Source organism: Anomaloglossus baeobatrachus, chromosome 5 (assembly GCF_048569485.1).
Source record: "Anomaloglossus baeobatrachus isolate aAnoBae1 chromosome 5, aAnoBae1.hap1, whole genome shotgun sequence".
Lineage (NCBI taxonomy): Eukaryota > Metazoa > Chordata > Amphibia > Anura > Aromobatidae > Anomaloglossus > Anomaloglossus baeobatrachus.
This window is the reverse complement of record NC_134357.1, coordinates 272,515,999-272,804,356: the sequence shown is the minus strand read 5'-3', so window position 1 is coordinate 272,804,356 and position 288,358 is coordinate 272,515,999. Positions and strand designations below refer to the sequence as shown.

Genomic DNA, 288,358 nt, shown 5'->3' with positions numbered 1-288,358 from the left:
GCCTCCCCGTATCACCACCGGGCCCCGGGAACACCAACCCCTACCCACGGAGGGGATAACATCCTAGCTGCTCCCTAACATCGCTCCCGGGATCCCCGTCACCAGCAGCGGTGGTGCCATCGTCACCACGACCCGTGGGTGGCGTCACGAACTATCTCCCCAAACAAACCACCCCTTTTCACTCGTGGGCGAGGAGCGCTGCTCGAGTCCCGGGTCCAGCCCACCGCTCGAGCCACCGAGCAGCAGCAGCAGAAGCCCCGGACCCGAGCGTAGTGAGCGCGTCCCCTCCGCCCGCGACAACTTGGCGTCTACGAACAGGATAGAACCGATCTACCTACCGTTAGAAGTGTGCCTTGCAGTCCCCGCCGGCGGCGTCTGGCCGAAAAATTTGTGTAAGCACTAGGTATGTAAATGTGATGTGAGATCAGTGGCCCAAAGCCATTTAACCCCTCAAAAACACTGGTTACTTATTCAAATCTGTGAAAACTGGGGTTTTGCCCACTTTGATGCCAGTTCTGATGCCCAGAATCTGTTTGGGCCAGGCTAAAGTGATCTGAATTTGATGTGTGGCATCACTAGGTATGTAAATGTGGTGTGAGATCAGTGGCCCAAAGCCATTTAACCCCTCAAAAACACTGGTTACATATTCAAATCTGTGAAAACTGGGGTTTTTCCCACTTTGATGCCAGTTCTGATGCCCAGAACCTGTTTGGGCCAGGCTAAAGTGATCTGAATTTTATGTGAGTCATCACTAGGTATGTAAATGTGGTGTGAGATCAGTGGCCCAAAGCCATTTAACCCCTCAAAAACACTGGTTACTTATTCAAATCTGTGAAAACTGGGGTTTTGCCCACTTTGATGCCAGTTCTGATGCCCAGAACCTGTTTGGGCCAGGCTAAAGTGATCTGAATTTTATGTGTGTCATCACTAGGTATGTAAATGTGGTGTGAGATCAGTGGCCCAAAGCCATTTAACCCCTCAAAAACACTGGTTACTTATTCAAATCTGTGAAAACTGGGTTTTTGCCCACTTTGATGCCAGTTCTGATGCCCAGAAACTGTTTGGGCCAGGCTGGAGTGATCTGAATTTGATGTGTGTCATCACTAGGTATGTAAATGTGGTGTGAGATCAGTGGCCCAAAGCCATTTAACCCCTCAAAAACACTGGTTACTTATTCAAATCTGTGAAAACTGGGTTTTTGCCCACTTTGATGCCAGTTCTGATGCCCAGAACCTGTTTGGGCCAGGCTAAAGTGATCTGAATTTGATGTGTGTCATCACTAGGTATGTAAATGTGGTGTGAGGTCAGTGGCCCAAAGCCATTTAACCCCTCAAAAACACTGGTTACTTATTCAAATCTGTGAAAACTGGGTTTTTGCCCACTTTGATGCCAGTTCTGATGCCCAGAACCTGTTTGGGCCAGGCTGAAGTGATTTGAATTTGATGTGTGGCATCACTAGGTATGTAAATGTGGTGTCAGATCAGTGGACCAAAGCCATTTAACCCCTCAAAAACACTGGTTACTTATTCAAATCTGTGAAAACTGGGGTTTTGCCCACTTTGATGCCAGTTCTGATGCCCAGAGCCTGTTTGGGCCAAGCTGGAGTGATCTGAATTTGATGTGTGGCATCACTAGATATGTAAATGTGGTGTGAGATCAGTGGCCCAAAGCCATTTAACCCCTCAAAAACACTGGTTACTTATTCAAATCTGTGAAAACTGGAGTTTTGCCCACTTTGATGCCAGTTCTGATGCCCAGAACCTGTTTGGGCCAGGCTAAAGTGATCTGAATTTTATGTGTGTCATCACTACGTATGTAAATGTGGTGTGAGATCAGTGGCCCAAAGCCATTTAACCCCTCAAAAACACTGGTTACTTATTCAAATCTGTGAAAACTGGGGTTTTGCCCACTTTGATGCCAGTTCTGATGCCCAGAATCTGTTTGGGCCAGGCTAAAGTGATCTGAATTTGATGTATGGCATCACTAGGTATGTAAATGTGGTGTGAGATCAGTGGCCCAAAGCCATTTAACCCCTCAAAAACACTGGTTACTTATTCAAATCTGTGAAAACTGGGGTTTTGCCCACTTTGATGCCAGTTCTGATGCCCAGAACCTGTTTGGGCCAGGCTAAAGTGATCTGAATTTTATGTGTGTCATCACTACGTATGTAAATGTGGTGTGAGATCAGTGGCCCAAAGCCATTTAACCCCTCAAAAACACTGGTTACTTATTCAAATCTGTGAAAATTGGGGTTTTGCCCACTTTGATGCCAGTTCTGATGCCCAGAACCTGTTTGGGCCAGGCTAAAGTGGTCTGAATTTTATGTGTGTCATCACTAGGTATGTAAATGTGGTGTGAAATCAGTGGCTTAAAGCCATTTAACCCCTCAAAAACACTGGTTACTTATTCAAATCTGTGAAAACTGGGTTTTTGCCCACTTTGATGCCAGTTCTGATGCCCAGAACCTGTTTGGGCCAGGCTAAAGTGATCTGAATTTGATGTGTGGCATCACTAGGTACGTAAATGTGGTGTGAGATCAGTGGCCCAAAGCCATTTAACCCCTCAAAAACACTGGTTACTTATTCAAATCTGTGAAAACTGGGGTTTTGCCCACTTTGATGCCAGTTCTGATGCCCAGAACCTGTTTGGGCCAGGCTAAAGTGATCTGAATTTGATGTGTGGCATCACTAGGTACGTAAATGTGGTGTGAGATCAGTGGCCCAAAGCCATTTAACCCCTCAAAAACACTGGTTACTTATTCAAATCTGTGAAAACTGGGGTTTTGCCCACTTTGATGCCAGTTCTGATGCCCAGAACCTGTTTGGGCCAGGCTAAAGTGATCTGAATTTTATGTGTGTCATCACTAGGTATGTAAATGTGGTGTGAGATCAGTGGCCCAAAGCCATTTAACCCCTCAAAAACACTGGTTACTTATTCAAATCTGTGAAAACTGGGGTTTTGCCCACTTTGATGCCAGTTCTGATGCCCAGAACCTGTTTGGGCCAGGCTAAAGTGATCTGAATTTGATGTGCGACATCACTAGGTATGTAAATGTGGTGTGAGATCAGTGGCCCAAAGCCATTTAACCCCTCAAAAACACCAGTTACTTATTCAAATCTGTGAAAATTGGCTGTGTGCCCACTTTGATGCCAGTTCTGATGCCCAGAACCCCTTTGGGCCAGGCTGGAGACACTTGAGTTTGATTAGAGGCATCACTAGATATGCAATTGTCGTGTTAGATCAGTGGCCCAAAGCCATTTAACCCTTTCACTAACATACTTCGGTGCCCACTTTGATGCCCATTTTTTTGCCAGTTTTATAATTTTCGCAGCTGGTTTTGAGTGTATGTATATTAGGGCTCATCAGTGCATTGTATTTTATTATTGTGATGTGTCATTTTTGTTGATAAATGCATAAAAAACTGAAAAAACTAAATTGCCAAATAAGAAACTGACGAATTAGAAACCAACTTCAGCCCCGAATAAGAAACTGACGAATAAGAAACCAACTTCAGCATCGTCATCAGCCTGAGCTTCCGTTAGCTGCATTTAGAGATGTGCAGTCTGGATTGCAGTAGACTTATAGGGAGGGATGTGCTGCGGTCATCAGCTACTGTCATCAGGGTATCCTGTGTTATGTCATCATCATGTCAGTGATGATAATGAGTCTACTGAAAATACATCTCAGAACAGCAAGCAGCTGACAAATTTTAATCTTAGTAGCCAGAGTAAAAATTACAAGGTTTTAGGATATTTATTTTAAGATATGCAAATTGCCTGCTCAGACAGGAAATCAAATGCCGTCTATTGGAAGTAGCAATCCTAAAAGGCAGTACCCTTTATCGAGACTTGCCACATGACTTAGGATAAAAGAATCTATTTGCGGCCATATGTTTCAGGGCGTTGTCCCTCCTCAATACAAAGCAAGAGATCTGATCTGGCTAAGGCTAGTTTCACACTTGCTTTGAACGGTATCCATTGCGTTGTGTGACGGATGCAACGGATATGTTGCATATAGTGGCGCAATGGATGCTGCAAAACAACGGAATCCGTTTTGATTTTTTTTTTTTTTTTTTTTTACAGTTTACCGGCGGCAGACTATTGTGAACGATCAGCTGATCGCTCACAGCAGCCGGGTGATCAGCTGATCGCTCACAGCAGCCGGGTGATCAGCTGATCGCTCACAGCAGCCGGGTGATCAGCTGATCGCTCACAGCAGCCGGGTGATCAGCTGATCGCTCACAGCAGCCGGTCGCCGGGTGATCAACTGATCGCTCCCAGTAGCCGGCGGCCATGTGATCAGCTGATCGCTCCCAGTAGCCGGCGGCCATGTGATCAGCTGATCGCTCCCAGTAGCCGGCGGCCATGTGATCAGCTGATTGCTCGGCCGCCGAGAATGTGTGCGGGTGGCAGAGTGAGGAGTGGGTGGAGCCGAGCGGGGCCATGGCGCTGAGGACAGGTGAGTGTGTGTGTATGTACATACATGCAGAGTGGAGTGCGGGAGGGGGCGGAGCCATGCGGGGAAGTGTCGGGCTCCCCGGACACGTAGCGAGGGTAAATATCGGCAAAGCACTTTCCTTGGTTACCCGATATTTACCTTGGTTCCGGGTGCAGGGAGTCAGAGAGGGCATGCGCAGTGAAATCCAACGGATTGCGCTGCTCAAAAAAACGTTACATGCTGCGTTCCTCCTGCTGGGTGCAGCGTCAAAATAACGACGCTGCGTCGTCCAACGGATGCAACGCTGACACTTGCGTTACAGTGCGTCGTCCATACAAGTCTATGGAGAATAGCGCAGTGCGTTAACGGACTGCGCGATTCTCCATAGTGACGGACTCCGCTGAACGCAAGTGTGAAAGTACCCTAAATGATATGCCTCTGACTGAGGTCTAAGGCTGTGTGCGCACGTTGCATTTTTTTCCTGCGTTTTGGCTGCGTTTAAAACTACACTGTGTCATTGTTAAAACGCATGCGTTGTGCTTCCCCAGCAAAGTCTGAGAGGTCAGCAAATTCCATACCCACGTTGTTTTTTTTAAACGCAGCGTTTTCGATGCCAAATATTTGACAAAATCGATGTGCTTAAAAAAGCAGCATGACACTTGTTTTGTGCCTTTTGGTTGCATTTTCCAACCATTGAAATCAATGAGTTGTGTCAAAACGCAACCAATATGTTTAGCTGTGCACATGGACTGCATTTTTGTTGGGTTCTGCATGCTTTTTTGACACACAAAACGCAGGTCTTTCACTCTCTCTCTTTCATACTCACCGATCACCGGCGCTGCACGGCTGTCACACTGCTCTGGCGGCTTCTCCAGCTTTTGAAAATGCCGGCCGCTCATGATTCCATCTCGTATTCCCTGCTTCCCCCGCCCACCGGCACCTATGATTGGTTGCATTCAGACGAGCCCCCACGTTGAGTGACAGCTGTCTCACTTCAGCCAATCACAGCTACCGGTGGGCGGGTCTATATCATGCAGTAAAATAAATATATAAATAATTTTAAAAAAATGATGTGCGGTCCCCCCCCCAATTTTGATATTAGCCAAGGTAAAGCCATACGGCTGAAGGCTGGTATTCTTAGGGGAGCCCCACGTTATGAGGAGTCTCCCAGCCTAACAATATTAGCCAGCAGCTGCCTAGAATTGCCGCCTCCATTAGATGCGACAGTCCCGGGACTGTACCCGGCTCATGCCGAATTGCCCTGGTGCGGTGGCAATCGAGGTAATATGGAGTTAATGGCAGCAGCCCATAGCTGCCACTAAGTCCTAGGTTAATCATGGCAGATGTCTCCCCGAGATACCTTCCATGATTAACCTGTAAGTTACAGTAAATAAACACACACATCCAAAAAATCCTTTATTTGTAATAAAACACAAAAAACAGCAACCTCTTTCACCATTTTAATAAAGTCCCCAAATACGCCTCCATGTCCGAAGTAATCCACAGCGGTCCCACGACGCTTTCAGCTCTGCTACATCGGAAGCTGTCAGCGAGCGGCCACAGACCACGACCGCTCTCTGTGAGCTCCATGCAGCCACTGAAGTGAGTCAGCGGTGACGTCACTCAGGTTACCCGTGGCCACCACTGGATCCTGGATCCTCCAGGAGGACTCCAGCTGGCCGCGGCTAACCTGGGTGACGGCACCGCTGATCGCGCGGCTCACTTCAGTCACTCGGGATTTGAGGACACCGGTGAGTCCTTCATCTGTGACTGCAAATCAGGCCGCGGTACACAGACAGCCGCGTGACGACAATGAAGTCGAGTGAAGTTCATCCAAGTTCATTCTCATCGCGTGGCTCTCTCTCGCAGCCAGCCATGCTCTATGGGGATGTACTAGAGCCAAGTGGGAACGCACTGTCAAAAATGCATCCAAAATTCATGCGTTTTGGATGATTTTTTATTTTTTTTTTGTCAAGCGCAGTGTTTACACTTGTCAAAACGCTGCAGTTTATTTGTCAAGCCAGAACACAGCGTGCGCACATAGCCTAAGGCTACATGTGCATGCTGCAGTTTTGATGTCAGTAATTTCCCACTTTTGACTTACCAGCAAAGTCTATGAGAATTCAGATTTGCTGTGTGCACGTTGCAGCTTTTTTGTCTGCAGTTTATTTGTCACAAACTTCTGACAGACTACAACATGTTCTATATTTTTGCGTTTTGTCCCTGCATTTCTCACTAGTGTTGGGAGGACTTGCAAATCAATCCCACGCCGACTTGGGGTCAGTGGGGGGTGATCCCTGGTATCTGGCCAGATGCCGGTCCCCATGTAGTCTATGGGGACTAGAATCCAGCACAAAGGGGTAGGAACAAGCGCTTCATACTTACAAAGTCACCGGTGCGGCTGTCACACTGCTCTCGCGGCCTCTCATTCTTTTTCCCAGGCCGCTCTTAGGCTCATGCATATTCACTGCTTCCCCTGCCCACTGGCATCTGTGATTGGTTGCAGTCAGATGCGCCCCCACGCTGAGTGACAACCTGTCTTACACTTCCAATCACAGACTCAGTCTGCGAGTCTATATCGCACAGTAAAAATAAATTGAAAAAATTGGGGGGACCTTACTTATTTTTTTATTTTTTTTTTACGTATGCTATAGACCCACAGTCTGTAATTGGAAGCGACAGACAGGCTGTCACAGAGGCTGGGGGTACTGTCTGACTGCAACTAATCACAGACGCCAGTGAGCAGGGGAAGCGGTGAATATGCATAAGCCTAATAAGTGGCCCCAGAAGAAGAAAGAGCAGCAGCGGGAGCAATGTCGGAGAGATAAGTATAGCGCACTCTCATTTATTATTTTTTTAAATTTATTTTTACTTTATTTTTTTTTTAATTTCCCGAGTGCTCGATCCAGATCAATACCTGGAATTCCCTGAGAATTCCGTCCCGGCACTCGGGTCCCTTTTGAACCCGTGGTGGTCGGACTTTACAGTCTTACTGCGTCAAAGTGACAGGGCGGATACGCCCTTACGTAGCGCTCACTAATATACAAATTAGGCACACTGAATACAGTTTTATGGTAAAACAATAATGTAACAATTTATTAAGATTGCATCAGTTCAATTATGGAATGGCAGATACAATATTACCCTGTTCTATTGATTCAATTAATGTAAATCATAGTATATAGAGAAATAAAGCATCAATACATTACCTAAAGTAAAGTAAGTCAGCGAGAAGGAAATACTCTGGTATCACCATCACAGAAGAAGTGTGTCCACTAATTCTGGAAAGTCCCTTACTCGCTGAACAGGGTCCCCCTTTTTTATATACAGCTCTCACATCCTCCTCCATCACAGCTGTGCAGTATGCTGTTTTTCACAAAGTTAAGTCAGCACAGTGCTTCAAGGTTGTCTTTTACTAACATAACAACCCAAAGTTTGTTTGCAAGGTTTGTTTGCTACTGTCTAACATCTCAAAGTTCACTGGTATGTTGTTTTCACCAAGTTAACTCCTCATGTTCAGGCATAACGCTCTAAGATTATAGCATATGGACATCATGACCTCCATAATCACCTATTCTGAAGACTGGATACCTATTTTAATCGAATCACACACTCATATTTGTCTCATTTGTATCACATCCGTTCATCTTTATTTTTCACAAAAAAAAGGCATCAAAACCAGATTTGATAAAAAACGCACCAAAATATGCACCATCATTACAAGCGTTTTTTTTTGTTTTTTTTTTTTACATTTCCAGACTTTCTAAGACAAGGTAAACTGCACCTTTGAGACAATAAAACTGTAGCATGCCCATGTAGCGTATGGAGTGACATTTCTCTTTGTGTAGAGTGGCATGACAGTGTAAGGAGAATTATAGGCCATGCATAGGACATTAAATATGCAAATTGCCTCTTCCAATAGGTGGCACTATTATTCAAGTCCGCCTCCTCTTTAACCTTTGTCCAGCTGAATAGGTACAATTGTAACTATTCCGTTTTAAAATTGCAATACATTTTTTTTTTCCAAAAGCCGTAGAGGGCTGAAATTTCGTGACATCTCTGCAGTTTTGGTCCACAATATATTGGCCAAATTTCAATAAAATATCTCCACCCCCTTCCGAGATAAGGGGTCGCTGTTAAGGTTGTAAAATTATGCAGCCTGACGAAGGTTAAAGTAGCAATCCTAAAAGTCAATAGCCACCCTTTAATGAGCCTTGCCACATGGATTAGAATAAAACTATTACAAAAATGTTGTTTTTTTTATTTTTACATAAAAGTTTAATTTCAACAATAGATATTATTTTTATTACTAATTCCTGTTAAAAGTGGTTCATTTTCAGATTGGTGGCGAAATGATTCCACTGATCTGCATATTGAAGGGATTAGATCTTTTAGAGCTGTTTATTGTGTAACAGGCTCTGTACATTTTATAATGGTGGTGCCTGGTTCGCTTGATTGACGCTAAAGGTCACGTCGCACTAAACAACATCGCTAGCAACACCTCGCTGACGTAGCAGCGATGTTGCTAGTGATGTTGCTGTGTGTGACATCCAGCAACAACCTGGCCCCTGCTGTGAGGTCGCTGGTTGTTGCTGAATGTCCTGGACCATTTTTTAGTTGTTGCTCCCCCGCTGTGAAGCACACATCGCTGTGTGTGACAGCGACAGAGCAACAACTGAATGTGCAGGCAGCAGGAGCCGGCTTCTGCGGACGCTGGTAACCAATGTAAATATCGGGTAACCAAGAAGCCCTTACCTTGGTTACCCGATATTTACCTTTGTTACCAGCGTCCGCCGCTCTCAGCTGTCAGTGCCGGCTCCCTGCACACGTAGCCAGACTACACATCGGGTAATTAACCCGATGTGTACTCTGGCTAGGAGTGCAGTTGTCGCGGGCGGGGAGGAGGGTGTCAGCACACCGCGCTCACCCCTTCTGCTCGGGTCCGGCAGTTGCTCCTGGTGGCTCGAGCCGTGGGCCGGATCCCGGGGTGTCTCGAGCGACACTCCTCGCCCGTGAGTGAAAGGGGGGTGTTTGTTGGGTGTGGGGATTGTTATAGTTCGTGACGCCACCCACGGTTGTGGTGATTGCACCACCGCTGCTCAGTGTGGGGGTCCCGGGGATGGTGATGCGGAGCAGCCAGGTGTTGTGTTGCCCCTCCGTGGGTAGGGGTTGGTGATCCCGGGGCCCGGTGATGAGATGTGAAGTGTAGGGCCTGGAGGGCGCAGGGACGCGGGGCAGCGCTGTGCCTTGCGGCACTATGGTACTCACTCAGCCTGACACACGGACACAGTTTGTACGGTAAACCAACGGCTGGTAGGACGGTCCCACAGACGGCTGCACCTGCACTCCCGGTAGGTAACGGTGACGTTTCTCTTCCTTGCACCTATGTTGTCTGATGGTAGCGGTGGATTCCCTCCGGTTACCCGCTCCCCGACTGCAATCTGGGCCGGAGGAGCTCTACACTTTGCCCGCAGGCGCTGGCCCTGGGGAAACTTGTGCCTTGGCGGTGGTGGTGTCTCCCCGGTAATGGTCGGGCTGTTGCCGTCAATCGGGACTTGGTTGCTGGGGGATCTGCGTCCCCGTCACTGACGGATTTGGCAAATCTGGCGACTCCTAGCCTTGCCGGGGTCCGAGAGGCCCCTGCCCTGGTGCTGACTGTCCTTCGGAACACTGCTCCAGACCACCGGGCACACAGCCAACGGGGTCCTTCCAGGAACTTCCAAACTGTCCCCCTCCAAACAGTCACCGCCGTCGCTGACCTTGCTGTTCTGGCCCTACACACGGCTGGGCTCTCAGGCTTTCTTTCCTTCTGTCACTTTGCTTGCTTTCCTCCTTTACTCCCTTCACTTTCACTTTGTTGTTTACTCTAGCCCTCAGCTAGACTTCACTCTTCCCCTGCCCGGGGCTATCTGCCTGGTTACTTCCTGCCTCCAGTGTTGTGAGCTCCTTGGTGGGCGGAGCCAACTGCCTGGCCCACCCCCTGGTGTGCATCATCAACTTCTGGAGGAAGGCAACAAGGATTTCTGGTTAGCAGGTGTGCCTACCTGGAGTGTGGGGTGTGGTGGTGTTGTGACCTGTGTCCCCTGGCTTGCCCAGGGCGACACATTCCCCCTTAGCAAAATGCAGACCGTCCGCGGGCTGCCGTCCTACACCGGTTTTATTTTTCTGTAAAAGGGGATAACAAGGGTTAATCAAACATCAATAACATTTTTAATCAAAAACTCTTCCCAAACGGGAGGCACATTTTCTTAAACGTTGCAACGGTATACGGTCACGGTTTCCGCTCTCTCCCACCCAAGCAACCTGGCCCTGATGCTGCCCCTAAAACCCAGGCAGCACCCCTTGACCCACAGTCCAGCACAAGTCACCCGAGCGGGATCTGTCCTTCCCCTCCAGAGGGTGGCCACCGGTTCCTTTGGTGGCTGGGCCCTGGCCTGCTCTGCTCAGGGCCCTCCCTCCAACCTGCCTCTCCGGAGGCGGCATTGCGGAAACGGTAACGGTACCCAACATATTTACAAGCCACTTAACGTTTGTGGTGCCCTGCAGAGTTCACGGGCTTGTCCATGGATAGTTCCCATGCAAATAAACTTAAACGGTCCCCACGGGGACAACGGTGCCGGCTCCAGCCGGTTGCAAATCACACGGTGAATCAGGTGAAGTACTCGGTCATTTTCATTTTCATCATTTCAAACTTTCAAACTTTTTCAAACAAACAGCAAACTTCTGGTGGTCCCCACGGGGATGGTGCAACGGGCATCCGCTGCCCTACTCAGATTCTTCGGCTGCGGCGGACCCATCCTCCTCCGACATGGGCTCGGTGTCAGGCCCGGAGTCACCATCAACAGCTTCCGCACCAGTCGGGTAGCTTCCAACCGCCGTAGCTTCCAGGCTTGCTACTCCCTGGGCTGCAATCACGGGGGGATGTACGCCCGGCGGGCCAGGTGCTGTGCAGCATGCGAGCACGTAGGACGGAGGCAACCTAGGAGCCAGGATCAGACCGGGTCCCTCAGCCGCAACGGCCGGTCCCTCCGGGACACAGGGGCGTGGGTCACTCTCCGGTTCCTCCATTCCATACACTCGCGCTACGGCAACTAGCGCCTCCACCTCCGCGGCCCATTGCTCCATCAGCCCGCCAATCTGCCTCTGATAATGGCGGCAAATCTCCACCGTTCGGGCCCTCAGCCATGCCGCTGTCCCGGGCACCAGCTCGGCCGCCTCCGCATAGCTCGGCGGGGCGGACATTTTCCGTTAGGGTCGATGGATCGGGGGTTCCAGTTTGTTTGTTGCGACGCCACACTTACACGCGTCCAGCCGCCATCGCGTCCCCCTTAGCTCTTTCCGGCCCCTCCTCTCTCGGGGCGGGGTTTTGGCCTTCGCGCCTCTACTGCTCGAGAAGACGCTCGAGCGGGAACTTTTCGCGCCAAAGATGGCGGCTTCTGAAATTTTTCTGCCGGATGCCTCCGGCGGTAACAAGGCGCACCTCTACCTGACGGCAGAGCGGTAAGATCCTGTTCGTGACGCCAAGTTGTCGCGGGCGGGGAGGAGGGTGTCAGCACACCGCGCTCACCCCTTCTGCTCGGGTCCGGCAGTTGCTCCTGGTGGCTCGAGCCGTGGGCCGGATCCCGGGGTGTCTCGAGCGACACTCCTCGCCCGTGAGTGAAAGGGGGGTATTTGTTGGGTGTGGGGATTGTTATAGTTCGTGACGCCACCCACGGTTGTGGTGATTGCACCACCGCTGCTCAGTGTGGGGGTCCCGGGGATGGTGATGCGGAGCAGCCAGGTGTTGTGTTGCCCCTCCGTGGGTAGGGGTTGGTGATCCCGGGGCCCGGTGATGAGATGTGAAGTGTAGGGCCTGGAGGGCGCAGGGACGCGGGGCAGCGCTGTGCCTTGCGGCACTATGGTACTCACTCAGCCTGACACACGGACACAGTTTGTACGGTAAACCAACGGCTGGTAGGACGGTCCCACAGACGGCTGCACCTGCACTCCCGGTAGGTAACGGTGACGTTTCTCTTCCTTGCACCTATGTTGTCTGATGGTAGCGGTGGATTCCCTCCGGTTACCCGCTCCCCGACTGCAATCTGGGCCGGAGGAGCTCTACACTTTGCCCGCAGGCGCTGGCCCTGGGGAAACTTGTGCCTTGGCGGTGGCGGTGTCTCCCCGGTAATGGTCGGGCTGTTGCCGTCAATCGGGACTTGGTTGCTGGGGGATCTGCGTCCCCGTCACTGACGGATTTGGCAAATCTGGCGACTCCTAGCCTTGCCGGGGTCCGAGAGGCCCCTGCCCTGGTGCTGACTGTCCTTCGGAACACTGCTCCAGACCACCGGGCACACAGCCAACGGGGTCCTTCCAGGAACTTCCAAACTGTCCCCCTCCAAACAGTCACCGCCGTCGCTGACCTTGCTGTTCTGGCCCTACACACGGCTGGGCTCTCAGGCTTTCTTTCCTTCTGTCACTTTGCTTGCTTTCCTCCTTTACTCCCTTCACTTTCACTTTGTTGTTTACTCTAGCCCTCAGCTAGACTTCACTCTTCCCCTGCCCGGGGCTATCTGCCTGGTTACTTCCTGCCTCCAGTGTTGTGAGCTCCTTGGTGGGCGGAGCCAACCGCCTGGCCCACCCCCTGGTGTGCATCATCAACCTCTGGAGGAAGGCAACAAGGATTTCTGGTTAGCAGGTGTGCCTACCTGGAGTGTGGGGTGTGGTGGTGTTGTGACCTGTGTCCCCTGGCTTGCCCAGGGCGACACACAGAGAGTCAGCCCTAAGCGGTGTGCGCTGGTAACCAAGGTAAATATCGGGTTGGTTACCAAGCGCAGCATCGCTTCCACGCGTCGCTGGGGGCTGGGCACTGGTTGCTGGTGAGATCTGCCTGTGTAACAGCTCACCAGCAACCTGTGTAGTGACGCTCCAGCGATCCCTGCCAGGTCAGGGTGCTGGTGGGATCGCTGGAGCGTCGCTTAGTGTGACGGTACCTTAAGCTGCAGAGAGCTTTTAAAGGGACTCTGTCAACACAGAATGATTGTTGAAACCAAGTACATGCTCTCGTGCATCATCATGGGGCTAATCAATTAAATGCACCTTCCCTCCTGCTTGTTTTTAGTTATTTTACTCACTTAGGCCCTGTACGCACTGGGAAATTTGCTTTTCTTTAGAAAAATGCACACCCTCTGGCAGAGTTCCGCACCCGCGGCAAAAATTGCGGTAAAAACGCACCTGCGGTTTTGCCGTGGGTTGGTCCCTGCGGTTATTTACCATTATCTATGGCAAAAACGCAGGTACCTGCGGAAAAGAAGTGACATGCTACTGCTTTTTTGCTGCAGAAATTCTGCAGTAAAATTTATAGGAAAAAAATGCAGTGTGCGCACAGGGCCTTTTGTAGCATTATTAATTCCACGCCACTTTACAGACGTGATCCTTCTATCTCAGCCCTTTCTCAGGCTTTAAGCCAGAGCTGTAAAAGAGGGGAGGGTGGAGATAGAGGGGAACGCAAGCAGGTAAGGTGGATTATTGAAATGTTTGGCCCGGCCTGTACTTGGTTTTAACCATCTTTCTGTTCTGTGCTGACGCTCCCTTTGGACTCCCAGTGGAAAAGTCTTGCTTTTCCAAAGGCTGCGTTTCATCCAGCATATGCAAACCACACAATTTTGCAAAATTGTAGAAAAACATGTTGATTTGGGATCCTATGTCTTGTGTTCTCCCATCTGGTTTGCTGGGCAATTTTCAGCATACTGCTAAATTAGGATAAATACTCACTAAAAGGCAATCTATTTACCATATATGAAAAGAATAAAACCTGTAAAAAAAAAATTAAGTGAATAAAAGAATAACACTCCAAGCATAGACACAAAAAGAAACACTTTTTTTTTCTCCCTCAAAGTAAAAAATTCACACCACAAAGTGAAATAGAGCAACGTTTCAGGTAACTCGCCCTTCATCAGGATTAGAGTGGAATATGTGTATAATGTCCTTCTTGGACGAAATGAGGAAAAATCCACTTGTACCAGTATATAAAGGGATGCGCATTCATTTCATGGACTGATAAACTTGCATTACTGATTTTGCTCTGTCAATCAGATCAATATCAGACGTGTTTCCGCAATTTTGCATGGACCACTTAGAGCAAAAATATTGGACATGAACTACCTCATATACAAGTTTACAACCATAGGTACAACTGCTTGCCGTGAAAAACACGGATAGCACTCGTAGGAGAAAACCTGATGTGTGAATGAGCCCTTAGAATATACCGAATATTATGTTACAGACGGCACATGTCCTGTATATATAGGACACACTACAGCTGAGAACAGTGGTTTGTAAACCAGATTAAAAGGCATCACACCTAACAAGCACGCTCTTTGCTCATTTGTTGGGTGATTGCCAGCCTGTTTAGATGGCCCAATAGTCTAGAATGAGCGCTAGTATGAATGCTCCTTCCCCAAGAATCTGCCTGTCTGAATGCAGAATTAACTTGCATTGTTACCTAGCAATTTAATAAGACTGCAGAACCTAGCAGCGGTGGCGGAGTGTGAATATTTGGTGCACAGAGTGACACAAACAATCAGAATCAAGACAATTTCTGAAAAAAACTACCGTATTTTTCTGACTATAAGACGCACCCTGGTTTTAGAAGAGGAAAATAGGAAAATAAAATTTTAAGTAAAAAATGTGGTCATGACACACTGTTATGGGTCGAGGATCTGCTGCTGACACTGTTATGGGGGTAATGTCCCCAAAGTCTCTACTAAGGTACCCCATCCTGGTAATGATCCTCCTGCCTTTTATATGATCCCCATCCTTGTATATATGTCCCTCATCCTGATAAATACCCCCATCCTGCTATATACTCCTATCCTGCTATATACTTCTATCCTATCCTGCTATATACCCCCACCCTGCTATATATACCCCCACCCTGCTATATATACCCCCACCCTGCTATATATATCCCCACCCTGCTATATATACCCCCACCCTGCTATATATACCCCCATCCTGCTATATACTCCTATCCTGCTATATACTTCTATCCTATCCTGCTATATCTACCCCCACCCTGCTATATCTACCCCCACCCTGCTATATCTACCCCCACCCTGCTATATCTACCCCCACCTTGCTATATCTATCCCCACCCTGCTATATCTATCCCCACCCTGCTATATATACCCCCACCCTGCTATATACCCCCACCCTGCTATATATACCCCCACCCTGCTATATATACCCCCACCCTGCTATATATACCCCCACCCTGCTATATACCCCCTCGCCCTGCTATATACCCCCTCGCCCTGCTATATACCCCCTCACCCTGCTATATACCCCCTCACCCTGCTATATACCCCCTCACCCTGCTATATACCCCCATCCTGGTATATGGCCTGCATCCTGTGGCACGGAAAAAAATAAACGTTTATACTAACCTTTCCTCCCTCCAGCAGCATCGCTCCTCCTCCTGTCAGTGCCGGCAGCAGTGCCGCTGTCCTGTGTGGAGCCGGTCACCATTCCCTGCAGCGTCGCAATGTCCTCCTGTCTGCCGCTCGCTGATGTGTGTGGAGCTGTGCGTACAGCTATGATGTCATCGCTGTGCTCATCGTTCTCTACACATATCAGCGAGACGGCAGACAGGAGGACATCGCGATGCTGCAGGGAACGGTGAGTATACCGTACTTATTCACTGCCCCCCCGCGCTGATGATGATGATACGTGGGGGGCAGTGAATACAGCCACACATGATCACTCCAGGCTGTAGTTGCCAGGGGTGATCACGCGGGCCGGCTCCCCCGCCCATCATCCCACCCACCTGTCAGCGCTGGCTTCAGCGCTGAGAGATGATGGGCGGAGGATGCATGCATATGAAATGAGCGGGCCCACGTGGTCACTGTATGCACTGCTACAGCCTGCTCGAGCCGCCGATGACCCGCTCCACCGCAGCACCCTTATACCCCGCAGCACTACATTCAGACTATAAGACGCACCCCCACTTTCCCCCAAGATTTGGGGGAAAAAAAGTGCGTCTTATAGTCCAAAAAATACGGTAGTTTCTGGAACATCTGTGCGATGTCTGGTTGTCACATACCACATCTTTATTGTCTCCTAAAATTAAATTACTCAAAATTTGAACATTTCAGGCAACTTTTTCATGTATGATGTTTCATTTCTCTTAGTATGAGTAATGCTGTGTGCACACGCTGAGTTTTTTTTTTTCCTGCATATTTTAATCAATCTGCAAAGGAAAAACGCATCTCAGCAACAAAGTCTATGAGAATCCTGAAGTGCTGTGCCCATGTTGCAGATTTTACTTCCTTGCAGATTTTGGCGTTTTATCAGGCGGTTTTCCTATCATAATGTATAAAAAAAGAAAGCATCAAAAACTGCAAAACCATGGCAAAAAAGGCACTTTTTTTCTGCAGCATTTTTTTTGCTAAGAGATGCAGTTTTTGGTGCAGAAAATCGGCACCCAAATCTGCAACGTGGTAACATACCCTAAGTGTCACTGATTTCTGCTTAAAGGGAATCTTTTACCAGGTTTTTGCCACCTAATCGTAGAGCAGCATAAAGGCCGCATTACACGCTACAATATCGCTAGAGCGATCTCGTTGGGGTCACGGAATTTGTAACGCACATCCAGCCGCTTTAGCGATGTTGTTGCGTGTGACACCTATAAGCGATTTTACATCGTCGCAAAAACGTGCAAAATCGGTGACATGCCCCCCTATTCCCAATTATCACTGCTGCTTGTACGATGTTGTTCGTCGTTCCTGGAGCAGCACACATCGCTATGTGTGACACTGCAGGAACGATGAACATCTCCTTACCTGCGTCCACCGGCAATGCGGAAGGAAGGAGGAGGGCGGGATGTTACGTCCCGCTCATCTCCACCCCTTCGCTTCTATTGGCCGGCCGCTGTGTGACGTCGCTGTGACGCCAAACAAACCGCTCCCTTAGAAAGGAGGCAGTTCGCCGGTCACAACGACGTTGTTAGGCAGGTAAGTAGTGGGACGGGTCCGAACGATTTTGTGCGCCATGGGCCGCGATTTGCCCGTGTCGCACAAACGATGGGGGCGGGTACGCACGCTAGCGATAACGGTAACGATATCGCAGCGTGTAAAGCAGCCTTAACATAGGGGCGATGTGTCACTTTCTGAACTTGAACAGGTGGCTGCACAGGTACTCCACGTTCACTTTTATGTGTTTGATGGTGAAAGCTGAGCACCAATGACACCTTTTGTCCACACTAGTAGGAACATCACCTATTAGTAATTTATACATATCCTGTAGATATGTCTTAAATGTTAGTTGGGAAAACCCCTTTACAATGTATTCCTTTTACTGGAGTCTATGAATAATTTAAATTTCTGTTGCAGTTCCTTCAAGAGCATCTTCTATGAAACAATGGTTCGCTCTATGACTGACGTATCTGGGATGTACAAAAGCAGAGAAGACATGACAGATAAGATCCTAAACCTGACCCTGGAGATCATCTACCTGCTGACTGGAGAGATGAGGTCTTCTAGGAATTAACGTATTTTTCGATTTGTAAGACGCACTTCTTTTCCCCCAAAACTGGGCGTAAAATGGAGGTGCGTCTTATAAAACGGATATGGCTTGCTTGCGGCAGTGGTGGTTGAGCGGGATCAGAGGAGACAGGCTCACAGGACACATTTGAAGGTGTTGCGGCAGGCAGCAAGGCTGCGTGGGTTTCTCAGCAGTGGGTGTATTGATCTGCAGGTGGGCTGCGAGGGTGTCTTGGTGGCAGATGCATTGAGCTGACTGCTGGCTCATTGAATCACCCACAGTTGACGCGATGAACTTCAAGAAAATAGTCGTGGAGGCAGTGTGTGCACAGATTGACACGATGGACTTCAAGAAAATGACCACGGAGTCCTATCTGCACACACGCCGCCTCCGCGACCATTTTCTGAAGTCTATCTCATCAATCGCGTGTGAGTCAATGGAGCCGGCAGTCAGCTCAATATACCTGCCACCGAGGCACCCCGTCCTGTGACACCTCTGCAGACCGCCCGCATGCAGATTAATGGCGCCCGCTGCGACACCCCAAATCGCATCCTGTGACCCGGCTCCTATGACCTTGGTCCACCACAGTCACCCTGGTAAGCCATAACCGAGGGATTTAATTGCGCCCACCACTACACCCCCAAGCCCACAGCATCACCAACCCTCCTGGGCTGCAGCATCGCCTACCCGGCCTCCTGTGACCTTCCTGAGCCGCTCCACCACCGCTGCTCACCCCTGGTGAGCTAATATAAGATGAACTGGGATTATAAGATGGACCCTCAATTTAACATCAAAAATTATTTTTTTCCTATTTTCCTCCTCTAAATTTGGGGTGCGTCTTATAATCCGGTGCGTCTTATAAAATGAAAAATACGGTATATCATATGACATCATTTTTTAATAAAACAGGGACATAAAATAAATTGATTCTCAAAATCTCTATAGTAGGTCAAGAGAAAGGTTTGTCTCCAAAACTCTAAATCATTCCAGGCAAACAGGGTGTGGAAGGCACGGAGCTGAAAGCTGCCACTGACAGCACCAAGCTCCATCTCTCCAGGCACAACTAGTCACAAGACCACTCGGCCCACCAGAGAAACCAAAGAACAGCAATTATTTGACAGTGTGCAACTGCTAAGGGCTACTTGTTTATAGCTTTTTGCCAGCAGAGCGTGTGGAGACACGAGGGTCAGTGGGTGCTCTTGTCCTCTGGCCTGGCTGTCTTCAGAAAGACCACAGAGACCAAGGCTCATCCCACTGAACACTCACACTCCTTCCCCGTGGGCAAAACACTACTCAGACAATAGAGGGTGAGTGAACCACACATTGGTAAGACTTTATTGGTTCACCAACAGACAAAAACATATAGTACGTTCCAAGTAAGAACTCAGGAGATTTCTTTTAAATTGTTGTAACTCCTGAAGGGTTTCTCCTGCGGCTATTGAGGAGCTGCTAAGGCTACTGAGAAACTGGGGCTTAGCAATTGCTGGATCCTAAATTTTAGAGTCTTTTACTAGTCCATGATTAGATTTGTTCAGGTCGAACATTCAGTAACATTTACAAGCTGTCTATATATTTAGGATTACAGATTAGTAAAAAAGACTTCTAGTGACCATGTGATTACCAGAAGACACCTCCATGTGTCAGAAGGATGGAGCAGGAGTCGGAGCCGCTTAATGTGTTGAGGAGAGCCATAAGATTAAATACTTAATTAACCTCTTGACAAGGGATTGTGGGAAATATATCGATTTGCCTTACATAATTCAGGTTTCAGATCATATACATGACACAGATATAAAGATGGCCACCATTTCCTGTTATCCACACCTTGCTTGGAATGCAAGGAATGTCCAGATGAAAGAAGACCTCCATATAAGGGAAGACCCCTGGTCAAGCTACAAGACATCACAGACCAAACCATCAGCATGGATGCACCAGATGACGTCCCTCCCATCGTCATGGTTTCATCCACTGGAGTCAGACCCGCCCATCAACAGCAACACGGATCTCCCCATTCGCTAGCCCATGAACTGTCCCACTAAATGGGCATATCTGAACTTGTGTACGCCCCTAGCCTATATCAAGAGGACGCATGAGTCTCCTCTGTCTGTTTTGGTGCCTTTTCTACTGTGACCAAGAAGAGATTACACATCCGACTGTGTCTGGTGTGGATTCTTTTATGCATGCACTTGGCCCATATCAATTCGGCCAGGCAGTAGGCAACTAGTGATCTCTGGTTAAGAGTTCACCTTAACATTATTGGCGCCCAACGTGGGGCCAATAGACGTAGACACCTGAAATCCTGATGAACCGGCAACTGGAATGGCATGACGTGCTGCACACCCCAGGAAACTGATCACTTCCGAACGAGAGTACGGTAGGTATGCTGATTTTTCATAATCTGTAGTCTTCCCGTGGTCTCGGTGGGGTGTATGGCACTGATTGCCTGACTGTGTCCGGTTTGTTGGGGTATCTGTTGACGGGCAGACGGGTCTCACGGCTATTGGCCATATTAATCTCGGAAGAACCGTCACATATTCAGTTGCCTGCTGCCTGTTGTGTATTTGTGAAGAGAGCATGTGGGTTTGTGAGTGGTGTCTGTAAAACGTGCAAAGTATATGGTTTGTGGTTGCCTGTGATACGGTTTGTGGTTTTTGTAGTGCCAAGCTCAAACTGAGTGCAGAGCCAGATGTAAGTGCCAAGCTCAGATGAGTGCAGAGCCAGATGTAAGTGCCCAGCTCAGATGAGTGCAGAGCAAGATGTAAGGGCCCAGCTCAGATTGAGTGCAGAGCTTTTTGTAGTGCCAAGCTCACTGAGTGCAGAGCCAGATGTAAGTGCCAAGATCAGCTAGACTTAAGTGCAGAGCCATATGTAAGGGCCCAGCTTTAGCTAGACTGAGTGCAGAGCCTTACATTATACATAAATCTAACCTTTTTAAAGTGTTTTCCTGGAGTGAATCGGCCGGTATAGACACCTTGTAGTCAGGGGTGATACTAGGTGGTTTTTTATTAGGCTAGTTGTAAGTCCTCCAAGAGAGGCGAATCGGCCGGTATAGACACCTTGTAGTCAGGGGTGATACTAGGTATTTTTTGTATATTACGGAACGCAGAAATCAGACAGGGACCACGTGGCAGTATAAGGAAGGATTTGGAAGTGTGTGTGCTGCAAACTGCAGGTTTTCTTTAGTGTTTCAGTTATTTGTCATCTCCCCCGTCTTTTTGTTTGTCTGTTTTTATCTGGTATGCATAGAGAAAGATTGCTTGTTTGGTGTTGTTTATCTTGAGAGAAAGATGGAAAAATTGATGAAGCGGTGTCTAGTTGTGCCGGAAAGATCCGGATGAAAGTGGACTTTGTTGGGATGTGGGGACTCTAGGCCGCAATCCTGTGATAAACCATGTGCTAGTCATGGAGGCAGACATTTTAGGTAAGATTTTAAAATGGTGGACGAAGCACATGGCTACAGCATGATTGAGACAAAGAAAACAAAGTGAGTCAGGGTTTGTGTGAAGAAGACCATGTGCTCTGTAAATGTTTGAGCAATGGATTGGATGGAGTACTATATACTTAGACAGAAAAATAAGTGTTTTTATCTATAATTAGACTTAGATCTAGGACATATGTGTGTGTATAAATATATATATGTATAAGTACACTGTAGAAAATGGGGAGACAGTTTGAGCAGATGTGAGGTCAGTTTTCCCTTTTCTCTGCCACATGTTCCTACAGATTTTAAAATGGTGGATGAAGCACATGGCTGAATGGAGTAGTACATACTTAGACAGAAAAATTAGTGTTTTTAACTGTAGTTGGACCAGGACTGTGGATATGTAAATCTGTGTGTATATGTATAGAGTATGGAATATAGGCAGGAAGGATAATTGGTTAAACTTGTAAGTTTAGCAGAAGTAAAATCAGTTTCTCCCTTCCCCCTCTCATGTGGTTCAACCGCCCTTACACAAAGAAGCCATGTGCTATTCTGGCAGTGGCCATTTTGTTAGTAAATCTGTATGGAGCCCTTCAGTGCAGCTGACAAAACTGCTCTCACTGAATAACCTATGACGTGTTAGTAAATGTTTATAGTACTAAAAGATGGAATATTGAATGATTGGGTGGTTGTGGAAGACACTTAATATAGATCCAGTGTGCAGGTTGGATTGAGTCAGGACAGTCACAAGGAGCAATATCTTGATTAGTAAGCAATAAAATTAGAAAAAAAAAAACCCCTTTAAATAACGTACCTTTGCAGTAGAGGTCATGATAAAGAAGTAAATAATAAATATTTCCGTTATGGATCTGATAGATTTATCCTGAGAGTTGCATGTTTTAAAAAATAAAAATAAACAAATAAATCAACAGAAGAAGGGAAATTTGACTCTCCTGCAGCTGAAAAAGCCTCTTTCCATCTGGTTTTGGGGGGAGGAGCAATCTTAAAAACTTGTGGAACAGGGTTTTTTGTCTCCCCTTGGAACCTATTGTGGGCCTGCTGTGAAAAGAGAGAGCAGCCCAAACATGGTCATGTTTCTTTAAAAAAAAAAAAAAAAAAAAAGAGGGCTTTCTACATTTAATTCATTGTAAAGTGTATCAGAAAACATTATTGAAACTAGTTTTTTTTTTTTTTTTTTTTTTTTATTTTACTAATTTTATCCCAAAGAAATAAAAGTTAACTGTGGATGTGTTTAGATTCATTGATAGCTTTTCAAGCATAGAAGTCTGTTAGATGATTTTTCTATGGCAAATCAACATTTTGTTTTTCCACATGGCCAGTTTATTTGTTCTAGATTCTTTTATCCCTTCAAGTTATAGGACAGTATCACAGAGATGCTGATAATGTCCTCAATGTTTCAAAAATGAACGCCCCTACATCCAATATCCAGAGGTTGTGCTACGTTATTATAGTTATTATTAATAATAATAATAATAATAATAATAATAATAATATAATAATAATTTATTAATAGATTTATTAATAATTACAATAATTTGTTTTAAGGAATGTGGATGATTTATGGAATTCTGTGTTTTATATTTAAATGTATTGAATAATCTGCTTTCTTTTTATAGAAAGAATGATTGCAGTGCAGATTTCTGTGGTTCAAGCAAAGGTTATAAAAGCCATTGAAAGGGTTTTCCATTATTAAGTTACAGATATAAAACAATATTTCTGGTGTTCCTGATTAGGTACAATGTGACTTTCATGCCTAAATGCAGAGCTCCGGGGCCACACACTTTTTGAATCTAATTATGTTTTGGATAATAGATTCATAAAGGGGGGGAAGATGATGTGGAAAATCACACGTATTATTTAAGGTTTTAATTTGTTCATCGATTTGGGTTTTTCTATTAAGTTTTCTTTATATTTTTATCTGTAAGGACGATACAGCAGACAGACATATATCTCATGATTGCTCTGATGTAACAATTGTCAGGTTTTGAACATGTCTCAGATGAGCCCATTGCTAATGCAGATTTTGAGTTTTTCCGTAGATGGATCCAGATACCAAGATGCTGGTTGATTCTGCACTGGATATGCTGAGGTTACACAACATGAGGTAATAAAAATCAAACCACTCCTCTCCCATCGGAATAGGAGAATGAGATGAAGATTTGCGATCACTGTGGTTCGTAGAGCGGAAAGGGGTAAGATAGTCAAAATGTGGATATAGGCAGCAGCCGGAGGAGATGCTCGCACAGGTGCACAACAAAGAAGCAGTGAATGGGCCTAGAGTTGAGAGTCCTTATACAAAGCAGACCAGTACCTCGGTGGCTCCTGTCACGTCGTCCGTGACATTGGTCACTCCTTGTGTTCTTAAATCCTTACAGGAACAAGCGATTCAGCAAGGAACGGCGTGTGAGACGCAGGGAGCCAGTGACTGAGGAAGGTCTGTGGATAAAGGGCGGTAAGCTTTCTCTGCCACGAGCGTTCTACTCAATAATGGCCCAGATAACCCATGTGACAAAGGTGTTGGGATGGACAAGATATGGGCGACACCACTGCTTAGTACCCAGGTGGCGAGACACCTCCAGTCTTGTAAGACGTGTGTCTATTAAGGTAGAAAAACTGTAAAGACCTCGTAGAAACACCCCCCTCATCCGCTCTACTGCTCCGGTGATTGCAGATTAGTCATATACATCTACCATGAGTAGGTTTATATGAGTTTTGTGCGTGTTGTGTGAATTTCTTTTCAGGTCTGCTCTGAAACATTTCCAGTATGGAAAACGTTACTGCTGAAAAACTCATGGTGCTGGTGGTATGTAAAAATGGCGTTCCTAAAAAAAGTGGTAAAAAGTACATATTCTATAGCACAGGTCATTATAAAGATCTTACAGTACCTGGCGATGCCCCTGATGAACCAAGCTGCCATTGTGAAGAGGGGAGAAACGCGTTGCGCTTCTTTCATGCTAAGTGTCTGATAAATATGCGTTTATTTTATTAGCCTGAGTGTGAATTGGACAGTGGAGAGTCTGTGATCAGACGAGATCTCCTCATGACTTTACCTGGCCTTATTATTATTATATTGATACAGTGGGTACATGTTATACATGTGAGATATTCCATTTGTTTTAGGGTTTGGTCCTTGAATTTGCTGTATCATATTGATTTAAGCTACAAACAGCTATGTAAAATACAGAGTTTGAATATTTAATCTTTAGGAATGAATTGGATATATAAGGAGACTGGGTGATCCTAAAAAGACAAGTCAGAATGATCCCTGAGTCAGAATCAGATGGGCCGATCCAGCTTATCCGAACCACAGCGACTTCCATGAAGCTTGAGGGAAAACCCATCTGGAGACAACAACCACTGTAAAGAGTCCATCGTACCAGCAGAATGGGGGTCACAACACACATAGTGCTGGACTATCTCACATAGAACCTTATGGAGAATTTCTAGATTGGGAATGATACATGGGAAATAACCATAAGGGAACAATGGGTACAGGAACATTACACAAATAAGGGCTCATGGTGGAAAAAACATTATCTGACCTGAACCAATCAATTATTTTAAGGGTTTAAGTGACTTTTTAAGGATAACATACACTTGTTTTATTTGTTGGTATTTGAAGCCGTAAAAGTGCTACTTGTGTTACTGAAGGTAATCGGATTCATGTGTAAGGGAAATCTTGTTAAAGGCCTCCTGGTGGTAGATTATAGACCCGAGACAAGAAGAGATCCATTAGTGTTGTGATACAATCAGGTGTATTCGGGTAGAAAAGTCTTGAAGACGCGGACAGCACTCGGATATTGACTGAGAATCAGTCTTTCAGAAACAGTAATGATAAAAGCTGCACCATAACAGTAAGAAGCTTATTCTTACAATTGCCTTACTCTTTCTAATCGATTAATCTCAAATTCTGAGTAAGCGCTTCAGCATTAAATAGTCTGTTCTAGTTACCTGTGCCTCTGTAAACTGTGTGTGCGGGATGTGATCAACTCTCTGATCAGCAGTCTGTACCAGCGGGGGCAAAGGCTTAGCATTGCTTGTATAGTGGATAGCAAAACGAAAAAAAGGTTGCAGTTAAAGCATTAGAGCTGATGTGTTAGAGGACCATGGTAGGGTCAGAAGGTTAATAAAGTATTTAGGGGGGAGTGTTGAGGAGAGCCATAAGATTAAATACTTAACCTCTTGACAAGGGATTGTGGGAAATATATCGATTTGCCTTACATAATTCAGGTTTCAGATCATATACATGACACAGATATAAAGATGGCTGCCATTTCCTGTTATCCACACCTTGCTTGGAATGCAAGGAATGTCCAGATGAAAGAAGACCTCCATATAAGGGAAGACCCCTGGTCAAGCTACAAGACATCACAGACCAAACCATCAGCATGGATGCACCAGATGACGTCCCTCCCATCGTCATGGTTTCATCCACTGGAGTCAGACCCGCCCATCAACAGCAACACGGATCTCCCCATTCGCTAGCCCATGAACTGTCCCACTAAATGGGCATATCTGAACTTGTGTACGCCCCTAGCCTATATCAAGAGGACGCATGAGTCTCCTCTGTCTGTTTTGGTGCCTTTTCTACTGTGACCAAGAAGAGATTACACATCCGACTGTGTCTGGTGTGGATTCTTTTATGCATGCACTTGGCCCATATCAATTCGGCCAGGCAGTAGGCAACTAGTGATCTCTGGTTAAGAGTTCACCTTAACAAATGGAGCCTCCAAGTCATCCCCTGGTACCTGAGGGATACAATGAACAGAAAATACTAGACCTCACCAACAAGATGATTGAGCTGCTGACTGGAGAGGTGAGGACTGCTGGGAATACTGGGACATTATACAGTAACACAAGGGACGATGTGTCTGGATGATGAATGTATCATTGTGTGTCAGGTTCCTATAAGGTGTCAGGATGTCACTGTCCATTTCTCCATGGAGGAGTGGGAGTATATAGAAGAACACAACGATCTATACAAGGATGTCATAATGAAGAACCATGAGCCCCCACCTTTAGCAGGTAGGAGGTGACTTACACTGATTTAAAGGTGAGAGTAATTTTTATTTGATTTGATCATCAGTTATATACAACAGGCCCTATTTATTAAGGCTGGCATAGTAAATTGGAGGGTAGTAGGCGAGATTTGCAATATTTGTTAAAGAAGTGGTCCACTATATAAAATGCATTTTCTAAATATCTATCTTTACCCCTTAATCACTTTTGTAATTAGCTTTATTATAAAATACTCTTCTCCTCTCCCTATCTAGATAATCACTGTGTTTTATTTATTTTTTTTAACTTTACTTCCTATGATGGATTCTTTAAGAGATGTCTCAAAAGGGATGTTACAGGAGGCTGGTGCTGCACTCTCTTTCCAGCAGCGCCTATTACCCCTTCTGGAACACAACTTCATTGGGGAGCAGCTCTTCAGTTACTTACAACAGTTTAATTCATCGCGGCCCTCTGAAGATGTCATGGTTCCTCGGTACTGACAGCTATGGGAGAAGTACAGCGCCAATGTTCTGCTTCTTTCCCCGCCGCCACACCTTCTCACTGTGACACAAGACGGCATCAAGGGGTGGAGATAGAAGCAGGGTGAGTGACAGCAGCACCTCTCAAATAAAACATTTCATGAAGTAAATTTAAAAAAAAAATAATAATATATATATACACTGCTCAAAAAAATAAAAGGGACCATTAACTTACCATATTCTACATCCCAATGAATGAAATATTCCAGTTGCAAATCTTTATTCACTACATGGAATATGTTGAGCACAATAAAATATTAAAATGGCCAATGTAAGTCAAAATTAATATCCCATGGAGATCTGTATTTGAAATGGTACTCAAAATCAAAGGGGAAAATCAAATTACCAGCAGATTCAACTTAAGTGGAAATGATTAAAGGCAAGGAAATAATGCTCAATAGTGTGTGTGTGTGGCCTTCACTTGCATGTATGAACTCCATACAACGCCTGGGCATGCTCCTGATGAGGCGGAGGATGTTCTCCAGAGGGATCTCCTCGCAGCCCTGGATTAGTGCATCAGTAAACTCCTGGACAGTCTGTGGTGCAACATTGTGTTGGTGGATGGAACGAGACATGATGTCCCAGATGTGCTCGATTGGGTTCAGATCTGGGGAACAGGTGGGTCAGTCCATAGTATCAATGCCTTCATCATGTAGGAACTGCTGATACTTGAACCACATGAGGATTAGCATTTTTTTGCATCAGAAGGAACCCAAGGCCCACTGCATATGGTCTCACAATAGGTTTGAGGATCTCATCCTGGTACCTTATGGCAGTCAATGTACCTCTGGCGAGCACATGGCTGTGCGGCCCTCCAAAGAAATGCTTCCCTACACCATTACTGACCCACTGCCAAACTATGCTGGAAGATGTTGCAGGCAGCAGTACATTCTCCAAGGCGTCTCCAGACTCTTATGTGTCACATGCTCAGTGTGAACCAGTTTTCATCCATGAAGAGCACAGGGCACCAATATCAAATCTGCCTGTCTTGGTGTTCTCTGCCAAGTGCCAATCGCCCTGCTCTGTGTTGGGCTGTAAGCACAACACCCATTTGTGGACATCGGACCCTCATATCACCCTCATGGAGTCTATTTCTGACAGATTGAACAGACACATGGATATTAGTGGCCTGCTGGAGGTCATTTTGTAGATTCTGGCAGTGCTCCTCCTGTTCCTCCTTGCACAAAGGAGGAGGTAGCGGTCCTGCTGCTGGGTTGTTGTCCTCCTATGGCCCCCTCTGCATCTCCTGGAGTACAACCCCTGTCTTCTGGTATCTGCTCCATGCTCTGGACACTGTCCTGACAGATACAGCTAATCTTGCCTCAGCTCGCATTGATGTGCCATCCTGGGTGAGCTGCATTACCTAAGCAACTTCTGTGGGTTGTAGACACCACCTCATGCTACTCTAGGGGTGAGAGTAATGACAAAATGCAAAAGTAACCAAAACAATGGCCAAAAAGGATGAGAACAGAGAAATGGTCTGTGGTCACCACCTGCAGAACTGCTCCTTTATAGGGGGCGTCTTGCTAGTTGCTGCTCACCTGTCATCTGTTCCATTTGCACAACAGCAGGAAATAGATATTTAGAAAGGACATTTTAGGTACAGGTGTGTTTTGCTAATATTTTTAACACTAAGGTTCAGATACAGCTTTAAAGAAGGCAAATAAGTAATTTTATTATAAAGGTTAATATGAAATACAAACTTAAAGGAAAAATATGATATTGCGTACACTTTTGTATATTGAACATACAAAGGTTAAGTACAGTTAAATATACTTACATCACCAAGGAGCTTTGGACATCATCTGTCTGGAAGTCAGAGAAGCATGACATAGACAGAGACTCCTGGACATCACTGACCGGACGTCTCACGGTGCAGGAAACACGAGCTTCTGTCTGTGCTATACCTCAGCTGATCTTAAAAAGGCTTGAACAATATTACAAGCCTTAAAGTTAATGTGTTGTAGTCTTATTGATCCATGCCCTTTGATGGCCAGTCATTGGGCATAGATGAACCAGAGATACACCACACATCAGACAATGGGGTAATAAACCCACAGCATTCAAGTCTCCCAAGAATACACATCAGGTATTTGAGCTAGGTAAATGGATATATTGTTTGTCTGTATATTCAAGACAAACACACAGAAATCCTTAAGTATATACAAGATTTTGTAACCATGTACACTTCGTCTGTCTGACTAATCAATATGTTCTAGTTTAACATAATGTATAGACTCAAAAAATAGCCATTTTTATATTTGCAATACATTCCACCCTTGGCTATTTTGAGCCATAGATTATTTATACAATGTCCCATACCCTAACGGCATAGTTTTAGCGGATGATACAACAACACAAAGCAATGCATGCACAATAGCAAAAATTACTCCTAATATATATAATGAGGTAACTAAGAAAATACACATTCCCACCATCTACCATTATCTTGTGTAATGTAATTAATCTAGTATAAATCCATCTCTACTTGTGATAAATTTAGCCACCAAACAAGAGAATCGTCCTATTGCTTTAGCTGCATATGCTGCTACAGTGAGTGTTCCTACAATTATTATAGATAATCCTTGTATCTATGATTTCGTTAACAATTTTACATTTTTTGTATATAATGAAACAGTCATTATATTGTTAATCTCATATTATTTCCTGCCCTCATACGTTTGCATTTTTTATTTGTATGAGAGACACAAATAATAGCAATCTGTTTATGCCCTGTCTTATTCTGTATTTTTAATTGTTGACATCTGCCTATTTTGCTTTAACAAGTCCTCTGATAGATCAGCTCATGTAACCCTTTGAGTCCTTAGGGCAATCATCTCTTCTGTTAGAGAATGTTCCCCAGTGCAGTTCATATAGGCACAATACAGATTGGAGATGAAGTTTTGGGTCACATCTTCTTCTTCTAGGTCTTCATTTATGTAAAGGGGTCAGTAGCGCCTCGATACAAGTTTCTCATATATTGTCATCACTGGTAGTCTTTGTTATACAAAAATGGCTCGTATTCATCAGCTGAGCCAGGTAAACCCATAGATTCTGTTTGGTTTTCAATAAGGCCACATTTTCCATGGTTGGTCTCTCTGTTTTCGGTCTGAAGGTTGCTTGGCTTCTGACGGAAGTAGATCCATGCCCATGGTGGCGCCAATGATGCAACATTTCCAGAGTTTGATCTAAAGGGACAAAAATACACATATTACTCATCTGTCAGTTGGGATGTATTCCCACTTTTCTTGTTTTCATAACTGTCAGCACATTGTCTGCTCCTCGAGCAATGACTTCAACAGGTTCTGGAGGACCTTTGTCACTCAATTGTTTCACCCAAATGTTTGCACAATCATTGATAGGATGTGAAGATCCAAATCATTTATCTTCTCTGCAGAACTGAAGGAGCCCTCCCTCTATCTACATTTTAGAAATAGACAGTACCATCAACTGATTAACATGTCACTGTCTCCACTATTCATTAGAATTACCTTAATTAATAATCCTGATCTATCCCTTCTCTTATTAACTGAGTTCAGTTGAATGCCAAATCTGACCTTTGGACCATGAGACCATCATACTGAGATGGCATTTACAAGCCTACTGTGGTCCTGATTGAACATACACATAAAACAAACAACAACCATTAGGTAAATACAATACCCATTCATCACAATGGGATGATTACTTGTTTCATTGTTTTAGCCTGATTGCTCTAATAACATGTAAAACTCTGGTCTCCAGTCTAAAAAGAAAGCACAAACATGATTAGCATACAAGCTCAAATAATGCACAAAACACAATTTTATCCAGTCCATTATCCATATGCTAAAAGATTCACATCTAACTTGACAGCCTAAAAAGTTCACTATTTACCCAACCATATTGGTATATTGTGCTGTATTAATTATCAGCATGGGTATCTAAATATGAGACCAACCAAACAATAGCAAAAATAATTGCCCTTCCAATAGACTGAACACAGGGATCCTCCTGGTTTCCAGTCTCTCCTTTGTGAACATTTGGACGGCTCTGTATTGTTTATGAGCAGGAATGGCTTTTATATTACTTTTCTCTTTACATATCTCTGTACATTCTGTATTGGTGGCAATCTCCTCTGTGGTCTCAATATTACCCTTATCTTTTTCAATCTCCTCTGTGGTCTCAATATTACCGGCAATCTCCTCTATGGTCTCAATATTACCCTTATCTTTTTCAATCTCCTCTGTGGTCTCAATATTACCCTTATAAATTTCAATCTCCTCTGTGGTCTCAATATTACCCTTATTTTTTTCAATCTCCTCTGTGGTCTCAATATTACCCTTATCAATTTCCCCCCATCTATCTTCCATTTCAGATGGAGACATCTTGGTGGAAGATGATGACAACCTCTTCTGTTGGGCTTTGATTTCCTGCACCAAACATTTGATTTCAGCATAAAGATCCAACACCCCTGGTGGTATAGGCTTTGCTGGTGACGATGAGAAAGTGGGCCCTCTTTCTCCCCGTGTCCTGCTTCGCCTGCGCTGTGGAGATTCAGAATCTTTTGCTGCAACCTTTTTATTATGTGAAACCCCTGACTTTTTATTGAGTCTTCTCCTTTGATACAATTTTCTCTTTTGATACAATTTCCACATCTCGTCAGTACTAATCCCGTCTATTTTATCCCAGGGAACACCATCCTTTATCAGGGCCATAAACATATCTCTCCTGGTAACACGGGATCTACGATTTGTACTACTTTTGACGTTGTTACACTGTTCTTCAAAATTAAGCTGATCTCTCTGTTTGGGACCCCATTCTCCCAGACCCCCTAACTGTCGGATCGCCTCCAATGTATTGGAGATGGGTTTCCCAGTCTGATTTACCATTAATGCCATCATGACATGTTTATAAGCTGGAGGGGCATTTCTAATGATACAATTTCTAATAGAAACACTTACAACAACTTGCATGTAATTGTCATATGCACTTGCTGAAATAGCATTTTTCATAGCCTCCTCCTTCAATCTCCGAGCACAATCTTTCAATGTAAACCATGGTTTTTCATTAGGCGGCCAGTCCGCCTCAGATGGGTATTTATGCTGCAATGCCATAGCCACAACATCCATCATACTACACACCACATGTGGTCGCTGAACTATCAAGGAACAAAATGCTTCCTTCACTACAGGCTCATGGCTGAGTTGAACAAACTTTGGGCCATCCACAGCATCCAGCTGCACTCCATGAGCCCCCATCTCCCATAATCTGACTATCCAAGTTATCAAAGGTTCATTTGACCTTTGTGAAAAACGATCAAGAAGCTGACTGCAATCCTCTACCATATTCCTGTTCTGTTTACCTCTAGCTGTTTCTACAACTTGTCTATGGTATATTGGATGAACTCTTATTGGGTTAAGATGAGGATCAATTTCCTTCTCCCCACTGACATGTTCATCCTCCTGTTCTGGGTCGGTAACGTTTTCAGAACCAGTTGAGTTCTGTACCTCACCATTCCACTCATCTGAGTTCCCCTCTGACCCCGCTTTGGCTATGGTCAAAGCTACTTCCTTTCTATTCTCCTTCCCTCTCTTCTTTCTGTATTTATACTGCTCTATACATACAGCAGACTTGTCTGCATCATGCTGATAGCCATCACATTTGTCCACTGACCACTTATTCTGACACTGTGCTGTAACCAATGCAGTCTGGACCTCACACAACTGCCTCTCTAATTCCTGAACTTTTGTTACCATACGTATCTTTTCCTGATGCTGTTTTCTATATGCAGACAACAGGATCCATCCACGCCTACCAACAGCGCCCAATTCTTTACCTTTCTCCACTTTCACTTTCTGCAAGCATTCAACCACATCAACAGGTTCAGCATTTTTCAAACATTTGTCCCATGGTTCACTCAAACCAACACTATGCGACCACTTGGTTGCCAAAATATCATAGGGAGTCTGTTCCCAACCTGGAATCTCAATGCATTCACTCACAACCACTTTTTTCTTAAAAAGAGGCATATTTTACGCAATATCACACTAACAAAAATACTCAAAGCCTTCTGCGTATATCCTGCCGACTACGCCAAATGTTTTGCTAATATTTTTAACACTAAGGTTCAGATACAGCTTTAAAGAAGGCAAATAAGTAATTTTATTATAAAGGTTAATATGAAATACAAACTTAAAGGAAAAATATGATATTGCGTACACTTTTGTATATTGAACATACAAAGGTTAAGTACAGTTAAATATACTTACATCACCAAGGAGCTTTGGACATCATCTGTCTGGAAGTCAGAGAAGCATGACATAGACAGAGACTCCTGGACATCACTGACCGGACGTCTCACGGTGCAGGAAACACGAGCTTCTGTCTGTGCTATACCTCAGCTGATCTTAAAAAGGCTTGAACAATATTACAAGCCTTAAAGTTAATGTGTTGTAGTCTTATTGATCCATGCCCTTTGATGGCCAGTCATTGGGCATAGATGAACCAGAGATACACCACACATCAGACAATGGGGTAATAAACCCACAGCATTCAAGTCTCCCAAGAATACACATCAGGTATTTGAGCTAGGTAAATGGATATATTGTTTGTCTGTATATTCAAGACAAACACACAGAAATCCTTAAGTATATACAAGATTTTGTAACCATGTACACTTCGTCTGTCTGACTAATCAATATGTTCTAGTTTAACATAATGTATAGACTCAAAAAATAGCCATTTTTATATTTGCAATACATTGTGTAAAGGGAACCTGTCACCAGATTTGGCGACTATAAGCTGCGGCCACCACCAGTGGGCTCTTATATACAGCATGCATATAGAATGCTTGTATAAGAGCCCAGGCCGCTGTGTACAATGTAAAAATCACTTTATAATACTCACATAGGAGGTCGCTCCGGTTCATACTGGTCAAATGGCTGGCGCTGTTCTCCGTGAGCGACACGTCCTCTTTCGGCCATCTTTGTCCTTCTTCTGAAGCCGGGGTGCATGACGCGTCCTACATCATGCACACAGGCCGGCATTGAGGTCCTGCGCAGGTGCACTACAATACTTTGATCTGCCCTGAGCAAGGCAGATCAAAATGCCTCAATGCCGGCGAGTGTGTATGACGTAGGACGCGTCATGCACCCCGGCTTCAGAAGAAGGAGAACAAAGGGCCGAAAGAGGAGGCGCCGTTCACTGAGAATGGTGCCACCTCTTTGACCAGTCTGCACCGCCCCTTAGGTGAGTATTTTAAAGTGATTTTTACATTCTACACAGCGGCCTGGGCTCTTATATACAGCATGTTAGAATGCAGTATACAAGAGCCCACTGGTGGTGGCCGCAGCTTAAAGACCCCAAATCTGGTGACAGGTTCCCTTTAACCCCTTAACGACCACGGGCAGTAATATTACATCCTAGCGGTCATAGTATTACTGCTCGCGGTCTGATGCCGGCAGCATTCAGCAATCGGCGCACATCTCAGCTGACTTTCACAGCTGAGATGTGTGCCTGCTAGGCATGAGCAGAATCGTTATCTGCTCGTGCCGTTTAACCCCTTAGATGGCGCTGTCAATATGTGCCATTTGCGCCATTTAAACTGCATCGGCGGTAAACTTTTATTTACCGCCCGATACCGGAAGTCACGTTACGTAATCACATGACTTTCGGTGGTTGCCATGGTAGCACAGGGTCATGTGGTGACGCCTATAGCTATCATGAGTCACTTTCAGTTTCACTCGGCCCGGAGCTCAGTGAATCAGAAAGTGAGCGTATCTGCTGTTTACAGCTGTGTAGCTGTGATCAGCAGATAGGGCAGAGCGATTGGATTACTGATCGCTATAGCCCCCTAGGGGGACTAGTAAAATAAAAAAAAAGTTAAAAAAAAACCCTAAAAGTTCAAATCACCCCCCTTTCGCCCCATTGAAAATTAAAGGGTTATAAAAAAAAAATATATATATACACATTTAGAATCGCTGCGTTCAGAAATGCCCGATCTATCAAAATATAAAATCCATTAATCTGATCAGTAAACGGCGTAGCGGCAAAAAAAATTCCAAACGCCAAAATTACGTTGTTTTTTTTGTCAACACAACTTTTTGCGCAAAATTCAATAACAGGCGATCAAAACGTAGCATCTGTGCAAACATGGTACTGTTAAAAACATCAGCTTGAGACGCAAAAAGTAAGCAGTCACTGAGCCATAGATCCCGAAAAATGAGAACGCTACGGGTCACGGAATATGGCGTAAAACGTGCGCCACTTATTCGGACAAACTTCCGATTTTTTTTAACCCCTTATATAAAAGTAAACCTATACATGTTTGGTGTCTACGAACTCGCACTGACCTGAGGCATAACACCGACACATCAGTGTTACCATATAGTGAACACAGTGAATAAAATATCTCAAAAACAATAGTTCTGTCGCACTTTTTTTGCAATTTTTCTGCATTTGGAAAAAAAAAATTCCGTCTTCCAGTACACTATATGGTAAAACTTATGGTTTAATTTAAAAGTACAGCTCACGCCGAAAAAAAATGAGCCCTCACATGACCATATTGACTGAAAAATAAAAAAGTTATGTGTCTCAGAAGAAGAATGGCGAAAAATCGGCCGGTCGTGAAGGGGTTAACAGATGCAGGCATATTGTCACCTCTTACAGGCAGAACATTATTTTGTTTGCTATGAGCAGGTAAAGACTTACACCCAAAAAAATGTGTGCAATGATCACTCTAAATACCATGTCCACATTTGTAAAGTGACAAGTGCGGTTAAAGGTCCAAAGAAATATGCAATTTTGCCATTTATTTCATGTAACTGCAAATTTGGTAAAATATTAATAAATTTGTGGGCATTTGGTCACTGTGTGTCTCCTACAGATGACTCAAGTATGGGAAATCCACCAGAGAGATGTCCCAGTCCTCCGTATTCCCAGGATTGTGCAGTAGAAGATGAGAATAATCCACAGGATTGTCAGGTAGAGGAGAGACATTCTTTTACATATAAGTCAGTTACAGTAATTAAATTAAAAATGTCTGTATATAACCATCCGTTTTTGTGCAGAATGAAGATCTGACTCCTATTAAAAACGATGCTTCAGACGAGGAAGAACAAGCTTGTCTAAGTACCGATCAGCAGATTAAGGAGGAGGAAATTAATGTAGTCATTTCGGGTGAGTAAAAATCACTAAATGCTGAAAATGCTGTCCTCAAATGTCTATTACAGTTCTTTATGAACCCTCCAAGTGTAATTTTGTGCAGCATTAGTCAAATATTATTTTTTCGAACATAATTATGTTATCAGATATTGACTGTGATATTAAATACATTTTACCGTGGTTTTACACTGCCTGATTAATGGCAACGAGTGTTCCTAGGAATTTTGACCAGAGGTGCGCAAACTTTTCCATGCCACTGTACTTGCGGTCGTGTGCCAACTAGTCTCATCCTGTTTCATTCAATGGAACAGAATAAATAGGAACTGAATGAGACTACCATATTTTTCGGACTATAAGACGCACCGGACTATAAGACGCACCCTTATTTTAGAGGAGGAAAAAATAGAAAAAAATTGAAGTAAAAAAATGTGGTCATGACACAATGTTATTTTACTGCTGAAAGTGTTATGGAGGTAATATCTCCAAATTCTGTACACATATCCCCCATTCTGAGTACCTTCCAGGTATATATGTTCCCAATCATTATATGTGCGATCCTCCAATCTGGTGTGTGTGTGTGTGTGTGTGTATATAATGTATAATATATATATATATATATATATATATATATATATATATATATATATATATATATTCTAACCACATCCAGGTGTACAGTAATGCCTTTATATGCTATATTATTTATTGCCTTACTTTTACAGATGTGCTGCTCACCATGCTTCAGTTTGGTCCTGGCACTAGAAACAAAGTCTCCCATATCTTGAGGACCTGCAGTGATGTAATGAAATGGGCAGGGCACTGTGCTGTTCTGGCCAACCCCTCTTCATTACATCACTGCAGGTCCTGCTGTTACGGAAGACTTTGTTTCTAGTGCAGAGGCAGGAGTAAAGCAATGTGAGCACTCAGCACAGACTGCGTGCTGTGCTGTGATGGTATGCCATGCTCTGGCCCAGACACTGCAGTGATCTGCACTTCCTCCAGGCCAGACATGACTGCAGCGGCACCCTGCTCCTGCTTCCTTCACAGCGGACACAGTCTCTCCAGCCTCTGCAGGAAGTCGGCGTCTGGAGCTCCCACATGTGTCCGCTCTTTACATTAAACAAGTATTGATTTGCTGCTCCTCACCCCCGCTGACTGCAGAGAGAGGTGGGCGGGGAGCAGCTAATGAATATTCCTTTACTTTAAACAGCGGGCACACGTGGTTTCTCCAGCTGCCGGCTTCCTGCAGCAGCGACCCTCCCTGCCTCCTGTGATCCCACTGCATAGTGCTGACACCCCACAACTCCCTACCCCACAGGTACCCCGCTTTGACACTCTGACTATAAGACACACCCCACACTTTCCTCCCAAATTTGGAGGAAAAAAAGTGCGTCTTATAGTCCGAAAAATACGGTAGTTAGCACGTAACTGCAAGTATGCAAATAATATAGATAATAAATGTGACCATCTACCTGCACAGGGAATATAGGTGAATTGTCATAGCATGCACACAACACATGGTCACAATTTGAAAGTCAGATAGTGTCTGCAGACTTTTCTTTTGAGACCTTTACTTAAAAATAATTGATCTAGGCAGTACATTATCCTTTGTAACCAAGTGATGGGCTGCTGATAATACTATGCACACAGGATGATCGGCTCTGTGCACATGGAAGTGTGGGTGGCTTTTTTTAAATAGGCCCCTAAATGAAAGTCGATCAGTTTGCATGTAGACGATTGGCTGTCGTTAAACCCCTTCACTACCTTGAATGTACCTGTATGTCCAAGCCCGTGTCTGTCTCTTTAATGTGTGCTCTCTCAACAAGACAGCATTTCCCCTGCACATGTCGGCTGTTCTGATCAGTCAACATGTGCAGCTAATAGGCATGGGTGAATCAGAGATCCATCCACCCCTGTTAGCTAGTTAAAGCCCACTGTCAATCTACAGTATGTAAAAAAACCAAACAAACCACAAGTTCACATCACCCCCCTTTTGCCCCATTGAAAATAAAATCATATTAAAAAAAACTTATATTTGGTATCACTACATTTAGAACTGTCCAATCTATGAAATCATAAAATAAATGAAAGAGTGCTTATTGGTTAATGCATGAGTTACGCAAATTAGGACAGAAAATGGAACCATATGAAAGATATGTAAATGGACTACACCCTAAAATGAAGTATTTATAGTGAGAGAACTGAGGGGAAACGTAGTCCTGGTCTTATAATGACCAAAAACATCAAAAACAAGTCAAATACAAACTCCTTGCAAAAATATAAAACATTTATTAAATAGTAGTATAGCAAGAAATGACATACAAATTCATCAAATCATAATTATCAGGTTTTTACAGGGAGTCCCTGAAGACAAATTACAGAGGGCCAGCAGACCACATATGGCAGAATATGAACGGTTGTTTTAATATTCATCAGCATACACATACTCAGTGGTTCATAGATAACTATAATGCAAATGCAATTAGATTGATATGATGTGAGACAATAGTGGAAAACCACACTTATCCCATATACAAATGCAAATCATAGATTTCATATGTCTATTTAATCATCCTTTTTTCCCGCTGAAGTGCAAGCCTCAGCTAAATCAGTGTTTCCAAACAGGAACTTCCACATAGTATACTATTCCAGAGAATTGAAAACACTATGATACGATCTTTTAGAGCAGTTTTCATTCACCCATGGTGGTTTAGAATGCCCAAGAAAAACGTGCCCCGACATGCACGTTTCGATACCTTCTTCGGGGGGCTGTGGTGTGATGTGTATTCTTCATACCAGGTTTAAATACCCCGCTCAAATGGCCGCCGTCAGCTACCATTGTCCGCAGGTGAGGCAGGACTCCGGCAGAGGTCCGCATCATCGGACACTCCCGGATGTGACGTGGGCACTTCCCGTGTGATTACACGGGTTACCTGCGTCACGCCGTATGGAGGCCAGCCAACACGAACATGTTAGGAGTGCCGCCGCGCATGCGCACTGCTGCGTTGGACATTTTAACTAAGGGCAAACAAGTGGGCAAAGTGCGTGCATAAAAAATATAAGGAGGTGATGACCAAAAAGTACACTTTGCATCCCGAATATACTAGATGCATACTATAATAGATACATCATTAAGGTTTGTCATGTCACAGAAGAATTATAGTTCATGAAGTACATAAAATGTCCCATCTACATAACACATAAGAGATTTTTACATTACTAGTTAGAATGACACAAAGGGAAAAATGCATGATTCATAATAATCCTAATGTATCCCTTTCATGAATAACAGGGGTTAACAAAAATTAGCAAACAAACAAAACAAATTATCCAAACAAATATTTCAAAAATCACAATATGATGCATAAAATGGAACACAAAATCTCCATAGTGTCACGTAGATAGGCTGCAAGTCCTCATTGATTAGTATACCAACGGGATAGTCTTTATATCCAATAGGTTAATAAACCTCCCACATTATGATGCTCAAGTCTGTCCCATGTAATGCTTATTCAAATTGAAAGGTCCATCAATAAAAGATGAATATTCCTGTATAGACCTAGTGCAAAGAAACTGAAAAAAAAAAGGGAAGAAAACTTTAAAAAGAAAAAAACACATACACCAATAATTAATAAAACGATACCGAGGCAACAACTGAACTATGTTCAATAAACATGGATCCCAACCAAAAGTCGAATCTGGAAGACTCAGAGGAATGGGGCGAAAGAAAGTTTTTCATTTAGCCCGCCGGGTGACATGGTACCGAGCGTGACTATCCATCTGCATTCAAGGCGCGCCAACACCCGCTTACGGTTGCCGCCCATCGAACCCAGATGGAGTTTATCTATGCCCCGTACTTTAAGGGAGGATGGGTTGAAGTCATGATGTACTTTAAAATGTTGAGGGATGGTCTTCAGGGAGTCCAGATCGGCAACATCTCTTGCTGCTAGGATGTCTCTGACATGTTCACATGTACGTATGCGCAATTGTCTGGATGTCAAGCCAAGATAGGTCAGCATTTTTCCCCGCACCTGTCTGCTGTTCTGATCAGTCAACAGTCAACATGTGCAGCTAATAGGCGTGGGTGAATTAGAGATCCACCACCCCTGTTAACTAGTTAAATCCCACTGTCAATCTACAGTATGTAAAAAAAACAAAACAAAAACACAAGTTCAAATCACCCCCCTTTTGCCCCATTGAAAATAAAACCATAATAAAATAACACTCAGATTTGGTAACAATACTTTTAGAACTGTCCAATCTATGAAATCATAAAATAAATTAAAGAGTGCTTATTGGTTAATGCAGACTGTCACATAGTCTATGCCACAGGAGCCTTTACTTTGTTACTTTTCTGTTTGCGCCATTTGCTTATGGCTGATTGTGGAGACATGGGGGTCAGTGGGTGCTCTTGTCCGCTGGCCCGGCCGCCTTTAGAAAGACAGCGTGGCTCAGGGCTCATCCCAACTGAACACACAACCTCCTTAACTGTGGGCGGAACACTACTCAGACAACACAGGGTGAGGGAATCACAATATTAAGACTTTATTGGATCCCCAAAATATTAACGGCACATAGCACATAATCAGCAAAACACACAAATGTAACCGGCAACAGAGTCTCACCCTTCCGCTGGCTCACCAGGGATTTAGAATGTCCATGCCTCAGAGGTTCCAGGGCTATTTACTCCAATCCAGCAGCACTCCGCTTTCGGCGGGCACCCACCGAGACTGGAATAACGCCAGATTTAGGAAGCTGTCTGAGGTCTGCAAAGTCTGTACCAGGTGACTGAATTGTCCCAACCTGGGTTTCTTCCTTAGGTAGTCCTTGGTATCACAGCCGAATCCTTGCATTCAATGCTGAAGTCCATGTAGTGATATAATCCAGGTTATTGCTTGCCAATTGGATCCGCAGGTCCTAGATTGGTAAGCATGTAGCAAGAGTCTCCTTGAGCAATGGACAGTCCTCCTTCTTATACCCCTGAGCTCTCCATTCAGACCATTGGGGTCTTCACGATTGGTGGAAAAGACTGGGCTCTTATTGGCTAGATTTCAAGCTATATTCAAATATCCAGAGACAAGGGTGAGACAGGTATGTTACATCACATTTAGCAATTCACTAAGGGGTGCTTCACACACAGCGAGCTCACTGCCGAGATCGCTGCTGAGTCACGCTTTTTGTGACGCAGCAGTGACCTCATTAGCGATCTCGCTGTGTGTGACAACGAGCAGCGATCTGGCCCCTGCTGCGAGATCGCTGCTCGTTACACACAGCCCTGGTTCGTTTTCTTCAAAGGCGCTCTTCCACTGTGACACACAGATCGCTGTGTGTGACAGCGAGAGAGCGACAAATGAAGCGAGCAGGGAGCAGGAGCCGGCGTCTGACAGCTGAGGTAAGCGTGTAACCAAGATAAACATCGGGTAACCAAGGTGGTTACCCGATATTTACCTTAGTTACCAGCCTCTGCAGCTCTCACACTGCCTGTGCTGCCGGCTCCGGCTCTCTGCACATGTAGCTGCTGTACACAGGGCCGTATTTACCATTAGGCACCCGTGGTCCGGTGCCTAGGGCGGCAGATTGTGAGGGGCGGCACCTTCTGGCAGAAAAAAAAAAAAAAAAAAAAAAAAATTTTTTTTTTTTTTTTTTTTTACATTTTTTTTTGTGGCCGCCGAGCACAGGGAGCTGATTGACCCCGGAACTGCCGGCGCCTGCACTTCCGGGGTCACAGGCGCGCGCCAATCAGCTCCTTCCTCTGTGCTGCGTCCACTGCTGTGTGGACGTCACATGCAGAGCTCACAGCAGGACGCCGTGATGGAATCCGGTGTCAGAAGAGGATACTCACGTGAGCCAGGAAGATGGCGGCGGGCACTGGAGCAGGTAAGTGGATTCATAAGGAGCGTGGGAGTGTCTCTAATGCAGACCGGAGATCTGCGCATGCGGGGGGGGAGGCGGCAAAGGCAGATACTGGAGGGAGGCAGAGGCTGAGACTGGGGGGAGGCTGGAGGGAGGCAGAAGCTGAGACTGGGGGGAGGCTGGAGGGAGGCAGAGGCTGAGACTGGGGGGAGGCTGGAGGGAGGCAGAGGCTGAGACTGGAGGGAGGCAGAGGCTGAGACTGAGACTGGGGGGAGGCTGGAGGGAGGCAGAGGCTGAGACTGGAGGGAGGCAGAGGCTGAGACTGTGGGGAGGCTGGAGGGAGGCAGAGGCTGAGACTGGGGGAGGCTGGAGGGAGGCAGAGGCAGAGACTGGGGGGAGGCTGGAGGGAGGCAGAGGCAGAGACTGGGGGGAGGCTGGAGGGAGGCAGAGGCAGAGACTGGGGGGGATCCTGGAGGGAGGCAGAGGCTGAGACTGGGGGGAGGCTGGAGGGAGGCAGAGGCTGAGACTGGGGGGAGGCTGGAGAGAGGCAGAGGCTGAGACTGGGGGGAGGCTGGAGGGAGGCAGAGGCTGAGACTGGGGGGAGGCTGGAGGGAGGCAGAGGCTGAGACTGGGGGGAGGCTGGAGGGAGGCAGAGGCTGAGACTGGGGGGAGGCTGGAGGGAGGCAGAGGCAGAGACTGTGGGGAGGCTGGAGGGAGGCAGAGGCAGAGACTGGGGGGAGGCTGGAGGGAGGCAGAGACTGGGGGGAGGCTGGAGGGAGGCAGAGGCAGAGACTGGGGGGAGGCTGGAGGGAGGCAGAGGCAGAGACTGGGGGGAGGCTGGAGGGAGGCAGAGGCAGAGACTGGAGGGAGGCAGAGGCTGAGACTGGAGGGAGGCTGGAGGGAGGCAGAGGCTGAGACTGGAGAGAGGCAGAGGCTGAGACTGGGGGGAGGTTGGAGGGAGGCAGAGGCTGAGACTGGAGGGAGGCAGAGGCTGAGACTGGGGGGAGGCTGGAGGGAGGCAGAGGCAGAGACTGTAGGGAGAATGGAGGGAGGCAGAGACTGGAGGGAGGCTGGAGGGAGGCAGAGGCAGAGACTGGGGGGAGGCTGGAGGGAGGCAGAGGCAGAGACTGGGGGGAGGCTGGAGGGAGGCAGAGGCTGAGACTGGGGGGAGGCTGGAGGGAGGCAGAGGCTGAGACTGGGGGGAGGCTGGAGGGAGACAGAGGCAGAGACTGGGGAGAGGCTGGAGGGAGGCAGAGGCAGAGACTGGGGAGAGGCTGGAGGGAGGCAGAGGCAGAGACTGGGGAGAGGCTGGAGGGAGGCAGAGGCAGAGACTGGGGGGAGGCTGGAGAGAGGCAGAGGCTGAGACTGGGGGGAGGCTGGAGGGAGGCAGAGGCAGAGACTGGGGGGTGGCTGGAGGGAGGCAGAGGCAGAGACTGTGGGGAGGCTGGAGGGAGGCAGAGGCAGAGACTGGAGGGAGGCTGGAGGGAGGCAGAGGCTGAGACTGGGGGGAGGCTGGAGGGAGGCAGAGGCAGAGACTGGGGGGAGGCTGGAGAGAGGCAGAGGCTGAGACTGGGGGGAGGCTGGAGGGAGGCAGAGGCAGAGACGGGGGTGTCTGGAGGGAGGCAGAGACTGTGGGGAGGCTGGAGGGAGGCAGAGGCAGAGACTGGGGGGAGGCTGGAGGGAGGCAGAGGCAGAGACTGGGGGGAGGCTGGAGAGAGGCAGAGGCTGAGACTGGGGGGAGGCTGGAGGGAGGCAGAGGCAGAGACTGGGGGGTGGCTGGAGGGAGGCAGAGGCAGAGACTGTGGGGAGGCTGGAGGGAGGCAGAGGCAGAGACTGGGGGGAGGCTGGAGGGAGGCAGAGGCAGAGACTGGAGGGAGGCTGGAGGGAGGCAGAGGCTGAGACTGGGGGGAGGCTGGAGGGAGGCAGAGGCAGAGACTGGGGGGAGGCTGGAGAGAGGCAGAGGCTGAGACTGGGGGGAGGCTGGAGGGAGGCAGAGGCAGAGACGGGGGTGGCTGGAGGGAGGCAGAGGCAGAGACTGTGGGGAGGCTGGAGGGAGGCAGAGGCATAGACTGGTGGGAGGCTGGAGGGAGGCAGAGGCAGAGACTGGGGGGAGGCTGGAGGGAGGCAGAGGCAGAGACTGGGGGGAGGCTGGAGGGAGGCAGAGGCAGAGACTGGGGGGAGGCTGGAGGGAGGCAGAGGCAGAGACTGGGGGGAGGCTGGAGGGAGGCAGAGGCAGAGACTGGGGGGAGGCTGGAGTGAGGCAGAGACTGGGGGGAGGCTGGAGGGAGGCAGAGGCAGAGACTGGGGGGAGGCTGGAGGGAGGCAGAGGCAGAGACTGGGGGGAGGCTGGAGGGAGGCAGAGGCAGAGACTGGGGGGTGGCTGGAGGGAGGCAGAGACTGTGGGGAGGCTGGAGGGAGGCAGAGGCAGAGACTGGGGGGAGGCTGGAGGGAGGCAGAGGCAGAGACTGGGGGGAGGCTGGAGGGAGGCAGAGGCTGAGACTTGGGGGAGGCTGGAGGGAGGCAGAGGCTGGGACTGGGGGGAGGCTGGAAGGAGGCTGAGACTGGGGTGAGGCTGGAGGGAGGCTGAGACTGGGGTGAGGCTGGAGGGAGGCTGAGACTGGAGGGAGGCTGGAGGGAGGCTGAGACTGGGGGGAGGCTGGAGGGAGGCTGAGACTGGGGGGAGGCTGGAGGGAGGCAGAAGCTGAGACTGGAGGGAGGCTGAGACTGGGGGGAGGCTGGAGGGAGACTGAGGCTGAGACTGGGGGGAGGCTGGAGGGAGGCTGAGGCTGAGACTGGAGGGAGGCTGAGGCTGAGACTGGGGGGAGGCTGGAGGGAGGCTGAGGCTGAGACTGGAGGGAGGCTGAGACTTGAGGGAGGCTGAGGCTGAGACTGGAGGGAGGTTGGAGGGAGGCTGAGGCGGAGACTGGGGCAGGCTGAGGCTGGAGGGAGGCAAAGGCTGAGACTGGGGGAGAGAGGCTGATGCTGAGGGAAGATAGAGGCTGATGCTGGGGGAGAGAGGCTGATGCTGGGGGAGTGGGAGAGAGGGGCTAATGCTAGAGACAGAGGACAAGGGATGAGGGATAGGGCAATGACAAAATCGATTGGGTGGGGGGAGTGTAAGGACTCAGAATAAGAGGGGGCAGCATTGGGAGCTCATTGTGAAGAAGGGGCAGCATGTGTGGGATCAGTATGGAGTGGAGCAATGTAGGGGAGTCAATATCAAGAGTGGGGTAGTGTGTGTGTGGGGGGGTCTCAGCATAAGCGTTAGTGTGGTGGTCTTAGCATGAGTGGGGCAACATGAAGGTCTCATTATGGAAAAGAGGAAGGCAGCATTAGGAGCTCATGGAGAGGGACAGCATGCATGGGACATTGTGAGAAGGGGGCAGCATGCATGGGACACTGAGGAGGGGGCAGCATGCATGAGACATTGTGAGGAGGGGGCAGCATGCATGGGACATTGTGAGAAGGGGGCAGCATGCATGGGACACTGAGGAGGGGGCAGCATGCATGAGACATTGTGAGAAGGGGGCAGCATGCATGGGACATTGTGAGGAGGGAGCAGCATGCATGGGACACTGTGAGGAGGGAGCATCAAGCATGAGACATTGTGCTGAGGGAGCAGCATGCATGGGACATTGTGAGGCGGGAGCAGCATACATGAGACATTGTGAGGAGGGAGCAGCATGCATGAGACATTGTGAGGAGGGAGCAGCATTCATGGGATATTGTGAGGAGGGAGCAGCATGCATGGGACATTGTGAGGAGGGGCAGCATGCATGGGACATTGTGAGGAGGGAGCAGCATGCATGGGACATTGTGAAGAGGGGGCAGCATGCATGGGACATTGTGAGAAGAGAGCAGCATGCATGGGACATTGTGAGGAGGGGGCAGCATGCATGGGACATTGTGAGGAGGGAGCAGCATGCATGGGACATTGTGAAGAGGGCGCAGCATGCATGGGACATTGTGAGGAGGGAGCAGCATGCATGGGACATTGTGAGAAGAGAGCAGCATGCATGGGACACTGAGGAGGGAGCATCAAGCATGAGACATTGTGCTGAGGGAGCAGCATGCATGGGACATTGTGAGGCGGGAGCAGCATACATGAGACATTGTGAGGAGGGAGCAGCATGCATGAGACATTGTGAGGAGGGAGCAGCATTCATGGGATATTGTGAGGAGGGAGCAGCATGCATGGGACATTGTGAGGAGGGGCAGCATGCATGGGACATTGTGAGGAGGGAGCAGCATGCATGGGACATTGTGAAGAGGGGGCAGCATGCATGGGACATTGTGAGAAGAGAGCAGCATGCATGGGACATTGTGAGGAGGGGGCAGCATGCATGGGACATTGTGAGGAGGGGGCAGCATGCATGGGACATTGTGAGGAGGGGGCAGCATGCATGGGACACTGAGGAGGGGGCAGCATGCATGAGACATTGTGAGGAGGGGGCAGCATGCATGGGACATTGTGAGGAGGGAGCAGCATGCATGGGACACTGTGAGGAGGGAGCATCAAGCATGAGACATTGTGCTGAGGGAGCAGCATGCATGGGACATTGTGAGGCGGGAGCAGCATACATGAGACATTGTGAGGAGGGAGCAGCATTCATGGGATATTGTGAGGAGGGAGCAGCATGCATGGGACATTGTGAGGAGGGGCAGCATGCATGGGACATTGTGAGGAGGGAGCAGCATGCATGGGACATTGTGAAGAGGGGGCAGCATGCATGGGACATTGTGAGAAGAGAGCAGCATGCATGGGACATTGTGAGGAGGGGGCAGCATGCATGGGACATTGTGAGGAGGGGGCAGCATGCATGGGACATTGTGAAGAGGGGGCAGCATGCATGGGACATTGTGAGGAGGGAGCAGCATGCATGGGACATTGTGAAGAGGGCGCAGCATGCATGGGACATTGTGAGGAGGGAGCAGCATGCATGGGACATTGTGAGAAGAGAGCAGCATGCATGGGACACTGTGAGGAGGGAGCATCAAGCATGAGACATTGTGCTGAGGGAGCAGCATGCATGGGACATTGTGAGGCGGGAGCAGCATACATGAGACATTGTGAGGAGGGAGCAGCATGCATGAGACATTGTGAGGAGGGAGCAGCATTCATGGGATATTGTGAGGAGGGAGCAGCATGCATGGGACATTGTGAGGAGGGGCAGCATGCATGGGACATTGTGAGGAGGGAGCAGCATGCATGGGACATTGTGAAGAGGGGGCAGCATGCATGGGACATTGTGAAGAGGGGGCAGCATGCATGGGACATTGTGAGAAGAGAGCAGCATGCATGGGACATTGTGAGGAGGGGGCAGCATGCATGGGACATTGTGAGGAGGGGGCAGCATGCATGGGACATTGTGAGGAGGGGGCAGCATGCATGGGACATTGTCCTCACATCATGCTGCTCCCTCCTCACAGTGTACAGATCATATTTCATAATCGAGGAAGGTGTGGTGCATATACAGTAGTTTATAAGGGAGGGCAGTGTGGTGTTTTAGTTTATTAGGGGCAGTGTCACAGTCACAGTATATAAGTGGGGACGGTGTGGTGGGAATATTTTATACTCATGCTATGTTTTGATGTGCCTGTGGTGATTCCCATTGGGGGGGGGGGTTCGTTTCTCATTGATACTTTTTAAAGTGTGCTACAGAGTAGATCTGCCTTAAACAGATGTCGTGTGCGAAAACTCAGTTTTACGTTGTCACTAAGGGGCGCGACCACTTAAAGTGCCTAGGGCAGCATGAAGGCAAAATACAGCCCTGGCTGTACACATCGGGTTAATTAACCCGATGTGTACTGTAGCTAGGAGAGCAAGGAGCCAGCACTCAGTGTGCGCGGCTCCCTGCTCCCTGCACACACAGCTAAGCGGTGTGCGCTGGTACCTAATGTAAACATCGGGTAACCATACCCGATGTTTACCTTAGTTACCAGTCTCCGCAGCTTCCAGACGGCGGCTCCGTGCAAGCGCAGCGTCGCTTGCACGTCGCTGCTGGCTGGGGGCTGTTCACTGGTCGCTGGTGAGATCTGCCTGTTTGACAGCTCACCAGCGACCATGTAGCGATGCAGCAGCGATCCTGACCAGGTCAGATCGCTGGTCGGATCGCTGCTGCATCGCTAAGTGTGAAGGTACCCTTAGTAATACAATGGCAAGTTTGCATAATTGAGTTATCTGGGTGTCTGGCCTTCAGTGGCGAAAACAATTACATGAGTCAACAAGAGTCTTGTAGAAACAATGAGGGCTTATCCCCCATCTATAAACAAACTATCTTCATGTCTGGCTGGATTTTAAGAAATGTAACCCTTGCTAAGCATTGACAGAGTCCAGGTCGTCACACTGATCATATTGAGAATTAAGATATTTTAATCCAGAGTTCTGGGACATACACGTTTAAAGGAATCTGTCACCAGGTTTTTGTTACCTAATCTGAAAGCAGACATAAACCCTAATTCCAGTGATGTCATTTACTAGGCTGCTTAGTGCAGCACTCATAACATTGTTTTATCAGCAAGAAATTATCACTAGAGCACTGGTAAAAGTGTTCCTAGGTAATCCTCAATATTCATGACCTGCCTATAACCCCCACCAATGATTGGCAGCTTTCTGTGTACACTGTACTTGGGCAGAAAGCTGCCAATTGGTGAAGGCAGTGGGGGGTTATAGAGAACTCAACATTCAGAGAACTGACAGATCTGTAACAGATAAAACAGTGATCTTATGAAAATGACAGGAAGTTTGTGATTGTAGGAATTAGGCCAGCTGCTATTGAGTTTGAATATTTGATTTGGTGAGGTTTTTACCTCATTATCTGTAGCCAAAGCCAGGAGTGGAACAATCAGAGGAAAATGGGCACCACTTCTGCATTTATCACCCACTACTGGTTTTGGATTCTAAATACTCAGGTAAAAACTCACCAGATACACCTCAGTGTCACTGCCTCATATTATGCAGCTCTCAGATAGGAGAGCAATAACCTGGTAACAGGTTCCCTTTAAATAGTCTCCCCCCAACACACACACACACCATCCCCCCCCCCCCCATTACCTTCCTATATTGCGAAATCAGTGCCTCCTTTTTCTTTCTCCCTTTTTTCATTGACATAGCTTGTCGATCCCATTTTTTTTGCTAGAGATTATATTTTCTTTTTTTGTCACTTCTATGTAAACAGGAAATAAATTAAACCATTATTTTAATCCCAGCAGGTGACTACAGCAAAGATTTGAAGAAAAATGTCTCCAGTATTCCAGATAATGACATTGAAGTCAACAATTTCACACAATATTCTACTGTAAAAAATACTCTTTCACAAATGATTTATCCAGAAGACATTTTGTCTCATCCTTCTAACAAAGACCTTTCTCCTAACCAAGAGCATCCTTCTCATAGATCAAACATGATTACAGATCAAATGTATAGTAGAAGATGTGAATTATTTCCTAGACTTGAGTTTGGAAAAAGTTTTTAGAGAAAGCACCAAGTGTGAATTATCAGAGGATGCACACAGATATCAGTAAACTTTCATCTTCTGAGTGTAGTATATGTCTTACTCAGAACAGTAGTCTTTGTAGTCATATAAAGATTCATGAGGGATTTTCATGTTTACTATGTGGGAAAACGTTCTCCCGGAATGCAAATCCGATTCAACATTAGAGAATACACAATGCAGAGAGGCCATTTATATGTCCAGAATGTGGGAAATATTTTGGCCGCAAATCAGATCTTTTGCAACATCAGAGAATTCACACTGGAGAAAAGCCATTTTCATGTGAAGAATGTGGGAAATGTTTTACTCAGAAATCATCTCTTATCCAACATCAAAGATTTCACACTGGGGAGAGACCCTTTTCATGGTCAGAATGTGGAAAATGTTTCATCACCAAATCAGATCTGGTTAAACATTGGAAAATCCACACTGGAGAGTGACCTTTTTCATGTTCGGAATGTCGGAAACGTTTTATTTGTAAATCTGCTCTTGTAGAACATCAGAGAATCCACACAGGAGAGAAGCCATTTTCATGTTTAGAATGTGGGAGATGTTTTACCCAGAAGTCCAGTCTTGTTGAACATCAGAGAATCCACACAGGAGAGAAGCCGTTATTCTGTTTAGAATATGGAAAATGCTTTGCCAAAAGATCAGGACTTTTTATGGATCAGAGAAGTCACACAGGATTGAAGCCATTTGCTTCAAATGTTTTACCCAGAAAGCAGGTTTAGCTGAACATCACAAAATTCATACAGTGCAGAAGCCATATACATGATTGAAATGTGGGTGAGATTTTACCCGGAAGAAAAGTAAAAACAATATCCTGAGAATTATATCCACAGAATAGCAATTTCTCATGGTGAGGAGCTGGCTGTGGACTAAAGACTATTGCACCAATGGACGTAGAGCGGAGTCCATGGCTCGAAGGGATGTAGACTTTTTCAAGCATGAAGCGCTGGTTATCTCATTATCATGGTTGTGTTTTATTAGATATTTTCTTGCTCATTAGTTTAAGGTGCACAATAAAATGTTAATAGATCTGGAGGGGCACCATGGGAGTCACAGTCCACACATACACATATTACGCTAATCCAGACCCCGGAGCCATGAGACAGAGATGTGCCAGATCTTATGTGCATAGGAGGCCAGGAAGGAGATTGGTAATTAAAGTAAAGCAATCATTTCATTACTCTCGTTCGTGTCACTTCAATTAAGCCATTGTCCTCCTAGCCACTAGTCCCATTATGTGGATGGCGATAGTAGATTTAAGGGTACTTTACATGCTGCAATCTCGTTAGCGATGTGAAATTCTAGATCGCAAGTGCGATCTTTTGAGATCGCACATAGGTCATTTTACGCATGTACGATCTCGAAAGATCGCACTTGCGATCTAGAATTTCACATCGCTAATGAGATCGCTAGCGATGTCGCAGCATGTAAAGTACCCTTTAGTGAAGCCGTCACCACAGGGGGTCTCACATGCAGTACCAGGTGTGGGGGTTGGCGTCAGGAAAATACCTCCACCAGTGCATAATTAGCATTGGGGGTAGAGGTTTCTCAGGGGCGGCTTGGGGTACTTAGCATACTAATGAGGAGATAGGATTTGCAGTCTGCAGTATTGGGCAAAAAAGTATGAGGGAGCATAGTATAGAGGCTGCATAGTGTGGGGGTAAGTAGTATAGAGACGCCAGCATGAGGGAACATTTTGAGGGTACAGCAAGTAGGGAACAGTATGCCGAAGAGGGGAATGCGAGACCATGGCACAGTATATTGGCTGGGTAGTGTAGGGAGTAGGTAGTATAGAGGAAATACATGATGGCGAACAGTGTGAGGGCACAGTATGTCGAGGAAGGGGAAAGTGAGACAGAGGTACAGTATAGTGACTTGGTACTGTAGGTGAGGGCAGTATAGAGAGGGGGCAGCATGGAGGATACAGTATGCTGAGGAGGAGTGTGAAATTGTGGCACAGTATAGAAACTTGGAAGTATTGTGGGGACACACTGTGTGTGGCCAATATGAAGAGAAGGCCCAGTATGGAAAGAGGCCAGGTACCGTAAGAAGGACAGTGTGTGGTCATATATTTTGTGCTGGGAACACACTGAGGGGCAACTATTTATTCAGGGGCACTGTATAGGGCATATGTTTTTGTTTTTTTTTATTCAAGAGCATTATAATCACACTGCTGTTTTTATGGGTATCGTGTTGGGATGTGCTGCAAAAGAGCAGAGAAGATGTAAGCCTGCAGAGACAAGCTGTCTCTCAATGTGCAAAACTGATAGACATACCCAAGCGACTTGCAGCTGTAATCGCAGCAAAAGGTGGCTCTACAAAGTATTAACTTAAAGGGGCTGAATAATATTGCACGCCCAACTTTTCAGTTATTTATTTTTTAAAAAATGTAAAATAGGCAATACATTTCGTTCAACTTCACAATTGTGTCCCACTTGTTGTTTCTTCACCATAACATTAACATTTTTATCTTCTGTTTGAAGTCTGAAATGTGGGAAAAGGTTGAAAAATTCAAGGGAGCCGAATACTTTCGCAAGTCACTGTACATGTGATACAAATGTTTATGGGTCTGACCTGACACTGCAATTGTTCGGTCTGGTAAATTTGGTGCTGTATTCTTGTACTTATGATGGTTCTGTTGATGTATTCCTGTACTGATGGGGGTTCTTGTGATGTATTTTGATACTGCCGCAGGTTCTGGTGATGAATTCCTGTGCTATGATTGGTTCTGATCCTGTACACATGTAGCAATTCATAACTTGTAAGATTACATGGCTATGTTAATAAAGTGTTGGGCAGTCTGACAAGTAAGGGTAAGAGTAAAGGAGTTGTCAAAATTTGTGATGAGTCTGTAGTAACTCTGTGACTGAAGACTTCTGATTCCTCACAGCACATGCACTGTTCACTGTAAGGACTCTCCAGGGCTGGCAACGAGAGATTGAGGTCTCATCACTGCAAGTCTGTTCACAATTTACTTGTATTGAGCGAGACTGCACATCTAATCAGCATGTGGCAGGAAGTATGTAGGTCGCGTACTTGCAGTCACATGTCCACCACCTTATGGTATGGGAGAATCTTGACAGTGTGTAGTGCACATGCTGTTAGGATTCAGAAGTCTGCAGTCACATAGTCACTACAGATTTTCATCATAAAGCTGGACAACCTTTTTAGTTATAAAATTAAGTAGTGTTGCATGCCCAATCCTATCATCGTGTAATACACTCAGTAAGGATTTAGCTCTGCTTACTGGCTTCAGCAGTTCTCATATGACCGCTCACGTGTGATTTTCATACTTATGATCACTTGTAAGAATTATGAAGAGAAGCCCGTCTGTATGTGACCCAGTGTGCAAATCGCATATGGGGGGGTCACGTAACAAGTCAAACCGCATAAGCTGTATATAGGAGGGGGGCAACAAACTGAATTATTGCCCCCAGGTGTAGGAAAACCTAGATCTGCCTATGATACTATGTATGGTATACTGTGTGAACAGACATCAGGTGTTATGTACATGAGAAAGAATAATATCTTATGTCTGTAGTCATAGCATAATATATACTAGTTACATATCTCGTATACCGGATATAATATGCTGTATGTACAGACATGTCATATAGAGGACAATATGTGACTGGTATATCAAACTATATGCATAGATATCAGATATTATACACCGGATAATATGAAGCTGCTGTAGTGTCTGATTTCTGCAGTCCTAATGTGATATATGCCAATCACATTATCCTGTATATAATTTCTGATGTGTAGTCATATTATACCGCATACTAGTAAAGATGAGCAACTTGATTCTGAGGACATACTGTATATTCTGTATGTATAGTGTGTGTACAGACATCAGATTGAATAAACAGGATAACGAGTGACTGCTTCATCATGTATAAAACCTTTTTTCATTGTAGTGGAGTTGGTTACATTGGTGAGAAACCATTCATATACAGTGGTGTAACTTGAAGTTCATGGGCCCCAATGCAAAAGAACCAACAGAGCCCCATTTATTGCAAATCTTTAATAGTATTGGTCTTTTCATAAAGGCCAAATTGATTTTTGGGGCTCCAGGGCCCGTTTACGATCGCAACCTCTGCCCTGACTGCCCCTGTTCTTATATATTATTAACTTGTTTCCCCAAAAAAAAAACAATGTCTTATTATTTTTTTGACTCAAAAAATGTGCTACGGTTTATTTTCAGTATAGGGCTTATTCTCAGGGAAAAATGGTTGGATCATACACACATCATCAGATGTCACACCTACCGCATCAGATCGCTCGCGTACACACACACACCCACACACCATTAGATTGCATACTCACACATACACATCAGATCGCACATATACACTCACCACATCTTGCGATATTGATTGCTTCCGGCCGGCAGCGGCATCTGGAATGCAGTGGAGTGCAAGGACCTGTGGTGGAACGCATCAGTGCATTCCACTGCAGGTCCTCTGTGCATTCCAGATTCCTCTGCCGGCCAGAAGCAATCGGTATAGCTGGATGTGGTGAGTGTGTGTGTGCGCGCACGCACAATCTGATGTGTGGTTGTGATGAGGTCACATGACTAAGAGGGGGTGGTGTGGCGGATGGAAGGAAAACGGATGGAATAAGCTGCAGAGTCTGGAGATGCCTCCTCAGCACCTCACTGCGGCCTTTAAGCTGCAGAGTCTGGAGAAGCCTCCTCAGCACCTCACTGCGGCCTTCCAGCTGTAGAGTCTGGAGAAGCCTCCTCAGCACCTCACTGCGGCCTTCCAGCTGCAGAGTCTGGAGAAGCCTCTTCAGCACCTCACTGCGGCCTTCCAGCTGCAGAGTCTGGAGAAGCCTCCTCAGCACCTCACTGCAGCCTTCCAGCTGCAGAGTCTGGAGAAGCCTCCTCAGCACCTCACTGCGGCCTTCCAGCTGCAGAGTCTGGAGAAGCCTCCTCAGCACCTCACTGCGGCCTTCCAGCTGCAGAGTCTGGAGAAGCCTCCTCAGCACCTCACTGCGGCCTTCCAGCTGCAGAGTCTGGAGAAGCCTCTTCAGCACCTCACTGCGGCCTTCCAGCTGCAGAGTCTGGAAAAGCCTCCTCAGCACCTCACTGCGGCCTTCCAGCTGCAGAGTCTGGAGAAACCTCTTCAGCACCTCACTGCGGCCTTCCAGCTGCAGAGTCTGGAGAAGCCTCTTCAGCACCTCACTGCGGCCTTCCAGCTGCAGAGTCTGGAGAAGCCTCCTCAGCACCTCACTGCAGCCTTCCAGCTGCAGAGTCTGGAGAAGCCTCCTCAGCACCTCACTGCGACCTTCCAACTGCAGAGTCTGGAGAAGCCTCCTCAGCACTTTCCAGCTGGAAATTTTACTCATATTAAGGGCATGTGGGCATACCTTAAGTATCAGGAACCAGAAGTGACCGGAGATAGTTGGCTGAGCAGAGACAGTGGCCGGGAGCAGTGATAGTTGGCATAAGTCCACATGCTCATGGAGTTCTTTGTAATAGAAGCAGGGGTCTGAAGGTAAGACCCCTCAGGTGGGGGAGGGTGAAGTGTGCAGTGGGCTTGAGGCCATCGATCATAGGAGGATCATAACGATGCACAGGGGTCATCCGCTGATCCCTGGCTGCCATCACAACCCATCGGTGCCCCACGGTGACATCACAGACGCATCGATAGGAGCAGGGAATGATGCATGTTAAATTCCTCTTTCAGAGATTGACAGTGTGATTTAACTGGTTAACAGCTGAGGGTGGATCGCTGTTCTACCCGCAGTTATTAGAGGCACGTCGGCTGCTTTAATCAGCCATCATGTGCAGGGAAAGATGTGGGCTCAGCATGCGAGCCTGCATCAAAGGCAGGGAAGAGACTTTTGATATAAATATACATCAAAGGTGGTTACTGGTCTTTCAAAAATACAAATCTGAAAAAAAACAAGCCCTCATACGTGGCATTTTTGTGGAAAAATAATTATGGCTCTTGAAAGAAGGCGAGGGAAAACTGAAAGCGCAAAACAAAAAAACGCCCTCTTCTACAGCGTCTCCTATGTGATGTATATGGTTTACCAATCTTAATTTCACAAAGTTGACTGTGCTCCAGACTGAGACAAACCTGGAAAAGCAGCTATGAGAAGTTGATAATTTTTTGCGGCCCTCGAAGGTTGGTAGAAATTTTCAAATGGCCCCCGGCAGAAAAAAGGATCCCTACCCCTACCTTAAGGGGTTAAAGGTACACAGAATTGTGGTTGACATGTAATTGTGCCCTAAAATTACGACTAAGAAAAACACAGCTGGAGGCCAGACCCTGAGGTGAGTTTTCAGCATACAGCATAGGATAAATGTGAACCTAGCTCTATGGTAGGCAGAATGAACAAATAAAAATGAGTTTAAGAATTGCTTTTATGCCTTTATTGTGCGGCTTTTTTCTTTAGGTCAGTACAATTACAGTTGTATCAGATTTATATAATTTTTCCCTTCACCACGACAGCACCACTAGAGAGAGGTCCGCCCATCTTAGGACAGGAAACCCACTGAAATAAAAGGGCGGCACCTCTCTACCGCATCAGTTTTGGTTTCCTGTCCCAAGATGGGAGATCCAGAATAGCTGTGGCTCTGTCACAGTGAAGGCGGCAGTTCCCAGAGTTGAGTTGATTCCATGGCCTCAGCCCTGGTTGCGTTCTTGGGGGGGTTTTCCCTAATGGGGACAAGATCCAGGGATCCCCATCGTACCTGAAAGCGGCAGGTGGAAGCGGTTTCGGCGGTCCTGGTTCGGCGCCTTCTCCCCCGGATGTCGTCCCTGCTTGGCGCCCGGCGGCTGTCCCAGCAGGTTGTACGTGCGGCCGAGACTTCCTCCCGGTCCAGGAAGTCGGCCAGAGGTGACGTCAGCGCAGGCGTCACCTCGGCGCATGCACAGTTGGCGGTAAGATGGCGCTGCCCACCGATGACTGTTCCACATGTTAAAAGGAGCGGACTACAGGTCCCAGGTGCTCTAACCAGCTGTTCCTCCTGCTATCATGGAGGAATCACGGGACGAATCCTGTGAACGGGAACGGAGCGAAAAACATGGCACATAAGAAGCAGTCGCCGGAGCGACTGTGTCAAGGGAGAGGCTGGAGTCGTTCTAGTGGAGCTTGCCCTGTGCAGCGGTCTGCTTCCCGCAGGAGTCCACAGAGGACCCCTTGTTCACCTGACCCGGTACCGTGGGACGGTGGTGGGTGAGTGACCTGTGGTCATCTATTCCCATTAATGTGAAATTTCTGTGCTTTTTCTCCATGTTTAGGATAAACGTAGGAAGCAGTCTGCCAAGACCAAACATAGGGAATGCCCCTTGTGTAGAACATCATTGTCTTCTGACTACCAAAAAAAGTTGTGTGGGACTTTTATTCAGAGGACTGTTGCAGAGGCTCCAGATCAAACCAGTAACCTCTGGGATATCATACGAGCAGAGGTTCGGGAATCACTTAAGGGTTTTGCTGTTCCGGCCACCTCAGCCAGACCTGTCCTGCCTTAAAGGGAGTCCGGGGAGATGTCAGCATCTGATTCCGGTTCATCCTCTTCTTCTTCTGTATCATCATCATCATCTGAGGAAGATGTGGGGGGAAAACCTTGCTTTCCCACTTTAGATGTTAACCATCTCCATAAAGCAGTCAGGTCCACAATGGGCCTCGTGGAGACAAAGGGACCAGAATCTATTGAGGACTTGATGTTCCGGGGCCTGGAGCAAAAAAAACGCTGTGCCTTTCCAGTTCATGATAAAATACGGAGACTGATTAAAGACCAGTGGGACAAGCCTGATAGGAGGGTTTATCCTCTGTCCCTATTCTGTAAAAAGTATCCCTTCCAGGAGGATGATTCCTGTCTATGGGACCATTGTCCAAAAATTGATGTTGCTGTGGCAAAAACTGCGAGGCAGTCTTCCCTCCTATTTCATGACCTGGGATCCTTGAAAGATCCATTGGACCGGAAGGCTGACCCCTTTGTTCGCTCGGCTTGGAAAACATCTGCGGGTGCAATCCGACCGGCTGTCGCTGATACCTGCGTAGCTCGCTCCCTAATGGTCTGGTTCCAACAACTAGAGCATGGGTCCCCAACTCCAGTCCTCGAGGGCCGCCAACAGTGCATGTTTTCAGGATTTCCTTAGTAGTGCACAGGTGATAATTTAATCACCTGCCCAGTTGATGATTCCAACACCCATGCAATGCTAAGGAAACCCTGAAAACATGCACTGTTGGCGGCCCTCGAGGACTGGAGTTGGGGAACCCTGAACTAGAGGATCAGATTAAAGAAGATGCTCCTCGAGATCACCTTCTGGACGCTCTTCCCAAGGTAAAAGGAGCAGTGGCCTTCCTAGCGGATGTGTCAGCGGATACTCTGAAATTATCCGCTAAGTCAGCTGCTCTCTCTAACTCGGCCAGGAGGTCGCTCTGGTTGAAGGGGTTGCCTGGCGACTCCCAGTCCAAATCAAAGCGCTGTGTCATGCCTTGTGAAGGGGAATACCTTTTCGGTAAGCCTCTCGATGACATCCTGGAGAAAGCGGGGGACAAAAAGAAAGAGTTTCCTGCCTTTTCTTCTATTCCCTTTAGGCAACGTAGTTTCAGAAGGAAACGGTTCTCCAGAAGAAAGCAGCCATCACCCCAGGAGGGGTGGTGGGACAGTAAGAAGAAGCGATCTGGCTTCTCATTCGGCCCTTCTACCGAGGGTAAGAAGCCGATCCGGTGATGCCTCATTCCAGGTAGGAGGCAGTCTTTCCCCCTTCTTCCCAGCCTGGTGTCAGATCTCCTCCAGTGATTGGATCCGTGGAGTTGTGAAGGATGGGTTGAAGCTGCAATTTAATTTGACCCCTATGGGGTCATTAATCGTTACATCGCTTGGCAGGTCGACAGACAAGTGACTCGCTTTACAACGGGAAGTGGAAGGCCTTCTCCAGAAATCTGTCCTAGTGGAGGTCCCCAAGGGAGAAGAAAGTTGCGGTTTCTACTCCCCACTGTTCCTGGTCCAAAAACCGGACGGTTCTTTCAGGACAATCATAAATTTAAAATGCCTCAACCGTCATCTGGTTTATCAGCATTTCAAGATGGAGTCAGTGAAGTCGGCCATCAAAATGTTGTTTCCGGGGTGTTTCATGGCGGTGTTAGATCTGAAGGACGTGTATTATCATATTCCAATCCATGCAGCCCATCAGAAGATTCTACGAGTGGCCTTTCCTATGGGGGGGTGATCAGGCACTTTCAGTTCAGGACCCTTCCCTTCGGCCTCGCAATGGCTCCCAGGGTGTTCACAAAGGTGGTGGCAGAGGTGATAGCTCACATTCACGAGTGGGAGATCCTCATTGTGCCATATTTAGATGACTTTCTAGTAGTGGGGACATCACAGGAACATTGCAGGTCCCAGGTGGGGTCAGTGATAGCTATCCTTACGACGCTGGGTTGGCTCATAAACTTCGAGAAGTCAAGACTACAACCGTCCACCCGCCAGTTATTCTTGGCCCTCTTTCTGCACTCTGGTTCCCAGCTCTGCCTCCTGCCTCCGGAGAAGGTGTCCAATCTCAGGACTCGGGTCTCTATGGTCGTTTCACACCCAGTTCTCACACTCATGGAGGCCATGTCCCTGTTAGGGTCCCTGGTAGCATGCATCCCGGCAGTTCCCTGGGCTCAATTGCATACACGCATTCTCCAGGGGGAGGTGTTATGGGCACAGAGGTTGTTGCGCAGACATTTAGGCAAGAGCATTACTCTTTCTTCTCGGGTCCTCCTCTCAATCCGTTGGTGGCTACAGACTCAGAACCTTTCAACTGAGGTCCCCTGGTTGCTGCGGTTTTCAGACATCATCACTACTGACGCAGTGCATGGGGTTGGGGGGCTCATCTGCGAGATCATGTGAGGCAGGGGCCTTGGACTCTACAAGAAAGTCGCGGTTCCTCAAATCTCAGAGAGTTATGTGCGGTTGGGAAGGGTCTTCACTCCCTCCTTCATCTCCTGGTGGGGCGCGACTTCTGCATTCTTTCAGACAACAGGGTGGCAGCGTCATACATCAACCACCAGGGGGGCACAAGGTCTCCCTCACTTATGCGGCTGACGGATCAGATATTTCCCCTGGCACAAACTCATCTCTCTTCCTTCACGGCACTCCACATTCGGGGGGTGGATAATGTATGGGCCGACTTCCTTAGCAGGAATCCTGTACGTCAGGAGGAGTAGTGCCTGCACGACGAAATCTTCCAGCAGATAGTGCGGCTGTGGGGGTCTCCGGGTATAGACCTCTTTGCCACCCGAGCCAACAGAAAGGTCAGTCGGTTCTGCTCCCTCAACCCGCTGGACAGACCCTGGGCAGTGGACGCCATTCAAATATTGTGGGGCTCTGGTCTCCTTTATGCCTTCCTTCCCCTGCTTTTGATTCCGGCTGTTCTACGGAAGGCCGAGAGGACAAAGCACGGTTGTTGTTGATAGCCCCCTTTTGGCCCAGGAGGGCTTGATTTTTCTGGCTTCGAAAGATGTCCGTGTCGGACCCTTGGATCCTCCTGGAGAGCCACGATCTCCTTTGCCAGGAACCCTCTACTTCAATATCAGCTTCCGGGCCTTCATTTGATGGCCTGGAATTTGAGAGGCATCTGTTAGAGGGTCAGGGGTTCTCCTCTAGTCTTGTTTCCACTCTCCTGCGGAGTAGGAAGCCTTCCACGACTAAAATATACGCCAGGGTGTGGAGGCAATTCTTGTCTTTTTCCGGGAGTTGTCCATTGGGCGATCCTCCTGTGAGGGACATTCTGGAGTTCCTTCAGAAGGGGCAGGAGATGAGACTCTCGGTCAGCACGTTGAAGGTCCAGGTCTCTGCTCTAGGAGCTCTATATAACTCAGACTTAGCTGGTAATCGGTGGGTTAGACAATTTATTTCTGTTAGAGAGCTAGGCCTCTCCCCTGTTTGTCGTTTCCTCCATGGGATCTTAACCTGGTTCTGGACTCCTTGACAGGTCCCCCGTTTGAGCCCCTGACTGACGCCTCTATTAAATTACTGACGTTTAAAGTTGCTCTATTAGTGGCCATGACTTCAGCTAGACGTGTCAGCGACCTTCAGGCCCTCTCCGTGAACCCCCGCATACGCAGTTTTTTGATGACCGAATACTCCTGCGGACTACCCCTGCTTATTTACCAAAGGTGGCTAGGTCTTTTCATAGGTCTCAGGAAATTGTCCTCCCTTATTTCTGTCTAGCCCCTAGGAATCCTAAGGAGGAGTGTTTGCATACGTTGGACGTTTCTAGGGCCTTAGGGCAATACATTAAGGTCACTAGGCCCTGGAGAAAAAGCCAGGCTCTGTTTGTGTGTTTTTAGAGTCCTAGGCGGGGGTGTTCTGCTTCCAAGGGTTCAATATCTAGATGGTTCTGAGAGGCTATTAAGGCAGCTTATGTAGCCCAGAATAGACCCATCCCACAAGGTATCACGACTCACTCTACCAGGGCGGTGGTGACCTCTTGGGCTGAGAGAGCGGATGTCCCCTTGGATCTCATATGTAAGGCTGCTACCTGGTCTTCTCCTACGACCTTTTTTCAGCACTACCGTTTAGACTTGTCAGCCACAGTGGATCTGACCTTTGGTAGAAGGGTGCTAGAAGCTGTTGTCCCTCCCTAAGGATTTGTCTTCTGAATCTCTCTGATGGCGCTGTCGTGGTGAAGGGAAAAATCTTAAATTACTCACTGGTAATGATTTTTTCCAGAAGCCACGACAGCGCCACTGCATCCCTCCACTTCTCACTTATCACCCTGTGGCTTCACGATATCCGCGGTCCTACTAGTTTCATTGGTGTTGGTGATGGTATTGTGTTTCATTAATTTGTGTTTTTGGTATTGCTCTCTGTGCTCTGTAACCAAACTGATGCGGTAGAGAGGTGCCGCTGTTTTATTTCAGTGGGTTTCCTGTCCTAAGATGGGCAGAACTATCTCTCTGGTGGCTCTGTCGTGAGTGATTTAAGATTTTTTTACGTATTGCTATTTTTGCACTCAGCTTTTTAGAGAAAAAAAAGTTTTCCAATTCACCATGTTCTGTGAACTAAATTTTTTTTTATATATTATATATATACAGTGCCTACAAGTAGTATTCAACCCCCTGCAGATTTAGCAGGTTTGATAAGATGCAAATAAGTTAGAGCCTGCAAACTTCAAACAAGAGCAGGATTTATTAACAGATGCATAAATCTTACAAACCAACAAGTTATGTTGCTCAGTTAAATTTTAATACATTTTCAACATAAAAGTGTGGGTCAATTATTATTCAACCCCTAGGTTTAATATTTTGTGGAATAACCCTTGTTTGCAATTACAGCTAATAATCGTCTTTTATAAGACCTGATCAGGCCGGCACAGGTCTCTGGAGTTATCTTGGCCCACTCCTCCATGCAGATCTTCTCCAAGTTATCTAGGTTCTTTGGGTGTCTCATGTGGACTTTAATCTTGAGCTCCTTCCACAAGTTTTCAATTGGGTTAAGGTCAGGAGACTGACTAGGCCACTGCAACACCTTGATTTTTTCCCTCTTGAACCAGGCCTTGGTTTTCTTGGCTGTGTGCTTTGGGTCATTGTCTTGTTGGAAGATGAAATGACGACCCATCTTAAGATCCTTGATGGAGGAGCGGAGGTTCTTGGCCAAAATCTCCAGGTAGGCCGTGCTATCCATCTTCCCATGGATGCGGACCAGATGACCAGGCCCCTTGGCTGAGAAACAGCCCCACAGCATGATGCTGCCACCACCATGCTTGACTGTAGGGATGGTATTCTTGGGGTCGTATGCAGTGCCATCCAGTCTCCAAATGTCACGTGTGTGGTTGGCACCAAAGATCTCGATCTTGGTCTCATCAGACCAGAGAACCTTGAACCAGTCTGTCTCAGAGTCCTCCAAGTGATCATGAGCAAACTGTAGACGAGCCTTGACATGACGCTTTGAAAGTAAAGGTACCTTACGGGCTCGTCTGGAACGGAGACCATTGCGGTGGAGTACGTTACTTATGGTATTGACTGAAACCAATGTCCCCACTGCCATGAGATCTTCCCGGAGCTCCTTCCTTGTTGTCCTTGGGTTAGCCTTGACTCTTCAGACAAGCCCGGCCTCGGCACGGGAGGAAACTTTCAAAGGCTGTCCAGGCCGTGGAAGGCTAACAGTAGTTCCATAAGCCTTCCACTTCCGGATGATGCTCCCAACAGTGGAGACAGGTAGGCCCAACTCCTTGGAAAGGGCTTTGTACCCCTTGCCAGCCTTGTGACCCTCCACGATCTTGTCTCTGATGGCCTTGGAATGCTCCTTTGTCTTTCCCATGTTGACCAAGTATGAGTGCTGTTCACAAGTTTGGGGAGGGTGTTAATTAGTCAGAAAAGGCTGGAAAAAGAGATAATTAATCCAAACATGTGAAGCTCATTGTTCTTTGTGCCTGAAATACTTCTTAATACTTTAGGGGAACCAAACAGAATTCTGGTGGTTTGAGGGGTTGAATAATAAATTACCCTCTGAATAAACTTTTCACAATTTAAAAAAAAAAAAGAAAGAACATTCTTTTTTGCTGCAGTGCATTTCACACTTCCAGGCTGATCTACAGTCCAAATGTCACAATGCCAAGTTAATTCCGAATGTGTAAACCTGCTAAATCTGCAGGGGGTTGAATACTACTTGTAGGCACTGTATATATATATTACTCTTTATTTAGAATGCTTCTTAATAATACAGAAATATATTATCAAAAAGCTAACAAGCATAAACGTTTGTTTTACATAGGAAAAAAGAGCTGTATACGGGGGTGTTTTTTTGTGGGATGTGTTGATATTTATATTGGTACCATTTTGCAGTGTATAACATTTTTGGTGCCTTTTTTCACGTTTATTGCAGGCAGATTAAACAAAAATCAGCAATTCAGGATTTTTTAGTTTTTACGCTGTTCTCTGGTGGTGTAAGTGATAAAATAGCTTTATTTTCCAGGTTAGTGTAATTACAGGGAAATATTTATATTGTTTTTTTTATGGTGAGCTACATTTAAACACTAAAAACAATATTTTACAAATATTTTTTTTTTTCTGCCTCGCATTAATCTGAGAGCTGGAAGTTTTTTACTTTTCTACTGGCAGAGCTGAATGGGGACTTATTTTTTTGAAAGAGATAACATTTTCAGGGATACAGTTTTTCTTTTTCACATACTATTTTTCTGATTGCTCTTTATTCCAATGTCAATATGATGGGGGGGGGGGTGGGGAAACAACATTTTTGCCAAGGTTTTTTTTTCTTTTATTAAGTTTTATAGATCAGGTCGTTCTAGACTCACCATTATCACTTATATGTACATTTTTTTATTTTTGTTTTTACATAAAAGCTCTGTCTCAGAGTGGTGAAAGTTTTTAGTGATTTTATGGATCATGTGTATTTATTTTTATTTTTTTTACTTGATCCTACCATGGCACATTGAATGGTTTGATCTTTTGTCTTTTACACTGGAATACTTCTGTATTGCAGTGAATGAGATCATTAATTTTTCATCCATCTGTGTGCTGCCATCTGAGAGAAGCAGATTTTTTTTCTCAGTTATCCTAGTTGCAGGTGTTTTTGTTCCTTTTCCACTTTTTTCCAAGTCAATAAAAAACCTATGGAAGGTCATATGTTTCTATTCAAGTTTTTCACAAGCAACAGATCTAAGATAGACAGGTGGAGAACAGATTTCCGATTTGCATCCATGTCTTACAGATTACCATGGACTTGAATTGCCTGGCCTAATCCGCAGATCAGAATAGAACATGCTCCGATTCTCGCAGATGTCACTTCCGGATCTTTCATTTTTATAGATGAGTGAATACATCCATTCTACCCTATTGGACAGAGAGAAAAAATTGGACAGCACTTCAATAGGATACGTCCACGACTACCTACGTAGGAAATCCGAGAAGGGGATAGAATGAGGCGTCCCTGTGCATTTAATAGGATAAATCCATGACTAGCTACATAGAAAATCCAAGAAGGGATAGAATGCAGTGTCCCTGGGCACCCAATGGGTACCCAGAGACACTGCATTCTATCCCTTTTTGGATTTTCTACGTAGGTAATCATCGACTTATCGTATTGAGTTTGGACCTTTGCTACGCATATGGTGCTCATTTAACTTTGATGCTCCAAGTGGCCACCGTCAGCTGCAATGCACATCTGGACTCTGTACAGCATACTGCATCTTGCTGCACGTTGTGCAATATGGTAGGTGACACGTTTGCACAAGCATCTGTGATACGTCATCGTAGGTCCTGCAATGTTGGTGGAGGGGTCGCATACACCTGCTGTTTGATGTGACCTCACAGAAAGAAGTCCAATGGGGTTAGGTCAGGTGAGCGTGGGGGCCACTCCACACAGCCACCATACCCAATGACTTGTAGGAAGGTCTACATGAGCTATCGCTTCACGTCCGCAGCCTTGTGAGTTTTACACATTCTAATCATAGTATTTCTGTATGTAACATGTCGATTCGTATTGAATTGTTGATGCCCTACAACTTTGTAATTCACTTTTTTTCTTTATCTTGTTCCAAATTCGAGATAAAAATGCTAACTCCGTTGTTTTCCACCAGGTGGCGCTATAGGTGGTTTCATTGCGTAGCGCATGGCTACTTTACTATACCTAGACACCACTTCTATGCCTATAGCTGCCGCCGTTCTCAAGTTAATGGCAGTGGACAGGATATGGGTGGACACACTGTATAAGCTGTATGCCTCCTTGTTTTTGTGAACATTTTCGTCCTCATGTATGGTTATTACGATTTACATTTAAATATTGGTCAATTATACTTTGCCTTAATTAAGTTTCAGGGGTAACTGCCAAGTGTTCCCAATCATTACCTTCCACCCCTTGGAGTCTTTTACTTTATTCTAATAAAGGTTCTATATTTATTGGTTTGCATATCTTCCTTTGGTGTTATTACGTCTTCATGTTGAATGTAATATTGGACGCAGAGTGGAATAAAACTTTTTTTTGTAACTTAGCCTCTCTGTTGCGGAGATATTAGCAATCAAAGAATGTGGCACCTAATGAGTTGATCTTCATTAAGTCTGAGTGGTTGTTATCATGGAGGTTTCACAAGCAGCACGTACTTCAACTCTTGTGTGCCGTTGGCCAATCATAAGCAGACAGCAACACTCAAAGGAAAGAAGAACATACCCAATTACAATCAGTGTAGTCAGAGGAGTATCTAGGCTTTCCAGCACCCGGGGCAAGAATTCAGTTTGGCGCCGCGCCCCCCTTCCCCAGCCAAGCAGTTTGGGTGGTCGTCATGTGACCAATCATTCATATGTGATTTGCACACTTACAGTCACGTGATGATGGCTTCTCTTAATAATTCTCTCAATGTTGAATGAGAAACGTAGGAAGAGAAGCCAGTTATCACATGCAAGTATGAAAATCACATATAAGTGGAGCGGCCATATGATGACTGGTGGAACCAGCGAGCAGAGCTGAATCTTGACAGTGAGTATATTACACATTGTTAGAACTGAGTATACTACACTGCTTAATTTTATAATTAAAGGGGTTGTCCAGGTTTGAGATGAAAGTCTGCAGTGACTTTTCGTGACTTCAGGCTTCTTAATTCTTTAAATGCATGCACTGCACACTTTTAGGATTCTCCGGTGCCAGTAACGAGAGTGGACGATCATGTGAGCACAAGTATGAGATTTGTATACTTCTGGCCACATTCTGATTTCATGTGTCTGGCCTCAGTCAATTTATTTTCATGGCAATCGCATACTTGCAGCTTCGTAACCTCCCACCCTCACTGCCAGCAGCAGAGAATCCTGACAGCGTGCAGTGTGCGCATACTGAGAACACATAGAGTGACTGCAGACTCATCACAAACTTGGACAACCCCTTTAATGCTCCTAACTACATAAATTAAAACATAGTAACCCTTAACTTGTCAGACGGCACAAGACTTTATTAAAGAGATTGTCCACTAGGATAGGTCACCAATGTCTGATTGGTCAGGGTCCGGCACCTGGGACCCTCGCCAGTCACCTGTTCTAGGTGCCGTGTCGGTGGTGGCAGGTGACCGTGAGTCGTCAATTTTGGATCTGCTCTGTCTTCTGATAGTGGCAGCAGCCTCCTATTAAAATCAATGAGGCAGATGTTCAGTACCCGGCTGCGGACAGTATCAGAGGATGGAGCAGATCCAGAAATAAGCATTTCCAGCTACTGGCACCAAGAACAGCTGATCAGTGGAGGTGGCATTGCTCTCATATCAGTAGCAATGCACAAGTGGGACCAAGACCTAATGATGGGACATAGTATCACAAATAAACATTTACATTCAGGTACCTTATAGATGATGTTGTCTCTGAAATGTTTCTATTTTTCATCTTGTCCTGACGCCATGATGACTTTTCACATTTGCATCGCATCTTTGTAGATTTCCATTGTCTCCGGTCTCCATCCCGACACGATGCCCCTAAAAAGCAGCATAATTAGAATACTTCTATTTAAAAATATCTGCCCTACACTGTGCCCCAGAATAAAGAATGGCTCCTCACTATGTTCTGTGCACAAAATATGACCCACACACTGTCCCTTTTATGCTCCATGCCCTCCACACTCCCTCTCCTTTCCATACTGGGCCCCCTCTTCACACTGTCCTTTACACTGTGTCCCCTTATACTGCCCAGTCTTTATACTGTGCTCTCTCATCACATACCCCTTCTCGCTATGGTTTCACACTATCCCCTGATGCTACCCCCTCTCCATACCGCCCCCCTTGACTACCCAGTCACTATTCTGTGCCCCTCACATTTTTCTCATCTTACTGTCTCCTCACTACCTCCTGTGTGTCCATATACTTTTCCCCCTCACTCCCCATCCAGCCCACTTGCTATTCATACCATGTCACTCTTTATTTGGTGTCCTCAACATTTCTTTCCCCTGTTTGCTCCCCATAATATGTCCATATACATTCCCCAATCGCTCTACATACTATGTATACATTAACCCCTCACCCTCTCTCCCCATACATCACCTCTCACCCCCTATACTATGTCTGTATGCATTACCCCTCACTTCCTGTATCTGTATACATCACCCCTCACCCTATACTATGTCTGTATACATTACCTCTCATCCTTTCTCCCCATACATTCCCTCACCCTCGCTCCCTATACTATATCTGTATACATCACCCCTCACTCACTATACTATGACTGTATACATCACCCCTTACCCTCTCTCCCCATACATCACCCATCACCCTCTCTCTCCCCATTCTGTGTCCAAAGACACTTCCCCTTCCCATCCTCTCTTCCCACACTGCAGATAGTTCCCGCCCCCCACCCTCTCTCCCCCATACTGTGTCTATAGATACTGCCCCCTCTTCACTTTACGTCCCCCCATACTGTGTCCACAGATAGTTCTCTCTCCCCCATAGTGTCTATACAGACCATTTATTCTCACAGAAGCTCAGATCTCACTTTTGAATAAAGGACTTAAATTCGTACCAAGTCAGAGCAGAACATTTTCAAACCCTCAATCGTTTTGTGCGATTGTTAACTAACTGTTAAGAGACATTTTTTGACACCAATTTAAATATGCCAGCTTCAAAACCTTTGGAAGTAAATCCACCTGCCCCCCACCCCCCCCACCCCACATACACTGAATATGGAGATGGCCGAACAAATTGTGTTAAAAACCTTGGTAGACTTGAAATGACAAGAAGAAAATATATCAGATTTGTGTATTGAGACATCCATTACGAACCCAGATTTTTACCCTGTCCATTCACGTGCATCAGTTATGGATGACTTTCAACAAGTTATGGAAAGGGAATTAGCAAACATTTTTAATAATAAGGTTCACTTTGATGACAATCTGTCTAAAATTGAGACACAGGCTCTGAAGGAGTTGCGTCAGAATGCGGGGCTGACGATCTGGCCCTTGGATGAAGGGGGCTCGATAGTCATCCTCAATTCTGATTTATACAGAGCTGAATTAATATCAATGCTGTCAGATAGCAATACTTATAAAAAATTGACAGATGATCCTACTAATATTGTGAAGAAAAAACTTATGGATGTAATAGTGGAGGGATTCAATTTGGGTCTCATTGACAGGAAGACTAAAGATTTTCTATTGGTTGAGGACCCCATTTGCTCGATAATATGTGGATTGCCAAAAACGCATAAAGCAGTCTCCTGTTATCCGGGTGACGGAGTTTCTACTTGTTAATAACTATTTCAAGTTTGAAAACGGCTTCTTTTTGCAGATCTGAGGATGCCCAATGGGCTCAAGTTTCTCTCCCACCTTGGCAAATATCTATTTGGCTTGGTGGGAGGAGAAAACCATCCATACACCTAGTAGTCGCTTTTTCGAATCGGTACGGTGGTACGGTGAATACCTGGATGACGTTCTCATTATTTGGGAGGGTCATCCAGGGGACTCTGAAGTTACTGTCCAAGCTAAAGATGAATATATTTGTGGACTTTATTAATTCGAACAATTTGAATCTCAAGTTTACAGCTAATTAGGGAAAAAATGAAATTCCTTTTATGGATCTATAGTTGATAGGAGATCCTACTAGCAATAAAATTCATACTGAATTATATTGGAAGCCATCTAGTGGGAATATATGACTGAGAGCAGATAACTGTCACCCTGTACATGTCTGTAAAAATCTACCTGTGGGGGAACTAAGTAGAGCACGTAGATCTGCCTCTAATATGGACGCTTTCCTTAAGGGGGTGTTACACGCAGAGATATCGTTAGCGATATTGCTGGTAAAAGCACCCGCCCCCGTCGTTTGTGCGTCACGGGCAAATCGCTGCCCGTGGCGCACAAAATCATTTGGAGCCGCCACATGGACTTACCTGCCTAGCGACGTCGCTGTTGCCGGCAAACCGCCTCCTTTCTAAGGGGGCGGTTCGTGCGGCATCACTAAGCAGCTGGCCAATAGAAGCGGAGGGGCGGAGATGAGCGGGACGAAACATCCCGCCCACCTCCTTCCTTCCGCATTGCCAGCGGCCGCCGGTAAGCTGCAGTTCATCGTTCCCGAGGTGTCACATGTAGTGATGTGTGCTGCCTCGGGAACGATGAACAACCTGCGTGTTCAACATTCACCGATTTTTTTAAAAAAGGAACGACGTGTCAACGATGGACGATAAGGTGAGTATTTTCCATGGTTAACGCTCGTTCCTTGCGGTCACACGCAACGACGTCGCTAACGATGCCGGATGTGCGTCACGGAATCCGTGACCCCGGCGATATATCGTTAGATACGTTGTTGCGTGTAACGGGGCCTTTAGAGAAAGCGATGTTATGTATAATAGATTAAGAACACAGGGCTACACCCTTCGAGATGTGACAAGAGCTCAAAAGATAGCTGCTAATAAATCCCAAGATCACTATTTCGAGCCTCCCCAATAAACCATAACAAAAATAAAAACACAAATTGCAAAGACTATAGTAAAAATGAAGTTTTAACATTCTCTACCCCGTATTCTATAGACTTCAATGTCATTAAAAATGTAATTAAACGCAATCTCTCCATATTATGTCAAGATGAAAAATTAGAACAAATCTTGAAAAATGGAATTAGGTATGTTGACAGGAAAGGGAAAAGTATTGTGGATTTCATTTGGCCATCTACTTTCCATGGTAGTCAACGTAACAAAACCTGGTTGAACTATAAGGGTACTTACAAATGTGAACATATAAAATACAGTATCTGTAAATTTATACTAAGGGCGACAATTTTTAAGACAATAGTGGTAACAATTATGAAATTAGGACCTACATAAATTGTAATACCACACTTCTAGTGTACAGTATATGGCTTCATGTACATGTCAAAAATATTATGTTGCATGTACGACCCGAAATTTGTAAAAGAGAATAAGGCTGGGGCCACACGGGGATTACTGCAATCCCCTTGCATGACAATCGGCTCACACTGGCAGTACAGCAGGAGCCGAGTGTCATGCAAGTGTCCTTGCGACTGAGGTCCGACCGTGCGAGCGGACCTCAGCTGCGGAGGGGCGGGCTGGCACTGAGGAAGAGAGGGAGGGATTTATCTACCTCTCTCCTCCGTAGCCGGCTATTGCCACTCTCGTCCTGCACTCGCGGTACACCGGTGTAATGCGAGTGCAGTGCGATTTTTCTCTCGCCCCATAGACTTGAATGAGTGCGAGAGAAGACAGGATCGCATTACAGTCACAGCATGCTGCGATTGTTTTCTCAGTTCGATTAGGGATGAGAAAATAATCGCTCATGTGCGCTGACACACAGGCTAGAATTGGTCTGAGTGGAATGCAAATTTTTTATTGCACGCCACTCGCATCGATTTTCATGCCATGTGGCTTAGGCCTAAGTAAAGATGTCTCTGGAGCCACATCCACTTCTCAGACAGGATGTACTTCTTCTGGTCTTTCAAAACACTTCAGAGTCAACCATTGTGGTGATATCAGTTCATTAAAAGTACAGGGAGTTGAGAGGGTTAATAGACCGTATAGAGGTGGAGACTGGCAGAAAATGTTGCTTGCTAGGGAGGTGTATTGTACTCTTAAACTAAATGCCCGTTATCCAGGGGCCTTAATTTTCGCTCTGATCTGTTATATATCTATTGATATTGTATATATTATACACCGTTTCTTCAATTTTCATGATGTTGTTTTTAATATATGTTCATATGGTACTACTTTATGTAGATCCGGCTCAGTAACAAGATGGATTAGCCTTTATAGCCATCTTTGCTTTCATTTGTTACTATGTTGCCTATGAATAAGGAGCTTTTTTTTGTCTCTCCGACATGCGTAAGGCTTAACTGCACATGTATCCATGTTTTAATTGTTGGAATAAATAGAAATGTTTTCCTTCGGTGCTGGATTTTTTCCTCCCCTCCCTTTGATTGAATTTGTCTATACAGACTGCCCCGCCCCACCTTCTTTCCCCCATACTGTGTTCACAGATAGTTCCCTTTCCCCACCTTCTGTCCCCCATACTGTGTCCATGGATACTGTCTCTTCCCCACCTTCTGTGATAGATAGTTCTCACACAGATAGTTCTCTCTCCCCCATACTGTGTTTATGGATACTGCCCCCTCCCCACCTTCTGTCCCCCCATACTGTTTCCACAGATAGTTCCCTCTCCCCAGCCTCTCTTCCCCATACTGTATCTATACATACTGCCCCCTCCCCACCCTCATACAATGCCATAGATACCTCACCCCTCACGCTTTAATGTTCCTCCTTCGTGTCTTCAGCTCCACACTGGAGCACTTATCATCAGCGCTCTTTGCCGCCTCTGCGCTGAGGCCCTGACTTCCGGGTCAGCAGTGTGATCAGCTGACATGATCACACTGATGTCACTCTGACCCGGAAGTTAGCGCCGTGCTCACCGCTTCAATTGTCCTCGCATCTGAAAGATACAAGGACAATTGATCAGTGGGACCCAGCCTGCTGCAGTTTCTGAGTGCGACTGTCATCTTGACAGCCGCGCTCAGAGAATGGCTGGCTCGCACTACGGAGCGGCAAATGCAGCCCCCGGGGAGACTTTCACATCAGATGGCTAAACAGCTTCCCCATGACAGTTGCTCCCGGGGCAAATGTCCCGCCAGCCCCCCCCCTAGATATGCCTCTGGTGTAGGTTTCTCATTATATGAGCTGTATGACAGACAAACCTAATCTCCTGCATGAGTCCATGTGGAGGAAGAGGCAGCACAGCTGAGCTTAGCAGTGTCACATTACAACATTACAAACAAGCTCATCTCCTCTGTGATCTCTGCTGTAGTGCCTCTCCCCCCCACACTGCCTATCCATAGCTGAAAGCTTATATGTGTCTGTATTTTCTGCTCACAGCATCGTGAAATCACTCTGCAAGGCGATCAGAGCAGGCTGTTATTACATCTCACACAAAAGTAACCTGTTCTATGCTATTTTGGGGGCATATTCTTTTTTTGCTGTGTTGCTGCCAGCTTATATATGGGTAACAGCATACAGGGGGAAGAAGTACACACCCCCACGGGAAACCTATCTTATAACACCACCTTGGATTTTACAAAACATTTCTCTGAAGAAGTCCCTTTCAGACTGTTTGGGACATCTGGAAGAATCAGTTTGGAGAAAAAAATGTAAGCGCCACCATTAGTCCTGTATCAAGCCAACAGTAAAGCATCCTAAGACCATTCATGTGTGGGGTTTCTCTTTCTCCAATGCAGTGGGCTGTCTCAAATTTTTCCTTAGAACACTGCAGTGATTTGTATGGTATCAAAACATCGAAGAAACTCTTCTCCGAATGATCCACGTACAATTACTGATGAAGAATGCTGTTTCCAGCATGATGGAGCACCATGTCACCAGACAAAAGTGTTATCCAAGAGGTTCAGTAAACACAACATATTGGTTCCATGGCCAGCAAGCTCCCCAGATCTGAATCTTATTGAGAACCTATGGTCAAACTTTTGGTCCCAACTGTACAAAATGCCTAAAATTAACCCCTTCAACTCTGAGCCTGGTTTTCACCTTCCTGACCAGGCCACTTTTTTCAATATTAACCAGTCTTACTTTGAGGTTATAACTCTGGAAAGCTTCAATGGCTCCCAGTGAGTCTGAGACTTTTTTTGTGACATATTGTACTTCAAGTAAGTGGTAAATTTAGGATGATATCTTGCATTTATTTTTTTAAAATATCGGATATTTTGCAAAAAGTTTGCAATTTTCACACTTTGAACTTTTATACCCTTAAACAGAGAGTTATGTCACACAAAATAGTTAATAACATTTCCCAGATCTCTACTTTACATCAGCAGTATTTTTTAAACAATTTTTTTGTTATGAAGTTAGAAGGGTTAAAGGTTTATCACTAATTTCTCATTTCTTTATCGTTCCTATGGGAGACCCAGACCATGGGTGTATAGCTACTGCCCCCGGAGGACACACAAAGTTACTACACTCAAAACGTGTAGCTCCTCCCTCCTAGCATATACACCCCCTGCTAGCCAGTCCTAGCCAGTTTCTTGCTTTGTGTCAGGAGGATCCACACACACACATGCATCCCTTTTTGATTTTTCATTTTTTACAAAGATTTGGAAGAAAAGCGGGTCCACTGGACCCCCGGCATGTCCCTTCACACTCCCCTGGCGGCAGTGCTGTTAAGGTTGACTTCAGGGCAGGAGCCCTTCATGCCGCGCTCCTTCAACATCCCTTAGGGGCTCTGATTTGAAGTGGGAGCCAACACGGTTCTCACTGCCTTGCAGGAGACCGGCCTCCATCCGCAGCCCTTGTGCAGGACCCTGCTGGACGGAGCACTGACCCCCACCCCACAGGGACTGGACCCTGCGTCTCAAAGCTAAGTATAGAGACGTTTATTCAGAGGGTCTTTCTGCATGTGGGGCACTTTTATTGGGGGGGACAGTGATTGCTGAATAATGCTGCTTTGTTTACTGTGTTTCCGGCCGGTTCCACAGTTTTTACTGAGAACCGCGCCGATGAGGCCTGATTTTCGGCCGCATGCATAACTTTAGGCCCCGGCTTCAGCCGCGGCCTAGTTTCGTTTCGTTCCCCTGCATGTCAGGCATGCAGGGGGACGCTGCAGAGCCGCCCGCCGGCCGCTCTGCACAGGGGAGGACGCTCCGTTTTGAGGTGATGATTCCCACCCCTGTACATCTCCTTCGCCCTCCGATTCCTGGGTTAACCCCCGCCTCCCCCCCTCACTCTGGCGCCATTTTCCAGCGTCTTAGTACACTGGTCGGCGCTGGCTGCCCTGCAGCACAGGGAGGGAATACTGGCTGAGGGTCCAGGCTTGGAATCCGGAGGGCACTCATAATATGGCCTGATAAGTCACAACCCCTGGTTGTGCACTTTTTATACACTCTCAGGCATTCTGAAGGAGTTAATTCTTTATCATAGAATCTCCTCCTCAGCAGCATGACACTCTCAGGCATGCTGAAGGAGTTAATTCTTTATCATAGAATCTCCCCCTCAGCAGCATGTCTCACTCTAGCAGCAAAGCTACAAGGCTGTACTCTACATGTGCTGCATGTAACCTCATATTGCCTGAACCGGCACACTGTAATGGTTCTTAGGTGGGAGTCCCCCCAGGCTGAACCCCTGTCTTGGGTATTCTACGCATGCTGGACAGAGCCCCCTCCTCTGCAGCATGTCTCACAGAGCGAGGCTGCAGGCTGTTTCTTTATTATCCACTGCAGGCAGTCTCGTACGGCTATACCGAGCTCCTAACCACTGTGGCCCCTCAGCATGGGGGCTCATTAATGGTCCCTCCAGCTGCTCCGGTTTTGGTGGCTGACCCCCATAGGATTCCTATTTCCAGGGGTCGGCTGTCCCGGCATCTGCTGAGCATGCAGTTCCCCTCTCAGGGCGTTTTCTGCTCGCTCGGCCAAGCTCACAAGGGACTCTCCTTCTGGGCTCAGACCCCGTTCTCCTGACAGGGAGACGCAGGGTCCCCTGTCCTCCCCGTCCCGCAGCTCCGATTACGAGCTGATTCACCGGACGAGGAAGATGTCTCTACCGCGGACACGGACGCTACTTTATGTACATTGATCCGTCCGTAGGTGACGCAGATGCGATTGATTGGCTTGCGTCCATTATTCTTGTGTCCGCCTGATCAGGGGAGTATTCCCCGCTGGCAGAAAGGCACAGTTTACCTTTAGCAGGTCAAGGAGTGTGTTACTTAACCACTCCAGTTTTCAGCCCGCTGCGTCCAAGCCCACAGCCTATCCTGCAGACCCCACAGCGGGGTTCTGCTGCCTGTCTCCCCCTCCCTTCAGAGAGGGTAGCCACTCCGGTCTAGACTGCCCGGTTAGTTGTATCAGTGGCTGACGGCACCTCTATAGGATTCTACCGTACATTAATTTTGTACTGGACCTCACTCCGCTCTGAGATGAAGCGTGTTTCTGAGGACTGTGTTTCCCCTGTCCACCCATGGTGGTCAAGAAGTGGGCTCATTCACTTCAGGTGGCTCAGCCCGGACCGTTATGTCAGTGGCTGATGGCTCCTCACTTAAGGTTCTGCGGTCCGCCCGGTTGTCCTTTGGGCCAAGTCGGTATGGGAACGGCAGGAGCTTGTTCTCCTCAGCTTACAGCAGTGCGGTTTTTTGTAACTTCTCTGCTTCTCTGGAGGAGATGCATTCTCTCACAGGGACTCTATGCCCAAAACGGTTGCCTGAACTCCAGACTTCAGTCTTTTCATCCTCTGCCAGGTCTGCCATGCTAGACGCCGCACGGCGGTGGTCTGGGCTACCTTCCTCGCTATCCGCAGGCTCCTGTGGCTTCGAAATTGGAAGGCAGATGCCTCTATGGAGGTTCCTGGCTGGGCTCCCCCTTGGTGGGCCCAGTTTCCCCGGAACCAAGCTGGGTGAAATTAAGGAAGCTCTTGGCGGGGAGTGTGCTTCCTCGCCACAATCCTAAACCAGGGAACCTGTCCAGGGCAGGAATCAGTTGAGGTTTCGGTGGTTTCCGTTCCTCCATCTGATCGTCCTCTAGCTCGGCCTAGGTTCATAGAACCAAATGGCTCGAAGCTGCGTCTTCAGAAGACCGCAGGAGATGCTGCCACTGAGCCAGCTTCCTCCGAGCTATCTAGCCACGCCAACAACCTCCTTGGTCGGTGGCAGGCTCTCTCCACTTGGCGACGTATGGTTCTAACACGTCTCCGTTCAGTGGGGGCGGGATTATATCTCCCATGGCTACAGGATGGAATTCTGTCCACCCGCCAAACAGATTTTTTCTGTCAACTCCTCCCGGCTCCAAGGCCGCCGCCTTCTCACAGGCCGTGGCATTTCTTGCAGACCAATGGAGTAATTGTACCGGTTCCCGACTGGGAACGGTTCTGAGATTTTTGCTTAAATCTATTCCTAGTCCCCGAAGAGGGCGGTGCCTTCCGACCTGGATCTTTAGCTTTTCAAGCATAGTCAGGTGTGGCGTTTTCACATGGAGTCTCGGTCTTGTTCCGTGTGTTTTTCACCGGATCAATCAAGAACCCAAGGAGATTCCCTAGCAGCCATCGGCATCAGAGATGCCTATCTGCAGGGGTCAATCGCAGTTTCACACCAGCGTTGACTACGTTTTGACAATCGGAGTGGTCCAATTCGTGGCTCTTCCCTTGGGGTTAGCCACGGCCCCTCGAGTATTCTCATTGGGGCAGCTGTGATTAGGGTCCTGCACCCCTAGGGATTGGCAGTGATCTTTTGCCCTGGACGGCCTTCTTGTCGGGGCTTCATCCAGTGCTGACTCTTAGCAGAGTGCTTCGCTCACTCTCGCCACTCTAACCTATTCGGGTGGCTTGTCTTTCTGCCCAAGTCCACTCTGACTTCGAACCAGAGGTTCTCAGGGACGCAATTCGAGACTCTATCGGCACTTGTGAAGCTGCTCTTAGTCGATCAGTAGTCCCTCCGCTGGCGGTCGGCGTCGTTCTATCAGACACCATATACAGGTGCTGGTCAGACGGTGGCATCAATGGAAGCGATTCCTTGCCCAGTTTCTCCTGCGTCCTCTGAGACTGGATGTTTTCCGCTGTACAAGCGAACTCCCTCCTCCCACGGGGTGGTGGCTTCGCCACTGACCAGAGGCTCGTTTCAGTGGTGGCTTCGGCCACTCTGTCTCAGGAGCGCTCCTTCCTGGCCCCGTCCCGGGTGAGCCTCACCAGGATGCTAGTCTATCCGCCTTGGGAGCAGTATATCTCCACCGTGGAGCGCAGGGAGCTTGGACTCTGTCCGAATCAGCCCTCTGGATCAATGTGCTGGAAATCAGAGCTGTATTTCTAGCTCTCTAAGCCTTCACCATCTGTTGGCGGCTAGGCACATTCGAGTCCAGTCGGACAACGTGACAGCGTTTTTCCTACATCAGCTTCCAGGGCGGGACACTCAGCCGCCTGGCAATCTTGGCGGCTCAACATTCTTCAGTGGACAAGGGACTCCTAGTCCACCGTATCCGCAGCCCACATCCTAGATGTGAAAACTGCGAGGCAGACTATTTCAGCTGTCCAACCGTGGTCCACAATCCTCAGGTTTTGCGGTAGACACACTGGTTCATGTTTGACCCCAGCTTCGTCTCTTTACGTATTTTACCCTCTACCTCTTGTCCAGAGTCCTGCGCAAGATCAGTAAAGAGGGCCGTCGGGTCATTCTCATACTCCAGACTGACCCAGGCAGGCTTGGTACTCTGACCTGCTCCTTCTGTCCGTTGGGTTGCCATGGCATCTTCCGGACCGTCCAGACCTTTTCTCAAAAGGTCCGTTTTTTCCATCAGAATTCTGGATTCTCAGATTGACGGCGTAGCTCTTGAGTCCCGGATCTTGGCGACTTCTGGTATCCTTCCTGAAGTCATCTCCGCTATGACTCGAGCTCCAAAGTGTCCTTTGACCTTTTTGGCCTTGCCGACCCTCCTGTCCCTTCCACAGTCCGGTCTACAGCTAGGACTATCCCTCATTAAGGGACAGGTCTCGGCTCTGTCAGTATGTGCCAGCGGCGTATCGTCCGGCTGGCTCCGGTGCGCTCCTTTAAGGGCGCATCTCACATCATTCCGCCTTTCCGGCGGCCTATGGAGCCCTGGGACCTTAATCCGGTCCTCCCGGTTCCCGGAAACCCCCCTTTGCGCCTCTTGGGGAGGTTTCTTTGTTTCATCTTTCACAGAAAGTAGTCTTTCTAGTGGCTATATTTTCCCGCCAGAGAGTTCTGGCTGCACTCTCTCGGAGTCACCCCCTTTTTTTGGTCTTTTGCATCAAGACAAGGTGGTCTCCGTCCGACTCCGGACTTTTTTCCCTAAGGTGGTTACTGCTTCCACCTTATCCGGGGCAATTTTCCTGCCTTCCTTTTGTCCGGCTCCTGTTCATCGCTTGAGGAAGCGTTGCATATCCTGGATCTGGTGCGGGCGCTCCGGATCTATGTGTCTCGCACCGCCGTTATTAGGCGGTGCACCTCTCTCTGGTGCTGACTGCTAGTCAGCGTAGCGGTCTCTCGGCATCTAAGCCGACCCTGGTTTGTTGGCTTAGGTCGGCCATTTCGGAGACCTACAAGTGTACTCAAGTGCCTTCCCCGCCGGGGATCAGAGCACATTTGATCAGACCTGTCGGCGCCTTTTTGGGCTTTCAGGCACCAGGTTACGGCTCAGTAGGTCTGTCAGACTGCAGCTCGAATTAGTCTGCATACTTTTTCGAAGCACTACCCAAGGCATGCTCATGCTTTGGCAGACGCGGGCTTGGGCAGACGCATCTTTCCGGCGTCTGTCGCCCATTTGTGAAGTTAGGTTTGCCTGCTTCTCAGTTGTCTGTTTATTCCCACCCATGGACTGCTTTTGAACGTCCCATGGTCTGGGTCTCCCATAGGAACGATAAAGAAAAAGAGAATTTTGTTTACTTACCGTAAATTCTTTTTCTTATAGTTCCGTCATGGGAGACCCAGCACCCTCCCTATTGCCTGTTGGCAGGTTTCTTGTTCCGTGTGTCTTCACCGGCTGTTATTGTTGTAGACAGAGGTTCCGGCTCTTCCGGATTTTACTCTCTCTTCTTGTGGGTGGATGTCCTCCTTCAGCTTTTGCACTAAACTGGCTAGGACTGGCTAGCAGGGGGTGTATATGCTAGGAGGGAGGAGCTACACGTTTTGAGTGTAGTAACTTTGTGTGTCCTCCGGGGGCAGTAGCTATACACCCATGGTCTGGGTCTCCCATGACGGAACTATAAGAAAAAGAATTTACGGTAAGTAAACAAAATTCTCTTTTTTTCCAACAAAATTTCCAAGTCAGTTTTTTTTTAGGGACATCACATTTGTAATGACTTTGAGAGGCCTAAGGGACAGAAAATACCCAAAATTGACCCTATTCTAAATCCCTCAAAGGCTCAAAGCCACACCCAAGAAGCTTATTAACCCTTCAGGTGTTTTACAGGAACTAAAGCAATGTGGAAGAAAAAAGGAAAAGTTTACTTTTTCCTCACAAAAATGTTACTTTAGCAACAAATTATGAATATTGACAAGGGTAACAGGAGAAAATGCACCATACAATTTATTGGGCAATTTAACCTGAGTACACTGATTTCCCATATGTGGTAGAAAACTACTATTTGGGCGCACAACAGGGTTCGGAAGGGAAGGAGCGGCATTTGACTTTTTAAACACAGAATTTACAGAATTTGAGCCATGTTGTTTTAGCCTCACATTTTGAATTTTCACAAAGGGTATCAGGAGAAAATACACATACAATTTGTTGTGCAATTTCTGCTGACTACACCAATACACAATGTGGTGGAAAACTACTGTTTGGGCACTTGGCAGGGCTCAGAAGGAGCACAATTTGAATTTGGGAGCACCATTCTGACTGGAATAGATTGCGGACAACAACATGTCACATTTGAAGAGCCCTTGACATGCAAACCAGCAGAAACCTCCCACAAGTGACCCCAATTTACAAACTGTACTCCTCAACGAATGAATTTAGGGGTGTAGTGAGAATATTGACACCACCGTTGTCACAATTTGTACTATTGGGTAGTCAAGAAAAAATAATTACAATTTTAGCACTAAAATCACATTTCCAATTTTCACACGTGGCATAGGTAAAAAAAAGCCCCATAATTTCACAATTTCTCCTGAATGTGGCAATACCCCATGTGACTGCATACTACTGTTTGGCTCGGGAGGGATGGACTGCCATTTGTGGAGCACAGGTTTTCCTAGAATAGTTTGCGGAATCCATTTGCAGAGCCCCTAAGTGCCAGAGCAGCCAGAAAACCGCAGGTGACCACATATTGGAAATTACACTCCTCTGGGAATCCATCTACTGGTGTAGTGACAATTTTGTCTCTGGAAAACACCCATGAAGTCAAATGCAGTGAGTGTTACAAAATTAAAAATTACAAATAAGCCCTTGTAGTGCTCGTACATTGTGCCCAGCTCATGCTTCTGGAGACACACACCCAGTACATTAAGTGGACCTCCTCACTATAACAATGCCAAACATGTGGCGGTTAACTGTGGTTTAGACACGTTGTGATGCCCAGAAGGGAGGGGGGCATTTGGGAGTGCGGATTGTGTTAGTTTTCTGTCTGTGGGGGAGCCATATTGCTTTTCCAGGGCCTTTTTGCTACCAGTAATGTTGAATCACCCTATTTTTCCTTTAACAGATGACAGACCTGAGTGGGGAATTTCAGTGGGTTGAGTTGACTGCTATTGGTAGCAATTTGGGGTACAGAACATTTTGGAACGGTTCCCATTTATCATGTGCTTTATGCTGAGCGCTTACATCGGGGTTTTCTTCTACATCATCGAAATACATGATTCAAATGAAACCTCTGAAAGATCCATTTATTAATGAGGCAGCAGAGTTACCCTGGACTCTGTTTGGCCTCTGTTTAGTGGTGTCCTACTTTTCAAAAATGCACAAACCTGTGCACTTTTTTGCACTCCTAAAAAGTTGGTACACCTCTGGACCACAGGATAGATGGGAGTTCAAAGTGACTCCCTCTGCCTCATTACAGTGAATTTTCAGTTGGGAATTTTGTCTGAATCTCATTTTCCAGAGATTTACACATAATTCCTGATGTAAGCACTCAGCGTAGAGTACAGGATAAATATGAGCCAAGCCTTTCTGCAATCATTGGAAGGCAGAATGAACAAATCAATAGTCGAAAAATCGGCTATATTACTATTTTTATGCCATTCAACTTGCGGTATAAGTGATAAAGCAGCTTTATTCCTCAGGTCAGTATGATTACAGTGATACCAGCTTTAGATTTTTATTTTTGGGGGGTTTGTCTACTATTGTTACAAAATGAAAGTTTTTTTACATCAAATTTCGAAGGCTATAGTTTTTTATTTTTCTGCTGACAGTGGTGTGAGAATTTTTTTTTTTTTGTGGGATGAGTTGAAGTTTTTATTGGTACCATTTTGGGCCACTGTTTGTTTGTTTTTTTATTAATTTCTATTCTGCTTTTTGTGAAGCAGAATCATAAAACACCCTTTTTTTCAGGTCAGTACGATTACAGCGATACCACATTTGCATTGTTTTTTTTTACGTTTTGCCACTTATAAACCATAAAAACTATTTTATATATATATATATATATATATATATATATATATATATACAGTTAGGTCCAGAAATATTTGGACAGTGACACAAGTTTCGTTATTTTAGCTGTTTACAAAAACATGTTCAGAAATACAATTATATATATAATATGGGCTGAAAGTGCACACTCCCAGCTGCAATATGAGAGTTTTCACATCCAAATCGGAGAAAGGGTTTAGGAATCATAGCTCTGTAATGCATAGCCTCCTCTTTTTCAAGGGACCAAAAGTAATTGGACAAGGGACTCTAAGGGCTGCAATTAACTCTGAAGGCATCTCCCTCGTTAACCTGTAATCAATGAAGTAGTTAAAAGGTCTGGGGTTGATTACAGGTGTGTGGTTTTGCATTTGGAAGCTGTTGCTGTGACCAGACAACATGCGGTCTAAGGAACTCTCAATTGAGGTGAAGCAGAACATCCTGAGGCTGAAAAAAAAGAACAAATCCATCAGAGAGATAGCAGACATGCTTGGAGTAGCAAAATCAACAGTCGGGTACATTCTGAGAAAAAAGGAATTGACTGGTGAGCTTGGGAACTCAAAAAGGCCTGGGCGTCCACGGATGACAACAGTGGTGGATGATCGCCGCATACTTTCTTTGGTGAAGAAGAACCCGTTCACAACATCAACTGAAGTCCATAACACTCTCAGTGAAGTAGGTGTATCTGTCTCTAAGTCAACAGTAAAGAGAAGACTCCATGAAAGTAAATACAAAGGGTTCACATCTAGATGCAAACCATTCATCAATTCCAAAAATAGACAGGCCAGAGTTAAATTTGCTGAAAAACACCTCATGAAGCCAGCTCAGTTCTGGAAAAGTATTCTATGGACAGATGAGACAAAGATCAACCTGTACCAGAATGATGGGAAGAAAAAAGTTTGGAGAAGAAAGGGAACGGCACATGGTCCAAGGCACACCACATCCTCTGTAAAACATGGTGGAGGCAACGTGATGGCATGGGCATGCATGGCTTTCAATGGCACTGGGTCACTTGAGTTTATTGATGACCTAACAGCAGACAAGAGTAGCCGGATGAATTCTGAAGTGTACCGGGATATACTTTCAGCCCAGATTCAGCCAAATGCCGCAAAGTTGATCGGACGGCGCTTCATAGTACAGATGGACAATGACCCCAAGCATACAGCCAAAGCTACCCAGGAGTTCATGAGTGCAAAAAAGTGGAACATTCTGCAATGGCCAAGTCAATCACCAGATCTTAACCCAATTGAGCATGCATTTCACTTGCTCAAATCCAGACTTAAGACGGAAAGACCCACAAACAAGCAAGACCTGAAGGCTGCGGCTGTAAAGGCCTGGCAAAGCATTAAGAAGGAGGAAACACAGCATTTGGTGATGTCCATGGGTTCCAGACTTAAGGCAGTGATTGCCTCCAAAGGATTCGCAACAAAATATTGAAAAAAAAAATATTTTGTTTGGGTTTGGTTTATTTGTCCAATTACTTTTGACCTCCTAAAATGTGGAGTGTTTGTAAAGAAATGTGTACAATTCCTACAATTTCTATCAGATATTTTTGTTCAAACCTTCAAATTAAACGTTACAATCTGCACTTGAATTCTGTTGTAGAGGTTTCATTTCAAATCCAATGTGATGGCATGCAGAGCCCAACTCGCGAAAATTGTGTTACTGTCCAAATATTTCTGGACCTAACTGTATATATATATATATAAAAATGTTTTTGCATTGCTATATTCTGAGGGCTATAGCTTTTTTATTTCTCTCCTGATGAAGCTCTATTATGGTTTGTTTTCTGCGGGACCAGATGATGTGTTCAGATATACCTTTTTTTATTTACATGCAACTTTTTGATCGCGTTTTATTCCACTTTTTGGGTAGTATGATGAAAAAGCATAGTTTTTGCTGTGTTTTTTTATTTTTTATGGTGTTCACTGAGGGGGTTAAATAGTGTGAAAGTTTTATAGATCGGGTCGTTGCGGATCCAGCAATATCAAATCTCTACTTTTTTTTTATTTACATAAATATATGTATTGGTATCATGTGTTTTTCAGTTTTTCCTCTTTATTTTGTTGTTTTTTTTTAAATATTTTAACTTTTTTTAAAAAAAAAACAACAACCTTTTTTACTTAGTCCCTATATGGGACATTATCTTTTATTTCATTGATCACTGGTATAATCCATTCTACCTGTCAGTTTTGCACTGACAGAAGCGTCTTACACCCTGCTCCTGGCATGGTCAAAGAGGACTGCTGTAGTTGAGTCACCTAGAGGTCTTCATGAAGACCTCGGGTTGCTATGGCAATGATAGGGCCACCGTGATCATGTCGCGAGACTCCCACTCGCTTGGGAGAGGAGCGCACTCCTCTCTCAGCACCCTCAATGCTGCGATTGCTATTGTTCGCAGTATTTAGAGGGTTAAACAGCCAAGGAGGGGGATGATGCAAGCACCACTCCTGTTTGTTAGAGTTGGGTCTCGGCTTTCACATAGGCCGAACTCCCGGCAGTGATCGTGTGGGCACAGCTCCTGTGCCCGCGTGAAAGTGATGACGTACCCCATACGTCTTCGGTCGGGAACACCTGAAGGAGTTAAAGGGATTGTGCGGTCTAGAACAAAAAGTCTGCAGTTATACGTTAGGACGGGTTTGGGAGTTCCATGTTTCCATAGTGTCCAATGGCAGCAAACCAGGCAGTCTATTTTCAGGAGTAAGCTATATATATATATATATATATATATATATATATATATAGATATATATTTTAACCCTGTATTGTTCAATTTACATTCCTAATGATTTTTTTCTGACATATTACTATCATGTGCCTCCTTTTTCTAGCTCTGTTCTGAATATAACCATATGGGATGATGCACACTGAACTATTTAACCACACATAATAGATGCCTTGATCAATTTTGGATTTATACCTTTAAATTAACCATTTTCACATCCTGCCACTAGACACATGGCTACTTTCTCCCTCTCAGGAGTCCTCCATTAACTATTTCTTATCATGATGTCATTTTAAGATGTTTGTGTATGTATTTTTTGTACCTAATAAATGATATAAATGTTTGAATATAATACTCCTTGTGTGTTTTTTACACATATTTAAATAGTTTAATTGATGGAATTTATTCTAAACTATTAATCCGCTATATAGAAAGGGAATGATTAATAATTAACATGATTTAAACATATATCTTTCCCTTTTTAAAATGTGTTTTTTTTTGCATATTCTGTCTGACTGCAGACTTGTGAATCCTCCCAGGGTAGACACACTTGCGAGGATTCGTTGGTGACTACGCTGGGAATGGCGGTCCATTATACGTTATGCATACTGACGTACAGAACCTGACTAGTGGGTGTGTTGTGAGTCACACACAGTGACTGCAGACAACCCCTTTAATCCCACAGAAATGTTCTATAAGGAAAGGAAGTGAGCAGTTCAAGCGAAAACGACCCAATAAAGCAGCTGATGCTGTTTTGCAGGGAGTCATTTTTTTAAAATTGCTACAAACAGATCTGCAGGATTAATCAAAACATTTAGATGCAGATTTTACTGCACAAGAGGGACACTAGATACTGAACAAAGGTTCATATACTATTGCCACACAGACATGTGATACTGGATAATTTTCCTCTAAGTCTAATAATTTTTTACTCCTTTTGATTTGGTTCTCTTTATCTACTTTTATGACAATTTGATGTAGTTATAGGTATGCAGAAATATGGAAAATTCTAAAGCTTTTGCAAACTGTTAAGCCACAATGTATGCCAAGCACTATTCCACAGCAGTGTGGGCCCCTTGTCTGCTAGGACTTCATACTGACATTTCTGGTTCATTGCTTTGAAACACAATAAGGCTTTTTACCTTCATGGATCCCATCTACGGTTGTCATCACATAATTATAATTCCAACAAATCAATGTTTAATATGAGTGAACATTGTGATGACTTAAAAGTCTTGATTTGTTCCTAAAATGTCTCCCACATATTGAACAAGAAAATGGTCTCTCCCCTGTGTGAATTAACTGATGCTGATGAAGAACTGATTTTCTTGTAAAGCATTTTCCACATTCTGAACATGAATAAGGCTTCTCCCCTGTGTGAGTTCTCTCATGTTTAACAAGATTTGATTTCTGGGTAAAACATTTCCCACAATCTGAACATGCAAATGGCTTCTCCCCTGTGTGAATTCTTTGATGAATCCGGAGTTTGACTTTGCTAATAAAACATTTCCCACATTCAGAACAAGAAAACGGCTTCTCCCCTGTGTGAATTCTTTGATGTTCAACAAGATCTGATTTTTGTATGAAACATTTCTCACATTCTGAACAAGGAAATGGTTTGACCCCGGTGTGACTTCTCAGATGATCCCGGAGTTTGCCTTTTGTAATAAAAAACTTCTCACATTCAGAACATGAAAATGGTTTCTCCCCTGTATGACTTCTATGATGATCCCCAAGTTTAGCTTTAGTAATAAAACATTTTCCACATTCTGAACATGGATATGGCCTCTCCCCTGAGTGAAATCTCTTATGTTTAACAAGTGATGATTTCTGAGTAAAACATTTCCCACATTCAGAACATGAATGTGGTTTCTCCCCTGTATGAATTCTCTGATGTTCAACAAGTGAAGGTTTCTGTGTAAAACATTTCCCACATTTGGAACAAGCATATGGTTTTTCCCCAGTGTGAATTATTTTATGTCTAGAAAGAAATGATTTCCGAGCAAAACATTTTCCACATTCTGAACACATAAAAGACTTCTCCCCTGTATGACTTCTTTCATGTTGATCAAGGCCTGATTTTCGGGTAAAGCACTTCCCACATTCTGAACAAGAGTATGGCTTCTCGCCTGTGTGAATTCTTATGTGTATAAAAAGATTTGAGTTTTTTGAAAACTGTTTTCCACATTCACAACATTGAAACATTTTACCCCCTTTTTGACTTGTACTCAGAGTAAGTATCTGTGAATGACTTGGATAAAGTTTTTTGCGATTAGGACAGTTGTGTGATTTTTCTTTACTGTAGTTTTCCAAATGTACATTAGGGGTTATGAGATTTTCTCCCGAAAAGTGTTCTATGGTATGATTATCTTCTGCTTTATTATTTGGAATTACAAGAATGTGTTCCTTCCAGTTCCCAGAGGTATTATCTAATAGGAGGAAATGGTTTTCATTATTTTCTGTTTTGCCAATCAAAAAATATAAGTGAAACTAGACAAACAACAAAACAATAGGGCACTCTATGATGCAATCCATGTGATAGTAATATAGACATATGAGAAACAAAGTGTAATGCGCTCACCTATCAGAAATGTAACAAACAGGCAAAACTCTACCAAAATATGTAGAAAAAAAAAAGCAGTCAGCTGCTGCTCCCTGTGCTGACTGCTCGAGCCATTGAGAAAACAATACTGGAGAAAGAAGTATTGAAAGCAGTGAGAGCTGCTGTCATGAGGTTTAACGATTAGGTCAATGTAGAAAAGTAACTTTATTCCAGGCTACTTATATCAGCATCTCATAAGATACCGTCCAAACCTGATGAAGATACCTTTGCTGCTGAAATGCATAGTCTTAAATAAAGTTCCTTTTTAATACACATTGACCCAAAGTGACAAACCAGGTGACAGAAGAAAGTGTTCTCTCCCCAAAATAACACACATACCCAATGCAGTCCGTGAGCTTCTGTAGCAAAGTCTGGCAGATGGAATTAGTATAAGCAATGTGGAAAAAGTTATAGAGCCGCCCCTACTATATGCTGAAGTGCACAACTGCCTTATATTAAAGGGAACTGGTCATAATACCCTCACGATTAGTCGCTGGTCTCATTAGCATAGTATAAAGAATCTTTAGAAACACTTTTTCTAAAGATCTCTTTATCTTTGCTAGTGTATACAGAGACAATTAGGCAGGGATTAGCAATATGGACCCAGAATTGCTCGTGGTTCTGGATGCATATTACACCTGACAGGTTCCCGTTAAATATCCTTCTGCCCTTACATTTTGCTGCTAGGAAAAACCTGGTTACAAAATTCCTATTAACAGAAAGATATGAAGTAATGCTAGATATTATGAAAGTTCCTCTTCAAAAGCTCCTGTATTCTGCTGAAGCCCCCCAGCACTATTATAGGAATTGCTCCAAAGATAAGTAAAAAAAGAAAAAAAGATAATTTATTCAGTCAGCTATATGCTAAATGTTTACTATGCAGATGATTATTAAAAATCATGATTAATAAGAGAGGCTGCTGAAAAGTCTTTGGCTTTCTGATTTTTTTTGTTTCTATGGTAACGAATGTTACATCACATGAAAGCCCTATGTGTCTAATATATGTTTTCAAAATTTTGTGTTTGTTGGTTATGGCAACAGTGTTCTACGCACGCAGGAAACAAAATGGCGGCATCTAAGACGATATTCACAGCAACTGAGAGCAAAGGAGTGACAAAATTCTTGTCCTTCAAGGAAAGTCCACAAAGGATATTCATGGTGATATGTCACAGACATTGGGGGATCAATGCCCTTCATATTCCACAGTTAAGAACTGGGTTGCCAAATTTAAAACGGGCCACTTCAGCACCAATGATGAGGAACGTCCTGGACGACCGAGAGTGGATCTTGTTCTGGAGATCGTCGCTGCTGTGCACAACCTCATACTGGAGAATCGAGGAATTTCAGCTAAAGCAATAGCAGACATCATGGGGATTTCCGTGAATGTGTTTGTGTCATTATCCATGACAATTTAGACATGAGAAAGCGATCTGCAAAGTGGGTCCCCAAATGTTTGACAACAGATCACAGAAGCATGCGAGTGAAAACTTCCCAGTCCATTTGTCAGCGTTTCCAGACTGATAAGAACTTACTGGATAAGCTAGTCACTATGGATGAGACCTGGATTTATTTGTATGACCCTGAAAACAAGGAGCAGTCAAAACAGTGGAGGCACAGTGGTTGTCCTCATCCAAAGAAGTTCGGGGTGCAAAAATCAGCCACTAAGGCATCTGTATTCTGGGATAAGGAGGGCGTGCTGCTAGTGGACTACCTTCAAAAAGGTTCCACCATCATTACAAGGTATTACGTTGAACTTTTGAACCATTTGAAGGCAGCTCTGAAGGCCAAAAGGCACGGCAAGTGGTCCAAAGGAATCTTGTTCCTACAAGACAACGCCTCTGCTCACTCTACACAAGCGACCACGGCAAAACTGGCAGAGCTGGGCTTCCAGCTGGTTGACCACCCACCTTTTTCAAAAGATCTAGTTCCCTCCGGCTATCATCTGTTTCTAAACCTGAAGAAAAGTCTCAAGGGTACCAAATTTCGCACCATTTCTGATACCATGGCTGCTACGGATGCCTAATTTGAGGCACCACCTGAAATCCTTCGTTTTGCTAGGCTTTCAAAACTTGGAATACCGTTGTAAGAAGTGTGAGAAAACAGGAAAAATGGGGTTCCACTAGTGAAGCCACAAAATGGCCGAAATAATGCAAAATAAATCAACCTCTTGAAATATCCAATCAAATTTTTATTATCAAAAATTACAGCCATAAGAGGGATAGAATAAATTTGTAGATACAAGAAATATTTTAGAGAATCAGGTTAAAACCGGAAAAGACCAAAAACCGATCACCCCGAATAGTCAGCAGATGGGATGGTATAAAGATGAAATCAAAATGAGATCAAAGGCACTGTCTAAGCCCAAACAATGGTTAAAATGCAAGATAGTGAATATCCTGAGGAAACCCTTCAGGGAAAAAGGTCAAAGACCGCTGGCAAAATTGACATAAATAAATCCAAATACATAGTGGGAATGCTCAATGTGAACTGCATATAATAGAGTACAATTAAATTAATATTATATTGTTAAGAAGAAAAAATGCAGATTAACAATGAGCAGACCCAGGCAAATGCCAGCAAAACAGACCACACCCCTAGGGGTTAAATCAGGCTCAAGTATAATGAAGATCAAACATTGTTAACCCCTTCAGCCCCCAGCCTGTTTTCACCTTAAAGACCCGGCCATTTTTTGCAATTTTGACCAGTGTCACTTTGACAGGTTATAACTCTGGAACACTTCAACGGATCCTGGCGATTCTGAGTTTGTTTTTTCGTGACATATTGTACTTCATGTCAGTGGTAAATTTAGGCTGATATGTTTTGCGTTTATTTGTGAAAATTTTGCAATTTTCAAAATTTGAAATTTTATGCCCATAAATCTGAGAGATATGTCACACAAAATAGTTACTAAATAACATTTCCCACTTGTCTGCTTTACACCAGCGCAATTTTTGAAAAAAAAAAAATTCCGGTAGGAAGTTAGAAGGGTTCAAAGTTCATCACCAATTTCTCATTTTTCCAACAAAATGTACAAAAAAAAATATTTTTTTTAGGTACCACATCACATTTGGAGTGATTTGAGAAACCTAGGCGACAGAAAATACCCAAAAGTGACCCCATTCTAAAATCTGCACCCCTCACTCTGCTCAAAACCACATCCAAGAAGTTTATTAACCCTTTAGGAGCTTCACAGCAACCAAAGCAATGTAGACGAAAAAAATGAAAATTTTTCTTTTTTTTCCAAAACGTTTTTTATTGATTTTTCAAATTTGTAAAAACATGACAAGTATCATTGCAAAAGAAGAACATTCGTCTGACAAAATGTGACATAGAGGTGGGTGATACCCCAATTTGGAGTTCCATGTTGCTGTTCGATTTAAGATAGTATACAGTAACATTAAACCAAAACATAGGTAATGAAATATAATATAACATATGCAATACAATTCGTTAAATCTCTGTGTCGTCCCTGAATGATTTCAATTTTGCTAGCGTGTCTTGGTATTCCCAACCGTCTCGTCTCCCCCTCCCGCCAGAGCCCCCTCCTAGGTGATTCTCAGTTTACCCAGGCTGTCCTGGATATCGCTCAGGATATACCACTCCGAGTGAACAAAAGGTGCAATCAGGTTAATTATTTCTCCCTGTGTGAATTGGCTTTCAATAAAATGTCTCCATCTCACAAAAAACTTGGCTGTCAACCCATCTTTATCCCTCTCTGCTTCTAGTTTTTCCCACTTCAGAAGGTTGTGTAGTTCGCCCACAACCTCCTTTATGGATGGGCCCTCCCTTTGAATCCAGTGTTTTAAGATGCAACGCTTAGCTATCATGGCTATGTCATGCGTTATTGCGTATTTCCTCTTTTCCTGCGTGCTCGGTCCTCCTCCTACTCCTCCCTCAAAGGAGTGGAAAATCCACACCATTAAGTCTAGTTTGCTGAAAATTCCCCATGTTGACTGGGCAAATAGTCTGACTTGGTTCCAGAACCTAGCGATTGTCTCACATTCCCATAGCCCATGCAGCATATCCGTTTTCTCTTTTTGTCACTTAGGACACCACCTATCCCTACCTGGTATGTTGAAACCTATAATGGCCCTATGTAGAATCCTGAATTGAGTGTCTCTCCATCTCTCATTGGTAATATGTTTCCGCACTTGTACCCATCCTCTCAGTATATCATCCACCACTTCTTCCCTTCCCAATTGTTTCCCCCACGCTTTTAAAGTCCGACTATCCTCCCGTGAGATAAGCACCCCCCTTAGCGATCGATAAATTTTAGAGACATTTATACTTGTTACATCACATTCCAGTAACTCATCAATCGAACTTCTGTTCAGCTCTCTTCCAACCACACCCAGGTCTCCTATTATTCCATGTTTCAATTGTTCATACTGGATGACATGTGAGCTATTAAGGTTGTACTTATCCAACACTTCCCGACCTGTCATCCACCTCCTGTCCTCCACATTCATAACATCTATCATTCTCCTGACTCCCCTCTCTTTCCATCTAGTAAATAGCTTGTTTTCTCGTCCCAGGGGAAAATTTGGGAATGCCCAGGGGTTCAAGTACTTGGACACTTTCCATGAGAGCCCCAGTTTTTTCCTTACCGACTTCCATGTTAGCATGGTGTCTCGGAATATAATTGAGTTCCTTATGTGCCCTTCAACCCTGGATAGTGGGGAGTGCAGAATGGACGTCAGATCCCACGGTGACGCATATTTAGTTTCCATCGCATGATCTGAGTGCCTACTCGTTCCTCTCACCCAATCAATTACATGCCTCATGATACATACAAGATTATACCCTTGGACATCTGGAAAGTTTAGACCTCCCTCCTCTGCTGACTTCATCAGCGTACGCAGCTTTATTCTGGGTTTCCTTCCCCTCCACAGAAATTCTGTATACGCGGAGTTGAGCTTATTCACATCCTTTAGTTTTAGCAATAGCGGGATTGTCTGGAAGGGATACAGAAGCCTAGGAAAGCTCATCATTTTTATCAGGTGGCATCTTGCCAGTAATGGAAGTGGCAGACCTTTCCATCCCTTTAATTGAACTGTAATTTTCCTGATTAGCGGTCCATAATTCAAGTTATAGATTGTTTCCACCGATCTTCCTATATGCACTCCCAGGTATTTAATTGAAGATTGTGCTATAGGAATTCCACATAGACAGCCATCCCTTATTTGTCCCCCCATTGTCCCATGATGCCCCTTTAGGAACATGATCTCGCATTTTTTTTTGTTCAGTTTGAAACCGGAGAATGAACCAAATTTTTCAATCAAGGCAAGAGTCTGTGGCAAATCCGCACCGGGGTCCCCCATATAAAGTATGATGTCATCAGCAAAAAGCGCTGTCTTTACTTCTGAACCCCTTATCTTGATTCCTTTAAAGCTATTTTGTCCCTGTAGTATTCTTGACAACGGCTCGATTGCCAGGTTGAATAAAAGAGGAGATAATGGGCAGCCCTGTCTTGTTCCCTTCATCAAAGGGAACACGTCTGATAGAAAGCCCGGAGTGTGTACCCTAGCTCCCGAGTTGGCATAAAGGTTTCTAATGTAAAGTCTCATCTTGCCTACAATCCCTATGGCCTCCATTACCCTGTCTAACCACCCCCAATTTACATTATCAAACGCTTTTTCTGCGTCAAGTGTAACTAGGGCAGGTCTAGCCCCTCCCTCAGTGAGACCCAGTCTAACCGCGTCTACCACTAGAATTGTCTTTCGGATATTGGTAACGGCATTTCTCCCCTTAATAAACCCCACCTGGTGATTCGTAATGATCCTAGGTAAGATCTCGGCCAGTCTATTAGCCATGATCTTGGACATAATTTTTAAATCCTGATTTATGAGCGATATAGGTCTATAACTAGAGGGATCATCCAGGTCCTTGGTTCCCTTGGGGAGTAATTTAATATATGCTATGTTGGAATTTTTGGGTATTTCCGCCCCTCCCAGGAAAGCATTAAAGACTGAGGTTAGATCCGGCGAGATCAGATCCTTCAGAGCCTTATAGAATTCACTATTGAAACCGTCAGGTCCCGGTGCCTTGTTGGTGTTAAGCTCCCCAATTGTTCTCGTCACCTCCTCTACTGTGATATCTGCGTTTAAGGCACTCAAATCTTCCTCCGTCAAGCTAGGCATTTGGGCTTGTCTTAGCCACTCTGCCTCATCAGTCATGTCGTTATTCCCTGACCCATATAGTTTTCTATAGTAATCTCCCAACAGTTTATTAATGTCCTTAGGATCCGTAGTCACCTCTCCCCCCTTTGTTTTCAGTTTAGAGATCACTGTCATCTTTCTGCTGCCCCTTGCCAGATTGGCCAACATCCTTCCCGCCTTGTTGCCAAACCTATGTAAGTCAACCTCCTTGTGCAACCAGAATAGTTGTTCCTTTTTTTGGCCCATTCGTCAAATCCCTCTTTTGCCTCCAGCCATCTGCCTTTTGTCATGGGAGATCTATTTGTCACATAATTTGTATATGCTACCCGTACTGCTTCACTATGGAAATTATAATTCTCATTGGTTTTCCGTTTGATCATGGCTGCGTACCCCACCAGACGGCCCCTTAGGACCGCTTTTGCCGTTTCCCAAAATATCACTGGGGACTCTCTATGTTCCTTATTGTCCTCTGCGAATTCTCCCCACCACTCCTGTAGCACCTTATGGAAATTATCTTGCCTGAGAAGGAACGATGGGAATCTCCATATGATATCGGTACCTCTCCTGAATTTCTCTCTAATGCCCAATCTCACCGGACTATGATCAGAGATCACCATATTCTCTATCACACAATCTTGCGTTCCACTCAGTAAATCCTGCGAGATCCAGAACTGATCAATACGTGACCAGCTATCATGAGGGTGAGAGAAGTGTGTATACTCTCTGTCATGTGGGTGAGTTAGTCTCCAGATGTCTTTCAGTCCTACGTCTTCTAATGTTACATCCCTATTGTCTAAACTCCTGCCCACATTAGCTGTCCCCTCCTCGCCCCTCCTCCTATCTTCAGCTGAGTCTGGGACGGTGTTAAAATCGCCTCCCACTATAATGTTAGCCTCCCCATCTGCTAATATGGTGGCCTTTATGTCATCATGAAATGTGATTTGTTGTGAATTTGGGCCATAGACATTATAAATACTGAGTTTACCCGCTGGACTAACGATTGTTAAGTGCTGCCACCTTCCATGGTCGTCTGCCTCATGTGCCACTACCTCATGACTGAATTGTTTATTTATTAGAATCATAGTGCCCGCTTTTCTACCTTGTGCCGCTGCCCCGTAAACGGTGCCCACCCAATGTTTCTTCATGCAGAAAAAGTCCTCCCCCCCCAAGTGGGTTTCCTGTAATAAGGCAATGTCTGTCTTTAGTCTTTTCAGATGTCTCAATATCATTGCTCGTTTGTTAGGTGATCTCAGCCCTTTAACATTCCACGTAGTTATCTGTATCATGTTAACCTGTGTATTCTGCTTTTACTACTCCCTCCCCTATGGGCCCCTGCATCAAGGAAGACGAGATGTTCGACACTAGAATCACAGTTGGTACCACAAAATCGACACTCCCTTTCCCCACCTTGCAAATATAACAAATACAACAAAAAGCATGTAACTGTAAAACATATTTTCCCTTCCGAGAAATCCACGGCGCTTCCCGCCACGTTGGTGAGCTCCCCTATTCCTAGCCAAAATATGTAGCTCCCTAATCACCCCCCAAAAAATATATGTTCTATCCCCGGACTAACTGGAATAAGCCTTTGAAAATTATGCAAAAATTAGCACAGTATGTCAAAACCTCAGCAAGATTCTCCAGTCCTACTTATCTCTGACTCCAGGTAGCCATCAGTCCGCCCAGAACAGGCCCACTTCATTTGAATTCGGATGATGTTCCTGGACAAAGGAGAAAAAGAAAAAAAGAAAAAAAGACCAAGGGGAGAGAAGATGGAGAAAGAAAGAAGAAGAACAAAAAAAAAAAAAAAAAAAAAAAGAGGAGAGGGGGGGGGGGGGAAGAGGACCCAGACTTTGGGATGTTTTCCTCTCTTTTCTCCCTTCCCCCTCCTCCTCTCACCTCCCCAACCCTCTCTCCGTAATGCATCCTCCTCAACGCCTCTCCCTGTTTGGGAAGAGAAAAAAAAACAGGCAAAAAAAGGAAAAACAATGAGCGAGTTCCAGTTCAGGTATCATGGTTTCTCTCCAAGGGTTGGTTCCTGTGTTCCAGGCGAGAATTATGCTGTCGACCCGGGCTTGGCCTCCTTTCCTCCCTGGTCTCGACTTGCTTTTGTCCCCCAAGACGTCCCACATCTCTTCCTGAGCTTGTGGGGGATCCTCTTCTATTATTCCCTTCTCCACTAGCTCCTTTTTCTTGCCTTTCTGACCTAGTCTTGTTGAGCTCTGCCATGAGAATGTTTTCTGCTTCTTTGTAGTCCTTGTAGTATACAAACGAGCCATTGGGGTTTCTAACTTTCAGTGTAGCAGGGTATAATAGCTGGCACTTTACTTTTTTGTTGTACAGAAATGAGCAAATTTTGGTAAATTCTTTTCTCCTTCTGGATACTTCCGCTGAATAATCCCCAAAAATTAGCAGTCTGTTGCCTTGATATTGTAGTGGACGCTTTCGTTCTCTAAAGGCCCTCAATATTTCCTCCTTATGCTTATAATCAAGGTATTTGACAATCACCTGCCTGGCTCTTATCGGGGTATTCTTGTTTGAGTTTTGGCCCTCTCCCTTATTCGCCTCCTGGTGTCTCAGTGGACCCACTCTGTGGGCTCTTTCAACTCTGAATTTCGCCTTTATGCCCAGGGCCTGCGGTAGCTCCAACTCGCATATATTATCCAACTGTCCAATCGACACAGACTCTGGCAACCCGACTATACGTAGGTTGTTTCGTCTCGATCTGTTTTCCAAATCGTCCGCTTTATCCTTCAAGTATTCATTAGATTTTGCTAGAGCTGCTATTTGTGCTTGCATAGCCAGTATTGTCTCCTCGGAGTCAGATATTCTCTGCTCTGATTCTGCCAGTCTAGAGGCATGGGCATTTATCTGTTTTTGCATATTAGCTAATGATGTTTGTATGGCTGCCTCAATAGCCACTTTAACCTCTTTTGACAAGTGTGATGTCACTTCTTCAGCCAGTTTTTTATAGTCCACATTAAGCTTTTGTGTGTACTTGTCTTGGCCTGCAGGTGGTGCTGTTTTCTTAGTTCTCTTTGTCTGGACTGGGCCACCACCTCCATCCCCCAATAGCTTGCAGGCTTGTGATGTTGGTGTAGTAAGCTGCTTTTTGTTTCCTTTGGAAGGGGTACTATGAATTCTTGCATTTGACTTCCTGTGAGTCTGAGTGGGATTAATCTCCCTGTACTGTTTGTCAGTTTCATCCTCCAACACTGCTGTGTCTCTGAGCTGCCCTGCTTTGCCTGCATCTTCTCTCCCCTCTGCCTCCATATCCCCTTCATCCTCCCATTGCGATCCACCATCATCAGTCCCCTGCATCCACCTCTCTCCTGCTGTGTCCTCCTGTGACTCCTCGCTCATATCTTCCTTATCTCCTGTCTCCTTGCTCATATCTCCCTTATCTCTCCCCTTCCAGCTCTGTGTTTGCTTTTCTGAGTCTCTCACCATGCGTTCAGGCTCCTCCCCCATCAGGCTCGGCGCCATTATCTTATCTTCTCCCCTGTCCATATCAAAGCTTCTCCAGGCTGACTCACCGCTCCCAGAGCTTCTCAGGAGGTACCGTTCCATAGCTGTCTGCTTTAGGTAACCTCCTGTGCTGCTCTCTGTTTGGTGGCTCGTCCGGGGGGTCTGTTTTTAGTCGGTTTCTGTGAGGGGTGGCAGGAGCTTCTCCTCTATGCTTCCACCTCAGCCAGGACAGGAACCGGAAAAAATTTTTCTTTTTTAAACACAAAAATGTTACTTTAGCCATAAAAATTAGTATTTTCACAAGGGTATCAGGAAAAATGCATCATAAAATGTATCGTGCATTTTCTCCTGAGTACGCAGATACCTCATATGTGGTGGAAATCAAATGTTTGGGCGCACGGCAGGACTCGGAAGGCAAGGAGCGCCATTTGAATTTTTGAGTGCAAAATTAGCTGCACTCATTAGCGGACGCCATGTCGGGTTTGAAGACTCCCTGAGGTGCCTAAACAATGGAGCTCCCCCATAAGTGACCCCATTTTGGAAACTAGAGCCCTCAAATATTTTTTCTAGATGTTTGATGTGCACTTTGAACCCCTGGGGGCTTCACAGAAGTTCATAACGTTGAGCCGTGAAAAGAAACATTTTTTTTTTTTTACCACAAAACTGTTGCTTCAACCAGGTAGCTTTTTTATCACAAGGGTATCAGGAAAAAATGCACCATAAAATGTATTGTGCATTTTCTCCTGAGTACGCAGATACCCCATATGTGGTGGAAATCAAATGTTTGGGCGCACGGCAGGACTCGGAAGGCAAGGAGCGCCATTTCACAGCAAAATTGGTTGGAATTATTAGCGGACGCCATGTTGCGTTTGGAGACCCCCCTGAAGTGCCTAAACAATGGAGCTCCCCCAAAATTGACCCCATTTTGGAAACTAGACCCCTCATGGAATTTATCTGGAGGCTTCACAAACGTTTGTAATGTTCAGCCGTGAAAATATTTTATTCTTTTTTTTACCACAAAATTGTTTTTTCAAACAGGTAGCTTTTTTTTCCACAAGGGTATCAGGAAAAAATACACCATAAAATGTATTGTGCAATTTCTCCTGAGTACAACGATACCTCATATGTGGTGGAAATCAATTGTTTGGGCGTACGGCGAAGCTCAGAAGAGAAGGAGCGCCATTTCACAGTAAAATTGATTGGATTTATTAGCAGACGCCATGTTTCATTTGGAGACCCCCTGAGGTGCCTAAACAATGGAGCTCCCCCACATGTGATCCCATTTTGGAAACTAGACCCCCCCCATACAAAAAAAATTAGTTTGGCGAAATAAAAAATACAGACATCAGTTAAAAAAAAAAAAAATAAAAATGAGCGCCTGCCACTAAGACCAGCGCCAAACGTGAGAGCAATGCACGAGTCTCGCATCGTATCATCCACTGCAGTCTGGAAGCGAGCAACTGCGCTGGATAATGCGATGCGAGAGGGCGGGGCGGCAGATGAGAAAGGGCGCAGCGGGTGGAGGAGCGGCAGAGGATGGGAAAGGGCGCAGCGGATGGATGGGAAATGGCGCAGCGGATGGAGGAGCGGCAGAGGATGGGGGGGGGAGGTGAGATTGGGATACCTACCTTACAGGATGGATCTAGGCAGCAGGATCACAGCACACAGAAAAGGCAGCAGATGAAGGAGGCAACAGATTGAGGAGGGTGAGGGGGCAGTAGATGGAAAATGGGAGAGAGCAGGCAGCAGATCGGGGAGGGGGGCAGAGTCTGATGGGAGAGAGAGATGGCACATGGAGGAGGGGGGGCCCCGGGGGGAGGGTCCCTTGCAGCACCTGTGGGGGGAGGGTGGCTTGCAGCACATGTGGGGGGAGGGTGGCTTGCAGCACATGTGGGGGGAGGGTGGCTTGCAGCACATGTGGGGGGAGGGTGGCTTGCAGCACATGTGCTGCAAGCCAGCCACCCTCCCCCCACATGTGCTGCAAGCCAGCCACCCTCCCCCCACATGTGCTGCAAGCCACCCTCCCCCCACATGTGCTGCAAGCCACCCTCCCCCCACATGGGGGGAGGGTGGCTTGCAGCACATGGAGGGATAGGAGGTGTGGCGATGGAGAAGGGGCAGCCGATGAAGGAGGAGGCGGCGGCGGCCGCTGATCGGGAACAGTGGGGGCCGATTCGGGGGCAGCAGCGGCTGAAAAAGGTGGGTGCGACGGCGGCGGGGACAGTGGCGAGCGTGGCGGCGGGGACAGCGGTGGATCGGGAGCGGCGGCGGGGACAGCGGTGGAGCGGGAGCATGGCGCCGGGGACAGCGGTGGATCGGGAGCGTGGCGCCGGGGACAGTGGCGAGCGTGGCGCCGGGGACAGCGGTGGATCGGGAGCGTGGCGCCGGGGACAGCGGTGGATCGGGAGCGTGGCGCCGGGGACAGCGGTGGATCGGGAGCGTGGCGCCGGGGACAGCGGTGGATCGGGAGCGTGGCGCCGGGGACAGCGGTGGATCGGGAGCGTGGCGCCGGGGACAGCGGTGGATCGGGAGCGTGGCGCCGGGGACAGCGGTGGATCGGGAGCGTGGCGCCGGGGACAGCGGTGGAGCGGGAGCGTGGCGCCGGGGACAGCGGTGGAGCGGGAGCGTGGCGCCGGGGACAGCGGTGGAGCGGGAGCGGTGGCGGGGACAGCGGTGGAGCGGGAGCGGCGGCAGGGACAGCGGTGGATCGGGAGCGTGGCGCCGGGGGCAGCGGTGGATCGGGAGCGTGGCGCCGAGGACAGCGGTGGATCGGGAGCGTGGCGCCGGGGACAGCGGTGGATCGGGAGCGTGGCGGCGGGGACAGCGGTGGATCGGGAGCAGCGGCGGGGCGATCGGGGACAGGGGCAGGCGGCGGGGGCAGCAACTTACCGCTGTCCTCGGCTTCCAGGGACGGTCACAGGCCGCAGATCCACATTGATTGGAGAGAGTGGTCACAAGACCGGTCTCTCCAATCAGAGCTGGGGGCGGGTGAAGCATCGATCACCCAGCTCCAGCCAATGGCCAGTGCTACAGCAGCACTGATCAGGGCTGGATTTCAATGTTCCAGCCATTTTCAATGGCTGGAACATTACAGTGACTGTAATTGGCTGAGCGGCGTACGTCAGCCAATCACAGCCTCTGTAGCTTCGGGGAGGAGGTACCACCCCTCCTGAGGTCAGGCAGAGGTCCCCTCCTTCCCGAATCTACCGTTTAATTAAACAAATTTCACTCCCCGGGGCTCCTGGACCCCGATTTAGCCATGACGTACTGGGTACGTCTTGGGTCGTTTAGCACCATGTCACCATAACGTACCCAGTACGTCAAAGGTCGTTAAGGGGTTAAAAGGCAGGACCAAGAAAACAATGCACATAAATACAAAAGGTATTAGGGCCCACGCTCATCAGCCCAAAATGGTTCACAAAGCATCAAAAGAATCAAATTTGAATTTGAAATCAATGAGCCATAAGCCAAAGACACTCACCAATCAATACTGACTGCTCGGCGTGGCGTGCTTCGACACGCACGTTTCGTGTTTAATCTTCATTATATTTGAGCCTGATTTAACCCCTTAAGGTGTGGTCTGTTTTGCTGGCATTTGACTGGGTCTGCTATGTGAATCTGCATTTTTTCTTAACAATATAATATTAATTTAATTGTACTCTATTATATGCAGTTCACATTGAGCATTCCCACTATGTATTGGGATTTATTTATGTCAATTTTGCCAGCGGTCTTTGACCTTTTTCCCTGAAGGGTTTCCTCAGGATATTCACTATCTTGCGCTTTAACCATTGTTTGGGCTTAGACAGTGCCTTTGATCTCATTTTGATTTTATCTTTATACCATCCCATCTGCTGACTATTCGGGGTGATTTGTTTTTGTATTGTCTAAAATATTTCTTGTATCTAAAAATGTATTCTATCCCTCTTATGGCTGTAATTTTTGTTAATAAAAATTTGATTGGATATTTCAAGAGGTTGATTTATTTTGCATCATTTCGGCCATTTTGTGGCTTCACTAGTGGACCCCCATTTCTCCTGTTTTCTCACATTGTACATTATGGAGTTTAGTGATCTTGGATAATTAACTATGATAGGACCTAGCGTCCCATTTCTTGTTATCGATGTAAGAAGTGTGTTGTCATCAGTGGAGAGTATGTGGAATAAATGTAAAGTTTCATCATCCTATCTCGTTTCTTTCTGGGTAAAGCCAAAGACTTATCAGCAGCCCTTTGTATATATTAAATATAGTACATCACAAAAGTGAGTACACCCCTCTCATTTTTGTAAATATTTTATATCTTTTCATGGGACAACACTGAAGATATGACACTTTGATACAATGTAAAGTAGTCGGTGTATCACTTGTATAACTGTAAATTTGGTGTGCCCTCTACATAACTCCACACATATTGAAGCAAAACATTATCTCCTTCCTACATATTCCAACATGATAACGACCCCAAACACATCCAAACAACCACTGCCCTTCTAAAGAAACTGAGGGTAAAAGGTGCTGGACTGACCAAACATATCTCCAGCCCTAAACCCTATTGAGCATCATTGGGGCATCCTCAAACGGAAGGTAGAGAAGCACAAGATCTCTAACATCCAACAGCTCCGTAATGACATCTTAGAGGAGTGGAAGAGGATTCCAGTGGCTCCTGTGAAGCTCTAGTGAACTCCATGCCCTAGAGAGTTAAGGCAGTGCTTGGAAATTATCAGTTTTACTTAGGGGTGTACTCACTTTTATTGCCAGTGGTTTAGACATTAATGGCTGTGTGTTGACTTACTAAGGCTGGTTTCACACTACGTCTTTTTAACATCCGTCAAAAACGTTTTTTTAACGGAAGTACGGATCCTGTGCAAATCCGTTTTCATGTCAATGCATTTTCAATGGACTCTCGTCCACCTGCGTTTGCGTCCGTTAGACGCAGGATCCGTCCTTTTGCGTTATTTTAACATGTTTCAAAAACTCAACATGTAGCGTTTTTGAGCTCCGTCCAAATACTGCAAATTGCTGGATCCTGACTATAACGCACGCAAACGTAGGTGAACGTTGCATGCTGATAGACAGGATCCTGCATTTGGACTGAGCATGTGGCCGAAGAGTGAGTCAGTCAGTCAGTCAGTCTCTCTCTCTCTCTCTCTCTCTCTCTCTCTCTCTCTCTCTCTCTCTCTCTCTCTCTCTGTGCAAGCAGCCCGGCTCCGCTGGCAGCAGCAGACTCGTAACCAAGATAAATATCGGGTATCCAAGGCCGATGTTTACCTTAGTTACCAGCGTCTGCAGCTGTCAGAAGCCTCCTCCCACTCTAGTTACCCTCACTCACGATCACATGACTACAATGCCCGCCCCGAAACATCCACTGCAGGATCCTACAAAATAACATATGCGTTTGCATACGTTATTTGCTATAAAAGCAGGATCCGTACTTCCGTTAAAAAAACGTTTTCAACGGATGTTAAAAACACGTAGTGTGAAACCAGCCTTAGAGAGCACATCAAATCTACACAGTTAATTAAGCTGTACACTGACTACTTGTATCAAAGAGTCATATCTTCAGTGTTGTCCCAGGAAAAGATATAATATATTTACAAATATGTGTACTCACTTTTGTGATATACTGTAGATACACATTTTATACCACGGAATTTATTACAAAATTTCATTAATTTGTTATTACCACCTGTGCCATTATCTAACAGAATGCCGCCCTCATTACACTGCTGAGCACCTGTCACGTAGGACTCTTCTTCTTTAACTTCCACTTTAATATGCGTCAGATCTTCCCCCTGATTTAAAATTTTTAGAAATTAGAACTTAATTTTACAATTAAGCAAACAGCTGAAAAAGTCTATCGGCCCATTTACACCGGCCCATATTCAGGAACGAGCGTTTCTAGCAATTGTTTCCCATTTAGTGGCCTGTGTAAACAGGTCTGCAATTAACGAGAAACGCTTGTTCGTTGGGTGAAATTACTTTTAAAATTGCTTAAAATTCATCATTCTGTTCAAGCATCACATCTGCTGCCAGGAATATAATGTTCAAATCGCATTTGTGATCATTCTGTGAGCACAGACGTGTGGTTGGCATGGCTAAACAGGCTATTAAACCATCGCTGTTTGGCTTGTATACAGCCGATTGGCCACAGTCTGGCTAAATGGAGCACATCTGACATTCAGTCTGAGTATGGACTGAGAGGTAAATGAGGTTATGTTGGGATCAGGTGACCTGTAGTCATTTCGGCCATCATGGTCCCTACTCAGACCGTACATGTCAAACATGTGAAATCAGCCAACAATATAAGATAGAATATATAAGACACTATTAAAAAGCGTGTGCTGTGGAACCTCGGTTTACGAGTAACCCGGTTTGCTATACGAGCAAAGCTTGCTGTAAATTTGTAACTCAGTTTACGAGCAAGCTTTGCTGTACGAGCAAATACTCACCGCACACACTTCCGGTTCCGTACTTTCACCACGCTCTGACCCGCTCTTGCAGTCCACACAAACACACACACATAGTATGCTCACCTTACCTTCTTTTCCATCGCTGGCCTCCCGATCCTTGTAGATCGCCGGTACAGGATGTGTATCGGTAACCATCGCGACGATGGAGGAACATCCGCTGTCAGCCGCTTCTCAAAGGCAGCGCGCTGACCAATCAGAGGCAAGCGGATCTTGCCTTTGACGTCAGCGCTCTGGCAGCGGAAGCTCCTCCATCGTCGCGATGGTTACCTGATACACATCCTGTACCGGCGAATTACAAGAACCAGGAGACTGGCGATGGAATGGAAGGTAAGGTGAGCATAATGTGTTTGTGCGTGTTTGTGCGTGTGTGTTTGTGTGTGTTTCTGCATGTTTGTGCATGTGTGGAATGGTACAATAGAGGACCAGGATGGGACATTGAACAAGTTGTGGAACAAATTGTCTGAGCTTGCGTTATTTCCTATGGGAAATTTTGCTTGGCTAGATGAGTAACTTGGTTTACAAGCACATCGCCAGAACGGATTGTTTTCGTAAACCAAGGTTCCACTGTATACCTGATAATATGGGAAATGGTGATTTACCTGTTGACAATCCTCTGGTAGATTTCTCTCACTGGATACATCTGTAGAAAGCACAAACAGGTTTATTTTGGTGACCCTCAAAACTAATATCTGCTACACAACCTATAAAATCATTAACCTTCTTACCCCAATTAGCCCTCATGTACATCTCATCTTCTTCATCTACCTCAACTTTAATACCAAGCAGATCATCATCCTAAACGAACAAGAAATCATTAAAATATCACTGTGAACCTATGACATTGTTATAATTGATGAAACTTCTGCTCATCTACCTGGTCCCTGTGATAGGTACTGTGATATTCCTTTAGTAAATCCTGGGAATACAGAGGACTTGGGCTTCTTTTACTGGATCCATCTGTAAGAGTGAGTAAAGACATTTGCTATATTTCATGCTTATCCCCTTAATGACTGCCAATACACACTTTAGAATAAGAAACACATAATTAGCACCAAATTCCCCCTGCCTGGCTGCTAACTTACATCCAGGATATATGGGAGCGCTGCGACAGGCTAATCACAGCCTGTGATCACTGCGATTAGTCTATCAAAGCCCCACTAAATGGGTACAGAAAGCTAAACTCTCCCGCAGCTCACCCGCTGTAGAAAATACCCCTAAAATTACGAGTAGATTCATCACAGAATTGACAATTGAAAACGTAGTGTCCACTCCCGGATACTGCAGAAGAGCTCCAATTCAGAAGAGGAGAATGTTTTTCAGTAGTCGGCAGCCGCCAATAAACAATGAATGGAGCTGCGCATTTCAGCTGCTTTCCATGTGGACGCCACTAGACCTTGTAGCAGCTAATCAGTGGGGGTGCCCGGTGGTGGACTCTCACCGATTGGATATTGATGACCTATCAAACAGGTCATCAAAATATTCTAACTGGATAACCCTTTTAACCCCTTCCCAACGGCCAATTTTCTGTTTTTGCGGTTTCGTTTTTTTAATTATTTTTATTCTTCCATTAACATAGCTGTGTCAGGGATTTCTTTTGCAGAATAAATGGTACTTTTGAATTATGCCATCCATTTTACCATGTAATGTACTGGAAAGCAGGCAACAAAGTTCCAAGTATGGTGAAATAGTGAAAAAAAAGTCCAATTCACAATTTGTTTTGGGGGTTTTCATTTATAGCATTAATTTTATGGTAAAAAATACCTGGTAATACGATTCTCCAGGACAGTACAATTACGGTGATACCAAAGAAGCATCATTTTTCATTTATTTAGGTGGTGAAGGCTTATTTTTAGCGCCCTGAGCCGATGATTTTATTGATATAAACTTGGGGTAGATACAATGTTTTCTTTTTTGTTATTGCCGTGGCGGAAAACCCACAATTTAGATTGAGCCCCAATAGGGACAGTGTTACTGATGTATATAAAGTGCTGTGGAATTAATGGCGTTATATAAGTGTATACATATTATTAATTAATATTTAACTGGCGTTTTGATTTTTCTTCTTTATTACGCCATTTTCAAATCTAATTAATTTATTTTATATTTTGATAGATCGGGCTTTCTCAAATGCAGCGACACCAAATATGTGTACGGTATTTTTTCCTGAAAAAAATTATTTTTTTTTAATGGAGAAGGGGGAACATTTTAAAACTTTTAATTTTATTTTTTATTGTATTTGTTAGTCCCCTTAGGCGACTTGACCTTGCTCAGTGTAGAGAGGAGGGTGTCTTTTTTTCTCCTCTACATGATGCTGCCTAATTCTGATTGATCAATGTGAACCCCATCCATGTGAAGAAGTACAAGCCCCCAGAGCCAAATCTTTCTCTTGGGGAAAAAAAGAACTCTTTACACTGGTTGATTTTCCAAAAGAAGAAGATGAATGGTTCTAGATGTGCAGATGGCTGATTAGGGTCAACTACTTTGGGCTCTCTATTTACTAGAGGCTGGAAACCACAAAGTTGTTTGGAGGAAATTATACCTTCTGAAGGGTACGTTACATGCTGCGACATCGCTAACGATATATCGTCGGGGTCACGGTGTTTGTGACGCACATCCGGCGCCGTTAGCGACATCGCAGCGTGTAAAACCTCTGAGCGACCTAAAACGATCGCAAGAGAGGTAAAAATTGTTGATATTAGAGAGGTCGCTCCAACACCAAAAATCATTGACAGGTGAGTAGCGATGTTGTTAGTCGTTCCTGCGGCAGCACACATCGCTATATGTGACACCGCAGGAACGAGGAAACTCACCGTACCTGCGTCCCGCCAGTAATGAGGAAGGAAGGAGGTGGGCAGGATGTTTGGCCCGCTCATCTCCGCCCCTCCTCTGCTATTGGGCGGCCACTTAGTGACGTTGAACGAACCGCCCCCCTTAGAAAGGAGGTGGTTCGCCGGCCACAGCGACGCCGCTAGGCAGGTAAGTCCGTGTGATGGGTGTTAGCGATGTTGTGTGCCACGAGCAGCGATTTGCCTGTGTCGCACAACCGACGTGGGTGGGTACGCTCGCTAGCGATATCGGTACCGATATCGCAGCGTGTAAAGTACCCTTAAGATCTCTGCCACCTGACTCTGGGAAAGTAGACTGTTTAATTTATAGTGCTGTAATAAATAAAGGGATACAAAATGAATTTATAATGGCCTCTAGTTTTAGCGCTTTAGAGCTAGCATAGCCACATCTTTTAGCAGGTGAGGGGTAGAACAAAATATCACTTGTGGCCATCCTGACTGTATAAAGTATGAAGATGAAAAAAATGCTTCAATATGTTCTATTTTACTCAAAGCTTAATCTAGGCAGAACATGGCGTCCAGCAGGATTTAATGTGCAGACTATGGCTAGTCAAAGTGGACTGCATGCTAACTGGTTTACATAGGCGTAGGACTGTGCAGATGCCTTTATAACTGTAGAACAGTTACTCAGCAATGTGGATTTAAATGGACAACGTCACTTCAACATACTTTGTATAAATGAATACTGTTTCCCCGAAAATAAGACCTACCCCGAAAATAAGCCCTAGCATGATTTTACAGGATTTTGGGAGTATACTTGAAATATAAGCTCTATGCTAAAAGTAAGCCCTAATAGAGTCAGGGCCGGTGTTGGGATGAGGCAAATTAGGCAACTGCCTAGGGCCCCCACTCTCTTAGGGGCTCCCAACGCATATGTGCTGAGGTTAAGACTAGAGTTGAGCGAGTATCTAACCATTTGTACTCACTATACTCATAACGAGTACTGCCTAATACTCGCATATTCATTCCAAATAGCATGTGCAATGCACATCAATGGGGAAATACTCGCAATGTAATGAGTAACCTGAATTTCGCACTATTCACTACTTGCACAAATAGTACGGCATTCGGGTTACTCATTACATTGCGAGTATTCCCCATTGACTTGCATTGCACATGCTATTAGGAACGAACACCCGAGTATTAGACAGTATTTGTTATGAGTATAGCGAGTACAACTAGTTAGGTACTCACTCAACTCTAGTTAAGACTGCTTGAGGATCTTTGGTGACATCTTGGTCATGTGACCATAAGGTCAAGAAAAGATTATTTAACTATGGGAGTCTAGAGGAACTGAAGAGGAGACAGGCTGGTATGCAGAGCCGGATTTAGAGGGAAGGGGGGGGGATGGACAATTTCTGAGGACCCCCACTCTCTTACAGGCCCCCAGCGTTGCTACTCTGAGTTTAAGACTGGTGAAGAAGCTTTGGGGTCATTCCGTGTTAAGTGGACCAGTTTTAAAAATCGTCCCCACTCGACGTTCTCCGATTTTGCTGAAAATTTATAAGGATGTACACGTATGTTTGAAAAGAGGTTCTGTAAATTTTTAGGGCCAGATCTCAAATATATTGGGCACTGTTGACTTTTCACTGGAGGCCCCCCCCAAGCCTGCGACTTCAGCTAAGAGGATTTTGCAAACTTTGGCACATAGCCATTAGAGTTCTATACTGGCTATGATGCTGAAATTTGGCATACTAGCTCAACTTTTGCTGCTAAACGCGATAAAATTATTACCGGCTATGACAAAACAATATTTCGGCCGCAATTTTGTGTCAAAGTAGCTTGCAAAACGCCTCGCATAAAATTTATGCAAAACTTTGCCCATATATAACTCAAGACCAAAAACCAATAGGAACTATTGCTTTACCCTGTACAACAAACATCTTCATGACTTTGCATTGCTGCAATATCACGGTCAAAGCATATGTATTTGTGGAAATATTCACACCCACATATGATGACAAACTTAAAAAAAACGAATTTTACCTATTTTTAGGTCAAATTTCCCAAAAAGGGTACCCCTAAAATATATTAATTCTGTTATCATTTGAAAGAGCACATTTTTCTCTACAAGGATTATTGGGTTTTTTTTTTGGAGTCTCTCCATTTAAGAAAAGAAAAATGCCACTGAACATGGTGTTATTTATTAATACGCAATGAATGCTAACTGCACTATTCAAACCCTTGCGTTGGTCCATGGTGGTTATACCACAACCAATTCCCTAAGAATTGGTATTATAATCCTATTAAGAATTGTAATAATGCTGTCTTTCGAGAATTGGCAGCCCCATCGCCTAGGAGCCATGGCCGATAGCCGTGCAAGGCAAGTCGCGGGTGGTCTCTTTATCACAGGTTCCAAAGCCTGAGGGTGGGTGTCTTTGCCTAGGATCCCAAGCCTAATATTGGGTATCTTTTGTTGGTACCCAAGCCATAATGTTCAGTCTAAGTAAGTGGTCTGGAATTGTTGCTGAATTTGCAACATAATGGGTTCAGAGAAGCTGTATTGTCGGCCCATTGCTGTTGCAGCTGGTGCTGGAATTATTGCAATGATCGACTGCTCGGGAATCCAGCATGTATCATTTCTCACAGGCCAGTGAAAGAAGCTAGCTGGTCCATGAGGATGCATAAAATGTATTAATGCATCATGGTCGTCGACTGAAATTTCAGAAATATTTCCAATCCACCAGTTCCTATCGTAAATGCAGGCAATGTATTGCCCTGGCTGGAGGTTTGCAATTGGCACAAAAGGCATTTCTGATCTGACAGATCCATCTACATGGGCAATGAAAGATGAAGGCTCATTTGACACCCTTGAAATGCCAATCTTTTTGTCATCAATTTCATTCTCCATCACTAAAAAATAAATAATATATGCATTAAAGAAGGGAATTTTGTTTACTTACCGTAAATTCCTTTTCTTCTAGCTCCAATTGGGAGACCCAGACAATTGGGTGTATAGGCTATGCCTCCGGAGGCCGCACAAAGTATTACACTTAAAAGTGTTAAGCCCCTCCCTTCTGCCTATACACCCCCCGTGCTCCCACGGGCTCCTCAGTTTTGGTGCAAAAGCAAGAAGGAGGAAAAAGAATTATAAACTGGTTTAAAGTAACTTCAATCCGAAGGAATATCGGAGAACTGAAACCATTCAACATGAACAACATGTGTACACAAAAAAACAGGGGCGGGCGCTGGGTCTCCCAATTGGAGCTAGAAGAAAAGGAATTTACGGTAAGTAAACAAAATTCCCTTCTTCTTTGTCGCTCCATTGGGAGACCCAGACAATTGGGACGTCCAAAAGCAGTCCCTGGGTGGGTAAAATAATACCTCGTAAGAGAGCCGTAAAACGGCCTCTTCCTACAGGTGGGCAACCGCCGCCTGAAGGACTCGTCTACCTAGGCTGGCATCCGCCGAAGCATAGGTATGCACCTGATAGTGTTTCGTGAAAGTGTGCAGGCTCGACCAGGTAGCCGCCTGACACACCTGCTGAGCCGTAGCCTGGTGCCTCAAAGCCCAGGACGCGCCCACGGCTCTGGTAGAATGGGCCTTCAGCCCTGAGGGAACCGGAAGCCCAGCCGAACGGTAGGCTTCGAGAATTGGCTCCTTGATCCACCGAGCCAAGGTTGATTTGGAAGCCTGTGACCCTTTACGCTGGCCAGCGACAAGGACAAAGAGTGCATCCGAGCGGCGCCGTACGAGAAATGTAGAGTCTGAGTGCTCTCACCAGATCTAACAAGTGCAAATCCTTTTCACATTGGTGAACTGGATGAGGACAAAAAGAAGGTAAGGAGATATCCTGATTGAGATGAAAGGGGGATACCACCTTAGGGAGAAATTCCGGAACCGGACACAGAACCACCTTGTCCTGGTGAAAAACCAGGAAAGGGGCTTTGCATGACAGCGCTGCTAGCTCAGACACTCTCCGAAGTGAAGTGACTGCTACTAGAAAAACCACTTTCTGCGAAAGGCGTGAGAGAGAAATATCTCTCATTGGCTCGAATGGTGGTTTCTGAAGAACCATCAGCACCCTGTTCAGATCCCAGGGTTCTAACGGCCGCTTGTAAGGAGGAACGATGTGACAAACCCCCTGCAGGAACGTGCGTACCTGTGGAAGTCTGGCTAGGCGCTTCTGGAAAAACACAGAGAGCGCTGAGACTTGTCCCTTAAGGGAGCCGAGCGACAAACCCTTTTCCAGTCCAGATTGAAGGAAGGACAGAAAAGTGGGCAAGGCAAAAGGCCAGGGAGAAAAACCCTGAGCAGAGCACCACGACAGGAAAATTTTCCACGTCCTGTGGTAGATCTTGGCGGACGTTGGTTTCCTAGCCTGTCTCATAGTGGCAATGACGTCTTGAGATAACCCTGAAGACGCTAGGATCCAGGACTCAATGGCCACACAGTCAGGTTGAGGGCCGCAGAATTCAGATGGAAAAACGGCCCTTGAGATAGCAAGTCTGGTCGGTCTGGTAGTGCCCACGGTTGGCCGACCGTGAGATGCCACAGATCCGGGTACCACGACCGCCTCGGCCAGTCTGGAGCGACGAGGATGACGCGGCGGCAGTCGGCCCTGATCTTGCGTAACACTCTGGGCAACAGTGCCAGCTGAGGAAACACATAAGGGAGCTGAAACTGCGACCAATCCTGAACTAAGGCGTCTGCCGCGAGAGCTCTGGAATCTTGAGACCGTGCCATGAACGTCGGTACCTTGTTGTTGTGCCGGGACGCCATGAGGTCGACGTCCGGCACCCCCCAGCGGCAACAGATCTCCTGAAACACGTCCGGGTGAAGGGACCATTCCCCTGCGTCCATGCCCTGGCGACTGAGATAATCTGCTTCCCAGTTTTCCACGCCTGGAATGTGAACTGCAGAGATGGTGGAGGCCGTGGCTTCTACCCACATCAAAATCCGCCGGACTTCCTGGAAGGCTTGCCGACTGCGTGTGCCGCCTTGGTGGTTGATGTATGCCACCGCTGTGGAATTGTCCGACTGAATTCTGATCTGCTTGCCTTCCAGCCACTGCTGGAACGCTTTCAGGGCAAGATACACTGCCCGTATTTCCAGAACATTGATCTGAAGCGAGGACTCTTGCTGGGTCCACGTACCCTGAGGTGGAGAAAAACCGCTCCCCACCCTGACAGACTCGCGTCCGTCGTGACCACCTCCCAGGATGGGGGTAGGAAGGATTTCCCCTTCGATAATGAAGTGGGAAGAAGCCACCACCGAAGGGAAGCTTTGGTCGCCTGAGAGAGGGAGACGTTCCTGTCGAGGGACGTCGGCTTCCTGTCCCATTTGCGTAGGATGTCCCATTGAAGAGGACGCAGGTGAAACTGCGCGAAAGGAACTGCCTCCATTGCTGCCACCATCTTCCCCAGGAAGTGCATGAGGCGCCTCAAGGGGTGTGACTGGCCTTGAAGGAGAGATTGTACCCCTGTCTGTAGTGACCGCTGCTTGATCAGCGGAAGCTTCACTATCGCTGAGAGGGTATGAAACTCCATGCCAAGGTATGTGAGCGATTGGGCCGGTGTCAGATTTGACTTTGGAAAATTGATGATCCACCCGAAACTCTGGAGAGTCTCCAGGGTAGCGTCGAGGCTGTGTTGGCATGCCTCTTGAGAGGGTGCCTTGATCAGGAGATCGTCCAAGTAAGGGATCACCGAGTGACCCTGAGAGTGGAGGACCGCTACTACAGTAGCCATAACCTTGGTGAAAACCCGTGGGGCTGTTGCCAGGCCGAACGGCAGTGCCACGAACTGCAGGTGTTCGTTTTCTATGGCGAAGCGCAAGAAGCGCTGGTGCTCTGGAGCAATCGGTACGTGGAGATAAGCATCTTTGATATCGATCGATGCAAGGAAATCTCCTTGGGACATTGAGGCGATGACGGAGCGGAGGGATTCCATCCGGAACCGCCTGGTCTTTACGTGTTTGTTGAGAAATTTCAGGTCCAGGACAGGACGGAAAGACCCGCCCTCCTTTTGGACCACAAACAAGTTGGAGTAAAAACCGTGACCCTGTTGCTGAAGAGGAACAGGGACCACCACTCCTTCTGCCTTCAGAGTGCCCAGCGCCTGCAGAAGAGCCTCGGCTCGCTCGGGAGGCGGGGATGACCTGAAGAATCGAGTCGGGGGACGAGAGGTGAACTCTATCTTGTAACCGTGAGACAGAATGTCTCTCACCCAACGGTCTTTTACCCGTGGCAGCCAGGCGTCGCAAAAGCGGGAGAGCCTGCCACCGACCGAAGATGCGGAGTGAGGAGGCCGAAAGTCATGAGGAAGCCGCTTTGGTAGCGGCACCTCCGGTGGCCTTTTTAGGACGTGACTTAGACCGCCATGCGTCAGAGTTCCTTTGATCTTTCTGAGGCCTTTTGGACGAGGAGAATTGGGACCTGCCCGCGCCCCGAAAGGACCGAAACCTCGACTGCCCCTTCCTCTGTTGGGGTATGTTCTGTTTGGGCTGGGGTAAGGATGTATCCTTTCCCTTGGATTGTTTGATGATTTCATCCAAACGCTCGCCAAACAATCGGTCGCCAGAAATTGGCAAACTGGTTAAGCGCTTTTTGGAAACAGAATCTGCCTTCCATTCCCGTAGCCACAAGGCCCTGCGGAGTACCACCGAATTGGCGGCTGCAACCGCCGTACGGCTCGCAGAGTCCAGGACAGCATTAATAGCGTAAGACGCAAATGCCGACGTCTGAGTGGTTATGGACGCCACCTGTGGCGCGGACGTGCGTGTGGCTGCGTCAATTTGCGCTTGACCTGCTGAGATAGCTTGTAGCGCCCATACGGCTGCGAACGCTGGGGCAAAAGAAGCGCCGATAGCTTCATAGATGGATTTCAACCAGAGCTCCATCTGCCTGTCAGTGGCATCTTTGAGAGAAGCCCCATCTTCCACTGCAAGTATGGATCTAGCTGCCAGTCTGGAGATTGGAGGATCCACTTTGGGACACTGAGCCCAACTTTTGACCACGTCAGGGGGAAAAGGATAACGTGTATCCTTAAGGCGCTTAGAAAAACGCTTATCTGGACAAGCATGGTGATTCTGGACTGCCTCTCTGAAATCAGAGTGGTCCAGAAACATACTCGGTGTACGCTTGGGAAACCTGAAACGGAATTTCTCCTGCTGAGAAGCTGACTCCTCCACCGGAGGAGCTGAGGGAGAAATATCCAACATACGATTGATGGACGCAATAAGGTCGTTCACTATGGCATCCCCGTCCGGAGTATCAAGATTGAGAGCGGCCTCAGGATCAGAATCCTGATCAGCTGTCTCCGCATCATCAACCAGAGATTCCCCCCTCTGAGACCCTGCACAATATGATGATGTCGAGGGAAAATCTAAGCGAGCTCGCTTAGTCGGTCTGGGGCTGGGGTCTGTGTCAGAACACTCAGCCTGGGATCCATGAGATACCCCGGGAGGACATTGTTGGTCCAGCTGAGGTGGGCCAGGGAACAAAGATTCAACAGAGTCCCTGTGCTGAGATACCGGCCTGGACTGCAAGGCTTCTAGTATCTTAGCCATAGTCTCAGAGAGTTTTGCAAACTCCGTCCCCGTCACCTGAACAGTGTTAGCAGGTGGCTCCCCCTGGGCCCCTCTTAGCAGAGGCTCCGGCTGAGTAAGTGCCACAGGGGCCGAACAGTGCACACAATGAGGGTCAGTGGAACCTGCCGGTAGCGGGGTCGTACATGCGGCGCAGGCAACATAATAAGCCTGTGTTTTGGCACCCCTGCCTTTCGTGGGTGCCATGCTATTATCTTCCCTGAGTAACACAATAGGGTATATAGCCAGAGATCAACTGTGCACCATACAGTGTAAAACATATATACCATAAACATATAATGTTACACTACTGCACAATGGGGCTAGCACCACAGGTGCTGCTTACCACCCGCCTAAAGCGGTTGTGAGGCCACCAGAGTCCCTGCCTGGGTCTCCCAGACTTTGTCCCCCTCTGCAGCGTCCGAGGAGCTGACAGGAATGGCTGCCGGCGTCCTGAGGAGAGGAGGGAGCCGTGGGCGTGACCCAGAAAGTGCGGGAACTGGTGCCCGCACTGTGCACAGTGAGGGGGGTGGAGTATGCAAAGCATGCTCCAGCCCTCAGTGCTGCTCGTTCTGTGCAGCGTCCCGCCCTTCCCCTGCCTGTCAGGGCTGTGGGCGGGAGGAAAGGAAACTAGGCCACAAAAAGCCGGGGACTCTAGTAATAAATGCGGCCGCCGTAAAAGCGCGGCCGGCGTGAAAGTCCCCGGCGCACTACAAGTCCCAGCCGCGCCGCAGTGTTTCCATGGCCGCGGCGGTCAGTGCGGCAGTCCCTATACATAAACACACTCAGCAACGCTGAGTGTGTAATGGCACATATGAACCCGGTCAGCGCCGTGGTCCCCGGTGCACTAGCACACCCAGCAAAGCTGGAGTGTTGCTGTGCGCTGTCCCCACAGGGATACAGAGTACCTCCAAGTAGCAGGGCCATGTCCCTGAACGATACCCGGCTCCTATCCAGCAGGCTCCACAGGAGTTGTGGATGAAGCACGGTCTCAGTGCCTGGAGACCGATAGGATCCCACTTCACCCAGAGCCCTGAGGGGGATGGGGAAGGAAAACAGCATGTGGGCTCCAGCCTCCGTACCCGCAATGGATACCTCAACCTTACAACACCACCGACAAGAGTGGGGTGAGAAGGGAGCATGCTGGGGGCTCTATATGGGCCCACTTTTCTTCCATCCGACATGGTCAGCAGCTGCTGCTGACCAATCTGTGGAGCTGTGCGTGCGTGTCTGACCTCCTTCGCACAAAGCAAAAAACTGAGGAGCCCGTGGGAGCACGGGGGGTGTATAGGCAGAAGGGGAGGGGCTTAACACTTTTAAGTGTAATACTTTGTGCGGCCTCCGGAGGCATAGCCTATACACCCAATTGTCTGGGTCTCCCAATGGAGCGACAAAGAAATGTAACAATAGTCAATAGGTTTATAGGTTTTTGATTATAATAGACATTGCTAGCAACAATACAACTCTGTAACGTGATAAGAATCTGAAAATCAAACACAAAATCAATGCATTACGTGCATACATAACACCATGTTCAGTGGCATTTTTCTTTTCTTAACTGGAGAGACTCCAAAAAAAACCCCAATGATCCTTGTAGTGAAAAATGTGCTCTTTCAAATGATAACAGAATTAAAATATTTTAGGGGTACCCTTTTTGGGAAATTTGACCTAAAAATAGGTAAAATTCGTTTTTTTTAAGTTTTTCATCATATGTGGGTGTGAATATTTCCACAAATACATATGCTTTGACCGTGATATTGCAGCAAAGCAAAGTCATGAAGATGTTTGTTGTACAGGGTAAACCACCAGTTCCTATTGGTTTTTGGTCTTGAGTTATACAGTTAGGTCCAGAAATCTTTGGACAGTAACACAATTTTCGCGAGTTGGGCTCTGCATGCCACCACATTGGATTTGAAATGAAACCTCTACAACAGAATTCAAGTGCAGATTGTAACGTTTAATTTGAAGGTTTGAACAAAAATATCTGATAGAAATTGTAGGAATTGTACACATTTCTTTACAAACACTCCACATTTTAGGAGGTCAAAAGTAATTGGACAAATAAACCAAACCCAAACAAAATATTTTTATTTTCAATATTTTGTTGCGAATCCTTTGGAGACAATCACTGCCTTAAGTCTGGAACCCATGGACATCACCAAACGCTGGGTTTCCTCCTTCTTAATGCTTTGCCAGGCCTTTACAGCCGCAGCCTTCAGGTCTTGCTTGTTTGTGGGTCTTTCCGTCTTAAGTCTGGATTTGAGCAAGTGAAATGCATGCTCAATTGGGTTAAGATCTGGTGATTGACTTGGCCATTGCAGAATGTTCCACTTTTTTGCACTCATGAACTCCTGGGTAGCTTTGGCTGTATGCTTGGGGTCATTGTCCATCTGTACTATGAAGCGCCGTCCGATCAACTTTGCGGCATTTGGCTGAATCTGGGCTGAAAGTATATCCCGGTACACTTCAGAATTCATCCGGCTACTCTTGTCTGCTGTTATGTCATCAATAAACACAAGTGACCCAGTGCCATTGAAAGCCATGCATGCCCATGCCATCACGTTGCCTCCACCATGTTTTACAGAGGATGTGGTGTGCCTTGGATCATGTGCCGTTCCCTTTCTTCTCCAAACTTTTTTCTTCCCATCATTCTGGTACAGGTTGATCTTTGTCTCATCTGTCCATAGAATACGTTTCCAGAACTGAGCTGGCTTCATGAGGTGTTTTTCAGCAAATTTAACTCTGTCCTGTCTATTTTTGGAATTGATGAATGGTTTGCATCTAGATGTGAACTCTTTGTATTTACTTTCATGGAGTCTTCTCTTTACTGTTGACTTAGAGACAGATACACCTACTTCACTGAGAGTGTTCTGGACTTCAGTTGATGTTGTGAACGGGTTCTTCTTTACCAAAGAAAGTATGCGGCGATCATCCACCACTGTTGTCATCCGTGGACGCCCAGGCCTTTTTGAGTTCCCAAGCTCACCAGTCAATTCCTTTTTTCTCAGAATGTACCCGACTGTTGATTTTGCTACTCCAAGCATGTCTGCTATCTCTCTGATGGATTTTTTCTTTTTTTTCAGCCTCAGGATGTTCTGCTTCACCTCAATTGAGAGTTCCTTAAACCGCATGTTGTCTGGTCACAGCAACAGCTTCCAAATGCAAAACCACACACCTGTAAATCAACCCCAGACCTTTTAACTACTTCATTGATTACAGGTTAACGAGGGAGACGCCTTCAGAGTTAATTGCAGCCCTTAGAGTCCCTTGTCCAATTACTTTTGGTCCCTTTAAAAAGAGGAGGCTATGCATTACAGAGCTATGATTCCTAAACCCTTTCTCCGATTTGGATGTGAAAACTCTCATATTGCAGCTGGGAGTGTGCACTTTCAGCCCATATTATATATATAATTGTATTTCTGAACATGTTTTTGTAAACAGCTAAAATAACAAAACTTGTGTCACTGTCCAAATATTTCTGGACCTAACTGTATATGGGCAAAGTTTGGCATAAATTTTATGCGAGGCGTTTTGCAAGCTACTTTGACACAAAATTGCGGCCGAAATATTGTTTTGTCATAGCCGGTAATAATTTTATCGCGTTTAGCAGCAAAAGTTGAGCTAGTATGCCAAATTTCAGTATCATAGCCAGTATAGAACTCTAATGGCTATGTGCCAAAGTTTGCAAAATCCTCTTAGCTGAAGCCGCAGGCTTGGGGGGGGCCTCCAGTGAAAAGTCAACAGTGCCCAATATATTTGAGATCTGGCCCTAAAAATTTACAGAACCTCTTTTCAAACATACATGTACATCCTTATAAATTTTCAGCAAAATCGGAGAACGTCGAGTGGGGACCACTGGTCCACTTGACACGGAATGACCCTTTGGTGACATCAGGTCATGTGACCATGAAGTCACCACTGGTGTCTAGAAGAACTAAAGAAAAGACTGACTGGTATATAGTGTGTGTGTGTGTGTGTGTGTGTGTGTGTGTGTGTGTGTGTGTGTACACGACATGATTATATTGATTAAAATGTAGATTTTTCATTCAAGAATAAATGCGGATTGTTGTTCATAGAAAAAAAATAAGACATCCCCTGAAAATAAGCCCTAACCTATCTTTAGGAGAAAAAAAATCATATAAGACTCTTTGTTATTTATTTTTGGGGAAACACGGTAGTACAAGTGAATATAGGAAACTTTGTAATATATCTTGTCATAAAAAAAATCTTTGGTCTACTTAAGAACCACTTCAATATCCACTCTTCAACTCACAAGTAAAAATAAATAAATAAATACATAAAATCCATCTTGGTCAATATATTGCCAGCACGGCCTATTAAATGCTATACAGAGAGGAGAGAAAGTAAGAGTAAGGCTGGACTCACACGAGCGTATGGCATCCGATGCGATATGCTATGACCCCCGGGTTCAGGCTCTGCTGCGAGCCTTAGCCGAGTGTCATGCGACTGTGACCCGATTTTGCAATCAGGTCACAGCTGCAAAGCTGATGGCGGGCGCTGCAAAGGAGAGGGAGGGGTTAATCCTCCCATCTCCTCAATTGTCAGCCTGTGCGTACATCGCACTGCACTGGGATAACATCCGAGTGCAGTCCGATGTTTCTCTCGCACCCATTTACTTGAATGGGTGCGAGGGATTCGGCTCTAGCAGAAAATTGCAGCATGATGCCGGTTTTCTTGCATCCAGAATCTGCATGCAAGAAAAGCTGACCAACTGCTCTCCCTCATTGCCTAGTATTGGTCAGAGTGCAATGCAAGAATTTTTCACATTGCACTCGTCCGATTTCAACGCTCGTGTGAGCGTACCCTAAGGGGCACTCAGCACAATCAGAGACCAGGCACACAAAGGCAGATTATGCCGCAGCTTCTAGGAAAGCTGTTTTTAGTCAGTGCTAGATTCACAGCCGCACAGCTGAGGACTGCTGTATAATGCGCATGCTATTGCTATGTCTGTCACAGAGAAAGAAAGGCAGAAAGCCATCTCTCCCTGTATACTGAAGCTATAATAGCAGCTAGTCTCCACCTAGCAGCTCAGAGACAACTGGAAATTACATGTAGTGTCTACAGAGGTGAATCCTGTTAAAAAATAGAGGATACAATTCATATAATTGCTAAAAATTGTATTATTCCTCTTACACACACAATAGATTATTCTGAACAGTCACACGAAACATCAGGTACCCATTCATTTTTGCTGTATGAATAGTATTGGACTACAGGGTGGCTCCTCTATAAAGTTCTTTGTTGCAAATTACATTGTTAGTTTGTTCTGGTACTAATATTGTACAAATGAGTATTTGCCTCCAAATCCCCCAAAATGTAAACCCAACAAAAGAAAAAATAAAGAATTAAAAAAAAAATAATAAGCAAATTACTACTACAAATAAAGCAAATTCTTATATAGAAATAACAGAAAGCGCTACTGGAAGCTGCAAATTACTTTCTACATAGAGAACAGGAGCTTTAATCTTTACAGTTACACAAGGACTGACTGAAACAGGTACAGTTCTGTAGGTAAAGTACTGACTGAAACATTGTTCAGCTTCTCGGCACTAGCCACAAACTTACAATGTTGTCAGCCAGCATGGTGGAGTTAGAATGGACTTTTTATAGAAATTAATCTCCTTACCCAGAGGTGTGAGGGACTGGTGGTCTTCCATCATGACGTCCTGGTACAGATCCTTGTATCCTTCTATATATTCCCACTCCTCCATGGAGAGATGGACAGTGACATCCTGACACCTTATAGGAACCTGACACATAATGATTCAGTCATCACCAGACACATCATCCCTTGTGTTACTGTATAATGTCGCCGTATTCCCAGCAGCGCTCACCTCGCCAGTCAGCAGCTCACCTCCCTAGTCAGTATCTTAATGGTCTTGTTGGTGAGGTCTAAGATCTTCAGTCTACACTTTTCCTTAAGTTTAGCAAGTAAAATTGGGTCTCTGTAATGTTCCATCTTGCTCATGCATGGGAAAGGCTACTAGGGGGAATGTCACACACTTACTAAATTTGGCACTAGACTGTACTTGACCATCGACCGCTGGTGTCTGGTCATTGATTGACACTCTTCCCTCACTTACCTGTCTACCTTGTGTAGGTGGCGTCATTGCCCCGCTTCCTTTCATGAGAAGGCCCGGTGCCAGCATTGTGAGATCAATGAACCTGCTCCCACAAGGACATCAGGAGCTCACTGCTCAGGTGGCATCATTGCCCGCGTTTATTTCATGAGACGGTGCCAGCACAGTGAGACTTATGTACTTGCTCTCACAATGTCATGAATGCTCACTGGCAATGACGTCACCTGGTACCATTTATGGTACATTTTGTGAATGTTTTCAGACCTTTGTATTCCAAAGTGATCAAAAGATCATATTTTTGGATTGGTAAAAAGGGTAAATCAAACATTTATATTTTTGTTTTAACTTTTTTTAATTTCTAAATATTCCCTATATTTGTTCCCCTTGCTGTACTTTATCCTGCAACCATTAGATCACTTGTAGTATAAACTACAATACTTCCCAAGTAGAAAAAATATATATATTTTTTTTCCTTTTGAAAAAATGGTCATATCTATCCCTGGGCTGTGGTGACACCTCAGTGGAGAGCTCAGATATGATGAATATCAGACTTTGCCCATGAACAGACTTGGCCATGTTTTTGGAAAAAAAAAATCACAGCATCTCTTTTATGTACATGCAGTTGGTTTTTTTAGATGGTGAAAACCAACAAGACTTCTAATGGAAATCGCTTCAAGAAATGCTCCTTATTTGGGGATTTTTAGGAGGCGTTTTACTTCTTAAAGAGGTTTGGAAAGAATATTTCCCTAAAGCAGGGCTGTGGAGTCGGAGTCGGAGCTCATTTTGGTGGAGTCGGAGTCGGAGTTGGAGTCAGTATAAAATGCACCGACTCCGACTCCTAAAATATATAATAAATTGGGGACAGGAGTGCAATGCAGAATGTGCTGAATATTTTACTAAATAATAACATTTAGTATAATGCTTATATTTAAGTGAAAAATTTATTGTAGTATAATGTGAACATCAGACATTTAATTGTTTTTATGATACAATAATCAAGATATTTGGATAGAACATAAAATATTTATTGGATACAACTTTAGAACACAAAAAACTAATAAATTGTAAATATGTAATATTATATATATATACACAGTGTATATACACACACAAGATATATATGTAATCTACTGTATATTACATAGTGTATTACATATTTACAATTTATTACAGTTTTTTGTGTTCTAAAGTTGTATCCAATAAATATATTTTATGTTCTATCCAAATATCTTGATTATTGTATCATAAAAATTATTAAATGTCTAATGTTCACATACACATATTCATGTACTACAATAAATTTTTCACCTAACTATAAGCAATATATGTAGGAGTCGGAGTCGGAGCCGGAGTCGGAGTCGGTGCAAGAGAATTTGAGGAGTCGGAGTCGGAGTCGAAGGTTTGGCTTACCGACTCCACAGCCCTGCCCTAAAGCAGTTGTTTGTAGCCTCTAAGGCTGCTTTCACACATCCGGTTTTAGCACTGTGGCTAAATCCGGCTCTAAAACCTATGCAACAGATGCGGCGAAAAAAACGCATCCTTTGCATACGTTTTTACATGCGGCCCATCCGGTTTTTGCCGGTTGCGGCACGCTACTGAGCATGTGCAGTGCAAAAAACCGCATGCGGCGGCCAGATGCGGTTTTTGCCGCATCGCGCCACATCCGGCTTTCCTAGGCATGCATTGAAAAAAGCGCAGCATCTGCCGGATGCGACGCAATGCGTTTTTTTTTTGCCGGACAAAAGAACGTGCCAGGCAACGTTCCATCCGGCCGCCACATGGGCTAAATATGCCGCATCCGGCAAAAAATGGACCGAACGCAAGGCCATGCGGCACAATCCGGCACTAATGAAAGTCTATGCGGAAAAAACGCAACCGGCGGAAAAAAAAACGGTTGTGTTTTTTCTGCAAAGAGCCGGATTGTGCCGCACTGCAAAAACCGGATGTGTGAAAGCAGCCTGACTTGGACTGTGCTTAGTTCCAGCGGCTTCAGATGTGATGCACTTTCCTTTCTCTCCCCAGTTTTCAAAAATGTGAAACAAAATGCTGAAAACGCTGATAATATGAACAGCAATGCGGTTTTACAACAGGTAGGAATAGGGGGAGATTTTCAGGGATTATTCAGAGATTTTCAGGCTCCAAAAAAACCCTCTACAGAAAACGTCAGTGTGTTCAATGTGTACAAGGCCTTACACTGAACAATGCCCTTTTCTGTTATGCTGTGATTTTGGAGGGGAGGCTCCAGCCAGTGACGTTCCTAGTCACGCACCCCTATGCCTGCTCTTGTGTGCAGCATATGTCTGCAGGGTCTAACAGCCTTCTCTGTATGGTGGCGTGCAATGCTATACCCCAGTGACTACAAGTCATACGTACCACGGCCTCTTATGTAGCTGCTCAATACTTGGTGACTGCAGGACCTGCGGTGACGTCACGTGGTCAGTGACAAGCATGGGCCGGAAAGGACACTGAGTGCAGGACCTGTGGTGACGTCATGTGATATTAAGGGGCAGAGCTCACGGTGAGAAGCTGCTCTGTGCTAGGATGAACCTAGAATGTACGGGCTGCAGTCAGGTCTTACCCCCAGACCCCCCGCTTCTATTATAGTCAACTTATGCCCACGTGCACTAAGAGAAAGAATGTTTATTCCCTCTGGAAACACCGGGCTGCATTTTGAACACGCCCCATCACATGACAAATTACGTCATACCTGTCAGGAGCCCGTACACTCTAGCATGTATCCTGCAGACAGCGGCAGAGAACAAAAAACACCGGATTTCTGCAACGGCCTTATAGACACAAATAAGCAACGTGTCATATAGTGACGCTTATATAAATATGAGAGCGTTCTGGCTCCTATGACTATGAATGAACAGTGCGGGGCGTCTGCTGAACATCACTGACTGTCAAATGGGTGTGGCAGGGGAAGGGTTAAAATTTGCCGGCACGCTGCATAATTTGTTCCTCTTTCTGTTCTTATGGCCACCCCACACAGGACTGGACTAGAGCCCTTAGGCTAGGTTTACACTTCCGTTGTTTTGCATCAGTCCCAATCCATCGCCTTGAGGAATTACGGTATCCTGCAAAATATTTTGCAGGAATCCAGTTTTTCCCCATAGACTACTTCTATTAGTGACAGATTGCGACTGATGATGCTGCGTTGCATCCGCTGCGTCGCGGTCCGTCGTTTTTTAACTGACCGCCGGGCGGGAGCAACGCAGCCTGTAACGTTTTTTGAGCAGCGCGATCCGTAGGATTTGTCTGCGCATGCTCTCTCTGGCTCCCTGCCCCCGTAACCAGGATAAACATCGGGTAACCAAGCAATGCGCTTTGGTTAGTTACCTGATATTTACAGTGGTTACGTGTGCAGGGAGCCCGCGCTAAGTGGTGTACGCTGGTAACCAAGATAAATATCAGGTAACCAAGCAAAAAGTGCTTTGCTTTTAGTTACCCGATATTTACCCTGGATACAGTGTGCAAGGAGGCCGACACTTCCCCACTCGGCTCCGCCCCCTCCCGCACTCCGCATGTGTACACTAACACACACACACTCACACACACACACTTGTCCCCAGCCCTGCAGTCCCAGCGGCACTGACGTCCTCAGCTCCACGGCCCCGCTCGGCTCCGCCCCCTCGCGCTCCGCCCTCTCCTGCACGCCGCATGTACACACGCATGTAGACACACACACTCACCTGTCCCCAGCCATGCAGACCGTGGCACTGACATCCTCAGCTCCGCCCTGAACTCCGCCCCCCGAACTCCGCCCCCCGCACACAACGGAGTCCGACAATGAAATTCTTTTCTTTGTCATCCGTTGTACAACGCATCAGTCACATGCGTCAAGCAACGCATGTGACTGATGCAAAACAACGGAAATGTGAACTTAGGCTGGAGTCACACTTGCGAGTGTAAAATCGGTCTGAGTCTCATGCTAGAAAGTAGCATGAGCTCTGTCCGAGTGTTGATCAGTGTGCAATGCAACAGCCATGCGATTCTGTGATTTCTCTCATGATTGTTGTCCGTGTGTGATCCGTATGGGATCCATTTTTATTCTCAGCAGCTATGTCATCTGCCATTCAGCTTTGCTACATGGCCGCTGACAGCAGACACAGACAGAGCCATGTAGCAGAGCTGAATGGCCGGTGACAGCAGACACAGACAGAGCCATGTAGCAGAGCTGAATGGCCGCTGACAGCAGACACAGACAGCGCCACGCGATCAGAATGAAGTCAGATGAACGTCACCCGACTTCATTGTCATACCGCGGCTCTGTCTGTGTGGCATGGCCTGATTTTCGGTCACCGGTGAAGGTCTCACCGGTGACCACAAATCCCCTGAGTGACTGAAGTGATCTGCGCTATCAGCGGTGCTGTCACTGAGGTTACCCACGGCCACAGCAGAAGACCTCCCGCTGAGATCTGTGGCCGCGGGTAACCTGAGTGATGTCATCGCTGATAGCGCGACTCACTTCAGTTGCTGCGGGGAGCTCACAGAGAGCGGTCGTGGTCTGTGACCGATCTCTGTCAGCTTCTGATGTAGCAGAGCTGAAAGCGTCGTGGGACCTCTGTGGATTACGTCGGACCTGGAGGGGTATTTGGGGGTTTAATAAATTGGTGAAAGAGGGTGGGGTTTTTTTGTCATTTATTTCAAATAAAGGATTTTTTGTTGTATGTCTTTATCTTACAGGTTAATCATGGAAGGTATATCGGGGAGACGCCTGCCATGATTAACCTAGGACTTAGTGGCAGCTATGGGCTGCTGCCATTAACTCCTTATTTCCTCGTTTGCCACCGCACCAGGGCAAATCGGGATGAGCCGGGTACAGTTCCGGGACTGTCGCATCTAATGGATGCGGCAATTCCGGGTGGCTGCTGGCTGATATTGTTTGGGTGGGGGGCTCCCCAGAACGTGGGGCTCCCCATCCTGACAATACCAGCCTCCTGCCATATGGCTTTATCCTGGCTGGTATGAAAATTGGGGAGAACTGCACGCCGTTTTTTTAAATTATTTATTTAAATTACTGTACGATATAGACCCGCCCACCGGCGGCTGTGATTGGTTACAGTGAGAGAGCTGTCACTCAATGTGGGGGCATGTCTGACTGCAACCAATCATAGGCGCCGGTGCTCGGGGAAAGCAGTGAATACTAGATGGAATAATGAGCGGCCAACTTTTTCAAAAGTAATAAAGCCGCCGGAGCTTTATGACAGCCGTGCAGTGCCACACTGGTGATCGGAGATCGGTGAGTATGTGAGAGGGGGGAAGATGGATAGACCGACAGAGAGAGAGAGGGACCGATGACAGGGAGACAGAGAGACCGACAGAGAGAGAGCAAACAGAGCGACCAACTGACAGAGAAAGAGACCGACTGACCGAAGGACCTCACTCATTTCCAGTGTTTTCTGCAACATGCGATAAATGTATTTAGAAAAACACATGTCACTAGGATTGTGTGTGTGCCATCCGTGTGACATCCGTTTTTTTTCACGCACCCATACACTTGCATTGAAGAGACTCGCGCGAGAAACTCACCAAAACGCAGCATGCTGCGATTTTTTTCTCAGTACGATTTGGACTGAGAAAAAAATAGCAGATGGGAGCTGCCTCATTGATTAACATTGGTCCGAGTGCAATGCGAGATTTTCCGGATGTCACATGGATGGCACACACACCATGAGTGGGAGTGGGACACAATACCGTATGAGTAACCCGAATACTGTAATATCTGTACGGTAGCGAATGATAATGATTACACTCGCTCATCACTACTCACAAGCTCATCACTTCTAGCCACGTCCCGGGAAACCAGAGCAGATAAGAATTTAATTTATGTACTGCTCTTCTTGAGTTAATTTATTCATTGCACTGAGTTGAGTAGCTGGGAAAAGAGCTGTGAGCAGCGGGAGTGAGCCTTCAAATCAGGACAGTCCCGCTGAATACGGGACGGTTTGGAGGTATGCGTCACCGCTCTGCAGACTCTCGGGTCACACTGTGCTCTGCGTGACTTGGAAGTTGCTTTCACTATGTAAGCTTATGGCATGTCAGAACATGACTTACATTGTGAGGCCACATGCACACATTGAGCAGACTGCCCAACCATCTTGGATTCTGTGGGACTGCCCCGATTTTAGAGCTCTGTCCCCCAGCTCACAGCTGATGTTGCAGCTCCTCCCCTCAGTGCAGTGAATAAATTAAATTCTCATTGGCTCTGGATTATCAGGGCGGCCGGGACTCGAACCCGTGAGCTCATTGTACATAGGCAGCAGCTCTACCACTGAGCCACTGCTTCTATTGAAAAGCATAGGAAGATTTGGTAATCTTGACCTCTGTATTGCAGTTGAGAAACCAGAAGCAGATTATACAGCTGCAAACATGGAGGGAGGGATGGAGGGAGGGATGTAGGGATAGATTTACAATTTACCATAAAAAACCTTGAGTTTTGGCTTGGACCGTGAAGAAGGAGGCTTTCATCGTCAAAACGCGTTGTCCATGATGCATTTGTCCTGCATTTACTTTATGTCCTCAGCTCTGTCATATTGTTATTTTTTTTTTACAAGTTTTATGCCACCTGGATTTCCCGATTCTTTGCTGGATCTCTTCTATTTATATACATACATACAGTACAGACTAAAAGTTTGGACACACTTTCTCATCTATAGAACAACTGTTAAGAGGAGACTTTGTGCAACAGGCCTTCATGGTAAAATAGCTGCTAGGAAACCACTGCTAAGGATAGGCAACAAGCAGAAGAGACTTGTTTGGGCTAAAGAACACAAGGAATGGACATTAGACCAGGGGAAATCTGTGCTTTGGTCTGATGAGTCCAAATTTGAGATCTTTGGATCCAACCACCGTGTCTTTGTAGAAAAGGTGAACGAATGGACTCTACATGGCTGGTTCCCACCGTGAAGCATGGAGTAGGAGGTGTGATGGTGTGGGGGTGCTTTGCTGGTGACACTGTTGGGGATTTATTCAAAATTTGAAGGCATACAGAACCAGCATGCCTACCACAGCATCTTGCAGCGGCATGCTATTCCATCCGGTTTGCGTTTAGTTGGACCATAATTTATTTTTCAACGGGACAATGACCCAAAACACACCTCCAGGCTGTGTAAGGGCTATTTGACTAAGAAGGAGAGTGTTGTGGTGCTACGCCAGATGACCTGGCCTCCACAGTCACCAGACCTGAACCCAATCGAGATGGTTTGGGGTGAGCTGGATCGCAGAGTGAAGGCAAAAGGGCCAACAAGTGCTAAGCATCTCTAGAAACTCCTTCAAGACTGTTGGAAAACCATTTCTGGTGACTACTTCTTGAAGCTCATCAAGAGAATGCCAAGAGTGTGCAAAGCAGTAATCAAAGCAAAAGGTGGCTACATTGAAGAACCTAGAATATAACACATATTTTCAGTTGTTTCACACTTTTTTTAAGTATTTCATTCCACATGTGTTAATTCATAGTTTTGATGCCTTCAATGTGAATCTACAATTTTCAGAGTGCTTAAAATAAAGAAAACTCTTTGAATGAGGTGTGTCCAAACTTTTGGTCTGTACTGTATATATTTATATTTACACAAAAAAGTGCATGTTTGCAATAATAAATATGCAAAAAAATGTTCTGAAACAGTGATCCAAAGGCATAGAGATAAAATATGTTGCCAATAAAAATGTCACTTTGTCCTGCAATCAAATCAGCCCTCCTAATTCTTATTTTTTTCTATATGTGGCCCATACACCCAGCCAAGTTTCAGACCTTGCTCTACAGCTTCGAATGTGAGGCTACGTTTATTTTACAGACAATCATCTTGGCTATCTCACACATAAAGTTGACTTGCAACTATTTAGCATATGATTCGGTATGCAGATTCTTGCCATGTTACTGTTTTGCTCCTGATGTTGGAAGATCTTTTTCATCCTGTATACAGCAAATGATGACCTGTTCTCACATTCCCTAATAGCTCAGTGTGTTAGGTTGATTCCTAAGCGAAAGGTCATTTTATGCCCTTTCTTAATATCTAATATATAAAGCTGAATGTATGTGTGTGTGTGTGTGTGTGTGTGTGTGTGTGTGTATGTCCGGGATTGGCATCTGCGCCGTCGCAGCTACAGCCACAACATTTTTCACACTCACACGTCTGGACCCCGAGAGCATCATAGGCTATGTTGTGAAGTGAAATTTTAACCCTGCGCGTTCCAATTTACCAATAAATTTTGCCCCTATCTACATAATGGGGAAAGAGTGAAACGAAAAGTGTATCCGCACCGTCGCATTTACAATCACGAAATTTTGCACAGACACCTCATGTGACCCAGGGAACGTTGTAGACTATGTTTTGACAGGAAAATTTAACCCCGCGCTTTACAGTTACTCTCCAAAAAACATGCCTCCATTAAAGTAAATGGAGACTAGAACTACAGGTTATTAGTAGGAGCTGTGAGTGGTTGCTATAGGAACAAAAGACATTCATAGTATAAGAAGCTTATATGTGAGGTAATAAGATGTCAGCGGGGAGACAGATAGAGAGAGACAGACAGGGAAAGAGACAGAGAGATAGAGACAGACAGGGAAAGAGACAGAGACAAACGGTGAAAGAGACAGACAGAGACAGACGGTGAAAAAGTTAGACAGACCTGGAAAGAGACAGACCTGGAAAGAGACAGATGGGGAAAGAGACAGACAGACATGCAGACAGGGACAGAGACAGGCAGACAAGGAAGGAGGAGACAGCCAGAGAGACAGACAAAGATAGATGGGGAAAGACACAGACCTTGATAGAGACAGACGGGGAAAGAGACAGAGAAATAGAGACAGACAAAGACAGGCAGACAGGGAAAGAGACAGACAGGAAAAGACATAGACAAAGAGGCAGGGGGACAGACGGGGAAAGAGACAGACCTGGAAAGAGACAGATGGAGAAAGAAACAGAGATATAGAGACAGACAAAGAAAGAGACAGAGACAGGCAGACCTGGAAAGAGACATACAGGGAAAGAGACAGATCTGGAAAGAGACAGATGGAGCACATTACTTGGCCAATTTAATTAAATCTGTGTGGAATATCTGTGGTGTTGAAATATATGTTGTGAAATGCTTCTATTAGCTTAGTTTTTGCCTTTTAATAATTACATTTCTATCTATTTGTTTTGTGTTTTTTGTGTGCAGAATACATTTTTGTTAATACATTCTATTTTGTTAACAGCAGTTATTAACCCGGGCGAAGCCGGGTAGTACAGCTAGTATTCAAATAAAATTGTAATTTTTTTAAGCGATATTGTGCTTAACGTGTTTCTTTCAATATGTTCTCTACTCACTGCTTATATACAGTTGAAACCAGAAATTTACATACACGATCTAAAAAGACACATCTGCATATTTTTCTCGCTAGCTGACATTAAATCATACATTTTTCCTGTTTTAGGTCAATTAGGAACCAAAAATATTTATATTTGCCAAATGCCAGAATAATGAGAGAGAGAGACAGAATGTTTTAAGGCATTTTTATTACTTTCTGTAAAGTCAAAAGTTTACATACACTAAGGGGTACTTTACACACTGCGACATCGCTACCGATATATCGTCGGGGTCACGTCATTAGTGATGCACATCCGGCGCCGGTAGCGACATCGCAGCGTGTAACACTAATGATCGACGATCAACAATCGCAAAATCGTTTCAAAACGGGGATCGTTGACACGTCGTTCATTTTCTTAATATCGCTGCTGCCACCTTTACGATGTTGTTCGTCGTTCCTGCGGCATCACACATCGCTATGTGTGACGCCGCAGGAACGACAAACATCTCCTTACCTGCGTCCACTGGCAATGTGGAAGGAAGGAGGTGGGCGGGATGTTACGTCCCGCTCCTCTCCGCCCCTCCGCTTCTATTGGACGGCTGCTTAGTAACGTCGCGATGACGCCAAACACACCACCTCCTTGCAGGAGGGATTGTTTGGCGGTCACAGCGACGTCGCTGCACAGGTATGTAGCGATAATGTTCGCTATGGCAGCGATCAACACATATCGCAAGAACGACGGAGACGAGTGCTATCGCACGCGTCATCGCTAGCAATCTCTAGCGATGTCGCAGTGTGTAAAGTACCCCTAAGAGTACTATGCATTTAAACAATATAGGACATGATGTCATGACTTGGGAAGCTTCTGATTTTGATTTATTGGCAACATCTGAGTTAATTAGAGACACACCTGTGCGTGTATTTAATGCACATCTGAAACACACTGCTTAGTTGTGTAGCATCATGGGAAAGTGAAAAGAAATCAGGCAAGATCTCAGGAAGAGAATTGCATATGTCTGGTTCATCCTTGGGTGTAATTTCCTGATATCTGAAGGTGCCTTATTCATCTGTATAAACAATTATATGCAAGTACAAACAAGATGGGAACATACAGCCATCATACCGCTCAGGAAGGAGCTGGGCTCTGTGTACCAGAGATGAACGTGCTTAGGACAGACATATGCATATCAACCCAAAAACAAAAGCAAAAGACCTTGTGAAGATGCTGGCAAAAGCTGGTAAGATTAAGTCATTATCCACAGTGAAACGAGTACTGTATCAATGTGGGTTAAAAGGCCACTCTGCCAGGAAGAAGCCATTACTCACAAAAAAAACATAAAAAAAGACTGATTAATGTTTGTGTGACTCCCCTGGACTATCAGGTCGCCACAGGGTACTGCACAAACTTCCCTTCCGTGCAGTATTCCAAGTCCCTCATGGTTCTGGGTCCCTATCTTACAGTGTTGCCCCCAACAGCAAATCAAATCCTAGAAACACACTGCACCCCACCCACCAGGCACACCAGTGGACGGCTTGAGCGGAACAGAGTCACTCACGTGGGGGTCAGGGTGGGGAGATGAGTAGTCAGTTGGAGTCGAGTGTTAGTGAGTGAGAGGAGTGGAGTGAAGTAGCCCTCGAGCTGTGAGGAGCTCAGAGGAGGTTGGGAGTGGTGGCTCCTAAGAGAATCTGTCTAGGTTGCAGACGGTGGTCTGGACCTAGAGGAGTTGGACCCCCGGTCGTAGGGGATTGCAGCTAGGTGCCTGGACCTGTCAAGGAGGACGGTCAGCAGCCTGGCACTATCACCGGTCCGGGACTGAAGGCACGGCGAGGTACACGGACCCTAGGTCGGGGAGAAGCTTCACGCAATCCGGCAAGTCACCTGAGGAGAACGGAGCCTTTATGATCTATTCCCACCCACTCCAGAATCGGGGCACTAGCGCAACGAGGGGGATAGGGCCTTCCATACAAGCAGCCCAAGAAAATCCCAAGCGTGAGCTTTAGAGCAGGCTCCCACACTTAGCCATAGTGGGGAGCGGGGCCCGGCAAGTTTCATACTACTGGGCCACTATGTTGAAGTTAAACTTTGTGCCAGTAGGCAGGTCACGGATCACCAGGCAACATGACTTTGCACAAAGTAAGAAAAATGTCTTAAAACATTTTCTCTCTTTCTCAATATTATGGCAAATATAAATAATTTTGGTTCCTAATTGACCTAAGATGGGAAAGGTTTTTTCACCTGTTGTACCATCACCCATTCTCTATAGACTATGAGCCTCGCGGGCAGGGTCCTCTCTCCTCCTATACCAGTCTGTTTTGTATTGTTAATGATTGTTGTATGTATACCCTCTTTCACTTGTAAAGCGCCATAGAATAAATGGTGCTATAATAATAAATAATAATAATTCTGATTTCATGTCAGATAGTGAGAAAAACATGCAGATGTGTCTTTTTACATAGTGTATGTAAATTTCTGGTTTCAATTATAGATTTGAAGTTTCTCTGTGGATGTCACCTGTAATGTAATCCAGTATCAGGTGCTCTTCTTTATAGTTTTAGTATTGGCTTCTAGAAATTATGAGCACACATCTTCGAAACATTTGGTTCCTCTGTAGCTACTATATGTACAGTACATTATAATGCTACGCATGTGCCCGTATGTCCAACAACCTAATGGCTCCCTCATCATTGATTGCTGGAAACAGCCCAATCAGTAAAAAGAGAAAAAGCTTTCCGGCATCATCAGTTGCTGGATTATCATAAACCCAACTATAAAATTCACCACGGCGTCGTCAGAAAATAGATGATATTGTTGAGGAGGACCTTTCCATCAAATACTTAATTAACCTCTTGACAAGGGCTTGTGGGAAATATGTCGATTTGTCTTACATAATTCAGGTTTCAGATCATACACATGACACAGATATAAAGATGGCTGACATTGCCTGTTTCTCCACACCTTGTCTGGAATGCAAGGAATGTCCAGATGTAAGAAGATACCATATAAGGGAAGACCTCTGGTCAAGCTAGAAGACCAACCCAAAGATCAGATGACATTACAGACCAAACCATCCAGCATGGATCCACCAGATGACGTCCCTCCCATCACCATCACCATGGATCCATCCAATGATGTCATAGACCCGCCTACAATGACGCCTACCAATCAGCTCATGGACTAACACATTGTTCGACCCACTGACCAATGAACACATCCGGACATGCCCCTTTGCAAGGTTATATCAGAGCAAGCTCAGTTGTAATAAAGCAGAGCATGGGCTGACTTCTGTCGAGGAAAGATGAATATCCGACTGTGTCTGATCTCATTTTTCAAGCATGCACTCGATCCACACCAATTTGGCCAGGCAGTAGGCAACTAGTGATCTCTGGTTAAGAGTTTACCTTAACATTATTGGTGCCCAACGTGGAGCCAATAGACGGAGACACCTGAAATCCTGATGAACCGGCAACTGGAATGGCATGATGTGCTGGACACCCCAGGAAACTGATCACTTCCGAACGAGAGTACGGTAGGTCTGCTGATTTTTCATAATCTGTAGTCTTTCCGTGGTCTCGGTGGGGTGTGTGGCACTGATTGCCTGACTGTGTCCGGTTTGTTGGGGTATCTGTTGACGGGCCGACGGGTCTCACGGCTATTGGCCATTTTAATCTCGGAAGAACCGTCACGTATTCAGTTGCCTGCTGCCTGTTGTGTATTTGTGAAGAGAGCATGTGGGTTTGTGAGTGGTGTCTGTAAAACGTGTAAAGTATATGGTTTGTGGTTGCCTGATACGGTTTGTGGTTTTTGAAGTGCCAAGCTCAGATGAGTGCAGAGCCAGATGTAAGTGCCAAGCTCAGATGAGTGCAGAGCCAGATGTAAGTGCCAAGCTCAGATGAGTGCAGAGCCAGATGTAAGTGCCAAGATCAGCTAGACTTAAGTGCAGAGCCATATGTAAGGGCCCAGCTTTGGCTAGACTGAGTGCAGAGCCTTACGTTATACATAAATCTAACCTTTTTAAAGTGTTTTCCTGGAGTGAATCGGCCGGTATAGACTCCTTGTAGTCAGGAGTGATACTAGGTGGTTTTTTATTAGGCTAGTTGTAAGTCCTCCAAGAGAGGCGAATCAGCCGGTATAGACACCTTGTAGTCAGGGGTGATACTAGGTGGTTTTTTATTAAGCTAGTTATAAGTCCTCCAAGAGAGGCGAATCGGCCGGTATAGACACCTTGTAGTCAGGGGTGATACTAGGTGGTTTTTTATTAGGCTAGTTATAAGTCTTCCAAGAGAGGCGAATCGGCCGGTATAGACACCTTGTAGTCAGGGGTGATACTAGGTGGTTTTTTTATTAGGCTAGTTATAAGTCCTCCAAGAGAGGCGAATCGGCCGGTATAGACACCTTGTAGTCAGGGGTGATACTAGGTGGTTTTTTTATTAGGCTAGTTATAAGTCCTCCAAGAGAGGCGAATCGGCCGGTATAGACACCTTGTAGTCAGGGGTGATACTAGGTGGTTTTTTATTAGGCTAGTTATAAGTCCTCCAAGAGAGGCAAATCGGCCGGTATAGACACCTTGTAGTCAGGGGTGATACTAGGTGGTTTTTTATTAGGCTAGTTATAAGTCCTCCAAGAGAGGCGAATCGGCCGGTATAGACACCTTGTAGTCAGGGGTGATACTAGGTGTTTTTTTTATTAGGCTAGTTATAAGTCCTCCAAGAGAGGCGAATCGGCCGGTATAGACACCTTGTAGTCAGGGGTGATACTAGGTGGTTTTTTTATTAGGCTAGTTATAAGTCCTCCAAGAGAGGCGAATCGGCCGGTATAGACACCTTGTAGTCAGGGGTGATACTAGGTATTTTTTTGTATAATACGGAACGCAGAAATCAGACAGGGACCACGTGGCAGTATAAGGAAGGATTTGGAAGTGTGTGCTGCAAACTGCAGGTTTTCTTTAGTGTTTCAGTTATTTGTCATCTCCCCCGTCTTTTTGTTTGTCTGTTTTTATCTGGTATGCATAGAGAAAGATTGCTTGTTTGGTGTTGTTTATCTTGAGAGAAAGATGGAGAAATTGATGAAGTTGTGTGTAGTTGTGGTCGGAAAAAATCCGGATGAGTGGACTGTGTTGAGATGTGGGGACTCTAGGCTGCAATCCTGTGATAAACCATGTGCTAGTCATGGAGGCAGACATTTTAGGTAAGATTTTAAAATGGTGGACGAAGCACATGGCTACAGCATGATTGAGACAAAGAAAACGAAGTGATTCAGGGGTTTGTGTGAAGAAGACCATGTGCTCTGTAAATGTTTGAGCAATGGATTGGATGGAGTACTATATACTTAGACCGAAAAATAAGTGTTTTTATCTATAATTAGACTTAGATCTAGGACATATGTGTGTGTGTGTATAAATATATATATATGTATAAGTACAGACTATAGAAAATGGGGAGACAGAGTTTGAGCAGATGTGAGGTCAGTTTTCCCTTTTCTCTGCCACATGTTCCTACAGATTTTAAAATGGTGGATGAAGCACATGGCTGAGGCATGATTGAGACAAAGACAGGAAGTGAGGGGGGGATGAACAATGGATTGGATGGAGTACTATATACTTAAACAGAAACATGAGTGTTTTTAACTGTAGCTGGATCAGGACTGTAGCTATCTGAATGTGTGTATATGATATATATAAATGTATGTGTGGTGTGTATGTATAAAATCCAGACTATGGAATATAGGGGGAAATAGTTGAGAAGAGAAAAAAAAAAAGTTTGCCTTCCCCTCCCCTACATGATGCTGCGGTCCCAACGGGGAGAAGGAGGTCACGTGCTGTGGGGCCATTTTCTGTGGGCCTCAGTGGGGCTGCCAGGGCTGCTCTCACTGACTAACATGTGAGGTGTTGGTAGATGTTTGTAGCACTAGAGGATGGAGTGTTGAGTGGTTGGGTAGTTGTGGAAGACACTTGATGTGGATCCAGTGTGCAGGTTGGATTGAGTCAGGACAGTCACAGGGAGCAATGTCTTATTGATTGGTGAGCAGTGAAAGAATGGGAGAAAAGCCTTAAAATGGACGCACCTTGGAACAGATCTGATGGAAATGGGTGAATATTCTAGTTGTGGATCTGATGGATTGATCCTGAGAGTTGTATGTTTTGGAAATGAATGAATAAATATATAAAAGGATTGGATATATCCATGTGAAGAGAGGTCGCAATGTTGACTTGTCTTGCAGAAGGAAAAAAAAAACAAAACAAAAAAAACAAACCCTGTTTTTGGCTACAGGGGGAGGAGGAAAAATACAGGCTTTTCCACTAGAGTATCAGGTTACAGGGGGGGGGGTTAGTTCTATCTATTTAAGTTTACACCGTAAAGAGCAGCCCAAGGAAATAAATAAAAAAAAATAAAAAAAGAGAGAGCTTTGTGCATTTAATTCATTGCAAATTATACTGGAAAAGGGTATAATTTATTTTACTAATTTTATCCTAAAGGAATAAAACTTAATTGTGTAAATGTTTAGATTTATTGGTAGATACAAGAGCATGGGAAGCTGTTTAATCAGATGGATTCCTATGGTAAATCAGCATTTTATAAAAAAAAAAGTAATAGTATTTATGGACAGAATTATCACAGAGATGCTGAAAATCTCCTGATAATTTCCTCAATTTTGCAAATATGAACGCCTCTATAGCCAGAGGTTGTGTTACGTTATTAATATTATTGTTGTTAATAATAATGATAAAAATAATAAGTATTAATAATTTATTCATAATTACAATTTGGTTTAAAAGTATGTGGATGATTTATGTCATTCTGTGTTTATATTTAATGTATTGAATCATCTGTCTCCTTTTTATAGAAAGAAAGATTGTAATGCAGATTTCTGTGGTTCAAGCGAAGGTTCAAAAGCCATTGAAATAGTTTTCTATTATAAGGTTATACATAACATAATATTTATTTTGTTCCCGATTAGGTACAATCTATTCAATGTGACTTTCATGCCTAAATGTAGAACTCCGGGGCCACACAGTTTTTGAATCTAATTATGCTTTGGATAATAGATTCAAAAAGGGGGGGAAAGATGATGTGGAAAAATCACGTATTATTTAAGGTTTTAATTTGTTCATCGATTGAGTTTTTTCTATTACTTTTTCTTTATATTTTTATCTGTAAGGAGGATACAGCAGACAGACATATATCTCATGATTGCTCTGATGTAACAAGAATTGTCAGGTTTTGAACATGTCTCAGATGAGCCCATTGCTAATGCAGATTTTGAGTTTTTCCGTAGATGGATCCAGATACCAAGATGCTGGTTGATTCTGCACTGGATATGCTGAGGTTACGCAACACAAGGTATTAAAAATCAAACCACTCCTCTCTCATCGGAATAGGAGAATGAGATGAAGATTTGCGATCACTGTGGTTCGTAGAGCGGAAAGGGGTAAGATAGTCAAAATGTGGATATAGGCAGCAGCCGGAGGAGATGCTCGCACAGGTGCACAACAAAGAAGAATGGGCCTAGAGTTGAGAGTCCAATGCAGACCAGTACCGCGGTGGCTCCTGTCACGTCGTCCGTGACATTGGTCACTCCTTGTGTTCTTAAATCCTTACAGGAACAAGCGATTCAGCAAGGAACGGAGTGTGAGACGCAGGGAGCCAGTGACTGAGGAAGGTCTGTGGATAAAGGGCGGTAAGCTTTCTCTGCCGTGAGCGCTCTACTCAATAATGGCCCAGGTAACCCATGTGACAAAGGTGTTGAGATGGACAAGATATGGGCGGCACCACTGCTCAGTACCCAGGTGGCGAGACACCTCCAGTCTTGTAAGACGTGTGCCTATTAAGGTAGAAAAACTGTAAAGACCTTGTAGAAACACCCCCCTCATCCGCTCTACTGCTCCGGTGATTGCAGATTAGTCATATACATCTACCATGAGTAGGTTTATATGAGTTTTGTGCGTGTTGAGTGAATTTCTTTTCAGGCCTGCTCTGAAACATATCCAGTGTGGAAAACGTTACTGCTGAAAAACTCATGGTGCTGGTGGTATGTAAAGATGGAGTTCCTAAAAAGCGGTAAAAGAACATATTCTATAGCAGAGGTCACTATAGAGATCAGTACCTGATGAACCCATCTGCCATTGTGAAGAAAGGAGAAGCGCGTTGGGCTTCTTTCAAGCTAAATGTCTGACAAATATGCGTTTATTTTATTAGCCTGAGTGTGAATTGTACAGTGGAGGGTCTGTGATTGGACGAGATCTCCTCATGACTTTACCTGGCCTTATTATTATTATATTTATACAGTGGGTACATGTTATACATGTGAGATATTTAATTTATTTTAGGGTTTGGTCCTTCAATTTTGCTGTATCATATTGATTTAAGCTACCAAACAGCTATGTAAATACAGAGTGTGAATATTTAATCTTTTGGAAGGAATTGGATATATATAATTGCATATTGACGCCTCTTTATCCCTGTATCTCACGGTTTCTATATTCCCTCACTGACATTAGCAGCACGTATTAGCTTAGCAGTGTAGGGATAGAGAGGGTGAGCCGTCGGTGAGCGGGGGCACCAATTCGCTTTATAGGGTGCCGACCTCCGCTGCGAGGTAGGGAGAGTTTAGGGCTATTGCCCCAATCCCTGCCCCTCCTTTATTGGAATATTTAATTGTGTCTATAGTCACATGGGTGTATGTTGTTTGGAATTTTAATGATTATAACATAAACATGTAACGATCCACAAGATAATGGTGAACGCTGCAAATCATGTAACAAATGTTCGTTTTCCTTTAATAATTAGATCTTTATATAAGGTATTTTTGGTTTAGTACCTAGAACGTGATTATATTTCTCACACATACTGCAGATACAGTGTGATATCCTGACCAGTGATGTATGAGCCGTATACAACTGCCTATATAGTGTGTTAAACATGTGTATCCTCCAATTCCAGATCCTAAATCAGTGTCAGGAGCACGTGGTCTCCAGCCAGGAGACTGGGTGATCCTAAAAAGACAAGTCAGAATGATCCCTGAGTCAGAATCAGGTGGACCGATCCAGCTTATCCCAACCGCAGCAACTTCCATGAAGCTTGAGGGGAAAACCCACACAACAGCGGCTGTAAAGAGTCCATCGTACCAGCAGAATGAGGGTCACATAGTGCTGGATTATCTCACATAGAACCTTATGGAGAATTTCTAGATTGGGGATGATACATGGGAAATAACCATAAGGGAACAATGGGTACAGGAACATTACACAAATAAGGGCTCATGGTGGGAAAAACATTATCTGACCTGAACCAATCAATTATTTTAAGGGTTTAAGTGACTTTTTAAGGATAACATACACTTGCAGGTAACTGGTATTGTTTTATTTGTTGGTATTTGAAGCCGTAAAAGTGCTACTCTGTGTTACTGAAGGTAATCGGATCCATGTGTAAGGGAAATCTTGTTAAAGGCCTCCTGGTGGTAGATTATAGACCCGAGACAAGAAGAGATCCATTAGTGTTGTGATACAATTAGGTGTATTAAAGTAGAAAAGTCTCGAAGACGCGGACAGCACTTGGATATTGACTGAGAATCAGTCTTTCAGAAACAGTAACGCTAAAAGCTGCAGCATAACGGTAAGAAGCTTATTCTTACAATTGCCTTACTCTTTCTAATCGATTAATCTCAAAATCTGACTGAGCTCTTCAGCATTAAATAGTCTGTTCTAAGGACTGGGACATTACCTGTGCCTCTGTGAACTGTGTGTGCGGGATGTGATCAACTCTCTGATCAGCAGTCTGTACCAGCGGGGGCAAAGGCTTAGCATTGCTTGTATAGCGGATAGAAAAATGAAAAAAGGTTGCAGTTAAAGCATTAGAGCTGATTTGTTAGAGGACCACGGTAGGGTCAGAAGGTTAATAAAGTATTTAGGGGGGACTGTTGAGGAGGACCTTTCCATCAAATACTTAATTAACCTCTTGACAAGGGATTGTGGGAAATATGTCAATTTGCCTTACATAATCATACACATGACATCAGATCATACACATGACACAGATATAAAGATGGCTGACATTGCCTGTTTCTCCACACCTTGCCTGGAATGCAAGGAATGTCCAGATGTAAGAAGATACCATATAAGGGAAGACCCCTGGTCAAGCTAGAAGACCAACCCAAAGATCAGATGACATTACAGACCAAACCATCCAGCATGGATCCACCAGATGACGTCCCTCCCATCACCATGGATCCATCCAATGATGTCATAGACCCGCCTACAATGACGCCTACCAATCAGCTCATGGACTAACACATTGTTCGACCCACTGACCAATGAACACATCCGGACATGCCCCTTTGCAAGGTTATATCAGAGCAAGCTCAGTTGTAATAAAGGCAGAGCATGGGCTGACTTCTGTCGAGGAAAGATGAATATCCGACTGTGTCTGATCTCATTTTTCAAGCATGCACTCGATCCACACCAATTTGGCCAGGCAGTAGGCAACAAGTGATCTCTGATTAAGAGTTCACCTTAACAATATTATCACATCACATTTGCTTTTAACACCAGCGTCATAAGTTACTAAGCCGATATTGTAATACTCTAATTACACAAGAGGGGAAACGGATTAAGTTAAGTTAAGTCATTGAATATATAAAGCAAAGATCTCTAATGTTAGCATATAGTTTTGTCATTTGAAAAAGCATCTAAAAGCTCTGATACATGTTATGTGAGACACTTTTATCACTAAAGAACCATTTCTTTGATCATGAAGTATTGCCACTGAGCCCTTTGGATGTCTTTCCACTTTTCATTTGAAGGATCCAATGACTCATTTTGTGATGTAGCACTCTAGCCTACTATCTCGCAGGAAGAAAAGACACCTGTTAGCACGTGATACATTTAATAGTGTTGTGCCTTAATTTGTATAACGAAATCTATCCAAAAATTTTATTGTCTAAACATACCTTTTGAACGCTTTTTCTCAAAGTCCCACTTACCCATTCTAGACTGTCGATTTGTTTTACGGTAAATGGTCTCCACACTGTCCTCCCTTATAAAATACTAGAAGGTGGCCCGATTCTAACGCATCGGGTATTTTAGAATTTATTGTGTAGTTAATGTATGATTTTTGTTATATATATATAGAGGTTGTTGTGTGTAGTTGCCAAGTGTTTGTGTAGGGCGCTGTAAATGTTCTGGGTGTTGTCTGGGTGTGGGGGGGGGTGAGAGCGGTGTTGTTTGTGTGTTGCGTTGTGTCTGCAGCGTTGTGTCTGCAGCGTTGTGTGTGTGTGGTGCTCGGTGTGTTGCACGGTTTGTGTGGGTGTGTGTGTGTTTTGGGGGGAGGTATGTTTTGTGCAGTGTGTGTGTGTTGGAGGAGTAGTCCTGGGGAGAGAGGAGTATAATAAGAGGAGTAGTCCTGGGGAGAGAGGAGTATAATAGTAAAAGTAGTCCTGGGGGAGAGCAGGATAATAGGAGGAGTAGTCCTGGGGTGAGAGGAGTATAATAGGAGGAGTAGTCCTGGGGAGAGAGGAGTATAATAGTAAAAGTAGTCCTGGGGGGAGAGCAGGATAATAGAAGGAGTAGTCCTGGGGGAGAGCAGGATAATAGGAGGAGTAGTCCTGGGGGGAGAGGAGTATAATAGGAGGAGTAGTCCTGGGGAGAGAGGAGTATAATAGTAAAAGTAGTCCTGGGGAGAGAGGAGTATAATAGTAAAAGTAGTCCTGGGGGGAGAGCAGGATAATAGGAGGAGTAGTCCTGGGGGGAGAGCAGGATAATAGGAGGAGTAGTCCTGGGGGGAGAGGAGTATAATAGGAGGAGTAGTCCTGGGGAGAGAGGAGTATAATAGGAGGAGTAGTCCTGGGGAGAGAGGAGTATAATAGGAGGAGTAGTCCTGGGGAGAGAGGAGTATAATAGTAAAAGTAGTCCTGGGGGGAGAGCAGGATAATAGGAGTAGTCGTCCTGGGGGGAGAGCAGGATAATAGGAGTAGTCCTGGGGGGAGAGCAGGATAATAGGAGTAGTCCTGGGGAGAGGAGTATAGTAGGAGGAGTAGTCCTGGGGGGAGAGGAGGATAATAGGAGTAGTCCTGGGGGGAGAGGAGTATAATAGGAGGAGTAGTCCTGGGGGGAGAGGAGTATAATAGGAGGAGTAGTCCTGGGGGAGAGGAGGATAATAGGAGGAGTAGTCCTGGGGGGAGAGGAGTATAATAGGAGGAGTAGTCCTGGTGGGGAGGGGAGGATAATAGGAGGAGTAGTCCTGGGGGGAGAGGAGGATAATAGGAGGAGTAGTCCTGGGGGGAGAGGAGTATAATAGGAGGAGTAGTCCTGGTGGGGAGAGGAGGATAATAGGAGGAGTAGTCCTGGGGGGGAGAGGAGTATAGTAGGAGGAGTAGTCCTGGGGGGAGAGGAGGATAATAGGATGAGTAGTCCTGGGGGGAGAGGAGTATAGTAGGAGGAGTAGTCCTGGGGGGAGAGGAGGATAATAGGAGTAGTCCTGGGGGGAGAGGAGGATAATAGGAGGAGTAGTCCTGGGGGGAGAGGAGTATAATAAGAGGAGTGGTCCTGGGGGGAGAGGAGGTTAATAGGAGGAGTAGTCCTGGGGGGAGAGGAGTATAATAGAAGGAGTAGTCCTGGGGGGAGAGGAGTATAATAGGAGTAGTCCTGGAGGTGAGGAGTCTAATAGGTGGAGTAGTCCTGGGGGAGTAGTATAAAAGGTGGAGTAATCCTGGAGGGAGAATAGTATAATAGGAGGAGTATTCCTGGGGGGAGAGGAGTATAATAGGAGGAGTAGTCCTGGGGGGAGAGGAGTATAATAGGAGGAGTAGTCCTGGAGGGAAAGAAGTATAATAGGAGGAGTAGTCCTGGGGGGAGAGGAGTATAATAGGAGGAGTAGTCCTGGGGGGAGAGGAGTATAATAGGAGGAGTAGTCCTGGGGGAGAGGAGGATAATAGGAGGAGTAGTCCTGGGGGAGAGGAGGATAATAGGAGGAGGAGTCCTGGGGGAGAGGAGGATAATAGGAGGAGTAGTCCTGGGGGGAGAAGAGTATACTAGGAGGAGTAGTCCTGGGGGGAGAGGAGTATAATAGAAGGAGTAGTTCTGGAGGTGAGGAGTCTAATAGGAGGAGTAGTCCTGGGGGGAGAGGAGTATAATAGTAGGAGTAGTCCTGGGGGGAGAGGAGTATAATAGGAGGAGGAGTCCTTGGGGGAGAGGAGTATAATAGAAGGAGTAGTCCTAGGGGAAAAGGAGTATAATAGGAGGAGTATAATAGGGGGAGTCCCGGGGGAGAGGAGGATAATAGGAGGTGTAGTCCTGGGAAGAGAGGAGTATAATAGGAGTAGACCTGGGGAGAGAGGAGTATAATAGGAGGAGTAGTCCTGGGGAGAGAGGAGTATAATAGGAGGAGTAGTCCTGGGGGGAGAGGAGTATAATAGGAGGAGTAGTCCTTGGGGGAGAGGAGTCTAATAGGAGGAGTAGTCCTGGGGGGAGAGGAGGATAATAGGAGGAGTAGTCCTGGAGGGATATAAGTCTAATAGGTGGAGTAGTCCTGGGGGAAGGAGTATAATAGGTGGAGTAGTCCTGGAGGTGAGGATATAATAGGAGGAGTAGTCTTGGGGGGAGAGGAGGATAATAGGAGGAACAGTTCTGGGGGGAAGAGTATAATAGGTTGAGTAGTCCTGGAGGTGAGGAGTATAATAGGAGGAGTAGTCTTGGGGGGAGAGGAGGATAATAGGAGGAGTAGTCCTGGAGAGATAGGAGTATAATAGGTAGAGTAGTCCTTGGGGGGAGGAGTATAATAGGTGGAGTAGTCCTGGAGGTGAGGAGTATAATAGGAGGAGCAGTCTTGGGGGGAGAGGAGGATAATAGGAGGAGTAGTCCTGGAGGGATAGGAGTATAATAGGAGGAGTAGTCCTGGAGGGATATAAGTCTAATAGGTGGAGTAGTCCTGGGGGGAGGAGTATAATAGGTGGAGTAGTCCTGGAGGTGAGGATATAATAGGAGGAGTAGTCTTGGGGGGAGAGGAGGATAATAGGAGGAACAGTTCTGGGGGGAAGAGTATAATAGGTGGAGTAGTCCTGGAGGTGAGGAGTATAATAGGAGGAGTAGTCTTGGGGGGAGAGGAAGATAATAGGAGGAGTAGTCCTGGAGGGATAGGAGTATAATAGGTGGAGTAGTCCTGGGGGGAGGAGTATAATAGGTGGAGTAGTCCTGGAGGTGAGGAGTATAATAGGAGGAGCAGTCTTGGGGGGAGAGGAGGATAATAGGAGGAGTAGTCCTGGAGGGATAGGAGTATAATAGGTGGAGTAGTCCTGGGGGGAGGAGTATAATAGGTGGAGTAGTCCTGGGGGGAGAGGCGTATAATAGGAGTAGTAGTCCTGGGGGGAGGTGTCTAATAGGTGGAGTAGTCCTGGGGGGAGGTGTCTAATAGGTGGAGCAGTCCTGGGGGAGGTGTCTAATAGGTGGAGTAGTCCTGGGGGGAGGTGTCTAATAGGTGGAGTAGTCCTGGGGGGAGGTGTATAGGTGCCCAATGTGTGTGGGGGCGTGGCCGAGTGGGCAGTGTGTGTGTGTGGGGCATGGCCGAGCGAGCAGTATGTGGGGGGCGTGGCCGAATGGGCAGAGTGTATGGGGGGCGTGGCTGAGCAGGCAGAGTGTGTGGGGGGCGTGGCCGAGCAGGCAGAGTGTGGGGGGGCGTGGCCGAGCTTGCAGAGTGTGTGAGGGGTGTGGCCGAGCGGGCAGTGTGTGGGCGTGGCCTAGCGGGCAGAGTGTTTGGGGAGCGTGGCCGAGCGGGCAGAGTGTGTGGGGGGCGTGACCGAGTGGGCAAAGTGTGTGTGGGGCGTGGCCAAGCATGCAAAGTGTGTGGGGGCGTGGCTGAGTGTGCAAAGTGGGGGGGCGTGGCTGAGCGGGCAAAGTGTGTGTGGGGCGTGGCCGCGCAGGCAAAGAGTGTGGGGTTGGGGCCCGGGTAACTATGCAAAGCGGTTTCCATAGTTACCCGATGTGTACCATGGTTACCAGTGTACGCCGGCTCAGGCACACGTGTGGCGGGAGCCGGGGTAAGCTAGTAACCATGGTACACATCAGGTAACTATCCATAGCGACAGTGCTGGTTCACTTTTTGTTTGTTGGTCTCCTGCTGTGCAGCACGCATCGGTGTGTTTGACAGCGGGAGACCAACTATCTGAATGGGCAGGGAGCCAGCATACGCTGGTAACCATGGTACACAATCGGGTAATTAAGCAAAGTGGTTTCCATGGTTACCCGATGTGTACCATGGTTACCAGCGTACGCCGACTCCGGCAGAATCCCAGCAACACAAGGGTATGTCTCGGCTGGGTTGCCGGTGTGGGACCCCGGGGGTGCAGCAGTCACCTGGAAGTCGGGACTCCATGTGGGTTCGGGGAATGCGTGCAGGGGGCAGGGCGAAGCCGAGCGTCCAATGCGTGAGGGAGTGGGGCCTGGCCGAACGGCCAATACATACAGGGGGCGGGGCCAGGCCGAGCCGAGCGGCCAATGCGACGGTTGTCACTGTAATGACGTTATTTTGGCGCAAGACAGACAGAGAGAATAAGGCAATTATATATATAGATTGCATATAGACTGTTCACTCTTATGAACTATAACCACCACTGTCCACCCCTATTACCTATAACTGCCACACTGTAACCATCTTAAGTGTCCCCACTATGCTACTCTCTTTCCATACTGGGGCCCCTCTTCACACTGTCTCCTCACATTGTGTCATCCCTATGCTGCTCAGTCTCTATATTGTGCCCCCATCTCACGCTCCCTTCTGCATACTGTCCCCTCCTTGCAGCTCCCGCACCAAACTACTCAGTCTCAATACTGTGCCCCTTATACTTTTCTTTCCCTGCAGCGGCGGCTCCAGTCACATAGCCGCAAACCGCAAGCGGCGTCACGTTTGAACTTTTTTCAACAATCCCCTATAAATATCCTCTTTTTCAAAAAGCACCCAGGGCACGGAACCGGGCAACGGCCACCAAAGTGACATTCCCCAGTTATATACTGCCCGGGATCGAGTACTGCATAACCCTGGGCGACACAATTGTTCTTCACATGGGTGGAAGATGTAAAGGGTTTTATCTTCACCATGGAAAGGATTTTGAGATCATCCACCACTGTTGTCTGCTTTGGATATCCAGGCCTTTTTCAGTTCATAAGTTCGTCAGTGCGCTCTTTTTCTTTTGTAAAATATACCAAACTGTTGATTTGCCCAGAAATGTTATCTCTCTGATAGATGATTTCTTTTTTTTAAGCTGAATGATGGTCTTTTTTTCTTCCATTGAGAGCTATTTTGATAACATTTTGTGAGATCACAGCAACAGCTTCAAAATGCAAATGCCACACCTGGAATCAGCTCCAGAACTTTTATCTGCTCAATTGATGATAGGTTAACAAGATAATAGTCTCTGTAGCTCATTAAAGAGCTTTTGAGATAATTGTCCAATTACTTTTGATCCTTTGAAAAAGAGGCAGCAACACATTAAAGAGCTGGAATTCCTAAACGCTTACTCCAATTGGATGTGAAGACCCTCTTACAGCTAAAGGGGGCTTTACATGCAACAACATCGCTGACGAGATGTCGTTGGGGTCACGAAATTCATGACGCACATCCGGCCTCGTTAGCGACGTCGTTGCCTGTGACATGTACGAGCGACCGCTAACGATGCAAAATACTTACCAAATCATTGAATGTTGACACGTCGTCCATTTCCAAAATATCGTTACTGCTTTTGGACGCAGGTTGGTCATCGTTCCTGAGGCAGCACACTACGTGTGACACCCCAGGAACGACGAACAACAGCGTACCTGCGTCCTCCGGCAACGTGGTGGGCGTGACTTTCATGCTGCTGCTCTCCGCCCCTCCGCTTCTATTGGACACCTGCCGTGTGACATCGCTGTGAGGCCCCACGAACCGCCCTCTTAGAAAAGAGGCTGTTCGCCGGCCACAGCGACGTCGCTAGGAAGGTAAGTACGAGTGACGGGTCCTAGCGATATTGTGCGCTACGGGCAGCGATTTGCCCGTCACGCCCAAACGACGGGGGCGGGTGCTTTCACGAGCGATGTCACTGCGTGTAAAGCAGCCTTAAAGGGAACCTGTCATCAGAAATTTTGCTTTAAACCTAAAAGATTCCCCCTCTGCAGCTCGTGGGCTGCATTCTAGCAAGGTTCCTGTACTTTTTGTGGCCCCTTTTAAACCAAATGAAATACTTTATAAACTTGTACCTTTTGCTATGTAAATTTTGTAAATCGTCCATGGGGACGGGCTCTCTGCTGACCTTTGCTGTTCCTCCAGCAGATTTACGCCGCCCCCCAACGCTGAATTTCATATCTCAGGACGCCGCCCCTGGGCGCCCGTGGTCCTGCACATGCGCTGTGCGACTGTAACGGGACTGTGCACTGTGTGCACGTGTGACCGCTGGTGATGTTGTGCGCAGGCACGAGGTTATGAGCGGCGCTGTGAGTGTCATCAGCAAATGCCGCCCATAACCTCGTGACCGCACTTTCCCCTCTTCCTCCAGCGTTCTGCGCAAGCGCTTGCTGGCCAGATGACCCGACGTCACCTCTTTCCCATCGTGCCCTGCTGCAGGGTAAGATGGGAAGGAGGTGACGTCAGGTCATTTGGCCGGCGAGCGCTTGCGCAGAACGCTGGAGGCAGTGGGGGAAAGCGCATCCACGAGATTATGGGCGGACACTTGTGATGCAATCACAGCGCTGCCCATAATCTCGTGCTTGTGACACACGTCACCAGCGATCCTGGCATGGGCGGCACCTCGGGCGCAGTGGGCGGTGTCCTGATGGATGAAATGGAGCGTGGGGGGACGGCGTCAATGTGCTGGAGGAACAGCAACGGTCAGCAGAGAGCCCACCCCCATGGACGATTTACAAAATGTACATAGCAAAAGGTACACGTTTATAAAGTATTTAATTTGGTTGAATAGGGGCCACAAAAAGTACAGGAACCTTGCTAGAATGCAGCCCAGGAGCTGCAGAGGGGGAAGCTTTTAGGTTTCAAGCTAAATTTCTGATGACAGGTTCCCTTTAAGAGTCTAAACTTTAAGCCCATATTGATTATATAATTGTATTTCGAATATGCTTTGGTAAAAGCTAAAATGTCAAAACTTGTGTCACTGTCCAAATATTTCTGGACCTAACTGTATATATAGAAAGTGGCGGCTTTAAAGGGGAAGATGACAGAAGAATGGACTGGGCAAGTTCTTTTAGCCACTTCACATCTCTCAAAGCCTGAAGCAATTAAGAAGTTACAAAAGACAAAACGTGCAATACAAGTTGTTTTGACACTGCTGTGCATATGTTCATTTTTGGAGGCTTGTTTTAGTGCTTTTTTTAGGTGGGTAACAGTACCATATCATTTACCAGAAAACAGGAAAAAAAAATCTAAGTTGGGTTTAGTGGAGAGAAAACCAAATTCTGACATTATTTGGGCTTTGTTTTTTTACAGTATGCATTGTGCAGTAAAAATTACCTGGTAACTTGAAACAGTGAATACTTAATGGCTTAAAAAAAAAATGTAGAAGTTTGTAAAATACATTTGGTTTCTCTAGTGATGAGCGAACTGTAAAGTTTGGGGTTTGTACCGGACACCTAGTGTCTAGTGCTGAACTCCGAACACGAGCTTCTCACAGAAGGCTGTTGTATAGATTGGGTTCGGATGCCGAATAAAGTTTGTTGAAAGGCTGCAGTACAGCCATTCAACAAGCTTTTCGGCTGTGGGCACTTACAGAGCCATCATAGCCATGTCAAGTATTGGCCTAGCTGTGATTGGCTGGCGCCCTATGTGACCCGACCTGTATAAATACTAGATCACGGGGGTAATAATCTGCTGGGCACGCTCCCTGTCTGATGTGGAGAACATCAAATAGGCGACATGGCCATAGTGCTGCTGGTGGTGTAGCTGCTGCAGGAAGAGGATGTGGTCGATCTGGGCCAGCTCCGGGCCCAAATTAAACACCTTTCTCTGGTGCATGCATGCAACAGGACTTTCTGCATAATTTCGTAGACAAGAAGTACCACTGAACAAATGGTCAGGTCAAAACAAGTAAAAGCAGTTTTAGATTGAATGGCTGAGCATGCCTTCAGTTCCTTCACTTTGTCTTCCACCCAGTCCCCTGCTGAAAGGGCAGAGTTTGCAGCTGCTGCCCATGGGCATCTTTCTTCCACCTCCCCCCTTTTCAAATCTACCAAGCAGTCTGAGCCCTAAATCAAGCAGCAGTCACTTCTGCTTTTTGATGACTCTACTGGCTGGGATTCCATTGACCATCCACTTGGTCCTGCCCTAGAAGTGGAAGAGACAGAGTGCACTGATGCCCAACCACTTTGTTGTATTTGAGGATGAGTACTTGGTAGGGATAGAACAACAGGAAGATGAAAAATTGACCGCAAACAGCTGCTATGCCAAACAATTTCTTTTTTATTCAAGCGTTCTTTTCATCGGTGCAGATAAAAATGCGGGAGGTGACTAGGATGCGAGTCCCTCCAAAGGACGACGGCCGTTTCGTCTGTAAGCCAGACTTCTACGGGTCCACGTCGGGGAATGGCCGCACGCACCTTATAAAGGGGAGTGCATCCAGGCCACATCACCGCACATTAAAAACAGAGGAATGCACACTTGATAGTGATTAACATAAGTGCAGACAACACATCCCATTTAAAACATGGTCATACAATCAATGTGACACACATTTCAAAAACAAACATGAAAACAGGGGAAAAAAAAAAAGGAAAAAATTCACCTGAAAGGTACAGAGGCATTTATCAATGTCATATCAATACATAACCCATTATGTTCATATTATTCTTTTTAATGACATAACCACTCATTTATCAAAAGATCCAAAATGAATCCATCACTCGAAAATAATTTGCAAAAAATCAGTTTTATGCAAGCCGGTATTATAAGAATACCGCTAGGTCGTTACGGTCATTCAAACCCAGGTTTCCCTGCGCTCCAAATTTTATTATCATACTTGCTTCTTTACGTAGCAATAACTTATGGAGATCGCCCCCTTGTGGAGGCAGGGAAACCTGGACTAGTCCTGCAAAGCGCAAGATGTTGGGATTACCTCCATGTGCTGTGTGAATGTGTTCTATTAGCCTAGGAGAACCTTTACCTGTGGAAATCGATTTATAGTGCTCCCTAAAGCGTATGTACATGCACCTTATTGTCTTCCCTATATAAAATCTTCCACAGGGGCATACAATCACATAAACCACATACTTCGTCTTGCAGGAAATAAACTGCCTGACCTGGTGAGAAAAGGAACCAATTTGAAGAGATGTACCAGTGAGATGTAAGGCGCAAAACTTGCAGTGACCGCAGCGAAAATTCCCAACGGGCGAACATTTCTCGAGCCATGTGGACTGACAGGTCACCCTGTTTTTCACCAGCAGATCTCTCAAATTATTACACCGTCTATAAGAGACTAGGGGTCCTGCATCTGTCATACTCTTTAGATCCGGGTCGTTGGCAAGGATATGCCAATTCTTTTTTATGGCTTTTTTTATTACTCCATCTAAGGGGCCAAACCTAAAACTGAACATAAACCTATTTACGGCATTGTTCGTTTTTCTCACCTTTTTTGCCTTTGCCTGACTATGTGACAATTTTCCAATACCAGAAGATTGGCTGACCCATAGATTTTCAGAACTCTCAGAACACGCCTTCTCATACGCAGAATCAATTAGTGTACTAGGGTAACCCCGTGCCAATAACCTTGATCTTAAATCCCCAGCTTGTTCTTCAAAAATCTCTTTTACATTATTGATCCTCCTTAGTCTCAAAAACTGAGAGTAGGGTAAAGCTACTTTAGTATGAGTGGGGTGGGCACTCTGAAAGTGCAGTAACGAGTTAGAGGCAGTTGGTTTCCTATACATCCTTGTCAATATTAACCCTTCTTTCACTTCTACCTCTATATCCAAAAATGTTATAACGTTGCCTCCAAAACATGATGTAAACGACATATTCATGGTGTTTGTACTATTAAGGTAGGTGACAAAACCTGTGAACTCCTCCTCTGTACCATCCCACACCATGAATATGTCGTCCACATATCTGAGGAACAACTTCACGTGCTTGAGAAATGGGTTTGTGCTAACGAAAACGTATACGCTCTCAAAAAAACCCAAAAAAATATTAGCCATAGCGCACGATACGGGGGTACCCATTGCAGTACCCCCGCACTGGACGTACCATTTATCCAGGAACATGAATGCGTTTTTTGAAAGCACAAAATTCAAAGCTTCACCTACAAAATCGCAATACAACTGCGTTTTTCCACTGCGAGCCACTGTCTCCCTCACTGCCTGTACACCCAGGTTCTGGGGTATCCGTGTATACAGGCTTTCCACATCGATGGACACAAGATTAAACCCCTCCTGCCAATCAAAACCTCTCAACAAAGATATAAAATCGTTACTATCCTTCACATAGGAAGGGATTCTTTCCATCAGAGGCCTCAATAACCAATCAAGATAGTGGGACAACGGCTCAGTTAACGAACCGATGCCAGCCACTATCGGGCGGCCAGGGGGGTTGACACTATCTTTGTGTATCTTAGGTATAGCATACCAATGGGGTTTTGTGGGAAATTCTGGAATTAATTTTTCGACCTGAGTGCTAGTGAGAAAACCGAGTGTTACATATCTCCCCAATAAGCGTGTTAATTGCTTCTTATACTCAGTAATGGGGTTAGATTGTAAGGGAGTGTATGTATCACGATCCTGCAGATGCCTTAAGCATTCTTTAATATAAGCGGTGCGCGTTAACAACACAATATTACCGCCTTTATCCGCTTGGCGGAATACTGTGTCATTCCACGTGCGCATTATTTTTACCGCTGCCGCTTCTCCCTCATTAAGATTATTATCCATTTTGGGATATAGCAATGCCTCCACATCCTTGACAACTGCTTCCTGAAACACATCAATTAAATTACCATTCAGGAAGCAGTTGTCAAGGATGTGGAGGCATTGCTATATCCCAAAATGGATAATAATCTTAATGAGGGAGAAGCGGCAGCGGTAAAAATAATGCGCACGTGGAATGACACAGTATTCCGCCAAGCGGATAAAGGCGGTAATATTGTGTTGTTAACGCGCACCGCTTATATTAAAGAATGCTTAAGGCATCTGCAGGATCGTGATACATACACTCCCTTACAATCTAACCCCATTACTGAGTATAAGAAGCAATTAACACGCTTATTGGGGAGATATGTAACACTCGGTTTTCTCACTAGCACTCAGGTCGAAAAATTAATTCCAGAATTTCCCACAAAACCCCATTGGTATGCTATACCTAAGATACACAAAGATAGTGTCAACCCCCCTGGCCGCCCGATAGTGGCTGGCATCGGTTCGTTAACTGAGCCGTTGTCCCACTATCTTGATTGGTTATTGAGGCCTCTGATGGAAAGAATCCCTTCCTATGTGAAGGATAGTAACGATTTTATATCTTTGTTGAGAGGTTTTGATTGGCAGGAGGGGTTTAATCTTGTGTCCATCGATGTGGAAAGCCTGTATACACGGATACCCCAGAACCTGGGTGTACAGGCAGTGAGGGAGACAGTGGCTCGCAGTGGAAAAACGCAGTTGTATTGCGATTTTGTAGGTGAAGCTTTGAATTTTGTGCTTTCAAAAAACGCATTCATGTTCCTGGATAAATGGTACGTCCAGTGCGGGGGTACTGCAATGGGTACCCCCGTATCGTGCGCTATGGCTAATATTTTTTTGGGTTTTTTTGAGAGCGTATACGTTTTCGTTAGCACAAACCCATTTCTCAAGCACGTGAAGTTGTTCCTCAGATATGTGGACGACATATTCATGGTGTGGGATGGTACAGAGGAGGAGTTCACAGGTTTTGTCACCTACCTTAATAGTACAAACACCATGAATATGTCGTTTACATCATGTTTTGGAGGCAACGTTATAACATTTTTGGATATAGAGGTAGAAGTGAAAGAAGGGTTAATATTGACAAGGATGTATAGGAAACCAACTGCCTCTAACTCGTTACTGCACTTTCAGAGTGCCCACCCCACTCATACTAAAGTAGCTCTACCCTACTCTCAGTTTTTGAGACTAAGGAGGATCAATAATGTAAAAGAGATTTTTGAAGAACAAGCTGGGGATTTAAGATCAAGGTTATTGGCACGGGGTTACCCTAGTACACTAATTGATTCTGCGTATGAGAAGGCGTGTTCTGAGAGTTCTGAAAATCTATGGGTCAGCCAATCTTCTGGTATTGGAAAATTGTCACATAGTCAGGCAAAGGCAAAAAAGGTGAGAAAAACGAACAATGCCGTAAATAGGTTTATGTTCAGTTTTAGGTTTGGCCCCTTAGATGGAGTAATAAAAAAAGCCATAAAAAAGAATTGGCATATCCTTGCCAACGACCCGGATCTAAAGAGTATGACAGATGCAGGACCCCTAGTCTCTTATAGACGGTGTAATAATTTGAGAGATCTGCTGGTGAAAAACAGGGTGACCTGTCAGTCCACATGGCTCGAGAAATGTTCGCCCGTTGGGAATTTTCGCTGCGGTCACTGCAAGTTTTGCGCCTTACATCTCACTGGTACATCTCTTCAAATTGGTTCCTTTTCTCACCAGGTCAGGCAGTTTATTTCCTGCAAGACGAAGTATGTGGTTTATGTGATTGTATGCCCCTGTGGAAGATTTTATATAGGGAAGACAATAAGGTGCATGTACATACGCTTTAGGGAGCACTATAAATCGATTTCCACAGGTAAAGGTTCTCCTAGGCTAATAGAACACATTCACACAGCACATGGAGGTAATCCCAACATCTTGCGCTTTGCAGGACTAGTCCAGGTTTCCCTGCCTCCACAAGGGGGCGATCTCCATAAGTTATTGCTACGTAAAGAAGCAAGTATGATAATAAAATTTGGAGCGCAGGGAAACCTGGGTTTGAATGACCGTAACGACCTAGCGGTATTCTTATAATACCGGCTTGCATAAAACTGATTTTTTGCAAATTATTTTCGAGTGATGGATTCATTTTGGATCTTTTGATAAATGAGTGGTTATGTCATTAAAAAGAATAATATGAACATAATGGGTTATGTATTGATATGACATTGATAAATGCCTCTGTACCTTTCAGGTGAATTTTTTCCTTTTTTTTTTTTTTTTTTTTTCCCCTGTTTTCATGTTTGTTTTTGAAATGTGTGTCACATTGATTGTATGACCATGTTTTAAATGGGATGTGTTGTCTGCACTTATGTTAATCACTATCATGTGTGCATTCCTCTGTTTTTAATGTGCGGTGATGTGGCCTGGATGCACTCCCCTTTATAAGGTGCGTGCGGCCATTCCCCGACGTGGACCCGTAGAAGTCTGGCTTACAGACGAAACGGCCGTCGTCCTTTGGAGGGACTCGCATCCTAGTCACCTCCCGCATTTTTATCTGCACCGATGAAAAGAACGCTTGAATAAAAAAGAAATTGTTTGGCATAGCAGCTGTTTGCGGTCGATTTTTCATCTTCCTGTTGTTGGATCTCCTAGCTGCTCAATACCGACCAGCACGCTGCGCCTGCAAACCAGCGCTACATGGCAGTCATCAGCACGTGAGCCACTGAACTTGGAGGTAATCTGAGGGCAGGCGGTGCAGGACTTGTTCACTTGTTGCTACAGTATACTTGGTAGGGATAGTGCACACAGTTAGTGGACTACCACATCTCTGATAAGAACAAATCACAGGTACCAACTGCTGCGGATTTCAGCAATGTGCAGACAAGCAAGGGGTGAGGAGTGGGTGGAAAATGATGCTGGGAATGATGAGGTTCTAGAATCCATATAGAGTGAAGGCCATCTGAGAGACGTGCGCAGTTCAGAGGAAGAGAAGGTGGTCACACTGCCCCAGCTGCAAAAACACAGCGGTCAGCCCATAGCCAGTGCGCCGGCTGCTACTGCCCACTGCGTCGATGAACTGAGCACTCCAAAGGCAGCTCAAAGGTTCTTGGTGTGGCATTTTTTCAGGCAATATGCTGACGACAAGAAATGAGTGGTTTTGCACACTGTGCCTTCAGTGCCTGACACGAGGCATAAATCTTCTTAACTTGAGCACCACCTGCATGACAAGACCTCTGAATGGAAAGCAAGAGCTGCAAGTGGAGTACATAACTGAAAAATCAGGAAAGATCTGAGGTGGCTTCTGCTACCTCTTCTGCTGCAGTCTTAGCCTCTTCCTCCTCCTCCTGAGCAACACAGCTACCTGGCTCTCCACAAAGAGGGTGTGACAGCACCACTACCAGCAAAGTCACCTAGCATCTCCACACAATTTCATGAGAGCATTCAGCTGTTCATTCCCCAAACTCTGTAGATAAAGAGGAAGTACCCCCCCTACTCCACCTGCGAGCGCTGGTTCTGAATGATAGCAATTCAAAATTTCTGGCCTTTGAAATGTGGCCATTCCAGCTGGTGGAGGCGGACACTTTTAAAAACTTATGGTGGTGCCTTTCTGACAATATGTGGTTCCCAGCCGTCACTATTTTTCTAAGTAAACCATCTCTGCCCTGCACAAATATGTTGTGGACAAAATCAGGTGTACACTTCGCAACGCCATCAATGACAAGGTCCACATTACCACCGATGCATGGACCAGTAAATCATACCTCCCAACCGTCCCGGATACAGCGGGACTATCACGATTTGCATTGTTTGTCCCGTTGCCCCGGGCGGGAGGGCCGTATCCCGGGCTCCGCCCACCCACTCTCTCCCCGCCTCGCTGCTTTTCCCTCCTACCATCCTAACACGTGACGTGAGTATAACAGAACGGAGCGTGCTGCCCGAAACTAGTCTCTGTCTGCTCTGTGCTGCTGCTAAGGTATGAAAACTGAATCTCCCCAGCGCTGATTCCCCTCCCGCCCCCCCCTGGCCAGAGCGTGAGATCCTCTGTTTCTCTGACTCCCTGTGTCCTTATCTATCGTGTGTGCCTGCCCTGCAGCATTGAGGGTCACACAGTGTTTACTTCTCAATGCTGCAGGCACACCACGATAGATCAGGACATTGGGGAGAGGACACAGTGTGTACTTACCACTTCTGTGTCCTCTCCTGCAGGTGCACTGGCCGGTAATATGCAAAGATAGAAGCATTGCCAATGCTTCTATTAGCTACCGACCACTGATCCCCTGCCTGGCAGAGCTGCTGTTCACACATCCGTTTTTTCCCAATCAGGCACAATCTGCTTTGTGCCTAATAAAACGGATCCGTCTCAGATTGTGAAAAAACTGATGCGACGGATCCGTTTGTTTGTTTTATGCTGAGAGAGACCCCACACGCACACACGCAGGCACTACCTCACACGCATCATCACCGCACACGCCGGCACTACCCAACACGCATCATCACCGCAGACGCCGGCGCTACCCAGCACGCATCATCACCGCACACGCAGGCACTACCCAGCACGCATCATCACCGCACATGCAGGCACTACCCAGCACGCATCATCACCGCACACGCAGGCACTACCCAGCACGCATCATCACCGCACACCCCTGCACTACCGCACGCATCATCACCGCACACGCCGGCACTACCCAGCACACATCATCACCGCACACGCAGGCACTACCGCACGCATCATCACCGCACACGCCGGCACTACCCAGCACGCATCATCACCGCACACGCAGGCACTACCCAGCACGCATCATCACCGCACATGCAGGCACTACTCAGCACGCATCATCACCGTACACCCCTGCACTACCGCACGCATCATCACCGCACACGCCGGCACTACCCAGCACGCATCATCACCGCACACGCCGGCACTACCCAGCATGCATCATCACCGCACACGCAGGCACTACCCAGCACGCATCATCACCGCACACCCCTGCACTACCGCACACATCATCACCGCACACGCCGGCACTACCCAGCACACATCATCACCGCACTCGCCAGCACTACCCAGCACGCATCATAACCGCACACGCCGGCACTACCCAGTACACATCATCACCGCACACAAAAGCACTACCCAGCACGCATCATCACCGCACATGCAGGCACTACTCAGCACGCATCATCACCGCACACCCCTGCACTACCGCACGCATCATCACCGCACACGCCGGCACTACCCAGCACGCATCATCACCGCACACGCAGGCACTACCCAGCACGCATCATCATCGCACACCTGTTACGGTTGCTGCGAGCACTGGAGACTATGTCTAGATTTCTTGCTACTGCACATATGCGAGCGCTGGAGACTAAGTCCAGATTTCTTGCTACTGCACATGTGCGAGCGCTGGAGACTAAGTCCAGATTTCTTGCTACTGCACATGTGCGAGCGCCGGAGACTAAGTCCAATCTTGGAGCCATTGCACATGTGCGGGTGACATCATCGCTGACACGAGGTCACATGTCTCTGACACCTTCTATGCCGATTGGTCGCTGGTCATGTGCTTGTGACGTCTTGCTCGGTGATAGGCCAGCATGACGTCACTCCTGTCGTTCTGGAAGCGGATTGGCTCTGGTGTCCTCCATCTTGGATGAGGCACAGAGTCTATATAAGACCCTGACACACGCCGCATGGTGCTCAGTCCTCTTGGTTCATGCATATGAGTAGACGCTCTGTGCGCGTTCCTCTAGGCATTCCTCTGTCTATGTTAGGTGAGCGCTACCGGCAGGGTAGCGTTCTTATACCTTACAGCTTCGGCTGCTGTCCGTATCCTTACCTCTTAGGGGAGTGGACATAGGCAGGTGCCTGAGGCACATGGTCTGGCTGGGCCTTGTGATTGTACTCGTAGGTGGACGTTGCCGCTAGGGTAACGTTCCTTATACTGCGTCTGGCAGTTGTTCGTATCCTCGCACACTAGGGGAGCGAACAGAGGTAGGAGCTTTGTGCGGCTTACGCTGCTGTTCGTCTCTTTTGCACCACTAGAAGAGCGGACCTAGGCAGGTGCCATATCTAGTGGTTCGTGTCCTCGCACACTAGTGGAGCGAACGCAGGTAGGAGCTTTGTGCGGCTTACGCTGCTGTTCGTCTCTTTTGCACCACTAGAAGAGCGGACCTAGGTAGGTGCCATTTCGCACACATTGCCTTTGTCTCTGTGATTATTAACAGAGATCATTCCACACACCCTCCAAGTAAGGGAGGAATTGCTTTACTTTCTTATTATATCTTTCTGTGAGTTAACAGAGGTATTGCACTCTGCCATAGTCTGCAGCAAAGTCTTTGCACGGTGGACCCTGACTGTCTGATACTCCTTTCGGTTATTATCAGACAGCCCCCCGTAACAACACCCCTGCACTACCGCACGCATCATCACCGCACACGCCGGCACTACCCAGCACACATCATCACCGCACACGCCGGCACTACCCAGCACGCATCATCACCGCACACGCAGGCACTACCCAGCACGCATCATCACCGCACACGCCGGCACTACCCAGCACACATCATCACCGCACACACCAGCACTACCCAGCACGCATCATCACCGCACACGCCGGCACTACCCAGCACACATCATCACCGCACACACAAGCACTACCCAGCACGCATCATCACCGCACATGCAGGCACTACTCAGCACGCATCATCACCGCACACCCCTGCACTACCGCACGCATCATCACCCCACACGCCGGCACTACCCAGCACGCATCATCACCGCACACGCAGGCACTACCCAGCACGCATCATCATCGCACACCCCTGCACTACCGCACGCATCATCACCGCACACGCCGGCACTACCCAGCACACATCATCACCGCACACGCCGGCACTACCCAGCACACATCATCACCGCACATGCAGGCACTACCCAGCACGCATCATCACCGCACATGCAGGCACTACCCAGCACACATCATCACCGCACACGCAGGCACTACCCAGCACGCATTATTACCGCACACACCGGCACTACCCTGCACGCATCATCACCGCACACAACCCGGCATTACCTCAGTGACGTCACCGCTGACAGCGCGACTCTCTTCAGTTGCTGTGTGGAGCTGATAGAGAGAGGCAGTGTTCTACTGCCTTTGCTGTCAGCTTCATGTAGCAGAGCTGAAATCGTCGTGGGACCTCTGTGGATTACGTCGGACCTGGAAGGGTATTTGGGGATTTTAATAAAATGGTGAAAGAGGGTGTTTTTTTGCCTTTTATTCCAAATAAAGGATTTTTTTTGGGTGTATGTGTTTATTTACTTTCACTTACAGGTTAATCAATGGGGGTGTCTCATAGACGCCTGCCATGATTAACCCCTTACAGGGTGGATTTGATTTAAATCTAACTGATTTAAATCACGATTTAAATCACGATTTAAATCACTAGTCAGTAAGGCTTGATTTAAATCAGTGATTTAAATCAAAGTTTCTACCTAAACTAGTTCTTGCTACTTTAACATGCAAGTAGATGAAGATTTTTAGAATCACTTTTTATATTACTTTTTTCTCCCCAGTTTAATGGGTTAATCATTCATATTTGGACACCACTGTTCTGTTGTACTTAGGAAGGAGAAAAATAATCCTGACCTTAATACCAATTTAAATAGATTTATTCAACTGAAACAATAACAATATTACAGCATAAGTTATTTGCTTAAATAAACATCCATGTTTGTTAACTAATTTGGCTAAACAAAATATATATATATTTTAAGAAACTTAGACTGTCAGCCCAGCTGACACATGAAAAACTTAAATACTACTGTCCCTGCTGTCCTCTGTAGCTCACTTGTCGTCATCTTCATCATCATCTTCTTCTTTGTTCCTATTCATAATCTGGAAAAGAAAAACAAGCTTTCTTGCTTTATTGGGTCCCAACCGATTTCTCAATTTAGAATGAATGAGTCCAAAGGAAGAGAATATTCTTTCAACGCCTGCAGAAGAAGCTACTGCTGTTAAAAGTGAAATCATTACTTGAACAGTCTCTAAATCCAAGCGCTTAAGTGACTTCCACCAGTTTACTGGTGTGACCTTCCTTAAAATATCTTCAGCAAACATATATTTCTTGAATGGTTCCCCCTTAGCTCTGAAGTTTATTATAGTTGGCATTAAAGATGGATGATTGCTGGATACCCATGTCATAGCTAACTCCTCTTCCTCAGCACTTAGGTTTTGACCCTGATATTGGATATTGACAATATTTGCCAAAAAATGAGCTGGAGTCAGTGCTTGTCCCATTCGTTTGTTTACTGCTTGTAATTTAATTTTGTCCATGTGTAGTTCTGTTTTTAAGTGTTCACTCCGTTCCTTCCAGCATCCGCAATAAAACAGCTATTTTTCTGTATTTTGTTTAAAGCTTGAGAGATGGGTTTCAGGAAGCTCAGCATATGTTCAACATTTCTCTTAAGCCCAATGTTGAGGATTTTGGCCGTGACAGTGCCATCTATTTTATCTCGATTTTCTTCACAAAGTGTCATCAGAATAGGCCAGTTTTTTATATACTGCTCAAAACAGTCCACCACAGAGTTCCATCTAACATCTTGTGGGAGCGTTAGCTTGGTTCCACCCATCCTTTTCAGAGCTGCTGCAGCAAAATGATTATTACGGAAGTATTTAGCAATTTCAACAACATTAGCCTTTATTTCTGGAACACTTAAGTCTTTGGCTAAGAGGTGCAGCAAATGAGCACTGCAACCATATGTTATTAGCAGCTTTGTATTCCCTCCCTGCTCTTCTAAATATCTTCTCTTATTGGATACGTTTGCAGCATTGTCAGTGACCAAACTGCGTACTAGACATTTTAATTTTTGTTCACATGTCGTTATAGCTTTTACTGCCACTTCTTGTAAGTATTCTGCTGTGTGTGCATTTCCTGACGTATCAGTTGTTTGTGCAAGGAAGACTTTACCTTCTTCTGTTGTTATACAAGCACATACAATAGGATCATTGTGGACATTACTCCACCCATCAATACTTAGGTTAACAATTTTACCCTCCAGAGCTGTTGCACATTGCTCCATTTCTCTGTCATACACTTGATCCAGCAGTTTCCCTGACACATCAGCTCTGCTGGGTGGACTGTATCCTGGTCTCAGTGACTGAACCATATTAATGAAATGTGGGTTCTCAGTCAGACGGAAAGAAGAGTTCGTTGCATAAATAAACTGGGCAATTTTTTCATCAATCAACTCTTATTCTAATCTGCTAGTTCTTATCACAAACCTATCTATGGTGGTTCCAGGAGGTAAAGGTTTTTTCTTCCTTTTGGGTGATGGTGATATGTGGCTGTGGGTGTCTGATGATGATGCTGCTGCTAATGAAGCACTATCCTGGATGGATAACTCTGAAACTGTAGAACAGGATGATGGTGATCTTGGAGGTGGATAGTTTCCAGAATCCATGAATTCCCCTAAACAAAAAAAGTAAATGCTGATATTTTATTGTTTATTATACAATTTTTGCTTATTGTACACAACACATCACTGCCCCTGCCCCAAAAGGAATATTTGTTTTTCTTCATAACTGTACCAAATGACAGTAACATGCAGTAATAATAAGAAATATAATTTTTCTCACACATGACAGTTCAGTCTTTAGAAATAGGATTCAATAAAAATGTTTACCAACCTGAAGATCCTGCCAAAGTGTTTCTTTGGTCATCTTCATCACCGCACTTCTCATGATGTTGCCTCATTCGCGCCACCAGGCCTTGCATCTCTTTGTTGCATCGTTTGCATTTTGCACGCATGCCTGCCTTACCGATAGGCGAAGGAGCTTCATTAAAATATTCCCAAACTGGGTCTCTTTTACGAGCTGCTGCCATTATAAGGAAAGAATGTAATAAACCTCAGATCGTACACACAAACAGATCCAGACTTGTCTGTCTGTGGCTATGCTGCAGTATTGTGCTCAAAGTTTCACTTTCATTTTCTTGTCTGCTTGCCCTTCCTCCTCCTCACACTTAGATTCACATTCTTCTTGTGTTGTGCAGATCTATTCCACTCCAAACAATCAGAAACATATTGTCTAACTTCTTGGACTTGGCACTGAAGGGGTTGATTCTGTATTCATAGGTTTGTAGAACAATAGGATTAAGGTCTTTTTCTCAACTCTGTTCATGTTGTAATATTTTTGCCGCGAAGAAGAGGCTGGGACCTCTGCGGAGTCAAATTCAGTTTTGAAAACTGCGTAAGTAAAGCGAGCGTCTGTGATAATATAGGAGAGAAACTGCCCACTAATCCTACAGAAACCTCTGGAAGAGCATGGCATTGTGAATGTTACACATATACAGCCTTTATTCTACTGAGTTAAACAACTCAGCTTTATCTCATGATGGAAGAACCTTTGGATGGTAAAATATTTTCCTCAAAAAGAAGTTTATTGAAAAAAATCCAATTTAAATCAAAAAAATCCGATTTAAATAAAAAAAATCCGATTTTTTTGATTTTTTTAAAAAAACCATTGATTTTTATCCCCCCTGACCCCTTATTACACCGATTGCCAACGCACCAGGGCAATTTGGGATGAGCCAGGTAGAGTCCCGGGACTGTCGCATCTAATGGATGCGGCAATTCCGGGCGGCTGCTGGCTGATATTTTTAGGCTGGGGGGGGCTCCCCATGACGTGGAGGTCCCCATCCTGAGAATACCAGCCTTCAGCCGTGTGGCTTTATCTTGGCTTGTATCAAAATTGGGGGGGGACTGCACGTCGTTTTTTTTTAATTATTTATTTCACTGCACAATATAGACCCGCCCACCGGCGGCTGTGATTGGTTGCAGTGAGACAGCTGTCACTCAGTGTCGCGGCGTGTCTGACTGCAACCAATCATGGGCGCCGGTGGGCGGGGAAAGCAGTGAATACGAGATTGAATAATGGGCGGCCGGCATTTTCAAATCAGGAGAAGCCACTGGAGCAGTGTGACAGCCGTGCAGCCCCGCGCCGGTGATCGGTGAGTGGGTGCAGTCAGTGAGTGAGAGAGTTTGAGAGAGTGAGTGATTGATTTTCTGACAAGCAATGAATTTATATCACTTCTGGGCATGCTCAGAAGTAAAAACCGGATACGGTACATGCTTCCGGCATTTGAAGCATACCACCGTATCCGGCTCGCATAGACTTTCATTATGCGCCATGCCGCACAGTGCCGCACCCGGCGCTATGCACTTTTTTGCTGCTGGCAAAAAACGTTCCTCTCTGCGTCCTGTGTGGCCGCCGGAGTGACGATTTTTTCCGCATCTGGCAAAAAACGGATCAAACGCAAGTACATGCGGCACAATGCGGCGCTAATAAAAGTCTATGAGTAAAAAACGCACCCGGCGGCAAAAAAAAACGAATGCGTTTTTCCCGCAAAGCGTCGGATTGTGCCGCACAGCAAAAACCTGATGTGTGAACATACTCTTAGCTGCACACCCTGTTCAGCTCTCCTCCTGGGTCCTAGATTCCTGCACACCCTGTTCAGCTCTCTTCCTGGGTCTTAGCCACCCAACCAGTTCCCCTCTGCTGCGTCCTAGCCGCCCAACCAGTTCCCCTCTGCTGCGTCCTACCCGCCCAACCAGTTCCCCTCTGCTGCGTCCTAGCCGCCCAACCAGTTCCCCTCTGCTGCGTCCTAGCCGCCCAACCAGTTCCCCACTGCTGCGTCCTAGCCGCCCAACCAGTTCCCCTCTGCTGTGTCCTAACCGCCCAACCAATTCCCCTCTGCTGCGTCCTAGCTGCCCAACCAGTTCCCCTGCAATCAGTAGTGATCACAGCATTCAGAAGGCAGTCAGAGGATTGCGCACCTCTCTCATGCGATCAGGTCTCTGTAACCTTGCTACGGAAAGTCTCACACACTATATAAGATGAATGAGAGATGAAGTAGGTGGCACTGACATACAATCCACTGCAGTGAACGTTCATTGCAGTGGATTATATCAGTGATCAGGCTGATGAAAAAGTAATGCCCCATAAAGGGACTAAACTAAGAAAAAAAAAAAAGAAAACGGTAAAAATATTCAAAATAAAGAACAAAAAAAATTCCAATAAATATTTATGTAAAAAAATAAACAAAAGGAGTACATATTTGTTTTTTTTTTTTAAATCAGATACTTTTTTATTAAAACAGAGTACATACAACAGAATAACAAATCGGCATCCAAATTAAATTTATCACATCTATTACCCCTTTAACTCCCCCTCCCGCCCCCCTCCCCCACCCCGGCAGCAACACTTCTCCCCGATACTACATCCCATATAGTACACACTTATAATACCCTTCAACTGTAGTATAGAACCATCCCGTTGTGCAGGAGGAACAACTAGTAACACAAATAAAACAAAACATACACATCAGAGGTCTCAGACGGCTATCCCCGTCCCATATCAGTTTACTGGTCCATCACTCGTCCTATCCGCATTGCAGCCAAGGAGACCAGAGCTTCTCAAACATTTTAACATTCCCCCTTCTTTCATATACTCCCCGTTCCAGCTGAAGAATACACTTCACCCTTTTAATGTACTCTCCCCTGGTCGGGGGGTCTTTTTTAATCCAGGACCTGGCGATTAGCTTTCTTGCCGCATACAGCAGCCTAGCAATGACAATTTTCATAGTATTTTCCACCCCAAGCTCCTTAACATATCCCAATAGGCAGATCACTGGTTCCCTGGGGAGAACACACCCATATGTTCTTCCTATCTTGTGGATAACCTTAGTCCAAAAGGAGACCAGTCTCGGACAAGACCACATCATGTGAAAAATACCTGCGTCAGATCCCTGACACCTTGGACACTCCGAATTCCTTTTCAACCCCATTTTAAACATCAGTAAGGGAGACCTATATACCCGGTGAATCACGTATAGGTGAGACAGTCTGGCTGGTTCGCTCATGGAAAGTTTAGGGACATACGCCAGGATACTCTCCCACACCTCCTCCGTTATCGGCCCAACTTCCTCCTCCCATTTAGATTTAGTTTTAATTGGGTATTCTAACAGAAAGGTATGTAGTATATCTTTATATGTGCCAGAAATGATCCCTTTAGTGCTTCCTCCGCCCTTACACACATACTCCAGTACCAGGTCAGTCTGTATGGCCACACTTTGTTTAGCCGCTTGGGCTGCAATCGCATGTTTTAATTGTCTGTAGTGGAGCCAGCCGGACGCCGGTAACTGAAACTCACTCTGTAACTGCGGGAACGATTTCACAATTCCTCCGTCCAATATCTGATGCATGTATATTACACCCTTGCGTCTCCACTCCTCAATATTCCCCATTTTCTGAATCTCCGGGAGATTACTGTTATCCCAGATAGGTGTAAACTTGGTTAACCGGGTCACCCCTCTCACCCTTTTCAGCCTATCCCAGGTCTTATTTATAAGTGCCATTGTAGGAGATGTTCTACCCAGGAGCCCCACCGCACCATCCTCTAGTCCCATTACCAATGGACTTCTACCCACTATGTATTCCAGTACTTCTTTAATGCCCCCATCTTTCTCTCGATCAGACCAACCCCTGAGGTGTTGACATTGCGCCGCTATATAATACAATTCCGGATTTGGGATTGCTAGACCCCCCTCATCCTTCGGCCTTTGTAAAGTCTCTAATCGCACCCTAGGCTGCTTTTTACCCCACACCAGGTCCCTAAACAGCGAGTTTATCCCTTTAAATCTTTTCCTTGAAATACAAACAGGGGCATTGTGCAGTATGTATAGGAGTTTAGGCATTACTACCATCTTTAGTAAATTAACCCTTCCAACAACTGACAAATGTAGCTTGTTCCAGGCATCCACCTTGGTTCTCAATTTTTTAAGGAGCGGCCATAAGTTCACCTGTATGTATTTTTCTACTGGCAGAGATATCTGGATACCTAGATATTTAAATTCGTCCACATTCTTCAATTTGTTAGCCCCAGTATCCTCATTTGTCCAGGCTACTTCCCCATCCACCTTAAAGAGGCTCGATTTAGACCAATTAATGGTCAGTCCCGAAACTTCTCCAAATTTCTCTATTATCTGCATGGCATGATCCAATGAGGCTGATGGATCCCCCAAGAAAAGTAATAAATCGTCAGCATAAAGAGCTATTTTTCCTCTAAATGCCCATACTTAAATCCATGGATCTCCTTTGTTTTCCTAATGGCCGCCGCAAGAGGCTCTATTGCAATAGCAAATAGGAGCGGCGATAGTGGGCAGCCCTGTCTCGTTCCCCGGTGCAACTCAAACGCTGAGGAGGTCATACCGTTAACTCTAACTTTAGCAGTAGGCCTATTAGACAACAGCTGCACCCACTTTACAAACCGTGGGCCAAAACCCATATGCTGCAACACTTTCCACAGATACCCCCACTCAACACTATCGAACGCTTTCTGGGCATCTAACGAAGCGATCACCCTCCGGCCAGGGTTGTCAGGCGGCAACTGTAGATTAAGGTACAATCTCCTGATATTAGCAGCTGTCGACCTATTGGCCATGAACCCTGATTGGTCCATATGGATTAGGTTAGATATAACTCCAGTCAGCCGGTTTGACAACACCTTAGCCAGAAGCTTCACGTCCGCTGTTAATAACGAGATGGGTCTATATGAGTCTGGAAGCCTCGGATTTTTATCCTCCTTAGGAATTACTACTATTATTGCTTCTCTCATAGATTCAGGCAATACACCTTCCCCCTCTGCCACCTCAAAGACTTTCAATAGTTTGGGTAATAGGATTTCTTCTAACTGTTTATAAATTTCAACTGGTAGCCCGTCTGCTCCCGGTGCCTTGTCATTGCTCATGCCATGCAGAGCGCCCTCCAGTTCATCAATAGTAATAGGTGACTCCAGTTTATCTCTATCCACCACAGACAACACAGGAAGCTCACCTCGCTCAAGAAATGAGTCCACCTCTTCCACCCTCATCTCTCCGCTAGAAGAATATAGCGTGCGATAGAAATCTTCAAAGACCTCAAGGATCGCCTCAACCTCAGTGACCTGTGTCCCCTCCACCGTGTCCATACCATGCACAAATGAACTACTCCTTTGAGCTGCAGCTATGACCGATAATAGATGACCAACTTTTTCCCCCTCCTCATAAAAATGCAATTTTTGGAATGCCTGCTTCCTTACCGCCTTCTCCAAAAGCATCTTATTAACCTGTTCATGCGCCTGCCTAAGATTTTGCTTCGCGTCCGTAGTAGTACTCCGGATTGCTTCCAGCTCCGCCTTATCTAAGGCCTCCAGCCTATCTTTCTCATCCTGCCTCGTCTGTGTTTTACGTTTACAGATATCCCTGAACAGGAGCCCCCTGAGGTATGCCTTCATCGCATCCCATACCACCAGCGGACCAGTGCTACCCTCGTTGTGGATAAAGAAATCCCCAAGATCCCGTTCTATATTCCCCATATTAATATGACGGATCCATGCTGGATGAAGCTTCCACTCTCCCCTCCTTCCCCCTGTCAGAGTTCCCCGTCGTATGGACACTAGAATTGGGCTATGATCTGAAATCACTCTTGTCAGATATTGCACGTCACTTATCATTGCATCCATCAGATCACTAGCTAGAGCCATGTCAATGCGGGACAGAGTGTTATGTGAAGCCGAATAACAAGAGAAGCAGGATACCCTCCCATTCCTCACTCGCCAGGCATCCACCATTCCAAGTTCCCCAATAAGAGTGCCAAACGAAGTCATACAACTATCCTGAATACCTGGAGGTCTACTACTCCTATCCCAGTACAGGTCTATCACATTATTGAAGTCCCCCACCAGTAAAAAAGGGATTACTCCCCCCTTCTCAGAGAACTCCCTTATCTCCCTTAGTTTGGTGCACTTATATGGAGGTGGTATATATATTGCAGCTATACACATGAGTCTGCCAAATATTTTACACTTGACGGCCACACACTGTCCCTCTTTATCCACATACACTTCTATCTCTTCATATTGCACAGAGTTATGGATCAGCAGTGATACACCCCTTGCATAGTTGGAAAAGGTGGAGTGATAGGTCTTCTGCACCCATCTCCTATTTAAAACATGTGTTGTCTCCTTTGTTAGATGCGTTTCTAGTAGACATATTACTGACGGGTTCTGGTCTTGAACATATTTAATTATTGCCGCTCTCCTAGACCTATCTGATAACCCTCTAATATTCCAACTCAACACCTTAATTCTATCCCCCATTATCCCACCCAGTAAAACCATCAAACCTTGTAGTATCTCCCCATGCTGCCTCTACCCTACCCCTTTCCCCCCTCCCCCCCTGCTCCCCTCCCCTCCTACTCCCCACCACTTCCTGTTTTCGAGTACTCCCGTGAAGCATCGGGTTTTCCAAACCTGGTCCATAATCCCTACTAAATTCCCCCCTACCTCCCTCGCCTTCCCCTCTTAGACACATTTTAAAACTCGTCCCTTTTCCAACAATTCTCCACTCCCCCCCTTTCTATGTATAATCATATTCCACTCAACCAATATAACAGTAAAATGGCGAACAGTAATTAAACTGGAATCTCAAATTGTAAATACCCCCACCGCGCCAAATTAGGCAGTCCCCATGTCCTGCGAAGCTCACATCAAACCCTTCGCATTCCCCCTGCATACTACCTCAATCCCAAAGGGAAGGAGAAAAAAAAAAAAGAAAAAACAAGAAGGGTCCCCTGTAAGCTCCTAAGGATGTTGTAGAGCCTCAGCCGGCCTTCTCCAACACACTGCAGATTCAGACAGTCAGCTCATTCCTTCAAACGGATCCGCTTTTCGTTTGCGTCCAACCACTGCATGGCTTCCTCTGGAGTTGTAAAAAAGTGCACCCGCTCCAACGCCGTCACTCTTAGCTTTGCCGGGAACATCATTGAGTATTGCACCCCCATCTCTCGCAGGCGCCTCTTTACTCCTGTAAAAGTCATACGTAGCTTTTGAACAGAAATGGAGTAGTCCGGGTATATGGAAATTCTCTGGCCGTCAATCATAAGATCCTCCATGTCTCTTGCCTTTCGCAGTATAGTGTCCCTGTCTCTGTAGTTGAGGAGCTTGGCTAGCATAGTGCGAGGGCCCCTGCCTGCTGGTTGTGGCTGCATCGGGACTCTGTGTGCACGTTCCACAGCATAGAGCTTGGATAAGACATTAGCACCCATTTTCCCCCTGAGCCAGTCTTCTACATATTCAGTGGGGTTTCTTCCTTCCGCTTTCTCAGGGATGCCAACAATTCGGATGTTATTTCTTCTAGAGCGGTTCTCTAAATCATCATTTTTTGCCGTGATTTCAGCTATCTGCTGTGCAAATGTTTTTTCAGACTTTTGTAGTTTTGTAATATGATCCTCTGTTATCCCCACTCTCTCCTCTACAGCCGTTGTTCTCAGGTCTCCTTTCTTGAGGTCTTTCTTAATGTCAGCAACCTCTGCCTGTAATCCCTTAACTTGCTTTGTCAGGGTAGTCAGAGCCTCTTTACAAAAAGACACCACTGCAAAAACGTCCTTTAAAGTGGGGTTTTCTGGAGCCTCCTCTGCACTATGTGTTTTCTCCACTTCTGTCTTATCTTGCTGCTTTTCACCATCCCCCATCTCCTCATAGCTGGCATTGTCTTCTCCCTCCTCTCCTATCTCACCTCTGTTATCTATATGCTGAAGTGATTTCTCTGGAGTCCAGGCAAATTTCTCCAGCCTTGCAGAGATCTGCATCCTCTCCTGACAGGCTGCATTAACTTTCTCAGCTTCCTGCCTTATCATGGCACCATCCTGAGAGCTGGGGACTTTCCCACCTCCATTATCTTTTTGCCTGTGACGGACCATGGCACCTCTCTGCATCCACCAGACTCACTCCAGATAAGTCCTCACCACCTTATCTTCCTGACAGCCGGCTGAGGCAGTGATAACAGCGGTATTCAGGGATTTATCAAGGGAGTTTGCAGGAGAGCTCCACAAACACGTCTCTTCACATTGCCGTCCAGGCCACGCCCCCCGAGTACATATTTGTTATCACCATATCCATAACAACTAAATCTATAATACTGTCACACTAGTTAACCCCTTGTTTTCATCATATAGCTGACAAAAAATTGGATTAAATTTAATAAAAAAGTCATATACTGTATTAATAAAAATTATGTCTTTGAGAACGTCATTTTGTCCCGTAAAACATAAGCCGCCATACATCTTCATCAGCCAAAAAATAATACAAAGTTCTAGCTCTAAGAATACAGCAATGCAAAAACAATTTTTCTTTTCCATAAAATTATTTTTATAGTGTCAAGGAGAAAAAACGAGCACAGCGGCACGTGAAACACGCGTCGGGGCATTTCTGGAGCTACCCTCTGCATGACCAATATTTAACTACAGCCTTTAAGTTACAGGTATTATCTCCCCAATAATAGTAAAAATAATAAAGTGTTGTTGGTTAATTGGGTTATCCCTCCACGACTTTTGTATTTTTTTTCTTAACGGGCTAAAAATTCACAGGCAAGTAGTTGTTAACTCCCTGTCTGTTCTGCACATTGCTGATCTGTGGTGGCTCAGAGCGATCACGGACAGCTTCTGCAGTTTCAGTTTGCTGAATGGGTGTGGATGGGGAGTGGATATGGGCGTGACTGTGAAATGGGTGTGGTTAGGGGGCGTGGCCTAAAATTTGCCTTTGTCCCTCTTTTCCTTCTTTAAAAGTTGGGAGGTATGGTAAAGGGATGTTATATCTCTCTAACTGCCCACTGGGTAAATCTAGTGGCGGCTGGACCTGAGCTGGAAGGCGTTCTGGTGTGTGTCTTACCACCACCAAGGATTACTGGACGTTTCTGTCAGTGTCGTCACTCTTCCTACTCTGCTTCCTCCACCGCCTCCTCATCTGGTCAGCGTAACACCTGCACGACTAACTTCAGCAGAGGGGGAAACGACAGCATGCTGTTCTGAAACTCATCTGTTTGAGGCAAAAATCCCACAAAATCCAGGAGCTGTGGACAAAGATCAAACAGGCGCGCCTTGGTCACCTTGGTTACCCGATACACGTCTTGTACGGGTGAACTGCAAGTTCCAGGAGACCAACGAGGGAACGGAAGGTAAGGTGAGCATAATCTGTGTTTGTGCGTGTGTGTTTGTATGTGTGTGGAATGGCACAATAGGGGACCAGGATGGGACATTTAACAAGTTGTGGAAGGAATTGTCTGCATTGCAATGATTTCCTATGGGAAATCTTGAGTTGCTGAACGAGTAACTTGGTTAACAAGCACACACCCAGAACGGATTGTTCTCATTAACCAAGGTTCCACTGTATATATTATTTATGCACTATATGCTACAAAACATCTTTTTATAAAAGACAGATGCCCAAATAATTAAACTGGACATTGTGCTGTGGTTGTACAAATTGTGGAAAAAAAAAGGTGAGAGGATTGCTGGTAATTATGGTAGTGGACATCTGCATAATACACTGTGTGCACAATTACAAGGCAATTTGTATTTTACATGCTATATTTTAATTATTGAGTAACTCAATGTCCAAATAACAAATTAATAAGCGTGAAAGAACGTCAAAGAATAAGTGTACAATAATCATCTAAGGACATGGGTCCTCAGAAAAGTCGAAAGTATATAAAAACAATTACTAAAACAAATATCCAGAAAGGAGGGAAACACAGCTCAATATACAGTAGCATATAGTAAGAAAAAGAAAAGATCCCTACAGTAAGGATGCAAGAAGCACCATGATAAGTGCCCAGGATATAAACGCATATATACAAATGAAATTGAACATACTGCACATACCCAGGGATGCAAGAATAGACCTTAACGCTGTGTCCCCCATGACTAAGGCTTCTTGCATCCTTACTGTAGTGATCTTTTGGGATGTTGGTTTAGCCTCACCTCGATTGCAACTCTCCTTTCTTTACTTTCCTTTTTTAAGATATATTGGCATTTTTTTTTTCAGTTTGCTGTGGCCGTACCCTCTTCCATGGTGTGTTCACTTTTTGCTTTTAATGCCTATAGCCATGCCCTCTAGTGCAAACGCATTATTTGTACTATATTGACCTATTTCCCTCCTTTCTGGAGATTGTTTCCCTTGTTTTTGATCAGTTTATTTTCTGTTTTTATGGAATAATAAAATAATTGTTTTATGTATAATCTTTGTTTATTAAGAAATATGCAATACAATAGACAAGAAAGAAAGCATGGATTCGAATATCACATACAAATTTGACCAACAAATCAATTCCTTAGTGGTATAGAAATGAATCATGCAGACATATTTTTCTTGAAAGTAGCAAGAGGCAAAAACAGAGGGAAGGGTAGAAAGGAAGAGAACAAGCATATCTCATGCCCTGTAAAATACAAATGTTGTCCGCCCCATAACCCCCCCCCCCATCAACATTTGTTTGACTCTATTCCCTCTGTTTACTTGGGATAGGGTATTATTTCAATACCAAAATGAGAGGGAATCTACAGAACCATCTAACTCATAAACTCGAACATTAGGCACAAAGAATGCAACTTAAAGCCAGGGTACAGGATGGTAGAAAAAGGAGAAAAGAACTGGTAGTGAAGATAGAAGCAACATAGAGAGGGGAGGATGATGGAGGGGGAAGGTGGGAAAGTCCGAGGGGAAGGGATATCCATGTTCCCCTAGGTGTGGCTGTTGGAACAACTAGGCCCGGCAAGTATTCCCCATCTATTCAAGGACCAAACAGTTCTCTATACGCATTTGTCCCTTTGAATAGGATCCATGGTTGCCAAATCTTTAAGAATCTTTCGCTGTCCTCTGTCGCCTCCGCGGAAAGCTCCTCCATATAACATATGGAGGAGAGTTCCTGCTGCCATTCTTGCATGGAAGGAGACGTTGTCTCCCGCCAGTGTCTAGGCACCACCGAGCGGGCTGCCGAGAGACAGAATCTAAGTAAGTCTCCTTTTTGTGTCTTAATTGAGCCGGGCAACATGGACAGCAAAGAGATCTGTGGGGAGGGCAACACCCTCTCTCCAGAAATTTTGGTATATGTCCGAAACATCTCTAACCAGAAGGGTTTAATCAGCGGACAGTCCCACCAGATATGTAGCATTGTCCCCGGAGACCTTCCACACCGCCAACACAGCTCAGACACAAAGGGGAAAATCCTATGCAGCTTCACTGGGTATAGGTACTATCTTGATAAAATTTTGTAATTCTTTTCTTTTGCATAGCCTGCTGTGGCCAACTTATGGGTAAACAGATATGCTTTCTGTTTTTCTTCCTCAGAAAAGGTGGTGCCCAGGTCTATCTCCCATTGTGACATGAAATTTGGATCCGTAAAGTAATTGTTTTTATATATTTTCGGTGTTTGCATTTTTTCTGAGGACCCATGTCCTTAGATTATTGATTTACATTTTAATTATTGATCAACTACAAGTCTTGTCGGTTAATTCTACAGGATTAATAAAACTGAATATTTAAGGAGGTAAAAGGGAAGTTTTGTCTTTCTTAGGAGAACATCTACTGTATGTGTGCAGACTTATTGGGCAACTATTAGTGTGCAGAATTATTATGTAACTAACTGAAAATATAACATTTTCTGATCTCAGTTTCTTTATTTTCATCAGTTAAAGTGAGAATAAGAACCAGAAATCTCAAAATAACAACAGCACCAAGCACAGACTCCCAGAGAGGGCATGTTCAGACAGGTGACTGTTTTCCTTTACCATAAATGTACCGTGTAAGAAGGACCCAAAAGTTCTCAATAGGGTTTAGGTCAGGTAAGGAATGGGCCATATTGTTATTCTTCTTTAAGGCCTTTACAGGATTGCCAAGCAGTGAAGACTTGAATGCATCTGCGTGCATAAAAATCAGTTTTCTTTGAAGATGCAGACTTTTTCCTGTACCACTGCTTGAAGAACGTATTTTCTAAAAACTGGCAGTAGGTTTGGGAATTGGTTTTGAGTCTAACTTCAACCCAAAAAGGTCCATCTAGTTCATCTTTAATCATCTCAGCCCATAAAAGTACCTCACTGTCGAAGTGTGTGCCCATTACTAGAGATAGATAAGTGGACCCGTGGAAGTAAGATTCGGCCGGACTTTAAGTTCGGTTTGGTAGCCAAACTTGACATGAACACCAATGGAAATTACTACTTGGACAGTTCGAGTCTCCGCCCACATTCAGCCAGCCATAAACAGATCACTTCTGGAGGTGGGTGGACGGGTTTTTTCCATTTTTTTTTTCGGGTGCACACTACATCCGATCATGCTGCTCTTATCCCCAGTGTGAGCCAATCACACACTGCAAGTGACTCACACTGGGCTGAACACCGAGCATACCTGAACACAGTGATGCTCGCCTAAGTAACGTTCATATGCAAAGCACCGAAACTCAGTTTTCTGGGGTTTTTTTATAAAATGCCGAACAAAGAAAGAACCTTGTGTTTGATCATCTCTACCCATTACTGATCTACCCCATCCGAGGGCTTAGCCATCTGGTCTGTCAAAACTCAGTCTCATCTCATCAGTCCATAAAACCTTTAAAAAAATATATATACCGTACTTTTCGGACTATAAGACGCACCTGACCATAAGACACACCCTGGTTTTAGAGGAGGAAAATAGGAAAATAAAATTTTAACCAAAAAATGTGGTCATGACACACTGTTATGGGGCAAGGATCTGCTCCTGACACTGTTATGGGGGTAATGTCCCCAAATTATCTACTAAGGTACCCCATTCTGGTAACGATCCTCCTGCCTTGTATATGATCCTGCTCATATACCCCATCCTGCTCATATACCTCCATCCATCCTGCTCATATACCCCCATCCATCCTGCTCATATACCCCCATCCATCCTGCTCATATACCTCCATCTATCCTGCTCATAAAATACCCCCATCCTGGTATATGGCCTGTATCCTGTGGCACAGAAAAAAAGAAGGGAATTTTGTTACTTACCGTAAATTCCTTTTCTTCTAGCTCTTATTGGGAGACCCAGACGATTGGGTGTATAGCTACTGCCTCCGGAGGCCACACAAAGCATTACACTAAAAAGTGTAAGGCCCCTCCCCTTCTGGCTATACACCCCCCGTGGGATCACGGGCTGCTCAGTTTTAGTGCTAAAGCAAGAAGGAGGAAAGCCAATAACTGGTTTAAACAAATTCACTCCGAGTAACATCGGAGAACTGAAAACCGTTCAACATGAACAACATGTGTACCCGCAAACAAACCAAAAATCCCGAAGGACAACAGGGCGGGTGCTGGGTCTCCCAATAAGAGCTAGAAGAAAAGGAATTTACGGTAAGTAACAAAATTCCCTTCTTCTTCGGCGCTCTATTGGGAGACCCAGACGATTGGGACGTCCAAAAGCAGTCCCTGGGTGGGTAACAAAATACCTCAAGTTAGAGCTGCAAGACAGCCCTCCTCTACGAGGAGGCCACTGCCGCCTGCAGGACTCTTCTACCTAGGCTGGCGTCCGCCGAAGCATAGGTATGCACCTGATAATGTTTGGTGAAAGTGTGCAAACTCGACCAGGTAGCTGCCTGGCACACTTGTTGAGCCGAAGCCTGGTGTCGTAATGCCCAGGACGCACCCACGGCTCTGGTTGAATGGGCCTTCAGCCCTGAAGGAACCGGAAGCCCCGCAGAACGGTAGGCTTCCAGAATTGGTTCTTTGATCCATCGAGCCAGGGTGGCTTTAGAAGCCTGCGACCCCTTGCGCTGGCCAGCGACAAGGACAAAGAGTGCATCAGAGCGGCGCAGGGGCGCCGTGCGGGAAATGTAGATTCTGAGTGCTCTCACCAGATCTAACAAATGTAAATCCTTTTCATACCGGTGAACCGAATGAGGACAAAAGGAAGGTAAGGAGATATCCTGATTAATATGAAACGAGGATACTACCTTAGGGAGAAACTCCTGAATGGGGCGCAGCACTACCTTGTCCTGGTGGACCACCAGGAAGGGAGCCTTGGATGACAGCGCTGCTAGCTCAGACACTCTCCGAAGAGACGTGATCGCTACCAGAAAGGCCACTTTCTGTGATAGTCGAGAGAGTGAAACATCCGTCAGAGACTCGAAAGGCGGCTTCTGGAGAGCAACTAGTACCCTGTTCAGATCCCATGGATCTAACGGCCGCTCGTACGGGGAGACGATATGACAGACCCCCTGCAGGAACGTGCGTTCCTGCGGACGTCGTGCTAGACGCTTCTGAAAAAACACCAATAGCGCCGAGACTTGCCCTTTAAGGGAGCCGAGCGACAAGCCCTTTTCCAACCCAGATTGCAGGAAGGAAAGAAAAGTAGGCAATGCCAATGGCCAGGGGGACACTCCTTGTACAGAGCACCAGTAAAAGAAAATCTTCCACTTCCGTGGTAGATCTTAGCAGACGTGGGCTTCATAGCCTGTCTCATGGTGGCAACGACCCCTTGGGATAATCCTGAGGACACTAGGATCTAGGACGCAATGGCCACACAGTAGGTTCAGGGCCGTAGAATTCAGATGGAAAAACGGCCCTTGGGACAGTAAGTCTGGCCGGTCTGGTAGTGCCCACGGTTGACCGACCGTGAGATGCCTGTCGCCAGAGCTCTTTGATCGTCATGAAAACCGGGACCATGCTGTTGTGCCGATTCGTGAAACCCGTCCGGGTGCAGAGACCACGCCCTGGTGACTGAGGAAGTCTGCTTCCCAGTTTTCTACGCCCGGGATGTGAACTGCGGATATGGTGTATGCTCTGTCTTCCACCCCTAGCAGAATCCGGCGGACTTCCTGGGAGGCTCGCCGACTGCGTAGTCCGCCTTGGTGGTTGATGTATGCCACCGCTGTGGATTGTCCGACTGAATTCGGATCTGTTTGCCTTCCAGCCACTGCAGGAAGTCTTGCAGGGCAATATACACTGCCCAGAGCTCCAGACAATTGATCTGAAGAGTGGACTCCTCTGAAGAGAGTCCTTGATCGTCTGAGAAAGGGGGACGTTCCTGTGTAGGGACATCGACTTCCCCTCCCATTAGCGAAGAATGTTCTATTGAAGTGGACGCAGATGAAACTGCGTGAAAGGGACTGCCTCTGGATGAGGTGTCTCCTTGAAGGAGAGACTGCACCCCCGTCTGTAGTGACCGCTGTTTGTCCAGTGGAAGCTTCACCATCGCTGAGAGAGTGTGAAACCCCAAGCTAAGATATGCCAGCGATTGGGTTTAACTTTGAAAAGTTGAGGACCCACCCGAAACTCTGGGAAGTCTCCAGCGCCATGTTCAGGCTGTGTTGGCATGCCTCTTAAAAGAGTGCCTTGACAAGTAGATGGTCTAAGTAAGGGATCACAGGGTGACCCTGAGAGTGCGGGAGTGGTCCCACTGCTGCCATTAACTTGGTGAAAACCCGTGGGGCTGTCGCCAGACCGAAGGGTAGGGCTACGAACCGAAGATGCTCGTCTTCAATAACGAATCGTAGCAAACGCCGGTGCTCTGGAGCAATCGGCACGTGGAGATAAGCATCCTGATGTCTATTGATGCTAGGAAATCTCCTTGAGACATTGAGGCAATGACGGAGCGGAGGGATTCCATCCGGAACCGCCTGGTTTTCACGTGCTTGTTGAGCAGTTTAAGGTCCAGAACGGAACGGAAGGAGTCGTCCTATTTTGTCACCCCGACCAGATCGGAGTAAAAAGTGTCTCTTGTTCCTGAGGAGGAACCGGGATTACGACTCCTACTGCCTGCAGAAGAGCCTCGGCTCGGCCGGTGAGGAAGTTTTTGCGACAAACTGTCTCTCACCCACCGGCCATTGACCTGCGGCAGTTAAATGTCGCTAAAGCGGGGGAGTCTGCCACCGACCGCGGACGCGGAGAGAGAGGGCTGAAAGTCATGAGGAAACCGCCTTGGTAGCGGTTCCTCCGGCTGCCTTCTCCGGGCGTGATTGAGCCCGCCAGGAACCTGCGCCCCTCTGAGCCTTTTGAGTCCTGTTGGACGAGGGCAATTGGGACGTGCCCGAGCCTGGGAAGGACCGAAACCTCGACTGTCCCTTCTCCTGATGGGTCTTGTTTGATAGCTGGGGTAAGGAAGAATCCGTACCCTTGGACAGTTGAATGATTTAATCCAACCGCTCACGAAACAGTCTGTCACCAGATAAAGGCAATCTGGTTAAGCACTTTTGTGGAAGCAGCATCTGCTCCAATCCCTTAACACTAGGAGCGTAACAACACGGAGTTGGCGGACGCCACTGACGTACGGCTCGTAGAGTCCAGGACAGCATAAACAGCTTGAGTCGCAATGCCGACATTGCGAGGTGAAGGACGCTACTTCGGCCAAGATGTACATGTGACCGCGTCCCTCTGCGCAATACTAGCTGAAATAGCTTGGAGTGCCTCTATGGCTGCGAATGCCGGGGCAACCGACCCGCCGACAGCTTCATAGACAGATTGCAACCAGAGGGCTATCTGTCTGTCAATGGCATCTTTAAGTGAAGTCCCATCTTCCACTGCAACTATAGATCTAGCCGCAAGTCTGGAGATTGGGGGATCCACCCTTGGAGCGCTTGAGCACGTCAGGGGGGAAGAGACAACGCGTATCCTCAATACGGTTGGAGAAACGCTTATCGGGATAAGCGTGGTGTTCCTGGACTGCTGCTCTGGAGTCAGTGACCAGAAAAGTACTCAATATACGCTTGAGATACCGAAATAGGGATTTCTTCTGCTGTGAAGCTGACCCCTCCACTGGAGGAGTTGAGGGAGAAATACCCAACCTTCCATTGATGGACGCTATAAGATTATTCACTATAGCGTCACCATCCGGTGTATCCGGATTGAGAGCGGTCTCAGGATCAGAGTCCTGAACAGCTACGTCTGCCTCATCCTACAGAGAGTACTGTGATGAAGTCGAGGGCCGTTCTTAGGGAGCTCGCTTAGGCCGTCTGGGACTGTCGTCCGTGTCAGAGCCTGCACCCTGGGATGCATGGGACCCTCCTGGAGCCATGATTTGTTTCGAAATCAGGGTGGCCAGGGGCATTGAATCAACATTGCCCAAGGTCTGTCTGGACTGCAAAGTCTGTAAGATGTTAGTCATAGTCACAGACAATATATCAGCGGAAACTGCAACTCCGTCCCTGTCCCTGGACAGGGATCACAGGTGGTTCTTTTGGCCACCTGTAGCAGAGACCCCGTTGAGTAATTGCACACACTGGGGGTCCTGGAACAGTATCGCATGCAGTACAAGCAGCATAGAAAGCCTGTGCCTTGGCACCCATGCTTTTTTTTTTTTTTTTTTTTTTTCTTTTGCTGTTGCTGTCTAGCCATCTAGGAGCATTAGCCAAGAATAGCGACCGTACAGTGCAATGTATAGCATACAAGCATGAAGTACAATAAACACTTCAGCACATGCAGTACAAGGAGCATAGAAAGCCTGTGCCTTGGCACCTTTGCTTTTCTGCTGCCGTTGTCTAGTTATTCAGGAGCATTAGCCAAGAAAAGCGACATACAGTGAATGTATAGCATACAAGCATGAAAATAACCACTGCAGCACATGCAATCCAAGCAGCATTGAAAGCTTGTGCCTTAGCACCCTTGCTTTTCTGCTGCTGTTGTCTAGTCATCAAGGAGCATTAGCCAAGAATAGCGACATGCAGTGAATGTACAAGCATGAAAATAAACTCTGCAGTACATGCAATCCAAGCAGCATTGAAAGCTTGTGCCTTAGCACCATTGCTGTTTGCTGCCGCTGTCTAGCCATCTAGGCGGGTAGACAGCCAAGAATAGCCCTTACAGTGCAATGTAAAGCATACAAGCATAAAGGACACATGACACTGCAGCACATGCAAGACAAGCAGCATATAGAGTCTGTGCTTTAGCACCCCTGATCTTTTGCTGCTGTTTCTAGGTCTGCATCCTGAATAGCGACCGTACAAAAGTACAACAGGACACTTCGGCATTAGTGGGTCAGCACTTTAGTTGCCGCTTACCGCCCGCACAAAGCGGGTGTGTGGCGCCGGAATCCTGTGCTTGCTTGTCTCCGTTTTCCCGCTCTGCGTGCCGGAATGGCTGCCGGCGTCCAGAGGAGAGGGGCGGGCCGAGGGCGTGCCCGAGACAAGAGCGGGAACCCGGCGCCCACTGTGTCTAGTGAAGGGGGCTGGAGATGCAAATAAGGCTCCAGCCCTCGGCGCTGCTATAGAACAGCGTCTCTCCCTTTCCCTGAGTGACAGGGAGGGGGCGGGAACGAAGCGGCGCTAGGCCGCAAAAACCGGGGACTAAAGTTAGAAGCGCCGCCGCCGTAAAAGCGCGGTCGGCGCGTCCCCGGCGCACTACAAGTCGCAGCTGCGCCGCCGCTCCAGGGGCGGTCGGCGCGGCGGTCCCCACACGTAAAGTCCCCCAGTAATCTGCAGGGACTATAAGCCCAGCGCACAGCGCTACAGTCCCCGGCGCACTAGCACACCCAGCAAGCCTGGAGTGTGCGTGGCCTGCCATACGGGGACACAGAGTACCTGAAAGTTGCAGGGCCTTGTCCCTGAACGGCACTCCCGCTCCACATCCAGCAGGTTCTATGGGTCTGTGGATGGAGCCCGGCCTCAGGGCTTGGTGGCCGGAAAGATCCCACTTCCTCAGAGCCCCTCAGGGGGATGGGGAAGGAAAACAGCATGTGGGCTCCAGCCTCCGTACCAGCAATAGGTACCTCAACCTTACAAACCGCAAGTGGGGTGAGAAGGGAGCATGCTGGGGGCCCTAGTATGGGCCCTCTTTTCTTCCATCCGATAGAGTCAGCAGCTACTGCTGACTAAACAGTGGAGCTTATGCATGGATGTGTGCCTCCTTCGCACAAAGCTTGAAAACTGAGCAGCCCGTGATCCCACGGGGGGTGTATAGCCAGAAGGGGAGGGGCCTTACACTTTTTAGTGTAATACTTTGTGTGGCCTCCGGAGGCAGTAGCTATACACCCAATCGTCTGGGTCTCCCAATAGAGCGCCGAAGAAAATAAACGTTTATACTCACCTTTCCTCACTCCCTGCAGCACCGATCATCTTTCTCTCTGTCTCAGCAGCAGCGCCGCTGAGTGGAGCCATCACCATGTGTGGAGCCGTCCCCCTGCAGCTTCCCGATGTCTTCCTCTCTGCTCTCTGTGCCGGTCAGCTGATCTGTAGCGACGCGCACAGCGATGACGTCATCACTGTGCTCACGGCTTTCTACACAGATCAGCTGACCGGCACAGAGAGCAGAGAGGAAGACATCGGAAAGCTGCAGGGTGACGGCTCCACACACGGTGACGGCTCCACACACGGTGACGGGTGAGTACACTGATTCACTGCACCCCGCGCTGATAATGATACACGGGGGGCAGTGAATACAGCCGCACATGATCACTCCAGGCTGTAGTTGCCAGGGGTGATCATGGCCGGCTGTTAATTATGTGCGCACTCCCCGCTCATCCTTCCGCCCATCACCCCGCCCACCTGTCAGCGCTGACCAGCGCTGAGAGATTATGGGCGGGAGGATGGGCATCCATATCTAATGAGCGGCCCCACGTGGTCACGGCAGGCTGCTATAGCCTGCTTGTGCCTACAATGATCCACTCCACCATCATTCCCCGCAGCCACAGTCAGACCATAAGACGCACCCCCCCACTTTCACCCAACATTTGGGGGGAAAGAAGGGAATTTTGTTTACTTACCGTAAATTCCTTTTCTTCTAGCTCCTATTGGGAGACCCAGACAATTGGGTGTATAGCTTCTGCCTCCGGAGGCCACACAAAGTATTACACTTTAAAAAGTGTAACCCCTCCCCTCTGCCTATACACCCTCCCGTGCATCACGGGCTCCTCAGTTTTGGTGCAAAAGCAGGAAGGAGGAAAGTTATAAATTGGTCTAAGGTAAATTCAATCCGAAGGATGTTCGGAGAACTGAAACCATGAACCAAAAGAACAATTCAACATGAACAACATGTGTACACAAAAGAACAACAGCCCGAAGGGAACAGGGGCGGGTGCTGGGTCTCCCAATAGGAGCTAGAAGAAAAGGAATTTACGGTAAGTAAACAAAATTCCCTTCTTCTTTGTCGCTCCATTGGGAGACCCAGACAATTGGGACGTCCAAAAGCAGTCCCTGGGTGGGTAAAAGAATACCCCAATAAAAAGAGCCGATAACGGCTCCCTCTTACAGGTGGGCAACCGCCGCCTGAAGGACTCGCCTACCTAGGCTGGCATCTGCCGAAGCATAGGTATGCACCTGATAGTGTTTCGTGAAAGTGTGCAGACTCGACCAGGTAGCCGCCTGACACACCTGCTGAGCCGTAGCCTGGTGCCGCAATGCCCAGGATGCACCCACGGCTCTGGTAGAATGGGCTTTCAGCCCTGCAGGAATCGGAAGCCCAGAAGAACGGTAGGCTTCAAGAATCGGTTCCTTGATCCACCGAGCCAAGGTTGACTTGGAAGCCTGCGACCCCTTACGCTGGCCAGCGACAAGGACAAAGAGCGCATCAGAACGGCGCAGGGGCGCCGTGCGAGAAATGTAGAGCCGGAGTGCTCTCACTAGATCTAACAAATGCAACTCCTTTTCACATTGGTGAACTGGATGAGGACAAAAAGAAGGTAAGGAGATATCCTGATTGAGATGAAAAGGGGATACCACCTTAGGGAGAAATTCCGGGACCGGACGCAGAACCACCTTATCCTGGTGAAAAACCAGGAATGGGGCTTTGCATGACAGCGCTGCCAACTCCGACACTCTACGGAGCGATGTGACTGCCACTAGAAAGACCACCTTCTGCAAAAGACGTGAAAGGGAGACATCCCACAGTGGCTCGAAAGGTGGTTTCTGAAGAGCCTTTAGCACTCTGTTAAGATCCCATTGTTCCAGCGGCCTCTTGTAAGGTGGTACTATGTGGCAAACTCCCTGCAGGAACGTGCGGACCTGCGGAAGCCTGGCTAGACGCTTTTGAAAAAATATGGATAGCGCCGATACTTGTCCCTTGAGAGAACCGAGAGACAACCCCTTGTCCATTCCGGATTGAAGGAAAGAAAGAAAAGTGGGTAAGGCAAACGGCCAGGGGGTAAAACCCTGATCAGAGCACCAGGATAAGAAGATCCTCCAAGTCCTATGATAGATCTTGGCGGACGTTGGTTTCCTGGCCTGTCTCATAGTGGCAATGACATCTTGAGATAGGCCTGAGGACGCTAGTAGCCAGGACTCAATGGCCACACAGTCAGGTTGAGGGCCGCAGAATTCAGATGGAAAAATGGCCCTTGAGACAGCAAGTCTGGTCGGTCTGGGAGTGCCCACGGTTGACCCACCGTGAGGTGCCACAGATCCGGGTACCACGACCTCCTCGGCCAGTCTGGAGCGACGAAGATGGCGCGGCGGCAGTCGGACTTGATCTTGCGTAACACTCTGGGCAGCATTGCCAGAGGAGGAAATACATAAGGCAGTCGAAACTGCGACCAATCCTGAACTAATGCGTCCGCCGCCAGAGCTCTGTGATCTTGAGACCGTGCCATGAATGCCGGGACTTTGTTGTTGTGCCGAGACGCCATGAGGTCGACGTCCGGCGTCCCCCAGCGGCAACAGATCTCTTGAAACACGTCCGGGTGAAGAGACCATTCCCCTGCGTCCATGCCCTGGCGACTGAGAAAGTCTGCTTCCCAGTTTTCTACGCCCGGGATGTGAACTGCGGAGATGGTGGAGGCTGTGGCCTCCGCCCACAGCAGAATCCGCCGAACTTCTTGGAAGGCTTGACGGCTGCGCGTGCCGCCCTGGTGGTTGATGTACGCGACCGCCGTGGCGTTGTCCGACTGTATGTGGATCTGCCTGCCCTCCAGCCACCGATGGAACGCCTTTAGGGCTAGGTACACTGCCCTTATCTCCAGAACATTGATCTGAAGGGAGGACTCTGTCGGAGTCCAGGTTCCCTGAGCCCTGTGGTGGGGAAAAACCGCTCCCCACCCTGACAGACTCGCGTCCGTCGTGACCACAGCCCAGGATGGGGGCAGGAAGGATTTTCCCTTCGACAGAGAAGTGGGAAGAAGCCACCACTGAAGAGAGGTTTTGGCTTCCAGAGAAAGGGAGACGTTCCTGTCTAGGGACGTCGACCTCCTGTCCCATTTGCGGAGAATGTCCCATTGGAGTGGACGCAGATGAAACTGCGCAAAGGGGACTGCCTCCATCGCTGCCACCATCTTCCCCAGGAAGTGCATGAGGCGCCTCAAGGGGTGTGACTGGGCCCGAAGGAGAGAGTGCACCCCAGCTTGCAGCGAACGCTGTTTGTCCAGCGGAAGCTTGACTATCGCTGAGAGAGTATGAAACTCCATCCCGAGGTAAGTCAGTGATTGGGCCGGAGTCAATTTTGACTTTGGGAAATTGATGATCCACCCGAACCTCTGGAGAGTCTCCAGAGCAACGGCCAGGCCCACAAACTGAAGGTGTTCGTCCCCAATGGCGAAACGCAGGAAGCGTTGATGCTCTGGTGCGATCGGCACATGGAGATAGGCATCCCTGATGTCGATTGATGCTAGGAAGTCTCCTTGTGACATCGAAGCGATGACAGAGCGGAGGGATTCCATGCGAAACCGTCTGGTTCTCACATGTCTGTTGAGCAATTTGAGGTCCAAAACGGGACGGAATGATCCGTCCTTTTTTGGCACCACGAACAGGTTGGAGTAAAAACCGCAACCACGTTCCTGAAGGGGAACGGGGATCACAACTCCTTCTGTCTTCAGAGTGTCCACCGCCTGAGCAAGTGCATCGGCTCGCTCGGGGGGCGGAGATGTTCTGAAGAAACGAGTCGGAGGACGAGAGCAGAACTCTATCCTGTAACCGTGAGACAGAATGTCTCTCACCCATCGGTCTTGGACATGTGGCCACCAGGCGTCGCCAAAGCGGGAGAGCCTGCCACCGACCGAGGATGCGGTTTGTGGAGGCCGAAAGTCATGAGGAGGCCGCCTTGGAGACGGTGCCTCCGGCGGTCTTTGGAGGATGTGACTTAGACTGCCATGCAGAAGAGTTCCTCTGGCTCTTCTGTGGCCTGTTGGACGAAGATGATTGGGATCTGGCTGAGGGCCGAAAGGACCGAAACCTCGCCTGAATTTTCCGTTGCTGAGGTCTTTTTGGCTTGGATTGGGGTAAGGACGAGTCCTTTCCCTTAGATTGCTTAATAATTTCATCCAATTGCTCGCCAAACAATTGGTCGCCAGAAAAAGGCAAACCGGTCAAGAACTTCTTGGAAGCAAAGTCTGCCTTCCATTCGCGTAGCCACATGGCCCTGCGGACTGCCACCGAATTGGCGGATGCTACCGCTGTACGGCTAGCAGAGTCCAGGACGGCGTTCATGGCGTAGGACGAAAAAGCCGACGCCTGAGAAGTCAAAGACGCTACTTGCGGAGCAGAGGTACATGTGACCGCATTAATCTCAGACAGACAAGCTGAGATAGCTTGGAGTGCCCACACGGCTGCAAAGGCCGGGGCGAAAGACGCGCCTGTGGCTTCAAAGATGGATTTCATTAGGAGCTCTATCTGCCTGTCAGTGGCATCCTTGAGCGATGAACCGTCAGCCACTGCTACTACGGATCTAGCCGCCAGTCTAGAGACTGGAGGATCCACCTTGGGACATTGAGCCCAACCCTTGACTACGTCAGAGGGGAAGGGGTAACGTGTGTCATTAAGGCGCTTAGAAAAGCGCTTGTCCGGAAAAGCTCTGTGCTTCTGGACAGCATCTCTGAAGTTAGAGTGATCGAAAAAAGCACTCCGTGTACGTTTGGGAAACCTAAACTGGTGTTTCTCCTGCTGTGAAGCCGACTCCTCCACAGGTAGAGGCGGGGGAGATAGATCTAGCACCTGGTTGATTGACGCTATAAGGTCATTTACTATGGCGTCCCCTTCAGGTGTATCAAGATTGAGAGCAACGTCAGGGTCAGAGCCCTGGGCTGCGACCTCTGCCTCATCCTCCAGAGAGTCCTCAAGCTGAGACCCCGAACAGCGTGATGAAGTCGGGGAAGATTCCCAGCGAGCCCGCTTAGCCGGTCTGGGACTGCGGTCCGTGCCGGAGTCCTCCACGTGATACCTAGGGGCCACCCCAGGAGCATGCTGCGGCGCAGACCGAGAGGGGCCTGGGGGCGATGACCCCGCAGTGCCCGCGGCCTGTGTAAGGGCCGGTCTGGACTGTAAGGCTTCTAGTATCTTAGCAGACCATTTGTCCATAGACTGAGCCATGGATTGTGAAAGTGACTCAGAGAGTTTCTCAGCTAAAACTGCAAACTCTGTCCCTGCCGCCTGGACAGGGGAGGCCGGCGGTTCTACCTGGGCCGAGGGTCCCACCAGTGCCCGAGGCTCCGGCTGAGCGAGTGCCACAGGGCCCGAGCATTGCTCACAGTGAGGGTAGGTGGAACCTGCAGGTAGCATAGCCGCACAGGAGGTACAGGTTGCAAAATAACCCTGTGTCTTGGCACCCTTGCTCCTTGTGACCGACATGCTGTTCTCTCCTAGGAGAGTAATCACTGAGGGTATATAGCCAAAGGCTAAACACTGCGGCCGAACCTAGAAAATGTATACAAATATAGTATATATATATACAGTTCGGCACCCTAGGGGGACCAGCACCGGGTGACCGGTGTGGCTTACCGACCGCCCAGAGCGGTGTGTGTCCACCAGATTCCCTGCCTTGGGTCTCCCAGAGCTGCAGCCAGAAGTCCTCCACCGGCAGAATGTGTTTAAAACATGGCTGCCGGCGTTCTAAGGGGAGGAGGGAGCCGTGGGCGTGATCAATAAAGTGCGGGAATCTGGTGCCCCAGAGTGATGAGGGAGGAGGACACTAAAGTATGCTCCAGCCCTCACAGTCGACGTCAGGCCGACCGTCCCGCCCTTACCCCTGACTTGGCAGGCCCGGGGGCGGGAGTTTAATGCACTAGGCCGCAAAAGCCGGGGACTAAATTTAATACCGCGGCCGGCAAGCAGGCGCGGTCGGCGCGGTAGTCCCGGTCGTCACACAAAAACAGCAGCCGCTGCAGCGTCTGAGACCAAGTGCTCCATGCACCGTCCCCAAGGGGACACAGAGTACCTTTATGATGCAGGGCCTGTCCCTGATGATACTCAGTCTCCTGTCCGTCAGAATCCCACAGGGGCTGCGGAGGGAGCCCGGTCCCAGTGCCTGGATGACCGGTTAGGATCCCACTTCTCCCAGAGCCTCTAAGGGATGGGGAAGGAAAACGGCATGTGGCTCCAGCCTTTGTACCCGCAATGGGTACCTCAACCTTAACAGCACCGCCGACTTAGTGGGGTGAGAAGGGAGCATGCCGGGGGCCCTGTTAGGGGCCCTCTTTTCTTCCATCCGATACAATCAGCAGCTGCTGCTGACTAAAATGGGAGATGGGGTGAATGTGTGCCTCCTTTAACACAAAGCATAAAAACTGAGGAGCCCGTGATGCACGGGAGGGTGTATAGGCAGAGGGGAGGGGTTACACTTTTTAAAGTGTAATACTTTGTGTGGCCTCCGGAGGCAGAAGCTATACAACCAATTGTCTGGGTCTCCCAATGGAGCGACAAAGAAAAAGTGTGTCTTATGGTCCGAAAAATACGGTAATCAATTTTCAGATATTTCTTGGCCCAGTCTTGATGTTTCCCCCTTCTGCATCTTGTTCAGTGGTGGTTGGGTTTCAACCCTCCTTACCTTGGCAATGTATCTGAACATCTTGTACTTATGAACACTCCAGGGAGGTTACAGTTCTGGAATATTACAGCACTGAAGGATAATGCGATCCTGGTTGTTTCTCACTTCTCAACTCTCTGACAGTTAACGTACGTCTTTGTTACTCAACATGTTTTTTGGGACCCTGTTAATTACTTGCAACAAAATGTTTGATTCTGTGATCACACCCCTATATCTTATCAATTACAAGAGTGCTGCATCCTTCTGCAAGACAGTTTTTTACTATTCAGTCAGTTAAATCTCATTTTTTAGTCCATTTTGCATGAGGAAAACAAGCTGCCTAATAATTCCACAAACCTTGATAAAGGGTGTTATATCCTTAGGCCTCATCCTCCTCATTACACAATTACACATCACCTGATGGGGTTCATCCAATAAGCATTCAAGTTTATACAGCTTGGAATTGGAAAATTGGCATAAAAATACTCATATGCCTAATAATTATGCACACAGTGTAGAACGGCCAAACCAATTATTAAACTAATGAATTCAAGTACACAGGTAAATCTCGCTGCTAAAAACAGCACGAAAATGATGCTGCAGTGACATTGGTGCTAGTTTCTGAAATGAAATTGTCCCTATAGTTTAGCAATTCACAATAAGCAAATCTATAAATCGTCTGTGATGTCTCGATTTATTCTGTCGATAGTACATCAGTGCAACGTTTCATCCTGATGCACTGACACACTTATGGCAGAATAAAAGGATTTTGTTGGACTTCTTCACCTATGGCTGTACACTGTCACTCTTCTAAGCATAGATTTATGAAGATAGTCTCCATAGTTGCTGTAGATTTTTAAGATTGAGTGTGTATCTTGGGGAATTCACGATCCTGGGTTGCAGAAAGTGTCAATTATTAACTGGTTACCTTGGTATCCTTTTAAAAAAAAAAAAAAATCATGACCATTAGATTGCAGTGAATTTTTAGTAAACAAGTTTAAGGTTATAATCATAAAGTTCACTTCCCTTCTTTGTGTTTTCTCTGATGATAAACAAGTCCTGATTTCCTGGTAAAACATTTCCCACATTGAGAACACAAATATGGTTTCTCACCAGTGTGAGTTCTCTGATGAACCCCAAGTTTAACTTTAGTAATAAAACATTTCCCACAATCAGAGCATAGAAATGGTTTCTCCTCCGTGTGAATTTTCTGATGGTAAACAAGATCTGATTTCTGGGTAAAACGTTTTCCACATTCCGAACATGGATATGGCTTCTCACCTGTGTGAAACTTCTGATGTTTAAGAAGGTTTGATTTCTGAGCAAAACATTTTCCACATTCTGTACATAAATGTGGCTTCTCCCCAGAATGAATTTTCAGATGTTGAACAAGAACATATTTCTGGATAAAAGCTTTACCACAATGTGAACATGCAAATGGTTTCTCCCCTGTGTGAGTTCTTTGGTGATCCCTGAGTGAGGTTTTGCTAATAAAACACTTCCAACACTCTGAACAAGAGAATGGTTTCTCTCCTGTGTGAATTCGCTGATGATCCACAAGACCTGATTTCTTAGTAAAACATTTCCCACATTCAGAACAAGTAAGTGGAAATGGTTTCTTCCCTGTATGGAGTAGTTTGTGTCTGGAAAGAAATGACTTTCTAGTAAAACATTTGCCACATTCTGTACAAGAAAACGGCTTGTACCCTGTGTGAGTCCATTCATGCTGATAGAGACCTGATTGAGAGGTAAAACATTTCCCACATTCTGAGCATGAGTATGGCTTCTCTCCTGTGTGAATTCTTTGGTGCACAAAAAGATTTGACTTTTTTGCAAACCATTTTCCGCATTCACCACATTGAAACATTTTAGTCCCACTGTGGTCTGTACTTGGGATGGCAATCTGTGATTGATCAAGGGAAGGTATCTCATGATTCAGGGAATTAGAGGGTTGATTTGTACTGTAAGGTTCCATACATCCTGTAGGAGCAATGAAGTTTTCTTCTAAAGAAGGTAGCATGAGATATTTGTCTTCTGCTTTATGATTAGGTAACACTAGGAAGTTTCCCTCCAAATTGCTGTTAGGATTTTTTGCTAAAAAAAACAAAACAAAAAAAAAATTGCTTCAGTATTATGAAAACACAATTTCACTATTAGTAAAACACAATTTTTTTTAACAATCACATTGTAAAACTTTGCTAAAAAGAGATTTTAATAGAAAAGGCTAAAATACTAGTCTACACATTGTTGTACACTTAAACTCAAATGCAAAATACCAATTTAGCGAATGTTAAAGAGTGAATCAAGTGAAATGTTCCTGACTAGTGATGGGCGGACTCGGACTGTAAAGGTCAATATACATGTGGATTCACAAGTGTACCTGTTCACCGACCCCGGGCCTGGAGTTCTTAGGGAACTCTGAGTACCTATCCGAATCCGGCAACTCAGGTAATTAAATAAAAAAAATAAAGGAAAAATAAAGAGAAAAAAAGGGAAAAGTAGGCACGTTATACTTACCAGTCTCCGCACAGTTGTAACACTACTGCACCAAATCTGCATCTCCTGGCAAAAAAACGCATCAAAACCGCATCTCCATATACATTTTTTTTGCCAGGAGATGCAGATTTGGTGCAGGAATATGGTGTATAAATTTCAGCACCAAATCTGCACTTTTGGCAGAAAAAATGAACAAAAACTGTTTTGATGCCGTTTGTGCATATTTGGAGCTGAAATCTGATGCAGACGTTTCAACACCAAATTTGTACCTCCTGGCAGAAAACTGCACCAAAATCGCTTCAAAACAGTTTTTGTGCATTTTTTGGCCAAGAGATGAAGATTTGGTACTCAAATATTATGCCACATTCCTTCACAAGAGCAATTCCACAATTTTTTTTTTTATTTACCATGTTCACTATATGGTAAAACTGGCTTGGCAGTATGATTCTCCAGGTCAGTATGAGAACATATATGCCAAACATGTTAAGTTTGGGTTTTTTTATATTTAGGTGGTGAAAAAAATTGGAGAATTTTATACTGTAAAGAATTTTTTTTCTGAGTTTTCTGAGACCCCGTAGCATTTTAATTTTTCAGGATCTGGGGCTGTGTCATGGCTTATTTTTTGTGGCTTGAGTTGATATTTTTACTGATGCTATTTTTGGGTAGATGCAATGTTTTGATTGCCTCTTAGGCTGCTTTCACACATCCGGCTTGAGCTCTGCGTCTCAATCCGGCTGTGCAAGCTATGCAACGGATGCGGTGAAAACACCGCATCCTTTGCATAAGTTTTTCCTTTGCGGCCAGTCCGGTTTTTGCCGCTTGGGGCATGCTACTGAGCATGCGCAGTGGCAAAAAACGCATGCGGTGGCCGGATGCGGTTATTGCCGCATCACGCCGCATCCGGCCGCCATAGGCATGCATTGAAAAATGCGCCGCATCGGCCGAATGCGGCGCAATGCGTTTTTTTTTGCCGCACGAAAAAACGTGCCAGGCAACGTTCCATCCGGCCGCCGCATCGGCTAAATCTGCCGCATGCGGCAAAAAACGGACGGAACGCAAGGCCATGCGGCACTAATTAAAGTCTATGCAGGAAAATCGCAACCGGCAGCAAAAAAAACGGTTGCGATTTTCCTGCAAAGTGCCGGATTGTACCGCATTGCAGAAACCGGAGGTGTGAAAGCAGCCTTATTGTGTTTAATTGCCATGTTGCGGTTGTGAAAGAAACATAAATCTGGAGTTTATAATTTTGTTTTCGTTATACTATTTACTGATTGGATTAATTTATTTAATATTTTGATAGATCGGGCATTTCTGGACACGGCGATACCAAATATGTGGGGGTTTGTTAATTGTTTTGTTTTCAATGGGGCAAAAGGGGGGTGATTTGACTTATGTATTTTTTATTATTAAATATATATGTATTTTTTTAACTTTTTGCTGGATTAAATAGTCTTTTTAGAGGACTTGAGGCTGCGATTGTCTGTCCTCTTGTGCTATACAGAGCAGTGCATCAGTGGCAGAGACAGATGCGGGCTCGGCATGTGAGCCAGCATCAAAGGAAGGGACGTGACATATGATGTAAGTGCAACCTTTGATCATCAGTTCAGTGTCAGATTAGTGTCTCTGCCTCTCTGCTATATTATTCATACCAACTGGAGCATATGGACTGAATGCACTGCAATCTGTGGTTCTTATTCACTATGGTGACTATTACAAAAATGTTTAATATTTATCCCATGAATTGTTTTATGGATGTATACAAAGAATATATAAAGAAACTGATTGGTACAAATTGGATGTTATTTATGCTGTTTTTTACTTATTTGCTAGGAGAAAAAAAAAGTAAAATGCTAATATCCATGGCTGTCATACTGCAGCCGTCCTTATTCAATCTACCTATATAGTGTGTGGTCAGGATGTCACTATGCAGAAATAAAAACAGTGAAAAAGACCAAGAACTGCACCAGCACTGCTGTCCCTTTATTCTCAGAAACCTTGAGGGACATTGAGGTCAGATCCCCACTGATTATGGGAATACCCCCTTCAATGTGGCTTTTACGAGGATCTTCACCTTAAGAAACCTCTCAACTCAAACAAGCATTACTTACCTATACTAACATCTACTAGTATATCCTCCTCCTTGCGCTGCTCTTCACCACTCACATACGTCTCCTCTTCTTCATCGTCTACTTTAATGCCAGTCTCATCTTCTCCCTGGTTTAAGATGAAGTTTAAACTGTAAGAGATTGTTCTAAAAACCACAATAATGAACACAAGAGTCATAAAGGTCCAGACAAGCCCAATACATACTTGGTATTGATATGTCAGATAGCAGGAGAGAAGCAGGTTTAAATACCACGCCAAACCACAGGAGTCCAGATGATGTAATAAAATTCTTCCCTTTATTTTCACAGGTCTACGCGTTTCGAGGACATGTCCGTCCTCTTCCTCAGGACAATGTGCAGAGAATACTATAATACTTCTGCCTTCCACGCTACATACATGCTTGCTAAGGGGTTGTGACTGGCACAACCCTACTAGGTGAGTGCTTTCATTTGCATTTACCCCCTTGTGTCATACCGGGTAAGACCCTATTGCGCCTTCTCTCTCCACAGCTCCTTTTGCATACTTGGTATTGAGAAAGGCTACTTCATCTACCTGATAATCTTGTAAGACATGAAAAATTTCCTGCGGACAGTCCAGCGAATTTAGAAGATTGGAACATCTCTCTTCTGGATTTCTCTTACTTGATTCATCTGTCAAACGCACACAGACAGTGACGTCCAACCACAGTTACAAAGCAGTTGACACAAAGATATATTTAGCAAATAATTATGGGGATAATTAAGCAATGGAATGTTCTCATCATTTACTACATTGGAAAGTGATTTTAAAAATATGAGCAATGTCATGAAAGAAATGTAGTTTAGGTCACATTTATTAGAGCGGCTTTGTCAAAGCAGATATTTAGTTTGAATGGAATAGTGGTTGGTCATGCAAGGTGCTGCTCCTTTAATAATCTATGGGACTGACGGGGACAAATGAGTATAGCGCTAAACTGTTTTCTATAGTCCCTATATACAGAATCTAACCTAATGAAAAGCCTAGACAGCAGAATCTACAAAGTCATGAGCATTTAAAGAGATTTTCAGGTTTAGGAAAACTACCATCCTCAGCTTCAGATTGTTTTGGGAAAAAAAAAAGACCCCAACAAACTGATCTTTTCTCACCCTCCCCAGGTCTAGTCCTAATCACTGCTGCTCTGAGGATCTGTTGTTAAAAACCCCAAAAGACAGCTGCACTCTGAAATGCTATAATATGTGAACATTGAATATATAAAATTGGAACTGCATTACTGCTATAGAAAGAAACTATGAGGTTTTTAGTGCTTAAATAGGCCATTTTATGAGTGCCCAACATCCAGTGAAAAGGCGTACCCCCTTGTTCAGACACTAATCTTATAAGCCTCTATCAAGGCTGGAAGCAGACAGGACCCAGCACTAATTAAAAATGCCCTAGACTGATGGGAGGCATGCTCAGTCAGAAGGAAGTGCACTACAAATATCAGGCAGGATCCAGCCCTAATAAACTCGACAAAGAGGTATGCATTGACGCTGGCTGTTGGGCTCTCATAAATTGGCCAATTTGTGCACAAAGTACCTCATATTTTACCGTTGTTTCTATAGCGGTAATGCAATTCCAAATTCACCTATTCAAATGTTTACATAGCATTTCAGAGTGCCGCTGTATTTTTTTGTTATATTGACTAGTGATGGACTCGCAGATACCCGGGATCGGCAGGTCCAACTGGGTTTATAAATACCCCGGTTCAGGCCCAGAATTGATCCCGGATATCTGGCTGGACACCGGTCCCCATATAAGTCTATGAGGACTCGAATCAGGCACTTAAAAATGGTGGTAGATGGGATAGGGAGATTGGAGCAAGTGCTTTATACTTACCAGTCTCTGCGCGGCTGTAACGCTACTTTCGGGGCCAACAGCTGGGGTGAAAGAGGGTGTGTGGATTTTATTTCAAATAAAGAATTTTCTAGTTGTTGTATTTATTTCTTTTCACTTACAGGTTATTAATGGGGGGGGGGCTCTCATAGACTCTTCCCTTTACTAATCTAGGACTCCAAGGTAGCTGTGAGCTATTAACCCTTTATTACTCCAATTGCCACAGAACCAGGGCAAGTTCCAGGATTGTGGCATGTAAGGGACCTTACGACGATTTATTTATTTATTTTTACACCAATATAGACACACTCACTCACAGCACCTCTGATTGAAAGCAGTCAGACATGCTGCTACTCAGAGTGGAAGCACTGTATGACTGCAACCAAAGATGCCGGAACTGCCAGTGGAACAGTGAATATGTATGAAGGATAATGAGCTGCCTCAGACGTTTCCTTACAGCCACATGAAAGACTTGGTAAGTATAGCACACCTGCTTTCCACTTTTTTTCCTGTGTTTTTCATTTTTTTATTACTAGAGCTGCCGGATCTGGATAGTTAGCCGGAGATCCCTGAGAACTCGGGCCCAGGGTCGGTGTTCGGTTTCTTTTGTAACCGCACGAATCCGGACTTTTACAATCCGGGTCCGCTCATCACTAATACTGACTAGTTGTCTTGGCTTGCACCTGTTCACACTAGTCTTATTCTTGGAGGTAGTGGTCATTTTTTGATATTTGGAGTATCTGATATTGTCGTCAGCATTGACGTCACGTTAAACAGCAACGCATCAAATAACTGAGCAGCCCATGCCGTCAACTAGTGCAGAGCTCAGATATTCGCTGCAATGCTGTCTGCATGATGTCAGAAGCAGCGGCGGAGACTCAGTGCTAGATCTGGGGAGGGTGAGTAAAGAACAGTTTGTTTTCTTTTAACATATTGTAGGCAGCGAATAAGTATTTGTAGAAACCGGAAAACCTTTTTAAGAAGTTGGTTGTCATATGAGTACTCAGATGACATCTACCATGGCTCGGTCCTCTTGTGCAGCTGCTGAAAGCATTGTTGCCTGCACAGGAGAGCGGAGACAGGAAAACGGTCCTGTGATTACTCTCTTGACCCTTGCTATATGGACATAGTGGTGATCACTGTTGTCCGTACGGATCAGGGGGCTTGAAAGACTGCACAGTGGCAAGCATTGGGGCTACTTTTGATTATGTATGCTTGTAAATTAGAGTTTAGGGCAATTTAGAAATTTGGCCACAGGGAAGCCAACCTCTAACAAAATTAGAAGAAAATCATTCATAGATTTCATGTGAAAATGCACTAAAAGTGTGTACCTTAGTACATGTGGAGCAAATCAACTAACCCCTTAGACTAGAGTAAAAAAAACATCTAATTATAAAATGTGAGCCATTGTCCATAGATGATCAGACAATAAATGTATCTTGTGATCATTAGGCCTCTTCCTTGCTTACCCTGCTGTCCTGGCCTTCTATACATCTCTTGTTCATCAACAACTTCAATTTTAAGATCGAGCTCTTCACCCTAAATATATATGGGAAAAAAAATAGTCAAGTAAAAATTAAAGGTCACACTAAAAATCTAAGGGGGTAGATGATATGTTTTAGCAACTAGTCTACAAAAGTTTAAAGGTCCTTTTACATGGCACTGGGGGACTGTGGGAGAGTGGCTCCAAACCGGGACATGCTTATTCCACCTATATTTATGGAGGAAGTAATTACATCTCATTGGAAAATCAAAGAAAACCTAAAATCTAAAATGTATTAGTCCTCCCAATATATTGGCACATTATGTACATTTTTGATAGTTTATCTGGAACGCATTATGTAAGAACGTCTGTTAATGGGAAACCTCCTTTAATATACGGATCTACCTGAATACTTCCATCCTCTTCTGGACAGTCCTCAGAGTACAGAGGACTGGAACACCTCTCTTGTGGATTTTGCTCCCTGGATCCATCTGTAGTAAACACACCGTTATATAATAGAATGTATAGAGCACATGTGATTATAGATCGTATCATTATAGACTTACAGTAGGGAAAAAGGTATGAAAATGCTGTGTGCAAAAAAAGAGGGAACTGAATGCAAAAAATTGTATTTTAAAGCACTAAACTGGTTGTCTGTTACTAGTTTTTATAATAAAATCAAACCCAGGGTGATGCAAAAATAAAAGCAGTTACTCGCCTTTTAATCCCCTAGGGCTTCTCCATAGCGCTGCCTGTGTCCCCCATGCATTCTCTTCTAGCTCAGACATCAGATTGGCTGCAGCGGTCACAACAAGACATCTGAGCTATGAAACCAGTAAGACACAGGCAGTGCTAAAGAAAGGCAGGGGTCCATTATGTGAGTATCTAGTATGGATGATCAGTGTATGTAATATGAGATATAAATTTATTTTTCACAGTGAACGGTCCCAAATTAATTGATTAAGCGTGGCCACATAACTTTGTCCATGTTCTACATTTTCATACAGAAGAAGGCGTCATTTAGAGAAAGAGGCTCATAGATGTTACTGCAGTCATGTTGATGCATTGCACACAATGGTGTAATGGTTTCAACAAGGCTGCCCAAATCCACAATTGACCCAAAACCTCTAATGATATCAACTACCAGGATGATCACAGAAAAGCCCCTAATAAAGTGCAAAAGGAATTTTCTTTAAAGTCTCTTCCTACCGGGTGATGTGAGTGTCTTATCGTCCTCCATCATGACGTCCTGGTACAGATCCTTGTGTTCTTCTATATACTCCCACTCCTCCATGGAGAAATGGACAGTGACATCCTCACACCTTATAGGAACCTGACACATAATGATACATTCATCATCCAGACACATCATCCCTTGTGTATAATGTCCCAGCAGTGCTCACCTCTCCAGTCAGCAGCTCAATGATCCTACTGGCAAGTTCTAGGATCTTCTGCTCAGTATTTCTTTCATTTATCAGTAAGTGAGGTGTAGGTAAAGTTATTGGGATTCTGTTCCGTCCTTCTGACATGCAAGGATAGCTGATATTGGCTAAACATTCTCCAGCTGTGTTTCTTACTACTGTGTAATCCTGCATATGTAGAAACAAAATATCACCATGTACATTCCCAGTATCAGTCACCTCTCCAATCATATTTATGCAATGAGTAGACAGAAAACATTGAAAGATGTACGATGTGACACAATACCCAGTATTGCTCACCTCTCCAGTCAACAGATAAATGATCTCCAGGGTTAAGCTTAATAACCTGTTGGCAATATTATTCTTGACCTGGTCCATCCTCAATGGTTCAGTCCAAAATTTAGGATGGGAATATGAGACATCAGCTTAAGGGTTAATATGCTGTGGAAATATTAAAGAAAAAAAAAAAAGCGTTTAAACATATATAGAAGGCGGCTTAAAGGGTCTCTGTCATTTCAATAAACTTATTTCCATTCGATAGCCAATGTACCAACTAGAACAATTGTAAATCACTTTACTTACAGAAAATGTTATCCTACATCTGTAACAATCCCTAATGAGCGAGCTACTAGGTGACCACTTCCTGGAAAACTTGATGTCCACTGCCTGTTATGAGGTCATATCTTCTCTAGTAACAGGAAAGTCTCTGCGAATCACAGGAAGTGGGGGCGTGGCTTAGCTTCAGCTAGCTGTGAAGTACTGTGCATATAAGAGCCTGGGGATCTGCCCTTCATTCACAACTGATCCAAAGTCCCTCTCCTCAATCCCTGCAGTGTCGACCACTTTTAGGCCTAAGCCACGTGGCGAGAAAAACGGTGCGAGTGGAGTGCGATAAAACATTGCATTCCACTCGGATCAATATTAGCCTGTGTGTCAGCACACATGAGAGATTATTTTCTCAGCCCTAATCGGACCGAGAAAACAATCGCAGCATGTTGCAACTGTGATGCGAGACTCTTTTCTCTCACACCCATTCAGGTGTATGGAGCGAGAGAAAAATCGCACCGCGCGTGCAAAGCGAGAATCGCAATTGCCGGCTACGGAGGAGTGAGATAAATCCCTCCCTCCCCTCCGTAGCACCGGTCCGCCCCCCGCAGCTGAGGTCCGCTCGCACAGTCGGACCTCAGTCGCAGGGACATTCGCATGACACTCGGCTCTGCTGTGCTGCCAGTGTGAGCAGAGTGTCATGCGAGGATCGCACTAGTGATCAGTGTGGCTCTGGCCTTACTCCCCACTTCATTCACAGCCCCTCTCCTCTCCTCAATCCCTGCTCTTGTTCACCACTTTTACTCCCCACTTCATTCACAGTCCCTCTCCTCTCCTCAATCCCTGCACTTGTTCAGCACTTTTACTCCCATCCCTACTTCATTCACAGTCCCTCACCTCTCCTCAATCCCTGCACTGTCCACCACTTTTACTCCCCACTTCATTCACAGTCCCTCTCCTCTCAATACCTGCACTTGTTCAGCACTTTTACTCCCCTCCCTACTTCATTCACAGTCCCTCCCCTCTCCCTTCTCCTCAGTCCCTGCACTGTCCACCACTTTTACTCCCTACATAGTAATCGGTAAAGTCCCTGTCCTCCACCTCTGCCAGGCCAGGTCTGGTCCACCATAACAACCAACTTCTCGAGTCTTTTATTCCCCCCATTCAACTGTCAGCTACTTTTGGCACTATCTTACAGATTTCACTCAGCTACCAACCATTCATTGTGCAGTTGTGCCTCTCGAAGCCCAATACCTAGTATGCCTGGAAACACTTTGAGACCCACAGACCATAAAATAAGAGGGGCTGCAGTACATCTGATTTCCTTTGTTCACTTGGTAAGTGGTGAATCCTAGAAGAGGAATTCTCCTCCATTTAAATACATTGATGTTGTAGTTGGTTTTGGCATTGTTATTGTATGAGTTTGGCATTACATCTGATTCCAGCAGTTGGCTGTTGAGTCTTTTGAAAAACCCCACACAGTTCATGGGAAGCTTGCTTTGTGTTATTAAATGGAAGTCGCCAAAGTGCCATCACTCAAAAATTTGTATCAAGAGGGCATGCATGAGTGTATTTCCAAAACCCCACTGAGACAGTCCAAGACTGGAGGACAGAAGGAGAAACCATGTGATGGAACATCACAGGAAGTTAGTGTGGCGCCCCTGAGGCTTCAGTCGCCACAGAGGTACTGCACCTCAGCCAGAGGTGTGGTATTCCATCCTGGGTATGGAGGAGGTCACCACCGGTTCACACAAAACACAACACTCTCACTCAGCAACACTTCATCAGACATGGCAAGGGCATGTAAAACCCGAAGCCAGGTCGGGGTGGTGGAGTCTTAAAAGTGAGTACCCACGGTAGTGGAGTGTGGAGAAAGGCAGAATGTTGGAAGGAGCAGTGGTGGAGGAAAAACCTGTGGTCTGGAGCTGGCGAAGCTTGACCAAGGCACAAGACAGAAAGGGTCCTAGAGACCACGGGAAGTGCAACATCCTCCCGTGGCCTTGTTCCACATACAATCTTCAGGTGGAAGGACTTGGCCGAAAATTGGGGACTGGTCCCTAGGCTAGAGGAGAAGAACCTACGTACTCTTCTAGTAAAACCAGAGGCTAAGGTGACTGCAAGCACTGAGGCCACATCTGCACACACATTCGCTGAAAGGTGACTCTAAAGGACCAATGGATAAAGGTTCACGCCACCCAACAAGGTCCGTGGGCACCGGCTCAGGGCTCTGTGTGTGAGGGCTCAAAGCAGGAGGGAGAAGCAAGCGCAGGAAGACTACCAGGGAAAGTACACATACAAAAGGTGCACCGAACTCTACCTCCGAACTATCCGGGATCGGCTGGATCCCATCACAGTGAAACCCCAGCACTCCAAAGGCAGTCACTGACGTCGTGTTACTCTGGAACCTGCTACAGTCAGTAAAAACATTGAGACTGCATCCCTGTGTTGCTAGGTTATTTGCCTGCTCCTCCCTTCCGGCAACCCCCACCATCGCCTACAACTACTCCCTTCAGCCCTGGGGCCCAGCTCTGCCTGTGGAGAGCTGCACTATCTATGCTGCGTCACCATCTGCCCCCAAGGTCCCCATCCTGCAGCAGTGGTCCTAACTTGCCGCATACCACAGGTGGCGTCACAAATAACTGTCATCATCCCCTTCCTATTTACTAAACGACACCGCTGGGGTCACGGAGCCGAGCCTTGCCACCGCGGCACTCCAGGAGTAGAACAGCGGCTCGGTAACGAGTCACCCCAGGCCCCGGTGCAGGCGTGTTATTAGCGGGTGTGATCGCATGACTGCTACATGCGTTACGGGAATAGAGCGATGTATCAAAGTATCCTAAGGGCGGCTTTGCACACTACGACATCGCAGGTGCGATGTCGGTGGGGTCAAATCGAAAGTGACGCACATCCGGCGTCACTTGCGATGTCGTAGTGTGTAAATCCTAGATGATACGATGAACGAGCGCAAAAGCGTCGTTATCGTATCATCGTTGCAGCCTCCGACATTTCCATAATGCCGGTGCCGCGACAGGTACGATGTTGTTCCTCGCTCCTGCGGCAGCACACATCGCTGTGTATGAAGCCGCAGGAGCAAGGAACATCTCCTTACCTGCCGCCGGCCACAATGCGGAAGGAAGGAGGTGGGCGGGATGTTTACATCCTGCTCATCTCTGCCCCTCCACCGCTATTGGCCGCCTGCCGTGTGACGTCGCTATGACGCCGCACGACCCGCCCCCTTAGGAAGGAGGTGGGTCGTTGGCCAGAGCGACAGTCGCAGGGCAGGTGAGTGCATGTGAAGCTGGCGTAGCGATAATTTTCGCTACGCCAGCTATCACACGATATCGTACCTGCGACGGGGGCGGGGACTATCGCGTGCGACATCGCAGCATCGGCTTGCGATGTCGCAACGTGCAAAGCCCGCCTAAGACTATATTTGTTCAGAAATTGTGTTCAAATAAATCTTTTATGTTTTTAGTAGACTCATTATCTACACAGGATGGTGAGAAAAAGCCTGATGTTACATTTCACTATTGTAAATTTGTTATTACTAATTAACTGTCATTTGTGAAAGAGTCAGAGTCTGGAAAGGTAGAGGAGTCAGTTTTTGTCTTACCGACTCCACTGCTTTTGAGGTTCTCCTTCCAAAAACCTCACTCACATTTTCTTTTGAAGACCACACCATCAGACTGTTCCACCTCTTCTCTGTTGCAAGTGATGATTGTGAATTGCCCTCTGTGCAAACCCCAGCCTGTTCTGGATCTCTTGGAAACATGGCTTCATCAGTTCCTATAATTTGATGTTCTGACTCTCCATAAAGGAAACCTGGCTCCATGAAAATGAAGTCCAATTTGCAGACATCATGCAGCAGGAGAGCAGAGTAAATTGATCATACAATTTTGGGGTAAAAGATAGTACAACCTGTTTCTGTAATCTTTTAAACCTCTGATGTTTCTGGGATTTTCGGTCCAGTGGGTGTTCCTATCAGTGATTACCAGCTGTCTTTATACCTTTGCCCATTAGGCCAACAGAGGTTAAAAGGTAACTTGTCACCAGGTTTACCATTTGTAAAGAACGGTCACCACCTTTAAGGCCAGGTTTAGAGAACTCTATTTAAAAGGTTGTGCGGTCCAAAATGACAAGTCTGCAGTCACTATGTGATGGCAGACCTGTGAACCTTCACGCACTGTGCGAATTCTCCGGTGTCAGAGTCAGGAATGGCGATCACGTGACCACAAGTATACGATATGCATACTCCTGGCCAGACTCCAACTAGATAGGCACAGCTTCACACAATGCAATTGGATCGAGCGGCATCGCATCCATCTAGTTGGATTCTTGCCAGGCACATTCATGTCGTATACTTGTGGTCATGTGACCTCCTTTCCCGGTGAATAATACCCTAGAATCTTCACAGCGCACAGTACACATGATGTAAGGATTCACAAGTCTACAGTTGCATAGAGTGATACATAAAGTGACTGCAGACTTGTCATTTTAGACTTGACAACACCTTTAAGCTGGGAAAAGCCAAAGAACGCCATTGGCCCAGAAATAAAGTCGGCGCATGCGCACTACAGTACTTTGTTCCGCCCTCATCTGGGCATAGCGAATTACACCTTCGCAGGTAACATTGTGTGGATGACGTATGAAGCGTCATCTGCATGAAGAAGGGAAGGAGGATGGTGATCATACGAAAAGAGGAGGCGCCAAAATAGACCAGAGATGCCTATTCAGATGGCACCGTCTGTGGGCATAATAAAAAATATTTTTTTTTTTTAGCTGAGGGGATTAGGGACATGCATGCAGCATAATAGATTGTTGTAAAAGCTGCCTAAGGCCTCTTTCACACGTTAGTGAAAAATGCAGACGTTTTCACTGACGTGTTATAAAAAGCATGTCCCTCCGTTTGCCGTCATTTCATGGCACATGTGTGTTCTCCATGTGCAATCTGTGATCCGTAATAGCACATAGAGATAAACTCACCTGTCCACGCTCCTGCATCTCTGACTCTGCTGTCCGGCCGCCGCTGTCTCGCCGCTGCTGCTAGTGCCGGGTCGTGGTGCAGTGAACATTGGTGAGTATAATTAGCCAGGGTGGAAGCAGCAGCCAGCAGAGGCCGGAGACAGCAGCGCTGGAGAAGGGGAGTATAAAAATCATTTCATTTCAAAGATATGTGTTTTTCTAGTACATGTTTCGCGGATCATAGCACTGTGTGGTCCGTGTGACATCAGTGAGGTCAGAAAAAAATGGACTTGCCTCCGTGCGGAAACATGGACATACGTATATGCCGCACAGAAAGACAGAAACAGTGAAAGATCACTGATGTGTGTGCAGACCCATTGATTTTAATGGGTCTGCGTGTGTCTGTAATTCTGGTACGTATGAAAACTGCCAAATATGTACCAGAATCACTGACACTCGGCTCCCGCACCGCTGGAGTGTAAGCCTAGTGTCATGCCACTGTACTGCGATCACAGCACAGTCACGGAGTAAGGGGAACACGCTGTGAAGGAGAGGGGGAAACTACTCTCCCTATCTCCTCCATTGTCAGGTGATGCGTATATCGCACTGCACTCCGCTGTAATGCGTGTGCAATGCAATGTTTCTCTCGCACCCATAGACTTGTAAGGGTGCGAGAGAAAACTAATCGGATTTCACCCGCAGCATGCTGCGATTGTTTTCTCGGTACGATTAGGGCTGAGAAGAAAAAAAAAAGCCAATAGAGTAACATTGGTCCGAGTGGAATGCGATTTTTTTTTATCGCATTCCACTTGCTCCGTTTTACTCACCGTGTGTCCTAGGCCTTAAAATAAATCTGTCAGGTCCAACATGCACCCAGAACCACGAGCAGTTCTGGGTGCATATTTCTAATGCCTGCCTAACCGGCCCTGCATTTAGTAGCAAACATAAAGAGATCTTTAGAAAAAGTGTTTCTAAAGATCCTCTATGATATGTTAATGAGGCCAGTGACTAGTCCCAAGGGCATTATATTCACCCGGCTAATCCGCCCTCTTAGCAGGTTAGCACACCCACAGGGGCATGCTAATATGCTACTCAATGCCCACTGCCTAGTGTCAGTAGTGGTGACATGCGTACCTGTGTCCATTTCACTGCATCAGACGCCGGGCAGTGTGCATTATCAGAAGTCACCGAACTTTTGATCATGCACACTATGAAGCCGAGTGTACGATCCCAGCTTCAGAGAGGTCTAGTGCACATGAATGGAAGTGCCCGCTGCACCTGCGATTGTTAGAGGCAGGTCCTGACTGTAATACACAGTCTTCACTTGCTGAGTATGGGGCGAGCTCACCCTGTGATCCAGCTCTTTACACCCGCTTCCAACTTATGCCCCACGTGTATGGCGGATGTCGTGAGGGGCTTAATTACGAGTATCATGAAGTGTGATCTTTTTTAGTGATGAGCGAGTATGCTTGTTACTACTCGGTACTCGCACGAGTATCACTGTACTCGGGCTACTCGACGGGGACCGAGTAATCTCGCGATACTCGTGCTGTACTCGTGGTCTTCATGTTGGCGCTCTTTTTACAGCCATCCCTTATGCAGGGATTGGCTGGCAGACCACTGCAATGCCACAGCCCTGTTACTTGTGGAATTGCAGTGATTGGCCGGCCGCACAGCATGACCGTGCCTTTAGCCCGACACTTCCCCGCTCGGCTACGGCCCCTCCCGCACTCCACTCCGCGTGTATATATATATATATATATATACACGCATACACACACGCACGTTTTTTTTTTTAATTTACAGTTTTATGGTTTCTACATGCTGCCGGGGGTCATTTCAGAATAATACTCGGGTCTCCCATAGGATAACATTGGACTCGGTGCTCGGGCCGAGTACACGAGTATTTTGAGATGCTCGGCCCGAGCCTCGAGCTCCCGAGCATTTTAGTACTCGCTCATCACTAATCTTTTTGTGTAGCTCCTAGAGTTTTGTATCCATTGATATCTTCATGTACTCAATGTGACTGATATTATATCGTGCTATGGTTGGACCATTAATTGTGACCCCAATACACGCTAATGGGAAGTCTTTATTTTTCTGTATCAATATAACTTGTAGTTTTCTACAAACTTTTGTAGTTACGGCTATTTAGAGTCCATGAGGTTATTTTTGGCTTTAGAGTAATGTGCGGGATGCTGTACAATCATAGGTACTCCTTAGTCTTATTATGAAGTTGGAATTGTTATGGCTCTTGTGGTCCAATATTATTACCACTTTCAGTCTCTGCCCCCTACACAGAGGAGCGAGTCTTCAGGTTCCCATCTTCTTCTCACCCTATCACCTGCACCAGTAACACTATTCCTTCACTCTTGGTCTGGTCCCTCACCCTACCTGTAACAATCCACACTCCACTAAAATAGTAAACCTCTCTGTATCTTTCTGACAAGTCTCTTCTTCACCCTTTTCTTACCATGGACACTATATCCTGAATGCAGGATCCTGGCTGCTGACCGCTTCATGCAGTTTTACATTGTCACTTTACAGACCACACACTACACGCATTTTTTTACCTGTCCCCCCTATTTCCTCATAGATTGTAAGGGGCCATCCTCTCAGCTGAATTATGTGTCACTCGGTAGTGGCTGATATTATTTGTACATGTCCCCTCTGAGCTGTAAAGCGCTGCTGAATATGTTGGCGCTATATAAAGATTCATTCATTATTATAGTAAGCTTAGGAATGTGCTTCCTATAAAAAGAATTAATGAATGTTTAAAGAAAAAGTAATCAGCACATTTTGCTTATAATAGATTTTTCTGTGTTTTTTTAATAGAATATTTGGGTAAACAACAATAAACCCATAATGAGCACCCACCCTATAGCATTTACTTGAGGGCAGTGTGAGAATGAGTGGCTCTAATATTTGGTTTATCTATTTATATAGTGCAGCCTTTCAGGCTGGAGACTACAGGTCGTATATTTACACTGCATAGTGTGGGCAATTTTGGGTTATTTGTAACCAATCCGGCAGCCTTCTGGGAACGATGGGAGCTGGCACCCAAGGGAGCGCCGATGGAGGTCTCTTTTTTTAAAAATTCTTTATTCATTTAGAAACCATTATAACAACAAATACAGGTCCATGGACCTAACGGCCCGTCTGCAATAATCACAGTCTGCTCAGAATAGAGAGTACATTGAAACCAATCCCATGCACAACTAGATAGGATGCATCAGACGTACGCCCCGTCCCGAACATCTACCCATGCAAGGTTCCCGTAAGGTTTTTCTTTTTTATTTATCTAAGTGAAAACGCACATTGTGCCTTAAGATATTAAGATACTCAAGTTTGAAAGAAGAAAAGAAAAAGAAGATAAGATAGAAAAAGAAAGAGAATATAGAAGAGGCAAAAGAGGATGAGCAGGGAGGAAGTGGGACGGGAGGAGGTAAGGTAGAAGAGTAGGGGATAGGGAGGGGGGGGGGGGGGGAAGTAGGCGGACATTCATACCCGCTGCTTATCAGCACACTTACAGAATTGCGGATTCGTTGGTTCCCGTGCCATCTTCCACCAGCTCTCTATAGTCCCCTGTTTGTTGGAAGTCCATCCACTCCCGCCAGGTGGCCCAGAATTTCACATAGGAGTCATGCAGTGAGGAGGTCAGATCCTCCATATGCATTAGGTCATTGACCTTAGTGATCCACTGTGCCACCATGGGGGGGGGTCCAAGATCTCCATCTCTCCGGGATACATAGTCTCGCTGCCATTATGAGGAACTTCCTCAGGGATGCTTTGTATGTTTTTAGTGGGGTCTCGCAGTGATGCAACAGGAAGATGGCTGGACCCATTTCCTCAGTGGTTCCTGTGACCAACCGGATGATGTCAGACACACCTTTCCAGAATGGCTGGATCGCCTCGCACTCCCAAAACACGTGGAAGAGAGTGCCCTCCCTCCCACCACACCTCCAGCAAGTCGGGTCCACTCCTGGAAAAATGGCATGAATTCCAGATGGCACCCTGTACCATCTGGACAGCAATTTGTAACTGGCTTCCTGGAATCTAGAGCTAATGGATGAGCTGTGTGCAAGCGAGCAGATACGTTCCCACTGGTCAGAGGAGAGGCTCACGCTGAGGTCACTCTCCCACTTCGCTACAAATGATGGAGGAGGTTGGTCTGAAGGCGAGGATAACAAAGAATATACCGCCGATAACGAGTGTCGAGTTGGGCCTGTTCCCCCACAAATAATTTCAAATCGTGTCTTGGGCTGTTGGAAATAGGCCCTATTTGGAATTTTACTGAGAAAATGTGCCAGCTGTAAACATCTCCAGCGTCCCAACGGGGCTGGGGTTTGTCTAGCCTCCAGATTGGCAATCGAGGGCCAACCCTCTCGGTCTCCCAAGTCTTCTACCCGATCTATCCCATTGTGTATCCACAACTGAAATATGGGGTCCGTTCTTCCCGGCTCAAAAGAGGGATGGCTCAGGATAGGCATCATGCGGGAGTGAAGGGGGATCAATTCTGCACGCACCAGACCCGTATTGCAGTACATCACCGTAGGACCAATAGTTGGATGTACCTTCAGCCCTGCAGGAGCCTCCGGGAGCACCCAAGGCAATTTATTTAAAGGTATTTGAGAAAAAGACTGTTCAATTTGGACCCACACCTTCTGTGTACTGTTCCTGCACCAATCAATTATTCTGGTGAGATGGCCCGCTAAATGGTAATGCTTCATGTCCAGCAGCCCGATCCCGCCTCTGAGTTTGGGTCTAAATAGGGTGGTTCTCTTTAAGCGTACCGGTTTGCCCGCCCATATAAAAGATGACTGAATTGACTCGAGTGTCCGGAAGAATGCGGTCAGAATTTTAATTGGGAGAGCTTGGAAAATGTATAAGAGCCTGGGCAGTATATTCATCTTAAAGATTTGATTTCTACCAAACCATGAGAACAGGGATTTTCCCCACCGGTCACAATCTTTCCTAATGGATGCTAGCAAGGGTGGAAAATTATGGACATAGAGGAGGCCCAAGTCACTGGTAAGACGTATTCCCAGATAATTAAGAGACTGAACTGCCCACCGAAAACTAAAGGATGATTTCAACTCCTCCACTTCCCTGTAGGACAGATTGATGTTAAGAACCTCTGATTTTGAGAAGTTAATTTTGAAATTTGCTAATTGAGAATATATCTAAAACTCTTTCATCAAGTTAGGGTGAGAAATTCTGGGAGCCGAAACAAAAAACAGGAGGTCATCCGCATATGCTGCGACTTTATGCACGGCCTGGCGCACCACCACACCCGCAATATCGCTATTAGCTCGTACATGTCTAAGGAACGGTTCCAACGTTAGGATGAATATCAGAGGGGATAGCGGGCATCCCTGATGGGTGCCGTTTGAAATGGTGAAAGGGTCCGACAGGATCCCATTCACACGCACCCTCGCTGATGGCACAGTGTAAAGAGACAATATCCATCCCAACATACCGTCACCCAACCCCAGACTTCTGAGCGTAACCTCCATAAATGTCCAATCCACTCTATCGAATGCCTTTTCGGCATCGGTCGACAATAGCAAGGACGGAATTCCTCCTGTTTTTGCTGCATGTATTAAGTTAATGGCCTTAATTGTGTTGTCTCGTGCCTCGCGACCTGCCATAAACCCCGCCTGATCTGGATGGATAATTCGTGGAAGCAGAGGTGCCAGTCTGGTCGCCAGTATTTTTGCAAAACGTTTCATGTCTACATTTAATAATGATATTGGGCGGTAGCTAGCGCACTGCGTTGGATCTTTCCCTACTTTAGGTATTACTGTGATGTGTGCTCTCAAAGAGTCAGAGCTAGTGTTTGAGTCCCTCTGGGCCCTGGAGTTAAAGGTACGCAGAAGGTGCGGTGTTAGTAGTTCTTTAAGTTTTTTGTAATACACCAGGGGCAGGCCATCAGGTCCTGGAGCTTTTCCTGTTTTGGAAGATGCAATAGCATCCCATAGTTCATGGTTCGTAATTGGTAGTTCCAATGCTGCAATCTCCGAATCTTCCAAGTGCGGCATTTTAGCTTCTTTAATATAATCTACTATTTTACGTTTAAGGGTAAGTGATGACTTTGAAGGGCCATTTGTTTCTAGATTATATAGGGAGGCGTACAATTTTTTAAAGGTTTCCGCAATTTCCAGGGATGAATGTAGCATAGTACCCTGCGATTGTGTGGGGGAAATATTAGAAATAAATGTGGACGTTTGTTGTTGTCTAAGCGCTCTCGCCAGTGTTTTGCTACATTTATTCCCAAATTCATAGAAATGCCGCCGAGATCTGACAAGGATCCCCTTAGCCTTATGATTGAGCAGTTTCCACAAGTTGTCGCAGGCACTAAAGAGGGCGCTTCCCACCTCTACCGAGGGCATCTGTTTGTGACGGGTCTCCAGGTCTTTCAACTGCATTAAGAGCGTAGATATCTCGAGCTCCCGCTCCCTTTTTCGTCTTGCCTCCTGCTGAATCAATACACCCCTAATGACACATTTGTGAGCCTCCCACACTGAAGTTGCTGAGATGTCGCCGGAGGTATTCCTCATGAAGTATTCTGTCAGGGTATTTTGTACTAGTTGTAGGATCCGATGGAGATCTCTAAATGGATCTCTGGGAAGTAAAATCACAGTGTACTGTTAATCTACCAACATGACCCTGGTTTCCACCACTCGGAACGTGGTGATTTTACCCTCAAGGGGGTGTCCGAATCATCAAAAAAAGCCGGAGTCCCCATCCTCAGCACAGAGATCTTTATACTACATACAGCACGCACAATACACACCAGTGCCCAACACCAGTAAAGAGACCTATATAATACACATCAGTGCCCATCACCAGTACAGAGACCTATACAATACACACCAGTGCCCATCACCAGTACAGAGACCTATACAATACACACCAGTGCCTGTCACCAGTACAGAGACCTACACAATACACACCAGTGCCCGTCACCAGTACAGAGACCTACACAATACACACCAGTGCCCATCACCAGTACAGAGACCTATACAATACACACCAGTGCCCATCACCAGTACAGAGACCTATACAATACACACAGTGCCTGTCACCAGTACAGAGACCTATACAATACACACCAGTGCCTGTCACCAGTACAGAGACCTACACAATACACACCAGTGCCCGTCACCAGTACAGAGACCTACACAATACACACCAGTGCCCATCACCAGTACAGAGACCTATACAATACACACCAGTGCCCATCACCAGTACAGAGACCTATACAATACACACAGTGCCTGTCACCAGTACAGAGACCTACACAATACACACCAGTGCCCATCACCAGTACAGAGACCTATACAATACACACCAGTGCCCATCACCAGTACAGAGACCTATACAATACACACAGTGCCTGTCACCAGTACAGAGACCTACACAATACACACCAGTGCCTGTCACCAGTACAGAGACCTATACAATACACACCAGTGCCTGTCACCAGTACAGAGAACTACACAATACACACCAGTGCCCATCACCAGTACAGAGACCTACACAATACACACCAGTGCCCGTCACCAGTACAGAGACCTACACAATACACACCAGTGCCCGTCACCAGTACAGAGACCTACACAATACACACCAGTGCCCATCACCAGTACAGAGACCTATACAATACACACCAGTGCCTGTCACCAGTACAGAGACCTACACAATACACACCAGTGCCCATCACCAGTACAGAGACCTATACAATACACACCAGTGCCCATCACCAGTACAGAGACCTATACAATACACACCAGTGCCTGTCACCAGTACAGAGAACTATACAATACACACCAGTGCCCATCACCAGTACAGAGACCTATACAATACACACCAGTGCCCATCACCAGTACAGAGACCTATACAATACACACCAGTGCCCATCACCAGTACAGAGAACTATACAATACACACCAGTGCCCATCACCAGTAAAGAGACCTATACAATACACACCAGTGCCCATCACCAGTACAGAGACCTATACAATACACACCAGTGCCCACCACCAGTACAGAGACCTATACAATACACACCAGTGCCCATCACCAATAAAGAGACTTATACAATACACACCAGTGCCCATCACCAGTACAGAGACCTATACAATACACACCAGTGCCCATCACCAGTACAGAGACCTACACAATACACACCAGTGCCCATCACCAGTAAAGAGACCTACACAATACACACCAGTGCCCATTATGAGTACAGAGACCTATACAATACACACCAGTGCCCATTATGAGTACAGAGACCTTTACAATACACACCAGTGCCCATTATGAGTACAGAGACCTATACAATACACACCAGTGCCCATTATGAGTACAGAGACCTTTACAATACACACCAGTGCCCATTATGAGTACAGAGACCTATACAATACACACCAGTGCCCATTATGAGTACAGAGACCTATACAATACACACCAGTGTCCATTATGAGTACAGAGACATATACAATACACACCAGTGCCCATCACCAGTACAGAGACCTATACAATACACACCAGTGCCCATAACCAGTACAGAGACCTATACAATACACACCAGTGTCCATTATGAGTACAGAGACCTATACAATACACACCAGTGCCCGTCACCAGTACAGAGACCTATACAATACACACCAGTGCCCATCACCAGTACAGAGACCTATACAATACACACCAGTGCCCATTATGAGTAGAGACCTATACAATACACACCAGTGCCCATCACCAGTACAGAGACCTATACAATACACACCAGTGCCCATTATGAGTACAGAAACCTATACAATACACACCAGTGCCCATTATGAGTACAGAAACCTATACAATACACGCCAGTGCCCATTATGAGTACAGAGACCTATACAATACACACCAGTGCCCATCACCAGTACAGAGACCTATACAATACACACCAGTGCCCATTATGAGTACAGAAACCTATACAATACAGACCAGTGCCCATTATGAGTACAGAGACCTATACAATACACACCAGTGCCCATTATGAGTAGAGACCTACACAATACACACCAGTGCCCATCACCAGTATATTAGTGCTATACAATAGGCACTAGTGCCCATCACCAGTACAGAGACCTATATAATGCACACCAGTGCCCATTACGAGTACAGAGACCTATACAATACACACCAGTGCCTGTCACCAGTACAGAGACCTACACAATACACACCAGTGCCTGTCACCAGTACAGAGACCTACACAATACACACCAGTGCCTGTCACCAGTACAGAGACCTACACAATACACACCAGTGCCCATCACCAGTACAGAGACCTACACAATACACACCAGTGCCTGTCACCAGTACAGAGACCTACACAATACACACCAGTGCCCATCACCAGTACAGAGACCTACACAATACACACCAGTGCCTGTCACCAGTACAGAGACCTACACAATACACACCAGTGCCTGTCACCAGTACAGAGACCCACACAATACACACCAGTGCCCATCACCAGTACAGAGACCTACACAATACACACCAGTGCCTGTCACCAGTACAGAGACCTACACAATACACACCAGTGCCCATCACCAGTACAGAGACCTATACAATACACACCAGTGCCTGTCACCAGTACAGAGACCTATACAATACACACCAGTGCCTGTCACCAGTACAGAGACCTATACAATACACACAGCACAATACACACCAGTGCCCATTATGAGTACAGAGACCTACACAATACACACCAGTGCCCATTATGAGTACAGAGATCTACACAATACACACCAGTGCCCATTATGAGTACAGAGACCTATACAATACACACCAGTGCCCATCACCAGTACAGAGACCTATACAATACACACCAGTGCCCATTATGAGTACAGAAACCTATACAATACACACCAGTGCCCATTATGAGTACAGAAACCTATACAATACACGCCAGTGCCCATTATGAGTACAGAGACATATACAATACACACCAGTGCCCATTACGAGTACAGAGACCTATACAATACACACCAGTGCCCATCACCAGTACAGAGACCTATACAATACACACCAGTGCCCATTATGAGTACAGAAACCTATACAATACAGACCAGTGCCCATTATGAGTACAGAGACCTATACAATACACACCAGTGCCCATTATGAGTAGAGACCTACACAATACACACCAGTGCCCATCACCAGTATATTAGTGCTATACAATAGGCACTAGTGCCCATCACCAGTACAGAGACCTATATAATGCACACCAGTGCCCATCACCAGTATATTAGTCCTATACAATAGGCACTAGTGCCCATCACCAGTACAGAGACCTATATAATGCACACCAGTGCCCATTACGAGTACAGAGACCTATACAATACACACCAGTGCCTGTCACCAGTACAGAGACCTACACAATACACACCAGTGCCTGTCACCAGTACAGAGACCTACACAATACACACCAGTGCCCATCACCAGTACAGAGACCTACACAATACACACCAGTGCCTGTCACCAGTACAGAGACCTACACAATACACACCAGTGCCTGTCACCAGTACAGAGACCCACACAATACACACCAGTGCCCATCACCAGTACAGAGACCTACACAATACACACCAGTGCCTGTCACCAGTACAGAGACCTACACAATACACACCAGTGCCTGTCACTAGTACAGAGACCTACACAATACACACCAGTGCCCATCACCAGTACAGAGACCTATACAATACACACCAGTGCCCGTCACCAGTACAGAGACCTACACAATACACACCAGTGCCTGTCACCAGTACAGAGACCTACACAATACACACAGTGCCTGTCACCAGTACAGAGACCTACACAATACACACAGTGCCTGTCACCAGTACAGAGACCTACACAATACACACAGTGCCTGTCACCAGTACAGAGACCTACACAATACACACCAGTGCCCATCACCAGTAAAGAGACCTATACAATACACACCAGTGCCCATCACCAGTACAGAGACCTATACAATACACACCAGTGCCTGTCACCAGTACAGAGACCTATATAATACACACCAGTGCCCATCACCAGTACAGAGACCTATACAATACACACCAGTGCCTGTCACCAGTACAGAGACCTATACAATACACACAGCACAATACACACCAGTGCCCATTATGAGTACAGAGACCTACACAATACACACCAGTGCCCATTATGAGTACAGAGACCTACACAATACACACCAGTGCCCATTATGAGTACAGAGACCTATACAATACACACCAGTGTCCATCACCAGTATTGTCCTATACAATACACACAGCACAATACACACCAGAGAATACCAAGCATACGACCTGAACTTCTTATGTAGCTGATAAATGGTGACTGCAGGACCTGGCGTGACGTCACCGTCACCTGATCTGTGACGTAGATGGGCAGGATGACAAGTTGGTCATGTGACCCTAGAAGGCGGATCTCCGTGCAGGACCTGTGTGTGGTCATGTGACACAGAGAAGCTGTGCTGGGAGTTGTTCTCATTCCTCCCCCTGCAATGCCACTGATATCCCATAATAAGGCTGCGGTCACTGACTGTACAAGGTCTAGGTCTGCTTTTTCATCCCGTTTGGGATGACATTTTTCTCACTTGTCTTCTGTGTGTAATCCATTTTTCCAGTAGCAGCTATTATCATTTACAGTTTCCTATGTTACAGAACGCTATACTGATTTGTTTTCTCGCACCCATAGATTTGGCTGGGAGAGTCTCATCTGAGCTGTGATTGGTCACATTCTGTCAGTCTATAGAATAATCTGGCACTCCATAATAAAGAATGGTCATGAAAAAGACTTTTCTTCCAAAACATTCTCTTTATTGTGCGATCACCATAGACAAATCCATAGGCAAATCCCGACATTTTGGCTTTTGACAAGACTTTCTCAAGGTAGGTCTACATATAAACACATGATAAATACAACAGAATTACAAGCAATATATCATCAGATGAAATCACAATGTACAGAAGAAAATGTATGAAGTGCATATACAGTACAGACCAAAAGTTTGGACACACCTTCTCATCTCTAGAACAACTGTTAAGAGGAGACTTTGTGCAGCAGGCCTTCATGGTAAAATAGCTGCTAGGAAACCACTGCTAAGGACAGACAACAAGCAGAAGAGACTTGTTTGGGCTAAAGAACACAAGGAATGGACATTAGACCAGTGGAAATCTGTGCTTTGGTCTGAGGAGTCCAAATTTGAGATCTTTGCATCCAACCACCGTGTCTTTGTAGAAAAGGTGAATGGATGGACTCTACATGGCTGGATCCCACCGTGAAGCATGGAGGAGGAGGTGTGATGGTGTGGGGATGCTTTGCTGGTGACACTGTTGGGGTGTTGGGGATTTATTCAAAATTGAAGGCATACAGAACCAGCATGGCTACCATCTTGCAGCGGCGTGATATTCCATCTGGTTTGCGTTTGGTTGGGACCATCATTTATTTTTCAACAGGACAATGACCCCAAACACCCCTCCAGGCTGTGTAAGGGCTATTTGACTAAGAAGGAGAGTGATGGGGTGCTACGCCAGATGACCTGGTCTCCACAGTCACCAGACCTGAACCCAATCGAGATGGTTTGGGGTGAGCTGGACCGCAGAGTGAAGGCAAAAGGGCCAACAAGTGCTAAGCATCATGGGAACTCCTTCAAGACTGTTGGAAAACCATTTCCAGTGATTACCTCTTGAAGCTCATCAAGAGAATGCCAAGAGTGTGCAAAGCAGTAATCAAAGCAAAAGGTGGATATTTTGAAGAACCTAGAATATAAGACATATTTTCAGTTGTTTCACACTTTTTAAAGTATTTCATTCCACATTTTTTCACTCATAGGTTTGATGTCTTCAATGTGAATCTACAATTTTTAGAGTCATGAAAATAAAGAAAACTCCTTGAATGAGAAGGTGTGTCCAAACATTTGGTCTGTACTGTATATTCAATACTGTTGAAAAAGGAAAATGTGAGGGTGAACATGTGGAGGGTGAGCATGGAGAGGGTGAGCATGGGGAGGGTGAGCATGGGAAGGGTGAGCATGAAGAGGGTGAGCATGCATGGGGAGGGTGAGCATGGAGAGGGTGAGCATGGGGAAGGTTAGCATGGAGAAAGTGAGCATGGCTAAGATGAGCATGGCTAAGGTGAATGGTCGCACAGATTGGACCCCTGCACGGTGCCTTCCCTCACGCGGTTGCAAGTAGCCGGCCTGGGACCCTGGTCACCCCCCCCCCCGGGGGAAGGGGGGCGCCCGGTGGGCGGGACCGGGCGGATGGAGAGCGCCCACCTGGGGGTCTGGCAACCCGAGGGCGGGAGAGCAGTCAATGGTAGTCTGGGGTTCAAGTTTAGAGCTCAAGTTGAGTGGAGTGGAGAAGGTGAAGCTCAAGCACAGAGAGCAGAGGTGCCGGGGTTGGAGCCCTGGTGCATTGGATAGGTGGCAGACAGAGGTCCATGTCTAGCAGGAGACGGGAAGACGGCAGCCGGAGATCCGAGGTGGACCGGGGCAGGGTTGGAGCCCGCCGGTACCGACACCGGAGAATCGACTCGGAAACCGTGCACAGAAGGGGTACTTGGTACCTATAATCCTGCCCTCAATTGGTTAATTAGCTAGGCCATTGGTTCTGGGGCTTCAGGACCAGAACCAACGGCCTAGCTAATTAACCAATTGAGGGCAGGATTATAGGTCCAGTCCCAACCAAAGTCCCAAAAGCAGACAACCACCCACAGAGAGGGATAGGGCATCCGCCAGGGCCCAGTAGATCCCACGGGTCAGCGTCAGCGGGTACGGCTCCCAACAATAGTACCGGGAGCGGACTCCCGCGTTCCATACTGGGAAGTCCACCACATCACAACACGGTGCAGAGGAAAGTGACTCAGACCACCAGCCCGGGTGGGGGACCAGAGTACATCCGGCCGCGGCGGCTGGCCACAAGCACCTTGGTTAACCGCTGGACTTGTTTGATTTCTTTAACCGTGAGTAAGCTGAGACTCCCTGGTCTGACCAGGCGCGCCGGCCCCTGCCATCACCGTCCCCTGCACCAAGTCACCGGGTCCCGGGGCAACCATCCCTACCCACGGAGGAGTTAACAACTAGCTGCCATCCCATCGCCCCTGGTGTCCCTCAGCAGCAGCGGTGGTGCCATACTTCAGCACACACCGTGGGTGGCCTCACAGACTGACTACGGTAAATCCCGTACAAATACGTCCCCCTTTGATTTGGAGTGTCCGCGTGACCCCCGGTCCGGAGAATCCCTCGAGCCACACTGCGGGTCCGGATCCGAGCAGCCCGGCTGCTACTGATGTGGGGGCGGCACATCAGCATGGAGAGGGTGAGCATGGAGAGGGTGAGCATGGAGTGGTAAAGCATGGAGTGGGTGAATATGGAGGAGGTGAGCAAAGCTAGGGTGAGCATGGGGAGGGTGAGCATGGCGAGGGTGAGCATGGAGAGGGTGAGCACGAGGAGAGTGAGCACTGGGAGGGTGAGAATGGGGGAGGTGAGCAAGGTGAGGGTGAGCATGGCTAGGGGGGGCATGGAGAGGATGAGCATGGCGAGGGTGAGCATGGAGTGGGTGCGCATGGAGGAGGTGAGCATGGAAAGGGTGAGAATGGGGAGGGTGAGCATGGGGAGGGTGAGCATGGGGAGGTTGAGCATGGCTAGGGTGTGCATGTGTGACGCCCCTGGACTATCAGGTCGTCACAGGGTACTGCACAAGCTGCCCTCCCGTGGAGTATTCCACCTCCCTCTTCGTTCTGGGTCTCTATCTAAATAGTGTTGCCTCCAGCAGCAAATCAAATCCTAAATACACCCTGCACCACCACCACACCCACCAGGCACAGCAGTGGATGGCTTGAGTGGAATAGAGTCGCCCACCTGGGGGATCAGGGAGGGGAGGTGAGGAGTGTAGTCAGTCAGTGTGTAGTCAGAGAGAGCAAGAGGAGGTTGGGAGCGGTGGCTCCCAAGAGAAGCTGTCTAGGTTGCAGACGAAGGTCTGGACCTAGAGGAGTCGGACCCCCGGTCGCAGAGGATTGTGGCAAGGTACCTGGATCTGTCAAGGAGGACAGCCGGCAGCCTAGCACTGTCATCGGTCCAGAACCAAAGGCACGACAGGGTACACGGACGCTAGGTCGGGGAGTAGCTTCAGGCAACCCGACAATTCACCTGAGGAGAACGGAGCCTTTATGATCTGTTCCCACCAGCTCCAGAATCGGGGCATTAGCGCAACGAGGGGAATAGGACTTTCCAATTCAAAACAGTCCAGAAAATCCCAAGCATGAGCCCTGAGAGCAAGCTCCCACACTTAGCCACAGTGGGGAGCAGGGCCTGGGAAGTTCCATACTACTGGGCCACCACTTTGAAGTTAAACTTAGTGCCAAGAGGCAGGTCACGGATCACCAGGCAACACTATAGGGGATGGGACTTAGACGAGCTCCCCTCAGCGGCAGCGGCGCCCAGAGAGTTAGTTTACCTGGTTGTCAGCGTCTGCTTATTGACTGAGTTAGGACGAGAGTGACCCCTGCATCCCACGTCTTCAAACACTGAATCCTGAGGCATCCCCCTACCCGTGGAGGGCTACGACACCTTGCTTCCCCACTTCATCACCCCGGGTACTCCCAACGGGAGCGGCGCTACTCCTAAATTACCGTACACCAGAAGTGGCGTCACGAACTATATCAATTCCCCTGTAAATACCCCCTTTCATTTGAGTTGCCACACGACCCCGGGTCCGGAGACTCGAGCCACAGTAAACCCGGATCCGAGCAGCTCGGCTGCTTCCACGGGGGCGGCACACCTCAAATTCCTGGCATCACGAACAGGATATGAGCAGGGCCCACTTACCTGGGTGACGTGTGCCTTGAAAGTCCAAACCGTGAGTCAGGAATCCCGTTTACCGCCATTTCCGCCATATTTGGCGCCAAAACGCCGTCTTCTTGACCAAAAGCATGCGAAGCAGAAGCCCCGCCCCTCGTCCTGAGAGTCTGCCGGAACCGGAAGTTCCCAGCGGGCCACAGCACAGCAGTGAGTGGTGGGTGAAAACCGAGGGGGCGTGACGCCATGTAGCAACAGAAGAGAAGCAGGGACGCCAGGACTCTGCCATAACGTTCCTGGACCTCGCAGAGGAAAGATGGCGGCTGCGAGAGACTGGTCACCGGAGCGTGCTGCTCCCGGGACCGCGACCTGAATCGAGCAAGAGACGGAGCAGCTTTGCAGGAGGATGCGGACGCAATTCCTCTTCATACTGGACCACTGGAGGGTAGAGATGAGGAGCCTGGCAGTGGCAATGCGAGCCCGTAAGATCGAAATCCCACGTGAGGAGCGGGTAAACGGTTACCCAGTCCCATTTGATTCCACTAATCCGGTCGATGCGGCTGTGGGATCTGGTCGGCTTCCGCTCATGGCAAGCACTTTACCACCGCCACCCCCGTCCTTGTCGGACGCCAAGCTGCCTATCCCAACCACGGCAGCGGAACCTTCAGCCCCAATCTACGAGAAGTCAGCTGCGGGCGGAGCTCCCGTCCCCGTCACCCGACCAGGCCATGACAGCAGTCACCCCGACACTGGCCCGACCAGACCCGGCCACATCACCGGGCGGTATCTTGAAACGGAGCACCCGAACTCTGCACCCCCGGCTGCAGAGAAGTCGGTCCTTCTTCATGAAGTGGCGAGGGCAGAACCTGAGGAGCTACCGGTTCTGCCACCGCGCGGCATCCGAGCAGCTGTTGGAGCCGCAGGAGTACACCTACAACCCATGTCAGCAAGGGAGGCGAGGCCGGACGCTGACGCCCCCTACTGGGAACGACACCAGCGTAAGCTACACCAGTAAATGACAACACGAGACCGGCAACGACGGGAGATTGCCACCCGTACCCAAAAAGAGAAGGAGCAGGTGAGAAGTGCCGCTTCCCGAGTCCGAGGGCCGCAGTACCGTGGCCTTGTGGATCGTTTCAACCCCGACCAGGGATGGGGGTTCATCCGGGAAGCGGGCCTCACAGCTGGGGTGTTTGTCTCCCGGAGAGATGTAGAGGAGCATCTCCCGTGGGAACACCCTGGGCGAAATCTGAAGCCAGGAGATATTATTACATACACCCGGCATTGTGGAGAGCAGGGCTGGTATGCCCTGGATGTAACCAAGCAAGTGATGGTTGAGGAGGAGTTCTTTCCGGCGTCCGTGGTGCGTAGCCGCAAGGAAGCATGGCTGCGGGACCCGACCATTTAAAGTTAGGAATGTTAAGAAAAATCTGTGTTTTCCTTTATTATTTTCCATAGTTTGTTTTATTTTCTTGAATAATAACAAATAGTAGTGTTTATAAAAAGATAAAATGCTGAATAATCATACCGGGTTTAATCAACAGAGAATCTCACCAGATTACGAAAAAGGTTATATAATGTTTGCACTAGGTGCATGGACTCCGGTTCTTATATACATATTTTAGTAGTAAAAATGGACCATGGCCACTGGACTGGTTGTGGCCAGCACGGACTTGTGTTATTGTAAATAGTTGCACCTCCTGTGCCTACCAGAGTCGTCTTTTCAACACCCGGGACCTTAACCTGGTCACTGACCCACGGATAGGAATGCAGCGGGTCAGGTTGTTTGGGTGGCGGGTTGAAGAGATCTGGGAGGTTGGGACTGGACTGTCGCAGGAAGAGGCTGCAACGGAGGAGGTTGAGCCTCCGCTACTAGCACAACCGGTAGCGTTCCATAGTTGAAGGATGAACTCAAAAAGACAAAGTAACGTTTAAGTAGTATGCCTCCCTAATATGGGATGAAAAACCTGTAAATAAAATGTTATCCCTTTTTCCTTGCAGTTACAAAAATAAACCTCTGCATGTCCTGTAGCTCGAGGACTGGGCCACTACGTTGAAGTTAAACTTAGTGCCAGGAGGCAGGTCACGGATCACCAGGCAGCACTATAGGGAATGGGACCCAGACGAGCTCCCCTCAGCGGCAGCGGCGCCCTGTGAGTTGGTTTACCCGGTTGTCAGCGTCTGCTTATTGACTGAGTATGAGAGTGACCCCTGCATCCCACGGCTTCCCACACTGAGTCCCGGGGCATCCCCCTAGCCGTGGAGGGCTACGACACCTTGCTGCCCCACTTCATCACTCCGGGTACTCCCAACAGCAGCGGCGGTACTCTCAAATTACCGTACACCACGAGTGGCGTCATGAACTATATCAATTCTCCCGTAAATACCCCCTTTCATTTGAGTTGCTGCACGACCCCGGGTCCAGAGACCCTCGAGCCACAGCAAACCGGGATCAGAGCAGCTCGGCTGCTTCCACGGGGGCGGCACACATGGCAAGGGTGAGCATGGCAAGGGTGAGCATAGCGAGGGTGAGCATGGGGAGAGTGAGCATGGGGAGAGTGGGCATGGGGAGAGTGAGCATGGGGAGAGTGAGCATGGCGAAGGTGAGCATGGCGAGGGTGAGCATGGCGAGGGTGAGCATGGCGAGGGTGAGCATGACGAGGATGAGCATGGCGAAAGTGAGCATTGAACTTTACAATAATGTTTTCCTTGTCTCCATACTACCCCTCTCCATTCTCACCCCCTTATTATTTTTTCAACAGTATTGAAATTTATTGAACATTTAATTAGAAGTGCTAGATTTTTCCTCTAATACCGCCTCCCTTTAAAGGGAACCTGTCACATGTAAGCGCTATTAAAGGGGTTGTCCATTATGGCCACAGTTCCAGCTAAGTTTGATGTTGTGTTCCCGGGGCCCATGTGACATTGTTATGACACGCGGGCTCCACGACCAATAAGCGCAGTTTTTCTACTCCTCGCGCATTTGAACGTTTCAGCAGGAAGTCAGTGCAGCGCTCACAACCTGTTATATAGCCTTAAAATGGTGCCCCACACAGCGCCAGTGCGAAATCTAAATAAGGATGAAAAAAAGACACCCAGAGGCCTGAACAGAGCTGAAGACTCTTCCACCAGTCCCACACGAAGATATGAATAGAAGAAAACATCAAACACAAATTTAAAAAAATACACAAAACTGATTTCTTCAACTCAGGTAACACTTTAATCAGTATGCTCCACCAATATAGCCCTTTCTGTACTTTACTTAGTAAAATGCTGCTGACAGGTTTTCTTTAAAGAGCAGTGTGGAGGTCTGCGGTGAAACTCGAAATCCAAGATGGCACCTGTTCCTTGTGCTGGCACCACCCCCTCTACTACGTACTGGCTGCGTTTTCTGTGGACACAGCAAGCGAGTAACAGAGGGGCAGATCCAGCAAAAGGGAGCTAGTGCCATCTTGTAATCTGAGCAGATGCAGCCACTGAACAGTACAGGGGCACTACCAACAGAAGAAGTGGGTATCATCTTTAAAATCGAGCCGATGTAGTCAGCAGGTACTTAGGGGTTGTCATAAGTACAGGGAGCAGGTTCCATCTTTGATTTACAGAAGATGCAGCTAATACTGCTCCCTATCCTATCTTGGACTCCAAAGTCTGTGACAGCGCTGCCAGCCCTACTAAATAGGCACAGCTCTCTTAGCCCTACAACTCAAAGACAGCTCTCTTAGCTCTACTACTCAAGGACAGCGACAGCTCTCTTAGTCCTACTACCCAGAGACAGCTCTCTTAATACCCTACTACCCAAGGACAGCTATCTTATAGCCATACTACCCAGGAACAGCTCTTGGATAGCCTTAATATGCACGGACAGCTATTGTATAACCCTACTACCCAGTGACAGCTTTTGTACAGCACTACAACCCAGGGACAGCTCTTGTAAAGCCCATATCCTGGATATGTCTGTGTGTAGTGGATCTTGAAACATGACTCCAGCAGCAGTCCACTCCTTGTGAATCTCCCCCAAATTTTTGAATGGCCTTTTCTTAACAATCCTTTCAAGGCTGCAGTTATCTCAGTTGCTTGTGCACCTTTTTCTACCACACTTTTTCCTTCCACTCAACTTTACATTAATATGCTTGGATACAGCACTCTGTGAACAGCCGGTGTCACGGTTCTCTCTCTGCTTTAGGCCCCTTCACAAGTCCGTGAAAATCACGCACGTGTTTCACAGACGTGTCAAAGGTGCATTTTCCCCTCCGTGAGCCGTGTTTATGGCACACGTGTGTTCTCCGTGTGTTATGTGTGATAACACACGGAGAACGAGAACTTTCAACTCACCTGTCCCTGGCGTCGCTGTCTGTGGTGCTGATCTTCGGTCTCCGGTCCTGCAACTCCCCGCTGCTGCTGCTTCCGGCCGCAGTGAAGTGAATATTAAATGAGCATAATGAGCGGCGTTCGGCTGCAAGTGACAGCAGCGACAGAGACACCAGGGCTGAAGAAGGTGAGTAAAGTTTTGTTATTTTTTTCTCTGACACGTGAGTTTTCTCCGGCGCGTGTCACATGGGACCGCATCCACACTCCATGCATGTGGTCCGTATGCGGGCCGTGTGACACCCGTGCTGCCAGAGAAAACGTGGACATGTCTACGTGTGGAACACACGGACACGCGTATGCTCCACACGTACACACATTCCATGGCAAAACACGCACGTGTGCGCAGACCCATTGATTTTCATGGGTCTACGTGTGCCCGTGTCTCCGGTACATGCAGGAATGGACCTAAGACGTACCGGAGACGCGTGCGTGTGAAGGGGGCCTTAGGAGTTTTGTGACAGGTTTTGGGTCTGAGGACCCACTCACACTTGCGCTATTTTGACGCAAACGGAATCCGTCACTAATGTAGTACAGTTCATTTATTTACAGTGGAAGCGCAACATCGTGTGGACACAAGCGGGTACTGCATGACACACACACGCACCATAGTAAAGCGCTTCCACTGTAAATAAATGATCTGTACTACATTAGTGACGGATTCCGTTTGCGTCAAAATAGCGCAAGTGTGAAACTAGCCTGAGTCTCACTTTCCCCTATGAGACTCAGCTATACCTAAGGCTAGTTTCACACTTGCGCTATTTTGACGCAAACGGAATCCGTCACTAATGTAGTACAGATCATTTATTTACAGTGGAAGCGCGTTACTATGGTGCGTGTGTGTGTCATGCAGTACCCGCTTGTGTCCACACGATGTCGCGCTTCCACTGTAAATAAATGAACTGTACTACATTAGTCATGGATTCCGTTTGCGTCAAAATAGCGCAAGTGTGAGTGGGCCCTAAACGTGTTTGCCTTTCCTTTGGCAGTTGTAGAGTTAATGGTAGTATTCCTTGACAGCAAGCAGGCCAATTACCATCCCAGGTGTTTCCGGTTTGGGACCACTCCCAATCCCTTTATATATCCTCTGCTACCAGCAGAGGGTGCCAGTTATTCTTAATTCATTTGCATTCTGGTCTTGGAGGAAGAAGGAGCTGCTGGTACGCTCTGCCATAGTTGCTGTGGGGACTGCAGTCTTGGTTCTGACTGCAGCATTCTGTTGTTGTTTTTTCCCCTTGTCTGTCTTCCATTCCTGGTGTATTGTTTCTAGGCTAGCATCCTCAACCCGCCCACTCCTCAGCCAGGGACTATTGTAGGGTCATCTTAGGGCTTCAGGTTCCAGCTCGGCGACAGGTGAGGAACCTGTATAGGGACTAGCTAAGAGTGCAGGGTACAGCGGAAGGTAAGGTGAGGAGGTGTCTATCTTCCCTATCACTAGCACTAGGGCCCATCATTGCTAAAGTGTCCCCCTTGTCTTGTTGGGGTGGTTCTTTTGTTTAAATTGTGTGTTTGGCCTCACGCCGGACTCTCCCCTAGTCCGTGCGTGACAGCCAGCTTCTTTAGCAATGACCCTTTGTGGCTTACCTTCCTTGAAGAGTATGTCAATGACTGCCTTATAGACATCTGTCAAGTCAGCAGCCTTCCCCGTGACTGTGTAGCCTACTGAACCAGACTAAGGGACTGTTTTAACCTTTGTCAGGTTGCATAATTTTTCCAAAATTTCTCGACCCCTTATCTCGGAAGGGGGTGGAGATATTTTATTGAAATTTGGCCAATATATTCTGGACTAAAACTGCAGAGGTGTCACGAAATTTCAACCCTCTACGGCTTTTCGAAAAAAAAAAAAATATTGCAATTTAAAAAGGGAATAGTTACAATTGTACCTATTCAGCCGGACGAAGGTTAAATGTTTAGGAAGCCTTTGCAGGTGTTTTGTGGTAATTATTCTAATTTTCTGAGATGACTTTTGGGTTTTCATTGGCTGTAAGCCATAATCCTCAACATTAACAGAAATAAACACTTGAAATAGATCAATGTAGTATGATCAGAGAAAATTCTGAGAATTCGATAAAGGGTATCTGCCTTTTAAATAAGGCCTGGGATCATACTTATGACAAAGCGGCTGTGTCAACTGCCACAAAAATCCTGTGTATCAGTGATCAGCCCTAGGCACAGGACGCACGGCGCGCACGATTACTGATACACAGAGGACTGCCTGTTCCACAGGAACTTCCCTATACCTCAGGCTCCCATAGCCAGATCCTGGGTCCTTTCCTGCGCATTGTGGCTGACCCATATCATTAAAGGTGCTTATTATCATGATCTCATTGATCTTAGGATATGTTATGTTCCTAAAATAAGAGACTCCCATTAATATAGCCGTGTATCATTACATTGCCTGCGTTTTCCACTATAAATGCTGACAGACTCCTTTTTGTATCCTGTATACAGGTTTATAGTGACAGTCCACACAGTTTCCCTATAAACTGACAGATTTTTCCCTATAACCTTATACACAGGATTTTTGTGGCAGTTGACACAGCCGCTTTGTCATAAGTATGATCCAAGGCCTTATTTAAAAGGCAGATACCCTTTATCGAATTCTCTGAATTTTCTCTGATCATACTACATTCCATCTTTCCTACCGGATACGATTGAATATGGTCAGATTGTCCGACCGGATGAAGGCCTAAGGCCAAACCGTCTCAAGGTGGACTTTCTACCGTTGTACAGCACGTTTTTCTTTCATTTGTTCAAAATAAAGAAAAAAAATAGACCAAGAGATTTGAACTTGTGTCTGTTTTTTTGGGGAACTACACAGTGTGCTGGGGTTTACCTTTTTACTTGTGAAGGACTCACCTGTGATCGCAAATCCCCTGAGTGACTGCAGTGAGACGCGCGATCAGCTGTGCTTTCGCTCAGGTTACTCGCGGCCACAGCTGCAGTCCTCCACCTGAGAGCGGTGGGCGCGAGTAACCTCAGTGACAGCACAGCTGATTGCGCGACTCACTTCAGTTGCTGCATGGAGCTCACAGGAGCGGCGGTGTTCTATTGCCGCTCCTGTCAGCTTCCGCTGTAGTAGAGCTGAAAACGTCGTGGGACCTTGCGTGGCTTACGTCGGACCTGGAGGTGTTTTTTGATGGGTTAATAAAGTGGTGAAAGAGGGTTGTTTTTTTTTTTTCTTCTTCATTACAAATAAAGTATTTTTTGGATGTGTTTATTTTCTTTAACTTACAGGTTAATCATGGAAGGTATCTCGGGGACACGCGTGCCATGATTAACCTAGGACTTAGTGGCAGCCATAGGCTACTGCCATTAACTCCTTATTACCCCGTTTGCCACCGCACCAGGGCAATTTGGGATGAACCGGGTAGCGTCCTGGGACTGTCGCATCCAATGGATGCTGGTAAGTGGGAGGGATGGAGATGCACAGCACAAAATTGAAGACAATTGAGTGCAGCCCTATGTGTAAAATAGCATATCAAACAAGGGGGAGGGAAAAGTACACATAATAAGGGCGCACATCAGAACCATACAACGTTTTAATATACAATATATTTTATTGGGTCAAAAGGGACAAAGACATCATAAAAACCTTAAAATACACATATAACATATGACCTCACTAGTACTCCGGGCCCGGCGTAGTCGCAACGCGTTGGGCCTCCTGCTGACCTCGCTTTTACTCCTCTGCATAATCCGTGCATGCAATGCTTTGACTCCGCCGGGCCCGGCTGGTAATCACACCTGTTTGACCCCCACACTGTTTGAGTGGTCTATGGGTACGCTCTTGTGATCCCATTTTGTTTCTGGCAAATATTCCTCTGCATGTGCCTAGGCACAGGCACCTTGTATGGGTGAGGAGCCCTTAACACTCCTCTATATACTTATGTCAGCTTAGGTGATCTTGGTACCCTTTGCTGTAGATTGCCATGCAGCAAGTGTGATGGGCTGCCCCTGCATGTATTTATCTCAGAGGTAGTTCCTGGCTGGGACTTGTTGTTTCATATTATCATCCTTGATGTTCATGTGTCTTTTTCATTTGTCTATATAACTGTATCCAGCTCACCCAGTGTCTGGCCACTCTTGACGTATCATATCATCCCACACCACCACTGATACAACCTTTACTATCTGACATACAGTGTTAGGCAGACATTTGGATGGGCCGAACTTGTATATCATTGATACAGGCACAGTCTTCAGTCATGATACAACCTCTATATTACCATTTTGAGGGCTCCATTATTTGTTAACTGCTTTGGTATTAATCACTGCACTAGGTATTTTGGCCTCAATTTGTGATTAAGAAAGGTCATTTGCATGCAATATACTGTTTATTCATGGATTGAGTTATTTTTTGTCTATCTGTATTAAATCTCATTCACTACAATTGGAGTACTAGTGAGGTCATATGTTATATGTGTATTTTAAGGTTTTTATGATGTCTTTCTCCCTTTTGACCCAATAAAATATATTGTATATTAAAACGTTGTATGGTTCTGATGTGCGCCCTTATTATGTGTACTTTTCCCTCCCCTTTGTTTGGCATCCAATGGATGCGGCAATTCCGGGCGGCTGCTGGCTGATATGATTAGGCTGGGGAGCTCCCCATAACATGGTGCTCCCCATTCTGAGAATACCAGCCTTCAGCCGTGTGGCTTTACCCTGGCTGGTATTAAAATTGGGGGGCCACCGGCGGCTGTGATTGGTTGCAGTGAGACAGCTGTCACTCAGTGTGGGGCGTGTCTGACTGCAACCAATCATAGGCGCAGGTGGGGAAGCAGGGAATACGAGATGGATTAATGAGCGGCCGGCATTTTCAAAAGAGAAGCCGCCACAGTGTGAATGCCATGCAGCGCAGCGCCGGTGATCGTGTATCGGTGAGTATGAGTGAGGGGGTGGGAGGGAGAAACTGACCTGGACAGAGAGAGAGACCGACAAGGACAGAGAGAGAGAGACTGAAAGACCTGCATCTGTTATGTTAAAAAAACATGCGGATCACAACGAAAATGCAGTGCAAACGCACTGCTTAGCATTTTGGTGGCATTTTTCTACAACTCATTGATTTCAATGGGTGTAGAATGCTGCCAAAACGGACAAAAGAATCGACATGCTGCTTTTTTAAACGCAGAGATTTTGTAAAATTTTTGACAATCAAAACGCTGCGTTTAAAAAAGCATGGTGCGCACGGGTTTTGAATGATTCAGACTTTGCTGGGGAAGCACAACGCATGCATTTTGACAATGTGACGCTGCAGCTTAAAACACTGCAAAAATGCAACGTGCGCATGAACCCTTACAGTAATCTGCATTAAACTTCAATTTCCATTTCTCAGCCTAAACCTCAACAAATCCCTCTGCAATAGTACATTAACCTCCTCTATATTGATTACCCTGTATAGTATCTTCTGCAAATTATTGGAATTCTACTCTCAATGGCTCTACAAGGTCATTAATGAATATGTTAAAAAGATGTCCCAATACTGACTCCCATGTTACCCAATTGTTAACTGTGACCCTGCTTGAGTGTGTTCCATTAATAACCACCCTTTGTTTCCTATCACTGATCCAGTTCTTAACCCACTTACACATATTTTCCCCTATTCCCATTTTATGTATCAATCTTTTGTGTTGCAGTGTATCAAACACCTCTGAAGAGTCCCTATAAACAACATCCACTGCAAGTGTTTCACTGAGGCTGTTTCAGAAGACCTTTTGAAACAGTTTCAGCGAAACACGAGTCAGACCTGTCCCAATTGTCAGGTCTGGCATACCTCTTGACTCTGTGACAGCAGGTAGGTCTCCGGGTTTCACTTTACCACCAAGCTACTTTAATCCTGTATATTAGTTATCTGACAGGACATGCATATGGAGTTTATGGTGGATTAATAAGTGACCTTGTGTGACCTACCCTGTCTTCTACGTGTTATATAGGAGTTTAACTATTAGGCCGGGCCACACGGAGATCTACTGCGATCCTAGCATGACACTTGGCTCACGCTGGCAGCACAGCAGGAGCAGAGTGTCACAGCGACTGAGGTCCAATCATGCGATCGGACCTCAGCTTTGGGGGGGGGGGCGTGCCGGCACTCAGGATGGGCGAGCCAGTGCTGAGGAGGGGAGGGGCGGGCCAGAACGGAGAAGGGAGGGGAGGGATTTATCTCCCTCTGTCCTCCGTAGCCGGTTATTGCCATTCTCGCACTGCACTGGTTTCCTGCGAGTGCAGTGTGATTTTTCTCTCACCCCATACACTTGAATGGGTGTGAGAGAAACCTGGATTGCATTACAGTCGCAGCATGCTGCGATTGTTTTCTCGGTCCGATTAGGGCTGAGAAAATAACCGCTCACGGGTGCTGACACACAGGCTAATATTGGTCCGAGTGGAATGCGATGTTTTATTGCATCCCACTCGCTCAGATTTTCACGCTGTGTGTCTTAAGCTGGGTTCACACATAGCGACAGCGACAACGACGTCGCTGTTACGTCACCATTTTGTGTGACGCAACAGCGACCTTGTAAGTCGCTGTTATGATCGCTGCTTAGCTGTCAAACACAGCAGACGCAGCAGCGATCATAATAACACGCATCGCTGTGCTACATATGTGTGGCGCCCCTGAGGCTTCCGTCGCCACAGGAACATTGCACCCCATCCAGCGGTGTGATGTCCCATTCTGGGTAAGGAAAGGAGTGAACGCCGGTCCCCTGGCAAATCTACACTACACCCATTGTTAGGTACACACTGGGACCAGGGATAGTGGCAACAACCCTCCCATGCTGCATGCTGGGAGGGGCCGTAAGACCCATCCCTGCTCCTATAGGGTAGATCAGAGCAACTGGGGAGGTGGGAGGAGCCACCAGAGAGCAGACAGGGAAAGGAAGGTCAAGTTTAGTCAGATAGAGAGAGAGGGAGGAAGGAGGAGGAGGTCTGCGGGAGGCAGACGAGAAGGAGAAGCAGAAAGAAAGCTCTAGTCAGACAGGAGCTAAGAGAAGAAAGTGACGCTTCCTGGTGAAGAACCTGGGACTCAGAGGGTCCAGGTGACACCAAGCAGAGGAAGAGAAGGGATTCCAGGGCCACAGAGAGCTTTTGAGCTGGTGGCCTGTTCCACAGGAACATCGGTGGAGGGATCAAGCTGCAACAGGGGACGGTCCCTAGAAACCGGAGGAATGAAAAATCATCTCCAACAGTAAAAACCGAGGCCCAGGGAAAGCTGCAAACTCCCCGGGCCACAGCCCACAGCAGAACCTCCGGAAAAGGGGCAAATAACCGTCAGGTGAGCTCCCAGCCCGGAGGCTGTTGTGGAGGCCGAGCCAGGTTCATCCTACAAAGGCAAGGTTTAAGGAGACAGCTGCAGACAGAGACGCTTGAGAGAAGGGTACCGGCTTTCATTCCAGGAATTACCCAGGATCGGCGGAGGTCCCTGACAGTGGGTCTCAGCAGTCCAGAGGCACCAGTGTGCTTAAGCCCAGGAAGTGTGAGTAAAGACCTTGGAATTGCACCCTCTGGTGTTGTCTCAGTTATTGTCGCCTGCATAGACTTCCACCACACCATAGACTCTCACGAGCACCAACTGTGCCCCGGGGTACCGCTCCACCTGTGGGGAGCAGTACCATCATTGCTGCCATTCCATCACCCCGGAGGCCTCATACAGCAGCGGTGGCTTAATAGCCGCATACCACAGGTGGCGTCACGAACACAAACTTTATTCACCCCAAGTCTCCAGCCATATTTAATTGACACCCACCAGGGCCACGGAGTCGGGCCCCGCCACCACTGACGACCCCCGGACTAGTCCGGCCCGGCACTGGCAGCGAGAGCGGCGGACGCTGGGAACGAAGATAAATATCGGGTAACCAGGGAAAGGTCTTCCTTTGGTTACCGGATGTTTACCCTGTTTACAGCTTACCGCAGCTGCCAGATGCCAGCTCCTGCTCTCTGCTCGCTTCATTTCGTCGCTCTCTCGCTGTCACACACAGCGATCTGTGCGTCACAGCGGGAGAGCGACGACCAAAAAATGAAGCTGGTCATTCAGCAACGACCGGCGACCTCACAGCAGGGGCCAGCTCGTTGCTGGATGTCACACACAGTGACAGCGACGGGACGTCGCTGCTACGTCACAGAAAATGGTGACGTAGCAGCGACGTCGTTGTCGTCGTGTGTGATACCATCTTTAGGCCTTAGGACTGTGATCCTTATCTTGTATTTGATTAAAAAAAAAAAAAAACATAGATTCAAAGGGTATGCCATTCCCCAATTGGGACTTCTTTTCCTCCCCCAAGCCTCTTTTTTTTCTTCTATCTTGATATGTTCTAATTATTCTGGTTTTTAATCTATCTGCCAATTTTCTGGCTGTATTTATGCACATTTTCTACAATAAAAAGCAGCTTAACCCCTTAGTGACGGAGCTAATTTTCACCTTAGTGACCAGACCAAATTTTGCAATTCTGACCAGTGTCATTTCATGAGGTTATAACTCTGGAACGCTTCAACGGATCCCGGTGATTCTGAGATTGTTTTTTCATCACATATTAGACTTCATGTTAGTACCAAATTTACGACAATATTTTTTGCGTTTATTTATGAAAAAAATTGAATTTTGGCAAAAATTTTGAAAATTTAGCAATTTTCAACTTTTGAATTTTTATACAGTTAGGCTATGTGCCCACGCTGCGGAAAATGCGCGGATTTTACCGCGGATTTCTCGCGGAAAAGCCGCGGATTTTCCAGAAATCTGCAGCACAGCCATTTCTATGGCATTTGGGAAATGCTGTGCCCACGCTGCGGATTTTTCCGCAGCGGAAATCGTGCGGATTTTCGTGCGGAAAAATCTGCAGCATGTCAATTATTGTTGCGGATTTCTCCGCAGGGTCCCATATACTTACCTGCCTCACCGGAGTCACTTTCTCCGTCCGGTGTACAGGAGCGCGGTGAATCCAGGTACAGGAAGGAAGAGGTGGGCGGAGCCTGCACGAGCTCCGGTCATGTGACAGCCGGAACTAGTTCAGGCTCCGCCCACCTTCTTCTGCAGACGCTGAGAGAGTGACCCGGCTGCTGGAAAGCGAGGTGCTGCATGATGGAGGTAAGTATGAACTCCCCCGATCACTGCAGCACTTGTTCTGCATTGAGGATGCAGTGCCGAAGCCATGGTACTGTATCCTCAATGCAGGACACCGCAGCATATCCGCACGACATTCCGCAGCATGGAAACAGACAAAAGTTGTGGTGCTGTTTCCTGGGAGCTCCTGCGGAATGTCCTGTGGATATATCCGCAGGACACTGTCCCCGTGGGTACATAGCCTTAAACCAGAGATTTCTGTGACACAAAATAGTTAAATAACATTTCCCACATGTCTACTTTACATCAGCACAATTTTGGAACAAATTCTTTTTTTTGTTAGGAAGTTAGAAGGGGTCAAAGTTTATCAGCGATTTCTCATTTTTACATCAAAATTTACAAAACCATTTTTTTAGGGACCACATCACATTTGAAGTGACTTCGATAGGCCTAGATGACAGAAAATACCCAAAAGTGACACCATTCTAAAAACTGCACCCCCCAAAGTACTCAAAACCACATTCAAGAAGTTTATTAACCCTTCAGGTGTTTCACATGAACAAAAGAAATGTGTAATGAAAAAAAGCAAAAATTAAATTTTACCTAAAAATGTTGCTCTAACCCAAATTTATTCACTTTTAGAAGAAATAACACAACAAAATGGACCCCAAAACTTGTTACCCACTTTCTTATGAACGCACCAATACCCCACATGTGGTCAGAAACCTCTGTTTGGACAAATGGGAGGGCTCGGAACAGAAGGAGCAATATTTGAATTTTGGAAAGCAAATTTGGCTGAAATAGATTGCGGGTACCATGTTGCATTTACAGGTCCGCTAAGGTACCTAAACAGAAGAAACCCCTCACAAGTGACGCCATTTTGGAAACTAGACCCCTCAAGGCTTCTATCTAGGGGTATAGTGAGCATTTTGGATCCACAGGTACTTTACAGATTTTGTTAACGTTACGTTGTCATATTGAAAATTTTAATAATTTTCTCAAAAATGTTGTTTAGCATCAATTTTCTCACTTTTTCAAGAGGTAATTCCAAAAATTTGACCTCAAGGTTTGTTACCCACTTTTTTATGAGCGCGGTGATACCTCACATGTGGTCTGAAACCTTTGTTTGGACAAATGGGAGGGCTTGGAACGAAAGGAGCAATATTTGAATTTTGGAAAGGAAATTTGGCTGAAAAAGATTGCGGGCACCATGTCGCATTTGGAGGTCCCCTAAGGCAGAGGTCCCCAACTCCAGTCCTCAAGGCCCACCAACAGTGCAGGTTTTTGGGATTTCCTTAGTATTGCACAGGTGTTAATGTAATTACCTGCCCAGGTGCTGGTTCCAACAGCAGTGCAATGCTAAGGAAATCCTGAAAACATGCACTGTTGGTGGGCCTTAAGGACTGGAGTTGGGGAACCCTGCCCTAAGGTACCTAAACAGCAGAAACCCCGCACAAGTGACCCCATTTTGGAAACTAGGCCCCTCAAGGAATTTATCTAGATGTTTGCTGAGTACCCTGAACCCCCAGGTGCTTCACAGAATTTTATAACGTTGAGCCATGAAAATAAAAAAATAAAATTTTACCACAAAATTGTTATTTCAACCAGGTAGCTTTTTTTTTTCACAAGGGTAACAGGAAAAAAATCACCATGAAATTTATTGTGCAATTTCTCCTGAGTTTGGCGATACCTTATATGTGGTGGAAATCAACTGTTTGGGTGCACATCAGGGCTCGGAAGGGAAGGAGCGCCATTTGACTGCACAATTGGTTGGAATCATTAGCGGACGCTATGTTGCATTTGGAAAGCCCCTAAGGTGCCTAAACAGTGGAGGTCCCCCCACAAGTGACCCCATTCTGGAAACAAGACACCTCAAGGCTTTTATTTAGGTGTATAGTGAGCAGTTTGAATCCAAGCGTACTTCACAGAATTTGATAAGCTTAGGTTGCCATATTGAAAATGTTCATTTTTTTCACAAAAATGTTGCTTTAGCATCATATTTCTTACTTTTTCAAGAGGCAACAACAAACCGTGGACCCCACAGGTTGTTATCCAATGTCTCATGAGCACAGGGATACCCCACATGTGGCCAAAAACCTCTGTTTGGATAAATGGGAGGGCTTGGAATGGAAGGAGCACCATTTGAATTCTGGAAAAGTTGAAATAAATTGTGGGCACCATGTCACATTTGCAGGGCCCCTTGGGTACCTATACAGCAGAAACCCCCCATAAGTGACCGTATTTTGGAAACTGGATTTTATTCAGGAGTATAGTAAGCATTTTGAATCCACAGGTACTTCACAAAAATGTTGCTGTAGCAACAAATTTCTCACTTTTAGGCTACGTGGCCATGATCCAGCGATACAGTCTAGTACACAGTGTCAGCCTTCCTGCAGAGATGTGAGTGTTGTCCACGGAAGAACGCAGATGCCCATGCCCACGATTTGGGTTCAGGCTGCTGTGGAGCTCTATGCTACCTGCAAAGAACACTCTTGTCTCCGCAGCATAAATTGACATGCTAAAGCACGGGAAGCTGCACCACAGGTCAGTCTATGCTGCGGAAAAGAGAAGCACAGTGGGCACGGGATTTCTAAAAATCCTTCCACTGTGCTTCTACTGCACAATGCAGCGTTATGGACGCAGGGAAAACACTGCGCCCAAAATGATGCAAACCCTGATCTTGGGTACACAGCCTAAAATGCTACAATGGATGAATGGATAGATGTCAAACAAATATAACGTCCCACCCCCTGCATATTCTAAGCTGGCGCCCTTTAGTGCCTTTCATGTGGCACTAAAGGGTGCCTAGCCTTGTATTTAGCCCCCCAAAAAATTAATTATTTAAAATAAACGACGTGGGGTCCTCCCTATTTTTGATAGCCAGCTAGGGTAAAGCAGACAGCTGTAGCCTGCAAACCACAGCTGACAGCTTCACCTTGGCTGGTGATCAATTTGGAGGGCTCCCCAGGCGTTTTTTTTTTATAAAAAACAAACAAACATGGGGTCCCCCCCAAATTAGATCACCAGCCAAGGTGAAGCGGACAGCTGGGGTCTGGTATTCTCAGGGTGGGAAGAGCCATGGTTATTGGACTCTTCCCAGCCTAAAAATAGCAGGCCACAGCCGCCCCAGAAGTGGCGCATCCATTAGATGCGCCAATCCTGGCGCTTTGCCCCAGCTCATCCCGCACCCTGGTGCGGTGGCAAACGGGTAATATACGGGGTTGATACCAGCTGTAATGTCACCTGGCATAAAGCCCTGGGGTTAGTGATGTCACGGCATCTAAACAGATACCCGACATCACTAACCCAGTCAGTAATAGAAAAAAATAAAGACAAAAAAAAAAATGTATTTGAAAAAAACCTCCCTCTTTCACCAATTTATTGAAAATAAACAAATTCCGGTCACTGTAATCCATTTTGGAGGTCACTCGACGACTCTGGACCTCCTAGAATATGGGGGGCACGTTCAGGGAACGTATCCCCCATTTTCTAGAAGAGCAAGCTCTCCATGAGCAGTGTGGGTGCAGTAATCTGAGAATAGTGCACTCACATTGCCCCGGTCCAACCTAGGGCAGAGTGACCTGCAGTAACCTCATTCCAGAATAAGAGGGGCACGCTCACAGAACATACCCTCCATTTTCTAGAATAGCAGGCTCTCCATGTGAGGAGTGTGGCTGCAGATTACTGCACTCACTCTCCCCCGGTCCACAGTGCAGCAGCATGTGCAGCAGCGAGGTCAGCGTCCCTGCTTGCAAGGATCCAGCTGACAGCTGCTGTCTGCACATGCGCCGCCAGCTTTCCAGAAGGAGGCGGAGTGATCGCGGGAACGGAGCAGCAGCCAGGTAGCGGGGAAGACCGGGGGGTGACGGCGGGAGACCTAGCGGGACCTGGGGACAACTTTTCTGTCGCACGTGACGTGTCACATGCGGCAGAAAGAGCAGGATGAATGCGGCCGCACGCTATTGTGCGCTGCGCGCTGCCATCTTGCATGCTCCGGAGGGGGGAAGGGGGAGCGCTCTGGAGAACTGGAGGGGGCCTCCGGGGGACCAGAGGGCTCCGGTGTACCGGAGGAGGGGTCAGGGGGAGGACATTTCCCTCCGATCTGAAATGTTTGATCATTTCAGATCGGAGGGAAATGAATGCAGAGCCGGTGGCGGCAATTTTCGGTGCGCTTCGGCGCCATTTTGACTGTTCCGGAGGGGGGGTAGGGGTGGGCGGGGACTCTCCGGTACCGGGGGCCTTGGGGGTACTAGGGGTTTATATTTCTTTATCATCTGACATGTTTGATCACGTCAGATGAAAAAGAAATCACTTTAACCAGCCATTTCTTTTTTTTTTATGTGATTGCCAGTATACACCGTATACTGACGATCACATTATCGGGGTCCAAAAAAACACCCCGATTCATAATCTGGGGGGTCTTAGCTACCCCCGGTAGCTGAAACCCCCGAGATTTTCGGTCGCTGGGGGGGCGCTACAGGCTTTTTTCGGCCTGACGCTTTAAAGTGGCGGAACAAAATAAGTACCCTGTTTTGCCGCCGCTTTAAGTCGTACGGCCGTTGTTATGAGGTTAAAAGAAAACTATATGGAATGTTTATTTACCCATCAATTACCTTATATTTACACCGTCAATTACCCCTATCTTTTCTATGGTTTCTCAATGCCCTTATGGGGTTAAGCTATTATCATGAGATCTAATTGTCTTGGTAATTTTTTCATTTACACCTTCCAAAAAGTTCAACTTTTGTCTTGTCAGTCCACAGAGTATTCTCCCAAAAGTCTTGGGAATCATCGAGATGTTTTCTGGCAAAACTGAGGCGAGCCTTTTTGTTCTTTTTGCTCAGCAGTGCTTTTCTTCTTAACTCTGCCACCAGGCCATTTTTGACCAGTCTCTTATACTACAGTTATGAACACGGACCTTAACTGAGGCAAGTGAAGCCTGAAGTTGTGTGGATGTTGTTGTGAGGTTTTTTGTGACCTCTTTGAGTCGTCACTGCACTCGCGGAGTAATTTTGGTTGGCCAACCATTCCTGGGAAGGTTCACCACTATTCCATGGTTTCACCATTTGTGGATAATGGCGCTCACTGGTTCACTGGACTCTCAAAGCTTTAGAAATGGCTTTATAACCTCTTCCAGACTAACATATCAATTACTTTGTTTCTCATTTGTTCCTGAATTTATAGCTTTCGAGGATCTTTTGGTCTATGTCACTGTTAAATAGGACTTGCCTAAGTTATTTTTTTGACTGAGAACAGGTGTGGCAGTAATCAGGCCTGGGTGTGGCTGGGGAAATTGAACTCCGCTTCCCAAAGATGTGATAAGCAACAGTTAATTTATGTTTTAAATGGGGGGTAGCAATCACTTTTCCACACAGGGTCATGTAGGTTTGGATTTTTTTTGCCTTAATAATAAAGATATTTGTTTATAAACTGCATTTTGTGTTTCCTTGTGTTATCTTTATCGAATATTTTAATTTGTTTGATCTGAAACATTTTAGTGTGACAAACATGCATTAGAATAAGAAATCAGGAAGGGGCAAACACTTTTTCACACCACTGTATAAAGACCTTCCACCTACCTCTAACTTTACTATTTATGCTGATGTGCACCATGACCGCTGGGTCATCAGCCCCTTCCAGCATTCTGTCAACCCGATCAGCAATGTGCCGAACTCGAGGGCCAGGAAGACAACAAACTGTTCAACTATCCCGATCTTTGTGATAAATTGCCCTATTTGTTCCCCTAATACAGGAGTCCCCCACCACCACCACCTGTCTGGCCTGCCCTGTGCTTCTATTTTTTTCCCCTTACTGGAACAGACTCTCCCCAGGCTTCAGAGGACATGGCTTGCTGTAGCAGTGGTATTCCTGTACTGAAACCCCCTTCATCTGCCAACTTAGCAAACTTGTTGGGGTGTGCCAGATCAGGACTAGCCTCCCTGGTACTCTTCCTTCTGTGACTCAGCAAGCTGCCTCACTGTCCTGTAGCTCCATAGCACCCTCCTCCACATCTACTCCAGTGAGCAGCAGACTCCTTTGCCATATTGCCTATGTTTCTCAGTGTTACCAGCTCCTCATTTAGAACCAGTACCTGGGGTTTCGAAGCACGCAAAGTGCACACATCTCTCACCATAGCATGCACCCTCTGTTATGCCCCAACCCGCAGGACCGACCCCTACTGGGCAAGGGGGTGTTGGTGCCCAGCATGCGGTTTCGTATGGTCTACCCATCCCGCTGTGCTTCCTTCCATTTAGGGTACTCACTCAGAGAGCTGGAGGAGAACCCAGGACTGTGATTCGCCTGTTGTCTGCTCCTCCAGAAACATGCACGTACTGAAAAGATCTTCCTGAACCTTCCTTAGGCGACGCCCACCGCATACTACTGTGATTTAACGGGCCAGTACTCCTTAACCTGGAAGTGCTTCTCAGCCTATTGCAGAGAGGCACTGGATATATAAGTCGGTCTCCCCTTCTGGGTGGTGCCTGAGCAACGCCTTCCGGTCCCTTAGTGCGATGTTGCTTCGGTCAGGTCCCTGTTCCCTGCCTTGTGTTTAACCGTGTTCCTGTTCCTAATCTCTTTACCGTTCCTCCACTCAGAGCCAGCTGTGCCTGACACCTGCTCCAGCCTAAACCTGGGTTCCTGCGCTCCACAGAATCCATACCTGTCCGGCCGTGACCGCTCTGCTTCAGCCCGCTGGATCGGATCAAGCACCACCAGAGGAGGTTCTAACCGAGTTGCCTGTGTTAACATCATTACTACTACTGGATTAAGGCCTGGCCCGGTCTTACTATCTACCTCTGCTTCGACTGGACTTCACTACAGCTCAGGTTGGACCTGCCGTACATTATCACTCGGCCATATCTACGGGTACTTTACCATAGAACCCAGTGTTTGCGCTCTAATCATTAAAGTCCTTTTCTTCCTGCAAGCTTTGTCCGAGTCAGTCTCTGGGGTCAGCTGTACAATCCTCTGAGGTCCTGTGGGTTCACTACGACGCTTACCGTGGGTAACGCAACACCCTCAAATGGCTGTTCAAAGATTGCAAACATTTGACAAGATGTACACTGGATGGCATTGTCAATAATGGAGTACATTTTCCTACTGCTGATTGGACAAGAATATTAATATGTAAATATAAACAAGCAATATGAAATTACAAACTGTCAAATTAGCATTAAGGCTTCAATCAATTTTCATTTTTTACTTTCTTGTGATGGATCCAATACAGGTTGTAGCATGGTTTTCATTGTTATGGTGGCAAATATAGCACTGCATGTAAAAGGAATGGAAGTCTTGATAAAACCTCCACTGGTAGGGTTGAAAGATATGAACATAGCCTAATGCAGACAGATTCTGTCACCCTCCCATCTGCCCTAGAATACAATATGAGCCAAATTAAACAAAACGAGACAGTCACTGTACAGTTTTGTATTTTTTTTTTAAATATATAAGAGACATTACAAAATCGTGGCAAATAGTGGGAGTCCAGGTCTTGAGACCCTGACTGATTGCTATAAGACCATTTTGAAGTGCGCTGCTTGGTGCAAGCACAGAGAAGTGTAAGGGCTACATAGTAAGTCTATGAAGCCGTACCCCACTATCAACATATGAATAAGGACATATCTATATGGACTGAGAATCTGCCTCCACTTATTTTATATCAAAGGGGACGTTAACAGTATGAGACATGTAATGACTGACAGCCTGCTTTCCCGATCTACTCGTCTCAGACTGGTAATTCCATATTTCATTTACAATAAGCTCTGGAGGCAGACTCTCCAGTAGATCTATGCAAGGCCCATAGATCTTAACAGCTCATTTACATATTTAGAAAATGTGTATTTTTCTGGAATAAGACATTGGATCACAGATGTCAAGGTATAATTTTATTCAGCTTCCTATGACCTACATGCCCATATAGAGGGCTAAGGAGGGTTGATCATACTGATAGATTCCTTTTAAAAAGTGAAGATGAGCAAAACAGTTTTTATAAAAATCCAGCCTCCCTCAACCTTGTGCCAAAAACAGCAGCCATGGCTTCTTCTAAGCAGCTGCCTAACTATCTGCAAATGAAAATGTGGAGGCCCCACAAAGCAGGTGAAGGCTATAAGAAGACAGCAAGAGGTTTTCAAGTTGCCCTTTCCTGTTTGAAATGTAATTAAGAAATGGCAGTTAACAAGAACAGTGGAGGTCAAGATAAGGTCTAGAAGACCAAGCAAAATTTCTGTGACAGCTGCTGGCAGGATTGCTAGATTAGTGATGGGTGGACTCGCAGATAATCGGGACCGGCGGAACTGAGCAGATTTTTTTTTTTTTTTTATTAAATATCTGGTTTCGGTCCAGAATTTATCCTGGTTATCTGGCTGGATGCCGGTCCCCATATAAATCTATGGGGACCAGAATCCGGAGATTAAAAATGGTGATAGAAGGTATAGGGGGATAGAAGCAAGCAGACTGTAATTACCAAGGCTCCGGGGTGGCTGCAATTGATTCCTGGCACTTCTGGGGCCCCTCATTTACCTTCATGCATATGCACTGCTTTCCCCGCCCACCGGCTTTGTGATTGACTGTAGTCAGGAGCGCCCCCACCCTGAGTAGCAGAGTGACAATTGACTGCTTCCAATCACAGATGCTAGCTGCGTTTATCGTGGTATAAAAATAAATAAAATTGACATAGGGTTCCCCCAAATTATGATACCAGCACAGATAAAGCTTACGGCTACAGCCCCCAGCCCTGTGCTTACATTGGCTGGGTATCAAAATAAGAGGAACCACATGTGGCTTTTTTTGTTTGAAATAAAATACGAAAAAACACCCTCTTTCACCACTTTATTAACCCAAAAAAACACGCTTGCAAGTCCGACGTAATCCACACAAGGTCCCAAATGATTCCAGCTTTGCTGCATCTTAATTCACAGCGAGTGCCATAGAACATGACTGCCTGCTGTGAGCTTCAGGCAGAGACTGAGTGAGCTGCACAATCAGTGGTGTCACGCAGGTGATTTGCGGTCACAGCTGGAGGTTCTCACGGACCTCCTCTTGTGACTGCAGGTATCCTGACCTGAGGGTATTTTATTAAACTCCGTGACCCCTCCTGAGGCGAGGTCACTGACTTTACTGAGGTTACCTGAGGTCAGGTCGTGGGAACCTCCAGCTGTGACGGGAAATCACCTTGAGTGATGTCACCGCTGAATGTGCAGCTCACTTAGTCTCTGCCTGATGCTCACAGTGGGCAGTCATGTTCTATGACGCTCACAGTGAATTCAAAAGAAGCAGAGCTGAAATCGTTGTGGGACATAATGTCGATTATGTTGGACCCGCAGGGGTGTTTTTGGGGTTAATAACGTGGTGGGGTGTTTTTTTGTATTTTATTTCAAATAAAGGATTTTTTCAGTGTTTGTGTTTATTTACTTTCACTTACAGATTAGTAATGGGGAGTCCCAGACCCTCCTTATCACTAATCTAGGGCTTGGAAAAAGCTGTGAGCTGCAATTAACCCCTTATTACCCCGATTGCCATCGCACCAGGGCAATCAGGAAGAGCCTGGTAAAGTGCCGGGACTGTCACATTTAATAGATGCAGCAATTCCGTGCTGCTGCAGGCTGCTATTTATAGGCTGAGGCACGGCCCAATAAGCATGGGTCTCTCCACCTTGAGAATACCAGCCCCCAGCTGTCGGGCTTTATCATGGCTGGGTATCAAAATTGGGGGGTATACCGCACACAGTTTAAAAATTATTTAAATAATAAAAAAAAACCAACGCATGTGGTTCGTCTTAATTTGATATACAGCAAAGATAAGCGCACGGCTAGGAGCTGCATCCTGTAGACGTATGCTTTATCTGTGCTGAGTATCATAATATGGGGGGAACCTTGGCCAAATTTTTTATTTTTATTGTACAATTGTGACCCGCAGACAGCGCCTGTGATTTGATGCGTCAGACGCTGTCACACAGGCTGGGGGGCGCGTCTGACTGCAACCAATCACAGATGTCAGTGGGCGGAGAAAGCAGTACATATGCATGAAGGATAATGAGCATCCCCGAAAGTTAATGAGCGGCAGCGGGAGCAGTTACAGCTGAGCCAGAGCTTCAGTAATTGTAGCGCGCTTGCTTCATTCTTATTTTCTTTATTTTTCTTTTATGTTTTCTTATTTCCTGAGTGGCTGATCCAGATCAATACACATATTTCCCTGAGAATTCCAGGCCCGGAACGCAGGTATGTTTGAAACAGCACAGATCAGGACTTCTACAGTCCAGGTCCACTCATCACTACTAGACACAATTCAGAACCCCCGATTGACTGCAAAAGATCTTCAGGAAGATTTAGCAGACTCTGGAATTATGGTACATTATTCTACTGTTCAAAGACACCTGCACAAATATGGCCTTCATGGAAGAGTCATCAGACGAAAACCTCTCCTGCGTACTCACCATAAAATTCAGCGTCAGAATTATGCAAAAGAACATCTACACAAGCCTGATGCATTTTGGATACAAGTCCTGTGGACCGTTAAGGTTAAAAAAGAACTCTTTTCTACAATGATAAAAGGTATGTGTGGAGAAAAAGGACACAGATTTTCAGGAAAAGAACATCTCACCAACCATTAAGTATGGGGTGGATCAATCATGCTATGGAAGTTGTGTTGCAGCCAATGGCACAGGGACTATATCACATGTAGAAGGAAGAATGTATTAAACGAAATGTCAACAAATTCTTGATGCAACCATAACAGCATGTGTAAAAAACCTGAAGTTGAAAAGAGGATGGTTTCTACAAATGGATAATGATCCTAAACAAAGTCAAAATCCACAATAAACTGCCTCAAAAGGCGCAAGCTGAAGATTTTCAATGACCCTCAGTCCCCTGATCTGAACATTATTGAAAATCTGTGACTAGACCTCAAAAGAGCAGTGCATGCAAGACGAGCCAGGAATCTCATAGAACTGGAAGACTTTTCCAAGGAAGAATGGGTGACAATCCCTCAAATAAGAATTGAAAGACTCTTCACTGGCTACAAAAAGTGTTTACAAACTGTGATACTTGCCAAAGGGGGTTCTACTAGATACTACCTCTGCAGGGTGCCCAAACTTTTGCATCGGCCCATTTTCCTTTTTTTTTATATATATATATATATATATATATTTTAAAATGTTAAAAGATGAAAACAATGGTTTTTTTGCCTAAAATACTAGGGAAATGTGTCATCTTTAACTGTATGCCTTTTCATCTTCAACGTGCTTAACTGTTCACAATAACAGTAATTTTTACCAGAGGTGCCCAAACTTTTACATTCCACTGTATTATGGTAAACCTAGCACAGCATTAGCATATTAGATATATGTCCTCAGAAAAATGATGAATGAGCTGTTGTTCACATGGATTTTAAATCAGAAGAAGCTCTTACTCCTGGTGTAGCAATACTTATTACTCTATTGAAGGGAATCTGTCACCAAATTTTTGCTCCCCATCGGAGAGAAAGATGATTTGAGGCAGAGACCCGGATTCCAGTGATGTATCACTTACTGGACTGCTTGATGTCATTTTGATAGAGTCAAAGTTGTATCTGCTGTAGATCTAGCAGTTCTCTGAATGTTGAGCTCTGTATATCCCTGACCACACTTTTGATTTTTTAGTTTTCTGCAGTGTTCACAAAGAGGACACCGAAAAAGACACCCTTCTGTGTCTTTTTTGTACTTGGTCTTGTACATTTTTGTAATATGCATATCCCCTTTAAAAAACTTTTGTACTAATAAAATGTCATTTTCACATACATTTTGTTGCTCCAAGTTAATTGAGTTATGACATGAAAAAAAGGGGGTGTTTATGTGGCAAAATGAAAAACTTCCTTTTGTTTTTTTCGGTGTCCATTCATGCTATATGAAGTTTTTGCCCCTTTTACTACACAATGAGATCCAGTGTTGTCTCTCTATGTTGTTTAACAGTGTTCACCGAAAGCTGCCAATCAGAGGTGAGGTTATACATAGCTCATGATTTTAAAGGGGACTACCTGGCAGCAGGTTTACTAGTCCTCAAATGATAAAATCAGTTTCATCAGCAGGAGAGTATCAAACTACACTAAGCAGCCCAGTAAGTGACATATCGCTGGAATCAGGGAGGGACTGTGTCTCTACATCATGCTACGCTCAGATTAGGTGGCAAAAACCTGGTGACATATTCCCTTTCAAAGTAGTTTTTATTCTAAGGTTTACTGTACGCAGTTTACTGTTTTGATTGCATATTGTTTACTAGCAACATTTCCATATCGATTAAATTGCTCTTATAAATTTGGGTTATGCGGTCAAAAAAACCTGCATCTAAACTGCAATTTCTTGCCTTAATCGACTGGTAAACTACACCTAAATTCTGAGTAATGCATTTATCACCTTCCTAAGAGGAAATTGACTATTCATGTTGGTGAATTTTTTGATGTGCAATAAGGCCCGCTTTCTGGGCAAACCTTTTCCCACATTTTGAACATGAATATGGTTTCTCGCCAGTGTGAGTTCTTTCATGAGCAATCAGGCCAGCTTTCTGGGCAAAACCTTTCCAACATGTGAAACACAAATATGGTTTCTCACCAGTATGAGTTCTTACATGTGCACTAAGGCCCGCTTGCTGGGCAAAATTTTTCCCACATTCCGGACATGAATATGGTTTCTCTCCAGTGTGAGTTCTTTGGTGTGTAATAAGGCCAGCTTTTTGGGAAAAACATTTTTTACATTGCTTACATTGAAACATCTCCCCTATGTGAATTTTTATGTGAGATAGAAGACTTGCTTTTTGGGCAAACGCTTTCCCACATTCCACACATGAAAATTGTTTCTCTTTTGAGTGACTTTTCTGATGATCAACAAAATCTAACTTCACACTAAAACTTTCCCAACATACTAAACATGAAAATGGCTTACAACCTGTGTGGCCTTTCTTATGTTTAACAAGATCTGGCTCATTGGAGAAACATTTTTCACAGTCTGGACATGTAAATTGTTTCTCTTCCAAGTGAAGATTCTGAACTAGTTTTGATTTTGTACTTCTACAGTCCCCCCCTTCTAGACATGAAAACGTCTTCCCTGAGCGAGTTCTTTTATTTCCGACGAGACCATGTTTCTCGGTAAAAGTTTGCTCAGTTTTAGAACTTGAAAGTGTATTCTCTTCAGTGTGACTTCTCTGATGGTGGATTAGTCTTGATTGGTTAAAATCTTCTGTGATATTATTTACTTCTATGTCACAAGTGGGTAAACTGGAGAGATTTTTCTTCAACCCCTTGCTGCAATCATCTGCTGGAGATAAAAAGGTATGTAGTTTTTGTTGCTTGAAATACAAATAAAATCAAGATATATCTGGACAAGAAAGAAACAGGACATGTACTAGTGATGGGCGAGCGTGCTCAGCAATGCTTGGTACTCAAACGAGCATCGGGGTGCTCGGGCATGCTCGGTTCTCAATAGACTACTACAGGTGCTCGAGATAAATGCTCGACCCAGTTCTCTTGCCTGCCCTGGACACCATAATTCCCACAGCAGCAGACATCACCCGGCAAAATCCATTCAGTTTTCCTGGCCTCCATCATGAGGGTGCATTCGGAATCGTCCAGCAACTACTGTTCCGTGTGCACCATCCATATGTTCTCCCCTGGCTACAGTAGCTGTGTGGTTTGTTCCATTCAAGTCCCCGTTCCATGTGCACAATTTAAATTTTCTCCCCCCTCTAAAGTAACTGTGCAGTTAGTTCCATGAAAGTCCCCGTTCCAGAAAGGAGAGGAACAGGGACTCAAGCAGAACTAACCACACAGTTACAAGTCCAGGGAGGCAACATTTGGACGGCTCACACAGAGCGGAAGTTGCGGGCGAAGCCGGCTACACACTGGATGATGGAGACTGATTGAGGCCAGGGAGATGGAACGGAGGTTGATGGGTGATGTTTTCTGCTGCAAGGACAGTGGTAGCTGCAAGCGGTGTCCAGGACAGGTAAGAGAACGGGAACTTGAGCAAAAAAAAAAATATGCTTGCGTTCCCCATTGACTCCTCTGGCACTTTTGTGCTTGCCCAGCTCTAACTAGAACTAGAACAAAAGGCTCATTTACATCATCCAAACACATTTTCTTGCTCATTAGCCAGTGTAAATATGCAGGCAATTACTGACAATTAAAATCACCTGTTCACAGATGATTAGACTATGGCTCCATAGAAATTGGACTAATTTCAGCCAAACGCGCTGATATCGATGTTTTTGGCCAAAACTCATGCCTATGTGGACACCAGCTGACTGATCGTGGCAAGAAATATCAATCGAGCATATCAGGTTTCAGACTGCCAATCGTTTTGTTATCCTGGACATAAAGCTGCTGGCAGAGATGTCCATCTGTGGCTTTCTCATAGAGAACAGGAGGAGTGCTCGCTTGGCAGTGCAGAGACAGCCAATATTGCCGATGGCCGAATAATTGGCTGAAGAATTGTTTGGCTGACAAACATCTAATGCCTATGGTTTGTTTCATGCTCGCACATCACATTTAAGATATGCAAATTGCATTCTGTATTAATGAGGTTGTTGTTTCTATACAGCTTGTATCTGCCCAAGCGAATGGACCATTAAACAAGCACTGATAGACTGGTAACTTTGTTTATAGGCTGAATCCGACCCGTGTAAGTACTGACAGCCTGTACTAATATTGATGCAGAATTCTTCTACTGCTCTGTGAAATGGTTAATAATACATCTGGTAGTCTAAGTGTTCATAATCATCAGTGGTCTACTGCAAACGTTCGCCTCCCAGTATTGGCTCAGAACTGTGTCAGGGATTTGAATGCAGTTAAAATGTGAGAGGCTGATTGTATTCTTCAAGTCTTGTTTTGTTTTAGCTGATGCAGATCAGTGCAAAGTAGAGAGAATAGTGCGGTCAAAATATGCACTGTACAAGTGCTTATTGCTTATTCATTGTTTGTGGAAAAGTGTTGTGTCAAATGGAGCAGTTTTGCCAGATTTGGGGCACCAAGCCTAACCAAAATATATAGTGTCAAGTAATACAATAGGGGATTTTGTTCCATTTATTTTAAATATTCAAATAATATTTAACAGGAACAAACGTTTCGGTGAGGCGACTTTCATCAGTGTGCAGACATGTTTAGTTATCATAGGCACCAGAATGATTGAGCGCTGTGTGCAGACCGCAGCATCCACCGCTGGTGTAATGAGTGCCCATTACACCACGGTCTGCACACAGCGCTCAATCATCCTGATGCCAATGATAATTAACCTGTCTGCACATTGATGAAGGTCACCTCACCGAAACATTTGTGCCTGTTTAAAATCTGAATATTTAAACTAAATGGAACAAAATCCCTATGTAACCAAAATATGTAATGATAAGCTGCACCAAATGACAACTTCATACATGGGTCATTCCGTGTCAAGTGGACCAGTGGTCCCCACTCGACGTTCTCCGATTTTGCTGAAAATTTATAAGGATGTACATGTATGTTTGAAAAGAGGTTCTGTAAATTTTTAGGGCCAGATCTCAAATATATTGGGCACGGTTGACCTTTCACTGGAGGCCCCCCCCAAGCCTGCGGCTTCAGCTAAGAGGATTTTGCAAACTTTGGCACATAGCCATTAGAGTTCTATACTGGCTATGATGCTGAAATTTGGCATACTAGCTCAAATTTTGCTGCTAAACGCGATAAAATTATTACCGGCTATGACAAAACAATATTTCGGCTGCAATTTTGTGTCAAAGTAGCTTGCAAAACGCCTCGCATAAAATTTATGCCAAACTTTGCCCATATATAACTCAAGACCAAAAACCAATAGGAACTGGTGCTTTACCCTGTACAACAAACATCTTCATGACTTTGCATTGCTGCAATATCACGGTCAAAGCATATGTATTTGTGGAAATATTCACACCCACATATGATGAAAAACTTAAAAAAAACGAATTTTACCTATTTTTAGGTCAAATTTCCCAAAAAGGGTACCCCTAAAATATATTAATTCTGTTATCATTTGAAAGAGCACATTTTTCTCTACAAGGATCATTGGCGTTTTTTTTGGAGTCTCTCCATTTAAGAAAAGAAAAATGCCACTGAACATGGTGTTATGTATGCACGTAATGCATTGATTTTGTGTTTTATTTTCAGATTCTTATCACATGTTACAGAGTTGTATTGTTGCTAGCAATGTCTATTATAATCAAAATCCTATAAACCTATTGACTATTGTTACATTTTAATGCATATATTATTTATTTTTTAGTGATGGAGAATGAAATTGATGACAAAAAGATTGGCATTTCAAGGGTGTGAAATGACCCTTCATCTTTCATTGCCCATGTAGATGGATCTGTCAGATCAGAAATGCCTTTTGTGCCAATTGCAAACCTCCAGCCAGGGCAATACATTGCCTGCATTTACGATAGGAACTGGTGGATTGGAAATATTTCTGAAATTTCAGTCGACGACCATGATGCATTAATACATTTTATGCATCCTCATGGACCTGCTAGCTTCTTTCACTGGCCTGTGAGAACTGATACATGCTGGATTCCCGAGCAGTCGATCATTGCAATAATTCCAGCACCAGCTGCAACAGCAATGGGCCGACAATACAGCTTCTCTGAACCCATTATGTTGCAAATTCAGCAACAATTCCAGACCACTTACTTAGACTGAACATTATGGCTTGGGAACCAACAAAAGATCCCCAATATTAGGCTTGGGATCCTAGGCAAAGACACCCACCCTCAGGCTTTGGAACCTGCGATAAAGAGACCACCCGCGACTTGCCTTGCACGGCTATCGGCCATGGCTCCTAGGCGATGGGGCTGCCAATTCTCGAAAGACAGCATTATTACAATTCTTAATAGGATTATAATACCAATTCTTAGGGAATTGGTTGTGGTATAACCACCATGGACCAACGCAAGGGTTTGAATAGTGCAGTTAGCATTCATTGCGTATTAATAAATAACACCATGTTCAGTGGCATTTTTCTTTTCTTAAATGGGGAGACTCCAAAAAAAACCCCAATGATCCTTGTATAGAAAAATGTGCTCTTTCAAATGATAACAGAATTAATATATTTTAGGGGTACCCTTTTTGGGAAATTTGACCTAAAAATAGGTAAAATTCGTTTTTTTAAAGTTTTTCATCATATGTGGGTGTGAATATTTCCACAAATACAAATGCTTTGACCGTGATATTGCAGCAATGCAAAGTCATGAAGATGTTTGTTGTACAGGGTAAAGCACCAGTTCCTATTGGTTTTTGGTCTTGAGTTATATATGGGCAAAGTTTGGCATAAATTTTATGCGAGGCGTTTTGCAAGCTACTTTGACACAAAATTGCGGCCGAAATATTGTTTTGTCATAGCCGGTAATAATTTTATCGCGTTTAGCAGCAAAAGTTGAGCTAGTATGCCAAATTTCAGCATCATATCCAGTATAGAACTCTAATAGCTATGTGCCAAAGTTTGCAAAATCCTCTTAGCTGAAGCCGCAGGCTTGGGGGGGGCCTCCAGTGAAAGGTCAACCGTGCCCAATATATTTGAGATCTGGCCCTAAAAATTTACAGAACCTCTTTTCAAACATACATGTACATCCTTAGAAATTTTCAGCAAAATCGGAGAACGTCGAGTGGGGACGATTTTTAAAACTGGTCCACTTGACACGGAATGACCCACATGTCACATATGGAGTTAAAGCTCTACTCCAGCATTTTTTCCAGTACTGGAATGGCGCTTTAAATCTAAGCCCCCTGTCATATACTCAGCTTCCCCTTGGTTTCACTGTTTACCGAAGCCGCTGAGGTCCCGCGGCGCCATCTTGTGGCAGTAACTTATGACTGGCCGGAAGTCAGAAGTTAAGTCACAAGCTCTCAATGAGAGTGCGAGGCTCTCATAGACTTGTATTGAGTTGTGACTGCTGTTTCTCTCGATGAAACACTGGCGTTGCTGGGAGGTCACAAATCACTGGAGCCCGAAGGAGCGGTGTGGATAGCGGGTGAAGCCACTGGAAGGTGAGTATCAGACAAATGGATTTTATTTAAGTACCATTCCAGAGTGCAATAATTAAAAAATGCAGGAGTGATGATTTAGATTTATTCTTCTTTCTAGATTTACACATACAATGAATACTTTATTTATATTTGATAATTAAATGAATGGTGCATCTATGTAATCCTCAAAAGTGTTCTCTTCTCCACTTACCCATTGATGTAAGGGGCTGGTGGTCCTCTATAACTTCCTTGTAGAGATCCTTGTGTCCTTCTATATACTCCCACTCCTCCATGGAGAAATGTACAGTGCCATCCTGACACCTTATAGGAACCTGGCACACAATGATACAGTCATCACCAGACATCATCCCTTGTGTTACTGTATAATGTGCTAGTATTTTCATCAGTAGAGACTGTACAAATTGATTTGTATGACTCGATTCAGCAGCGAGATCAGTAGCTTGTGGCCGAAATAAAGGAGCCTTGAGAATTACCTTCTGGCTTCTGCGTGTCTTTTAATTAGCCAGCCTGGTGCAACATCATTGCCGAGTCATGATGCACCAGTGACATTGCACCAGGCCAGGTAATTAGGAGAAGAGCCGCTGATGCAATCAAGTCGAAGGCAGTTCTCAGAGTTCATGTTAGACAACCAGAGCTTACTGACCAGGTCGATGGACCAGGTCCTGTCCATGGATTGGCACCAACTCTGCCCAGCGCTCACCTCTCCAGTCAGCAGCTCAATGATCTTGTTGGTGAGGTCCAGGATCTTCTGATCATTGTATCCCTCAGGTATCAGTGAGCAATGTGGAAGTTCTATCATGGGCCCCTGGGTTCTGTTCCATCCTCCCAACACAGAGGAACAATCTCTGCGAAACAGACGCTCACCAAATGTCTTTTTTACTATTGTGTACTCCTGAGGATGCAGACAAATATCATTATGTACATTCTCATAATGTCTCTCCTCCTTAGTAATGTTTCTGTATAGTTAATTGAGACATAATTCCTTTAATCCCTCACCTCTCCAGTCAGCTGGTAGATCATCTCCAGGGTGAGGGTTAATACACTCTTTATTGTCCCATTTTTCTCCTTATCTTCCCTTTGTGGTTCAGTTTGGTGGTGGACCATTGTCTTGTAATGTTGAGTGTTAGGAGACGCCAACAGAAAATATATTTTACTATAGAGACATGAATGGTGAAAAAAAATAATTAGCATAGTATTCTACCAAGCTGCTTAACGAGAACCCATCACCTTCAGAAACGCCGTGTACCTGCAGATATAGCGCAAAAAAAACGTTCCAGGCAGCACTTCAAAAATCAGGCGGTGCTCGTGTTCCGGCCTCCACAGATTTTCTAAGGATCCTGACTACTAAGTAGAAAGAGAGATTGGGAAAAGGAGACAAAGCACCTCATTGCATATGAAATACATGCAGGAACATTGGCTGAGTATCATAAAGCAGAATGCATCCATAAGGATTGTGGGTAAATGTAAGACATTTTTTGTGAGAAGACTGATTATTGCACACAGTTTGCAAATATATTGAATACATATTCCATGGGTTTAATGGTTTTAGGGTACTTTCACACTTGCGTTATTTTTTTTTGGTGCAATCCGCTGTCTTGGGAAACAGCGGAATCAGTTAACGGATTCCGCTGTTTCCCATAGACCTGCATTGATGACGGATTGTGCCAAAAGTACCTGCGTTGCTTCCGATGGCCAACGCTCCGTTGCTTCCGCCGAGCGGAAGCAACGCTGAATGTAACGTTAAATACTTGCGTCAAAATGACGCCGACCAGCGGATTCCGTTGCTTCCGTTAACATTTGTAATGTTTCTCTATGGTAGCGGATTCTGTTGCTAAGTGCTTAACAACGGAATCCGCTGCTGCTGGATTCCGCTAATTTCTACTGAGCATGCCCAGAATGAAAAAAATGAAAAAAGAAAAAAAAAACAGCTGACGGATTCCGTTAGACGGACGCCTAACGGATGCCAAACGGATGCAACGGTCCGTTATTTCACAGGAATCAGCTAACGGATTACTGTGAAATAACAGATCCGTTGCATCCGTTCACACCACAAAAATAACGGATGCGTCAAAACGACGCAGCAACGGACCCAGCGGATTTCGCCCAACGCAAGTGTGAAACTAGCCTTAACCATAATCATCCAGCACCTTCAGGGTGCACCTTATGGAAATGAGAAAAAAATCAATCCATTGAAATTCAACTAAAACATGCATTAAAATGTGATGAAATTAATACATTAAAGAGCAAAAGGATCTTAAAAAGGACATTGCACAAAGGAAATACATAAAATCCATTAGAGATACTGAGGATTATTTTAATAGGGTATAGAGATGGCAAGACTCCTCAGAGGCTGCCAAACTCTTTACATACCGCGGATTTAAACTATTGGGATTTCAATCATCTGGATCCGGAAGTGATTCAATGGGTTTTTCCAGGGTTCCTTTTTTGGGAACAAAATGGAGAACCAAAATAGAAATCTTAGGAGAGCAGAACGCCATCATAGGAGAAGCTTCAGCACCAATACACACAAGATCACAGACTCAGGAGAATCGTTAGTGCTGAGTCTATCATCTAAAATCCTCAGTGGACACTTTCCAATTGACTTTCATTCTGTCCAACTAATAATTTAGATGTTTCGTATTGGACATTGATTTGCAAACGTTTTTTTTTGTGCTTTGAGATTGCATACACATTTTCTGGGGATTAAAAGATCAAACATTACAGGTAACGAAAATACTGTTTGAAGTTTTCATGACTTTGATCACAGAAATAGAAGTAAATTGAATCCCCCAAAAAACACATCATCCAAGAGAGACTTCCATAAAGCTGGTGGATGGGGATGTTGGCATAGCTCTACAACAACTTAAAAGTGGTAAAACACACACACACACACACACACACACACACACACAATTTTAGAAAGGAAAAAAACTGTCCTAAATTTCACTGTAGAGAATAAATCTTTGATTATTAAACCTCCTGACAAGGGCTGTACATGGCTAGTCATGGATAGAAAAAACTATGTAGCAGAAATGTATTCACAATTGTCTAAGGCTACTTTCACACATCAGTTTTTTTCCATCAGGTACAATCCGGAAAAAAACGGGTTAAACGGATCCAGTACCGCATCCGTTTTATCCCCATAGATTTGCATTGTTACCGGATTGTAGCTGATGGCTTTGCGTTGCATCCGTTTTTTTCCGGATGCGGCAAAATTAGTCACAGCGGCGGCCGGAGGCAACGTGTCTTGCAACGGTTTTTTGTCCGGAAAAAAAAACGCATCGCGCCGGATCCAGCGCGATACGGCGTGTTTTACAATGAAAGCCTATGGACGCCGGATCCGGCGCAATGCGGTAAAAAATGGATGCGGCTACCGGATCCGTTTTTGTAAACTGCGCATGCACCAAATTAATTAAAAAAGCTGATCCTTCAAAAATAAAAAAAAAAGGACAAACCGGATGCAAACAGTATCCACCGGATCCGGTTTTGTACGCATCCGGCATAACGGATCCGTTAAAAACCGGATCCAGTTTTACATTTTTTTGCCGGATCCATTGGATCAGGAAAAAAAAGGATTGTGCCTGAATGCAGAAAACTGATGTGTGAAAGTAGCCTAAGGCAAGAGGATTCAGTTCCTTGTAGTGCCGTGAGTGACTCAGGGGCGCTACAGATGCAGTGGTTGGTCAGTAAAACTCAGTGTAGCAGATGAAAGACAGATCATGCAAGTAACCTTCAAAATCAGAAGATGTCTAGCAGTGCCATCAGCTCAAAATTGGCAGCAACCAGTGTGACTCAGCTACATCTATCTACTAGACGTCTCTCCATAAATGGTCTTTAAGTAATTTTCCTATAATGAGCACCTCTGTGGAGGTCTTTTTACTATATCAGGGCCAGAGAGGGGGACATTATACAGTATAGTAGTCAAAGAGGGAGACATTATACTATACAGGGGCCACAGAGGTAGACAATATTACTATATTGTGGGCCAGAATGGGGATTCATTATTTTTTTTGCATTCCAGCTGTATCAAGGAATAAAAGGTGGACACTAGTGATGGGTAGACCCAGACTGTAAAAGTCCAGATTCGCGTGGGTTCAAAGGATCCCGAGCACCGACGCACTGGCCCAGAGTTCTCAGGGAATTACAGGTAACAATCTGGATCTGGCTGCCCGGGTAATAAAAAAAACAAACAAAACTCATACTACACACTTACCAGTCTCCGCGAGGCTGTACACTGCTTCCGGGGCCGCTCATTATCTTCATGCATATGCATGGCTTCCCCACCCACCGGCTGTTCCCACATCTGATGGGTTACAATCCGACAGCTACCCCAGCCTGTGTAACAGCGTGTCTGACTGCTTTCAATCACACACGCTGTCTGCGTTTATATTGGTGCAAAGTAAATGAATACAAAAATTGGCATAGAGTCCCTGACCACTATGCATCTTCAATTAAATTCAATATATTTTACATTTTTTTTGTGTATATATATTCACATATATACATGTATTCTCACCTTCAGCGATTTTTTTCCCTGCTCACTGTGTTTTACCTTAATTAGTTTTGCTTCTTATAACCTTTATCATATTTAATATAATCTTTTCACAAAACCACACTTTTGTTGGGACCCTAGTTTGTGCTTTATGATATGGTGCCTAAATACAACCTTTTCATTGTTTATATTAGCTCCCATTATACATTTTTCTCTTCTTTGCTGTGATTGTTTGATAAAGCCCTGATTTTATACGCATGCATCACATGACTTTGCCATCAGTGCTAGTTTGCCGCCATGTGTTACCTCTTCCTTCTGCGACTATACCAACTAACTGAATACATGTCATTGGGTCCACAGTGATGCGCTTTGATTAAACACTGTCTCGTGCGTAAAATAAAACTCTTCGCTGACTTGCGTGTGCACCGCTACATCATTGACCATGAGTTACTTTAGTTAACACTATAATTGTACTGCGTGTGCGCACATTATCCGCAGACTTGTATGTGCGCTGTTGCATCACTAAATAGGTGACTGACCTTGGTGGACGTTGTAGTATCACGTGATTGTCATACGACACTGGCGATAGCAGTGCCTTAAACGAAGCATGCCATACACAGCTGCTGCAGGTATCTTTATGTAATTTATTGTATATATAACCTTGAACGAATATGTATCTTTGCACGCTACCCCTGAAGAAGCCACACACAAAACGGCGAAACCTGTTGGGTCTCTTTATCCCTTTCTAATTCCTTAGTGCTGGTGTTTTAGCACCATTTACCGTCCTGGTACAGACCCTGTGCTTGTCCCTTTATACATTGTGGATTGCTTACCTTACCCTGTGAATTTTCACTTTATAATTGTTACTGCCTCATTGTTGCAGACAGTATAAGGCTATGTGCCCACGGGAGATTAAACCTGCGGATTTATCTGAGGAAAATGCGCGGATTTTCTCGATTTTCCAGATAAATCCGCAGGTTTCAGCATGCACAGACACTCCCCATGTTATCCTATGGGACATGGGGAGTGCTGTGTCCATGCTGTGGATACGTAGCGGGTACGCAGCCACACATAATTGCATGGCAATTTTTTCTGCGGAATTACATGCGGAAATCCCGGCACTCCACTATGGAGATAGGGGCGGAACTTCCGCAGGTAATCCGCATGAATATCCGCAGGTTTACCGCAGCTATATCGCTGTACTACCGCAGCTAAAATTAGCTGCGGATTACGGCGAGCAGCTGCGGGAAACCTTCGGTCGTACCTGCGGATATATCCGCAGGTACAAACTCCCATGGGCACATAGCCTAAGGGGTACTTTACACACTGCGATATCGTTACCAATATCGCTAGCGTGCGTACACGCCCCCATCGTTTGTGCGTCACGGGCAAATCGCTGCCCATGGCGCACAACATCGAGCGGACCCATCACACATACTAGCATAGCGACGTCGTTGTGACCGGCGAACCGCCTCCTTTCTAAGGGGGCGGTTCGTTCGGCGTCACAGCGACGTCACTAAGCGGCCGCCCAATCAAAGTGGAGGGGCGGAGATGAGCGGGACGTAACATACGCATGCATTGACACGTTTTTGCCGTTGGTGCGTTTTCAGAAAATGAGATGCACTCAAAACGCACATAACAAAAGATGCCCTGTAGGAACATAGCCTAATATCTATCGCAGTGCTTGCACTTATCAGGACAAGCTTTTTTGGTGATGTGGCGCCCCTGACCTGGTCAGGCACCACTGAGTACTGCACCCATGCTGGGTCAGTACTTCCAGGTAATCCTAAAGCCTGGAATAGGGTGTGTACGCACAGACACATAGCAACCAGGTCTCCCACACCTTAGAGGGGACCTTTGAGCAGACCCAAGAGGGGGCGTTCCTCCACATCCCATCTAGGGGTGTAGGGGAGGGGCTGGAAGATAAGATGGCAGCTGCGGTCAGGAAAGTAGGTGGAGTTAGCCAGTCTGATAGTAAAGAAACGCAAAAAGGTGGCAAGAAGGAGAGGGGATGCGCGCTGACACGCTAGTCAGACCCTGCACGTGTAGTAGCCATTGGTTGGGGAGAACAGTTACCAGCAAGTCGGTCAGAAAGACGCTGAGGAAGTCAGCTGGTCGAGTACGGGGACTCCTGGTGACTAGGCACGCACGGGGAACAGGTCCCTAGAGTAGACGTCCATTTACTGATCTGCTAAACCTGCCGGTGGGGGGAACCACAAGTCCCACACCAACCATCTAAAGTCCGAGCCTCAGCAGCAACGAGGGGGCCCATACGGAGGATCGAGCCTGAAGCCATCTTCCTTGGTCCACGCTGCCGGCAAGCGGACCAAAAAGGGGAGAAAAGGCAGTAGCGACTTCCCTGGATGAACCCCACAGTACTCCAAGTCAGGGGTTATCTGAAACAAGAAGTGCTAAGAAGGCGAGTTAACGGTTACCCTTAGACCAGCCGAAAGGATACCTAGATCCTCCTGGTTTATCTCAGTATCGCTCTGTATTTTCCATAACTGTTACTTGCTTGTATACGATCCTCCTGAATTGTAAAGCGCTGCGGAATATGTTGGCGCCATATAAATAAAGATTATTATTATTATTATTATTATTATTATCTCAGCATCGCCCGGGTTACCTCACAGAACAACTGAAAGTGAGTAAAACAAGTTGAAAGACATCTTGGACTGAGACTGAGTTATTCTGGGACCTGTTGTTCTACACACCCGAGCCCCTGGGGCCAGCCTCACCCACGAGAGACCACACCACCAGACTGCAGACTCCATCAGCTCCAGACGCTCGTTAAACCTGCAGTGGCGGTCACCCATAACCCTGACCGCAAACCGTGAGTGGCGTCACGACTCCTATGTAAATAAACCTGACATACCTGTAGCCAGATATACCCAAAGTGAAGACCCTGTGGCGTCCCTGAAGGTGGAGTGGTGTCCCAGGGGCGACCGATGCAGGTGGACAACACAGTGCCATACCTCCCAACCGTCCCGAATACAGCGGGACTGTACCGGATTTGAGCGGGTGTCCCGGTGTCACGATCATGAGCCATATTTCCCGTGGCTCCGCCCACCCACTCTCTCCCCGTCTGACTTTCTCCCCCTCCTATCCACATGAGCAGAGCCGAGCGCTACTTCACTGCTCTGGCTCTGTGTGCTGCCGCTGTTATGGGTCGGCGGCAGCAGCACTTTCCTGGCTGCTAGCGCTTTAAATCCGGCACCTGCAGTGCACTGCTCTCAGCTGGGCTGCTTGTGTACGGAAGTGCATCTGTGGGCGGAGCTACCGCGCAACATGCTGAGCTCTGTCCACAGATGAAGAGACTGGAGAGAAAGGAGCTGCAGCACCAAGGAACGTTGTATGTGACCCCCCCCCACCTACCCACAGCTGTATGCCCCAGCCCCCTCCTCACCAGAGCTATATGCCTCCAGTCACCCCCCTCACCAGATCTGTATGCCCCCCAGCCCCCACACCAAATCTGTATGCCCCCCAGCCCCCACACCAGATCTATATGCCCCCCAGCCCCCACACCAGATCTATATGCCCCCCAGCCCCCACACCAGATCTATATGCCCCCCAGCCCCCACACCAGATCTATATGCCCCCCAGCCCCCACACCAGATCTATATGCCCCCCAGCCCCCACACCAGATCTATATGCCCCCCAGCCCCCACACCAGATCTGTATGCCCCCCAGCCCCCCCCATCGGAGCTGTATGTGCCCCCAGAGCTGTATAAGCCCCAACACCAGAGCTATATGCTTAGTAATATCTATGCTACCAGTAAAGTGTATTTTCCCCAGTAATGTGTATGCCCCTCAGTGACAAACATAGACGTTCGTTCTTCACTGACGTGTTAAACACGCATATGTCCCTTCATACTCCGTGATTCACGGCACACAGTTGTTGTCTATGTGCAATCCGTGATACGTGATCCGTACTCCGTGATTGCACATGGACATATACTCACCTGCCCCCGCTCCTGCTCTCCGTGGCGCTGAAGAGTTCCGCGATTCAGCATCCAGCCACCGCTCTCTAACCTCTGCAGCTACTTCCGGGTCGGCTCTGGCTGCATAAATGAATATGCATGCTATAATGAACCAGGCAGGAAGAAGTGGAGAGCAGCTGCCGAACTCAGCATCGCTGGAGAAGGTGAATTGAAAAAGCTTTTTATTTTAAATGTCCGTGTTTTTCTGGTACGTGTTTCACGGATTACACCATAGTGTGGTCTGTGTGACATCAGTGATGCCAGAAAAAAACGGACATGTTTCTGTGCGGCAATCACGGATACGCATGTACGCCGCACGGAGACACTGTCAGTGAAAAATCACTGATGTGTGTGCAGACCCATTGATTATAATGGCTCTGCATAGGTCAGTGATTCTGGTACGTATAAAAACTAGCACATACATACCAGAATCACTGACATCTGAAACAGGCCTAATATGTATGCCCCTCAAGTACTGTCTATGCCCCAAGACCCTCCTGTGCTGTATATACTGTAGCCCCCAGCCCCTCCTGTGCTGTGTATACTGTAGCCCCCAGCCCCTCCTGTGCTGGATATACTGTAGCCCCCAGCCCCTCCTGTGCTGGATATACTGTAGTCCCCATCCTCTCCTGTGCTTTATATACTGAAGCCCCCAGCCCCTCCTGTGATATACAGTTAGGTCCAGAAATATTTGGACAGTGACACAATTTTCGCGAGTTGGGGTCTGCATGCCACCACATTGGATTTGATATGAAATCTCTACAACAGAATTCAAGTGCAGATTGTAACGTTTAATTTGAAGGTTTGAACAAAAATATCTGATAAAAATTGTAGGAATTGTACACATTTCTTTACAAACACTCCACATTTTAGGAGGTCAAAAGTAATTGGACAAATAAACTAAACCCAAACAAAATATTTTTATTTTCAATATTTTGTTGCGAATCCTTTGGAGGCAATCACTGCCTTAAGTCTGGAACCCATGGACATCACCAAACGCTGAGTTTCCTCCTTCTTAATGCTTTGCCAGGCCTTTACAGCCGCAGCCTTCAGGTCTTGCTTGTTTGTGGGTCTTTCCGTCTTAAGTCTGGATTGGAGCAAGTGAAATGCATGCTCAATTGGGTTAAGATCTGGTGATTGACTTGGCCATTGCAGAATGTTCCACTTTTTTGCACTCATGAACTCCTGGGTAGCTTTGGCTGTATGCTTGGGGTCATTGTCCATCTGTACTATGAAGCGCCGTCCGATCAACTTTGCGGCATTTGGCTGAATCTGGGCTGAAAGTATATCCCGGTACACTTCAGAATTCATCCGGCTACTCTTGTCTGCTGTTATGTCATCAATAAACACAAGTGACCCAGTGCCATTGAAAGCCATGCATGCCCATGCCATCCCGTTGCCTCCACCATGTTTTACAGAGGATGTGGTGTGCCTTGGATCATGTGCCGTTCCCTTTCTTCTCCAAACTTTTTTCTTCCCATCATTCTGGTACAGGTTGATCTTGGTCTCATCTGTCCATAGAATACTTTTCCAGAACTGAGCTGGCTTCATGAGGTGTTTTTCAGCAAATTTAACTCTGGCCTGTCTATTTTTGGAATTGATGAATGGTTTGCATCTAGATGTGAACCCTTTCTATTTACTTTCATGGAGTCTTGTCTTTACTGTTGACTTAGAGACAGATACACCTACTTCACTGAGAGTGTTCTGGACTTCAGTTGATGTTGTGAACGGGTTCTTCTTCACCAAAGAAAGTATGCGGCGATCATCCACCACTGTTGTCATCCGTGGACGCCCAGGCCTTTTTGAGTTCGCAAGCTCACCAGTCAATTCCTTCTTTCTCAGAATGTACCCGACTGTTGATTTTGCTACTCTAAGCATGTCTGCTATCTCTCTGATGGATTTTTTCTTTTTTTTCAGCCTCAGGATGTTCTGCTTCACCTCAATTGAGAGTTCCTTAGACCGCATGTTGTTTGGTCACAGCAACAGCTTCCAAATGCAAAACCACACACCTGTAATCAACCCCAGACCTTTTAACTACTTCATTGATTACAGGTTAACGAGGGAGACGCCTTCAGAGTTAATTGCAGCCCTTAGAGTCCCTTGTCCAATTACTTTTGGTCCCTTGAAAAAGAGGAGGCTATGCATTACAGAGCTATGATTCCTAAACCCTTTCTCCGATTTGGATGTGAAAACGCTCATATTGCAGCTGGGAGTGTGCACTTTCAGCCCATATTATATATATAATTGTATTTCTGAACATGTTTTTGTAAACAGCTTAAAATTACAAAACTTGTGTCACTGTCCAAATATTTCTGGACCTAACTATATATATATATATATATATATATTATATATATAGATATAGATATATAAAACCCCCATCCTCCCTTGTGATACATACACAGCGGTGTCAGTGTGCACTGTGCGTGGCTAGGTCTGTTAAAGTGATGCCAAGTGATCACATGCCGAGGAGGAGCTGGACAGAGACAAGCGAGGTAGGTGAGTGCAGCTGCTGCCGGCTTCATCATATTATTACCTCCAATGTGTGTATATGTATGATGTATATAATAATATTCATTTATATAGCGCTATTAATTCCACAGCGCTTTACATACATTGGCAACACTGTCCCCATTGGGGCTCACAATCTAGTGTCCCTATCTGTATGTCTTTGGATTGTGGGACGAAACCGGAGAACCCGGAGGAAACCCACGCAAACACAGGGAGAACATACAAACTCCTTGCAGATGGTGTCCTTGGTGGGATTTGAACCCAGGACCCCAGTGCTGCAAGACTGCAGTGCTAACCACTGAGCCACCGTGCCGCCCATATATATCTATGTATGTCAGTGTAGATGACTGTGTATAGATTTGTCTGTTTATATGTATTTTAGGGAATTTGTCTTCAAATATGTACCGTATATGTGCGTATGCCTGTGCCCAGGATCAGGACTCACTGTGTCCTGGAGGCAGCGGGTCCTGACCTGTGGGGCTGCACGTCTCCTCCGCAGGAGAACGCAGCTGCCTGTGCCCATGATCAGGACTCGCTGTGTCCTGCAGGCAGCGGGTCCTGACATGCAGGGCTGCATGTCTCCTCCGCAGGAGACCACAGCTGCCTGTACCCATGATCAGGACTCACTGTGTCCTGGAGGCAGCGCGTCCTGACCTGCGGGGCTGCACGTCTCCTCCGCAGGAGACCACAGCTGCCTGTACCCATGATCAGGACTCTCTGTGTCCTGGAGGCAGCGGGTCCTGACCTGCGGGGCTGCAAGTCTCCTCCGCAGGAGACCACAGCTGCCTGTACCCATGATCAGGACTCACTGTGTCCTGGAGGCAGCGGGTCCTGACCTGCGGGGCTGCATGTGTCCTCCGCAGGAGACCACAGCTGCCTGTGCCCACGATCAGGACTCACTGTGTCCTGGAGGCAGTGCGTCCTGACCTGCAGGGCTGCATGTCTCCTCCGCAGGAGACCACAGCTGCCTGTGCCCACGATCAGGACTCACTGTGTCCTGGAGGCAGCGGGTCCTGACCTGCGGGGCTGCATGTCTCCTCCGCAGGAGACCACAGCTGCCTGTACCCATGATCAGGACTCACTGTGTCCTGGAGGCAGCGGGTCTTGACCTGCGGGGCTGCACGTCTCCTCCACAGGAGACCACAGCTGCCCGTGCCCACTATCATGGGTTCAGTGCGCTGCGGTCTCCTGCTATGTTCTCCCTACGGAGGACGCATGCAACTGCAGCAAACAATTGACATGCTGCAGTCTGGAAAGACGCTCTGCAGGTCAGTATTTGCTGCAGAAAAAACAAGCACAGTGGGCAGGGGATTTCTAGAAATCCCTCCACTGTGCTTGTACAGTACAATGCAGCGTTTTAGACACAGCAAAAACACGCTACATCCAAAATGCTGCAAATACTGATCGTGGGCCTTATACAATGTGATCAGCAGTGCCGAAAAGGATTGGATGTGGGCGTGACAGATTACAAAATGGGTGTGGTTAGGGGGTGTGTCCTAAAATTGCCGCTACGCGCGCCGCAGACTTTGTCGCTCTTTCTCATCTTTAAATGTTGGGATTGAGATATGGTGCTACTACCCAGTGCTGGTGTTTCTTGCAGCTCCATCCTGGTAGCATCAGCCCCAGGCTCCTATACTGCCCTATTATTCCAGTTTGCATGGTATGGTGTAGTCACTGCTTGCTCATTGTACCTGCACTTACTGGAACCCTATTGTGGCCCAGTTTGTATCACGTAGCCATTGCGGGTCACTCGTTTTCTTACATGGAATACATTTGTTAATATTCGGTATTATCTTCTTAGTTTCGCGCGTTCATTTTCGGAAGCTTCAGGTTGCTCCCATTGTCTATTTGTGGTGCCCGCCTTACACATATTATATAAAGGAAACGCGAAACATAGAAACAAAAAAGCCACTTACAGGGCCTCCACAGACGCTGCATCCTAGTGGCGGGAGCTCATGTGCTGGGGCTTCAGGACCTTTGGTGACGTCAGGACCACGTGATCAGTCAGTAGGCGGGGCCAGGCTTTAAGTTATCGGAGCCGCTGGAGGAGGTTGCTGTTTGTCAGGACGTGTTCGCACGTAGTGGCCGTTTTGCAATAAAAACAGCAAAAAAACCCATCTGAATGTCCCTGAGGATTACCCAACATGGTGTGGTTATTTCTGACTGTCACATTATGTCAAAGCTGCAGCAATAATACACAATATAACCGCAATGTGTGAATAGAAGCTAAATATAATGCTATTTGAACAGGCATGTGCGCCTCATAAAATTAACCTATTAGGTCCCATATGCTTCCAACCCAGCAGCATTCATGGCTGTATGGCCAAATTCCCTCCCTACACAGCCCTGTATAACGCTATTCACTAATATGAATGTTTTGGCCACATCACTGCGCCTCAGAAGCAGGGTGGACGCTTCCCAGCTTAATGCGACACACTACACATGACCAGAACCTCACAAGATGTGTACATGAGCCGTCTTGAGAACTTTTGGTCATGTGCAGTGTGCCGAATTAAACTGGGAAGCGTCCACCCTGCTTCTGAGACCCAGTAATGTGGCCAAAATGGGGGCCGTGCATGCACAAGATATCCAGGGGCTGGCAGTGACAGCGACTGGTGGAAATCATGTTAGCATATTCACAGGGGCATGACATCAAGGTCGGACAGGGCGACCGGGGCGCCGGGGGATACCCTGGTAGGCCCCGGCTCCTTAGAGGCTCCCTTAGGCTAGTTTCACACTTGCGTTGGACGGCTTCCGTTGCTATCCGCAGCCTTGAGGAATTACGGTAACCGTTACAGGAAACCGTTATATTCCTCATAGACTTCTATTAGCTACGGATAGCAACGGATGGTCTTGCGTTGCATCCGCCCCGCAGCGCACCAGTTGTTTTGACGCTGACCGTCAGTGACCGCCGGGCGGATGGAACGCTGCATGTAACTTTTTTTGAGCAGCGGAAACCTTTATTTTTCACTGCACATGCTCTTTTTTTTTTTTTTATCACGAACTTTATTTTATTTCTCGGTGGCCGAACGTTCAGCTGAGCGCTTGGCCACCAGCATGTCAGGGCACTCAGCTGAGCGCTTAGCCGCCGGCATGTCAGGGCACTCAGCTGAGCGCTCAGCCGCCGTCATGTCAGGGCACTCAGCTGAGCGCTCAGCCGCCGGCATGTCAGGGCACTCAGCTGAGCGCTCAGCCGCCGGCATGTCAGGGCACTCAGCTGAGCGCTCAGCCGCCGTCATGTCAGGGCACTCAGCTGAGCGCTCAGCCGCCGTCATGTCAGGGCACTCAGCTGAGCGCTCAGCCGCCGGCATGTCAGGGCGCCCAGCTGAGCGCTCGGCCGCCGGCATGTGAGATCGCTCGGCCGCCGGCTATTAAGAGTGATCAGCTGATCGTTCACAATAGTCGGCTGCCGGTAAACTGTAAGAAGAAAAAAAAAAAAAAGCTTTCCGTTATTTTGTACGATCCGTAGCATTGCGTTGTGCCACTATATGCAACGCATCCGTTGCATCCGTCACACAACGCAATGCTACGGATCCCGTCCAACGCAAGTGTGAAACTAGCCTTACTTTACATAGGGCCCCAGGCTGGTAACCACGGCTAGGCAATGCCGCAGCCCTGGGCCTCTCCACTAGCAGCAGTGGCAGGGCCCTAGCACAGACGCTGGTGCAGCTCCACCAGCGGCAGTGACGGGGTCCTGGGCGGCTCCACCAACAGCTGTTGCTGGGTCGCTTGTTTCTGTGTCGACCAAGGCTGCACTGCGCCTTTTAGTGTTCGTGTTCTGCCCCAGCCATCTAACAGTTAAAAGACGCGGCGGCGTCTGCTAACTGTGGTGTCAGGCAGCGAGGCCAACACTGCTGCTTCCCACCGGAGAGGATCATCAATGGAGCCTGCGGCCGGACCAGAGACAAGCATGGGGAAGGTAAGAACTCCTCTAATGTGTGTGTATGTGTTTGTGTATATGTATGTCTGTTTATATGACTTTTTTGTATAAAACAGAATAATCTGTGCACATGTGTGTATGTATGTATATATGTGTGTACATTAGAGCATGTGCCTGTGTGTCTATGTATTTGTGCTTGTCTGTGCATGGGCCTGACTATGTTCTGTGTGCATGTATGTGCCTACGTGTGTGTATTCATGCTTGTACTTGTGTTCATTCTTGTGCATATGTTTGCCTGTGTGCATGTCTACATATGTGTGTCTGTCCGTGCATGTGCCTGGCTGCGTTTTTCTGCATGTCTCTGTGTATGTGTCTGTCTGCGTTTTTTATATGTGTACATGTCTGCATTCATGTGCGTGTCTGTGTGAACATGTGCATGTGTCTGTCTATGTGCACCTGTCTGCATGTGTGTACGTTTTTCTGTGTGTGTGCATGTCTATGTGTCTGCCTATGTGTACGTGTCAGCAAGTCTGTGTGTGTACGTATGTAAGTGTGTATGTGTACATTTCTGTGTCTACATACAGTATGTGTGCCTGTCTTAATGTCTGTGTGGAGGGATTCATGTTCGTGCCTGTGTGTTTACGTTTGTTTGAGTGTGTGAGCGTGTCTGCATGAGTGTGCATGTCTGTGGCATGGCAGCTGTGCTCTTGATGGCTGGCACTTGGGATTTCAGTTGGGTTGTTTTTCTAGAAAACCCTATCCCCCGTGTTGTGCTGATACCTTCAATCTCTGAGCTCTTGGGGAAGTTTAGAAAGACACTATCCTCCACAGGTTAATTGTCAAGGTGCCTGAAGCTCTTCCCTAATCAAGGGTCCTGTACGTCGCTGTGCTCGGTACCGGTCAGTTCTTTTGGGGTTCTGATGCCGACAGTCCTCCTAGACTATGTCCATCGCACACGCTCCAATGTCACTGCCACCAGTTCCCGACTCCTGTGGTCCCGGACCACCGTCTGCGACCCATCCTTGGTCTCGCTCCCCGGGAGCTACAACTCCCAGCTCCTCACTCTTTGAGGGCTACTCTCTAACTGACTTCCTTCCTCCCACCAGTCTGCCTGACCCCTAGGTGGGTGGCCAGATTCCAGCTTAGCCAATCCCACTGGTGTGTCTGACAGGTTTGATGTGAGGTGTGATTGGGATTTGTGATGCTGGTGGTGTGACACCGGTGATTGGGAACCTGGAACCATGGGGGGTAGGCCCTGCACCCTGGGTAAGTATTGCAATACCCTGTGGCACCCTGATACAGTCAGGGGAGCCACATTCCCCCTTGGTTAAACGTAGCTGGTCCCCAAGCTACAGGACACACAGAGTTTTTATTTTTCAGGAACTGGGAAAAGATAACATGTTAGATTTTTTTAAATATTCTTCCCACACAGGGGAGGCAATACACTTGAACGTTACAAAACTCACAGAATCTCACATAAGAACACTTGGGAACGCTACTGGTTGTAGCGGTAGCCGGTAGCTCAGCCTACTTTGCTGTAGCTCCTTCGTGCGAAAGTCCATTCCCATTGTCCCTTTCCCTTCAACCCGCCACCCAAAACACCTGAACCCCTGGTGCCACCGCTAGCCTTGGTGTCACACCATCCTGAGTTCCTTGTAGTGTCCGTGGTGACAGGATTGAAGTCCTGATGGTTCAGGAGACAACTCTAGTAGTACAGTCCTAGGGGACGCACAACTGGTGCAGCCATTTTGCAACACTCTTTAACACTTTTACCTTCTCAGTTAACCGCTGGGGTAATATGGCAGGCATTACCTTGAGCCACCCTCCACCAAGGGTCTCTGGTACCACCTCCTAGTGGCGCACCGCCCAAGACCCTGATGGCCTTTTCATCTTTAATGGGGCATATTTAAAGGTTCAACATAGATGGCACTTACACTTGCTAAACATTAACTTCCTTGCTGCCCTCCACGGGAGACCCCTGGGATCATCTTCCAGCACCCAAGTCCCTGATGGCCTTTCCCACCTAAACAGAATGCTGTGGGAAGGATCAACAAGGGCGACAATCGTGACAGTCATTCTTCAACTTGTAACTCAAGAACAGTAAAACATTTGGGTAACTACCTGACTGGAGCTACCATGGTTGCATTCGGATTCCCACGGCCCCAGCAGCTACCAGGGGGCCACGCTGCAACGGAACCAGCGTGTTGGTGGGCTTCTCCTCTGCAGTGTTGAACAGATAAACCGGTTGTTCCGCAGTGGTATAGCAGCGGCCCGGTGCTCCGTACCGAGGTACGGGCCCTGTGATGGGGCCGAGTGTGGTCTGGCCGTGGATGGTACCGGAGGCGTTGCGGCCTGGTCTGGTCTGGCCGGTGGTAGGGCCGGAGGTCTTGCGGCCTGTTCATCTTCCGCGGGGGCTGGAGGTTCCGCTGCCGGTGTCAAGGGTAGCGGCTCGGCTGCAGCCTCAGTCGAGGGTGGAGTAAGTGGCATGGTTTTTGCGGTGGCCAGGGGCAGAACGGATTCCGTGGCCGGGTAGGCTGGATCAACCGGACCTGGGTTACTGCTTACCCGCTCCACATGCAGGGCATCCGCTTCACGGGCCCGCACCGCCGCGGCCACACTCCTCATCTTGATCCTCCAGTCATCCAGCAGGAACAGAAACTGCATTCACATCCTCCTGCAGAGTCGCTTTGTCTTGTCTTCAATCCACGCAGCCGTCCTGGGAACAGAACGCTCAGGCGACCAGTCCCTTGGCACCGACATCTTGCTGCAAGTTCCAGGTGTTAGGGTGAACTCTTAACCAGAGATCACTAGTTGCCTACTGCCTGGCCGAATTGATATGGGCCAAGTGCATGCATAAAAGAATTCACACCAGACACAGTCGGATATGAATCTCTTCTTGGTCACTAGATATGGCACCGAACAGACTGAGGAGACTCATGCATCCTCTTGATATAGGCTAGGGGCGTACACAAATTCAGATATGCCCATTTAGTGGGACAGTTCATGGGCTAGCGAATGGGGAGATCCGTGTTGCTGTTGATGGGTGGGTCTGACCAGTGGATGAAACCATGACGATGGGAGGGACGTCATTTAGTGGATCCATGCTGATGGTTTGGTCTGTAATGTCATCTGATCTGTGGGTTGGTCTTCTAGCTTGACCAGGAGTCTTCCCTTATATGGTGGTCTTCTTTCATCTGGACATTCCTTGCATTCCAAGCAAGGTGTGGATAACAGGAAATGGCGGCCATCTTTATATCTGTGTCATGTATATGATCTGAAACCTGAATTATGTAAGGCAAATCGACATATGTCCCACAATCCCTTGTCAAGAGATTAATCAAGTATTTGATAAAAAGGTCCTCCTCAACAGTCCCCCCTAAATACTGTCACGCTCCCCGGGTCCCCTGCCCTGCTCCCCGGCTCACCTGCCACGCTCCCCGGCTCCCCTGCCACGCTCCCCGGCTCCTTTGCTAGGCGTCCCCCGCTCCACGGCCTCCATGCATACTCACCTGCGTCCTCCAGGCAACCCGATCCTCGGTCCCGGTGCCCATCTGCGATGCTGAACGCTCCTGCCTCCTGTGCACCGCCCCCTGCTCTGGCTTCTGGCACCCGGGCCTCGCGCATGCGCATTAGGGCGCGCGCGCGGTCATTGACCCTCTCTTAAAGGGCCAGCGTCCTCCCAACAGGATATTGCAGATTCAGGTGCAGGGTATATAGGGGGTTCCTTTCCAAGTGGGCGGGGCCTGTTCTTCGTGTTTCCTAAGCTAGGAGTCAGGTCTCCTTGTGTCTGTGATATACTTACCTATCTCTCTTCTAGAGCCGTTCCTGCCTCGCCATCCGGTCCTGCCGATTCCTGAACCCCGAACGCTGACTATCTGCCATCCCGTCAGTCCGTACCATCTCTGATCCCTGTGGTGATCCGTCCTCTCGCTCCATCGGTTCCGGACTTTGCCTGACAACATCTCGGCCTCCGAACCTGAGCTCTGTCACCCGGACTACCATCAGTGACTCCGTGGTCCCATGGACTTCTCCATTCCACTCATTTGAACGGACTGTCCTGCTACGTGTAGTGCTCCGGCTACCGGACCCCTTGCCTTCAGTAAGGTGTTCGGCCCAGTGGATCCACCTCCTGGGTCTGCCCGTCCACCTGGCCCTAACAAATACTTCATTAACCTTCTGACCCTACTCCTAACCCATCAGTCTCCAATACCTGGCTGCAACTCTTTTCTTTTTGCTGCCCGCTATACGAGCAATGTTAAGCCTTTGCCCCCATTGGTACAGACTTCGATTGGAGCCTGATGTACTCACCCTACTCTGACTGCCTAGCTGGGGACTGTGAAAGACTGAAGGGGGCCTAGCTGCTCTATATCTACAGAATAGCTGACCTCCTGAGCTAGGAAAGTGGGGACTGACGTTTCTACTCCTTTCTCGATCATCTTCCTTATACAGGGAAAAACACAACAAACAACAATAGCTACAACAATTAAAACAACAAGGATCACTATGCCTATCTGAGCTAGCCATCTCTGCCATCCCTTCATCCATGAAAAGTATTGGTCCCAGGGATCCTCTACACCTGAATTCCTTTTTAATTCTTTTTGTAGAGAAGCTAGCTTTTTTATGGCTACCGTAACCTTCCCGGTGGGACCCGTATTATCTGGAATGTAGGTACAACACGCGGATTTCACTATTTTACAAACACCTCCTTTCTCTGCCAGTATCATGTCAAGGGCCATTCTGTTTTGAAACGCCATTATTGATGTAGGGCCTAGCTGATCTGCCAAACCTTGAAGAGCTTCTCTAGTGTAATTGACAAATCTTTGTTGGTTATAATAGATGTAATTGATCCAGTCTACGTTTTTATTTATGGTCACTAGAGGTAGTATGAATGACTCAAAACCTGCTTTGACTTGATCCCTGGCTTTAAATTCTTCTGGTACCCCCCTTGGGACTCCTATAGCATCAATGTAAACATGGGGGTCAAAACTGCCTTTGGGTTCGGGATTTGTCTCTCTTTTTGTTCTGTGTAGCTCTTCTGACGTTAGGGCTTCCTCTCCTTCTGCTGCTATGTAGAAGGGCATTATGGTTTTGGCTAGTGTGCATTCCCCCATCCATTCACCTTCTAAATGAGTTCTGATCTTCATGTCCCCACATATCCAGAAGACATCAGAAATGGACTGGGTCTGGTTGAACAGGTCCTCTCTGGTGGCATTACTATATCTGCTGCAATATCCCTCTGTGAAATTACCCATAAATGTGTTCCCCTCAGTGCTAGTATAACAGATGTATTTTCCTGGATATATGGTGATGCCTTGACCTGGGTTAGATGTGTCTGTGACTATGGGGTACTTCTTTTTCCAGTTTTCACAATTTAATTCACTAAGGGATTTGTTAGTGAACAGACTCAGGAAACATTTCTCCACATCTGGGGGGAGATCTAGAGGGACAGATCCTAGGTGGGGTCTCGCCCCTGCACAGACAAAGCAATTAGACTTATTATATTGATTGGCGGTATATTTCATCCACTTCAACCATAAGTTGGTCTCAGTGTACCCTGTTTCAACGGCAAGAATATCTTCAAATGTGGGGTTTGCAATGGCCATCATTTTATTACGTTTTTGAATACGGAACATTAGGGAATTTGAGTGTGTGTTTCTATCTTTTGTCGACATTTCTCTTATGTCTGCTAATCTGAACACACCTAGATGGGCACAACTAGCACACCCACCATATACATATGTGCCCAGTAGATAGGTGCCAATATCGTCAGGTTGAGGGTTCTCCAGGTTTAGGACTAGTGGATTACATTGACCAATAGTATCACAGGGCTTGATGACTTTTGTACGGGAGAGTGTCATCCTGTTGAGTAGGGGTTTGCCATGGGAATCTAGTTTATTTAGGGCTGTTTTCGGTCTATAACCCCAATCTTCACCAGTGTTCCACCCGACTGCCCTCCATGAACTACATGTTTGTCCCCACCAATCACCTGTAACACATATATATTGTTGTCCTGATCTTAATTGTGCTGGTTGACTTATTGAGGAAGGTGAGGAAGCCCATTGAGTGTCACACTGTACTACATCACAATAATCGAATTTAAAAGAAGCAACATGTGTAGTGGTGTTATACCAGAACGTAATCACCCCCCCCTGCTTGGGTGATCGCGGCCTGTTGTGCTCCTACAAAGGAGTGTAGAACTGTGTAACACATAAGGTAAAAGCTATGCGCCATTATGCAGAAGACTCTGATGGAGGCGTGAACTTCTTGCAGTGGGAGGCGTGTATCCACGTTGGTCTTCCTTCAAGTTTGACAGAAGTGGGAGTAGGCAGGAGCACTTGGTAGGGACCTTCAAATCTCGGTTCCAGGGATGTCTTTCTGGTGAACTTCTTTACCAGCACGTAGTAACCAGGTTGGAAATTATGGACACCTTCACTGGAATCTGGATCTGAAATGGATGATAAAACTCGTGCATGTGTTATTGACAATTCTTTAGCAAGGGCAACAACATAATTCACAAGAGTATCACTTCCTAAAGCTAGCTGTTGTGGGAAGTATTGACCCAGCCTTGGAGGCCCCCCAAAAAGAATCTCGTATGGTGTGAGTTTAGTGGGACCCCTTGGAGTGTTTCTGACTGAATATAAGGCAATAGGCAAAATGTCTGTCCAGGGAAGTTTAACCTCCTGACTAGCTTTCAGGATTTTGTTTTTCAGGGTACCATTAAGTCTTTCTACTTTTCCACTGCTCTGAGGGTGATATAGGGTATGTAGACCCAAATCCGCTCCTACAAACGTCCATAGCTCCTTCGTCAATACTGCCGTGAATGTAGGTCCTTGGTCACTCTCAATTACCTCTGGGACCCCATATCTGCATACTAACTCAGTTATCAGTCTCTTAACAGTCACCCTGGAAGTCATATTGGTTACCGGATAGGCTTCGGGCCATCCTGAGAACATGTCAGTCACTACCAGTACATACTCATACTTCCCTACTTTTGGCATTTGAATATGATCAATTTGAATTCTTTGGAAAGGATAGAGTGGTTTGGCCAAATGTTTTTGAGTAACTTTCTGGGGTGGTGCTGGATTGCATTTTGCACACACAAGGCAGGACTTGCAATAGTTTTGGGTGACAGTAGAGATCCCCGGTGCCAGATACGTCTTCCAAATCAGGTCATTCATCTGGTTCTTGCCTCTATGGGTGATACCGTGTGCCCATTCTGTCACCGAGGGGTATAGGTTGCGGGGTAGACAGATCTTTTTGTTCTTCCTCCAAACTCCATCTTCATCCTTTTTTGCTCCTGTTTCTTGCCAATGCTTTTTCTCATCATCGGGTGCCTTGTCTTGGTGTAGATGAATAAACTTCATAGGAGAGCTCTGGAGTCCCTCTTCAGGATCTTGAGACACGTACACCACTGCTTTCTCTTTCCCAGGTGGGTGCACAGCATACGTTTTCGCTATTTTGTCAGCAAAGACGTTTCCCTTCGCCTCTGGGGAATTTAATTTCCCGTGAGCTTTAATCTTGATCACTGCAACCTCTGAAGGTAGGTCCACAGCAGCCACAAGTTCTTTTATGGCAGCAGCATGTTTTACAGGATTTCCACTGGATGTTAGGTATCCTCTGGCTGCCCAGATACTGCCGAAGTCATGAGCCTCTCCGAAAGCATATCTTGAATCCGTGTAGATGTTGGCCACCTTCTCTGCCGCTTCTTGACAGGCCAGCGTCAAAGCCTTAAGTTTCGCTTTTTGTGCAGATATGTGTGGTGGTAGGGATCCTGCTGAGATAACCTGGTCATATGTAACCACGGCATATCCTGTATGGAACCTTCCTGTTTCATCTGCAAATCTGGAACCATCGGTAAAAAACGTCAGGTCAGCATGCGGGAGTGGGTCTTCGGACACAATTTTCTTTGAGGCTGCTTCTTGCTGCATCTGTTGTAGACAGTCATGATCCTCTGAGTATGTATAGGCCTCTTCTCCTGGAGCACGACTGTCATCATCTACACCCCCCCTGGAAAGAGGAAGCAGTGTGGACGGGTTAAGGACGGTACAGCGGACAAGAGTGACATTATCCGTAATTAGGAGGGAACATTGGAGTCTTATATGACGCTGTAGTGACAGATGTTTAGGTTGAGTCTGGTCAAGTATAGCTTTGAGATCGTGTGGAGCCATCAAGAGCACTGGATGTCCTAAGATGATGTCTGAAGTTTTGTCCAGGAGCATATGTGCAGCATGTACGGCTCTAAGGCAAGTTGGTGAAGCTTGAGACACAGAGTCCAGATGGGCAGAGTAATAACCGATGGGTCTTGTTTTTCCCCCATGTTTCTGGGCTAGGACTCCAGAGGCATGTCCTGCTACTTCACTGATGAACAGGTAGAAAGGCAGCTGATAATTCGGGATTCCAAGGGCTGGTGCAGATTGTATGGCTTGTTTAAGAGCATAGAAAGCTTCCACAGACTTTGGTTTTAGTGGGAAAGTAGACATCTTGAGGTCATCATACAATGGTTGCAACAACTTGGAGGCGTCTGGAATCCACTACCGGCAGTAGGTGATAAGTCCCAAGAAAGCTTGTAGCTGCTTAGTTCCTTTTGGTAGAGGGACTGTCTCAATTGCGTCCTTTCTTTCACTTGTGAGATGTTTTAACCCTGGAGAGAGACAGTGTCCTAAAAACACAACTTTGGGTTGACACCATTGAACTTTGTTGAGGGACACTTTGCAGTTCTGTTGTGCGAGGTGAAGTAGAAGACTGAGACTTGATTTTTCAGCTACTGCTTGATCAGGACAACACAATAGAAGATCATCGACATACTGAAGGAGAACAACCTGATGGTTCATCTCTCTCCAAGGCTTCAGACAAGAGGCAAGGGCTTGAGAGAAATGACTTGGTGAATTCTGTGCTCCTTGTGGCAGGACCGTCCAGGTGTATTGTGATCCTTGGTAAGTGAAGGCAAACAGGTACCAATCTTCTGGATGCAATGGTACGCTGAAGAAAGCATTGGCTAGATCGATGACAGTGAAACGTGTAGCATCTGATGGTATCTGAGACAGCAATGTATGTGGATTGGGCACGATGGGACTTTCCAATACAGTTGCTGCATTAACAGCCCGGAGATCTTGAACCATACGGTACTTTGGGGCTTCTCCCTTCAATGTCCTCTTCTTGACTGGGAACAAAGGCGTATTACAGAGAGAAGTACACTTGACTAATGCCCCGTTATCCAGGAGAGTCTTAATTTGAGTGCCTAAAGACTCTTCCTGGGCAGATTTGAGTGGGTACTGAGGCACCCTGGGGAGTTGAGCTCCGGGTTTAAGAATGACCCGTACCGGAGGTACAGCAAGACGTTCAATATCTTCAGGACCAGTGGACCATAGAGTAGATGGGACTTGCGACATCACTTCTGGTGGAACACCCGAGGCAGCATTAACGACTTCGTCCATCATCATAAGCAAAGGTGCTGCTTGAAGTTGACACTCTTCACTCGGATCGAGCGGATCAGTAATGGTGATGGTAAGACTATTAGATGAATAGTTGATAGTCGCTCTCAATCTTTGGAGAAGGTCTGCTCCCAGAAGGTTAGTGGGACAAGTGGGGGATACCACCAGGCGCATAAATACATCTTTTTATGGTCCAACCTGTACTTCACGGGTAAGTTTGTTAGAAGTAGGCTTGCCATCTACTCCCACACAGGTTACTGCTTCAGAGGATATCAGATCGGGAAATGGCAGGTTCTGTAATCTGATTACACTTCTGGCTGCACCTGTATCCACAAGAAACGGTAAGGGTTTGCCTTGAACGTTGATGGTTACTTTGGCTATTGGACCAGACGTAGAAGCCAAAGTAGTGGACACGGGCTTGCCCTTGTCCTATTGGGTATTCGGATCCCTCAGAGCAGCGATGTGACTGGCATCTGGGCGGACCTGTGGTTGTGGCTGATTTAAATAATACTGGTCCTTTCGGGGATAGGCAAGTCTACGGTTGTATCCACCGTGGTATTGTTCCCGAGAAAAGTTTCTACAGTCGCGTTTGTAGTGACCAGGTTTGCCACAATTGAAACAGAGACCTCTAGCATGTGGTGTTGAAGGAAGCTGACCTTGATGTTGTACATGATGTTATTATTATTATTATTATTTATTATTATAGCGCCATTTATTCCATGGCGCTTTACAAGTATGATGTACATCATTCCATAGGATATGAGTCTTTTTACTTGAAGTTGTTGTAGTTTTTTCAGGGAGTGTTTTTTCAAACCCCTTAGCTATCGTTAAGACATCCTTAGGATCCAATGTGGCATACTCAGGTCTGATTGCTTGGAATTGCTTCCTCAGGGCTTCTCGAAGGCCTTCAACAAAAGAGGAGACGAGCAGTGTTCGTTGAACCTTAATCTGGATACTGAAGCCGAGGTCACTAAACATTTGAGTTAAACGAGCATGATATCTCTCCACTGATTCTCCTGGTTCTTGTGTGACATCCTTGAGCGATGTTGATTGATCAGCCAGCTTATCTGAGGCCCATGTCTTTAGTTGTTGACAGAACTCAACACCGGAGTCCCACGTGGTGTCACTGACAAGTGTGGCGTCATTGAATGCAGTTTCCATAACATCGCCCGCTTTAAGATTTGTCAGGGAAATGAGATCTTGCCACGTTGCGGAGTAATTTCTCTGGATTTGAAGCATGCTTCTGTAAAAAGGCATCGGCTGCTTTTCTGGATCTGGAAGCTGGTTCAATAGAGTAGCAGCTTGCTGTGGTGTGAACTTGACATAGAGGGTGGGCTCTCCAGACGTGGGCTTTTCCGCTATCTGTAGTGGCTCCAGCGGTGGGATTGGAGGTGGCAGCGGGGGTATAGGCATCGACACTTGTATGAGAGGAGCAGGAGGAGGTGGTAAGCCTGGAAGGAGAGTTTCCGATTGAATGGCTCCTATATCATAAGGTGGACTCCAGGTGATGCAGGCAGTCTTGAGAGCCTTTACAATCCTGTGTTCATTACTAATCAACCTGATTTCAGAGAGACAGCAAATGTTTGGGGGGCTGCATTTGTTCATTATAACGCCTACTATCTCTCTTGCACATGCATGAATGGGATATCCAAAAATGCCAGAACCAATAGCGGGGATTGTCAGGGTTTCAATCTGCTGACTAGTATTCGCATATTCTAAAATGCGAGTTATTGCTGTGCGAAGTTGTTGTGTACTAACGTCTGGATGCATGGGGTCAAAAGTAGATATCACAGCGTGTATAATCAATCTACAGGGAAGACTGCCAGGTTTAGTCACTGCTATGTCCCCAATAGCTATCTGCCCACGTGACTCAACAATGACTCGACTCTCAGCTTGAATAGTCGCCCCTCCTGCCTCCACTATAGCTCTAGCTATACCTCAATTGTGTTTTAAATGCGAATTTGCAGCATTGACAATAGCATCTGTCTCCATTGTTGTTATATCCCCCTCACCCACCACCAATAAAGGTCCTTCTGGAATCTCTTTTTCAAGAACTGGTTGCCAGTACTCCCTTCCCCCTATGCTTCCTGTGGTATCAGTGTTCCCTTCCCAAAATGTGCCTTCCTCTGATACAGTGGCTACCGTCCCATATAGATGTGCACTTGGTTGCGAAAGGACCCTCGAGGCACCGGGAGTAGTATTAGAGAGACTGCGTGAGCGTGAGAGTGCTGTTGCATCAGAAGTGTTGGGGGGAAAGGTTGCTGCTTGGAGTGGCTCACGTGAGTGTGTGACTGGATTGACCTCAAAGGTGACAGTGGAAAGGGTTGGTGCTGAGAGTGATTCTTGTGATTGTGCAGCTAAATTAGCAGCGGAAGTGACAGTGGAAAGTGTCGGTGCTGGAGATGATCCAGGTGGGAGGATAGCTGGATTCACAGCGGAAATGGTGGGGGAAAGGGTTGATGCTTCACTGGAAATCGTTGTGACAGGAAATGTGGGTAATGTCTGTTCACTTCCCAGAGGGATGTAGTATTGACCGTTAATGGTCATTACTGGGTAGAGGGAATCTGGGCGGGTGCCACTAGGGACAGCACATTTGTCTTCAACAAAATGGCTACCACCGGGTCGAGCACATTTGTCTTCAACAAAATGGCTACCACCGGGGAGAGCACATCTGTCTTCAACAAAATGGCTACCACCCGGGAGAGCACATTTGTCTTCAACAAAATGGCTACCACCGGGGAGAGCACATTTGTCTTCAACAAAATGGCTACCACCGGGAGAGCACATTTGTCTTCAACAAAATGGCTACCACCGGGGAGAGCACATCTGTCTTCAACAAAATGGCTACCACCGGGGAGAGCACATTTGTCTTCAACAAAATGGCTATCACCGGGGAGAGCACATTTGTCTTCAACAAAATGGCTACAACCGGGGAGAGCACATGGCTTTTGTCCACCATTTTGCGGCCTAGAGTCACCACATCCTACAGCACCAGCATTATATGGAGGTGGTCGCTCACAAGGTATATTCTTGTAATACACATAATTTAAAACTCTGTCTTTCTTTTTCCTCACTTCTTCTACCCAGTTCTCTCTATATAATCTTTCAGAAACTCTTCCCCATGCACAAGCCGCAGATAGCAATCCATTGTCTTCCAAAACACCTTTTCTCTCTGTTAACACAAGCTTCCACTCTAGAGGCTGCAATCTTCCTCCTGCTGGCATTCCACACAATTTCATGAGTTTTGTACATTGTTTTATATGACTCTTTCCTTCACGAGCTGCAACTAATGTGCATGGGTCTAATTTGCCATCTGAATTTGGCTTATTGCCAATACGACAAAACTTCATAAATTTTTCCATCCTCTCCCAAGATAAACAACACCAAACAATCTTTCTCTATGCAGACCAAGATAAGAATAACAGACAAAGAGATGGGGAGATGACACAACTGAAAAACTAAAGAAAACCTAGGGTTTGTAGCATTCCAAATCCTTCCTTACTCTGTCATGTGGTCCCTGTCTGATTTCTGCGTTCTGTAATTCACAAAGACACCAATGGTGTCACCCCTGGCTACAAGGTGCCCGTACCAGCCGATTCACGTCCAGATCTCTTTCTAGACCCCAAGACACCTCATACCAATTATATCACCCAAGCTTGAGCTAAGCCCCAATGGTATCCGTACCAGCCACTTCACGTCCAGCGTTAGGCCCCAAGACTACCACGTACCAGCCACACCACGCAAAACTTAAACACTATGCCCCAATGGTATCCGTACCAGCCACTTCACGCTACACTGCGCTAGGCAAACCATATCACAGGCACCACCATTAACCATGTGACAGACAATATCCTTTTTGTTTCCAGACACTGCTCACAAACCTACACTTGCTCTTTTAACTACGAGTCAATCTCCCCTTGAGACAAACAGGCAGCAGGCAACTGAACACGTGATGGTTCTTCCGAAATTAATATGGCCATCAGCCGTGAGACCCGTCTGCCGTGTACAGAGACCCTGAAAACCGGACACAGTCAGGCAATCAGTGCCACACACCCCGAGATCACACAGGAAAGACTACAGATTATAAAAATCAGCAGACTCACCGTGTTTAATGGGAGGCGATCAATCTCCTCTCTCAAGGTGTGGAGCTCGTCCTGCCGTTCCAATTGCCGATTCCAAGGGTTTCCGGGTGTCGACGTCTGATGGCCCCACGTTGGGCGCCAATAATGTTAGGGTGAACTCTTAACCAGAGATCACTAGTTGCCTACTGCCTGGCCAAATTGATATGGGCCAAGTGCATGCATAAAAGAATTCACACCAGACACAGTCGGATATGAATCTCTTCTTGGTCACTAGAAATGGCACCGAACAGACTGAGGAGACTCATGCATCCTCTTGATATAGGCTAGGGGCGTACACAAGTTCAGATATGCCCATTTAGTGGGACAGTTCATGGGCTAGCGAATGGGGAGATCCGTGTTGCTGTTGATGGGTGGGTCTGACCAGTGGATGAAACCATGACGATGGGAGGGACGTCATTTAGTGGATCCATGCTGATGGTTTGGTCTGTAATGTCATCTGATCTGTGGGTTGGTCTTCTAGCTTGACCAGGAGTCTTCCCTTATATGGTGGTCTTCTTTCATCTGGACATTCCTTGCATTCCAAGCAAGGTGTGGATAACAGGAAATGGCGGCCATCTTTATATCTGTGTCATGTATATGATCTGAAACCTGAATTATGTAAGGCAAATCGACATATGTCCCACAATCCCTTGTCAAGAGGTTAATCAAGTATTTGATAAAAAGGTCCTCCTCAACACAGGAACTGATGAGCAGAGTCCTGGCGTCCCTGCGCCCACTTCCGCTCTTACATCCTTTCACACCCTCCCTTGGTTCTCGTCACCAATCTCTCTGGACAAGGAGCGGGGCTTAAGCTTTGCGCCCTTTTGCTGGGGATGATGGCGTAGTTGTTGTTTTTGGCGCCAAAGATGGCGGGCAAGATGGCAGCAAAATGGTGGCAATGCAAATTAACAGTCACAATTCAGATTTGGACAGTTCTGCAAGGCGCACGTCACCCGGGTTAGTGGGTCCAGTTCTTATCCTGTTCGTGACGCCAAAAAGAATTAGAGGTGTGCTGCCCCGGCAGAGACCGGGGTGCTCGGATCTGGGGTGGTCGTGGCTCGAGGGGTCCGGACCCGGGCTCGGCTAACACTCCGATCCTTGAAAAGGGGATATTTACAGGGGAGAAGTTTGTGACTCCACCTGCGGGTTGCGGTAAGGGGAGTACCGCCACTGCTGATGGGAGTACCGGGGCAGATGGTGTGGGGCAGCAAGGTGTCAGTCCCTCCGCAGGTATGGAAGGACCCGACCTCTGGGGTTTTGGTGGGATTATTGGGAGCGCTGGCCTATGTACAATGGAGCAATTATTGTACCTGTAATCACATTCCCACAAACTGTGGAGGAACCAGTTCAAGAAAGGCAGCACACATCGCTCCGTGTGACGCTGCAGGAACGAGGAACCTCCCCTTACCTGCCGCCGCCCGCAATGCGGCATGAAGGAGGTGGGCGGGATGTTGCGTCCCGCTCATCTCCGCCCCTTCGCTTTGATTGGGTGGCTGCTTAGTGACGTCGCTGTGAAGCCGCACGGACCACCCCCTTAGAAAGGAGGCGGTTCGCCGGTCACAGCGACGTCGCAGAGCAGGTAAGTACGTGTGACGGGTCCGGGCGATGTTGTGCGCCACGGGCAGCGATTTACCCATGTCGCACAACCGATGGGGGTGGGTACCCACGCTAGCGATATCTGTACCGATATCGCAGCGTGTAAAGTGGCCTTAAGGCTGCAGGACTGGCAGCAGCCCCAAACTGTCTTGTAATTATGTTGCGCATGTTGTGCCATTCTGTAGCGCCTGCCTGGATCAACAGACTCAGGGGGTATGTAATGGACCGACTAGAGGGAAGCCACTCACCAAGCAGGACCCCCAGAACCCTGAAACCCTTTAACCCCTATACAGGGATTTGGAATTACACAGGGCCCTGGAGATCACTACTTGTGGAAGGCTGCAGTCCGATGAGAGTAGTCGTCAGGCAGGGTCAAACCAGGAATAGCAGAACAGGGACAGAATCGGCAGACAAGGACGTAATCAGAAAACGGAGCAGAGGTCAAATCCGGATCGGGCAGCGAGGTACAAAAACAGCAGGCAGAAGGGTAGTCAGCAAATATGCAGAAATCAGCACACAGGAATCACAAAACAGAATAGGGTGGACCAGGAGCCAGAAAATCAGAACTATCTCTGGCAGTGGTCATGTGACAGGAGGGGGAATAAGAAGGGTGTGGTGTTTTCCCATTGGCTGTAGCTGAACGCTGGCAACTTCAGCTGGAAGACACATGCCACCCACAGTCAGCCAGCGGTACTGCAGATCCCAAGATAACCCAGCCCAGTGGATGATCGGAGCCTGTGCCCACCGGTGCCGCTGGCATCGACTCCTCTCCCATCACCAGCACCATCCACGGCAGGAATACGGCGTCGCATGGTGATCAGAGCAGAAGTCGCTGGAGCAGACTCCGGCGGTGACGTAACACATTCAGAGTATACCTTGACCCACTGGGCTACTTACTGCCACCAAGGAGAGGAAGGTTGGAGGAAAAGTCTGGGATAGAGATGGCCAAGACCTGGTCACCAAGGTAACCGATGACCTTCCTCCAGGACAAGGGGTTTTGGGGAAGCCAGGACCTTTTTGGGCGGTGGGTTGATGGGGATGGGGTATTGCAACTTTTAAACAACACTTTTTATGGCTATCTTTCAGAAATTTCTTTCTTCTTGCCACTTTTCCATAAAGGCCAGACTCTCCCACCTCAGCTGTAGATCTCTGCAGTTCATGCAGAGTGATCATGGGCCTCTTGGCTGCATCTCTGATCAGTCTTCTCTTTGTTTGAGATTAAATGTTTGAGGGACGGCAGGAACTTGGTAGATTTGCAGTGGTATGATACTCCTTCCATTTCAATATGATCGCTTGCACAGTGCTCCTTGGGATGTTTAAAGTTGTGGAAATCTTTTTGTAACCAAATCTGGCTTTAAACTTCACCACAACAGTATCACGGACCTGCCTGTTGTGCCTTGGTCTTCATGATGCTATGTGCGCTTTAAACAGAATACTGAGACTATCACAGAGCAGGTGCATTTATACGGAGACTGGATTACACACAGGTGGCTTGGGCTAGGTTCACATTTCCGTCAATTTGTATCAGTCACAATCCGCGGCTCTAGTAAACAACTGAATCCGTTTGGCAGATTCCGTTGTTCCCATATACTTGTATGAGCGGCGGATTGTGACTGATGATGCTGCGTTGCATCCTCCGCCCGACTGATCAGTCGTGGAACGACTGACCGTCGGGCGGCAGCAACGCAGCATGTAGCGTTTTTTGAGCAGCGGAATCAAAAGGATGCTCTCTCTCGGCGGCCAAACGATCAGCTGATCACCCGGCAGCCGGCTGCTGTGAGCAATCAGCTCATCACCCGGTGGCCGGCTGCTGTGAGCAATCAGCTGATCACCCGGCGGCTGCTAATGAGAGCGATCAGCTGATCCCTCTCATTAGCCGTCCGCCGGGTGATCAGTGTGACGCCCTGGACAATCCAAGTCGTCCCAGGTAGACACAACAACACTACACACCCCCTTCCCAGTTAGGTAACAGCAGTCAAACTAAAAGCCTTGTCACCACCCTCCAGGTTTGATGTCCACCCCAGGGAGGTGGAGCCAGGCGGTTGGCTCCACCCACCGAGGAGTTTACAGGCCTGGAGGCGGGAGAAACACAGGAGTAGAGGAGTAGTGGAGGGGTGGCAGTTGTGAGGAAAGAGAGTTGGAGTCAAGTTCAAGTCCAGAAGCAATGTGGGGAGATAAGGTATGCACACCAGTGACTATGGAAGGGGAATACATGTAATAGCAGAAACTGCTGTGTGAATACTGACATGAAAAATTCAATAGCTATTTGTAAGAATGAAATGTGAAAAATGGAACCTGCATTACTGCCATGAATATATGAATAAAGAGAAATTTAGCTACTGAATTGATCAATGCAGAAGAGCCCCAACACTACGCCAAAGTATTTCTCTACGTTGGGGTCCCTAGCTTGTGTGTGTCCTCTCATGCAGTTAAAAAACTTACCGTGTATGGGACGCTGAGACCCAGGCTATATATGCGTATAATGTGGATTGGCAATAGGTGTGTATGGGGAGGGTTCACAAACGAAAAACTACTAACACTAAGGAATAACGTTTGGAACTCCATTCTATGTCTGAACTGGGTGCAAAAAACCTAAAAAACATCACTATGGGGAGATAAGGTATGCACACCAGTGACTATGGAAGGGGAATACATGGAATAGCAGAAACTGCTGTGTGAATACTGACATCAAAAATTCAATAGCTATTTGTAAGAATGAAATGTGAAAAATGGAACCTGCATTACTGCCATGAATATATGAATAAAGAGAAATTTAGCTACTGAATTGATCAATGCAGAAGAGCCCCAACACTACGCCAAAGTATTTCTCTACGTTGGGGTCCCTAGCTTGTGTGTGTCCTCTCATGCAGTTAAAAAACTTACCGTGTATGGGACGCTGAGACCCAGGCTATATATGCGTATAATGTGGATTGGCAATAGGTGTGTATGGGGAGGGTTCACAAACGAAAAACTACTAACACTAAGGAATAACGTTTGGAACTCCATTCTATGTCTGAACTGGGTGCAAAAAACCTAAAAAACATCACTATGGGGAGATAAGGTATGCACACCAGTGACTATGGAAGGGGAATACATGGAATAGCAGAAACTGCTGTGTGAATACTGACATGAAAAATTCAATAGCTATTTGTAAGAATGAAATGTGAAAAATGGAACCTGCATTACTGCCATGAATATATGAATAAAGAGAAATTTAGCTACTGAATTGATCAATGCAGAAGAGCCCCAACACTACGCCAAAGTATTTCTCTACGTTGGGGTCCCTAGCTTGTGTGTGTCCTCTCATGCAGTTAAAAAACTTACCGTGTATGGGACGCAGCGTCCCATACACGGTAAGTTTTTTAACTGCATGAGAGGACACACACAAGCTAGGGACCCCAACGTAGAGAAATACTTTGGCGTAGTGTTGGGGCTCTTCTGCATTGATCAATTCAGTAGCTAAATTTCTCTTTATTCATATATTCATGGCAGTAATGCAGGTTCCATTTTTCACATTTCATTCTTACAAATAGCTATTGAATTTTTCATGTCAGTATTCACACAGCAGTTTCTGCTATTCCATGTATTCCCCTTCCATAGTCACTGGTGTGCATACCTTATCTCCCCATAGTGATGTTTTTTAGGTTTTTTGCACCCAGTTCAGACATAGAATGGAGTTCCAAACGTTATTCCTTAGTGTTAGTAGTTTTTCGTTTGTGAACCCTCCCCATACACACCTATTGCCAATCCACATTATACGCATATATAGCCTGGGTCTCAGCGTCCCATACACGGTAAGTTTTTTAACTGCATGAGAGGACACACACAAGCTAGGGACCCCAACGTAGAGAAATACTTTGGCGTAGTGTTGGGGCTCTTCTGCATTGATCAATTCAGTAGCTAAATTTCTCTTTATTCATATATTCATGGCAGTAATGCAGGTTCCATTTTTCACATTTCATTCTTACAAATAGCTATTGAATTTTTCATGTCAGTATTCACACAGCAGTTTCTGCTATTCCATGTATTCCCCTTCCATAGTTACTGGTGTGCATACCTTATCTCCCCATAGTGATGTTTTTCAAGTCCAGAAGCAGACCTGTGCTCAGGCCTGCCAAAGACTACTCCGGTGGCTGGGTTGGAGCCCAGTCACCATTGGCAAGGAGGCAGACGGTAGTGGCTGCCTGCAGGAGACCGGGAATACGACCGGTGGAACCGTAAGGGACCGGGACAGGGTAGTGGCCCGCCGGAACCGAACCGGGGAGCCAACTGGATACCGGAGCACCAGGCAGGGTACTCAGACCCCGAACTAGGCTAGAAGCCACCACCATAGTCAAATTAACTGGTTGTGGTCTGGACCTCAGGGGTTCATTCCCACCTAAGTCCCGATTGAAGGCAACAGCCCAACCATGCCGGATAAGTGCCACCGCCAAGGGCCAGAGATCCAAAGGGCCAGCGTCTGCGGGCAAATGGGCTCCTACGACAGATATACGCCGGGGAGCGGACTACCGGTGCCTAGGCACAGGAGTCAAGATTCACATATAAAGGTGCAGGAGAAAGGCGGACATTACCAACCTAACCTGGGAAAAGCTGCAGCCGGCTGCGGGCCCCGTTCATCACTCCGTTTGGTTTACCAGCGACTCCAGTGTCTTGTGTCAGAGTGAGTACACCAGTGCCATCAGGCACCGCGCCGCGCTGCACCGCAACACTACACCCTGCACCCAGGCCTCGGCCCACTGGACCCCGGGACCAACAACCCCTACCCATGGAGCGGTCAACACCTGGCTGCTCTATTACACCGCTCCCGGGATCCCAGTACCTTCACCGCAGCGGTGGTGTCCACAATCACCACAACCCGTGGGTGGCGTCACGAACTATCACCCCAAATCCAAACACCCCGAATCCCCGCGTGTAGCGCCAACTCCCTTGCAGAGCGACGTGACCCTCAGGTCCGTGAGAGGCTCGAGCCACCACCCGCAGTGCGAGCACGGATCCGAGCGGCTCAGCGGTCGCAGCCGAGCCCGCGGGGCGGTACATATCAGCTGATCGCTCACAGCAGCCGGCCACCGGGTGATCAGCTGATCGCTCTCTCTCTCACGTTTTACAACGGAGTCTGAAAATGAATTCTTATTCTTATCATCCGTTGTACAACGCATCAGTTACAAGCGTCAAGCAACGCATGTGACTGATGAAAAACAACGGAAATGTGAACCTAGCCTTATATTTATCATCATCAGTCATTTAGGACAACATTGGATCATTCAGAGATCCTCAATGAACTTCTGGAGTGAGTTTGCTGCACTGAAAGTAAAGGGGATGAATAATATTGCACTCCCCACTTTTCAGTTTATTCTTTTTTACAAAATTTTAAAATAAGCAATAAATATCGTTCCACTTCACCATTGTATCCCACTTGTTGTTGATTCTCCACCATAACATTAAAATTTTTATCTTTTTGTTTGAAGCCTGAAATGTGGGAAAAGGTTGAAAAATGCAAGGGGGGCGAATACTTTCGCAAGGGTGTGTGTGTGTGTGTGTGTATTTATCCTCATCAGAACCAGCAATCCCTCTTTGCTACTGCTCTGGTCTATGTTTGCAGCAGTGATGTCATAACTAAAACATGTGACTGCTGGAGCTAATCACTGAGCTCAGCTGTCATGCCAAGGTAGATGGCGTCAATTGCAGAGCTCTGTGATTAGATAAAGTGGTCACGTGTGACATTATTACTGCAGCCTGTAAACATAGACAGAGCAGCAGAGAGACATCACTGGACCAGGTGAGAATGAGTAACTCTGATTTTATTATTTTTTCCCATTGCAAGATGATGAACACAACACAACAAAACTTCAAATGGTAGAATGGAAGACCCAAAGAGGCAGTGGGGAGGTCTGGGAGAGGTTTGGGAGGGGGGGGGGGGCATGGTCAATTCTTGCATAGGGGCCTTTTGCTCTCAGTGTCTGCCCCTGGAGAATTTGTTTATTATTATTTTTATTTTTTTTTTTAATCAGTGAGTACACGGTGGCCAAAGGCCTATGGGGGTGCATTAAACGGTAAGGGGGCTGTATAATATAATATGAAAGACAACTTATACATACTTTGGGGGTGCATTATAATACATGGAGGTATATGGGGTGCATTAAAATATATGGAGGCCTTTGGGTGTGCATTATAATACATGGGGGCTGGCAATTGCCCCCTGGGCTGCTCTCCCATCTATTGTATTGGGCCGGCCACCTGCTGCATGATGCATACCTCCCAACCGTCCCGGATTCTGCGGGACTGCCACAATTTTTCAGGTCTGTCCCGCACTCCCGCGGCTCACAGCTGATGTCCCGACTCCTCCCCTCAGTGGAGTGAATAAATTAAATTATTATCGGCTCTGACCGGGTTTCCGTGAAACTGTGAAGCTCATTGCTCCATAGGCAGCAGCTCTACCTCTGAGCCACTGCCCATATTGTAAACCATGGGAAGATTTGGTAATCTTAACCTCTATAGTGCAGGAGACAAAGCAGAAGCAGATTAGCTGCAAAGATTGATGGATGGATGATAGAGGGATATATATGTATATATATATATATATATATATATATATATATATATATATATATATATATATATATATATATATATATATATATTTAAAACAGATAATAGATACATGCATGATAGATACTTAGATAGACATATGGATAGATTCATGACAGATATATAATAGATAGATACATGATAGATATATAATAGATAGATAGATACATGGATAGATAGAGAGATGGGTAGATAGAGAGATAGATAGAGAGATAGATACATGGACAGATAGATAGATAGATGGACAGATAGATAGATGGATAGACAGACATAGATAGATAGATACATGGATAGATAGATACATGGATAGATAGATAGATAGATACATGGATAGATAGATAGATGGATAGATAGATAGATGGATGGATAGATGGATGGATAGATAGATGGATAGATAGATGGCTAGATAGATACATGGATAGATAGATGGATAGATGGATGGATAGATAGATAGATAGATACATGGATAAATAGATAGATACATGGATAGATAGATAGACAGACAGACAGATAGATACTGCATCTCTTTGTAGGTGGAGTCAGATTCATTTGTATCCATAAAACTACTATAAAGAAATGTGGAAAAAATACAAAATTACAAAATAAAATTTTTATTTTTTTTTATTCTCACCAACTTGGATTTGAACCAGCAACTTTCAAACATGTCTCCAGCAGCCTCCTAGCTTTCCTAGCTACTCAAGCTGTTGAGCCACTAGGAATTGGTGACATCAGACAGAGGAATAAAATTACTAAAGTAATAAAATTACTAAAAGTAACAAAAAATAGAATAATGTAATTTTATTGCACTTTTTTCTAAAATAATAAACATCACAAATCAGCGAATAACATGGACATATTTGGTGTCCCTGTAATCGTAACGACCCAAAACAACGCAGCGATCAGATTATTGATGGGGATCGGTAAATGGCGGGAAAAAATGGCGCAATTTATTATTTTTCTTTATTAAAACCCATAAAAAATGTAATAAAAATGTATCACTGAGGCCATGTTCACATGTAGCATAAATGCTGCGTTTTTTCTGCAGGTGTCCGCGCCACGAGCGCAATAACAATGCTCTCTGATTATTGCGTGTTTGCGGTATTTTTTATGCATTGTCCCTTATTTGATACATGTTTGGTGCAGATGTGAATCCTGAAGCTTATAAAGAAAAAAAACACCAAATCCGCACAGTTCAGCGGCGTCTTCATACATAAAAGGGGCGGAGATTTCATGACGTCTGATCCACTGTGCTTGGACAATTAGTCCATGTTCACATGTAGTGTAAGGCTATGTGCGCACGTGTGCGTAATTACATGCAGTTACGCTGCGCTTTGTAGCGCAGCGTAACTGCATGCGTCCTGCGTCCCCTGCATAATCTATGAAGATTATGCAGGAGACGTGCGCATGTGGCGTCTTAGAGCGCAGTGATTCGGCTGCTGCCCGAAGCGCGCGTTCTAAGAAGTGACATGTCACTTCTTCCGTGCGCTTTGCCTGCAGCCCCCGCTCTGTCTATGGCAGGAGCTGCAGTCAGAGCGCATGGAATCGGCTTTTTTTTTTTTTCCAATACGGACATTTTCTGCAGCGATTTGAAGCGCACGTGTGCTCTTCAGATCGCTGCAGAAATTTCTGCAGTGACTGTATGCAATGTGCGCACATAGCCTAAATGCTGCATTTTTTTACTGCTGTTTTTTTGCACATTTATTCTGCTGTGTTTAATTATCCAAAGTGGATGTGATTCCACAAGACGACGTCACTGAACTCTGCAGTTTTGTTTTTTTTTTTCCTCTGGAGGTTTCTACGTGGAGCTTCAAAAAAATGCAGGAAAAAGCTTCTCAGTACAATAAAACCACTTTAGGCTATGTGCGCACTTACCGGATTTTTCGCGGATTTTGCCGCGGATTTGCTGCATGTTTCGCTGCAGAAAATGTTCATAACATCTCTGCAGTGAATCACCAGCAAATCCTATGGAGAAAAAAAATCCTGTGCGCACTGGGCGGAATTTGACAGCTGCATGTTTTCCTGCGGGAATCCCGCAGCAAAAACAAGTGCATGTCACTTCTTTTCCGCACAGCGCTGCGGGATTTTACTCCATTGACTCAATGTTAATCAAGAAATCCCGCAGGGAATAACGCAGGCAGCAAATTCTGTGCGGTTCACTGCGTTTTCCTGCGTTATTCCCTGCGGTATTTTGCGGTTTACCTCCGGTAATGTGCATCGCTTGTCTGCGGTTTTGCAGGGAAGTGATGTCATTACAGGAAGAGGAAGCCGTGCAGAGTAAACACACACACAGATCACACACACACACACACACATCACAGACATAGATCACATAGACACAGACACATAGAACACACATAGAAAGAAAACGGAAATATAGGAAAAAAAGAACGTGGGCTCCGCTGCATATTCACCGTCCAGCCGAGGTAAGCACACAGCGGCGGCCCGGTATTCTCAGGCTGGGGAGGGAGAGGGGCAGGGGTAATGTCCCCCGCCTCACTCCCCCTCCGGCAGCCGAGAATATCAGCCGCAGCTGCCCCGGCACTGTCGCATGCAATTTGCGACAATACCGGCGTGTCCTCGGCTCTTCTTGCCACCGTGTAGCAGTGGTGGCAAGGTAATACAAGGGGTTAATGATGGTGGGGGACCACCGCCATTAACCCCAGGCTTGATCATGGCAGCGTCTATGTGACAGCTGGCATGATCAACCCGTAAGTAAAGTGAAAAAAAACACAGACACCGAAAAATCCTTTATTTTAAATAAAACAAACAAGCCTCGTTCACCATTTTATTAACCCCTCCCGCAACAAAACTCCGGCGTAATCCAGGTCCGACGTCCAGCGCTGCTTCCATCCAGCCGCGACTGTCACAGACAGGCTGAATGAAAGCAGCAGAGGTAATTACCGGTCATTTCCCACGGCCGGTAATGTGAACTCACTGCCGACCGTGGGAAATGCAGCGATCTGTCATCTATCTCTCTATCTATCTCTCTATCTATCTATCCCTCTGTCTATCTATCTATCCCTCTATCTATTCTTCTGTCTATCTACTCTCAGAATTAAATGACTTTTTTTTTTTTTTTTTTCTTCAATGTGCTTTATTGCATTGAATGCAATAAAGCACATCCCAACCCGCACGCGGCAAAACCGCGGCAATACCGCGAATAATACCGCGGTAAAACCGCAGCAAACCGCGGCAAACCGCATGCGGTTTTCGGGTGCGGTTTCCCGCGGTTTTTTACCGCGGGTGCGGTAATCTTTGAGGGCATGCGGAATTTTCTCAAGAAAACTCCACTTCCCAGTGCGCACAGAGCCTAAAAACGCAGATTCACAGGCTCTGACTACAGAGGAGAGAGGGAGAGAAAACCCTCCCACCCCTCCTCAGTGCCAGCCCGCCCCTCCTGAGTGCCGGACCACCCCCCACAGCTGAGGCCTGCTCGCACAGTCGGACCTCAGTCGCAGGGACACACGCATGACACTCAGCTCTGCTGTACTGAGCCTGAGCCGAGTGTAATGCGGGAAGATCGCAGTAATCCCCATGTGGCCCCAGCCTAATCGGCCGACACTGGAGTCAGCT

General features: G+C 46.4%; 1 protein-coding gene and 1 pseudogene across 1 annotated transcript; one reads left to right on the top strand and one right to left on the bottom strand.

The window, feature by feature from the left end:
* The first annotated feature begins 26,117 nt into the window (after nt 1-26,117).
* LOC142312741 (uncharacterized) lies at nt 26,118-50,199 on the top strand (annotated as a pseudogene).
* A 33,619-nt stretch (nt 50,200-83,818) lies between these two features.
* LOC142312740 (uncharacterized) lies at nt 83,819-261,143 on the bottom strand. Its single transcript, XM_075351728.1, has 25 exons — nt 261,089-261,143; nt 250,560-250,629; nt 249,436-249,533; nt 249,186-249,342; nt 248,890-249,081; nt 248,380-248,500; nt 242,583-243,459; nt 239,405-239,455; nt 206,375-207,519; nt 195,688-195,815; nt 195,370-195,555; nt 195,176-195,299; nt 194,372-194,457; nt 193,953-194,022; nt 191,185-191,282; nt 190,635-190,740; nt 187,053-188,124; nt 119,328-119,409; nt 119,099-119,224; nt 118,871-118,994; nt 103,725-103,807; nt 103,576-103,645; nt 103,450-103,490; nt 102,064-102,172; nt 83,819-86,581 (listed from the first exon to the last, which is right to left on the bottom strand). Exons 4-25 carry the CDS (start codon nt 249,291-249,293, stop codon nt 85,353-85,355), a joined length of 6,228 nt encoding a protein of 2,075 aa, XP_075207843.1. The 5' UTR covers nt 249,294-249,342; nt 249,436-249,533; nt 250,560-250,629; nt 261,089-261,143; the 3' UTR covers nt 83,819-85,352.
* Between the last annotated feature and the right edge of the window lie 27,215 nt (nt 261,144-288,358).

What these genes read in the sequence shown, in the direction of transcription:
- LOC142312740 (XM_075351728.1), bottom strand. Translation starts at nt 249,293, where the DNA reads ATGGTCCACCACCAAACTGAACCACAAAGGGAAGATAAGGAGAAAAAT. An exon ending in AAAATTCACCAACATGAATA is followed by an intron (nt 239,456 to 242,582) that starts GTCAATTTCCTC and finishes CAACGATTTCAG; the next exon opens with CTCTGCTTCTTTTGAATTCA. An exon ending in TTAAGATACTGACTAGGGAG is followed by an intron (nt 118,995 to 119,098) that starts GTGAGCTGCTGA and finishes ATTATGTGTCAG; the next exon opens with GTTCCTATAAGGTGTCAGGA.